The sequence below is a fragment of the Mustelus asterias genome, chromosome 19 (genome assembly GCF_964213995.1).
Source record: "Mustelus asterias chromosome 19, sMusAst1.hap1.1, whole genome shotgun sequence".
In the NCBI taxonomy this organism is placed as follows: Eukaryota; Metazoa; Chordata; class Chondrichthyes; order Carcharhiniformes; family Triakidae; genus Mustelus; species Mustelus asterias.
The window spans coordinates 42,940,208-43,149,713 of NC_135819.1; the positions used below are offsets into that span (position 1 = coordinate 42,940,208).

The 209,506-nt window shown below is 41.8% G+C and overlaps 1 protein-coding gene across 6 annotated transcripts; it reads left to right on the plus strand.

Annotated features, from left to right (window-relative positions):
- The first annotated feature begins 12,641 nt into the window (after window positions 1-12,641).
- lrrk2 (leucine-rich repeat kinase 2) lies at window positions 12,642-199,568 on the plus strand. 6 transcript variants are annotated; one of them, XM_078235400.1, is made up of 52 exons: window positions 12,643-13,233; window positions 13,348-13,433; window positions 15,724-15,833; window positions 30,680-30,768; window positions 51,413-51,547; window positions 59,351-59,485; window positions 59,841-59,972; window positions 60,096-60,215; window positions 61,521-61,630; window positions 65,778-65,857; window positions 66,717-66,823; window positions 66,909-67,038; window positions 76,502-76,626; window positions 87,425-87,552; window positions 108,891-109,032; window positions 114,483-114,622; window positions 117,429-117,545; window positions 117,640-117,810; window positions 121,041-121,302; window positions 122,355-122,549; window positions 122,641-122,664; window positions 123,331-123,422; window positions 126,804-126,876; window positions 131,843-132,063; window positions 132,831-133,075; window positions 136,065-136,213; window positions 137,912-138,005; window positions 143,929-144,115; window positions 144,354-144,535; window positions 146,011-146,246; window positions 150,431-150,558; window positions 152,426-152,644; window positions 154,786-154,987; window positions 157,919-158,007; window positions 159,296-159,483; window positions 163,468-163,622; window positions 167,411-167,563; window positions 168,454-168,645; window positions 173,098-173,244; window positions 173,686-173,798; window positions 175,804-175,994; window positions 176,697-176,857; window positions 177,173-177,343; window positions 178,588-178,688; window positions 184,768-184,962; window positions 187,343-187,536; window positions 190,171-190,243; window positions 194,312-194,493; window positions 196,525-196,677; window positions 197,573-197,745; window positions 198,715-198,795; window positions 199,125-199,568. In XM_078235400.1, the coding sequence occupies exons 1-52, from the start codon at window positions 13,098-13,100 to the stop codon at window positions 199,244-199,246; spliced, it is 7,536 nt and encodes a 2,511-aa protein (XP_078091526.1). In that variant the 5' UTR covers window positions 12,643-13,097; the 3' UTR covers window positions 199,247-199,568. The 6 variants fall into 6 exon arrangements, with proteins under 6 accessions (XP_078091528.1, XP_078091526.1, XP_078091527.1 ...); XM_078235401.1 differs by having other exon boundaries at window positions 87,437-87,552; XM_078235402.1 differs by lacking the exon at window positions 122,641-122,664 and having other exon boundaries at window positions 12,642-13,233.
- The last annotated feature ends 9,938 nt before the right edge of the window (window positions 199,569-209,506 follow it).

Below are 209,506 nucleotides of genomic sequence, written 5' to 3' on the forward strand. Positions count from 1 at the left end.
GGACAGAATTACAGACAAGGACACTTTCACTGGCAGCATTTTTCCTTTTGCAGCTTTATTTTTCTCCTCCTCCAAATCCTGTACTTCCTGTTCCCAAACTCGGGTCATACACCTTATAGCCCATGCCTCATTATGTTTTACATCAGTTGGTTTAAAAAGCACACAAGCTTTCCGACTCCCCTCAGTAGCATATGGTGTCAAAGTTGCACCCATTTTGCAGTATTCTCTTATCTAAATGCGGTTTCTGTAATTTCCCCAAAACATTCTGAAAATGGATCCATAAGCGACTGGCAAAGGCTGTTGGATGTTCCCTTTTATGCTGTCTACACCTATTCAGTCCTTCTACTTGATCACATTTTTGTATCCAATTGCAGTTACAATCGTTTCCTTCATCTCTAAAGTTCCCTCCCTAACATTTTGAGGATTGGGCAATGCAGATTGCGAAGAACAAAGAACATAAAAGCACAGGAACAGGCCCTTCGGCCCGCCAAGCCTGCGCTGATCACGTTGTCCTATCAAGACCAACTGCCTGTATCCGTCTATTCCCCACCTATTCATGCGTCTATCCAGATAAGTCTTAAATATCACTAATGTGGCTGCCTCAACCACCTCACTTGGCAGTGTATTCCAAGCCCCCACCACTCTCTATGTAAAAAAACTTTCCCTGCACATCTCTACTGAACCTTTCCCCCCCACCCTTGTGCCATTTTGTGTCATTTCTGCCCTGGGAAAAAGATTCCAACTGTTCACCTTATCTATGCCCCTCATAATTTTACAAACTCCTATCAGGTCTTAGCTTCCATCTTTCCAGGGAGAACAATCCCAGTTGATCCAATCTCTCCTCATAGCCAATACACTCCATACCAGGCAACATCCTGGTAAACCTTTTCTGTACTCGCTCCAAAGCCTCCACGTCCTGACAGTATGGCGACCAGAATTGAACACAGTATTCCAAATGTGGCCTAACCAACATTTTATATAACTAACGTTTTTTGCCAACTTTTATACTCGATGTCCCGGCCAATGAAGGCAAGCATGCCATTTGCACTGCCGGACTCAGACACATTACACATAATTTTACCTGTTCTGCCTCATCCAACCCATGAAGCACAGCCTGTTGTCTAATACTTTCAAGGAAAGCAAATGGGACTGTTGTTGGCTCAAAAACAGTAACTTAATTATCTCAGCTAATTGTGCTACCGTGAACAGAGTTGAACATGTAATTGTCTCAGACTCATTGATCCCGCTTCGTTGAGTCATTACTGGGTGCATTGAAACAGGAGGTGGCTCTCAAGGTCCTGAATGGTCTCACCCCACAGAAAAGGAGGTGGAGGTCCCCAATTTTCATTATGTTCTAAATACTGATTCTGAACACCCTATGAAATAATTTTGTAGTACAATCCAATTAATTATAAGATGTCTCTAGATTGTTATTACAGATACAGCACTTTTTTTTAATCATTCCTTTTTTCAATCTCAGTCACCACTTTGGTTTGACCACATACACAAGATCAAAGTGTGCTACCAGTTTGCTACCAGTTATCAGATTTCAGTATCATCAAAATGATAAAAGAATCAAAATCACCTCAGATCATTGAGGCCGTAGCATGGATGTGAAATTCAAAAATGCCAATTTTTTATGTGATCATCTGAGGGTACATTTTACTTCAATCAAAACCACCCACCCACTTGCAGAGTTAAGATTCGGCTCAATATCTAAAAATAGAGACTTTCACACAATTTGCAAAAAGCAGAGTTCCACCACGGCCATAACAAAAGTCCAGCTTTTGCAATTGACGAGATTGGTTCACCTCAATAACTCCAATTTAATTCCTATCAATATCATAAATTGAAAACATTGCAGCTTGAATACAAGGATGGAGCACAGTGACACAGAAACATTGGGCTAAAATGTCTTGGCCACCTGCAATAGATGGGTGGACCCATAAACTAGGGGACCATTCCATCACTGGATTTCCTGATCCTACTCCCATCATGATTTTATGAGTGGTGGGGGAGAAACCAGGTAGGCTGCTCACTCATGGCCCAAAAGAGGCAAGTAACCACTCCGCCATTTTGAGTTAACAGATGGCAGGAGAGGCCTGCACCCAGTGTATCACCTGGCATTAAGCCCAACAGATTAAACCTTGTGGGCTGCTGGTCAGTGAAAGGTTTAGAAGGCGGGAGCTCCTTCCCGGGCCTCCTGTGCCAATCAAAGATATCGCCCTATAGTTTTGACTTTTTGGATCTATGCTGCCTCCTGCCATGTCCAACAACCCTCATCCTGCCTCTGAGATCCCAGACTTCCCTGGGTTTGGGGTCATCCATGATGATTCTTCTTGGAATGCTTGAAAAACTGGCAATGGCCACCTATCCTAGAATAGCATAAATTGCTGGACTTCAACTGGCCGTTAAACCTGTGGAATTCTCATCTCATATTAATTTAAGAGCTGTTGTCCAAAACATTAAAGTGGGGTGTGCCAGCAGTGGAGAAGAGTTAATGGATCTTTTGTTTATTTAGGTTCTCTTGGAATTTCAGACTAAGTGTACAGAGTCATGTGGTTAATGGGAGGTGCTAAGCTTGAAGAAAAATAGTTTTCAATTCCGTTTTAAAATACAAGCAGTTGCTGCCTGGGTTGCCTGAAGAAAATAGTGTCTCTCTCTCTCCAAAGGCTTTCTGAAAGTTCCAAAGCCTAGTAACCTAAGTCACAGCAAGTATGCCTGTGTTTTGCTAACTAATTTTAAAGGTGGGTTAAGTCTTTCATAGGGATATTGCTTGAATTGGAACTCATAGATTAGCAGTTAAGGCTTGTATCTTGTAACGTTTAACTATTCAATTGTTAAAGGTTAAGCTAATTTATTTGTTATAGTTAAACTGTGTTAAATAAAGTTGGTTTTGAGAAAAACTCACTGGTTTGTCAGTAGGGTTCAACAATTTCAGACCATGACTCTCCATTTTGATTTTTTCCCAAAGTCCTCCCCCACAGGGCTATTTGTAACTTGTTTTGCTTTCATAGAGCATTGACCCAGTCGTGTGAGGTCATCTATTTTGGATGAGGAGTGGTTAATCTGAATATTTTATAAATGATAATAAGCTAAGAACAATAGGTGTCCACAGAGATCTCGGGCAGGATTTTCTGTCTCCACCCTGGCGGGGTGTTTTGCAGAGGCCATTGGCCGGTGGTGGGATCAGAAGATCCAACTGATGTGAACGGCTTTTTCCATGGCTTGCACCTTCCATCGCTGTCGAATGTGCCATGGGGGCTTGGCATAAGTGCAATCAGAAATGCCAGAAAATTTTGGCCCAAGGGTCTGTGTACATAGATTCCTAAAGTGAAGTAAAACACAAAATATAGTCAAACAGGTCAATGGAGTGTTAGCCATTATAATTGGAGGGCTAGAATGTAATGGGGAAATTTTGCACAGCAAATACAAACCTTTGGTTAAATCATGGCGGGGGAGGAAATGGTGGCTAAGGTTGACAGTTCTGGGCACTGCACCTTTGAAAGGATACGTTGACCTTAAAAGGAATGCAACTCAGATTCACCAAAAGGTTTCCAGGGCTCCAAATATTCGATTATGAGGAGAGATTACATAAACAGGATTGTATTCCCTGGAATAAAGATGGTTAAGGAGTGATAGACTTATTTTTAGGGGTTCAAAAGGAATTGATAGAATAGATTGAATCAGTGTCCAATGTTAATGGAGTCTTAAGCAAGGTGACATAACGTTAAAATCAGAGGCGGGCCATTTAGTCAAGATGTTAGGAAACAATGCAAAGAACAGTAGTGTGTGAAACTCTTCCATAAAAAGTGTAGATGCCAGCTTAGTTAAAATCTGAGGCTTATAATTTTTGCTATGCAAGGATCTTAAAGGAATAGGGAGCCAAGATAAATGGATGTAGTAAAAGTCAAGATCAGTCAGGATCTGGTTGAATGGCAGAACAGAATCAATGGGATAAATGGCCTTCTCCATTCCTATTTATGAAATATATTTCTTACAAAGCTTGTCACTCGATTGCTGCGAGAACACACAAATTACACTCTCAACAGTTTCTTACATTTCTAAATTTCCCATCTTCTCTCTCTTTGACTTAATGGCAAGAATGTGCACTGTGCTGTATTTTGCTGCCTTTTCAACCACCCAAAATGATTGCAGATCACAGGCCATTTCACATAGTTCTTCTGAAGATATCGTAGGCAGTTTATCTTTTCATTCAACTTCTACCCAGTGCAACATCCATACAACACTCTTGCAAATTAATATAAATGTAAACTGTAACAATTGTACTGCTGCTGTCCAGAACATGGGATGAAACTTTCAACCTCCTGCTACATATGCAGAACTTGAACTTTCTTCATCAAGTTCACAAGAAGCTTTTTCACCCAGCCAGCATCTGACTTCTGGGTTTCCCAATGAATTAGCACAAGTGTTTGCGATGGTGACCCATGTGAGTCACTTTGAGCTGGACTATTTAAAGGGAAAATTCAAATCTGATATTTGAAGAATTACGCAGGTGGGTAAATAGAGGAGGAAGTTGCAATAATGGAATCCCAGTCACGGCAAAGCTTTGCCTCAATTCACAAAGGCCTCCCTAAACCTGATGCTGTGAGCTGTAAGAGTCAGTATGGAGATACTCTTCTCTGTCATAGAGAAAAGGCCTGCACTAGAGAACATCAATACATGGAGAGAGATGCTGTGAAGGTTAGCAATAGGAGTGTGGAGTCACCCTCCTTGATACAATGGGAAGTATGTTAATGACCAAATGAGGGCAGATTCCCTGCTCATTTCTTCACACCTCATAGTCCTGCATGTTTCTCTTCTGCTGCTCTTAGGAGCCTCCCATTTTCAACTTCAATGAGAATAACCTAACAGGTAAAGAGTACCAGGTGACTTCCCACTGCCTTCCACATGTGTACTCTGGTGGTCACCCATTCCCTTGCTGCCTATGCTATGCAGTCTTTACCTGCTGTGTAACCACCTCACTGTGTGCAATAGCCACAAAGATCTCAGCCTTGTCAATGGTCGACAGTGACTCCAACCACTGCTCCAGAACCAAACCTGGGATTTCAAGTAGCTGCAGTTGGAGACACTTTCTGCACACATGGTTGCCCTGGACATAAGAAGTTTCCCTGACTTCCCACATCACACAGAGGAACATTTCATGTGGCCGAGCTGTCCGGCAATGTCTCACCTTTGGATTACTCCCTTTTCTTTCTCTGGTTTAAAAAAAATCATTAGGGACCTTAGTTCACTTCTTATACTTTAAGACTAGACAGTAGAAATATGCACCAGCTCCTACTTACCAAGGCCACTGCTCCTTTCACGCTGGCTCCCAGTCCCACTTGATGAACTTATGTTTTCCCTGTGATGTCACTCTTGGATGTTTTAAAAAATCATCCCTCTCATGCAGCATTTTAACTCCTGGTCTCCAATTCATCTCTTCCCCGATTGCAAACTAAGAGCCAGCAAATTCTGAAGTAAGGTAGATAAAGAAAGGAGCGTCCCTTTTCCTCTTCACTGAACTCCCTCATTCACAAACTCTAACTAAAACTTTAATGCAGTCAAAAGCATCACTCTAGTGCAGACAAGGTAGCACCAAAGAAGGCCTGTTTTTATGTTGTCTGCTTCAAGCTTCTGAAAATGAGTTTTTGTCAGTTATCTAATTAACTAGCTGCAGCTCCAAGCAGAGCCTGTAAACTCCTGAGTTAAAGCTAGATTAAATCTCAACTACTACCAGCGCATAGAGCAGCTTTTAGTTTATTGCAAAATTAAGAAAAATACTGGACTTAAAATAGAAATGCACTCTTAAATTAAAATCTTAAAACTACCTCACTCACCAAACACCAATGTAGGCTCTCTAATGCAACCCAAAGAACAACTCAAGTGCATGACCAATGTCCAATGTCATACCTATCCCTCCTGTTTTCCTCAGCAAATATCAATCCTGTTCGGGACATTCCATTCTCACACCCATGGGTCTCTTTCCCTCCCTGCAAGACAAGAAACCACAGAACATCAGGGAAAGGCAGAGACGTGGAGGGGGCCCTCCAACCATGTCAGTGCTGACAACTACAGAACAGGAGGGGTTAGAGACAAGCTGAGTCTTAGCATGTCAGTCCATCGGAGGTGAAGAGAAGAATTCTTCCAAATACCTTATCCAGGATTACATTACACAGCTACATAAAAAAGATATGGATTTATATAGTGCCTTTTACAGCTGCCAAATGTCCCAAAGCACCTTAGAGCCAATGAAACACTTTTGAAATTGAGTCACTATTGTAGGAAATGCAGCAGCCAAGGTGCACACAGCAAACTCTCACTAACAGTGATGCCACAATGGCCAGATAATCTGTTTTTGTGATGTTGATTGAACACTGGATAATGCCACTGCTCTTCTTCAAAAGAGTGCCATGGAATATTTTACTTCACTTCACATGGTGGACAAGGCCTCACTTTAATGTCTCATCTGAAAGATGGTACCTACAACAGTGCAGCGTTCACAATACTACACTGGAACTTCAGCCTTGATTTTTGTGCTCAAGTAGTGGGACTTAAACCCACACATTTGTGACTCAAAGATGTTAACGACACTCAATGCTCACTCATTTTGATCTGATGACTTTAACCAGTGAAAAATTAACACACACAAAATGCTCACTTAACACCTTTTAACCTTGAAAGTTCTTATTTTGGTCTTTATCTCCCACAGGCAGTGGTGCAGGAGGACAAAATCTCTTCAGTGGTGCTCACTCACTCTGAGAGATGCAGTGTGTCAAGATTCATGCAGACCATGCACCTGTTCAGATACCCACACCATTATGGGGTCAGTAAGAGAGTTTTCAGCTGGTACTCACAAATCGCAAGTGAGCGATAGCAAATAGTGGAGACAGGGTGTCAACAGCGGAGAGCCCCATTGGAAGGTTCAAGCACTGCTCAACTACAGGATGGAGGTGGTGGACCATTGGGCTGTTGATAAGTAGGATAATTCTGGAACAGCAGCAAAAAATGGGAGGTATTGGCCGGCTTTCCAGCAACATTGTGCATGAGGAGTTAGATTAGAGCATAAGTTCCATCATGCCACAGGTCCTTGTGATGATGTATTTATCCAATGAAAAAGTGGCCACCTGCATGGAGCTTCAAATCCAACAGTCCCATGAATGCATGCAGGTCTTCATCAACGGCTTACACATTCTGAATCCCACTTTAAAGAGGATTGATCGAATCCTTGTCTTGGCACTTCAGTATGCTACTGATGTGTAACTAAGTGCCCTTCAAGCTTATTGCTGGTAAAGAAAAGTGGATGAGCCATGAGAGGGAAGATGGAGAAAAGAGATAGACAATGAAGTGGGGACTCTGCTCAAAACATTATCACATCTCACCTGTTGCCCACCCATACCCTACCCCCAATCCCTCGCAGTGTTCCATACACTGCCTTATGTCCCAGTGGCTGATTCTGCCACTGCACAAATGGAAGTGGAGCAGCCTTTGGTGGGGTCCTCATTCTCTCCAAAATGCCGAGGGCATTGATTAAGTTTAAGTTTATTTATTAGTGTCACAAGTAGGCTTACATTAGCACTGCAATGAAGTTATTGTGAAAATCCCCTAGTCGCCATAATCCAGCGCCACAAGCCGGAAATTGAATCCGCGTCCCTGGCACTGTGAGGCAGCAGTGCTAACCACTGTGCCAAGAACATCTCAGCAGTCACAGCACAGATCTGTACAGCACGCAGCTCTCCCTCTACCGAAGCCACAAGAGTTGCACCACAAAGATCAGTGGGTAAAGAAAAAGTAAAGATATGTAGTTGCACAAGGGTATTCACATGGGTGTGTAACGTAATGCTTGATTGTTAGGTTTCTGTTTATATTTTGAATCACTTAAAAACTATTTCACACCCTGGCTAATTTGCCTGTTATTTGACAAGTGTCTTTCTTCACTTGCGATAAATGGCAAGACAAAGCTTAAAGATTGAGTAATGCGTGTGTGATAGGGATTATAAGATTTATAATTACTTTTACTTCAAACTATCAGTACTCAGACTTCAAACTTCTTACTGGAAGAAACATCTCGGGATGAAGATTTCAGGATAACATTTTCTCCAACATCAAAAATTGTTATAAGCAAACATAAGCATACTTTTAGAGTTGCCAACTGTGAGCAAGTGAAATGTATTCCTGGAGATTTCATCACATGACTTGCCCAGCCATTAGTCAGCCAACACATTCATTCTTGTGATGGACTGCCTTCCTACACCACTTGGAAATCACTAATTGCCCAATTGGATGATACTTGCCTGTCAGTCAAATATTTCCACCCCCCCCCCCACCTCCAATTTTCAATATTTCTATATCTGGTAAAGAGAAATGCTCAAAGAAAATTATTTTTAATGTCCCTGAGATTTTGATCCAGGGTTGCCCACAATAGTGTCTTGGAGATTGATTTTCAATTCCTGAAGACTCAGCTAATCCGGCAGGGTTGACAATCCTACATATATTGGTTCCAGCCTTCTTCTGTCTTGTAAGATAATGGTTTATGCCATGGTGGTCAACTCTGTTAAACATTGCCTGCTGTGGCTCAGGAGTCTTACTTTAGCATGCGTTCTCTGCCACATTTATTGCAGAGGAAGACAGTGGACTGAGAAGCTAGTGTCTGTGTTTGCTGTGCCTTCCTCTTGGCCAGCTGAGCTTTTGGATTCTGCTCACTTCTTCCAATGCCCTTCCAAACAATTGGCATTCAGAAGTCATGGCCAACAGTGATTATCTCCTATTTGTCAGCATCAATGTCGCCACCTTGTAACTTGTTTGCAGGTAATATTGTAGCAGAGGTATGGAAACCCATGAGGTTGTGACCCAGTGGCCAATTCACTGTATATATGGTCTTTGGGTATATGGCCATCATACATCCAATGAAAAAGGCTGACCCAACATAGCCGTTTTGGGTTTAGCAATGAGTGTATGATGATGGGAGTGACATTCTTATGTACATATGTAATTGCAGAGTGATCAGTTCCACTTTATCTGAGACTGCTCAAGTTGCCCAGCTCACTACAGCAGAAGAGTGCCAGACTTCTTGAAAAGTCAGTTTTCGAGCATCCTTTCAAATGTGTATGCTCCCCAAGTCCAAAGATGTGTGGGTTAGGTTGATTGACCATGCTAAATTGACCCTAGTGTCAGGGTGATTAGCAGAGTAAATATGTAGGGTTACGGGAATAGGGCCTGGGTGGGATTGTAGTCGTTGCAGACTCGATGGGCCAAATAGCCTCCTTCCGCACTATAGTGATTCTAAGGCAGGCCAGCCTTTTTCCCCAGTTAGGATCTCTCGCCCTTAATAATGGTCAGTGGACCCTGAGGTTACTTCCGTGATGTCTGAGAAGTTTGTGGAATTTGCAGAAGCTTGTTCATTTGTGAAGCTGGGAGATTTGTTTTTTTCCCAGAATTCTTTATGCTCATCTCAATCATGATGTGGAGATGCCGGCACAACAAACTTAATTTACAAGATAATGGTTGGAATGCAAGATAAGGGTTGGAAGACTTGCATTCCAACCATTATCTTGTAAATTGAGTTTGTGTCTATATATGCCCTGTTTGTGAACACAACTCCCACTCACCTGATGAAGGGACAGTGCTCCGAAAGCTTGTGGCTTGTGCAACCAAATAAAACTGCTGGACTTTAACCTAGTGTTGTGAGACTTCTTACCATCTCAATCATAACAGTGGTCCCTTTCACTCTGATATCATTGCTTGGTTTTTGACATTGTTTCAAAAAGGGTCACCCCGTAAATATGTTAGATTTGCAAATGTTAAAGAAAAGTTTATGCATTAACACTGTTCTCAACTTCTCAAAGCATTTTGGTACGTTAACTTTCGTCAAACTTCGGTATTAACCCGTCAGTCTGTGAGGAACTGTACTCTCCATGATGATTTGTTGATTGCAGGACTGTTGTGTTATAAGAAGTGAAGCCAAATGTGTTCAACTTGTGGCTCCCATTTAGGTGCACCTTTGCAGCCTCTTACAAGGGTAGCTTGGACATCCCAGGCCACAAGATACACCACTGCTCTAGCCATGGTCAAACTGAGTTCCACTTCTTTCACTTCACATTTCTCCTCCAAAGTGGGCAGTCAATGCACTCCTCACCCTGCTCAAGGTAAAACAAAATAAGCGGCATCCATACCGATCTGATATCTTACGGAGGGCAAGTGGAGATCAGACATGCCAACCTCCAAAATAGTGAATGTAAACTCCATTGTGCTGAAAATCACTCTCAAAGTAGTTAGGTATGATCGCCGAAGTAGTGGGAATCATCTCCAAAGTAGTGAAAGTACATGCTCAGCACAACACGCTCAAACAGCCTTTCTTTCACGAAAGGAAGTAGTGTGAGGCCTCAATTCTTTGAGGGACTTCTGCTTTTCATCTCTTTAGCTTCCTCAATTGTTGCTGTGTTGGAGTTAAAAAGATATTCGGACACAGCATTCGCGAGTCATGGATCCTTTATTGCCTTCTTATCAATAAGGAGATAACTGAAGAATTCCTCAGGCTTCTTCAGTTCCTAAGGCCCTGTGTACAGTCAGCTTTTTTTATAGGGCACAACTTCTAGTAAAGATAATTGTTTCCAATCACACACCCCGGTAAACGCCTTCCACGCCTGTTGGGCACTGCAGGGGCTGGGGTGCATTATAGACCCCGATAATCACATTATGATTTGATGTTTTAAGTTTTCTTTGCACTTCTGTTCTGTTCCCCCTCCTTTTGGGGAGCTGCCACTTTTACTTTATCCCTGAGTTAATTTGAATTGGTTTATTTGGTTTGCCCTAAAGAGGCCTAAAAGAGGCACACACCGGTAAATTATTTACATATGATACAAAAAGGTAGGCCAGGACAATAGCTGTTTAATCGTATCCCATCGGTAATGCCATAATCTTTAGTGGTAGATGGATGGAATGTCCGTTCAGACAATGGTCACTTAATCGTGTCTTTTATTAGTTTCAGTGCTGTTAGCAAGGACATTCAGCTGTGTATTGTTGATAGATATAATGAAACATCCCCTTTGTCTGTGCTATTTCATGTATATGCAGTGACAGCCAGTCTTCAGTGAGGGTGCTGCTAATTTTCCTGGCCCCTGGCCGACCCCCTGTGGAGCACAGTTCCCACAGTTGTGACATCCTTGCTTCCACTGGTGAGTTCCAGGAAACATGGGATAAGATAAAAGATAAGATAGAAGAAGGGAGGTTGTTACCATTGGCAGTTGAAACTAGAACTAGGGGGCATAGCTTCAAAATAAAGGGGAGCAGATTTAGGACTGAGCTGAGGAGGAACTTCTTCACCCACAGGGTTGTGAATCTGCAATTCCCTGCCCAGTGAAGCAGTTGAGACTACCTCATTGAACATTTTTAAGGCAAGGATAGATAAATTTTTGAACAGTAAAGGAATTAAGGACTATGGTGAACGGGCGGGTAAGTGGAACTGAGTCCATGAAAAGATCAGCTGTGATGTTGTTGAATGGCGGAGCAGGCTCGAGCGGCAAGATGGCCTACTCCTGCTCGTAGTTCTTATGTAAACCAACAATTAAAGTTGAAAACCCATGATATTAGATGTTGAATGAGGTATGAACATGTTTTAACTGGCAGCCAACCTCTGCCGGGTGCCTGTTCTGTCAATTTCAGTGCTTTTAGCAATCCATTCACTCTAAAATCCATATGCTCTTTGAAGTTGAAACTTCCCCACACTCTCAATATTCTATTTTCACTTATCTTTCACTTAACCAACAATCAAACCATGCTGCAGTAAATCGTGAGTCCATTCAGGCTAATTTCGGTTGGTGTGGTTGAGGACTTGGCTCAGCCAAGATCCATTTTTGCTAATATTTTGTTTTTTGGGGAAATCTTGTTATGTGATTCATATGTCTGCTGCAATCATTGATTTTGGCACATGCATCCAGCCCCAAATGATTGAGCATCCCTGGTAAATAATAAAACCCTTTTACCTAACATTGTATTTTATTTAAATCAGAGAATTGGTAACTATTTCAAATCTACATGAAACAAACGACTGCAAGTGGTACATTAAAGAACGTAATAACTTGCACTTATATAACACCTCTCGTGACCTTAGGTCTTCCCAAAGTGCTTCGTAGCCAACAGAGTACACTCTGTGGCAGCTATTGGCAATCTGTTCTTAGGTTGTGTTGATTGAAGGGTAAATACTGGCCAGGACTTGGGGCGGAACTCTCTTGCCCTTTGATACAGTGGCATGGGATCTTCGGCCCAACTGAGCGATCTCAGTTCAACGCCTCAGTGGTTAAGATGGCACCTCTGATGAATAAAGTGCTGTTCATTACTGCACTGCAACTTACGCCTGGGTAATTTGTTCAGATCAAGATTTGTGACAATGATTAGAAATACTTTGTTTTTGAGTCGTAATCACTTTGGGGAAAACGGAAACCCTGCAGCGGGGACACTGAAATTGAGCGTTAAACGTGACGAGTTTCTTCCCGTGTCAGACGACACATCTCTGACCAAAAATAGATTGCAGAAGAAAGTGCCAAACATGCGGTAGGCTTGCACGATAAAGAGGGGAGATAGCTATTGCCTTCCATTTTGGTGATCCAATTGTGAGCTGTTTTGGAAAATTGCCAAAGTTCTTTCGGTGGCTGTGGCCAAGGGAGTGCCTTCCCTGAATTTTTCTCTTGACGGTCCGGCCTGCCATTTGAGGCCGGCGTTGGACTTCCCATAACACCAACGTGGACTTCATTTGTTTTGTTTAAACAAATGGAGTTGGGCTTCAACTGGTGCCTGGTAAACACAAAAAATCGCAAATCAGAAGGGCGCAGTCAAGGTTGCCGATAACCGCCCGAAGGGACAGCAGAAACCGGCTGCTTGCGGTGGTGAAGCCATCTCTCGGAAAGTCCCTGCAATCAAACTTTCGGAACTCAACACATTTCTCTCTCTCTCACTTTGAGCAAACTCCAACGAGCGAGTCATACCGTAACCAAAAACTGGCGGAAGTAACCGGCCCGTGAAAGTTTCGCCGCTGTCACACAGCAAGCAGATGATCTTGCTTGAACATGAAAAGTGGCCAATACTAGAACTGTCGACTAACGATGGCGGACTCGGAACAACTGGAAGAAAACCTGAAAAAACTAATCGTCCGTCTCCAGAACGTGGAGCAGGGGAAAGAAATCAACACTTTGCTTCAGATTTTGGACGATTTGACTCTGCTCACCACCGTTCAAAATGGTAAGTGTACTCTGATTTGAGAGTTTATATATAGATATATTTTTTAAATCCGCCATCGGAAGACAGATCGGACATATTTTGACGCACAATCCTGATTGTTTACATCTCAAACAGCCTCAGTTTTATTCGGAAATAAGAATGTCCACATGCCGTTGCTGGTGGTGCTGGAATCGTTTACCGATGTTGCCCGAATCCAACAGGTAAGCTCAGTCGGCTTTCTATTTATTATGATCTACTTTCTATTTACGTCACGTAAAGTTGATGGCCGGACTGGTGCAATTGAATAGTTAATGGTTTTGTTTTGGTCCAGTTTTGTTCAGCATACAAGGTCTTAACAATGATCGATACCGTTTGCTTTTCAGACTTAATGAAGCAAAATATTCACGAGAACTATTTCATGTATTGATTTCCACAACTTAAAGTGGCCTGAACCATGTGGATGTACGGCCATGTCGCTTTTGCACGTCATTGAAAATGACGCATGCCTCTTCACTCCCCGACTGTTTTTAAAAAGTTCGCCAACTATTTTCCTTGAACAACGTGTTGTCTCAAATGGAAAGTTGTTCTTGCCAAAATAGACCGGACTCAGTGTAGATCTTGTGCATGTCTGTACTGTCACTCCTCCACTGAGGCAAGTTTTGAGAATACTTAAATAGACTTGTAAGTTGTATTGCAGGTACACTGTACCTGACAGCACTTGAACTTGAGAGCTCTGCATATGACGATGCAGAAAGCAATGTTAACCTGTTGTAAATTTTCTACTGATAGGGAAGGTGCTGGTGGTTTGTTGGCTTTGTTCCATTGATATAATTAAAATAAAAGTGCAGGAAACTACCTGAGTTTAATTGTTTAAGAAAACAGGATAGTGGTAGAGCATACAAAGCAAACAATATTTGAGGCTATCTCTTTAATTTTATCTCAATACCTTCCCCTCACTCGGCAAGGTGGCAGCAAGCCCACTGATGGAGAATGAGTCAAATATTTACTGTGGGATTGGAGCCAGATATAGTTTCATTTCCTGGAAGGCAGTAGTGAACCATTTTTGGGTTTTTACAACAACCTGGCAATGTTATGATCATGCCTGTGCACAAGCTACCTGAAGATATGGGCTGGAATTTTCTGCCCATGCACGCTGCAAGCGGGACCAGAGAATCCCACTCACCATGTTAGCATGACACGAAATAGGACACACAAAAGCTACCCTGTGGAATAATGGCTGCCCTGTTCAGATCATTGCTTCCCATGTACTGTGCATAACCACAAACAGACATAAGGCTGCCAACCATTTTCAGATCTGAAAAATACCTAGTTTAACTTGAATTGCCCTGGAAGGATAAGGTATCTCAAAAATTTGATAACTGGTGAAGCCAGCTGTTTCATGCTGATGCTATGCATTGGCAACATGAGTGGTATTTTCCATGAAGAGGATGCTGCCCTCGAGTCAAAAAGACATTCTGTTTATTATACAACAGAGGAATGTGGCATGTGAATTTCCGTGTCCATGCAATGCCAGATTCATAGGCAATACATCCCAATAACTAGAAGATCATATCAGACAGGACCTGGAACGTCTCACCTGAAAGACAGCATCGATACCTTGCTAACTATGCACCCTCTCTCACCTTTTTGCCTTTTACAAGAAAATATAATCGGCCTTTTTCTGGAATTAGTTATTGAGTGAAAAAAGGAACAAGCACTTAACCTTTGCTTGTTGACTTTCTTAGATACGACCAATCTGTTGTGTAAATTGAGCAAAAGAAATCTTGTGAGAGGGGGGCGTCCAGAATGAACTCAATCCTCAATTTTCTTACCAAATAGCTTAGCATATCAGTTGCTTCCCTTGAGCTTCCAGCAAGCTAAGGGATATGTTGTTAAATAAGAAACCAAAATTGATGGAGGAGCAGTATTTTTCTTACTTTTTTGTAACTTGTATTTAAACCACCTGGATGTGCTTTTCAATTTTTTTGAAGCTTGCACATCCTTCTAGGAGCCTGTCCTGATAAAAATTTCAGCCTTGTTTTCAATTAAAGTGTAAATAAATGTAGTTCTCTTGGATATTTGAATGCCATGGCCTTTTATCTACTCCATGCTCCAAAATGTATTTGATCCAAACTCTTAGAGAAGTTTGGTATGAAGTTTTCTATTTTGCCAAAGCTATTGTGTCTTTCTGTTCAGGAACATGATGTGGAGTTGCCAGTGTTGGACTGGGGTAGCCACAGTAAGTAGTCTCACAACACCAGGTTAAAGTCCAACAGGTTTATTTGGTAGCACGAGCTTTCGGAGTGCACTCACCTGATGAAGGAGCGGTGCTCCAAAAGCTCGTGCTACCAAATAAACCTGTTGGACTTTAACCTGGTGTTGTGAGACTACTTACTGTTCAGGAACACTATGAAGGTTTGAAATTGCATTGCGAACAAAAGGTAAAATAAATGTATGTTAATGTTCTTCAAGGTAATGTGCTCCATTGTTTTGTTTTCTTACTTTGTTCAGACAGGTTGGTTTTTACTCTGTAAACTGATGGAGCTCTGTCCAGACATAATTAACAAATTGACTACGCCCCAAGATATGGGAAAGGATTGGGATGTCCTTGGAGTACATCAGTAAGTATTTTCTTCATTCACATGATGGGCTGAAATGTGTATGAAATAGTTCCAACATTCTAAAAATAAATTTGCAGTAGAGTAGAAGAGCTTTCAGTTCCTATATTAAGAGTGCTTCATAATTTTTAAGATGGGTGGAATTACAGTGTGACAAGTTAGACAGGTATTATCCATTTTAAAATGTGGATATAGGAATCTACAATGGAAACATAAGGACGTGAGAAATGGGGAGCAGGAGTTGGCTAATATACCCTTCCAGTCTACACTATTCAACAAGATCATGGCGAAAACTATCTTGAATCCACCTTTCCGCACTATTCCTGTACCCCTCAATTTCCTTTGTATCCAAAAATCTATTGAGCATTGTTTGGAATGTATTCAATGTTTGAACAGCCAGAGCATACTGGAGTAGAGAATTCCAAAGTTCACAATCACTTGGATGAAGATATTTCTCCTCACCCTTAGTCTTAAATGTCAACCCCTTCTTCTGAGATTATGACATGGGGGTGGGGGAGGAGGATTTTCTGCCTCCATGTTCGGTGGGGGGTGGAGTATCGAGGGGGAGTCCCAAAATTCCTTTTCCACTGATGGGATTTCCCCACTCAAATGTCCCTGCCCTTGGCCTTGCCAATGACATAATGGGATCTCATGAAAACTTGTGATCCCTATTAATGGATAGTGGTTCTCCTCGCTGTATCAACCTTTCCACAAAGGTATTCTCCCCCTGCTGGTGTGATGACATGTCGGCAGCGTTTACAAGAACTTTTGTAAAATGGGGAACTGGCAAACAAACCCACCAGGGGTGCACAGGTGAGAACAGCCCCTGAGGGGAGAGGGTCATGCCCTGGCACTTCATCCTGGCACTGCCCTTTGGCACTTCTGTTGGAGATGTCCATGCGGGGGCCGGGGGTGTGTGTTCCTGGCAGGGGGTGGTTCTTTTAATTTCTATTTTGTTTAAAGGATGCCCCAATCTCTCAGGAGCTGAGGTTGCTGGTGGGCAGGCTCTGCCAGCATGATGTCGGGAGACCTGCCCCTTAACCTTTTGTTCTAAATGTTTGAAAAAATGGTGGGAAATCCCGATTGCTGCTTCCACCGTTTCCCACTGGAAGCAACACTTTGGAGAAAAAAAAATTCCACCCACGTGTGTTCTGTACTCCCCAGTCAGGGGAAACATGCGCTCAGCAGTTACCCTGCGAAACCCAATAAATCGCCTCTGATTCTTTTGAACCCTGGGGATTCCCCACTCTCTTCTGACAAAATATGATGATCCCCTCATCTCCACCCAAGAAGCGATGTCTATTGAACCCTCATTGCACTCCTCTAGGGAGATATATCCTTCCTTCGTTAAGGAGATCAAAATTGCACATGATACTTCAGGTGCAGCCTGAATGTCTTACATATTTGTGGTATGTCTTCATGCTTATACTGTAATTCATTTTTGGACACAGGTTAACATGCTATTTGTCTTGATTGCTGCTGTATCTGCATATTAACTTTGTGTTGCTCATGTGTGAGGATGCCCAGATAATCTGGATGAATCATAGAGTCATAAAATAATTACAGAATAGAAAGAGGCTCATTGAATCGTCATTGGCTTTCTGCAGTACCAATTTAGCTAGCCCCGCTAACCTGCCCTTTCCCCGTAATCCTGCACATTTTTCGTTTTAGGGTGCTTATCCACTTCCCTTTTGAAACCACTGCAATTTTACCAGAGACAGGTGTGGTGACAGGAAGCCTGCTCACTTGTTGGCCGACTGAGACAATATGTTAGGGACCACTAAAGCGCCTAATACTGCCACACTTTGATTTTTAATGGCAGTGGGAGGGATTGGCTGCAATGCCATTCAGATTCGCCCACCCTTCCCACTGTAACCCCTCATCCTTCTTGCCAGGGTCTTCCAGACTGGCCCTGTGGAGACCCCAGATTTAGCTTGAAGTCCAGTTGTAATGCAGCTTGCTTCCATCTGCGACTTGCTGCAGTGCCAGCAACAGTTGCGTTTCCCGGTGGTGCTGCTCGGATCAGAAAGCTGCCAGTCATTTGATTGGCTGGCAGCTCATAGAGGCAGGACCACCTACCCCATGGGCATGAAGTCCTGCCTCAAGCCAATTAATGCCTCAATGGTTAGACTCAGACACAACATGAACACTGGGACATGGTGGAAAATTCAGATCTATGTCTCTCTTTGTAAAGATTAGGATCTTATTTGCCTTTTTAACTACTTTCTGAACTTGCCCTGCCACCTTCAACAGTTTATAAGGATATAACATAAGATCTAGGAGCAGGAGTAAGCCATCTGATCCTTTGAGCCTGCTCCATCATGGCTGATCTTTTCGTGGACTCAGCTCCATTACCTGCCTGTTTACCATAACCCTTAATTCCTTTACTGTTCAAAAATCTATCTATCTTTGCTTTAAAAACATTCAACGAGGTAGCATCAACTGCTTCACTGGGCAGGGAATTCCACAGATTCACAAACCTTCGGGTGAAGAGGTCCCTCCTCAACTCGGTCCTAAATCTGCTCCCCTTTATTTGAGGCTATGTTCCCTAGTTCTAGTTTTACCTGCCAGGGGGAACAACCTCACTGCTTCTATCTTATCAATTCTCTTCATAATTTTATATGTTTCTGTAAGATCCCCGCTCATTCTTGTAGATTCCAATGAATATAGTATCAGTCTACTGAGTCTTCTCATAAGCCAATGCATCACAAATCCGGAATCAACCTAGGGAATCTCCTCTGCACTCCCTCCAGTGCCAGTACATCCTTCCCAAGTAAGGAGACCACAACTGTACACAGTAGTCCAGGTGTGGCCTCACCAGCATCTTATACAGCTGCAACATAGCCACCCTGTTTTTAAACTCCATCCCTCTAGCAATGAAGGACAAAATTCCATTTGCCTTCTTAATTACCTGCTGGACATGCAAACCAACTTTTTGTGATTCATGCATTAGGACACCCAGGTCCTTCTGCACAGCAGCATGCTTCAATTCTTTACCATTTAAATAATAGTTGACTTTGCTGTTATTCCTGCCAAAACAGATGACCTCACATTTACCAACATCTGCCAGACCCTTGCCCACTCACTTAGACTATCAATATCCCTTTGCAGATTTTGTGTCCTCTGCACACTTTGCTCTACCACTCATCTTAGTGTCATCTGCAAACTTTGACACACTACACTTGCCCCCAACTTCAAATCATCTCTGTAAATTGTAAACAATTGTGGTCCCAGCACTGATCCCTGAGGCACACCACTCTGGAGTGTGGCGACTAGGGGATTTTCACAGTTACTTAATTGCAGTATTAGTGTAAGCCTACTTGTGACACTAAATAAAAACTTAACTTAAAATTAAACTCATCCAAATCCTTAACATTAATTGTAAATAACTTTAGCCCAAGTCCTGACCCTTGCAATACCCTGTTAATTGGAACATGCCAACCTGCAAATGACCAATTTATTCCTGCTCTTTGTTTTCTGCCCATTAACTAGTCCTTGATCCATACTATTTATATTATCCCCTATCCCTTGAGTTTAATTTTGTCTCATCGCCTCTTGTATGGTGCAGCAGGGGGTGGGAACCAGAATAGCAGGCCAGTAAGTATAGGGACTGGGGAGAAAAGTGAGACTGAGATAAACATAACGCAGAGGGAAGCCACAGGGCACGGTGGGATTTTAGTTCTGCAGTGTGTTTGCTTCAATGCAAGAAGTATAACAGGTAAGACAGATGAACTGAGAATATGAATTACTGCATGGAGTTATGATATTGCAATTACAGAGACATGGTTAAAGGAGGGACAGGATTGTCAGTTTAACATTCTGGGATATTGTTGCTTTAGATGGGACAGAAGGGGAAACAAAAGGGGTGGGGAAGTTGTATTGCTGATTAGGGAGCACATCACAGCTCAGTTGAGGGAGGACACATTGGAGAGATCTTGTAATGAGGCATTATTTTTGGAGCTCAGGAATAGGAAGGATGAAATCACCAATGTTGGGAGTATACAAGAGACTCCCCAACAGCCTGCAGGAGACAGAGGAGCAGTTGTGTAGTAAGATACTGAAAAGGTGTGAATAAAGCAGGGTAACTGTAATGGGTGACTTTCACTTCCCCCACCTTGCCTGGGACTCTCTTACAGCCAGGGGCTCAGGTGGAGAGCAATTTGTGAGATGTGTCCTGGAGGGCTTTTTGATATGGTATGTTGACAATCCATCCAGGGGAAGGGGCCATACTAGACTTGGTGTTGGGGAATGAGCCAGGCCATCTGATCGATGTTTCAGTGGAGGAGCATTTTGTGCTTAGCAACCATAATTCCATAAGATTTTGGGTAGTCATGGATAAGGACAAGAGTGGTCCTTGGGTGAAGGCCAATTACATCCAAATTAGACAGGAACTGGGTAATGTGGATTGGGAGCGACCATTTGAGGGCAAATCTAATCTGACTTGTGGGAGGCTTTTAAAGGCCAGTTGATTCAAGTGCAGAACACTCGTGTCCCCGCATAAATGGCAGGCTTTGGAAACCATGGATGACAAGGGAAATTGTAAGCTTAGTTAAAAGGAAAAAGGAAGCATATGATAGGTCTACATAGAACATAGAACATTACAGCGCAGTACAGGTCCTTCGGCCCTCGATGTTGCGCCGACCAGTGGAACCAATCTAAAACCCCTCTAATCTACACTATTCCAATATCATCCAGATGTTTATCCAATAACCACTTGAATGCTCTTAATGTTGACGAGTCCACTACTGCTGCAGGCAGGGCATTCCACCCCCTTACTACTCTCCGAGTAAAGAACCTACCTCTAACATCTGTCCTATGTCTCTCACCCCTCAATTTAAAGCTATGTCCCCTCGTGCTAGCCATCACCATCCGAGGAAAAAGGCTCTCACTATCCACCCTATCTAATCTTCTGATCATCTTGTATGCCTCTATTAAGTCACCTCTTAACCTTCTCTCTAACGAAAACAACCTCAAGCCCCTCAGCCTTTCCTCATACGATTTTCCCACCATACCAGGCAACATCCTGGTAAATCTCCTCTGCACCCTTTTCAACACTTCCACATCTTTCCTATAACACGGCGACCAGAACTGTACGCAATACTCCAAATGCGGCTGCATCAGAGTTTTGTACAGTTGCAGCATGACCTCCTGGCTCTGAAACTCAATCCCTCTACCAATAAAAGCTAACACACCGTACGCCTTCTTAACAACCCTATCAACCTGGGTGCCAACTTTCAGGGATCTATGCACATAGACACCCAGATCCCTCTGTTCATCCACACTACCAAGTATCTTACCATTAGCCCAGTACTCTGTATTCCTGTTACTCCTTCCAAAGTGAATCACCTCACACTTTTCCGCATTAAACTCCATTTGCCACCTCTCAGCCCAGCTCTGCAGCTTATCTATCCCTCTGTAACCTGCCACTTCCCTCTGCACTGTCTACAACTCCACCGACTTTAGTGTCATCTGCAAATTTACTAATCCATCCTTCCACGCCCTCATCCAAGTCATTAATAAAAATGACAAACAGCAGTGGCCCCAAAACAGATCCTTGCGGTACACCACTAGTAACTGAACTCCAGGATGACTATTTCCCATCAACCACCACCCTCTGTTTTCTTACAGCTAGCCAATTCCTGATCCAAACCACTAAATCACCCTCAATCCCATGTGTCCGTATTTTCTGCAAAAGCTTACCATGGGGAACCGAGGCATCTAAAAACTGACAAAGCCCTTGAGGAGTATAGTGAAAGTAGGGAGGAACTTAAACACGGAATTAGGAAGGCTAAAAGGGGCCATAAAATGTCTTTAGCAAACAGGGTCAAGGAGAATCCCAAGATTTTTAATGAATGTATTGGTAGCAAGAGAAAGAATAGGCCTACTCAAGCATGTTGGCACAGTGGTTAGCAGTGCTGCCTCACAGCGCCAGGGACCCAGGTTCGATTCCTGGCTTGGATCACTGTCTGTGGGGATTCTGCATGTTCTCCCCATGTCTGCGTGGGTTTCCTCTGGGTGCTCCAGTTTCCTCCTGCAGTCTGAAAGACGTGCTGATTAGGTGCATTGGCCATGTTAAATTCTCTTTCAGTGCACCCAAACAGGTGCCAGAATGTGACGACTTGGAGAATTTCACAGTAACTTCATTGCAGTGTTAATGTAAGCCTACCCGTGACACTAATAAATAAACTTAACTTCCCTCCATTGTCCTTGAGTTTATGCGTGGAGCCACAGGAAGTGAGCGAGATCATTAATGAGTACTTTGTATCGGTATTCACTGAGAAGGACATGATGGATGTTGAGGTCAGGGATAATTGTGTGAAGGCTCTCGAGAATGTCAATATATTGAAGGAGGAAGTGTTGGGTATCCTAAATTGCATTACGTTACACAAGTTCCTGGGGCCGCATGGGATCTATTCCAGGTTACTGTGGGAGGTAAGGCGAGGTTCCAGAGGACTGGAGAAGAGCCAATGTTGTTCCCTTGTTTAAGAAAGGAAGCAGGCATAATCCAGGAAATTGTAGGCTGGTGAGCCTGACGTCAGTGGGAGGAAAACTTTTGGAGAAGTTAGAGACGGAGAGGATATACGCACATTTGGTAGAAAATGGATTAGTTAGTGACAGGCAGCGTGATTTTGTACAGGGAAGGTCATGTCTCACCAACTTGATTGAGTTTTTGAAGAGCTGACAAAGATAATTGATGAGGGAAGGGCTGTGGATTTAGTTTATATGGAGTTTAGTAAGGCATTTGACAAGGTCCTACATGGCAGACTGGTACAAAAACTAAAATAACATGGGATTCGGGGTGGTCTGGCTAGATGGATACAGAACTGGCTTGGTCATAGAAAACAGAGAGTAGCAGTAGAAGGGGGTTTTTTCAGAATGGAGACCTGTAGCGAGTGGTGTTCCCCAGGGATCAGTGTTGTGACCTCTGTTGTTTGTAGTATATATAAATGATCTGAAGGAAAATGTGGGTGGTCTGATTAGTAACTTTGTGAATGACCTATAACCCTCCATCCAGGAGTCTCTTAAAAGACCCTATTGAGTTTGCCTCCACCACCACTGACGGCAGTCGATTCCACTCGCCCACCACCCTCTGTGTGAAAAACTTCCCCCTAACATTTCCCCTGTACCTACCCCCCAGCACCTTAAACCTGTGTCCTCTCGTAGCAGCCATTTCCACCCTGGGAAAAAGCCTCTGAGAGTCCACCCGATCTATGCCTCTCAACATCTTATATACCTCTATTAGGTCTCCTCTCATCCTACGTCTCTCCAAGGAGAAAAGACCGAGCTCCCTCAGCCTATCCTCATAAGGCATGCCACTCAATCCAGGCAACATCCTTGTAAATCTCCTCTGCACCCTTTCAATCTTTTCCACATCCTTCTGTAACCAGAGGCGACCAGAACTGAGCACAGTACTCCAAGTGGGGTCTGACGAGGGTCTTATATAGCTGCATCATTATCCCCAGACTCCTAAACTCAATCCCTCGACTGACAAAGGCCAGCACACCATACGCCCTCTTAACCACCTCCTCCACCTGCGGGGCCGATTTTAGAGTCCTGTGGATCCGGACCCCAAAGTCCTTCTGATCCTCTACAGTACTAAGAGTCTTTCCCTTTATCTTGTACTCCTTCATCCCATTTGACCTGCCAAAATGGACCACTACGCATTTATCTGGGTTGATATCCATCTGCCACTTCTCCGCCCAGTCTTGCATCCTATCTATGTCCCTCTGTAACTTCTGACATTCCTCCAGACTATCCACAACCCCACCAACCTTCGTGTCGTCGGCAAACTTACCAACCCATCCCTCCACTTACTCATCCAGGTCATTTATGAAAATGACAAACAGCAAGGGTCCCAGAACAGATCCCTGGGGCACACCACTGATGACCAACCTCCATTTAGAAAAAGACCCATCTATACCCACTCTCTGCCTCCTTTGGGCAAGCCAGTTCTGGATCCACAGGGCAGCAACCCCTTGGATCCCATGCCCTCTCACTTTTTCTAGAAGCCTTGCATGGGGGACCTTATCGAACGCCTTGCTAAAATCCATATAAACCACATCTACCGCTTTCCCATCGTCAATGTGTTTAGTCACATTTTTGAAGAACTCCACCAGGCTCGTAAGGCATGATCTGACTTTGACAAAGCCGTGCTGAATATTCTTGAGCATGCTAAACCTCTCTAAATGCTCATAAATCTTGTCCCTCAGGGTCTTCTCCATTAGCTTACCAACCACTGAGGTTAGACTCACCGGTCGGTAATTTCCTGGGCTATCCCTATTCCCCTTCTTGAAAATAGGAACCACATCCGCAATCCTCCAATCCTCCGGCACCTCTCCCGTCTCCATCGACGACGCAAAGATCATCGCCAGAGGCTCTGCAATCTCTTTCCTCGCCTCCCACAGTAACCTGGGGTACATCCCATCCGGACCCGGCGACTTATCTATCTTAATGCCATTCAAAGATTCCAGCACAACCTCTTTGTTAAAGTCCACATACTCAATCTTTTCAGTCCACCGCAAGCCCGCAGTACATCCACCCAGGTCCTTCTCCTCTGTGAAAACCGAGGCAAAATACTCATTGAGCACCTCTGCCATTTCTCCTGGTTCCGTACTGATTTTCCCGCCTTCACCTTTTATAGGCCCTATTCCTTCACGTCCCATCCTTCTACTCTTCACATATTTATAGAACGCCTTAGGGTTTTCCTTAATCCTACCTGCCAAGGCCTTCTCGTGACCCCTTCTGGCTCTCCTAATTTCCTTCTTTAGTTGCTTCCTACAAGCCGTATACTCAACTAGATCCCTATCTTCGCTAAGCTCTCTGAACCTTTTGTACGCTTTCCTTTTCTTCTTGACTAGGTCCTGCACAGCTTTCGTGCACCACGGTTCCTTTAACCTACCAACTCCTCCCTGTCTGCTTGGAACGTTGTCCTGTAGAACTCTAGACAGACATTCCTTGAAAAACTGCCACCTCTCCAGTACATTTCCCCGAGAATACCTCCTTCCAATTTACACCTCTAATTTGCTGCCTTATGTCTTCATATTTCTCCTTGCTCCATATAAACGCTTTCCTAGCTTGCCTGATCCTCTCTTTTTCCAATGCAAGCATAAAGGAGATAGAGTTATGATCGCTATCCCCAAGATGCTCTCCCACTGAGAGATCTGACACTTGTCCAGGTTCATTGGTCAGTTTCAGATCAAGTACAGCCTCTCCTCTTGTAGGCTTGTCCACATGCTGTGTCAGGAAACCCTCCTGAACACACCTAACGAACTCCTCCCCATCCAATCCCCTTACCCTCAGGATATTCCAATCTATGTTTGGGAAATTAAAGTCTCCCATCACAACAACTCTGCTATTATTGCAACTCTCCAGGATCTGTTTCCCTATCTGCTCCTCCACCTCCCTGTTACTATTGGGCGGCCTATAGAAAACTCCCAGCAAAGTGATCGACCCCTTCCCACTCTGAACCTCCACCCACAGAGACTCTATAGACAATCCCTCCACAGCATACACCCTCTCTACAGCTGTGACACTATCCCTGATCAGCAATGATTTGGAGGATCAAATTTAGGTGTGAATTGGACTGTAAATGGCAGAACCCTTAGGAGCATTAACATGGAGAGGGATCTGGGCATGAAGCTTCACAGTTCCCTAAAAGTGGCAACACAGGTGGCCAAGGTGATTAAGAAAGCATATGGCATGCTTGTCTTCATTGGCCGGGGCATTGAGTGCAAGAGTTGGGAAATCATGTTGCAACCATATAAAACCTTGGGTAAGCTGCATTTGGAGAATTGTGTGCAGTTCTCGTCACCACACGACCAGAAGGACATGGAAGCTATGTCAAGAATGCAAAGAAGGTTCACCGGGATATTGCCTGGTCTGAAGGATGTTAACTATGAGGAGACGTTGAATAAACTAGGATTGTTTTCACTGGAAGGACAGAGGCTGAGGGGAGACCTGATAGAGATGTACAAAATTATGAGAGGCAAAGACAGGATGAATAGTCAGATGCTTTTTCCCAGGATGGAAGTGTTAGTTAAAGGGGGCACAAGTTCAAGGTGAGAGGGGAAAAGTTTAATGGCGATGTGCAGGGGTATTTTTCCAGGCAGAGAGAGGTGAGTACCTGGAACGCGCTTCCAGAGGAAGTGGTGGAAGCAGGCACATTAGCAACATTTAAGAGGCATCCAGTTGGGTACATGAATAGGAAGGGAATAGAGGTATACAGACTGAATAAAGGCAGAAGGTTTTTTTAGTTTAGTTTGGGCATCATGATTGGCGCAGGCTTGGAGAGCTGAAGCGTCTGTTCCTGTGCTACACTTTTCTTTGTTTTATTGAACACTTTTTGAAATCCAAAGGGGTACATCCATCCATTGATACCCCCTTAACCATCTTGCCAGTTACACCATCAAAATTCTCTCACATAATTGTCAAATACACTTTCCCTTTCATAAATCAATCTTGCCAAATCATATGATTTTTGAAGAATTCTGTTATCACATGCTGAAGAGATTTGGTCATTTTGCCAACTAATATTTGGCTAAGAGTCCTATTGTTCTCTATTTACTCTTCCTCCTTTCTTGAATAGCAGGGTTTGCTGTGTTGCAATCCTTGGGAGTTGTTCTAGAAATCTAAGCAATTCTGGAAAATCAAAACCAATATATGCAAAGCCTCTGCAACCATCTGTTTTAAAACTATAGGTTGTCTCATTCAGCAGATTTACTGCCATTTAATCTCACTGATTTTCCCAGCACTACTTTTATTTCTACTTCTTTCTTTAAGTTGTTCAGTCTTACAGTTTGTTCCACTTTCTACTATGAACTCGGGTACTAAGTATTTGTTGAATGTCTCTGCTGTTTCCTCATTCCACTTCTCGAATTTCACTTAATTGGCCTTTGATGGGTTAATATTGACTTTCATCGGTCTCTTCCTTTTTACTCGTACAGAAAAGCTTGGTGTTTTAATGTTTCTTGACAGTCTACCCTCATCTTCTAATATTCCCTTTTTTCTTTGCAATTTCTTGGATGTTCTGTACTGAATTCTGAAATCCTTTTTCCTTTTCTTGCATTATAAATCTCCTCTTTTGACCTAATATTATCCTTAATGTTTCTGTTGGCCAAGGTTGGACCACACTTCCTATGGATTTTTGTGTATCAGAGGAAAGTGCATTTGTTGAAAATTATGAATTAATTTATTAAATTCTAGCCGTGGCTTAACTATCATTATATCTATTAATGTAGTTTCCCATTCTACCTTAGCCAAGTTGCCACATTAACCTATATAGTTACTTTGTTTAGATTTAAGACCCTCGTTTTTGACTTGACCAAATCACTTTCAAATTTGATATCAAATTCTAATATATTATTGTCAAGCTTCTCCCAAAGACCAGTAATACAAGCTTACTAACTAACCCTTTCTCAATCTAAAATAGTCTGCTTCCTGGTTGATTACACTTGTTATAATTGATAGAGAAAACTATTTTGCATACGCTTCATTAACTTGTTCACGACACTTAGTGCAACTTTGGTTTTCCCAGCCTTTGCAGCACGGTTGCACAGTGGTTAGCATTGCTGCCTCACAGCGCAAGGGATCTGGGTTTGATTCCTGGCTTGGGTCACTATCTGCACATTCTCCCCATATCTGCATGGGTTTCTGCCGGGTGTTCTGGTTTCCTCCTACAGTCTGAAAGGCATGCAGGTTTATATTTTGCTTACTTTTATGCAGCTTATAAACAACTCCATCCAAAGTTTTCTGGCTCTGACTGTTTATTACCTGTTTCTGAGCTGAAATCCTTTCTCTTTATTGTCTTTCTCCCCTCCTTTATTATCAAAGCTACTCCTCCTCTTCTTCCACTTCACCCATTTATTCCAAAAGTTTAAGTTAAGGAGACAAATCCCCTGAACCTGATGATCTATATCCCAGAGTGTTGAAAGAGATGGCTGTAGAGAATGTGGATGCAGTGATCATCTTTCTGAATTCTGTAGATTCTGGACTGGAATGGGTGCTTATTGATTCAAAGGTAGCAAATTGGACTCGCTATTTAAGAAAGATGGTAGAGAAAAAAACAGGGAACTATAGACCTGTTAGCCTAATATGAGCAGTAGGGGAAAATGCTGGAATATATTTTAAAAGTTGTGATAACTGGGATTTAGAAAATAATGATCAGGTTGGGCAGAGTTAATGTGGCGTTATGAAAATGAAATTGTGTTTGACAAACCTGTGGAGTTTTTTGAAGATGTTACTAGTTACCAACAGGATAGCTAAGGGAGAACCAATGAATGTAATGTACTTGGATTTTCAGGAAGCTTTTGTTATGAACTCGCACAGGAGATTAGTAAACAAAATTAGAGCTCATGGGTTTGGGGATAATAGGCTGACATGGATTGAAATTGGTTAACAGAGAGGAAGCAGAGAGTAGGGGTAAGCAGATCCTTCTCTGGATACCACAAGAATCAATGCTTGGGCCCCTGCTATTCATGATCTATTTTAATGATTTGGATGTGGGGACCGAATGTAATATTTTCATGTTTGCTGCTGAGACAGAACTTGGTGGGAATGCAAGTTGTGAGGAGGATGCAAGGAAATTTAGCTAGACTGACTGGGTGGGCATATAAAGTGGGAAAATGTGAAGTTATCTACTTTGGTAGGATAACAGAAATGCAAAGTATTTCTTAAATTGTGTATTTTTATTTTGTATTAATTTTTACTGGTGTACAAGGGCACCCAGGTTCCTTTATACGTCAAAATTTTCTGATCGTCCACCATTTAAATAATACTCTGCCATTCTGTTTTTCTTACCAAAATGGATAACTTCACACTTATCAACATTATACTGAATCTGCCATGTATTTGCCCACTCATTCAACTTGTCTAAATCACTTTGAAGCTTTGTTACTTCCTCCTTGTCACTCAGTATTCCATGTAGTTTTGTGTCATCGGCAAACTTGGGAATATTACATTTGCTTATTTTTACCCAAAATCATGGGCTCTAAAGCCCTGAAATTTCCCTGGTTGATTTTGAATTTCCTCTTTCGTGGATCTCCTGCACCCCCAACACCCCACTTCCATTTTTAGTTTATAGCCTGTCTACTTTCCTAGTTATTCAATTTATCAGGAAACTGGGCCCAGCCTGGCTTGGGTGGAACCTGTCCCAATGGAACCTGTCTTATGCTCGTGCCAGTGGTGCATGAGGTGAAATCCCTGCCTCCCAAACCACTATTCTTCCATACGTTTAACCTTCTGAATTGCTATCCCTTTGCCATTTGGTGTGTGCCTCAGGCAACAATCTAGAAATTGTTGCTTTAGAGGTTCTGCTTTTAATTTGGATCCTAGTACCTCAAACTCTCCTTTAAGCAAGGGCATCATTCCGAATTCTATGCATTCTGCACATTAAAAGATAAAGACAAAATACAGAAAGTAAAAATGAGTATTGAATTATATCTATGCAACTTGGCTGAATCAGTTCTGTCTTCCAACTGTCATTGTCTGAAATGTGTTATTTAGTCTTGATTCCATGCGCAAAGCTATGGAAACTCAACTAGCAATGTGTTCTATGGTAGCATGCTCTTAGTTTCGTAAAATAGAATATCCTCCAACTGATTGGAGCAATGTTTCGGTACATTTCTTAATGGTAGATACTTTATGTGGAGCAAAAGAGAATCCAGTTTATTTTTCATACATTAATGGTTTAATTTAACATATATAATTCAGTCCTTTTCTGACATTGGGGATAATTCCATTTAATTTTGAATCTGTAGTGGCCGTCTTTCTTCCTTCAGTTAAGGTTTTGATTCTTTACTCACTTTTCCTAGTTTATTGCCCATTGCTTATTCCCTCTCGTCACACTCGTCATTGTGCTTTGCACCTGTTTTATTCCCCTATGTCACAACTAGGCTCTTCTCTACTTAATTCTTAATGATTTTCTTCTTTTGCTTTTTTCTTCTCCTCAATTTCCACACTATATTCTATATTAAGATTCCAAGCAATATTAAATAACTTGATGGCATCCTTTTTAACCAATTTGTGGTGCTTCCTTATACCTATGCAGCTGCTTATTGTCTTTTTCAATTCTTGTTGATTTATGTAGCTCTTCCACCTCTGCACCTATATATAATGAACAGCTTTCTGCTTTTTTCCATTTTTTTTAACACAATTGCAATTTAGACATGTTATGAGCTGTTCTTGCTTGCGTGTTTTTCTGTGGCTCATAATCACGATTAACACTTACTTAAGAATATTTCAAATACTTTATTAACTTTTCCACCGTGTTTCTTTGCATACCTGAATCTGCTGCGTCTTGATGGGTTGTGGTATGGCAGGTTTCCAGTAGCTCTCTGTGACTATTATTCCCATATGAATATGGATGGTGAGTGTTGGTACACTATTCTTCTGGAAAAAATAATAAAGCCAAGTCTGATTACTGTCAGTGCAATTTGAATGGAATAAAGAAAACTTCAAAATTGGTAAAGTGGAAATAAATTGTTGACTGTTTCATTTACTCTCACAAGATAACTTGACCAAGCGCCTTGACATCCTGAATATTGGTGTGTTTTCAGCAGCAGCTACTGGAGTCTAAGGCCTTATTGACTTTTTTATTTTCTATCCTTAATAGATGTTGAAAGTTTGTAGCACTTGAATGAAATTGGCTAACACAACACAGTGCTTGGGATATTTGTATGACTTCACTAAAAGCACTACTTCGCACAGTATTATCAGGGTGGGAGGGATCTCTTGTAGCAATTTAAGAAAAAATATCGACAGCATCAGAAATTATTTTATATTGAAATTGCATTTTTAAAATTGTTTATTCCAATATTTAAAACATCTCCTTTTCTTTTTCCCTCATATTTTAGACAGATCCTGAATTTGTTGAGCACTTATAATTTTCATCCTACCGTACTGCTGCTTGGCTTTAAGGCATTAACACTCCTTGTTCAGTCAGGTACAGTAATTCCAGTTAACATCTGAAAAACAGGTCTTAACATTATTGACAATGTATCTTTTCTCTCTATATTTTCTGACTTTGATGAAGGTTGAATCCATGCATGAAAATGTAATGTACAGTAGGCTCACAATTATTTGTTTTGTATCAACTTAATTCCCTTCTAATTAGGATAATAATTGTTGCAGAAAAATATAGCACATTGTTGTCAGACAGCTGGATAGGTATTCATTGTATAATTTGCAAATTTCAATTGATTTGAGTCTGAGCGTTAGATTATTAAATAGTTTGCAGTTTTCTGCAAAAATTGGGTGTATGGTGCTTGCAGTTATACAATCGATTCTACAATGAACCTGTCTGTGAGGTGAAAATCTATGCTTTCTGATAGAATGTACACCACTGAATGTTCCTGATGGTGGGGGTGTCCAGAACCAGGGGTCACAGTCGAAGGATACAGTGCAGACTGTTTAGGACAGAGAGTGGTCAACCTGTAGAATTTGCCACCACAGAAAATAGTTGAGGCCAAAACACTGTGTTTTCAAGAAGCAGTTAGATATAGCTCTTGAGGCAAAAAGGATCAAAAGATATATGGGAAAGGTGGGATCAGGCTCTTGAGTTGGATGATCAGCCATCATCATGATGAATGGTAGAGCAGGCTCGAAGGGCTGAATGGCCTCCCCCGCTCTGATTTTCTGTGTTTCTACAATGAAACAATGGCTGCGGCAAGCCCACTTGAAACCTTTTGGAAGTACAGAATGGGTGAAGTATTTTAAGGCAATGCTGTGCAGCCACTTTGCAAGGGACACAGGTTGTGTCAAGGAAGTCTTCAACAAAAGCAACAGGCTGAAGTCTGACAAAGAGCATAACAAGCAGGGCTGTGGCTCTGACTGCAACAGGAAATCCCTGTAGTTGCAGTACTGTTGAGTGTAAGTGCTTTTAAAAGAGATCTAAGAGCGTTCCAAGGATTTTGCATCAAAGGGGAGAGTGGCCACATTTCCTCAGAGTGAAGTGAGTAAGCCTGTAGTGATACTGAAGGATGCAGGGGCCACTCGGACTCTATGCTGGGAAAAGACATGACCTTTCCACCAGAATGTTCAGTAGGTGCCAAGATGTTGGTCAAAGGTATTGAAAGTAGGCACATGCTCATGCTCTTCTACCAGTTGCAACTGGAGTGCAATCTTGTGTCAGGACCAGTGACCATGGGAATTAACCCCAGTTTTCCACTGGATAGAGTTGTCGTCCCCGGCAATGACCTGGTGGGATCCAAAGTGATAATGTCCTCAGTAGTCTCCGAGAAATTGACCGAGCTTAGGAAGATGGAGAGGCTGCAGGAGAAATTGCCTGGCATTTTCCTTCACTCTGTGGTAACCGGGTCTAAACAGACCAACTACTCCACTGGAGATTGAAGAAGTACCACAGGCAAATGACCCTACTGTCTGTTTACCTGAGATCTTTTTTTGGGAATCGAGAGGACCCCGAGCAGGCAATATGTAGATTTTCCTTGGTTGGGACTCAGTAAGCTTACCCGTTGTTTAGTTAGCTAAGACTTCCCAAATTTAACCTGAAGCTGAGGCAGAAGCAATCCCTGAATGCTATTACATCAAAAATGAGATGCTGATGAGGAAATAGAGATCCCCTCACAGACTCGCAGAGGGAGAATGGACAGTGATATATCAGGTAGTGGTGCTGCCGAGGTACCATGGGGAAATATTGAGGATAGCACATGAAATCCTAATAGCTGAGCATGTTGTTATGCAAAGCTCCACACTGGACAGGCAGCCTTTTTACTGGTCACACCTCCACAATGATGTACTCAGGTTTTGCAGAACCTGCCACACCAGGCAGGTTCAGGGAAAAACCCCAGCCTGCAATAAAACTTGCACCTATGATTCCCATGCTGGCTTTTGGGGAACCATTCAGCATGGTGCTCGTGGACTGTGGGGCCTTACCATCAGGCATTTGGATACCCCCTGAGAGCCATATCTGCCAAAATAGTGGTGGGCAATTGAACACAGTTCTTTACTTGGTATGGATTGCGATTGATATTCAGTCAAATCAGGGCTCAAATGTCATAAGCCATAAGACCATATGATATAGGAGCAGAATTAAACCAGCCCATGAAGTCTGCTCCACTATATGATCATGGTTGATATGATTCTCAACCACATTCTCCCACCTTTTCCCCCTAACCTTTAGTCCCCTTGCCAATCAAGAACCTATCTATCTCTGTCTTAAATACACGTAATGACTTGACCTCCACAGCCTTCTGTGGCAGTGAATTCCATAGATTCATCACCCTCTGGCTGAAGAAATTCCTCCTTATTGCGGGTCTAAAAGGTCATCCCTTTCTTCTGAGGCTGTGCTCTTGGATCCTAGTCCCTCCTACTAATGGAAACATCTTCTCCATGTCGACTCAATCCAGCCTTTTCAGAATGTTTCAATGAGATTTCTACCCCCCCCCCCCCCCTCCCCTCCCCACACACCCATCCTTCTAAACTCCATTGAGTACAGACCTAGAGTCCTCATATGTTAAGCCTTTCATTCCTGGGATCATTCTCATGAACCTCCTCTGGAGCGTCTCCCAAGTCCAGTAAGTACATCCTTAGATACAGGGCCCAAAATTGCTCACAATATTCCAAATATTGGACCAGAGCCTTATAAAGCTTCAGCAGTACATCCATGCTTTTGTGTTCTAGTCCTCTCAAAACAAATGCTAACATTGCATTTGCCTTCCTAACTACCAACTCAACCTGCAAATTAATCTTGAGAGAATCCTGAACTAGGACTCAAATCATTTTCCGCTTCCGATTTCTGAATTCTCTCCCTATTTAGAAAATATTTATTTTTTACTATTATTTTATTTATTATTTATAATTTTATGCGCCTCTATTCTTCCTACACTTTCCCACTCGAGTTTTAGTTGGATAAAGGTAATTGTACAGGCCTGAGGAAGGTGTTTGCCCTAATGGACTGGGCAAAAATATTAAAGGACAGGGCATTTGAAGAACAGCGGAAAATGTTTAGGAAGATACCAAATACCTCTCAATTATAGTATATTCCTGAGAGGAAGAGAAATTGTAAAAAAAGGTGAAAAATTATCCATGCCTTGACAAGGCAGTGAAGGATAACATAAAGACAAAAACTAAGGCATATCATACTGCAAATGTTAGTGGCAGTCTCGAGGATTGGGAGAACTTTAAACGTCAGCAAAGAATTACTAAAAGCAAAGTCAAAAGAGCTAAGATGAACTACGAAAGGAAACTAGCAGAAAACATAAGCACTGTTGCCAAAAGCCTCTATTAGTATATAAAAAGGAAGAGAATAGTGAAAGTAAATGTTGGCCCTTTAGAGGATGTTAATGGCGAGGTAATAGTGGGAAACTCAAAACTCATGTTTCGTGTCTCTCTTCACAGTGAAAGGTAATATTTTTTCCCAAAAACTACAGTTACTACAGTGGAACTTGGTGAAATTACCATAACTAGGGGAAGGTATTAAGTAAACTGACTGGATTAAAGGCAGATAAGTTCCCGGGGCATGATGATGTGCACCTTAGGGTATTAAAAGAGGTGGCAGCAGAGATTTTAAAAAAAGTTTGATTTTAATTTGATTTATTATTGTCACATGTATTAACATAGTGAAAAGTATTGTTTCTTGCGTGCTATACAGACAAAACATACATTCATAGAGAAGGTAACGAGAGTGCAGAATGTAGTGTTACAGTCATAGCTAGGGTGCAGAGAAAGATCAACTTAATGCAAGGTAAGTCCATTCAAAAGTCTGACAGCAGCAGGGAAGAAGCTCTTCTTGAGTCGGTTGGTACATGACCTCAGACTTTTGTATCTTTTTCCTGAAGGAAGAGGTGAAAGAGAGAATGTCCGGGGTGCATAGGGTCCTTAATTATGCTGGCTGCTTTGCCGAGGCAGCGGGAAGTGTAGACAGAGTCAATTGATGGGAGGCTGGTTTGCACAGTGGATGCATTAGTTATGATATTCCAAAACTCCCTGGATTCTGGAAAGGTACCAGTGAATTGGAAACATGCTAATATGACACCCTTTTTCAAAAAAGGAGAGAGGCAAAAGGTGGGAAACTATAGACCAGTTAATTCCCTCTATGGTAGGGAAGTTGCTAGAGTCATTCATTAAGGAGGAGATAACTGAATACTTGGAAAAATAAACTCAATTCACCAGTGACAGTTTTATGAGGGGCTAGTTATACTTGACAAACTTGCTGAAGTTCTTTGAGGGTGTAACCAGTGTCGTGGTTCCCCAGGACGACAATTTATTCACATCAATTAAAACAGAGAGTCTGAGCAGCGATCTTCCAAGCAATAGACTTTATTTCTCAGCACAAGAGATAAAGTCGGGAACGTCCGGAACACTCCAAAGAGCCCTTGGGCTTACAATCTTTTATGTACATTTCAGCCTCCTATCTCAAGATCCTCCTCTCCCTTTTACAGCCTGTCCTTGGTTGTTATCTTACCCTACAGCCCTATCTTTCTTTGGCCACCATTAATTTTAGTTGACCCTTTATCTGTTTTCTTTGCATTTGGTCGTTCCCTGTTCTCTCTCTTCGTTTCTTAAACCATGGTGGTTATAACTCTTGCTCTTATCTGAACTTTTCTGTTTGTACAATAATCGTGGTTTTGTAAGCTAAGGCGAATGTGTTTAGAAGAAAAGACATCCCCCTGCTGATTTATGGTCCACTAATGTGTTTAGCAGAAAAGACATTCTCTCTGCTGGTTTATGGTCCACTATTAAGTTGAACCACCGAGCAGTCTTCCTTGTTTTCTTAAGTGACTATTGTCTGCTTTCCTTAATTAGTGATTGCTATATTACTTCTCTAGTTCCTCCACTTTGATCATATCGACTACACTTGATTATATTAGGTCACACGAAGTTACTTTAGGTTACATATCCATTTTCACTACTTATCTAAATCTGCTTTATTATTTCACTAAAACCTATGAATCTGAATTCCATACTAAACTCATACAATATCCAGTACAATTTCCCTTACAAGTGAATCTGAATTTCATACTAAACTCATACAATATCCAGTACAATTTCCCTTACAAGTCCCCCCTTTGAGGCTATTCCCTAGCCTCATCCCAATTACCAAGCTCAAATAATCCCCTCGCTCAATCCCATTTGTATTTTATTTTAATCACTCTTTGCAGGCGATGTGGAGGAGCCGAATATTTTGGTCAGGGATCAGTGTCCCTATTCTAACTTTATCATAATTTGTCTATCCCGGTTCTGATTTTTGGGTTGCTCCTCCAGATTGCCTGCCCCTGACAGTCATCAGCCAAAAACCTTCCCACTCTTGTCTAGGGAAGGGAAAAAGACTGATTCCTGTGTACAGACTAAGTTCTCCTGGTTTCGTGCGGACTTCAGCAAGGTGCTGTTGTTTCCACAAGGTGATCTTCCACTATTGTAGTTATTTTACAGTGACGAGTTTCAACTTCGACCAAGGTCATTGTGAATCCACTCAGCGGGGGCGGCTCAAGATTTTCCCATTCCTCTGTTTTTTCTCTCGAGCGTGAGCTGCTTATCACCCGCGTCACCATCTGCCGCGCTGCCACTCTGGTAAGGAAGGATCTCAGGGCGGGTAAAAAACAACAAAATATCAATCCCAGAATGATTATTGTTGCGATTGCTACAGCTCCAGCTTTGGCAAACCACGCCCCCCATCTTCCTAATATTCTGTCCAGCCAACTCCATACCTCATGCCCAAACCCAGCATTTTCTTTCACTTCTTTCTTAAGATTTTTTAACTTATTCATGGCTTGTGTAAATGACCCTTCTGGATTAGTGTTATTAGGGATAAATGTGCAGCACTGATCCCCAAACATAACACACACCCCTCCTTTCTCTGCCAGGAGCCAATCTAACGCCTGTCGATTTTGCCACGCCATTTTGCTGGTCACATCCAACTGCTCTCCTAAGGCCTCCAGGGCATCATTCGTATAATTAATAAACCTCTGCTGATTATAATAGATGTAATTGATCCACTCAGTATTCTTGCTGGGTGTGATCCAAACAAAGAGGGATTCAAACCCTGCAGCTATTTCGTTCCTAGCTTTGAACTCATTCGGGATGCCGCGGGGCTGTCTGATTGCGTCCAATTTTATCGTAGGGTCAGGGGTATATGCCCTCTTAATTCTTTGTGATTTAATTTTTCTTTCCACCGGTAGTATCACAGTGCTCTGGGCAAGCATAACTCGAGCACAAAGTCCCTTCCAATTCTGTGGTAATTTTGCCAATAGTCCTTTCTCCGGGCCACAAAGCCACCAGAGATCGGCCAGTTGATTTTCTTGATAGTCTAACACATAAGGAGGGGGTGTCCATCCCCCTTCTGAGATGATCAGACTAAGAACATCGGTTATATTCCAAATCCTTTCACACTCTCCTGTGTAATTTCCCACACTACTTCCTGTGCTACTTTCCCTCCAATAGCAATCTTGGATTTGTAAGTTGGGCTCTACACTCCATTCCTTTGGGACCGCGTCTACTGTCGTTTTTGGCCACTTTGGACATCTGTGGGTCAAGTTGTAGATGCCCTTTTTTACCCCAGCAAACAGGATGCAGTGGTATTGACACAACGGCGGCTTACCTTTACAAAGGTTAGCACATGCGGATCCGGAACAGTTTATCATCTCATACGTGTAGTTCCGATTCCCTATCATATGATACCTTATATATGTGGTATATGGACGGCAATTTTCCTTTCTCCAGCTTTGTTGCCTGGTTCTACAGTCTCCTGATCCCCATGGTATATCAGTTACTTGGGTGTTAGGTTTCTCTGATGCACATACTACACACTCTTTCCCATCACTGTTTCTCTGACCTGTATACTCAGCCCATTTCCACCATTTGTTTTTCTGCGCTTTTTCCCAAATAGTATTTGTGCTCACTAATCGTTCACGTCTTGTTTGTCTTAATACTCTATCTTCCTGATTCTGCACCCTTATGTCTTCTGTATCCCATTCTCCTTTTCTATGGGTCACGGAAGTCCCTAAGGGAAATAGTTTCCAAGTCCCAGGTGGGGAATGGGGCCCCTTCCCTGTCCTCACCTCCCTCGGCACCTTGACTAATAGGCTCAGGCTGGGCATTTGTATCATCAGCCAGCTCATGTACAGAACTACTTTCATCATCCTCTATTCTTTTTGTTCTTCCTTGGCTCTGTTCCTCCTCCCCACGATTCTCCCCGTGTATTTCTATCTCTTCCTCGCTATCACCTCTATCCACTCTGTGTACTTCTTCAATTTCCCTTCTCTCCCCTACCCCTGGTACTGTTCTGGTACAATGGTTCAAGTGATACCACAGTGTACTGCCTTCTACTTGCAACGCCGTGGGAGACACTTTGGTGACTTCAAACGGTCCTTCTCGTCTCGGTTCGTTCCAACGTCTCCGGAACTTTCTGATGTATACTCGATCTCCAGGTTTGATCTGATGTTCTGTTACCGGATTCTCCTCCTCCTTGGCTTTTTCCTGTTCAAATATAGTTCTATGTATAACAGTTAATTGTTGTATATATTCTTTTGTGCTTTGATCTAAACATTCTAGCGTAGGACCTCCTGATCCCCTGATCTTAGGTACCGGCATTACTCTTCCTGTCATCATTTCATGTGGGCTCAAATGTGTGATTCTGTTTTCCTGACTCCTGTATTGCATTAGAGCCAATGGCAGAGCATCTATCCAGTTTTTCCCTGTTTCATTGCAAATTTTGCTTATTTTAGCCTTAAGGGTCCCGTTTGCTCTCTCCACCATTCCTTGGGATTGAGGGTGATATACGCATCCAAACTTCTGCTTTATTCGGAGTGCCGAGAGTGTCTCTCTCAGTGCCCTTCCTATAAAAGCAGATCCATTGTCTGAACTTAATTGCGTGGGTATGCCAAATCTTGGGATAATTTCTTTTGACAGGAAGTTAATCACCGTTCCAGATCCTTGATCTTTGGATGGCGTTGCTTCTATCCATCTGCTGAATCTATCAATAATCACTAGCATGTATCTTTTCCCTCTTACCACCTTTCCCATATCCACATAGTCCATGCATAGATGTTTAAATGGTCCTTCAGGAATGGGTATATGCCCTATTGGGGCAGTAATGCCCTTCCTGATATTATTCTGAGCACACACCTCACACTGACTTAGTATGTAGTCAATCGAGTTTTGCAGGTATGGTGACCAGAATCCTTCCTTCTTGATCTTTCTAGCCACTTCTCCTCTTGCACAGTGGTCCACTCCATGCGCTTCGCTAATTAGTACGGTTAGTAATGATGTGGGTGCTATGACCAATCCCTCCCCATTTCTCCATATCCTGTCCTGTTGTCCCTGTAGTGCTCCTCTATCTTTCCACATTGCCTTTTCAGCTACAGAGGTTTCCTCCTGTAACTGTGCTACATCTTCTAATGTGATCTGAGGTTCGATATCCCCCGTACCTGGCCCTGGGTGCGGCCTTGCTATTTCTACTGGGGCTATCGTAGCCTCAATGCATCCTGACGCTTCTTTAGCTGCCTTGTCGGCTTTGGTGTTTCCCTGTGTGATGCTGTCTGCTCCCTTTTTATGCGCCTGACACTTAATTATGGCTAATTCCCTTGGACCCATCATGGCCCTTATTAAAGCCCTGATTTGACCTTCGTGTTGTATTGGTCCTCCTCCGCTTTTCATAAATCCCCTTTGCTTCCATATTGCCCCGAACAGATGGCAGACCCCGTGGGCATAGGCCGAATCAGTATAAATTTCCAATGCTTCCCCGTTTGCTAGCTCACATGCTCTGGTCAATGCTTTAAGTTCTGCCAGTTGGGCTGAACAGGGCTGTTCACATTTCTCTGCTTCTATGACTTCAAGTGTTTCCCCTTTCTGTTCAACTATGGCATAGCCTGCGTGGTTTCCTAAGTGATCCCTGTAACATGAGCCATCTACATACAGTATCCTTTTCCCTTCTGTCACTAGTCCCTCTGCTCTTAAATCTTTTCTCAGTTTCATAAATGTTTTTGCTTCTCTTAAGCATTCATGTTCTTCTCCTTCATGAGGTAATGGCATGTAATCAGCTGGATTTACTCTGTTGCACTTTATTATCGTGATATCTGGAAATGTAGTTAGCATTCGATAATGATGGATCCTAGCAGGTGTCAGCACAAATTTTCCTTGCTCAATCAATTCAGCTACCTTATGGTATACATGTATGTTTATCGGATATCCCATTGTGACCGTGGCTGCCTTTTCGTACGCCCACCAAGCTGCTGCCAGACCTTGATAGCACGGAGGGTATCCCATTGCTACGTCGTCTAGCTTGGTACTGTAATATGCTACAGCCTGCCTTCGTCTCCCCTTGCAATTTTCCTGCATTAACATTGCTGTAGCAAATCCGGCTTCTCTGTTACTCACAAATAAGTCAAAGGGCTTGTCATAGGTCGGTAAAGCCAAGGCTGGTGCCTGTGCCATTTCTCTCTTTATATTCTCAAATGCGTCTGAAGCATCTTTATCCCATTTTAGTTTGGCTTTTAATTCTTCGCACCCTGCCTCCTTCATTATCTTTCGTAGTGCCTGCGTTTTTTCGGCCTAGCTTTCCACCCATTCTGAACTGAATCCTGTCATTCCCAAAAATGTCATCATTTGTCCCACCGTCTGTGGTTTCGGAACTTTTAGTACTGCTTCTATTTGCTGTGAAGCTATCTCCTTCTGTCCTGCTGATATTTCTCTTCCCAAGTATTCTACCTTTTTCTGGCACAGCTGCAGCTTTTTCCTGGAAACTTTATGACCCCCTTCTGCTAACCTTTTCAATAGTTTTAAACTATCCTTCCTGCACTGTTCTTGTGTTCCTGTGCATAATAATAAATCATCCACATATTGTATTAGTGTTCCTTCCAACTGTATTCCTTCTAAATCTGCTCTCAACACCTGATTGAATACATGTGGGGAATGTTTAAATCCTTGGGGCATCCTATTGTATGTGTATTGTTTCCCCTCGTACGTAAATGCAAAGAGATACTGACTTTCTTGAGCTAGTGGCACACTAAAAAAATGCCGAACATAGGTCTATTACAGTAAACCATCTACTTTCAGGTGGTACATTTGTCATCAAGGTATAAGGGTTTGGAACCTCTGCTGGCATATCTTCCACTACCTCATTAATTGCCCTTAGGTCATGCACCAATCTCCATTTTTCTCCGTCCGCCTTTTTCACTGGTAGTAGCGGTGTGTTACACCTGCTCCGGGTTTCTTTTAATACCCCTGCTTCTATCAATCCCTTAATCGTCCCTCTAATTCCTTCAATTGCTTCTGTCTTGATTGGGTATTGCGGCCTATACGGCCCCTGGCATCCTGTCTTTAATCTGACTTCAACTGGATTAGCGTTTTTGACCCTCCCTACATCCGTGTCCTGTCTGGACCACAACTCCTGCGGGAGGGAGTTCAAATCCTGCTCTAACCTCTCTCTCCACTCCAGTTCCTGTTTCTCGATTTGCACTCCTATTGTTATCTGCTTCGGTTTCCCAAGCATTTTAACATCCAAAATTATTTTCGTCATTTGTCCATTGCTGGACGTCCAAATATCTACATTGTCTGTCTGGACAAATTCTAAATCTTGTGCTCTCAACACCATTGGTCCTAGGTCTTTTGATCTGTATCTCGGATTCACTTTCAATGTGACATGTGGCTCCGCCCCAGATACAGAGAACCATTTGTTAACCCATTCATTCCTAACAATGGTGAGGGCTACTCCCTCTAGTCCGATTAAAATACTTCCTGACTTTATTTCCTGTTCTCGTCCTGCCTCCCTTTCCCATTTCTCCTGTATCTCAGGTTCCTGCCCTTCATCAAATATCATTGTACTGTGTAATTCTGTTCTTGGCCATTTGGCTTGTGGAACCCAAGTGTTTATAAGCTTTCCCCAAACTTCCCATATCTGTTTTTTAACTTGTTCCTCTATATCTCCCAACCAATATACATTAACCCCTTCCTTTCCTGGTATTTCAAGTGGATACATTCCCATCAAATCAATTCCTTGTTCGGTGCATTCTAATTTTAGTCCTAGACCTAGGATTGCATCCCTTCCCAATAGATTTAAAGGAGTTTTATCACATACTAAAATAGGTACATGGGTTGTCTTATTTCCAATGGTAACAGGCACCGGCGTCGTCATTCGAGCTAATGTTACTTTCCCCGAGAACCCCACAGTTTTTACAAACTGGTTTGACAATGGTAAGTGATCCGCATATTTCGTTTGCATGCACGTACATGTGGCGCCGGTGTCTATCATCATGGGGACCTCGATCCCTCCTACTCTAACGTTAACTATAGGTTCCTGCTCTGCAGTTTCTGTTATCTGTACGTACTGTCCTACCATTTCGGGGTTCTCTGGGCCTCCCTATGGGGAATTCTGATGGTTTACCGGCCCTTGAAACATCGGGATGCTGTTTGGCGACCCTTGGATCAGTTGTTGGCCTGTCTGCTGCTGGTTTTCTCCCTGTCTGGGGAAATTCCGCGGGCAATTCCTTTTTATGTGCCCTGCCTCCCCGCACCCCCAACACACACCTGAAGGGCCAGGCAGTGGTCCCTGTCTCGGAGTCTGATGATTAACCTGTCCCTGTCCTCTCTGATTCTGATAGGGTGGCCTACCACCTCCCTGTCCTTTCCCATTTCTATTCCAGTCAGTCTGACTTTGCAGGGCGTATGGGTTTTGATAATTTAGGCCATAGGCTCCTGGGTTCATGGACAGTGGGAAGGCAGAAATGTTATAGGTTATGACGGGCTGGCCTCCATCTCCGCTCCCCCCTTTGATTAGTGCAGGTGTTTCCTCTGGCTTTTGCTCCACCATCATTGGTGCTATTTTTCTGGGTGCGAGATCCTCTTTTGCCTTCAGTTTATCCTTGCTTTTGATCTCCTCCAACTGTGCCTGAAGGAGTTTACGTTGTACCTCCTTCAGCTGTTTGTCTGCATTCTTTTCATCTTTGCGATGTCTCTCTACTGCATGGGCAACATAATCCACAAACTCTCGGTAATTTTTTGAGTCCAAGCCCACCACTTCCTCCAGCCTTGTCTTAGCTGGGGCTGGCAAGCCCTCTAGGATTGCAGCCCGGAACATGGAGTTGGTCAGTGGGTCTATTAAAATGTCCCTCTCCGTGTCCCTTCTCCACCTTTTTAATTGATTCTCCACATACACAGCTGCATTCTCCTCCTCACCCAGTGGCTCTCCCTTTAGGGTTTTTACATCCATTCGATTGGGGTACATATCCCGCAGTGCCTGCCAGATGTCTTGGCGGTACTGGTCCATTAGTGTCCCATCCACCGCTGGGTCATAAGCTGCGGTCGGGATGCCAGCACGTCTCATTACTTCCGCCATTTGGTCCATTCCTAGCACCTTTGTCAGGAGAGCTTTGATGTCGCCCAGTGCCATCCTTTTTCCCACCATCCCTGCCTCCAACTGTCCAATCCACCTTCCAGCCCCATCCACAATATTGGGTAATTCATTAATTAAATTAGGCAAATCCTGACCTGACCAAGGGATATACTGCGGTCTGCCACCCTTCAGAATCACCGGGAATACCCTTTTCCCTCTCCTATCCACATCTGGAAACTTTACAGGTGGGTGCCTTTCCCGCCTTGATTTTCTTTGCACCCCTAACACTGATTGCCTCCCTTCGTCTTCACTACTCTCTTCTGTTTCTCCTTCCATCTCTCTATATCTTGTCTCTTTTCTCTCTCCCTTTGTGCCCTTCCCTCCTTCGTCATCTGTTCTATGTCATATTCTCCCTCAAAATTCATTGTGCCTGATATAACTGGGTACAGTCCCGTGGAGCTCTGTTTCTCTAAGTATGGGGGTGGGGCTACGTTTGGATCTTCCAATTTTGCTTTTTCCTCAAGTTGTACTGGCATCTGCATTCTACCTCCCCTCCATACCCCTCTTCTCTCTTTCCCTTCTTGTTGGAATAGGGCTAATATCTCTAACTCTTTTTCTCGCTTCTCCCTTCTTTTGCTCGATTTATCCTTAATCTTATAGTTCTTTATCATTCCCTTCTGGTCCTCACACCTCTCTATGGACCATGTGCCTTCCTCCGGCCACTGTGTATTGGTCTTATTTGTTCTTTTGGCCCATTTTTTAGAGACGTGTTCTATATCTCCCCTAAGGGCTGGGAACTTATCCCCTAATATCTCCACTGGTGTCTTAACTTGGTGCGCCATTACTCGTCTTTTTGGATCACTGTCGCAATTTTTGTCACTTAGTCTGTCAGAGTTAGGTATCACAGTGATTATTACTTGCTGTATTGTTTTTCCGTGCTCAGTCCCCTGTTTACCTTTCCTTTGGATTTCTTTTGCCACTATTTGTAATTCTAACCGGGGTCCTGATATCCACTTCCCCGTAGTCCCCTGTCCCGGCACTATCTTCCTCTCCCGGGCCAGAGGGTAGTAGGTTTTCACTTGCTCGTCTATGTGTATAAGAATCCTGTATCGGTCAGATCCCTTTATTAATTTCTCTAGGGTTTCCAATTTTATTTCGTCTATCCAATTCCTATCGACTATTCTTTCCCAATTTACATACGGCCACTCATTCTTTATCTCCTCTAAGTTAATTATGTGTGTAATCTTTTTCCAATCCAGTGTTGCTTCCGTTTTTGTTATTATTCAAAGATTAGTTATTCTCAATCTTGCCACCAGGCAATTTTGTCAGGGTAATTTTTCAAGTTGTTAGTTATTACCCTACCTATATTCTGACTCTCTCTCTTATTTCTGTCCTTCACGCTGTTTTCTCAGACCAGTTTGTTCAAATTGGTCTTTTACTTCCTCTATTCTAGCTGCTACTCCCCTTTCCTGTGGTTAAAATCCACTCCTGTGCTTTTGACTACTGTATTAGGTCAGAGAGCGATCTCTCACTGATCTCTCTCCCTCTCGGTTGACGTCCCTTACCCGAGGTCCTGGGTAGGTTTGGACTGGCAGATTTTCCCACACTTACTCTCTTCTGGGCAAGTCGTGACCTGAAAAACCCGCTCCAAACCGCTTGACTTAACCTAATTGCATTACTTTAGCTTTCGGCCTTTTTCCCGTCTCACTTTTTACCCATTCACAGACAATACAGTATTCGCAGCGCGCTTTTGCATGCAAAAATTCTGCTCTTCAGATCAGACTCAGTCTCTCAAAAATTTTTACACAATTTGGTTTTACCTGTGCAGGATATCTTTTTGGGTTGGGGAGATCCAGGACCAGCAGAGAGCCGGGTGCACCGGGCCTCGAGAAAACCCCTTTCTGACAACAAGGATTTACATGCATGCAAGTCTGCTTACCTTGTTGACAGAAGGCCGGCTGGGGACCTCTCGGTTCCGGTTGGACCACCGTCTCCGCCACTCCTTCCAGATGCTTTTCTGGGCGATCTCTCACCAACCCTGCTAAGCAGCGCCAATTTTGTCGTGGTTCCCCAGGACGACAATTTATTCACATCAATTAAAACAGAGAGTCTGAGCAGCGATCTTCCAAGCAATAGACTTTATTTCTCAGCACAAGAGATAAAGTCGGGAACGTCCGGAACACTCCAAAGAGCCCTTGGGCTTACAATCTTTTATGTACATTTCAGCCTCCTATCTCAAGATCCTCCTCTCCCTTTTACAGCCTGTCCTTGGTTGTTATCTTACCCTACAGCCCTATCTTTCTTTGGCCACCATTAATTTTAGTTGACCCTTTATCTGTTTTCTTTGCATTTGGTCGTTCCCTGTTCTCTCTCTTCGTTTCTTAAACCATGGTGGTTATAACTCTTGCTCTTATCTGAACTTTTCTGTTTGTACAATAATCGTGGTTTTGTAAGCTAAGGCGAATGTGTTTAGAAGAAAAGACATCCCCCTGCTGATTTATGGTCCACTAATGTGTTTAGCAGAAAAGACATTCTCTCTGCTGGTTTATGGTCCACTATTAAGTTGAACCACCGAGCAGTCTTCCTTGTTTTCTTAAGTGACTATTGTCTGCTTTCCTTAATTAGTGATTGCTATATTACTTCTCTAGTTCCTCCACTTTGATCATATCGACTACACTTGATTATATTAGGTCACACGAAGTTACTTTAGGTTACATATCCATTTTCACTACTTATCTAAATCTGCTTTATTATTTCACTAAAACCTATGAATCTGAATTCCATACTAAACTCATACAATATCCAGTACAATTTCCCTTACAAGTGAATCTGAATTTCATACTAAACTCATACAATATCCAGTACAATTTCCCTTACACCAGCAAGGTGGATGTGGTATATCTAGACTTCCAGAAGGCATTTGACAAGGTGCCGCATAAAAGACTGATCCGGAAAGTTAGATCTCAGGGGTTGAGGGTAGAGTATTGGCTTGGATAGAGGATTGGCTGACTGATAGAAAGCAGAGGGTCGAGTTAAATGGGTCCTTCTCTGGATGGCAACCTATAACTAGTGGGATGCTGCAGGGTTCAGCTCTCAACTATTTACAATCTATATAAATGATCTGCAAGCAGGGACAAAGTGCAACATGGCAAAATTTGAGAGTGATACTAAAATAGGTGGGAAAGCAGGCTGTGATGAGATGACAAGTTTACAGATGGATATTGACAGGCGAGGAGAATGGGCCAGAGTCTGGCAGGTAGAGTTTAATGTGGATAAATGTGTGGTCATCCATTTTGGCCAGAAAAATAAAAGGGCAAATTATCATTTAAATGGGAAGCAGATTCAAAGTGCGTCAGTGCAAAGGGACCTGGGTGTCCTTGTGCATGAATCACAGAAAGTGGGTATGCAGGTGCAGCATATACTAAGAAAGACAAATGGCATTTATTGCAAAAGGACTGAATTTTAAAAGTAACAAAGTGTTGTTCCAGTTGTATAAGGCATTGGAGAGACCACACCTGGAATATTGTGTCCAGTTTTGGTCTCTTTGGTGGCCCTGGAGGTGGTTCAGAGGAGGTTCACCAGATGGATTTAAAAAAAATTAATTTGTGGGATATCCCTAGTTGCCCTTGAAGGTGGTGGTGCGCTGCCTTCTTGAATCGCTGCAGTCCATGTTCTGTGGGTTGACCCACTATGCCGTTAGGGAGGGAATTCCAGGATTTTGACCCAGCGGCTGTGAAAGAGCGGCGATATATTTCCAAGTCAGGATGGTGAGTGGCTTGGAGGGGAACTTGCAGGTGGTGGTGTTCCCATTTATCTGCTGCCCTTGTCCTTCAAGATGGAAGTGGTCGTGGGTTTGGAAGGTGCTGTTTAAGGATCTTTGGTGAATTGGGGATTGAAAGTTTGTAGATATTGTGCCAATCAAGCGGGCTGCTTTGTCCTGGATGGTGTCAAGCTTCTTGAGTGTTGTTGCAGCTGCACCCATCCAGGCAAGTGGAGAGTATTCCATCACACTCCTGATTTGTGCCTTGTAAATGGTGGATAGGCTTTGCAGAGTCAGGAGGTGAGTTACCCACCGCAATATTCCTAGCCTCTGACCTGCTTTTGTAGCCACTGTGTTTATGTGGTGAGTCCAGTTGAGTTTCTGGTCAATGGTAACCCCAAGGATGTTGATAGTGGGGGATTCAGTGATGGTTACATCATTGAATATCAAGGGGCGGTGGTTTGAGTGTCTCTTACTGGTGATGGTCATTGCCTGGTATTTGTTAGGCATGAATGTGAATGTTACTTGCCACTTGTCAGCCCAAGCCTGGATATTGTCCAGATCTTGTTGCATTTGAACATGGACTGCTTCAGTATCTGAGGAGTCATGAATGGTGCTGAACATTGTGCAATCATCGGTGAACATACCCACTTCTGACTCTATGGTAGAGGGACATTACGACACTACCATGAGGGACTCCTGCAGAGATCACTGACCCTCCACAACCACAAACTATGTACCAGGTATGACTCCAACCAGCGAAGAGTTTGCCCCCTGATACCCATTGATTCCAGTTTCACTAGGGCTCCTTGATGCCACACTGGTCGAATGCAGCCTTGATGTCAAGGGCGGTCACACTCACCTCACCAGGGATGTAAGGGGTGTCGTATGAGAAGCAGTTGAATAGCTTGGGTTTGTACTCACTGGAATTCAGAAGAATGAGGGGGGAATCTGATTGAGGTATATAAAATGCTAAAGGAGATTGATAAGGTGTACATTGAACAGATGTTCCCCCTTGTGGGACAGTATAGAACAAGAGGTCATCAGAATGAGAGGAGGAGGTTCAAAACCGAGAGGAGGAGAAACTACTTCTCTCAGAGGGTTGTGAATCTGTGGATCTCAGTGCCCCAGAGTGCAATGGAGGCAGAATTAATCAACAGATTCAAGAAAGAGATAGATATGTTTCCGATGAAAAACAGGATAAAGAGCTGTGGGGAGCAGGCAGGAAAGTGAAATTGAAACCAGGATAAGATCAGCCATGATCATGTTAAATGGCAGAGCAGGCTCGAAGGGCTGAATTGCCTACTCCCACTCCATGTTCCTATGTTCCTATTGCCTAATGAAATCTGTTGATCTCAATCTTAAATTTCAATTGACTTACACAACCTCAGAAAGGTTCTGAAATTTGGATGGGAAGTGACGTTTGTTCATTAAATAAGAATGAAAATGCTAATTGCACAATCTAATAGGCCAGTAAAATTATAGTCAGCAACAATCAAAGCAGGAGATGCAAACTATGACTGCCTGGTTAGCAATTTCATATTCATTCATTAACATTGTGATTGCATACCAGTTATTAATCTTTCACCATGCATCAAGTTTATGAGCATATAGGTAGATTTAAATCCCACCAATGCAAAATCAGAACCAATAGAAAGTGCTGTTTTTTAAAAATACATTATTGTATATCGAAGGACCAAGTACAAAGAGTTATTACCTTCAGAATTTAGCAGATTGTTGAACTACCTATTAATTGTTCTCTGTAATTGCATCCATTATCTGCATTGCACCCTGTTAAGAACTGTTACAATTGCCTCTTATCTTCAGTGGTGTAGTTTTCATCTTTAATTAATTATATTTGCCTCAATGAAGATTCGGAAAGTTTTTCAACCAGAATATTATACAAGGTTAAGAGTGAATTTCGGATGTACTCTAATCTTTAATGTGTGGACATTTAGATAACATGAAGTATTTGAGTTCTTTTTTTATCATGGTTTATGGTGATGGATAGGAACGTTTGGATAAGTAACACATTATTTGTTGTCAGCAATATAAAGTATTGCATAAAGTTTTTGCAGATGAAGACTTAAACTGGAAATCTTAAGTAACAGAATATGCTGGAAATTGGCAACAGTTTGATTAGCAGCTCAGCTGGAGCCTTCTTTCAGAATTCCAAATTAATAGTTTTGTGTGAAACCATTTTTACCCAGTCTAAATGAGGACAAATGTATTTGTGAAGAAGACTATCATAATTCATTTGTGCATGCACCAGTTATAAGTTTTTTAAAAAAGATCGTCCTCTGCCTGGCTTAAGTTTATTCCACAACAAACTTTTTATACACTATTCATTTTTAGTTATCAAGGATTCAAAAGAAGATTGCATATGTGCCTTTGTAGCTCTGATATTTTATTTCCATTTTCTTACATTGGTGCAATGTTGTCAGTTAAGTTCTGTGCAAACATTCATGAACTGCAGAAATATGCATATATGCAGTTGCAACATATGATTAAAAAAGGCAAATAGGATGTTGGCATTTATTCCAAAAAGGACTGAAGCATAAAAGTAGAGAAGTATTGTTGCAGTTATAAAGCTGTTGGTGAGGCCACATCTGGAGTATTGTGCCCAGTTTTGGTCTCCTTATTTGAGGAAGGATGTGGTGGCATTGGAGGAGGTTCACCAGATTGATTCTGGGGATGAAAGAGTTGCCGTATGGGGAGAGATTAAACAGTTTGGGGCAATCTAGAACAAGAGGTCACAGGTATAGGTTGAGAGGCAGTAGATTTAAAACTGAGATGAAGAGGACCTACTTCTCACAGAGGATGGTGGATTTGTGGAACTCGCTGCCCCATAGCACGGTGGAATCAGAATCAAAGAACAGTACAGTACAGCACAGGAAATAGGCCCTTCGGCCCTCCAAGCCTGTGCCGCTCATTGGTCCAACGAGATCATTCGTTTGTATCCCTCCATTCCCAGACTGCTCATGTGACTATCCAGGTAAGTCTTAAACGATGCCAGCATGTCTGCCTCCACCACCCAACTTGGCAGCGCATTCCAGGCCCTCACCACTCTGTGTAAAAAACGTCCCTCTGATATCTGAGTTATACCTCGCCCCTCTCACCTTCAGCCCTTAACCCCTCGTGATCGTCACCTCCAACCTGGGAAAAAGCTTCCCACTGTTCACCCTATCTATACCCTCCATAATTTTGTACACCTCTATTAGGTCTCCCCTCATTCTCCGTCTTTCCAGGGAGAACAAGCCCAGTTTACCCAATCTCTCCTCATAGCCAAGACCCTCCATACCAGGCAACATCCTGGTAAACCTTCTCTGCACTCTGTCTAAAGCCTTCACGTCCTTCTGGTCGTGTGGCGACCAGAACTGGACGCAGTACTCCAAATGTGGCCCAACCAGCGTTCTATACAGCTGCAACATCAGACTCCAGCTTTTATACTCTATACCCGTCCTATAAAGGCAAGCATACCATATGCCTTCTTCACCACCTTCTCCACCTGTGCTGCCACCTTCAAGAATTTGTGGACTTGCACACCGAGGTCCCTCTGTGTTTCTATACTCTTGATGGCTCTGCCATTTATTGTATAACTCCCCCCTACATTAGTTCTTCCAAAATGCATCACTTCGCATTTATCTGGATTAAATTCCATCTGCCATTTCTCCGCCCAATTTTCCAGCCTATCTATATCCTGCTGTATTGTCCGACAATGTTCATCGCTATCCGCAAGTCCAGCCATCTTCGTGTCATCCGCAAACTTGCTGATAACATCAGTTACACCTTCTTCCAAATCATTTATATATATCACAAATAGCAGAGGTCCCAGTACAGAGCCCTGCGGAACACCACTGGTCACAGACCTCCAGCTTGAAAAAGACCCTTCGACTGTTACCCTCTGTCTCCTGTGGCCAAGACAGTTTTCTACCCATCCAACCTTTCCTTGTATCCCATGAGCCTTAACCTTCTTAACCAACCTGCCATGAGGGACTTTGTCAAATGCCTTACTGAAATCCATATAGACGTCATACATGGCCCTTCCTTTGTCAACCGTTTTTGTCACTTCCTCAAAAAACTCCACCAAATTTGTAAGACACGACCTCCCTCTTACAAAACCATGCTGTCTGTCACGAATGAGATTGTTCCGTTCTAAATGCGCATACATCCTGTCTCGAAGAATCCTCTCCAACAACTTCCCTACCACGCACGTCAAGCTCACTGGCCTATAATTATCCGGGTTATCCCTGCTACCCTTCTTAAATAACGGTACCACATTCGCTATCCTCCAATCCTCAGGGACCTCACCTGTGTCCAATCGATGAATTGTTTCAAGAAGGAGATAGATATATTTATCATTTTAAAAAAAAGGGATATGGAAACAGGTGGGGAGGTGGATTTGAGACTGGGGAGAGATCAGCCATGATCTGATTGAATGGTGCAGCAGGCTCAAAAGGGCTGAATTTGCCTACTTCTGCTCCTAATTTTTATGTTCTGCACATCTTTTAACATAATGCTGCTTTTGAAATCACATTGCAGATGAAATTTCATTATTACTTCGAGATGATGAAATGGATGTGTTTTCTTTGGTTCTTGATGGAATGAAGACATTTGCTGACCGTTGTGAAATTCAGATGCATGGATGTCAAGTGTTGTGCGCACTTTTAGAAAAAGGTAATCCAGTGTCATAAATATTCAGGGAGCAGTATCACTGAAAAAGTAATTGCCAGAGCATTTTTCATGCACTCTTCAGGACATTTGCAAGAATGTCAAATATGACGAGAACAACAGTTTATATTTCATGAGAAGGAAGTGCGGATTAGTTGGCAAGTGGACTCTGTTGGAGGCATTGCCATGGAGAAAGCATCAGCTAACTGATAATTGACAGTTAACTGTCAAGCTTTTTTAAAAATTCAAACCAGACTGGTTGATTCTGATTGATCAAGGCATTGCCTTGGGGAATTATCCAGAGCATGGATGTAATCTATTTTCTTTAGTTGAAACGGGTGCAATGTGTGTACATGTTCTCTCTGACTGCAATGATCAGGGCTGTATGTATTATATACATTTATATATGATATAGAGAGATCAAGCACTCTTAAGTGCACCACACTGTGAGCCCAACTCATGATTTTAAATTAGTTGTCAGCATACTTTGTAGTACACTCAGAATTTGTTTTGCAAATGTTGTCCAATCGTAGAATCACATTTAATGTTAGTCACTGTGTTTTGAATTTTTTCAAGCAACAGAGGTTGATTGGGTACAGTCAGTACCTTCTCTGTTGGGAACAGCTAAGGGACATGCTTTTGATGTGATCTGCCAATCTTTAGAATGTGTGGCCTGTCACAATAGCCAGAATATTTCTTGGCTTGAAGGCAGCATCCTGTTAGTAGCAAACACCACTTGTGTTGAATCTGAATAGTAGTATCATGAAATAACTTGCTTCACCTGTTGTGCAAATATTTGAGATACATTACCGTTCTGAGATAGATTGAGACCTTTTTAGGACCAAAGTGGCAGTCTTAGGTGAGTAACCGTCTTAGGTGAGGAACAGAAGAAACTAGCTGTTTGATGCATTCCCCAAAGACTGGAAGATCATATCAAACAGCATGTCCCTTTGGTTGTTGGCAACAAGCAAGGTATTGACCATACCCAGCCAATCTGTGGTTGAAAAAAAGTGTCCATCATTAGATGTGATTCTGCAATTCGACAATGTCTGCAAAGCAATATTGAGTGTTTTCAGAATTAACCTGGAAACTAATTTGAGATTATCAGCCAGGTTCGCAGTGTGGCAGATCTCTGTTCTTTGCAGACAGAATATGTACACGCACTGCACCTGTTTCAACCAAACAAAGATGGCAATGTCCATCTTCTGGTTCATTCCTCAGGACAATGCCTTGACCAGTCTGAATCAACCCTTGAATTTGGCAGTTAACTGTCAGTCATCAGTTATTTGGTGCATTCTTCAAGGCAAAGCCTCTACTAATCAGAGTCCACTTTCCAACCGATCAGCACTCTCTTCTCATAAATTATAAATTGTTGTTCCCTTTACTTTTATAATTATTGTGAATATCTTGAAGAGTGCGAGTCAAAAATCTTTGTCATGATGTTTATTTTTCAATGATTCTCAAGTTCCGTATCAACTGACTAGAAGCATTTTTGCAGGTAGATGTTGAAACTAAGATCTGTAATTCTTGAACTATGGATATTTTTCAAAATACGTGTGTTGAGCAATTTTACATATCCTTGGAAATAGTTTTGCATTTTGAATGTTTAGTATGAAAGCTGAAAGAGATTTGTGAAAACAACAACAACAAAGTAAAGATAATAATCCACAATGTAAGTACCACTTCAATAAGGAGCATGTCTACACATGCAATTTTCAAAATGGGCATCCTTTCCATTGTTTCTCTTAATTGCTGTCAGCTTTTGAATCTTACCTGGTACATTTGATCTATAGAATCATCAATCGGATTCCTACAATGCAGAAGGAGGCCATTTGGCCCATCAAGTCTACGCTGACCACAATCCCACCCAGGCCCATCGAGTCCACACTGACCACAATCTCACCCAGGCCCTATTCCCCTAACCCCACATATTTACCCTGCTAATCCCCTGACACTAGCGTCAATTTAGCATGGCCAGTCAACCTACCCTGGACATCTTTGGACTGTGGGAGGAAACCGGAGCACCCGGAGGAAACCCACACAGACACAAGGAGAACATGCAGACGCCACACAGTGACCCAAGGCCAGAATCGAACCTGGGTCCCTTGCGCCGCGAGTTCTTAACTGATTACTTTTTTTTCCCCTCACTGTTCTCTCACCTTTTCCAGTTGGTCACTTTACAAACTCTGAATATTTTTGTCTAATCCACAGCTGGTTTGCTGCTCATTTCTTCAGGCCTTGTGGTCCTCTGCTTTCCTCTCCAGTTGCTTGTTAGAGCCTCCTATTTTCAACTTCATTGAGCAATGTGACAAGTGAAAAGAACACATGAGCAGGTTTCCTGTTGCCTTCCTCGCGTAGGCTTAAATAAAACACAAGCCATCTTCCTGAATGATCCCCTCTGCCTGTAAGCAGCCATCTCTCAAGGTTCTAGCTTTTCCACCATTGCCACAGGAAATTTGCTGATTCTGCTATTCACCATGGTTCATAACCTTGAGTATGGGACTCTTACCCTGAGGTGACTCAGCCCCCCTGAGGTCTGAAATCATCCTGTTACCCCAAAATTCTAAATAAATGGGATAATGCCAATTCCAGTGAACTGAACATGTATAGTTTAGATGCTCATTTTGCCTTCCTTCTGCAAATGACTGAAAATCATATACCTGTCACTGTTGCGAGAAATAACTTCAATGCATACCCTGTAATGAATTGCATTCATCAACAACATTCATATAATTATTGAGCATGAGAATAATACTGCACAGAAAGAGGCTGCACAGTCCATTCGGCCTGTGCTAATCCTTGAAAGCATTATTCCCGATCTTTCCCCACAACCCTGAAAATTATTCTTTTTCAAGTATTTATCCAGTTTAATTTGGAAGTTATTATTGAACCTACTTCCATGCAGTGCACACCTGATCATAACCTACTGCATTTTTATCTCTCATGTTATCTCTGGCTCTTTTGCCAACAAACTTGAACTTGTGTCTATTAGTTACTGATCTTGTATCACTGGAAACAGTTACTAGCAGCAAAACAATCTATCCAAACCATTCATGATTTCGAACATCTCTGTCAAATTTCTTCCTCTCTATTCTAAGGATAAGAAAGCCCAGTTTCTTCAGTTTCTCCATGTAATTGAAGCCTTTCGGCCTTGGTATCATTTTGGTAAATCTCCTCCAAACCCACTCTAAGTTCTTGACATTCTTCCGAAAGCGTAGTGCCCAGAAATAGCCAGAAGAACTTTAGCTGAGGCCAAACTAACATTTAATAATTTCCTTGCTTTTGTACTATATGCTTCTGTTTACATAGCTAGGGATTCTTTATATCTTTTTAACTGTCTTCTCAACTGACCTTACTATCTTCATTCTCTTGTTTACATATTCCGGCATATCTCTGTTCTTGCAGCTTATTTGAAATTTATGTTTCCCTTCCTTATTCTTCCTTCTGAAATGAATTGCATCACACTTCTCTGAATCAAATTTAATCTACAAAGCATCTTCCCGTTTCTCACGGGTCACGGGCTCAAGGTGAGAGGGGCGAAGTATAACTCCGATATTAGAGGGATGTTTTTTACACAGAGGGTGGTGGGGGCCTGGAATGTGCTGCCAAGTAGGGTGGTGGAGGCAGACACGCTGACATCGTTTAGGACTTACCTGGGTAGTCACATGAGCAGACTGGGAATGGAGGGATACAAACGATTGGTCTCGTTGGACCAAGGAGCGGCACAGGCTTGGAGGGCTGAAGGGCCTGTTTCCTGTGCTGTACTGTTCTTTGTTCTTTGTTGTTCTATGAACTCCTGCAGTCTATTTCTATTCTCTCCATGGTTTCAACTTCTTCATTTTTTTTGTCATTTGAAATTGTGCCATGTTTAGTCAGATCAAAGTTATTAATCAATATCCAGAAGAACTATTGTCCTGAGGTGGCACAGTGGTTAGCACTGCTGCTTCACCGCGCCAGGGACCTGGATTTGATTCCCGGCTTGGGTCACTGTCTGTGTGGAGTTTGCATGTTCTCCTCGTGTCTGCGTGGGTTTCCTCTGGGTGCTCCAGTTTCCTCCCACAATCTGAAAGATGTGCTGGTTAGGTGCATTGACCTGAACAGGTGCCGGGGTGTGGCGACTAGGGGAATTTAACAGTGTTAATGTAAGCCTTACCTGTGACTAATAAATAAGCTTTAACTTTTAAACTTTATACCATTGCACTCTTCCCTCCAGTCTGAAAGATAACCTTTCATTACCTTTCTCTGCTTTGTGTCCCTGAGGCTATTTAAAATCTGCATACCCAATGCCCCTTTAAACCCACTGTTTCAATTCTGCTTAAAGCCAATTATGGAATATGTTATCAGATGCTTTTGATGTCTTTGTCGGCCTACATAACTGTACCTTCATCAAGCCTGTTTGTTGCTTCGTCAAAGATCTCAATCAAGTTAGCCAAACATGATTATGCCTTTAGAAGTTCAATCTGCCTTTCATTTCCAAACACTTCCTTTTCCAAAATCTGGTTCACTTTATCCAGAGTTAATAGTTTTAAAGGTTTTCTCACCAATGGCATTAGGCTAAATTGTCTGCAAATGCTGTGCTTCTCCCTCTTTTCATTTTTGAATAGTGGTAATTCATTTGCAATCCTCCAGTCCTCTGGCACCACTCCATTTTTAAAGAAGATTGGAAGCTTATGGCCAGAGCCTCTGCAATTTCCACCCTTGCTTTCCTCAGCCTATCAAGCATTCCACCTGCACAGGGTGAATTTTCTACTTTAAGTGCTGCAAACATTTTAAGTCTCCCCTCTTTATTTATTTTTATCTGATACAATTTTTCTACTACTGTCCCCTTTGCTCCAACATTAGCTGTTGACTATCAAAGATAGTCAAATAATAACAGGTGGTTAATGGGGATCCTGTAGATGTAGTATACCAGGACTTCCGGAAGGCGTTTGATAAGGTGCCGTACAAAAGGTTAATTCGCAAGGTTAGATCACATGGGATTAGGGGCAATTTATTAGCTTGAATAGGTGACTGGTTGATGGACAGAAGACAGAGAATTGGGATAATTTTTTTCTGGATGGCAAGGAGTAATTAGTGGGGTGCCACAGGGTTCGGTCCTTGGGCCCCAGCTATTTACAATCTATATTAAAGACTTGCATACAGGGGTAGAAGACTCTACAGCTAAATTTGCAGATGATACAAAAATAGGCGGGACAGTAAGTTGCAATGAGGAAATAAGAACCTTACAAGTGGATGTAGATAGGTTAGGAGAGTGGGCCAAAATGTGGCAGATGGAGTTTAACGTGGATAAATGTGAGGCCATGCATTTTGGTCAGGAAAATGGGAAGGCGACTTATTATCTAAATGGGGAAAGACTTCAGGGTGCTCTGGTGCAAAAGGATCTGGGTGTTCTCGTTCATGAGTCACAGAAAACTAGCATGTAGATCTAGCAGATAATAAAGAAAGCAATTGGAATGTTGGCATTTGTAGCTAAAGGAATAGAATATAACGGTAAGGAAGTATTGTTGCAACTATACAAGGTATTGGTGAGGTTGCACCTGGAGTATTGTGCACAGTTTTTGTCCCCTTATTTGAAGAAAGATGTAGCAGCAATGGAGACAGTTCAGAGGAGGTTCACTAGATTGATTCCAGAGATAAAGGGTTTGCCATATGAAGTGAGATTGAACAGTTTAGGCCGATACTCTCTGGAATTTAGAAGAATAAGGGGAGATCAAATTGAGGTATACAAGATGATAAAAGGTATCAAAAAAGTAGACATGGAGCAGATGCTTCCTCATGTGGGGCATTCTAGGATAAGAGGTCATCGTCTTAGGGTAAGGGGTAGCAAATTTAAAACAGAGTTGAGGAGAAACTACTTCTCCCAAAGGAATGTGAACATTGGAATTCGTTACTCAAAGTGCAGTGGATGCTGGGATAGTGAGTAAATTTAAGGAGGAGTTAGACAGATTTTTTTATTGGTAATGGGTTGAAGGGTGATGGGAAGAAGATAGGAAAATGGGGATGAGGAGCATATCAGCCATGATCGAATGGCGGAGCGGACCCGATGGGCCGAGTGGCCTAAATCTGCTCCTATGTCTTTTGGAACTTATGAAATAACTCAGTACTGCAGTTATGTTTTTCCCCTTCACAAGAAAATTTCTATCTTGATCCCTAATTGGCCACATCTTTCCTTCTTGACAATCCTTTTACTATTTATGCATTTACAAAACAATTTATGTTCACTTTTTTATGCTACCTACTAATCTATTCTCGTAAAATATTTTGCCTTTCTTGTTCCTTTTTCAGTTCCCTGTGTACTTTATATATTGAGATTGGTTACCTCCTGAATTATTAACATCACCTTTAGCAAAACCCCACTTTTTCTGCTTCACTTCAATTTCTGCATCTTCCGTCATCGTGGGAGGTCTAGCTTTGGACTTACTTTATTTTCCCCTCGTGTGAATGTATCTAAGCTGTGACCAAACTGTGTCCTCTTTGAAAACCCAATGTTTGTTCCCATTCCGAAGGCAGTTACCATTTCAATTTACCAAAATTAGCCTTCCTTTCATTGAATGTTTTGACATTTGATTTTTCCTTGCCCTTTTCCATAGGTATTATAAACCTAATGGTGTGATCAGTGTTTCCCATACAATTCCCCACTGAAAAATGCTCCACTTGCACACTTTTAAAGCTCAAAACCAGGTACTGGGTAGCACTGTTTCCTTCCTTGTTCAGCTGGAATTGTGCTGATCAAAACTTTTTCTTGTATACATTTCAAGAATTCCTTCCCCTCTGCCCTTTTACACATTTTCTTTACCAATCTACATTGAAACAATTGAATACCTAATTTTCATTATTCTATAGTTCTTGCATATTTCTGCAGTTTACTGGTAAATTTGCTCCTCTATATCCTTCCCACTTCATGGATTATAATCTTCATCCTGCAGGTAATAGCTCCTTTTTTTGTTCCTTAGTTCTAACAAAATAGCTTATATGCGGGGATTTACGGCCTTGCTTGCCCCAAAACTGTAAAATCCTGCCCGAGGTCAATGGACCTTTCCATTGTCCGCTCTCGCCTGCTCCAATTTCCGTGGTGGGCAGGGCGGTAACATTCCAGTCAATAACTTTGTACCCTGAAATGCATCATCTCTTTCTGGTGTTGTAACAATTTCATTTGATCGATATTGCCATCCCCTCCTTATTTTTGTTCCTTTTTTGTTTTCCTGAATACAGTGTAGCCAGGAATATTAAGTACCCATTCTTTCCATTGTTTGAGCCAGGGCTCCAACATTACCACAACACCATAATGTCATATGGCTACTTGTCCATGTAGCTTATCAACCTTATTTATCATGCCCCCGCTATTTACCCACATGCACTCTAAACCCATCTTAGCCTACTTCGCATTTCACACTTATTTCTATACTACTTATTCTAATGCTGTTTGTCTCTCCCAGTGCTCAGTACATTTTGTTCCTTCTCTCTAATGCTTCATCCTAGTCCTTCATACTGCAACACCATTTAATCTTCCTGGCTGGGGGAGGTAGTGGAAGCGGATATGGTAGTGACTTTAAGGGGTGTCTTGACAAGTACATGAATGAGATGGGAATAGAGGGATATGGTCTCCGGAAGTGTAGAGGGTTTTAGTTAAGACGGGCAGCATGGTCGGTGCAGGCTTGGAGGGCCGAAGGGCCTGTTCCTGTGCTGTAATTTTCTTTGTTCTTTGGCACCAATCTTTTGAGATGCAGCTCATTCATCTTTTACAGGTTCCTGGCTTTTGTTCTCTGTTTACTTTGATTTCTTACCCACAATGTTTTGTTTTGATTTAAGTTCCAGATGAGCACGTGATCGAATTTGTAGAAGGGAAAGATCACTGGGTCATTTTAGAAGCCATAAAAAACTTTAATGAGCATGAAGATATGGTACTCCATGGTTTGAGGGCTCTGTTTCCTTTGGCTGGTCCACGTAAGTCGATTTGCTGAATAAATTATCTTCCAAACCGTTTATAAAATAGTTTAAAGAGCGATCATTTAAGTTGTAATTATTGGGTTTGATGAGCAAACAATATTCCTGCTTAATGGTTTCACTAGCTGCTAATTTGAACTATCCAGTGATGGACACTTAACAATGGCAAAATGAGAAAAAATTGTCTAGTTTTATTGAATTATATGTGTCACTGCATGGCTGTGAAGTGTGACATTGAGACCATTTGACAAATCTGTGACCAGTTACTTAATGATGCATGTTCAAGCAAGTATTGAAAGGGAGCTGAGAATTAGCCTTCCTACATGCAAAATTAAAAATAGATTTTTATTTTTAGAAAATAATGTAGAAATCCTGATGTCTGGAGATGAAAAATGTTACAGTCTGGTAACTGGTGCAATGAAGAGATTTCCTGACAATGAGACAATTCATGAAATTGGTTGCTGTTTACTACAGAGGTTTACACTTGGTAAGTTTAATATCTTTATTAACATTGCTTTATAGTTTTAGTTAAGCCCACCCATGTTGAAAAATATTTTAGTGAAAAGAAATTGAGATAATTAACAAATGGAATTTAATTTTTGTTTTCCAGATAATTTTTACAATATTTTGTTACTGAATGGAGCGCATGAGGTTGTCATCAATGCAGTTCTAAAATATCCACAAAATGGTATGCTACAGGCTGCAGCTCTCAGCAGTTTGGCTCTTTTAAGTAAGTAACACTCCAAAAATAACTTTAATTTGAAAAAATGTAAGAATTAATTCAAAGCTTTGTTCACAACTGCGGAGCGCAGCTTCCTATGTTACAAATGTTCATCATCAGCATTACCCTACTGAAGGTTTCAATGCCTATGTTGATATTTGGGGAGTCTCTAATAATCATGGGCATCACAATCATAATTATAATTCTCTGGCTTCACAGCCACATTATGCTTGACGGAGGGATTCTCTGGTGCCACCGCTATCAATGGCATTTTTCATTGATGTCACTCCACGTCGCCGGAAAAACCGTGGGAGGGATGCGCTGCTGGTGGGACCAGAGAATCCCGCCGGCATGAACACCCGGAGAATTCTGGCCCAGGAGTGAGCCTTTGAGAACTCCCTGCCCTGCCCCCTTCCCCAACAACACCCTACCCATTTGAAGACACCAGGCCACAACTTGGTACTTCTATTAAGTAGAATGGCTGCTACTGGGACCTCAGCAAAGAGGAAGAAGGGATTTCTGCTGTCCTAGAGCTGGTTGCACCTTAAAGGACAGCACAGCAGGTACTGGAAATCTGAGGTAAATCCAGAAAGTGCTGGAAAGGCTTCGCAGGCCTGGCAGTATCTGTGAAAAGAGAAAGAGTTCTTTAGGGGTGCCAAAAAGTCATTCAACTCAACTTTAGTTCTGTTTCGCTCTGCCAGATCTGCTGAGTTTTGCCAGCACTTCCTGTTGTAATTCCATCGCATCCACTGTTGAAGCTCTAATGAAGAAGCATGTGAATTCATTTACAGTGATGAAATAACTTTAAACAAAAATGAACATATGGAACAATTGTTTAAGTCGAATCCAAATTAAGTAGACAAAAATTGAATCTGTTAGCTGTACTAAAATGAAATGTGGAAACACAGAGCAAGTTAGGCAGCATCTATAAAGGACAAAATAAGATTAACATTTCGTAAGAAAAACTCAGAATCTGCGAAGTGTCAGCCCCAGAAATATCAAACTCCTTTTTGTTCTTAAAAATTCTGATTAATGTGTAGATTCACATCAATTTCTGTTTTGTTCTTTTTCAGCACTCATCATCAAGTCTGTCCCAGTCAAATTGCTGCTCAAAAGCTAACAATTTGGCACAGCCTGACATCGTCGGGTTAATTTTGACAATTTCTTCCTTTACCATGTGTGGTATTATTTGCAATCAGAGTACCACAATTTATAAGTGAAATCTCAGTTTCTAAAGTAATGAAATACTTTCTACAATGATAGTATTCTTTTAGATCCAGTAAAATTATACTGTCTTCATGTCTCTTTGCAAAGCTGAAACAATATTTGTGAATAAGGATCTTGAAGAAAGAAAAGATGATCTCTGCTGGGTGGAGCCTTGCTGTCGAGCTTTGGAATCATTCAAGGAGAATGCAAAAGTCCAGGTGAGCGTTATTATTTTCTCGCTTGAAATATTTAATTTTCATACATGTTTTTGAAAATGTTTTATTGTTTTAACTTTTAGGACATACACCAACGTTATTGTTTTGTTTTGCTGACATTGATTATTAAATATTTCTGCTTATTTTTCTAAACATTTTAAGTTCACTTGAAGCATTGAAAACCTGCTGAAGAAATTGCCCTTTGGCAATTGGCTTTATTTTAGCCTTCCACTAACTCCACTGGGAAGTGTATTGTATAGTGTGATATTACAATATTTCCAGGGGCAGTTAAACAGTTTCTTCTTCAAAGAAGAAACCTGGAGAACCAAAAATTAACCAACGGAACTTTGCCACAAGATGTCATGTTTTTAAATAAGAACATACTTTTAATGTATATCAAAAGTAACAAAATAAGCACTATTAACAGTATAGTTTACAACTAGCTATATTACAAATTCAGTTTTACTTTCTACTGCCTGCCCTGCCCCAATAATTCCTTAATACTTTCTAGCAGTCTTGAAGGTTTATTCAATTCACAAGGGTATGCCACAGCCCTCTGGAATTCAGTTTAATTGTCCTATGTTTACCCTAATGATCCGTGTTTGAGGTGTTATTAATGACTATTGCTGGAGTCTTCTAAGGTAGGATTCAACATTAACTTTATTCAAAAAATAACAAGGCATAATTACATCTGGAGTGAGACTTCATTCTTGCCACGAGACTGCAACAGAGAACCTGATCATGATTGTTATGCAATTTTACATCACTTTCCCAAGATGGTCGGATGTCTCATTTGTATATTCATATTAGCCCTTTACACAATATTTTTCCAGTTATTTTCAGACGCAAGATTCTATGGGGTCCTCCCATTAAACCTTTAGCTTTGTGACATTATTTTCTTTACAGACTTCATGAATGTGGATGCCTCAGTTCCTGTTTGGGTTGCCAGCAGATACCCAACCATCTTTCCATAGTTTTCCAAGCTAACTCTTCTGACCATTTTCTGCCACAAGGCTGTCTGAGGACCACTCTGGATTTCTTCACTAGCTGCATGCAGGAGCAAATTTTCCAGCTACTTTTCCCTCTTAAAATCTACATTGAGATAGAACCCCCCACCACCTACATTCTACATGGTGAACAATTAAGTTAGTGCAAGCCTAACAGAACTAACATGTATTTTCTTTGATTCTTCCAACTCTTTGAGCTGCAGTCCACACCTAGACCAAAAGTATAACTGCCTGTATTTGTTTATAAACTGACCTGCTTGCTTCTGTCAGCCAACACACATACACAAATGAATGAAACAAAATAAACGTTTTTTCATTCAATCAAGGGATGTGGCTTCACTGGCTGGACAGTTTTTATTACCCATTCCTAATTGTCCTTGAGAAGGTGGTGGAGAGCTGCTTTCTTGAACCGTTTCAGTCCATGTGTTGTAGATACACTGATAGTGCCGTTTGGGAGGGAGTTTCAGGTTTTTGATCCAGTACCAGTGAAACCTCCATTAAATATTTCCAAGTTAGGATGGTGAGTGGCTTTAAGGGGAACTTTCAGCTGCTGGTATTCACTTGTAACTGCTACCCTTGTCCTTCTTGATAGTGGTGGTCGTGAGTTTGAAAGCTGCTGTCTAAGGAAGACTTAGACATGGCACTACCCTGAATCACTATCTCTATGGCAATATGGTATGGTTTGGGATGATTCAAACAGAAATGCAACAAATTATTTTGCCTTCAAGGCTACCCTTTGATCCTATAAGCGATACGAATAATCGACATTACTAGTGGAGTTTTGGAACCCTTTCTCCCTTGTCCACTACAAGCTTAGAAATGGGTCAATCATTGTTTAAGTACTTTTGACCTTGCAGATAAACAAACTCACCTTTTAAGTGTAACAAATCTAGGCTTGTTTGAGTTGCATTTACATCAGAGTTGCTTTTACCAGTTTCTCAAGAAGATGTCCACTTACCTTGCATTTCCAATCTATAATTGATTATAGTTGATCCATAATCCTGAAACTAAATGTTATATTCTAAAACATATAGGGAGCGATTCTCTGAAAAAAATTCTAAGTATCGAATTCGCGCAAAAACTGGAGTAAATCCCACTTTTTTTCAGCAGTTTCAAAATGAATCTTCCACACTCTGCACTGTGGAGTGCAGTAGCTTGAATCACGTGACGAATCAATGGACAGGGCCGATTTCTTTTGAAGAGGCCGGCAACATTGCACTAAGTGGACCACTGTGCATGCGCTGAACTATCAACATTGAGATCGGCGCATGCGCATTAGCCCCGCACAGCCGGCCTCCCGATCACTGGCCAGGTCGATTGCTGGTCTCCCCCGGATGTCTCCGGGCCAACCTTGAAAACCCTGCCCACCTGGAACTTGATTTTAGTTTGCTCAAACTATTTTGTAGGATACAAAAACGTGTAGGAAAGAATATTTGTGATTTTGTTGTGCAGACCCATTATATTATGATGGGATGTATTGTTTTATGATTATGGAAATTGGGGTATATGATTTAAAAAATTGATTACTCATTCTTAAATTTCAAGTTTCTTCATAAGGTGTATTTTATTATGCATCCGTAAATCAAACAAATTCTTCTCTGTTCCCCAAAGATGACTTTGTGTGATGTATTTTAGGAATGTGGCTCTTATTAAAGTTACTCTTTCCCCTATATGCAAAATATACATTCACAATACTCTCTCGCTTATGGAGATTCTGGAGCCAATTCTGTGTTTTGATTGGAAATCCTTGCTTCGCTGTCATTTGCAATTATGAATGTTTGCTCATTGCTTCCAAACAGTTACACTGTTACAGGCAATTTCAAGCAATTGCACTGTTTAAACCAATATTAGTTGTGCTAAACTGGTGCAATCTGCAACTATGACTTCAATGAATGTGTTTAAGCATTGAAATGTAAATTTCACAGATCATGAGGGCGATTCTGCCACCCTGCCGCGCTAATTTTCTAGCGCAGCACGGTGGGAGAATCTCGCATCCGGGCATGCGCGGGATTCATGCATGCATTCCCGCCGCACGCGCATCTCCCATCTGGATGTCCGGCACCATCTGATTTGTGCTGGAAACTGGCGGGGAACACCAGATAAGTACGTTACATCTTATTTTAATATGATTAGTGGGCCTGGGACTGAATTCTCCGGGCCCGCTAGCCACCCCACCCTCCCAGGAGTATTTCACTCCAGTGGGTTTCACTCCAGATGAGTTGCCCACTTTCGGAGAACTAGCGGGACGACCCCACTGGAGTGTAGGAGGGGCAATCGGAGCCCCCCCAGGGGGTTGGGTGGTGCCCCCGGCAGTGCTAGCTTGTGCCCTCTGACACTGCCCATGGGGCAAAGTGCCCATGCCCTTGGTACTGCCCAGTGGGCATGGGGCAGTGCCGGGGGGGAGAGCCTGGGGGGAAATCGGTAGAGGTGGGGGGATCCCGCTGCACTCTGCATTGGGATCCGGCCGGGGCAGGAGGGAGGCCAGCAATTGGGGGGGGGCCCGGTAGGTCAGGCGGTCAGCCAAGGATGGGGTGGTCTGCCAGGGGGGTCTACCTCCGGGGGTGGTTGGGGATCGGGCTGTCCAGGAGGTGGGGAGGGTTTGGGCTGGCCTGTGAATGGACGGGGTGGCACAGTCAGGGCGTGGGAGGGTTGGGGGGGGCAGCACTGCCGGATTCCTAGGCTGGCCAGTAAACTGCAGGCTGACAGTTTGGGGCCAGTGCGCATTCCACCCCATACATTTGAAATGAGCTCATTTTCAAAAAGTTACCCATAAATAGGCTCCCTAACCTGTTGCAGCTGCGAGTGAAAAGTTTATTTTATGTCAACTTCTGTTCCCAGGCTTGTATGTTATTGCACAACAAAGGTGTTTGTTTTTCCAACTTGTAACTTAGCTTTTCCTTGTAGCACAGTATAGAAACTGATATGTAATGATTTTGCAAAGTTCTAATTTTCAAAGAATAGATTAAAGGGGGCATATCTGAAATAGGTGAATCAAAGAGGGAGAAAAAATACTGATTTTTTTGTTGGAGGGAAAGGAAATTCAAGTTGTGACGAGTTGAAAGTGCAAAATACTGGTTTACAAAACATGCAGAACAAAGACCAGCATAGATGTGATCATTTTTTATGCAATACTTTTTTTTCAGGAAGCAGCTTGTTGGGCACTGCACAGTCTACTTCTTTATCAGCATGACCTTCATACAAAGTTTGGAGATGAAGAAGCATGGTATTGACATCTATCTTCTTTTAAGATATGGTTAGCTGTAACTTCAGTGTTTCTGTAACTTCAGTGTTTCTTTTTTATATTCATTCATGGGATGTGGGCATCACTGGTGAGGTCAGTATTTATTTCCCATCCCTAATTGCCCTGGAGAAGGTGGTGGTGAGCTGCGTACCTGAACCATTGCAGTCCATGCGGTGTAGGTGCATCCACAGTGCTGTTAGGGAGCGAGTTCTGGAATTTTGATCCAGCAACAGTGAAGTAAGGGTGGTGTGTGGCTTGGAGAGGAACTTGCAGATGGTGGTGTTCCCATGCCTTTGCTGCCTGTATTCTTCTAGATGGTAGTAGTTGTGGGTTTGGAAAGTTCTGTCTAAGGAGCCTTAATGAGTTCCTGCAGGGCATCTTGTTGATTGTGCACACTGCTGCCACTGTGCATCAGTGGTGGAGGGAGTGAATGTTCGTGGATGGGTTATCATCCAAACAGGCTACTTTGTCCTGGGTGGTGTCAAACTCCTTGACACTCATCCAGGCAAGAGGAGAATATTCCATCACACTCCTGACTTGTGCATTGTAGCTGGTGGACAGGCTTTCGGGGAAGTCAGAGGTGAGACGCTCACTGTGGGATTCCTCGCCCATTCACGACAATGGTTATCATTAGACTTTGAATTGCAGATTTTTTTTATTTTAATGATCAAATTCAAATTTGACAATGTGTTGTGGTGAGGTTTGAACCCTGGCTCACGGGGTTCAAATCCTGGGTCGTTGGATTCCAAGTCCAGTGACAATACCACTGCCTCCCAGTTTATTTCTTACTACATATAGTTCTGATTGAGATGCATGATAGTAATATCTTATTGTATTACAGCTACCCAGTTCACAGACTGGTGATGGCAGCCATGTTATTACATTCCAATTCAAAAGATGTGTTTCGAGCAGCGGCAAATGCACTGGCAACATTGGCAGATCAAAGCAGTGAGTTCTAAATTAAGAAATAGCCAGTAAAATATTAAACCAACCAGTTTTTTTTCTAAGTGTTTTGTTTTCTTTTGTTTAACAGTACAAGTAAGAAAACTTCTGTTAGCAAAAGGGATACATATCAACATTCTAGACCTAATGAAAAAACATTGTGACTCTTGTGATGTCCTGGAAAGTGCTTGCAAGTTCCTTCATAATCTCTTTCCGGGAAGGTAAATATTTACCATTGATTGTTTTTTCCAGTGAGCATAATACTTTTTAAGAGCTGTTTTCTCCTTTTCTACAGTTGACATTACAGCACATATTTACCTGTGCAGCATACCAGTGTTGCTCAATAATGATCAGCCTTTTGAGTGCTATTTTGAAGCTGGCCGTGGGGATGCCAACAAGAGCTGGTATCTGGTATATTTTTATCTGAAACAGAAAATTCTGGAAATACTCAGTAGGACACTGTTATTTGTCATTTATATTCATGATTTGCATGAGAATATAGGAGGCATAGTTAGTAAGTTTGCAGATGACACCAAGATTTGTGGCATAGTGGACAGTGAAGAAGATTATCTCGGATTGCAATGGGATCTTGATCAATTGGGCCAGTGGGCTGACGAATGGTAGATGGAGTTTAATTTAGACAAATGCGAGGTGATGCATTTTGGTAGATTGAACCAGGGCAGGACTTACTCAGTTAATGGTAGGGCACTAGGGAGAGTTACAGAACAAAGAGATCTCGGGGTGTCGGTTCACAGCTCCTTGAAAGTGGAGTCACAGGTGGACAGAGTGGTGTAGAAGACCAATGAAACCGGCATGCTTGGGGTTTCATTGGTCAGAACATTGAATAGAGGAGTTGGGACATCTTGTTGAAGTTGTACAGGACATTGGTAAGGCCACACTTGGAATATTGTGTACAGTTCTGGTCACCCTATTATAGAAAGGATATTCTTAAACTAGAAAGAGTGCAGAAAAGATTTACTAGGATCCTACCGGGACTTGATGGTTTGAGTTATAAGGAGAGACTGGTTAGACTGGGACTTTTTTCTCTGGAGCGTAGAAGGCTGAGGGGTGATCTTATAGAGGTCTATAAAATAGAGGGGCATAGATCAGCTAGATACCCAACATCTTTTTCCAAAGGTAGGGGAGTCTAAAACTAGAGGGCATAGTTTTAAGATGAGAAGGAAGAGATACAAAACGGTCCACAGGGGCAATTTTTTCACACATAGGGTGGTGAGTGTCTGGAGCAAGCTGCCAGAGGTAGTAGTAGAGGCGGGTACAATCTTGCCTTTTAAAAAGCGTTTAGACAGTTACATGAGTCAGATGGGTATAGGGGGATATGGGCCAAATGCGGGCAATTGGGACTAGCTTAGGGGTTTAAAAAAATGGGCGGCATGGACAAGTTGGGCTGAAGGTTCTGTTTCCATGCTGTAAACCTCTATGACAGGCAGCATCTGTGGCGAGAAACAGAGGTAACGTTTCAGGTCGATGATCTTTCATCAGAACCTGTGTTACAAATATGATGTTTTACAAGATTGATCTGTTTTGGGACTGTGTTTTTAGGATAAATTGAAGGGGTCATGTGATCTCTTCTGAAATTTGCCTAACAACAGGCCTGGGTGTGGGAGCTGTGGAAGATGGAAGGAAGGTTGTTTTGCTGCGAAGAAGTTCATACCTGGGGACGATGGCTGCAGCTCTGAGTTTACAGTGGTTAATTAGATTGCTAATCTAAGTACCAGGAAGGTGTTAAGAATGTTAGGTTGTAAATGGTTATACTTTAAACTGTCAATCTAATTCCTAGACACAGTAGAATTGGAGTCTAAAGAATAGCTAATTAGTATTTCCACATGGGCTACAAGGACTGTATGATTCATGTTGCTATGTAGATGAGTTTTGAAAGGAGAAGGGTTTCTAAGATATCTCTGCAAACTTCTTACACGTAGGTTATCTGCGAGAATCAGGGAGAGAGAGAGAGCAGCAAGAGGCTGAATTTCCCCATAATTCTTAGAAACATAGAATCTAGAAGCAGGAGTAAGCCATTCGGCCCTTCAAGCCTGCTCCGCTATTCATTTTGATCATGGCTGATCTTCAAATTCAATATCCTGATCCCCCCCTTCCTCCCATATTCCTTGATCCCTTTAGCCCCAAGAGCTATATCTAACTTCTTCTTGAAGTCGCACAACGTTTTGGTCTCAACTACATTCTGTGATAGTGAATTCTATACATTAATCACACTCAGGATGAAGAAATTTCTTTGCACCTCAGTTCTAAAAGGTTTACCCTTTATCCTCAAACTCTGACCCCTATGACCCGCAGGGCGGCACAGTGGTTAGCACTGCTGCCTCACGGCTCCAGGGACCTGGGTTCAATTCCCAGCATGGGTCACTGTCTGTGTGGAGTCTGCACGTTCTCCCCGTGTCTGCGTGGGTTTCATCCCACAGTCCAAAGATGTGAGGGTTAGGTTGATTGGCCATGTTAGATTGCCCATAGTGTTCCAGGAGGTGCAGGTTAGAGGGATCAGTGCGGTAAATCTGTGGGGTTGTGGGGATAGGGCCTGGAGTGGGATTGTTGTCGGTGCAGACTCAGTGGGCCGAATGGCCTCCTCCTGCACTGTAGGGTTTCTATGATTCTGAGTTCTGGACTCTCCCACCATTAGGAACATTCTTTCTGAATCTACCCTGCTTGACCCTGTTAGAATTTTTAAAATTTCTATAGATCCCTTCTCATTCTTCTAAACTCCAGTGAATATAATCCTAACCGACTTAGCCTCTCCTCATATGACAGACCAGCCACCCCAGGAATCAGCCTGCTAAACCTTTGCTGATTACTCTCTATAGCAAGGACATCCTTCCTGACATAAGAACATCAAAACTGCACACAGTACTCCAGGTGTGGCCTCACCAACGCCCTATACAATTGGGGCAAAACATCCCTATCACTATACGCAAATCCTCTATCTATGAAGGCCAACATACCATTTGCCTTTTTTACTGCCTGCTGTACCTGCACCCTTATTTTCAATAACTGATGCACAAGGACTCCAAGTTGTCGTTGAGTATCCATCTTTCTCAATTTACACCCATTCAAGTAATAATCTGTCTTCCTATTATTGCTACCAAAGTAGATAATATCACATTTATCCACATTATGCTGCATCTGCCTTGCACATGCCCACAACTCAGCCTGTCCTAATCACGCTGAATCATTTCTGCATCCTCCTCTCAGCTCACCCTCCCATCGAACTTTGTATCATCTGCAAATTTGGAGATGGTACATTCAGTTCCCTCTTCCAAATCATTAATATATAATGTGGACAGTTGGGGTCCTAGCACAAATCCCCAATCTAACTCCTCTGGTCACTGACTGCCAATCAGAAAAAGACCCATTCATGCCAACTCTTTGTTTCCTGTCTGTTAACTAACTTTCTATCCATCTCAAAGCATTGGGCCCAATTTTACCTCACGTTGCGCCCCTTTTCGGGCACGAAAACTTGGTAAAGTTGGGCATGAGACAAGTAGCACAATCCGCGCCCGCTTCTGCACCGGTTCCCCCTTTACCAAGGCCCGAAAATGGCCATGATAGGGACCGTGCCTGAAACGGGTGCAGTTGGAGGCGTTGATTGGAGCTGCAGGGTTTCAGGCGCTTTAAGCCCCACCCACAGGCTTGTGCCATGCGATTCGGACTCGCTGAAATTTTTGCAGGCAAAGTGTATATGGGGGCGCCTCAGAATGGGTCTAAAGGTTGGATCTAAAACACTCCCAGTTTCAAGTCCGCCCAGCACGAAATGCGTGATGTGCCCATTTCCGGGCACTTTCTGGTAAAGTCGGGCGTGAGGTGAGTAGCGTGATCTGCGCCTGCCTCCGTGCCAGTTCCCCCTTTACCAAGGCCTGAAAATGGCCACAATCAGGACCCGAAACGGGCGCGACGGCCATTTAAATGCATTTGCATGCATTTCAATAGACCTATTGGGCTGCATGCCCAACTTTACCGGCACTTACCTTTTTACCACTGCGTTCGTTCATTCAGAATTGGCGTGAAACAGACATGCTCCATCGAAGTCTGATTTGGGTGCTGCAGTTAGTGAGGAGGCAGGTGCCGAGCGTCCGACGGGTCTGTGCTTGAGATCGATGGTGGTGGGGGAGGGTGGGTGTGGTGGCAGGTGGGTCCACTGCCACTCTGTTTGAGATCAGTGGGGGGGAGGGTGGAGGAAGCGGGGTCCGCTGCCACTCTGCCTGAGATCAGTGGGGGGAAGGGGAGTCCGCTGCCACTCTGCCTGAGATCAGTGGGGGGGGGGGGAAGGGGGGTCTGCTGCTACTCTGCCTGAGATCGGTGGGTGAAAGGGGGGAGGGGCCTTTGATCAGTCTGGGTGGGGGTATAATGGGGTCAGTAATGTTGTGGGAGTAGGGCAATGTCTGTGGGAGCCAGGGGAAAGCATTTTCCAGGAGGGAGGGATGTGGTAGGGGAGCAGCATTGTATCATTTATTTCTGCGCGTGCGCAGTTGGAGGCGCCGATCGGAGCTGCAAGGTTTCGGGTGCGTTAAGCCCCACCCACAGGCTTCTGCAGTGCGATTTGGACTCGCTGATATTTTTGCGAGAGTCTAAAAGTCGGATCTGAAACACTTCCATTTGGAAGTCCGCCCAGCACTTAGAATCAAAATGGTAAAATAGGGCCCATTAGCGACAACCCCATGTACTTTAACTTTACATAATGGTCTGTTATGTGAGATCTTGTCGAAGGCTTTCTGAAAGTCTACTGGTTCCACATCCACTGGTTCTCCTTGGTCAACTCTACTGATTACATCCTCAAAAAATTCCAACAGATTTGTCAAGCATGATTTCCCTTTTGTAAATCCGTGCTGACATTGCCTGATTATACCACTGCCTTCCAAATGCCGATTCACTACACAGGAATGTGGATCGGAAATCTTGCTTCGATTGAGAAGATGAAATTCGTGACAATTTGTTACAAGAAGATTTGCTTAGCTTGCGTGAGAGAGTGAATTTCCAGGAAAACCCTCACTATGAAAGGCAGTTTTAGAGTTAAAAGTTACTGTGCTGTGAAACAAAAGGAATGAAAATAAACCCCTGGAAGCAATGAATTACTTTGGACTATGTCGAGGAAAATTGAATTACTACTTTAGAGACAGTGTAAAGTACACCAGTGAAGTGGGTTTTTTGGTTGTGTTCAAAGATAAAAGGTGATAGTCCGAAATTATAGGTTGCCCAGTCAATAGTGCTTTTCTTAAAACATGAACTCTTTTTGTGTCTTTTCACCTATCAGTTGAAAGTTTAAATTAGGCTACTTAAAGATACCGGAGGTGATTTTCAGGCCTCGCCACACCAGGCGCAGATCAGTCCCAGGCCTAAAAATAGGTTTTGCGCCCATCACTGAACAGTTTGCATTCATCTTGATCCCTTCTGGTGCAAACTGGATTGCATCCCAGAATGGGTGTGAGGCCATTTAGCCTCTTTTTAAAGTAGCATTTAAATATATTTAGCCCATTCGATGCCTGATTCTCCCAGCTCCCGGAATCTTCCAACCATCGGGCACAGCTGGTGATGAGGGATACTTATTGCCTCTGACTAGTGGTGACCAGTGGTGATTCTCACCGGGTGCTCGAAGGTCATTGAAGCCCCTGGTAATCGGGGACATGGCTGGGCAGTGCCCACCTCTCTCTAAAATCTTTGATTCTATGATTAACTATGTTTCTCTCCATGGATGCTTCCTGACCTATGGAATATTTCCAGCATTTTCTGTTCTGTTTTCAGATTTCCAGAATCTGCAGTATTTTGCTTTTGTTCTGGTATCTTTTTGTTCTTCCATTTTTTAGGGGAATGATTGATCCTCCAAATAACAACATTGCTGGAACAAAAACTCCAGTTGTGTGATATGGTAATTGATTTGACCACTGCAAGATGCTTGGATAGTTGTGTTTCATACTGTATATTCAGTTTTTCTATCTGTTCATGAAGTTCCTATGGCACTCTGTTCACAGGAAGTTTTGTTTCAGCTCTCATTTATGCAGGAGCTGGAAGACTGAGCATTTGATGTTTATTTTTCTCTCTCTTTCTTTGGTTGCCACATTGTGCATTTGCCCTAATGACACAGCTGAGATCAGGAACGTGCTGGTGATGAAGGTTACTTATTGCCTCTGACTCTAAATTTAAGGAAAATTGCACACTGACTGATATTCGACAATGATAAGTAATGATCACACCATTGTGGCTCTATTGTAAAAATATTATGAATTATGAAGTTTCTGGAACTCCTTGTGGTAATCCCTTCGTTGTGAATAAATAAAATTATATCAGTTATTGACTTCTAGAACATAGAACAGTACAGCACAGAACAGGCCCTTCGGCCCACGATGTTGTGCCGAGCTTTATCTGAAACCAAGATCAAGCTATCCCACTCCCTATCATCCTGGTGTGCTCCATGTGCCTATCCAATAACCGCTTAAATGTTCCTAAAGTGTCTGACTCCACTATCACTGCAGGCAGTCCATTCCACACCCCAACCACTCTCTGCGTAAAGAACCTACCTCTGATATCCTTCCTATATCTCCCACCATGAACCCTATAGTTATGCCCCCTTGTAATAGCTCCATCCACCCGAGGAAATAGTCTTTGAATGTTCACTCTATCTATCCCCTTCATCATTTTATAAACCTCTATTAAGTCTCCCCTCAGCCTCCTCCGCTCCAGAGAGAACAGCCCTAGCTCCCTCAACCTTTCCTCATAAGACCTACCCTCCAAACCAGGCAGCATCCTGGTAAATCTCCTCTGCACTCTTTCCAGCACTTCCACATCCTTCTTATAGTGAGGTGACCAGAACTGCACACAATATTCCAAATGTGGTCTCACCAAGGTCCTGTACAGTTGCAGCATAACCCCACGGCTCTTAAACTCCAACCCCCTGTTAATAAAAGCTAACACACTATAGGCCTTCTTCACAGCTCTATCCACTTGAGTGGCAACCTTCAGAGATCTGTGGATAGGGACCCCAAGATCTCTCTGTTCCTCCACAGTCTTCAGAACCCTACCTTTGACCCTGTAATCCACATTTAAATTAGTCCTACCAAAATGAATCACCTCACATTTATCAGGGTTAAACTCCATTTGCCATTTTTCAGCCCAGCTTTGCATCCTATCTATGTCTCTTTGCAGCCTACAACAGCCCTCCACCTCATCCACTACTCCACCAATCTTGGTGTCATCAGCAAATTTACTGATCCACCCTTCAGCCCCCTCCTCTAAGTCATTAATAAAAATCACAAAGAGCAGAGGACCAAGCACTGATCCCTGTGGCACTCCGCTAGCAACCTGCCTCCAGTCCGAAAATTTTCCATCCACCACCACCCTCTGTCTTCGGTCAGATAGCCAGTTACCTATCCAATCGGCCAACTTTCCCTCTATCCCACACCTCCTTACTTTCATCATAAGCCGACCATGGGGGACCTTATCAAACGCCTTACTAAAATCCATGTATATGACATCAACTGACCTACCTTCATCAACACACTTAGTTACCTCCTCAAAAAATTCTATCAAATTTGTGAGGCACGACTTGCCCTTCACGAATCCGTGCTGACTATCCCGGATTAATCCGCATCTTTCTAAATGGTCGTAAATCCCATCTCTAAGGACCTTTTCCATCAATTTACCAACCACCGAAGTAAGACTAACCGGCCTATAATTACCAGGGTCATTTCTATTCCCTTTCTTAAACAGAGGAACAACATTCGCCACTCTCCAGTCCTCTGGCACCATCCCCGTGGACAGTGAGGACCCAAAGATCAAAGCCAAAGGCTCTGCAATCTCATCCCTTGCCTCCCAAAGAATCCTAGGATACATTTCATCAGGCCCAGGGACTTATTGACCTTCAGTTTATTCAAAACTGCCAGGACATCCTCCCTCCGAACATCTATTTCCTCCAGCCTACTAGCCTGTAACACCTTCTCTTCCTCAAAAACATGGCCCCTCTCCTTGGTGAACACTGAAGAAAAGTATTCATTCATCACCTCGCCTATCTCTATCTCGCCTATCTCTACTGATCCTACGTTCATCTCAGTGCTAAGAACTCCCAGGTCACTTCTTTGCAAATAATGTTCATTTAAGAATACGCTTTGATGCCTTATCTTAGTTTGCAATATTCCATTTAAAATTCAGCTGGTGGTCTCCTTTTAATAAGTGATGTACAGTATAATATTGTCAGGGATATTCAGAATTGGTGTATTTCTGTTAACAGAATCTTGATTTGCACCATGACATTTCATTAAACATACCACTGACTTCAAGCAATGAGTAATTATAACCTTTTGATCAATAAATATCCTCAGATCTTGCCACATGTCATTAACTTCAAGCAATGAGCAATTTTCTTTCAATCTATAAATATTGTAAGATTTGCCACAAGCATGTATCATCACTCTCTTAAAGATGCAAAATAATCATAGAGAAAGAAAGCCAGTTATTTTGACAGAGCTCTGCTGACATTGGAGGAAGGCCATAATTTCACAACCAGCTGTCCATCAGGCAATCTGATTCAATCAGTAATCCTCTATTACCTCAGGATTTATTTATAGCAGTTAGACATTGTGACCTTTCAGCTCCATCTTAGAACCAGTACTGTACTATACTTTGCATAATGTAATTCTTAAAATTGTATCTTCTTGCCATTATCTATTCTATATCACAGAAGATATGCTAACAAAAGTAGAATTTAGAATACTTTATTAAAGTTTAGAATTTATTCCATTAAATATTTGTGCTCCTGTTAAACTATCTTATTTGAAGATATGGAGCACTTTTTAACATTGTGGGTGTTGTGCTCAGTGCTAAGAACTCCCAGGTCAATTACAGTTCCAGCTTCCCATCCATTGACTCTGTCTACACTTCCCGCTGCCTCAGAAAAGCAGCCAGCATCATTAAGGATCCAACGCATCCCAGACATTCTCTCTTCCACCTTCTTCTGTTGGGAAAAAGATACAAAAGTCTGAGGTCACGTACCAACCGACTCAAGAACAACTTCTTCCCTGCTGCCATCAGACTTTTGAATTTACTTTGCATTAAGATGATCTTTCTCTGAACCCTAGCTATAACTATAACACCACATTCTGCACTCTCTCATTTCCTTCTCTATGAACAGTATGCTTTGTCTGTATAGCACGCAAGAAACAATACTTTTCACTGTATGCTAATACATGTGACAATAATAAATCAAAGTCCTCCCCCCTCAAAGTCACAAGTCCAACTCCTGGGACAGCAATGTGGATTTCTAAGCTTTAGACTTCTGCTGCTCTTGTGGTTTCTGAATGAAATTACAGATTTAGATTTGAAAGAATAATCTCTGTTCTGGTGCTAAATGTATTGGAAATGGAGTTGAAACGGTCCAAAACCGTTCATGTTGAATTCTCATGATAGCAACTGATTGGAAAGATGTATCAAAATAGTCTGTTTTGGATTCAGACCGAGATTCCAGATGTGAATGGATAGTATACAAATATCTACAATTACTACTTTTGATAAATTTAAATTGTCCAAAGCTTTAAGAATATAAAATTAATTTAGTTTTGTCCCTTGCAAATCTTTAATGATGAAAAGGCAGAATTCAACATATTATTCTCCATAATAATTTTGATTTCACACCATTAATTACTGTGCTATAATCATTTCATGTATTTTCAGTACCCTGAGTCTGGATATTATGAGACTAACTTCAAGCAGAATAGTGAACGTATTGAAGAACAGTTTGCATAATTCTTCAGTACAGCTTGAGGCCCTTCGAGTCATGACACATATTATTTGCACTGGTAAGTGTGTGGAGGGTGGTGGGGGGATCTGGTGTGTGTGATGAATTTGTGTTTTTTGAAATTGAAAATAATGATTTTAAAAATGTATTAATTCATTAGCATTTTCACATAATTATTCCTTTATTTGTACTGATGGACAAGGGTTACTTGAAAGGTCCTGATGAAAGGTCATCCAGACTCGGACCATTGGCTCTATTCTCTCTCCACAGATGTGGTCACACCTGCTGAGTTTCTCCAGCATTTTCTGATTTTGTCTCAGATTCCAGCATCCGTAGTATTTCACTTTTACGTGAAGGGCTTGTGGTTGAGAATTTTGCTGTAATTTTAGTTCGAACTGGAGATCTGAAATCTGGATGACCTATGGTTTGCATGGTTCACATATAATCATTTTGTGAAAGTCACGAATGACAGTTTCATTTACAAATCTTGTCACTTCTTAACTCTGAGGCGGTTTCAGAGATGATATTTTAATTTGTTGTGACCTGATTTCAGATTAATTATTTTAAATTATTTTGTTGTATTCCTTGACTTCTATTAACCTATAAGAGTATCTGATCAATTAATTTTGGTCAACATGCTTTTCTCACTTTGAATTCGCTTTCTGCTTTTTGGAAGAGTAGCATCTCACTGACCTATGGTTCATTATCAGCCGTAAATAGAGGCTAATTTAATCCTGGACATGGTGATTTTGACTGCAAAATGTCAAAGGAATCATAAAACAAAATTCCAGCCGGTGAGATTGTGCTTTCCGATTTTTTTTTTTTCCCCTGCCTGTTGCCGTTGATATCATGACGGGAACTTCATTTAAGTAAATTTAAATATATTTAAAAGGTTTCCCGCCATATGTTCTCCCCAGGTAAGGAATTACCCCCTCGCCAATGTGATATCATTTTGTCGAGGATAACAACAGCTAGTGCAAAACGGGAATCAGTTGAGGGGAGCCCACTGGGGCGTAAAGGTAAGTATAGCTCCTGGAGGAAGAGGGACATGTCTAGGCAGTGTCCTGGAAGTGTTAGCTACCAGGGAGCTGTGTTAGTAGTGAGACCTTGGGGAGACCCATTGTGGGGGGGGGTTCCCGTTATGTGTGGTGTGAGGTGGGTGTTGGCTTGCTTTTTGCTTGCGTGGGAGTGGGGTTGCCCTGTGTCTGTGTGGGTGGGGTGGGGGAGAGGGAGGATTTTCTTTTGAATGCAAATCGGGTGATCAAACCTGAACAGGCAGGTTTTAGATTAAAAAATACGCAGCTGGTCATGCAGTATCTGTGGAGAGCCCTAGATCATCAATCTAAAATGTTAACTGTTTCACCAGAACAGGAGAAAGGTTAGCAGTTTTAAGTAAATGCATGGGCCAGGAACATGAGAAAAAGCAGAAGAGAATAAATGAAAAAAGGGAGAATTGTGTCGCACAAACTGAGATAACAATGGGACAAGTTAAAGGAACAAATGATGGATCTAAACGAGATGTAAATGGGAAAGCACAATAATTGCCAACAGCTGCTTTCCAAAATAAGAGGTGGTGGGAGGCAGACATTATGATCTGAATTTGTTTAACTCAAGTGTTAAATCCAGAGTTTGTAAAGTGGCTAATGAAAAGGAGATGCGCCATTCCTCAAATTTATGTTGAACTTAATTTGAACAGTGCAAGAGATGAAGGACAAAGGTCAATGTGGGAGTGGATTGATGAATTAAAATGACAGGCACCAGAAATTCAGGGTCATTATTACAGGCCAAATGAGAGTGTTTTGCAAAGTGGCCACCCTATCTGTTTTTTGATCTCCCCAGTGTTCAAGTGAATATATCATTTGGTATTGAATACAGCGTACTAAATTAAAAGAAGTATATGTAAATCACTTTCACCTGGAAGAAGTATTTGGGATCTTGGACAATGGAAAGGGCAAAGGTAAAGGGCAAGTATTGCATCTCCTGCACTTGTGTGGAAAGGTGCCATCGGAAAGGATTGTTGGTGATTTGAGGAAAGGAGAAGGTACCCTAGAAGGATCAGCCCCTTTGGAATACTGAGGGGAGAAGAGAAAGTGCCATATGGACATTGTGCAAATGGTGGAGGATAATGTTTTGAATGTGGAGGCTGGTCAGATGGAAAATAAGAATAAAAGGAACCTCATATTGTTCTGGGATGGAGGAGAAGGGGTGAATGCAAAGTTCCAAGAAATGGATCGGAGAAGTTCAAGAACTCTGTCATGTTGGGGAATCCTCAGTTGAGGAAAAAGATGTATCAGAAGATCTGGTATGGAAGGTAGCATCATCAGAACATGTGCAACAGCAGATGAGTACAGGGAGACAGAATAGAGTCCTTTGTAGGAAGAAAGATAAGAGGAAGTGTGGAAGGTGGATGGAATAGTGGATATTGGTAGATAGCTTAATCCCAGAAATGGAGACAGAAGAGGAATGGAAGGGAAGAGTCAGAGACGGGCCATGTGAAGGTGAGAGAAGGGTGGAAATTGGAACCAGAGAATATGAAATTATCCAGTTCAGGATGAGATCAAAAAATGTACCGATTCAATCAGGTGGAGGAGGATGCTGCTGGATTGGTACTTGTTTGGCCTCTGTTCAAAAAAGATCTGAGAGTACTTGGGCCTTCTTGGTGGGGGGATGGAGTTGTAGAGGTATTGGATGTCCATGGTGAAAAAGAGACAGTTAGGATTGTTGAATACAGACTTTTAAAAAGCTGGGATTTTGTGGACTATTGCTTCTTTATTTGTTTCTCAATACATTATGTTATCCATTCAGATTCCTATGCAACTAACTTACACAGTCTCTCAATACATTCCACTGTTATCTTTTCGTGACTTTTACTACTTTTTAATTGGCTCTCATTTGCCACAGTGTGGGTGTGTCTAAGTTTCTAGGTCAGTTGGTGAGCAGAGTACATCTGTAGTTTGTTTCAAATTTAATACATTAACTCTTACAATTCTCACCTTTGATTCTTAATCACAAATTATGAATCACAATATTGAATCCCTTTGCTGTCTCTGTTGGTGGTTTATTCACATGCCCTTGTACTATCAAAAATGAAATATCAATCAATACACAAAATAATAACTTAATTCTGGTTGGGGACGGTGCTTGTTTAATATGTGATGCGTGTACCCAAGTCTTTTTCCGTTTTATGTTAACGCTGAGTGGGTTACCAGTAGTACTTGATAAGCTTCTTCCCACTTTGCTCCAAGAGGTTCACGCTGTGGTTTGTTAACGCACACCCTTTCACTGTGTCATGTCCAACTTCATTGTCCTTGACTCATGCGTCTTTGCCCTGCTGTGAAGCAAGACTAACAGCTTTGGTTAATTCCTTACAATACTGTACCAGTTGTTCACTCATCAGATGGTAATTAGTTTGTTGCAAATCAATAGTTTCTTGTAATGACATTGGCCGTCCTGTAATCACCTCAAATGAACTGAGTCCCATAGTTCAGTTAGCACTAACTGTAATGCTGCATAGTACGATGGGTAGTGCTTGAGGCCACTTACGACCTTCCTAATGATATTTAGATAGTCTTTAATCATCCTATTCATTCTTTCCTCATGTCCAGATGACTGTGGGTGGTATGGACTGTGAAAGTCCCACTCAATTCTCAACACATTTCTTGCCATACTGTTCCCATAAAATGGGAACCTTGATCCGAATCAATACTCGAGGGTATGTCGTCTTTGCATAGCACTTTAGATGTGTTTTGGGCTATTGCGTTCCAGGTGGGGATTGCTTCTACCCACCTGGAGAATTTGTCTATTACCAGGACATGTTTATATCCTTGGCAAGGAGGATTGGATATATATGATACATAGTGGGGCTATTGTGAAACCCTTGTGGCAACCTTATCCAGGTATATTGCTGATGGTCTATTGTAAACACGAATTATGGCTATATTTATGGGGCTAAGGGTACTGACCAAAAGCCGTTGGCCATATCAATCATTGAGAACCAACTACATTCTGGTGTTAATGCATTAGAGATGGTCGAAGGATAGGCCACTAAAAATGTCAACTTATCAATGCTCTTGTTCACCTCTCGACAGTCTATCGTAAGTTACCATGTTCCATTTACCTTTCTTACAGGCCATACTGGACTATTAAGTGCACTGTTTATTTGACCAAAATCCCCTTTTGTATTAATTCTGTTACCACATATTTGACTCCATTCATTGAGGTCTGGTCTAAAGAGGATTGTTTAGTACAGGGATCCAGTAATATTGACTTTTCCAGTCAATATTACTGGATCCATAATCTTTCCATTATTTGTCTTCTGTTGGATCCAGATTGAATGTCCTTGCTATTCAACCCTACTCATCTGTCTAAGATTCCAATAAGCTCTGCCTTGCTTAAATGTAATGGATAAGTCTAGTTGCGTTAGTATGTCCATTCCTAAAAGTTCCTGGGTGACCGGTCTCACCCAGACTTTGGTGATTACTTCATATGACCCAATTAATATCGTCATTGGAACAGTCTCTGGCATTCGAATTTGATTTCACGTTGCTCCAATGCCCGTAATGTTTTTCCCGGTGAATTTTGATCCCTTCATTTGCATATTAGGTATACATGTCAATTCTGCTCCACTGCCCAATAAACATTCTATTTCCTCATTCCCTGCCTTTAAGGTGAGATACAGGCCGTCTTTTCGTTATTGAATTAAGGCTAGCAACAGATCCTGGGCAGGGCTTTCCAGCTTTTTGCATAGGCACCTAAGGCTTCCTGCTTCTGCTTCGAAGTCAGCTTTTTTCATTGCTTCATCAATTCCTCGTCACTACCATCATCATTTCCCCTTTTATTCGCATGATTGCCTCCCCCCTTACGGGAGCGATAGGTTTTTGTCCAATGTCTTTCTTTGCCACAGTTATGGCACCCTCCTGGTCATCTGAGTTTCCTCTCCATCCTCTTGCCCTTACCACCTGGGCTGTCCTCACATTCACAGTCATGTCTCGTTCCAAACAGCTAATATTGGTGACAAGTTGTGGATAAGTTGTCCCTTTTTCCTAGTCTGGTTTATTTACCTTTAACGTTTTGGCCAATCCACCTATTAATCCTGCCACAAAAGCTGACTTCAGGTGTCTTAACATGCTCCCATCAATATTTTCAGCCATTACTTCCCTAATGCCTGAATGCTCAAGCCATATTGTTCTAAATCTTTCCTCATACTCGCTTACATCCTCACTCGCTTTCTGCTGACATGCTGCTATCTTTCCCCAATCCCTCTTACTTAGATACACCAATATACCAAAGTCGAATCTGATTTCATGCTGTGTCCAAATTCTGACCATCCTTTCCCAAACCATTTGCTATTGCAGTGCTCAATTCTTTGGTATTTTTAAGGGGTTACTATATGCATCATGACACATTCAACATCCTGTGGGTGCGACCCATAAATGCCTTGCAATCTTTTCAAGGCGTCCCATGTTTTAGCTCCACTTTTCTTAGGATGAGGAATTTCTTTGGTCCATTTATTTATTTATTTCTATTTCTGCTGGTCTATAGCCAACCGCTTGTATGTAGTGGTGGGTCTTATGCATGGTTTTCCATTCCCATTTTCCACTTCCTCTGTCTTGGTCTTATGGCTACGGGTTCTTACTGAACGCAAACCTCAATTTGGCAGCCCATCACCCTCGTCCCCCTCACTGTCACTACTATCATTTGCCAAATAGTGCTGGCACTGTCTCAGCTGATGTTGACGAGTCCAGTCTTCTAACTGGACCAAAGAGGGGTACAATTTGTAGACTTCATGATCTGCTTATTCTTTTCCTTTTCAAGCAGTAATTCATCTTTTAGCTCTTGATTTTTCTTTTTCTCTTCCTTCAGGGAGGTGCAAACAGCTGCCAGTTGGTCTTGCAAACTCTCAAGCTTTCGATTAATCTCTGTGTCTTTCTGGGTTTGCTGCCGATACCATAGTTGTTGATTTATCACTAAAAACCGTCTGGCCTTATCTGAATCATTCAGCCATGTAGCTTTTCCCCATGCCCGTTTGATATCGTCTAAAGTCCATTGTCCTTTAGAGACACTGTATTTATGTTCTACCTCCATTTGTACATCTAGCAACTTCAATTGTTGTTCCAGGAAGTCATTGATGTCTGACTGCATTTCTAGTTCACTTACCTTTGGAGGAGCCAACCACCCTTTGTGGTGGTAGGTACTTTTTCCTTGTTGCTGGCCATAATGGGCTATTAGGACATGGGTCCTTTCCTTTCCTGCAAGGAGGGACTGATAGGCTTATTTAAATAAGCTGCTTCTGGGAGTGCGCACCAGTATGGGTCCAAAGCCTTGGACTCTAAGTCCGTTTGCAAATTCTTTAAGCATTTAGTCTTCGCCTAGTCTGCCAAACTCAGGTCTTATGACAATGCAAAGGTTGGCCTTACCTGTCTACCATTGATTTTCGCTTGTTACAGCTGGGAAACCCCGCCGACTATGCCAGATAGTTGAATACAGACTTCTAAAGAGTTGGGAGTTGGTAGAATATTTGCTTCTTTATTCGCCTCTCAATACATGATGTTATCCACCCAGGTTCCTACGCAACTTACACAGTCTCTCAATACATTCCACTGTTATCTTTTTGTGACTTTTACTACTTTTTAATTGGCTCTCGTTTGCCGCAGTGTGGGCATGTCCAAGTTTCTCGGTCAGTTGATTAGCAGAGTACTTCTGTATTTTGTTTCAAGTTCAATACACTAACTCTTACATTCCCACAGGATCTGGAATCTGTTAAAGGAAAGAAAGCAGAGAGTCGGAATAAATGGATGTTGTTCCGGTTGGCAATCAGTGACTAGTGGCGTGCCGCAGGGATCAGTGCTGGGGCCTCAACTATTTACCATATACATAGACGATCTGGAGGAGGGGACCAAGTGTAGGGTAACAAAGTTTGCAGATGACACAAAGATGAGTGGGAAAGCAAATTGGGTGGAGGACACAGAGTCTGCAGAGAGATTTGGATAGGCTAAGTGAGTGGGCAAGGATCTGGCAGATGGAGTATAATGTTGGTAAGTGTGAGGTTATCCACTTTGGAAGGAATAATAGTAAAATGGACTATTATTTAAATGGTGAAAAATTACAACATGCTACTGTGCAGAGGGACCTGGGGGTCCTTGTACATGAATCACAAAAACTCAGTTTGCAGGTGCAGCAGGTAATCAAGAAGACAAATGGAATGTTGGCCTTTATCGCGAGAGGGATGGAGTATAAAAGCAGGGAGGTCATGCTGCAACTGTACAGGGTACAGGTGAGGCCGCACCTAGAGTGCTGTGTACAATTTTGGTCCCCTTATTTAAGAAAGGATATATTAGCTTTGGAGGGGGTACAGAGAAGGTTCACCAGGTTGATTCCAGAGATGAGGGGGTTAGCTTATGAGGAGAGATTGAGTAGACTGGGCCTGTACTCATTGGAGTTTAGAAGGTTGAGACATAGAGACATATGAGATAATGAAGGGGCTAGACAGGGTAGTAGCAGCGAGGTTATTTCCACTTACAATGGAAACAAGAACTAGGGGCATAGCCTCAAAATACAGGGGAGTCAATTTAGAACAGAGTTGAGGAGGAACTTCTTCTCCCAGAGGGTAGTGAATCTTTGGAATTCTCTGCCCAATGAAGCAGTAGAGGCTACCTCATTAAATGTGTTTAAGTCACAGATAGATAGATTTTTAACTATTAAGGGAATTAAGGGTTATGGGGAGCGGGCGGGTAAGTGGAACTGAACCCACTATCAGATCAGCCATGATCTTATTGAATGGCGGAGCAGGCTTGAGGGGCTAGATGGCCTACTCCTGCTCCTATTTCTTATGTTCTTATGTTCTTTGGAAGAGTGTGGACAAGGGGAGACAAAATAGAGTCAAGATTGGAAGATATCAGTTCTGATGGCCAATGATCGGTTGAAATTAATGGTTTACCAGGGCAGTCGTCCTGTGGCTCTTGGAAAATAAGTAGAAGCATACTGTACAAAATTGGAGGCTATGAGTTTGGACGCTGTGGAGTTTGAATTTCGAGAGCTGAGATGACAGTCTTTGAAACAATGGTTTGATGTTCGGTGATGAGATAATGGTCCAGGGAGAGGTAGGAGGAGGTTTCTGAGAGTTGTGGCACGATTTTCCTGACAGAATTACCAAGCAATCAGTCACTTGCCTGGACAATGATAGGCCTCCCACGAAATCAACCCCACAATAGGATGGAAATATCATCCCTGAGAGCTGCTGGCCAATCAGAGGTAGGTTAGAGTAAGTGAGGGGAATGGAGAAATTGGGATGGCCAATGTCATGCTGTAAGAAGTCTCTCACAACACCAGGTTAAAGTCCAACAGATTTATTTGGTAGCAAATACCATAAGCTTTCGGAGCACTGCTCCTTCGTCAGATGGAGTGGAAATCTGCTCTCAAACAGTGCAAACAGACAGAATCAAGTTGCAGAATACTGATTAGAATGCGAATCCTACAGCCAGCCAGGTCTTAAATGTACAGACAATGTGGGTGGCGGGAACATTAAACACAGGTTAAAGAAATGTGTATTGTCTCCAGACAGAACAGCTAGTGAAATTCTGCAAGTCCAGGAGGCAAGCTGTGGGGGTTACTGATAATGTGACATAAATCCAACATCCCGGTTTAGGCCGTCCTCATGTGTGCGGAACTTGGCTATCAGTTTCTGCTCAGCGACTCTGCGCTGTCGTGTGTTGTGAAGGCCGCCTTGGAGAACGCTTGCACTGTTTGAGAGCAGATTTCCACTCCATCTGACGAAGGAGCAGTGCTCCGAAAGCTTATGGTATTTGCTACCAAATAAACCTGTTGGACTTTAACCTGGTGTTGTGAGACTTCTTACTGTGTTCACTCCAGTCCAACGCCGGCATCTCCACACAATGTCATGCTGGCAGTTCTCAATGGAAAGCATAAAGAGATATGAGGTTTGAATCATGAAACACAGAATCTTCTTTTGAAAATTGCCTTTTTATAACACACATCAGGCAAGGTGCAATACTACTCTGGGAAGCCATGATGCAGTAACACATTGAGTGGAGTGTTGTATATAGGTGAGGGTCTTTAATTCATCTCTGGTGAATTCACACAATAGCTCTGGTTTTAAAGATGTGGCATAACTTTACTATGCTGATCGCATTGTGATTTTTGCTTAGTACAGTGATATTTGACCTCAAAGGTCCTAAAAGATTATAACAATACACTTTTCTAGACCATAAGATTCCCTATATGCTTGAAAGATGCTTTAAATCTGGAATCATAAGATAGCTTTAATTGACAACATGACTTATTTAAAAAGGATTACTAGCCAAATTAAGAATGAGATATATTGCACTGGTGATCAATATCAGGTAATTTAAAATAACTTCACTTTTGAAATGCTACATTATTAAAAGTTCTTCATCAGCTTCTCATTGGTATTGATTTAGAAAAATGTTCATTGGGGTATTGTCCAAATGCAGGCAATTGGGACTAGCTTAGTGGTTAAACAAAATGACATGGACAAGTTGGGCCGAAGGACCTGTTTCCATGCTGTAAACCTCTGACTCCATGACTATTTATTAACACCAAGAGCAGACTGCAAAAAGCTGTTAATAACAAGGAGTAGTGTGGAACATATCCATGTTCAGGGCAGAAAAACTAATGATAAGTTTCTTCCTATGTACGTTTTGAGTTGAAAGGATAACTTTTTTTTTGGCAGAGCAACAAATTGTAAGGTTAACAACATTCTTGGCAAATAGTTCATTTGAGAACCTGACCTTGAAAGAACTCTAAAGTTCAAAGGATAGTTTGTAAACAATGGAGAATGCAAGCAAACTAAGGGGCTTGTTTTTGAATCCTTGTATCGATTGAATCCTCTGTCTCGACTTTTTCTGGTCTGGATTTGCGTATTTGTGTACTGCTGGTGACACTACAATGTAGGAAACGCCTGACATAATGTATTCTGTTAACATTAAAGGTTAATTTAGGTGTTAATGGCTGGGGAAGTTATTGGCAGTGTGAAAATGCCACTGGACTAGTACTCTTCAAGCCCAGGCCAATTTGACATGAGTTCAAATTCCACTAGCATGGCAGCGAATGAAATTTCAATGAATTCAGTGCAATGAATGAATCTGGAATTGAAAGCTAGTGTCAGTAATAGTGACCATGAAGCTATAATCAAAAAACCCAATTGGTTCACTAATGCCCTCTAGGGAGGGAAATCTGCCATCCTTACCTGGTCTGGCCGACATGTGACTCCCAACCCACAGCAATGTGGTTGATCTGCAAGGGCAATTATGGATGGATAACAAATGCTGTTTTTCCTAGCTATATCCAATGAAAGAATTAAAATTTTAAAAAATTCTTGGATTTTTCATTTTGATGAACTTTAAATACTTACAGACAGAATGGGAATATATTGGGCAGATTGAAAGCAAAATTCATTCTGCAAAATTCATTCTGCAGCATAACAGGAGATTTCTATAAATAAATGTAAAAAAAGAGAAAAGGGTAGGTATGCGCAAATTAACTAGATAATGGCATTAGGATGTACTGAAATATCAAATATTATGAGACCTGACGGTTTTGTGACAATGGTTGGGTTAAAGCTGTAAAATTCAAAGATTAAATAATGTAGGAGAGAGAATGGAGAGATAATCTGGGTCACCATTAGTAATTATAGAATATTTATGTGGAACTTTTCATCAGGACATTAAGGATGTGAAGTCCATGATATTAAGTGTTGCACATGATTGTTTGAGGAATGATCGCGATGGACCAAATGTTTTGTTTCTCACATTTCGTTGTTTTTAAGTTCTCCTGAACTGCTCCTAATTGGATATGTTTGTTTTACTACCTTTCGTCTAAAGCCACTTTGAAAGAGGACATGATGGGTGCAGAGGAAGATACAATCGAGTTGGAATCAATGCAGAAAGCAATTAAAAAACAGTGTTTACCAGATGGGTTTCATGGATTGGTTCTTGACGCTATGAATAAGGTAAGAACAAAACAAACCTGTGCATAATTGTGCATTCAAAAGAGGTAAGTTAAAATTTTTGGGATCAACTGCAGCATTTCTAAAAAATTGAAAGAAGACCATAACAATTACAGGTGCATAATGACTTAAATTGTAAGATTCCTTGGTTATAGAAAGAAGCACATTTGCATTATGAATTGAGGTGCTGTGTATGATCTGTGATGCAGTGGGGCAGTGGGTTTTCAATTGTTTTGCAAGGGAAAGTTGTCTATAATTTTCTTGTGATACATTCTGCCCTCTTGTCACTGTATTTTCTTTGTTATTAGCAAGAGCCCTGAAATGGGGGTGATGTGGTGAGGGGAATGTCTCCTATCTAGGTGATAATAACTGCTGTTGTGATCTTTATATCTTCCGGAAATCCTATTCACAAAGTTTTCCAAGTGTATAGTAGTCATGTTCTTGAGACCAGTATGTCCAGGTCTTCATTGGCAGAGAATAGAATTGGTGAAGTCATTGTGGAATGAGTTACTTGTTTATTCTTTTCTGATTATTGATCTAAAATGAAGAACAAGTTTGATTTATAATATCACAACCAGTGCTTTGTGCCACTGTCTTCAACACTTGTACCCTATTCTTTCTCTTGTTGTTCTTTGGTGCTATGCTGTTCCCTTAGTATTGACATCCTCCAGCTGTGTCCTCAGCCCCCTACTATACTCCTTTTACATCTATGACTCTGTGGCCAAATTCCCTTCCAACTTGATTTTCAAGTTTGCCGATGACACTACCGTAATGGGTCGGATTTCAAACAATGACAAGACAGAGTACAGGAATGAGATAGAGAATTTGGTGAGCCGGTGCGATGACAATCTCTGCCTCAATGTCGACAAAATGAAGGAGACTGTCATCGACTTCAGGAAGCATAGTGCAGAACATGCCCTTGTCTACATCAATGGGGACGAAGCAGATATGGTCGAAAGCTTCAAGTTTTTAGGTGTCAAGATCATCAACAACCTGTCCTGGTCTCCCCATGCCGACACTATAATTAAGAAAGCCCACCAACGCCTTTATTTTCTCAGAAGACTCAGGAAATTTGGCATGTCAGCTATGACTCTCACCAACGTTTACAAATGCACCATAGAAAACATTCTTTTTGGTTGTATCGCAGCTTGGTATGGCTCCTACTCTGGCCAAAACCGCAAGAAACTGCAAAATGTTGTGAATGTAGCCCTATCCATCATGCAAACCAACCTCCCATCCTTTGACTCTGTCTACACCTCCCACTGCCTCGGAAAAGCAGACAGCGTAATTAAGGACCCCACGCACTCCAGATATTCATCGACTCGATTGCACAGTGGTTAGCACTGCTGCCTCACAGCGCCAGGGATCCAGGTTCGATTTCCGGCTTGGGTCACTCTCTGTGTGGAGTTTGCACATTCTCCCAGTGTTTGCATGGGTTTCCTCCGGGTGCTCCGGTTTCCTCCCACTTTCTGAAAGACATGCTGGTTAGGTGCATTGACATGAACAGGTGCCAGACCGTGGCGATGAGTGGAATTTTACAGTAACTTCATTGCAGTGTTAATGTAAGCCTGACTTGTGACTAATAAATAAACAAACTTTACATTCTCTCCTCTATCTTCTTCCATTGGAAAAAGATACAAAAGTTTGAGGTCACATACAAATGGACTCAAGGACAGCTTCTTCCCTGCTGCCATCAGACTTTTGAATGGACCTACCTTGCACTAAGTTGATCTTTCTCTACATCCTAGCTACGACTGTAACACTACATTCTGCACTCTCTCGTTTCCTTCTCTGTGAACGATATGCTTTGTCTGTATAGTGCACAAGAAACAATACTTTTCACTGTATACTAATACACGTGACAATAAATCAGATCAAATCAAAAGTATTTCTCAGTGGGGTAGACTTGCTACTGAAACTTCCTAACGGTTCATCTGAATTTGCAGTCAGTTAAACCCAAGGTTTTAAATATCTCACGTTTCAGGGACCCAGCAGGAGTTTTTAGAAACATAGAAACATAGAAAAACTACAGCACAAAACAGGCCCTTCGGCCCCACAAGCTGTGCCGAATATATCCCGACCTTTTAGGCCTACCTCTAACCCTCCATCCTATTAAGTCCCATGTACTCATCCAGGAGTCTCTTAAAATATCCTATTGAGTTTGTCTCCACCACCACTGATGGCAGCCGATTCCACTCGCCCACCATCCTCTGTGTGAAAAACTTCCCCCTAACATTTCCCCTGTACCTACCCCCAATCGGTGACCGACCTCCATTTAGAAAAAGACCCATCTATACCCACTCTCTGTCTCCTTTGGGCAAGCCAGTTCTGGATCCACAGGGCAGCAGCCCCTTGGATCCCATGACCTCTCACCTTTTCTAGAAGCCTTGCATGGGGGACCTTATCGAATGCCTTGCTAAAATCCACATAAACCACATTTACCGCTTTCCCTTTGTCAATGTGTTTAGTCACATTTTCAAAGAACTCCACCAGGCTCGTAAGGCTCGATCTGCATTTGACCAAGCCATGCTGAGTATTCTTGAGCATACTAAACCTCTCTCAATGCTCATAAATCTTGTCCCTCAGGATCTTCTCCATCAGCTTACCAACCACTGAGGTTAGACTCACCGTTGGGTAATTTCCTGGGCTATGCCCTATTCCCCTTCTTGAAAATAGGAACCACATCCACAATCCGCAAAATTTAATACATTTATTTACCAGATGTGGTAATTTCCTGGGCTATCTCTATTCCCCTTCTTGAAAATAGGAACCACATCGGCAATCCGCAAAATTTAATAAATTTATTTACAGGAAGTGGGCATTGCTGGCAAGGCCAGCATTTATTGCCTATCCTTGCGTGATGTGACACTTCACTTCTGACAGACCGAGCAAATGGTCTGGTGATAGGAACATAGAAGTTTAGACTTTGACTTTTTTTCTTGTTTCGAAAACAAAAAAAAGTGCTTCAATGTATTATGAGCATGACTTTCAAAGCAATTATCTTGGGTAGGGCATAACCATTGCAAAGCATTTTCTTGTGTGCTGAGGAGTACAACAATCATTGTTGACAGATTTCACCACCTCAGTCTTTCCACCATGCTTCCTGCACAAAAACCTGTTGCACATAAGTCATTAACTGTATGCATTTGAACTATTTTCACATTTTGCATCTAACAATTATTGACTTGGTTATCTGAAATATTCGAAACATTTTGTACCTATTTTCTCTCAATTGCATTAGCCAGCAGAGGTCCAAAACTGACCTTGTAGCTGTAAGAATTTCCAATTAATGGCTTATTTTGTGTTTCACTGAGTTTTCTGTTCTGTATATTTATTGGGACTTCAGTGCAGAGTGAATCAGATGCCTCTACCACTTTGTGACAGAACCATTTTTCCACATTGTACTGACATGCAGCAACATGGAATTGAATGGTAAGGGCATTGTACTTTTGACAGACTATGTAGCAGCATTGTGTTTGGCGGAGGTGGTGTTTTTGCTCATTCCACGATCCATCAAGTCTGACGAATAGCATTCCAATCAGTATTCTGTAATTTGATTTCTGTGTCTGTTTGCACTGTGAGAACAGATATCCACTCCATCTGACGAAGGAGGTGTGCTCCGAAAACTTATGGTATTTGCTACCAAATAAACCTGTTGGACTTTAACCTGGTGTTGTGAGACTTCTTACTGAATTTATACTTTACCAGGATCATTGTATGGATATTATTCGGTCAGTGCATCACAACAATGTAATATTGAGCTTTTCATTAATGTCCAATTTATACTGCTGAAACCAGATGACATTTTGATTGCCTATTCACATGCCATCAGCATAATGACCAGTCACTGCTACAGAATGTGACTTGCAGTGTGATCTGGCATCAACTCAGCATGATGCTGTATTGTGCAGTGCTCCAGATTGACCACTCTTTCTTTCAATGCTCATGCAGTCAAATGCCTCAGTCGTGGCAGACTTGCACTTTATGGGGCGCCGGGCTCACCTTCATTTCTGGGACCTCCCATGACATCATCAATGATGTGATGTCCCACCCCGAATGACATCAAGCCACTGTTTACCTCTTTTGTGTGAACAAATTAGGGTAGAATGTTCAAGGAGAATTCAGTACGTGCCCTTGGTGAAGGTTTTTTTAAAAAAGATTTTAAAAACAAAACAACATTGATCGAACACATCTCATTTTATTAGACAGTAAATGCTAGTTTAAAAGGACATTGTGATCCCACACACACTGCAGCCTGCAGGCGGTTTGAAACTTATCCTTTCAGTATTTATCTGCTAACACTTTTTCAGCTCAGTTACATAATCTACAGCAAAGATTAATATTACAGGAATCAGTCTGATACATCACCAGAGAACACTGAAACCACAGGTTCGCCACTCACTTACTCAGCTCGCCCTGAAAATAATGAAATTGGCACAAAGAGCCCCCTCATGTTATCTGTAATTCGCTGGTGCTTTCCCCTGTGATGCAAACAATACAATATAGAGAAATACAATATAGAGAGCTGAGGAAAACCAAAATGCTTCTCAGTTTCTCTTCACTCTTGCACTAAGACACATTTTAGCCTTACAAGTCAGTGTAAATTTAAAGTAATCTTTAATTGCTTGCAAATGAAATTGAAAGCCAGGATGACCCTCCTGGAAGATTTCAAAACAGACCATGCTCTACTTTCACAGTCATGCTCTGAATCTTGCAATACTTGTTTAATCACATTGTTACCAGGGCGTTTAGTTACCACTGTTGGTTTAGAGTTTGGCCATGAATTTAAAAAAAAAATTAAGTCCAGAATTTGATGCAGCGTTTGTGCACACTTTAGACCACAGTCAACTGAACTTTTATGTGCACTCTCAGTCACTCTCACTAATATCTCCAGGGATGCTGAGAGCCTGCAGGAGGCCATGCAGGACATGCTGCGCTCAAGCCTCCACTGGGACCACTCCATCCTGAGGCTTTACTCGGTAGAATTTCATAATCTAGATTTCGACATAAATATCACAAGTATTATTTAAAATCGGCGTGGGTAAAGACTTACCACGAACGAAGTCACCTCAGTGAGTCTGGATTAGTGTTTTCCTGTACTAAAGAGACTCAAACAGTCAGCGCCCAACATTGCTCTGCATTGCCTGCTGACAGGCTCACTTTGAGCCGATCAGCAAATGCAGAGGTTTGATTGGGGCCCCCACAGCTACTGGCCAGCACAGGACCCCGATTGGTGGGACCCTGTGCCTAGCCACTTACTCATTGTAAGTCCACCTCTGTGCCTCCTCCAATCTTTGCACAAATTCTACACCATCTCCAAGAATTGTGACATTTGGGCACGCATTTCCCATTGCCTCTCCAGAAATACCCCCTTCTATTGGACTTCCAAAGCTCCACATATCTACCCAGTTCTGCAAGGTGGGAGCTGTCTTCCATTCTCCATGAGCAACTGCCTACAGTTACTTCTGCCTTTGTCACCTCCACCTGCTCACACCAGGAGTGCTGGTCACCTTGCAGCACATGTTTCTAAACTTGTGTGAGGTTTCGTCAGGGTGAAGCTCCATCAATATGAGTGCATCTGCATTGGTGGATGGTACAGTTGACAATTGTGATAGTGGAGCGTTGGATGCATCTTCCTCCACTGAAGTTGCCTACAATAGTGTGCTGAGTCTGCTCCTCCACTACTGTCAGATGGAACAGTTTATACATTGGTATAGAATGTATAGTATAGACTACACAAACGAGGATAGTTGCTCCCTCCCTTCACATGGATATGATCACATCCCTTCAGCCTCTCTGACAAGCACCCCAATTCACCCCCTCAAACTTTTTGCCACCCTGGAAATTTCAAGGGCCTCCTCTTCCAGTCAGTATAGCAAGATGCATCACTCCTGCACTGTTGTGACCTCTTTCTTGAAGCTGTTGGTTTTTTATTCTTGTAAAGAATAGAGTGAGAGAGCTAATACCATGCTGCCCTTCTTCACAGTAAGAAGTTTAACAACACCAGGTTAAAGTCCAACAGGTTTATTTGGTAGCAAAAGCCACACAAGCTTTCGGAGCCCCCAGCCCCTTCTTCAGGTGAGTGGGAATTCTGTTCACAAACAGGGCATATAAAGACACAAACTCAATTTACATGAATAATGGTTGGAATGCGAATACTTACAGCTAATCAAGTCTTTAAGATACAAACAATGTGAGTGGAGAGAGCATCAAGACAGGCTAAAGAGATGTGTATTGTCTCCAGCCAAGCTGTGGGGATTACAAATAGTGTGACATGAACCCAATATCCCGGTTGAGGCCATCCTCATGTGTGCGGAACTTGGCTATCAGTTTCTGCTCAGCGATTCTGCGCCGTCGTGTGTCGTGAAGGCCGCCTTGGAGAACGCTTACCCGAATATCAGAGGCCGAATGCCCGTGACCGCTGAAGTGCTCCCCAACAGGAAGAGAACAGTCTTGCCTGGTGATTGTCGAGTGGTGTTCATTCATCCGTTGTCGCAGCGTCTGCATGCTTTCCCCAATGTTCCATGCCTCGGGACATCCTTTCCTGCAGCATATCGGATAGACAACGTTGGCTGAGTTGCAAGAGTATGTACCGTGTACCTGGTGGATGGTGTTCTCACGTGAGATGATGGCATCTGTGTCGATGATCCGGCACGTCTTGCAGAGGTTGCTGTGGCAGGGTTGTGTGGTGTCGTGGTCACTGTTCTCCTGAAGGCTGGGTAGTTTGCTGCGGACAATGGTCTGTTTGAGGTTGTGTGGTTGTTTGAAGGCAAGAAGTGGGGGTGTGGGGATGGCCTTGGCGAGATGTTCGTCTTCATCAATGACATATTGAAGGCTCCGGAGGAGATGCCGTAGCTTCTCCGCTCCGGGGAAGTACTGGACGACGAAGGGTACTCTGTCCACCGTGTCACGTGTTTGTCTTCTGAGGAGGTTGGTGCGGTTTTTCGCTGTGGCGCTTCGGAACTGTTGATTGATGAGTCGAGCGCTATATCCTGTTCTTATGAGGGCATCTTTCAGCGTCTGGAGGTGTCTGTTGCGATCCTCCTCATCCGAGCAGATCCTGTGTATATGGAGGGCTTGTCCGTAGGGGATGGCTTCTTTAACGTGTTTAGGGTGGAAGCTGGAGAAGTGGAGCATCGTGAGGTTATCCGTGGGCTTGCGGTACAGTGAGGTGCTGAGGTGACCATCCTTAATGGAGATGCGTGTGTCCAAGAATGCAACCGATTCCAGAGAGTTGTCCATGGTGAGTCTGATGGTGGGATGGAACTTGTTGATGTCATCATATAGTTGTTTCAGTGATTGTTCACCATGAGTCCAAAGGAAGAAAATGTCATCGATGTATCTAGTGTATAGCATCGGTTAAAGGTCCCATGCGGTGAAAAAGTCTTGTTCGAACCTGTGCATGAAGATGTTGGCATATTGAGGTGCAAATTTGGTCTCCATGGCAGTTCCGTGTGTCTGGATGAAGAACTGGTTGTTGAAGGTGAAGATATTGTGGTCCAGGATGAAGCGGATGAGTTGTAAAATTGCATCTGGAAACTGGCAGTTGTCGGCGCTGAGCACTGAGGCCGTTGCAGCAATGCCATCGTTGTGGTGGATGCTGGTGTAGCGTGCCAAGACGTCCATTGTGACGAGGAGCGCTCCTGGTTCAACTGCTCCATGTGTGCCGAGTTTCTGTAGGAAGTCCGTAGTTTCGCGACAAAAGCTGGGGGTTCTTTGTACAATGGTTTTCAGGATGCCCTCGACATAGCCGGAGAGGTTCTCGCACAGGTCCACATCATGACTACCATCGGCTCTTCTTCACCACATAGTGTCTAAAATATGATGTCCATAGCTTCAGGGTTACTTCTACAAGTGCTTGTGGTGCGAGTGTTGCCAAGGTTCAGGAGTGCACCTCGCTATTCCTGAGCACAATGCTACGTCAGGCTGCTTGGTGTGTTGGTGACTCCAGAATTGAAACCTATCGTCTGGATTGCACTCAGCTTCTCGGATCTCAGTCATTGAAGCACTTTGTGCACTGCATCCTGAGCCACCTCCATTCATGCCTGCTTTGTCTGACGAGCTGGCCACCTCCTGACGCCCTGCAGAAACAGGACACTCCTCTGGACTGCCACCACCTTTAACAGAATCTCCACGGAAGCATTGGCAAATATGGGGCTGCCCTTCCATAGATGCATGCAATGTTGCGACCCGACTGCATTCTGGTTCATGCAGGCATCTGCAATCATGGCTGCCGAGTGCCTTGTAAATTATGCCTGTCTTGCTTACATCCTGCCTCAGTGTGTCTACGGCCATTAATTGGATGACAGGCACACCAGTGACATATTTAATTGATTAGCTCAAAATACTATCTGGTGTCTCGCAATGATGCTGTAATGGGTCAGGAATCAGAAATAGTCCTGACATCGGGGCCCTGACCCTGGAATGACAACTTAGCCTCGTGTTCCAGTGTATAGTGAGCACCTGCAAATTGTGATTCAGAAAAAATGCTTTTAATTATTAATATGAATTATTTTTAACTGGCACATTGGATGTTAAAACTATCCGGTGGTTACTCAATGCTCTGTTCCAAAATATATGTGTATGTATGGGTGGGGAATGGTTTAAAAATATGAATCATTGGGATCATTTAAGCAAGATTGGCGGCACGGTAGGGCAGTGGTTAGCACTGCTGCTTCACAGCTCCAGGGTCCCGGGTTCGATTCCCGGCTCGGGTCACTGTCTGTGTGGAGTTTGCACATTCTCCTCGTGTCTGCGTGGGTTTCCTCCGGGTGCTCCGGTTTCCTCCCACAGTCCAAAGATATGCGGGTTAGGTTGATTGGCCAGGTTAAAAATTGCCCCTTAGAATCCTAAGATGCGTAGGTTAGAGGGATTGCCATCACTTCAGCTCCATGCCATAAATGCCCAGTATAGTGGTACAATTGCAATCAATTGCAGCACCACCGCACAGAGATGGAGGTGACATTCTCATCGGAGAGATCTCTAAACCATTTAATTCACAATCAGTGCGAATGCTCTTGCTTTACTGCTGATCGGGCCTGGGTGGGATTGTGGTCGGTGCAGACTCGATGGGCCGAATGGCCTCCTTCTGCACTGTAGGGTTTCTATGATGATTCTATGATCTATGAAGATCGCCGAAGATCACATCTGATTTATTGCAACATGATTTACTTGAGCTTGTATGGATAATTTAGCCAAATTTGCAATATTTTGAAATTGATTCGTGGTCATTTATTTACGTGCACGCAATAGTAGAGAAGTTAAAATATTGTAATTGTGGTTCTGTCCTTTTATGATGGATTGGAATAATAGTGTCTCAGCCATTTTTAGGGTTAGTATTGATGCTCACAAGATAACAGATTGGTTCAGAAGAGGAAGGCCCTTAAAACCATCTGATCTCATTGCATCATCCTTTCATTACAATATCCAACTGTTTCTTAAATGAATCCAGTATTCTGGTCTTAATTATCCTTCGTGGCAACTGATTACCCTTCATGAAAATATGTACTTCCTGACATCTGTTTTTTGTTCTAAATTTGCTCTTCATAATCCTCAACAAATGACACCTCATTCTGGTACCTGAACATATATGAAGTGCAGTTTTGGATTTACTTTTTCTGTCCCATCTTAAATCACTTCAATATCAGTTTAAAATTCCTCCTGAGAGGCCTGCTTTCAAGACTGCAGAGCATCAGTTTATCAAATCGACCAACATTATCTTGGATTGTTTTTTACGTAATTTAATGGCAGGTTTTACGAAGCAACATGATGCAAAGATGTGTGGGTTAGGTTAGCTGGTCATGCACAATTGCCTCTTAGTGTCAGGGAGATTAACACGGTAAATCCGTGGGATTTATGGGCATCGGGCCTGGGTGGGATTGTTGTCAGTGCAGGTTCGATGGGCCAAATTCCTCTTTCTGCTCTGTCGGGATTCAATAATTGGACAATAAAATAGCTTTTGCTAGGTTTTGATACTCCAATCAGTATTGTCATCACTCCAAAGTAAGAATAAGGAAAGACCATTTCAAATTTTCCAGCTCATCATCTATTGATCCATGATGACTTTTGAGATCATTTTGTCTCACTCTTCCATCTCCTTGATTTTGAAACTAAGCCTTTATCTCTTTAGGCTTGTTGCCAATATATAACATTATTATTGTGTCTGAGTTCAATTAATACAATCTGTAAGTGAACATGTAAAAACCGTTTGAATATCTAATGAGCTGCAGTGTGACTCCTTGTTTCTTGTTTACTGGTTTGTTAAAGATTATTCCATCAGTTGTTTCTGTAGGCTGTCAGGTTGCGTAATTTTTTTGTGGGGGAGGTGATCTATGTATCAGTTATTTGAAACATAATTCATATCAAAGCATGTTTTTTGGGGATGTGAATTTCAAGTCAGATGGCTCATCAGAGATATTTGACCTTGGAGACTAAAATCAGTAATTTGGTAGCACATCTGTGTTTCTATTTTCAATCCTTTCATGGGATGTGGTTGTCACTGGCATTTGTTGCTCATCTGTAATTGCCCTTGAACTGAGTGGCTTAGGTGGCTTGCTTAACTATTACAGACAACAATGAGTTAGCCACATTGTTGTGGGCTTGGAATCACATGTCGGCCAAACCAGTTAATGGCAGAAATAAAAACAGAAAATGCTGGTTAAACTTAGCAGGTATGTCAGTGGGAGCAAACTGAACAACAAGGGACAGTGGCCATATGGAGAGGGGATGCGGTTTTGTTGGACAAGCTGCGGAACCGAATAACAGAAAACAAAAGGGGGGAGTCAAAATGGAGTGGAAAGTTCACTGGCTAAAGTTGTTGACCTCAATGTTGAGTCCAGTGCCTAATCAAAAGAAGAGGCGTTTTTCCAATTTGTGTTGGGCATCACTGTGTTGAACATTGCAGCAGGCCCATGACAGGCATGTGGGCATAAGAGCAAGATGGTGAATTGAAATGGTGAGCAACCGGAAGGTTGGGGACATGATCGTGAATGTAGCAAAGGTGTTCCGCAAAACAGTCACCCAGTTTAGTCTCTCCCAGTTAATGGCAGATTGTCTCACTAAATGCCAATAATTGATAATAGCTGTGGTGGTCACCAGTACTGAGAGTAGCTTTATATTTCAGATGTGTCAATTGAATTTAAATTCTACCAGCTGCCACAGTGGGATTTGAACCCATGCTCACAGTGCATTAGCCTGGACCTCTGGATTACCACTTCCATGCAGTGACATTACCACTGCACCACCATCTCCCCTAAAGTGGTTAATGGCACGGCTGATGGGAAATGCCAAGTTATTCAACTCCCAGAAAGGAAACTTGAAACAACTACTCTCAACTGTATTTTGCAATTTATAGAGTAGGAGGAGAGGTTTGAAATTCAGAGGTTGATTTCCCTGACTCTTTGTGATAATTTTAATCAAATAAATGTTTATTAATAAATAGAACAAACATCAATAAAGTAAGCTCGATATATACTGAACTAAGACAATGGCTTTACACAATATCACTACTTTAAACGGCTCCAAGCATTCTTAACTACCTTCAGAGCTAACTCTTCCCCAAACTGGTCCACAATATTATCGATTTTAAGATCTATAAAAATACAGTAACTGTTACCACACAGTGCTTTTACATCTCTTGGGGTTGCTTCTGAGGTAAATCAGAAGCTTACTTTTCAAATCAAGCTTCCTTTACTCACTGCTTACTGGGAATAAAACAGCTGTTCCCGCTGTTAGCTAAGATTTAAAAAGCAGCTTCATACATTGCTTTCAGTATCTTCTTAAATGCATTTTTCCCTTCCTCTATCTGACCTAACTTCTTTAGAACTGCGCTCTTCCAGACTTAGTTACCTCCATTTCTTTATTTTAGCTTTTAGAGTTTAAAAACAAAATATACTCACTCTATGCACCATCCTTATGACACCTTCCCTTCACACCTTGCATCTCTTCTTTTGAACCCTTAACAACCTATTCAGATCTATTCGCGCTCTGTCCCCATTGTTGCTAGATTGCCTTAAGTAAACATTTGTTTACAATGTTACTAGGTTTACTAACATGTTAGATGCACCAGCTTCTTTCACACACTCGCTCTAAACCTGCCTTAATTATTTTAACATATTCCCACAGTTTAAAATATATAACCAGAACATTATCAGCAGAATATGTTCTACTTCCTTGGATTTCCCTGATATTTTTATATGTGAAACACACTTTATAGCATGCACGCTGCTTGGAAGGTTTTTATCTCCATTTCCCAGCTTTAGCCCTTTGTGTTCTCTGGGTTGGGCTCATCCACAAGATCATTTGACTCCATTTGCATTAATTTGCGATTGAGATTTTTTTCTGGACCAATGTTAACTGACTTTGTAATTTCTTTCTTCTGGTAGTGTAGCCCTCCTTTTCATAACTACATAAAAGTATAAAAGTTGGGGTCTGATGTTGCAGATGTATAGAATGTTGGTTCGGCCACATTTGGAATACTGCGTCCAGTTCTGGTCGCCACACTACCAGAAGGACGTGGAGGCTTTAGAGAGAGTGCAGAGGAGGTTTACCAGGATGTTGCCTGGTATGGAGGGGCTTAGTTATGAGGAGAGATTGGGTAAACTGGAGTTGTTCTCACTGGAAAGACAGAGGATGAGGGGAGACCTAATAGAGGTGTATAAAATTATGAAAGGCATAGATAGGGTGAACGGTGGGAAGCTTTTCCCCCGGTTGGTGGTGACGTTCACGAGGGGTCATAGGTTCAAGGTGAGGGGGGGGAGGTTTAACATGGATATCAGAAGGACATATTTTACACAGAGGGTGGTGGGGGCCTGGAATGCACTGCCAGGCAAGGTGGTGGAGGTGGGCACACTGGGAACGTTTAAGACTTATCTAGATAGCCACATGAACGGAGTGGGAATGGAGGAATACAAAATCATAGAAATCATAGAAACCCTACAGTGCAGAAGGAGGCCATTCGGCCCATCGAGTCTGCACCAACCACAATCCCACCCAGGCCCTACCCCCACATATTTACCCGCTAATCCCTCTAACCTACGCATCTCAGGGGCAATTTTACCCTGGCCAATCAACCTAACCCGCACATCTTTGGACTGTGGGAGGAAACCGGAGCACCCGGAGGAAACCCACACAAACACGAGGAGAATGTGCAAACTCCACACAGACAGTGACCCGAGCCGGGAATCGAACCCGGGACCCTGGAGCTGTGAAGCAGCAGTGCTAACCACTGTGCTACCGTGCCACAAAAGAATGGTCTAGTTTGGACCAGGGAGCGGCACGGGCTTGGAGGGCCGAAGGGCCTGTTCCTGTGCTGTATTGTTCTTTGTTCTTTGTACTGTCATCACTCTCCTCCTTACTTAATATACCCCACCCCCATCCAGAAAATCTCTCTGACCTTGCAAAGTACCAAAGTGCTATCCAGTCTCTAATGTTCCTCTCCTCCCCATTTAATGTGTTATTCCAAAATCTGAGCCAATTTCTCCTGCAGTTGTAATTTGTTTATTGACAGGTTTCTGTCCCTGTCAAAGCGTCAAAATAGCCCTAACAAGTCATGAACATCGTTCTCTGCTGTACATTAGCCCTCCTTTATCTCTCTAGTGCAGTCAGCCAAACAATCATCCTCAATTGATCAACTGAATGGAACTGCTATGTTTGGTTTCATATTTACTTATTTGATCATAGCCAGTGCAGTTCCAGCAATAACTTCTCTTCTAGTCCCAACACTGATACCTCTGAAGCCATCCAAGGGACTGTCCTTGTCTGCTTGCTGTTCATTATCTACAACTTATCCATTGAGAACATACGTTGATGCACCCATTTCTACCACACCACCACTTCTCTCTGCATGTCAGACTACATACCTAAAACCCAGTCTTTGAAGACTACACATTCCTACATCTAAATATCAGCATGATCATAACCATTGTCTTGGGCCCTTGCCTTAAACTCTGTACTCTCGCCACTGATTCCACTCCTGCGCTGGCCACTGTTTCTTCCGGAGCCAGAATGTTTGCAATTTCAGCCTTGAGTTGATCAGAGCTGTGTGTTCAACTCCCGATCCTCTTCCTTACAAAGGCATCTACTTCTATTAATGTAGCATTGTTTCCTCTCCTCCTGTAGCCCATTTACTGCTGACATCTTCATCCATTTGTCACTTCCAATGCTTTACAGATTGATCCCCAATTTGCCTTGTTGTTAACTGATGTAAAATTGAGATGGTTGCATCAAATCTTACCCAAGTCCTAGCCCTCCAGCATCTTCAATTTGAAATTCGAATGTTTGTGTTGAAATGTTTTCATGACCACATCCTTCCCCACTCCTACAACTCCCTGCATTCCCACCCACATGTACTTCATTCTTTGACGATTGTGCCTTCAGCCCTCCCACACTCTGTCATTCCCTAAATATACCTCGACCTTTTTTTCCCATCTAGTCTTTCTCCTTTCGTTGTTTGCTATATTAGCATGGCATTTTAATTCCAGACTCTTGTCAATTTTGGAATCTTTACTGCATTATCTCAAATGGCGCCAGAGCCCCTTAAAAATGCTGTCTTCTGTTGATTTGCATGTAAATTTGGACTGATGTGAAGTCTCATTTTAAAACTGACCATCTGGAGAGAACACATGGGCATTTTAGTTTAAAATCAATGTTGGGAGAAAGCAGACCGCTGCCTTCTGGCTTCAGTCTCATCACAGGAAAAATATTGACGTGCCTTGGAGCAGAAGTGCCTGCACCCAATCATAATCTGCACAGAGTTTCTTTACTGTGATCAATGATATCTATAGTGGCACTTGGGTCTGTCAAATATGCATCACACTTTACAATTAAGTTGAAGACCTGCAGTTGTAGTAAAAATACACAGCTTTGAACATTGAACAAACACAGTACAGTAGAATTTCAAAGAAGATGCACAGAAACCCTGTGCTTTGAGAATTCAAGATCGAAAAAAAAGAGACAATACGTTATAAACTTGAGATGAATGACAAATTTAAAAGAAACATTCACAGTCAAAGCATTAGTTAGAATTAAAATAACTGCTGTGTGAAATATTTACCCCTAATATGTTTGGGCACAGGAGGTTTATACTATTGTTAACCAAACTATTAATTAATTCTGGTCGGGGTTATGATCAGAAATATTAGTTTATCGGTTTCAGATGCTGACTAAACTGAATTTGAACATATGAACGAGAAATAGGAGTAGCCACTTAGCCCTTTGACCCTGGTCTGCTATTCAATAGTACCATGGCTGATCTGATTGTAACCTCAACCCCACATTCCTGACTACCCCCGATAACTTTTCACCGCATGGACAAGAGTCTGGAATTAAAATGCCATGCTAATATCGCAAACAACTAAAGGAGAAAGACGAGACGGGAAAAAAAGGTAGAGGTATATTTCGGGAATGACAGAGTGTGGGAGGGCTGAAGGCACAATCGTCAAAGAATGAAGTACATGTGGGTGGGAATGCAGGGAGCTGTAGAAGTGGGGAAGGATGTGGTCATGAAAACATTTCAATACAAACACTTGAATTTCAAATTGAAGATGCTGGAGGGCTAGGACTTGGGTAAGATTTGGGTAATCAAGAATCTATCTAGCTCTGCCTTAAAAACATTCAAAGATTCCCCTGCCTTTTGAGGAAGATTTCCAAACATTCACCACCCTCTGAGAGAAAAAAAATCTCTACATCTCTGTCTTAAATGTGAGCAATTCCTTATTTTTAAACAACAATTCTAGATTTTCCCATCCTCCCCACATCCACCTTGTCAAGACCCCCTGGGATCTTGTGTGTTAATCAAGTTGTCTCTAAGTCTTCTAAACTCGAGTGAATATAAGCCAAAACTGTTCAACCTTTCCTCATAAAACAACCTGCCCATTCCAGGCACTAGTCCAGTAAACATTCTCTGAGCTCTTTCCATCACCTTTATACTTTTCTTTAAATAAAGACACAGTACTGTATACAGTACTCCAGATGCGGTCTCCCCAATGTTCTGCATAGCTGAAGCAAACCTTTTGTAATCAATTCCCCTTCAAATCAATAATAACATTGTATTAGCTTTTTTAATTACATGATGCATCTGCATACTAGCCTTTTGTGATTCATGCACAAGGACACCCAGATCCCTCTGAATCTCAGAGCTCTTCGGTCTCTCACCATTTAGATAATTTTCTAATTTATACTTCCTGCAAAAATGGACCATTTCACATTTTCCCATATTATACTTCATTTGCTAGATTTTTGTTCATTCACTTAATCTATGTCCCTTTGTAGCCTCCTTATATCTTCATAATTTACTTTCCTACCTATCTTTGTGTTGTCAGCAAATTTAGCAACCACACCTTTGTTTCCTTCATCCAAGTCGTTTATATAAATTGTGAAAGTTGAGGACCCAGTACCGCTCTCTGCCTTATATTTACTGTGTTTTTTATTCCAAATTCTTATATATTTTATGGTTTCCTCCTTTATTATTCCTATTTGTGGATTCATTCATTTAACATGAATTATGCAATTTGCTGGAGAGATATTCCATTCCTTCTCTGGTATTTGAAGTCCATTAGATCCGTTATGTATATAACTGCCAGTAAAATAGTGATTGAATATGGCCATTGCATTTTAATTTGCTTGCTTAGTATAACCTTTGACTTGTTCTTAGAATATTGATGTGATTATGTATAGTGATCCTTGTACTTGATCAGTTTTAGAGAATGAAATGTTCTTTGCAGCTGACACAGGCAGAGAACATTCAATATTTAGTTACCAAAATTACCAAGTACTTCCATTGGACATGGCATTTATGATTTTATATGTTTGTGTTAACAAAATATTTAATTAAAGTCTGTATATTGGCAGCATTCATTTGAACATTTGTCACTTTATGGAAACAAGTGCTTTAGTTTTCTGACTGGGAGTTCGTTGAATTTCTTTAAATTGGTGAGTTAGAACATAGAACAGTACAGCACAGAACAGGCCCTTCGGCCCACGATGTTGTGCCGAGCTTTATCTGAAACCAAGATCAAGCTATCCCACTCCCTATCATCCTGGTGTGCTCCATGTGCCTATCCAATAACCACTTAAATGTTCCTAAAGTGTCTGACTCCACTATCACTGCAGGCAGTCCATTCCACACCCCAACCACTCTCTGCGTAAAGAACCTACCTCTGATATCCTTCCTGTATCTCCCACCACGAACCCTATAGTTATGCCCCCTTGTAATAGCTCCATCCACCCGAGGAAATAGTCTTTGAACGTTCACTCTATCTATCCCCTTCATCATTTTATAAACCTCTATTAAGTCTCCCCTCAGCCTCCTCCGCTCCAGAGAGAACAGCCCTAGCTCCCTCAACCTTTCCTCATAAGACCTACCCTCCAAACCAGGCAGCATCCTGGTAAATCTCCTCTGCACTCTTTCCAGCGCTTCCACATCCTTCTTATAGTGAGGTGACCAGAACTGCACACAATATTCCAAATGTGGTCTCACCAAGGTCCTGTACAGTTGCAGCATAACCCCATGGCTCTTAAACTCCAACCCCCTGTTAATAAAAGCTAACACACTATAGGCCTTCTTCACAGCTCTATCCACTTGAGTGGCAACCTTTAGAGATCTGTGGATATGAACCCCAAGATCTCTCTGTTCCTCCACAGTCTTCAGAACCCTACCTTTGACCCTGTAATCCACATTTAAATTAGTCCTACCAAAATGAATCACCTCACATTTCTCAGGGTTAAACTCCATTTGCCATTTTTCAGCCCAGCTTTGCATCCTATCTATGTCTCTTTGCAGCCTCCAACAGCCCTCCACCTCATCCACTACTCCACCAATCTTGGTGTCATCAGCAAATTTACTGATCCACCCTTCAGCCCCCTCCTCTAAGTCATTAATAAAAATCACAAAGAGCAGAGGACCAAGCACTGATCCCTGCGGCACTCCGCTAGCAACCTGCCTCCAATCCGAAAATTTTCCATCCACCACCACCCTCTGTTTTCGATCAGACAGCCAGTTACCTATCCAATCGGCCAACTTTCCCTCTATCCCACACCTCCTTACTTTCATCATAAGCCGACCATGGGGGACCTTATCAAACGCCTTACTAAAATCCATGTATATGACATCAACTGCCCTACCTTCATCAACACACTTAGTTACCTCCTCAAAAAGTCTATCAAATTTGTGAGGCACGACTTGCCCTTCACGAATCCGTGCTGACTATCCCGGATTAATCCGCATCTTTCTAAATGGTCGTAAATCCCATCTCTAAGGACCTTTTCCATCAATTTACCAACCACCGAAGTAAGACTAACCGGTCTATAATTACCAGGGTCATTTCTATTCCCTTTCTTAAACAGAGGAACAACATTCGCCATTCTCCTGTCTTCTGGCACCATTCCCGTGGACAGGGAGGACCCAAAGATCAAAGCCAAAGGCTCTGCAATCTCATCCCTTGCCCCCCAAAGAATCCTAGGATACATTTCATCAGGCCCAGGGGACTTATCGACCTTCAGTTTATTCAAAACTGCCAGGACATCCTCCCTCCGAACATCTATTTCCTCCAGCCTATTAGCCTGTAACACCTTCTCTTCCTCAAAAACATGGCCCCTCTCCTTGGTGAACACTGAAGAAAAGTATTCATTCATCACCTCGCCTATCTCTACTGACTCCATACACAAGTTCCCACTACTGTCCTTGACCGGCCCTAACCTCACCCTGGTCATTCTTTTATTCCTCACATAAGAGTAAAAAGCCTTGGGGTTTTCCTTGATCCGACCCGCCAAGGACTTCTCATGCCCCCTCCTAGCTCTCCTAAGCCCCTTTTTCAGCTAATTCCTTGCTAACTTGTAAACCTCAATCGAGCCATCTGAACCTTGTTTCCTCATCCCTCCATAAGCTTCCCTCTTCCTTTTCACAAGACATTCCACCTCTTTCGTGAACCATGGTTCCCTCACTTGGCCATTTCCTCCCTACCTGACAGGGACATACCTATCAAGGACATCCAGTATTTGTTCCTTGAAAAAGTTCCACTTTTCATGAGTGCCTTTCTCTGACAGTTTCTGTTCCCATCTTATGCCCCCTAATTCTTGCCTAATCGCATCATAATTACCTCTCCCCCAATTATAAACCTTGTCCTGCCGTACGGCCCTATCCCTCGTTATTGCAATAACAAAAGACACCGAATTGTGGTCACTATCTCCAAAGTGCTCTCCCACAACCAAATCCATCACTTGGCCCAGTTCATTTCCCAGTACCAAATCCAATGTGGCCTCACCTCTTGTCGGCCTATCCACATATTGTGTCAGGAAACCCTCCTGCACACACTGCACAAAAACTGCCCCATCCGAACTATTTGACCTACAAAGGCTCCAATCGATATTTGGAAAGTTAAAGTCCCCCATGACAACTACCCTGTGACCCCCACACATATCCATAATCTGCTTAGCAATTTCTTCCTCCACATCTCTATTACTATTTGGGGGCCTATAGTAAACTCCTAACAACGTGACCGCTCCTTTCCTATTTCTAACCTCAGCCCATATTACCTCAGTGTGCAGATCCCCCTCGAAGTGCCTTTCCGCAGCCGTTAAACTATCCTTGATTAACAATGCCACTCCTCCACCTCTTTTGCCAGCTTCCCTACACTTAGTGAAACATCTATACCCCGGAACGTCCAACAACCATTCCTGTCCTTGTTCTATCCACGTCTCCGTAATGGCCACAACATCGTAGTCCCAAGTACCAATCCACGCCCCAAGTTCATCTACCTTGTTCCAGATGCTCCTTGCATTGAAGTAGACACACTTCAACCCACCTTCCTGTCTACCGGTACCCACCCTTGACCCTGATACCTTCCCCAATACCTCACCACCCTCACTGACTTCAGGACTACAATTCCTTTTCCCACTCGCCTGACAAATTAGTTTAAACCCCCCTGAAGAGCCGTAACAAATTTCCCTCCTAGGATATTGGTGCCCCTCTGGTTCAGGTGCACCCCGTCCTGTTTGTACAGGTCCCACCTTCCCCAGAATGTGTTCCAATTATCCACGTATCTGAAACCCTCCCTCCTACACCATCCCTGCAACCACATGTTTAACTGCACTCTCTCCCTGTTCCTCAACTCGCTATCACAGTGCTATGAGTTGAACAGCTTGATGCCATCACTTCAGCTCCATGCCATAAATGCCCAGTATAGTGGTACAATTGCAATCAATTGCAGCACCACCGCACAGAGATGGAGGTGACATTCTCATCGGAGAGATCTCTAAACCATTTAATTCACAATCAGTGCGAATGCTCTTGCTTTACTGCTGATCGCAAAATCCATCCCTTTAGTGTCTTATAATACTGGGCCACTGGTGGAACATGACTGCTGAATATTGTGACTGTAGTCACATCTATAGAAAGGAACTGGTGACCAGAGCTAACACTCAATGGGAAACAGGTGCAAGATGTGGAATAGATGATTTGAAACTTTTCTCGTGTTACTGCAGTGAGACACATTGCAAGTATCATATGCATGTCTACTGGAACAATCATTTCTTGCTTTTTGGGACTCATGATATTAGAGCAAAAATAATAGTACATTATTTTCTGGCAGATTGCTTGTAACTTTAATATTAAATTATTTTCTGGCAGATAATTCTCAGACCTCGCCTGCAGCTGGGATTCTCCGGTCCTGCTGAAGAATGGAGATTTGGCTAAGCGCCAAATTCTTTGTTCTCGCTGGCAGCGGAGCGTGTGAGGCTAGAGAATTCCAGCTAAGGTCTTTCGCTTGTAAGAAAATATTTTATGGTTGAGTACCAGTCTAATTGATACCAGAGATGAGGGGTGTAGCTTATGAGGAGAGATTAAACAGATTGGGTCTGTACTCGTTGGAGTTTAGAAGGATGAGGGGTGATCTTATAGAGACATATAAGATAATGAAGGGGCTGGATAGGGTAGAGGTGGAGAGATTCTTTCCACTTAGAAGGGAAACCAGAACTAGAGGGCACAGCCTCAAAATAAGGGGGGGGGCCGGTTCAGAACAGAGTTGAGGGGGAACTTCTTCTCTCAGAGGATAGTGAATCTCTGGAATTCTCTCCCCATTGAAGTGGTGGAGGCTTCCTCGTTGAATATGTTTAAATCACGGGTAGATAGTTTTCTGATCGATAAGGGAATTAGGGGATATGGGGAGCAGGCGGGTAAGTGGAACTGATTCGCTTCAGATCAGCCATGATCTTGTTGAATGGCGGGGCAGGCTCGAAGGGCCAGATGGCCTACTCCTGCTCCTATTTCTTATGTTCTTATGTTCTTAATTCATGCAACCCTTTCATTGTTAAATGTATTGATGTCAATGCCATTGCACTTTTTGCAGTTTATTGGGAATCCAGCTATCCAACACTGTGGCCTTCGATTACTATGCTCCATTGCTGACCATTCAGGTGCACCAGAACTTATGAGACGAGGGGCTTTAGTCACTGTGATCCATACTTTACAAATGCATACTTACAAACGAGGTAAGAAAAATAAATGCCATTGTCAACATTTTTCATCGTCATTTCAAAAAAATACAAACTTTTTTTGCACTTAACCCATGTTGTTTATAAAAATATGTTTCATTGGAAAAAGAAAATTTGTGGTGACACGAACCATGTTTATGCTTTATGGGTAAATAACTTGTTGACTCTCAAGTGAGGCAGAATAAAGAAATATGAGAGCTCCATTTGACAAATTTTGTCCTTGCAATTAGCTACTTTGCCACAAGGGAGGAAAGAAAGCAACAAAAGCTATTATGAAGTATGTGAGGGTGGAAAAGTAGTGCGAGGCCGAACCCAAGAATAGGAGAAGAGTATCTACCTTTAACCACCTTATTGAATGCATTGACATGATTTTCTATGTGAGACATGTAATTGAAATAAAAGTTATTTTTGTTGCTAACCTCCTGTCATAGAAAAAACCTTCCCTTTGGCTTAGGATAATTAAGCATGCAAAAATGTTATCTTTCACATCATACTTTTACATTATCTTAACATATAAATGAAAACAAAACACAACAAGCAAAGGAAACAATGCTATTTTGTCCACCAGGTCAGCTATATAGATTTAATGTTGCTGTTTAAAAAAAAAAGCTAGTACTGTCACTTGAACAGAATTTGTTTTAATATCACAGTGACTTTAAACCTGACCTTAAAACTTGCCGACGCAGGAAGTTTATAAAGAAAGAAGGAAGTTTTAATTTGCACAGTGTCTTTCTTAACTCCTGATGTTCCAAAGAGCTTCACTCCCAGTTAATTAATTTTGACTGTAGCCATTGTTGCTCTGTGGGCAATTGTGGTAGCTAATTTGCACACAGCAAACTCTAGCAAGCAGCACGAGGTAAAAACCTTCAGTAGTTGAAATTGGTTGCGCAATAACTGTTGGTAAAGACACCAGGAAAAACTCCCATGCTCTTTTTTGAATACTGTCATGGAACCTTCAGTTGTGCAGATAAAGATTTGTTTTGTGCAGCAATCATGGGGAGAGGCTAAATCCATAATCTTCTGTTGAGGCAAGAGTGGTCTTCTAGGGTAAGAAGGTAAGAATTCTGTGCATCAGCTCCAAGGATTGTGGTATTTCAAATGAGTAGTAGGCTAACTGTAGGGAAAGAAGGGGATTAGGAGAGAAATAGTGGTGGGGGATGCGATGGTTCGAGGCATGGACAGGCGGTTCTGCGGGCGCGAACGAGACTCCAGGATAGTAGTCTGCCTCCCTGGTGCCGGGGTATTGGATGTCTCCGAGAGGGTAGGAAGCATATTAGAAAGGGAAGGTAATCAAACAGATGTAATTGTACACGTTGGTGAAAATGACGCAGGTAGAAAGAGCAGGGGGGTCATACGAGAGCAATTCAGGGAGATTGGTGCTGGGCAAAAAAATAAGGCCTCTCGGGTAGCAATCTCTGGACTGCTCCCAGTGCCTAGTGCTAGTGAGGCCAGGAACAGGGAGATTCTACAATTGAAAACATGGCTAAAGGACTGGTGCAAGAGGGAGGGTTTCAAATTCATAGATTATTGGGAAGTCTTCATGAGAGGATGGCACCTGTACGGAAAGGATGGGTTACATCTTAACTGGAAGGGCACAAATATCCTGGCTGGGAGTTTTGCTGGAGTGTTTCGGCAGGGTTTAAACTAGTGTGGCAGGGGGGTGAGGATCAAAACAGTCGGTCAGTAAGTACTGAAGCTGGGGTCGAGCTGGGGGCCAGGGCAAGGCTAGCTAAGAAGAAGAGCATTCTGGAGCAGGATGTCCTGAGTGGGCCTGGAGGTCTGGAGTGCATCTGCTTCAATGCGAGGAGCGTAACGGGTAAGACAGACGAACTTATGGCCTTAATGCTTATGCGGAATTTGGATGTGGTTGCGGTGACGGAAACATGGTTAAAAGAAGGACAGGACTGGCAGCTGAATATTCCGGGGTATAAGTGTTTTAGGCGAGACAGAGGAGGGGCTAAAAAAGGTGGGGGAGTAGCGGTATTAGTTAGGGAGCATATTACAGCAGTGCAGAGGGTGGACAATTTAGAGGGGTCATGTAATGAGTCGCTGTGGGTGGAGCTCAGAAACAGGAAATGTGCAATCACTATGCTGGGGGTATACTACAGGCCACCCAACAGCCCACGGGAATTGGAGGAACGGATATGTCAGAAGATTCTGGATATGTGCAGAAAAAATTGGGTTGTTGGAGTGGGAGACTTCAATTTCCCTGGTATAGACTGGAAAGTGCTTTGGGCTGGGGTTTGGACGGGGAGGAATTTGTAAAATGCGTACTGGAAGGTTCTTTGGAACAGTATGTAGATAGCCCAACTAGAGAGGGGGCTATACTGGATCTAGCTCTGGGAAATGAGCCCGGTCAGGTCGTCAAAGTTTCGGTAGGGGAACATGTGGCAAATAGTGACCACAACTCTGTTAACTTTAGGATAGTATGGACAAGGACAAGTGTTGTCCTAAGGGTAGGGTGCTAAATTGGGAGAAGGCTAACTATAGCCGGATTAGGCAGGAATTGGTGGTCGTTGATTGGGAGAGGCTGTTCGGGGATAAGTCTACATCTGGCATGTTCTTTTAAGGAACAGTTGATAGGCTGCAGGACAGGCATGTGCCTGTAAAAAGGAAGGATAGGAAAGGTAGGATTCAAGAGCCGTGGATAACCAGGGAAATTGAGGATCTGATCAAAAAGAAAAGAGGTGTACGTTAGGTCCAGGCAACTGAAAACAGATGGAGCTCTGGAGGAATACAGAGAGAGCAGGAAAGAACTCAAACGGGGAGTTAGAAGGGCAAAAAGAGGTCACGAAATGTTCTTGGCAGACAGGATTAAGGAGAATCCTAAGGCATTTTATTCATATGTTAGGAACAAAAGAGTTGTCAGGGAAAAAGTCGGACCTCTCGGGGACAAAGGAGGGGAATTATGCTTAGAATCCAAGGGAATAGGGGAGATCCTAAATGAATACTTTGCATTCGTATTCACAAAGGAGAGGGACTTGTTGACTGGGAGTGTCTCAGAGGGAGGTGTTGACCCGTTAGAGAGAATCTCCATTACAAGGGAGGAAGTGTTAGGTTTTTTAGGGAACATTAAAACTGACAAATCCCCAGGGCCTGATGGCAGCTATCCTAGACTGCTCAGGGAGACAAGTGATGTAATTGCTGGGCCTCTGACTGAAATCTTTGTCTCTTCATTGGACACAGGTGAGGTCCCTGAGGATTGGAGGATAGCGAATGTGGTACCGTTATTTAAGAAGGGTAGTGGGGATAACCCGGGAAATTATAGGCCAGTGAGCTTGACGTGCATGGTAGGGAAGTTGTTGGAGAGGATTCTTCGAGACAGGATGTATGTGCATTTAGAACGGAACAATCTCATTCGTGACAGACAGCATGGTTTTGTAAGAGGGAGGTCGTGCCTTACAAATTTGGTGGAGTTTTTTGAGGAAGTGACAAAAACGGTTGACGAAGGAAGGGCCGTGGATGTCGTCTATATGGATTTCAGTAAGGCATTTGACAAAGTCCCACATGGCAGGTTGGTTAAGAAGGTTAAGGCTCATGGGATACAAGGAGAAGTGGCTAGATGGGTAGAAAACTGGCTTGGCCACAGGAGACAGAGGGTAGCAGTCGAAGGGTCTTTTTCCGGCTGGAGGTCTGTGACCAGTGGTGTTCCGCAGGGCTCTGTACTGGGACCTCTGCTATTTGTGATATATATAAATGATTTGGAAGAAGGTGTAACTGGTGTTATCAGCAAGTTTGCGGATGACACGAAGATGGCTGGACTTGCGGATAGCGATGAACATTGTCGGACAATACAGCAGGATATAGATAGGCTGGAAAATTGGGTGGAGAAATGGCAGATGGAATTTAATCCAGATAAATGTGAAGTGATGCATTTTGGAAGAACTAATGTAGGGGGGAGTTATACAATCAATGGCAGAGCCATCAAGAGTACAGAAACACAGAGGGACCTCGGTGTGCAAGTCCACAAATTCTTGAAGGTGGCAGCACAGGTGGAGAAGGTGGTGAAGAAGGCATATGGTATGCTTGCCTTTATAGGACGGGGTATAGAGTATAAAAGCTGGAGTCTGATGTTGCAGCTGTATAGAACGCTGGTTAGGCCACATTTGGAGTACTGCGTCCAGTTCTGGTCACCGCACTGCCAGAAGGACGTGGAGGTTTTAGAGAGAGTGCAGAGAAGGTTTACCAGGATGTTGCCTGGTATGGAGGGTCTTAGCTATGAGGAGAGATTGGGTAAACTGGGCTTGTTCTCCCTGGAAAGACAGAGAATGAGGGGAGACCTAATAGAGGTGTACAAGATTATGGAGGGTATAGATAGGGTGAACAGTGGGAAGCTTTTTCCCAGTCGGAGGTGACGATCACGTGGGGCCACGGGCTCAAGGTGAGAGGGGCGAGGTATAACTCAGATATCAGAGGGACGTATTTTACACAGGGAGTGGTGGGGGCCTGGAATGCGCTGCCAAGTAGGGTGGTGGAGGCAGATACGCTGGCATCGTTTAAGACTTACCTGAATAGTCACATGAGCAGTCTGGGAATGGAGGGATACAAACGAATGGTCTAGTTGGACCAATGAGCGGCACAGGCTTGGAGGGCAAGGGCCTGTTTCCTGTGCTGTACTGTTCTTTGTACCACATTATGTTCATACATTTATATTTGTTCTTGGGATGTGCGCAATGTTGATAACATTATAGAATCATAGAATTACTACAATGCAGAAAGAGACCATTCGGCCCACCAAATCTGCACCAACTCTCTGAAAGAACATTTCACTCAGGATCTTCCTTCCACCCTACCCCCATAACCCTGTGCATTTACTGTTGCTAATCCACCTAACCTGCGCATTTTTGGATTGTGGGAGAAAACCAAAGCACCCTGAGAGAACCCATGCGGACACTGGGAGAACATGTAAACTCCACACAGTCTCCCAAGACTGGAATCGAACCTGGGTCCCTGCTGCTGTGAGGCAGCAATGCCAACCACTGTGCCACCATGCCAACCCACCATGTTCATGCCTGCTTGCCCTGAAGAAGTGGTAGTGGGTGTTTTTCTTGAACTGTTGCATTCCTTGTACTAAAATTGCTTCCACAATGTGGTACTGAGCAGGAAATTCCAGGATTTTGCCTCGCAAGGTGAGGGTACTGCAGCTGGTATAGGCACAAGTCAGGGTAGTGTGTGACTTGGACATGATGGTATACCAATAATCTACCTGCCTTTGACCTTTTTTAGAGGATGTGAGGCTGCGAGATTCTAGGGAGATTGCCGAACTGATGCATAACCATTCCATCATGAGATGAAGCCAGAACTGAAAATAGCTGATTTTGGAGTTTTCTGTACACAGAGTTGCTCCAGTGTGACAACAGAAGAGAATATAGGGAATAACTATTGCCATAATGTTCAACGTTTCTCACAATGAATCATTCAATGTGTTTCACATTTTTTTGTTTCAGAAATTCAGTATCTGTGTCTAAAACTTCTGGGGATCCTTGTTCCGAAGAAAGATTTATGCTATACACTCTTGGTTTTGGTGGCAAAGATTTTGGTGGAAGCGTTACGCAGATATGAAGATGATATAGAAGTGCAAATACAGGTAGGTTATTATAAAAGTGTAATTGCATGAAAGCTAAGGTAGAAATGGGAAGGGTTTTTTTCAAAATCATTATTGCACACATTTCAGTTTTGAGCGTTCAGAGCAAAGCATATTTCTAATTTTTGGTGGAAATGTGGATTAGTTATGTGCTGATGAGTTAAGTTTTGACGTTTCTCCAGAAACTTTAAACATCATACACCGTAAGTGCTTGACGTCTCCAGCCTTTGATACTTTACCAGGGACACTTTCCCTTCTAGGCATAAAAACAAAGACATGGAAAAACATTCAGTTTTTTGATTTGGCTGTGAAATTTCACATATATGAGGACAGCCAGGACTTGTTTTGTTTAAGCAAAATGATTCACAGAAGTTCCATTTGAACTTTAGACTGTTCAACATTTTTTGTGACACTAAGGCAAATTGTACTGGTTTTGAATTCAGTGCATCCAATCTATATATTCAATTTCTGCAAAACAAAACAGCTTGTGATCAATGTCTGGTGTCTGAAAGAGTATTTTCAAAGTCTGCAGTTAAAAAGATTGACGAAGCATTTGAGCATGTGTTAACAGCATGCCAACCGGTTTCTGTGAAAGGGAGGATGCATAATTCCTCCTTTTAGGTTATGATATTGCACATATATATTTGACATTGAAACAGTACAGAATTCACTTTCGGAACTGAACGCTGCCACTAAAAGTATCAACAGAGACTCAAATTTACAGTGGATGTGAATTTTCTTGAATTCTGGATGAGAATTTGAATTTAATAGAGATTAAGAGGATGTTTATGTCCTTCTGCTTGTCTTAAATGACCTTAAATGAATTTTGCATAGTCCCAATCTATTTTTTTGAAATTAGGCCTCAATCCACAGTAGAATACAGATGCATAGAGAACAAAAGCAAGGAAACTAGAGGGTGCAGAAAATATTTACTCAATTGGTACCTGGAATGAGGGGCATCAGTTCTGTGGAAAAGCTGGAGTTGTTCTCCTACGAGAAGAGAAGGTGAAGAGGTGGTTATAGTGTTCAAAATAATCAATAGTTTTGATAGTGTAAATAAGGAGAAACAGTTTGCAGTATCACAGAGTTAAAATGATCGGCAAAAGAACCTAAGTATAATGAGTTCTATGATCTGGAATGCGTTACTTAAAAGGATGGTGGAAACAATTTCAATAGTAATTCTCAAAAGGGAATTAAACAATTGAAGGGAAAACATTTGCAGGGCTATGTCAAAAGAACAGAGGAGTGGGATTAATTGTAAAGCTCTACCAAAGAGACAACACAGGCAAGATGGGGCAAATAATCTCCTTATATACTGCATCTTTCAATGAATCTGAATTCCACAATGGTAGACAGATTATCATTGTCACTTGAGCCAGAATTCAGGTTAGTACATGACATGGACAAGGATACAAAGAAAGAATACTCTGGTTAAGAAGCAATTGCCCAACAGTACCTTGATGGGAAATCATATCTTTCCATTGAAGAATGAGTGGACTGGGCTGTCATTTGTATCTTTTGTGTTTGTGCTGGCAATGCAAAAGTGAGGTTGTATGGCTTAGCAGCAAAGTATCATCTGGCTCGCAAAATGTTGCATATTGCCACAATCTTTGACCCACTTATAGTATTATTTAAAGCATTAATGCAATATTAGAAGATTAAATGATTTTTTTACATTGGATGAAATCTTACCAAAAAATGGCAGAATGTTGATTCCGGCCAGAGAAACAAGCTAGTTTCCCTCCAGATCGCACCATGCTCTGCCACAAAAAAACAGGTGGGCATGTTTCAAACCATCAAGTAGTGGGGCGGGGCCACAACACAGCTGCAAAGCCCAGCTACACTGAGATTGGGGTGCTATGTTTAAAGAGCGCACCGATCAGACCAAACTGTGATCCCCCCCACCACTCCACCAGGCCACCATGGAGGTCACAGGGACCATATCTTCCCCCCCCATCATCACCCCAATTGGAACTGTGTTTGATCCTCCAATCTGAGCCAGCATTTCTCTCCCACCCCACCTTTCTGTGCCCTCCCCCCCCCCCCCAAACATTGGATCCCTGTTCCCAAGCTTCACCCACACAGTCAATGCCTGCACCCCACCCAATCGGAACTGATGCCATCCTGATTGGAGCTGGCATTTCTCACGCCCACCCTCGGCTGATCAGAGCCACCATTTCTTCCCTCCATCTCCACCAACAGTCAGTGCCAGCACTGCCCCTCCACTTCCCTTTTCCCTACGACATTGGATTCCTTCCCAACCACTCTGGCAGGGCTTGCACCCACCAGCTCCTTTTTCCCCCGAACATCAAACCCCTTCCCTCCAACATCTTACCCACATAATCATTGCCTATACTCGCCCCCTTCTTCTTGAACATCATACCCATTCCTCCCAACTCCCACCCACATGGTCAATGTTAGAAATTGTGATTTCGTCAGCGAGATCCGCGACTTCCAGGGCTTTGCTGAATCTTGAGCCCCTACCACCATTCTCACGGACAGTGAGTTCAAGATCGTCCTCATTTTTTTGTATTCATTAATTATGTTTGAAAGGATGTTGTTATGAAATATACTAATTTACATCTTGTCATCACCTGCATCATTCACATGTTTCAAATTGCCATTGTGATTTTTCAACAAAAGCATTTCTGAAGGAACCTTGACAGAGCTGAATAGCAAATGTAACTTCCTCAGAGATTTCTTTGCCTAAAATCTCAAGGGCAGTCTCATTGAATCTACAAGTTGAAAGTAATTTTACATCCAATAGAAATGCTTATCAAATTGTGATTAATGCATTATTTCTTTTTAGGGTTTCCAAGCAGCCTTGATGTATTTCAAAACCATACCATCTGCTTCTGGAATTTTCTTCAAGGAAGGCATGGATAGATTTATTTTTCATCAGATGACAGATTGCAGAAGCAAACAGGTTATTTTAGATTTCCTCCTTGTTTTCATGAGTTTGAGTTGCTTTACTTTAAATTTAGTTTTACCAATTTATGCTTTTTTGTTGAAATGATTAGCTGCAAAGCCTCCTCTGCAAATGCTTGTACAAGTTGGCCATTGATCATGGAATAAGAAATCAGATGCTTGAGAATGCTTGCTCAGAAAACAATGTCACAATGGCAGAATATTTAATCTTCTTGGAGGCTGATGTCAATCAAAAGTCTAAAGATAAATCACTGATTTATCAGGTAAGGAGAATTTTATTCAAATTTTAAGTCAGCTGTAACTCCATTTCCACTACCAAGAATCACCTTTTGCCAAATTTCAAGATCGACAGTAATGGGATTGTGGATTATGAAACATACGCGTAAACGGGAATTTCAATTTCCACTTAAAACAGAAAATGTTGGTTGGTAATTTTATCTTTCAAAAATGAGAGGAATTGCATCAGGTGGGAAGATGAAATGTTAAAACAAAATTGAAATCTGAGTCGAATCTGCCTTGAATTTGCCGACTTTTTGTTTTAAAGGATTGCAAGGCAGAATAAGGAGCAGGTGAATAATCCACTCTTGGTAGGCTCTTGGTCGATTTTTAGGAGGCCCTATGCCTCTTTTGCAACAAGGTTTCTATTTTTATCTTTTGATGGCTGGGGTTCCTGGGCCTGGGAAAGCTGGCAGGTAAAAGGGATGAGAAAGGCTGGATCCAGAAGCATCTTCACAGCATTGCTTGTGGGTCAGGCCCAACAGGCTAATCCTGTCAACCTCAGCTCGATCATTAGTCTCAACAATTGCTGCCGCCCACACCTCATCCCAGTTTGCGGTTGCTGATTATTATGTTGGAATGATCAGTATCTAAACATCCAGGGTGATACCCATCCAGATCTGATTCTGGAAATCTCTAAAGTGTAGGAAGTAAGTGAAATAACTCTTCAGAAGCCAGTGTCCCTTCACCAGATTTTCTCTATTTACAAACTCGATTCAATTCGATTTAAAAGCCCCTTAAGCAGGGGTTTCAGTATCCTCTGTTACAGGGCTGCCCCTCCCCCCACCCCTCAAGTGAGCGATACCGAACTATGGGTTTGGCTAAGACCAGGCACCTTGTTCAGGCCGGGAGAATCCAGCTCCAAACTGACCCTGCATATTTAAATGATTATTTAATTATGCTAATCTAAGGGCATGAACCAAATAACAGTGGTGCACAATGACTGGGACTATCCAGTGACTGGATAATTGCGGCCCATACTTTATTGTGCCAGGTTTCTGCATCAAGTAAAAACAGATTTTTTTATTAGATATGAGTTTTTAATTGAATTGAATTGAATTGCATTCTGCCATTTTCCTTTTTCTTTCAATGCATTTCCTTTTTATTTCTGAGTTCAATTTGTTATATTCCAATTCTGACTGCGTCTCTTTTCTTCCATCAACTACCATGGTTTTTCTGTCATCCATTCTTGCCTTTGAAGTGCTTCACATTTGTTGGACCTTTAACTTTAGTACTTTCCATTAGGACCTCCTTGAACATGTTAAACTCCTCTCAGTATTTCTTCAACCTGCACTGCTGCAAAGTGGTTCCTACCCTCGACTTGGAATGCATTTTAATTACCGGCTCTTTCAGCCTTAAAGATCCAATCTCCTTGGCTTTCCTTTCACTAGGAATTTCCAGCTTGATGCTCATCATAGCAACCACTGGTATGTGACTGTCACAGTCTGCTCCAGGATAGGGTTTTGATATGTTTAACGCGGTTTCTGTGACAATCTGATTTCTTGTTTGGTGGCTGGTACTTTTCCATGTCCAGCTTTGCCTGGGGTGATGCTTAACATGTGTTTGAAATAACTTGATTGTTCCTACAGTACCGATCGGCCCACATGTCACTTTGTTTGTTACGTTCTCCAAGATCATATGGGCCAACAATATCTTGTACACAAGAGCTTCCTAGCTTAAGAATTCCCCTGACAATGATGATATTTTGAACTGTTTTCCTACTTGATTTAATTATTCCGAGAAGACTTCAAGGTCCTCGTCTGACACACTTTAAGTTGGGGCACATATTTGTATGATGCTCAAATTAAAAGGATTACTTCATATTCTGACTAGGAGAATTATCTCAAAGAGCCCAAAATCCTAAAAGGGCTTGCAGATCATTCAGATATCACTGCTACCTACTTTTCCACCTGCAGGCTAAAAGAAAAACAGCTATGAGTTCTGAAAATTTACTGCATTCTTGTCTTGCTTTCAGTGATGATTTTCAGGAAGCATCGGGAAATTATGGACGTGATGATAAAGTTGTGTTCCAATTGAGCATTTCGCATTTTTTATTTGGAATGTAGTTGTAAGAGGAATTTTCTGAGGTGTCCCATTGGGGTGTCTTGTACTGAATGATCGCACTCGATCAATGCATAGACTGCAAAGTCAGCATGTAGTTAAAGAATGAAAAGGAATTTATTTGGTAATGCATGCATCAGGAGGCAGTGATGGCAGTGCAGTCATGGGAAGCTGACTGCCCTTTCTGACATAATATCACAATCATAAAATTGTTATATTATTCTGAACATTTCAATATCCCGCGCAGACTTGTCACCCAGACTGGAGGGTCCAATTGCAATATTACACAGTATTACTTTCGCCCATAACGTTCCACTTGTCAGTGGGATTAGGAGATCATTAGCTTATTGCCCCTGTGGGTTCCTCCCCCTGTTACCTAGGAAACTGGACCCATGTCAGTATGGTGTCCAAAGCCATAGCTAACATCTGTGAATTTTAATTGGCAAAAGGAGTAATTCTCTTGCTTGAACCGGGGCCTCATTTTATCAGCTAAGAGACTGCTCCAGCCTCGCTACCCATAAACAAATTTACTCCCCTACATTCCAGGCCTATTATTAAACTTGCTTTTATGTATCCAAAACAGGTAAGATAAACTGCCTTTCTATGCTCCATTGTGTTAAAAGAATTTGATCTGTACACCACTGTGTTTCCCAACATACTGTGAAGTTGGCCAAGGTGCACAATACATATATATTGAAAATACTGTTTAACCATATAATACTTGGTTAATTTGTGGTTGTGCAGTTTATAATACCTTTACATATTTGTTCCAGGCACATTGTGAATTCTCACTCTATATAAGGCACTTTATAATTACCTTAACCTCGTTTACTTATTATATTAAAACTAAAATGAAGGGCCTCGTACTAAGAATTCTATACTACCCCCCATCACCAGCGCAACAGGCCCCCGAGTTAATTAGCAGTCAGTATGTTTGAGCCAAAGATTGGCTTGCATTTTTGCCAGATTTAGCCCACTCACCACCGGCGATCTGCACCCTGCACCTAAACCCATGCACTCCTTCATGTTAAAACTGCTCCCATTATCTGAGGAAAAATGGCATTGTGCTTTTTAGACCCCAAGAAGAAGAAAAACTGCTTCCTGTAATTATGTTCAGAGCACTTGAATTTTAACAACTTCTTGATGGTTTTCATAGGCTTGTAAGCAAAGCAACAATCCATTGTTAGTGGAGCTTTTGCTTAACAGTGGAGCACGTGAGCAAGATATTCGGAAAGCATTAGACACCAGCATTAAGATGGGTAATGACAAAATCATAAGCTTGCTTTTAAGAAAACTTGGATTGGACCAAAACAATAAGGCCATTTGCCTTGGTGGACTTCATATAGGCAAGATTGAAGCTTCTTGGTTACGTCCATTGTTTCCTGATGAAAAGTTTCCCATTTCAAAACGACAGCTGAGTAAGTACATGAAAAGATGGTTTCACTTCTTTTGATTTAACAGTTAATGTTAGTGAGCAGTATGAGTAATATTTTCTAAGTGTGCTTATTCCGCATTTCTTTCTTATTTTGGCCTCTTTCTCAGGCTCTGTACAATGTACAGCCGAGAAGTGGATGACCTGTTCCAAAGCTTAAGAATGCAGTTCCAATCTCACTGCTCAGGTGTCTGATTGACTACAGTCTGACCCCCCCCCCCCCCCCTACCCCCCACCCTCCCGCACCGAGGTTCTTGGCTACTTGACATCACAGTGATGCTGCTGACATCAGGGCTGAATGGAAAGAGGATTTAATTGAATTTCAAGCCACACATTAATGCTTGCACTCTAAAACTGTGCCACCTTTATTCAAGACATCATTAAACTTAATGGTTATGTGGCACCATCTATTCCTAGAAATGTCACTCTATACCATGTTTTAGAATCATTTATTAATTCACCATGTGCATAGCATCATAACTTAGCAATAAGCTTCCCATTTTTTTCATACTTTATGATGCATTAGATTTTTGATATGGTGATCATCTTTTGTTGAATTTAACACACATTTGCTCCTGTAATCCAGGGAGTTGGCAACTGGGAGATTTTCACAGTAACTTCATTGCAGTGTTAATGTAAGCCTACTTGTGACACTAATCAAGTTAAACTTAAGTGGGATATGTAGAAGCTTTGGAGCCATACACATTGCTCCTAAATGCGGCCACCCCACAATTTCCACTCCTTCCCCTTGCCCAGTTTATAAGTGCTACTGGAATGATTTTCTTTCAACCTACCTTTTACTCCTCTTGCTTTACTTTTGGAGGCAGACCAATGCGTCCCATGCTGTGGTTGGGCATTCCTGAACTAGCAAGAACAGTCATAACATCAGACTTCCTACCCATAGTGCTAATTAACCACCATGATGGGCTAAGAAATGTGTGCCTTTGCATATAAATGTCTATGGCTGGACAAGTTTTGCAATTTTTTTTTAACAGCAGACAAACTAATGATCATTACTTTCATGTTCTATTGCCACAGGTGCTTCCTTGACAAAACTTTTGCAAAAGGATGGGGCAGAATCGACAAGGTCATTAATGCAAAGTTCAAGTACAAATTCTGAACTGAGCTACTCTGAGGAAGCATTGGATAAGAGCAATGATTGCACTGTATTATCAGATGTGTCAACAACTGATACAGAAGAAAGCAGCCTTTTCGATGATTTGGAGAACGAAGGTTTGCTTACGATAGATGTTCAAACAACCTTGCTGATTTTATTGTTTGCTTTATCACCAGTTCATTGTTGGTCTTTGTTCCTCTTTTACAGGCACAAAATATCATCAAGTCAAGAGTTAGTCATAGTATTCACTTGCCTGTAACAAGTGCAGAAAATCCTTTTGAACACTTATACTGCTACTCATATTGTTCCATTAACAATTATGACTGTTTTCAAAACATAAAAACACCGAAAATAGAAGCAGGAATAGGCCATTCGGCCCTTCAAGCCTGTTCCGTCTTACATTTTGATCGTGGTTGATCTTCAAATTCGATATTCTGATCCTGCCTTCCCCTTAGATATTTTGCTTGCATTTGTTAAAAAGAAAGTATTTTTGTGTGGAATTCTACCGACAATATTTGGTGCATGGTCCTGTAGCAGGAATTGTGTCAAAATGTATTAACAGGTCTCAAAATTTGCTCTGCAAAGCATGTTGTAGATGTTATTTTTTGATGGCTGCAAGGTGGAAGGCAGAATTTGAATGTCCTTGCATATGTAAACCAAATAAACATTGATATACGGTATATTTGAGCTTAAAATTTGCATATCTGTAGCTTTTAGGTTATATGAATATAAGCTGCATGGCTAAGTAGAGAAATTCTTTAAAGATCTTTTCCTCCATCATTTAAATTACAAAAAGGTTGGTTGTGTTGAATGTGTGGCCCAAAGCAGTTTCCATGCATTTCAATTTCCTCATTGAATGTACAAATACCAAATTACTTTTTCTCTTTTTAAATTTAGAGAGTTATGTTGTAATTCAAAATCCAAACTGCTCCTTGCATACTGGAATGCATAATGAGTGTACAGTTCATTTAGGACCTGGCAACTCTCTGGTAAGTTAATGAATTAGAGTAGAAAAAGAATACAAAGTAATGTCAGTACTCTATCTGGTATGCCTCCCTTTTATGGTAATCGTATTATTTCCCATCTCTGTTGGTTTCCAGCTTGCTTTCTGGTTAATATTTGCCAACTGCTTATTAGTAGGGCAAAATCAAAATTTAACAACAAACACAAAAAATACTGGTTCCATGCCAAAAACTGAAATTTAAAGTATCCAAGTTGAAATAACTGGTCAAAAGTTTGAAATACCCATTAACACTTCGAAACTAAAAATTCAAACTAATGATGGAAAGGATTGAGTCTAGTCAAGTTCTCAGGGCACGGACAAGTTTGAGACTCAATTTATGAACAAGCCACTTGTATCCAGCTACTCATGCGCATTGAATTCCAAACGTTTTTTAAGTAATACCTTGGGAATTGTGTAGTGTCTTTAATATGTTCCAAATAATCTTAATGGACCATTTCATATGGTGGTTTTAAAGATTTTAGTTGTGGCAACTAAAATTTATAGCATTTTTATGCTGGGTGATAAACTGCTACTGTAGGTGTGTCCAGTTGTTTTAATGGTGGATCATTTGAGTTGCAGAATTCAATCAGTACTTCAGTGGAGTGTCAACTCCAGTCTCTGAAGTGGGACTTATACCTACTTCTGATAAACAGGTGAGAGTATGGGCAACTGAGCCACCGCTGATAGCTCCATTTGTGCTGCCAGACTAGGTCCCCATGCATTTCAGGGCAAATAGAAAGTTTGGTTTGAGTGTTTCAACAAAACTATGCATACTTCAGGTTCATGATAATTCTTGCATTTGTACCATGTGTTGTGTCAAAATTTCTTCCTGTGACTTGTGCAGTTGATGTTGTCTACATGGACTTTAGCAAGGTCTTTGACAAGGTAGCACATGGTAGGTTGTTGTATAAGGTTAAATCTCACGGGATCCAGGGTGAGGTAGCCAAATGGATACAAAATTGGCTTGATGACAGAAGACAGAGGGTGATTATAGAGGGTTGTTTTTCAAACTGGAGGCCTGTGACCAGCGATGTGCCTCAGGGATCAGTGCTGGGTCCACTGTTATTTGTCATTTATATTAATGAGTTGGATGAGAATTTAGTAGGCATGGTTAGTAAGTTTGCAGATGACACCAAGATTGGTGGCATAGTGGACAGTGAAGAAGGTTATCTCTGATTGCAACGGGATCTTGATCAATTGGGCCAGTGGGCTGATGAATGGCAGATGGAGTTTAATTTGGATAAATGAGAGGTGATGCATTTTGGTAGCTCAAACCAGGGCAGGACTTACTCAGTTAATGGTAGGGTGTTGGGGAGAGTTATTGAACAAAGAGATCTGGGGTACAGGTTCATAGCTCCTTGAAAGTGGAGTCACAAGTGGACAGAATGATGAAGAAGGCATTCAGCATGCTTGGTTTCATCGGTCAGAACATTGAATACAGGAGTTGGAACGTCTTGTTGACGTTTTACAGGATATTGGTAAGGCCACACTTGGAATACTGTGTGCAGTTCTGGTTACCCCATTATACACAATTCCCATGGTATTACTTAAAAAACGTTTGGAATTCAATGCGCATGAGTAGCTGGGTACAAGTGGTTTGTTCATAAATTGAGTCTCAAACTTGTCTGTGCGCTGAGAACTTGATTAGACTCAATCCTTCCCATCATTAGTTTGAATTTTTAGTTTTGATGTGCTGCCCAACTAGGTCCCCATGCATTTCAGGGCAAATAGAAAGTTTGGTTCGATCTACCAAAATGCATCACCTCTCATTTATCCAAATTAAACTCCATCTGCCATTCATCAGCCCACTGGCCCAATTGATCAAGATCCAGTTGCAATCCGAGATAACCTTCTTCACTGTCCCCTATGCCACCAATCTTGGTGTCATCTGCAAACTTACTAACCATGCCTACTAAATTCTCATCCAAATCATTAATATAAATGACAAATAACAGTGGACCCAGCACTGATCCCTGAGTCAATATCTTTTCCCAAAATGTAGGGGAGATGACCATTTGGTCCATCGAGTCTGCACCAATTCTCTAACAGAGAATTTAATCCAGATAAATGCGAAGTCATGCATTTTGGAAGAACTAATGTAGGAGGGAGTTGTACAATAAATGGCAGAGCCATCAAGAATATAGAAACACAGAGGGATCTAGGTGTGTAAGTCCACAAATCCTTGAAGGTGGCAGCACAGGTGGAGAAGGTGGTGAAGAAGGCATATGGTATGCTTGCCTTTATAGGACGGGGTATAGAGTATAAAAGCTGGAGTCTGATGTTGCAACTGTATAGAACGCTGGTTGGGCCACATTTGGAGTACTGCGTCCAGTTCTGGTCGCCACACTACCAGAAGGACGTGGAGGCTTCAGAGAGAGTGCAGAGAAGGTTTACCAGGATGTTGCCTGGTATGGAGGGTCTTAGCTATGAGGAGAGATTGGGTAAACTGGGCTTGTTCTCCCTGGAAAGACAGAGAATGAGGGGAGACCTAATAGAGGTGTACAAAATTATGAAGGGTATAGATAGGGTGAACAGTGGGAAGCTTTTTCCCAGATCAGAGGTGACGATCACGAGGGGTCACGGGCTCAAGGTGAGAGGGGCGAGGTATAACTCAGATATCAGAGGGACGTATTTTACACAGGGAGTGGTGGGGGCCTGGAATGCGCTGCCAAGTAGGGTGGTGGAGGCAGATATGCTGGCATCGTTTAAGACTTACCTGGATAATCACATGAGCAGTCTGGGAATGGAGGGATACAAACAAATGGTCTAGTTGGACCAATGAGCGGCACAGGCTTGGAGGGTCGAAGGGCCTGTTTCCTGTGCTATACTGTTCTTTGTTAGAGCATCTTACACAAGCCCTACTTCCATAACCCTGTGCGTTTACCCACTAATTCCCCTAGCCTATACATCTTGGGACACTAAGGGACAATTTAGGCATAGCCAATCCACCTAACCTGCTCATCTTTGGACAGCAGGAGGAAACTGGAGCACCTAGATGAAACCCACAGAGGGCACAGGGAGAACTCCACACATTCATCGAAGGCTGGAATTGAACCCGGGTCCCGAGCACTGTGAGGCAGTATTGCTAACACTGTGCCACCATGCCGCCCTTTGTGGATCTTTTATCACTTTCTCCAATACCTCCATAATATAGGCTATTCATAATCTGGCAATAATCTGTTTATAATTTTGACATTTTTATAATGAACACAGTGATAATTGTGATGTAAGAAAAAAACTCTGGGCACTAATAATCTGAGCAGAAGCATTTTTGTGAACGATAAATATAATAACTTAGTTAATAATTGAATTAATTTGTGAAGATGTTTCTAATGCATTTTTTAAACAAATTTGTTTGCACTGATAGAGTTCACTTGATGATGTTGAGCCTGCAGTTAACCCAAGGCGGAGATTTATTTCTCATGTGTTTCATCAACCAGGTAACAAAAAAAATCTGAACTGTAACTGTGCCATGTGAAACCATTTCAACTCAGCACTGATATAAAATATTTCAGAAAAACCTCCAACATTCACTTATCATTATCACTGGGATGATTGTTCTACAAATTATTCCAAGGCATTTGCTCCCCCTTACCATCACCAGAGACGCAGTCCATGGGGGCGATTCACCCATCCTGCTGCATTAATTTATTAGCCTGCTAGTACGGTCAAGCCTAAGGGCGGGGGAGGAGGGGAAGCCAGGAAAGGTTGGGGGTGCCAGCGATTGGGCCATGGGAGGTGGAGAGCCAACATTGCGGGGATTGCAGGGCTGACCAGCGATCGAGCTGGCCAGTAATCGGGAGACTGGTAGTGCAGGGCCACTGTGCATGCACCAATGTTGGGGTTGACAGGTTGGCGCATGTGCAGTGACACGCTCAGCACACTGATTTAAGTTTCTCCGGTGGGAATAGGCCCCACCTCCAGAAATTTAATGATATTCACGCTGGTGGCCTCTGCAGTGCACAGAGTGTGGGAGATTCTTCTCTGAACTCCCACTGAAAAACCAGCGCGAATTACACCAGTTTTCATGCGAATCTGACAGTTCAAATGTTTTGGGAGAATTCTGGCGTATGTATTTGATCCTTTCTTTGGGGGAAGGAGTTTTCTTGGATTTGTCCTTTCCTGTGTGAACCATATTTCTGCTTGCCAGTTCCACCCACCTTAATACTTTTTCTCTCAGCGTTGTTTCTGGTTGGCTGCAACATTCCCCACCCACTGTGCACACATGCGTGCACGCACATGTATGCGCATGCACACACACACACACACGCCACACACACTCATTCAGCACTATTTGAAATTTGATCTTATTCTCTGAATTCAGTGCTCAGTTCAGTTTTTTTAAAGATATATTCATTCATAGAATGTGGGTATTGGTTGCCAGGCCACCGTCCATTGTCCATCCCTAATTCCCATTGAGAAATTGGTAGTCTGCTGTCATCTTGAACCGCTGCAGCCTCTGTGTTGTAGGGAAATTCACAGTGCACCCAAGAAGGGAGCTTCAGGATTTTGACTCAGAGACAGTGAAGGAACAGTGATGGAAGTGATATAGGTCTAAATCAGGATGGTGTGAGGCATGTAGGGCAATCGCATTGGCTGCCCTTGTCCTTTCAGATGGTAGAGACTGTGGGTTTGGAAGGTTCTGTCAAAGGAGCCTTTCCTGCACTAAATCTTGTCGATGGTACAAAACACTGCCACTGTATATCAATCATGGAAGGAGTGAATGTTTATCGTCGTGGATGGGTTGCCAATCAAGCAGGCAGCTTTGTTCTGGATGGTGTTGAGCTTCTTAAGTGGGTGCTGCACTCATCCAGGCAAGTGAATACTATTCCATTACAGTCCTGACTTCTGTCCTATAGACAGTGGACTGCTTTTGGGGAGACAGGAGGTGGCTTAATCACCACAGAATTCCCAGCCTCTGACCTGCTTTTGATGCCCAGGTATTTATATGGCTGGTCCAGTGATCAGCTCGTAAAGCAACCAGCAACCATTTAAATATATAAAATCCCTCCCCCTCTTACTTCTGTGGTCATAACAACAAATTACTACAATGTTGTATATAGGATCAATAATACTGTAGACTCTATCCAGGAAAAAGCAGCCCGTTTGATTGCTACCCCTTCCACAAACATTCACTCTCTCCATTACCGATGACCAGTGGTAACCTTGTGTACCATCTACAAGATGCATTGCAGGAACCCACCAAGGTTCCTTAGGGCAGCACCTTTCAAGCTTACAAATCCTATCTCTAGAAGCACAAAGATACCTGGGGACATCACCACATGGAGGTTCCCCTCCAAGTCACTCACCTTCCTGACTTGGAAATATATTGCCATTTCATCACTGTCACTGGATCAAAATCCTGGAATTCCCTCCCTAACAACACTGGTTATACCTACACCTCATGGACTACAGCGGTTCAAGAGGCAACTCACCACCACCCTCTGAAGAGCAAGTAGGGATGGGCAATAAATGCTGGCATAGCCAACCATGCCAAAATCCCTTAAAATTAATATATTTTTTAGAAGTCTGAATATTGTCCAAATTTGCTGCATTTGGATACAGACTGCTTCATTATCTGAGGAGTCATGAATGGTGCTGAAGATTGTGCAATCATCAGTGAACATCCCCACTTCTGATATGATGGAAAGAAGGTCATTGATGAAACAGCTGAAACTGGGTCTAGGACACTACCTTAAGGAATTCCTGCAGCAATGTTGTGTTGCAGAACTGAGCTAATTGACCACCAACAACCACAACCATCTTCCTTTGCCTCCAACCAGTGGAGAGCTTTGCTCCTTGATTCGCACTGACTTCAGTTTTGTTAGGGCTCTTTGATATCATACTTGGTTAAATGCTGCCTTGATGTCAGGGGCAGTTACTGTCACCTCACCTCTGGAATTCAGCTCTTTTGTCCATGTTTGTGCAAGACTGTAATGAGGTCAGGAGCTGAGTGTCCCTAGCATGACCCAAACTGAGCGCCAGTGAGCAGTGCTGAATAAGTTCCATTTCATAGTGCTATTAATGATACTTTCCATCACTTCGGTGATGATTGAGAATAGATTGGGTTGGCATTTGGCCAGGTTGGATTGGTCCTGCTTTCTTTGGACAAGACATACCTGGACAATTTTCCAAATTGCCAGGTAGATGCTGGTGTTGTAGCTGTACTATAACAGATTGACTAGGGACACAGCATGTTTGGAGCAGCAAGACCCGGACAATATTCAGAACCGCTGCTGTTCCTGAGTATTTTGAAGTATTCAAATAGTATTCAATACTAGTGGTATATATTATTACAGCAATATATTATTGCTGTAAGATATTATCAAGGATACTTTGCAGTATACAGTACTTAAGCCATTTTTTGAGATCACGTGAAGTAAATTGAATTGGCCGAAGACTGCCTCTGTAATGCTGGGGATCTCTGGAGGAGGCGAGGATGCATCATCCACCAGCGTTTCTGGCTGAAGATGGATGTAAATGATTCAGCCTTGTCTTTTGCACTGATGTGCTGGACTCCCCCCGCCATTAAGGGTGAGAATATTTGTGGAACATCCTCTCCCCAATTAGTTGTTTAATTATCTACCACCATTCATTACTCGATGTGCCAGGACTGTAAAACATGGATTTGATCTCTTGGTTGTGAGATTGCTTAGCCCTGTCAATTGCATGCTGCTTTTGCTTTAAGGCATACAAGTGTTTGTGTTGTAGCTTCACCCGGTTGACATCTTATTTCTAGATATACCTGGCGCTGTTCTTGGCATGCTCTCCTGCATTCTTCTTTGAACTAGGATTGATGCCCCAGCTTGATAGTAAAGGTGGAAAGAGGACGAGGTTACAGATTATGGTTGCATATAATTCTGCTGCTACTGATGACCCACAGTGCCTCATGGATGCACATTTTTCAGTTCCTTGACTCTATTTGAAGTCTATCACATTTTGCATGCTGATAGTGCTACATAACACAATGGAGGATATCCTTCGTGTGAAGATGGGACTTCCATCCCCACAAGGAGAGTGCTGTGCTCACTCTTACAAATGATGTCAGAGGGCTCCTTTGGCAAGTAGATTGGTGAGGATGAGATGGAGGAAGTTTTCTGTCTTGGAACCAGCTGTTTTCCTTGCTTGTGTTTGACCTGATGCTATCAGAGTCAATGTTAAGAACTCTCGGGGAAACTGCCTTTTAATTCTATACTTCTGTGCCACTTCCTCTGATGGGTATGCCCTGTAGATGGGACAGGATATGTCCAGGGATTGTCATGGTGGTGTCTGGGTCATAGTCATACCCACCACATCCTACCCTATAGATGATGTCAGGCTGTACTTGACTAGTCTGACAGCTTTCCTATTTTGGCACAGCCCCCAAATGTTAGTAAAGAGTACTTTGCAGGGTCAACAAGGCTTGATGTGTTGCTATTCTTTCTAATGCCTAAGTTGATATCAGTTCTGTCCACTTTCATTTTCCTTTTTTTTCACTTTTATGAAATGAGTGGCTTGCTAGGCCATTTCAGAGGGCAGTTAAGAGCGAACCGCATTGTTATGGGTCTAGAGTCACATGTAGGCCAGACTAGGTATGATGGCAGATTTTCTTCCCTAAAGGACATTCGTGAACTAGATGGGTTTTTACGGCAATTGACAATGGTTTCGTGATAGCCATTAGACTAGCTTTTAATTCTAGATTTATTTTTTGAGTTCAAAATCCACCAACTGCAGTGCATCAATTGGAATGAGGAGTGGAGCAAGATTATACTCTTCCATTTAACTCCAAGCAGGCTGCATAGTGGCACAGTGGTTAGCACTGTTGCCTCACAGCACCAGGGACCCAGGTTCAATTCCCGGCTTGGGTTACTATCAGTGTGGAGTTTGCACATTCTCCCTGTGTCAGCATGGGTTTCCTTCGGGTGCTCTGGTTTCCTCCCACAGTCCAAAGCTGTGCGGGTTAGGTGGATTGGCCATGCTAAATTGCCCCTTAGTGTCAAGGGGACTAGTTAGGGTAAACGTATGGGGTTATGGGGATAGGGCCTCGGTGGGATTGTGGTCAGTGCAGACTTGATGGGCTGAATGGCCTCCTTCTGCATTGTCGGGATTCTCTGATTCTATGACCGATGGCATTTGAAACATTTTAACTATATGGATCCCTCTACACATGTTTTATGTTTACTAGTGGAGAAAATAATTTGCTCAGATTGACGTGGATTTGAAGGAGTGGAGAAGGGTTCAAGTCTCTGAAAGTCTTCTAATTAGAAATGGTTGCATGTGCTTTACAAAAAGAATTGGAATCACTTCGATTTTCAGAGCAGTAACTTTTTCTCTTGTGTTCATACATTTCATTCATAACATGAACAACTCTTAAAATGTGAGGGAACTAATTATGTGACTTTTAAAAAATTGTATGCTTAATCCTAGATTGTGCATCAAAAAGACCCTCATTTGGAAATGTACAAGACCAGGTGATGCAGCTTGCTTCTGAGACAGAATTCATCTGGTCATTGGATCTTTCTGCAAATGACTTAGAAAATCTAAGCTCCATCAGTCAGACGTGTTGTATTGCTGCACAACTCGCACTACTTCAGAAACTGGATTTAAGTCAAAATAACTTAACAAACTTCTCCCAAGATTTGAGCACCGTAAGAACTGTAATGTATCTTTTACACACTTATTAGACACCATAGTTTCCAGAAATTCTTAATCAATGAGAATTGTGTTCCAGCATTGTGGTGACCACATGTAACATGAGAAAAGCCAAAAGATCAAGGAAGGAAGAATTATGTTCTATTGAAATCCATTGCAAAAGCTGCAGTACCTGATTAAAATATTAGGCAGCAGTCTTAACTGCACTGCAGATTTGAGTAAAAGACGCTGCAAAATTCAGCTCCTTAGCGCCCATTTTTTCAGTTCCACCCACTGTATGTTTGCTCCTAAAATAGTGGATATCAACACTTCAATGGTTTCAGCCCCACCAATAACCAGGGCCTCAATACGACTGCTATGATGCGAGCACCTTCTTCTCTATCAGGGTAAGGAAAATGGTGTCCAACAGATAACAGTGTTTGTGCACAGCCTGTCTTTGAAGCAATGGATGTGGTGCAACTTTGTTTTGCGATCCCCATGCCAGCTTTTGGACCCTTTTCTTTCTAGAAAGCTGGGTTATAGAATTCTTCAAAGAAAGCGACAGATTTGTATAGAAAGTGACATGACAATCATGCCACATTAGAAACGTTTAGCGCACTTGTCAAACTAACAGCCTGAAACTATTTGAGGACATGTTGAATTGGAAAATGCTGACACCAAAGTACTTCTAATGCAACCTAATGAGAAAACAAATCACTTATAATTGATTTGCTTTGAAATAGGATTTGTAATTTCTCTGATATGATTCATTTTTATTCCCTAGATTCTCAAGTGTTTGACTGACTTGGACATAAGCAACAACAAGTTCACTTCCTTTCCTTCATGTTTGCTCGAAATGCCGTCCATTACCTCCCTTGATATTTCCAGAAACAATATTGGCTGTTCTCTGACTTTGAACTCCAGGTGTCCGACCCTGAAAAAGTTAAATTTGTCGCAAAATCAACTCCTCTCTTTTCCAGATTGTCTTGGTAAAGCCACAGAAAAATTGCAAGAACTGTTACTTAAAGGGTGAGTTTTGAGAGAGAGTTTCTGCGCACAAGTCACTCTAGTATTTGCCAATGGAATTGCTCGTGACTTAACCATGATAAATGTGAAAATTTTCAAAACAATATTAATGGGATTCCAGGTGAAAGGCTGGTACACAATTTTCAGGCACAGCGTATGCATGATATTTGAAAATGGCTGAGGAATTCGCTTAAAGAAAGGATGTGGGTTATAAGAATGATGTTAGGCTGAAGGATGTACCAAATATAGTTGTGTACAGACTGGTACGGACCCCACCATGTTCTTAATGCTGTAAATGATGTGTTTGTAAATTGTTTGGCTTCCCAATGATGACGAGAAAAGTGAGTTGAAGTGGATGTGTGGGTGGTGGTGCGGAAGAGGAGAGCTTTTGAGTCTAACAAAGCAGCTAGGAAATGACATAAGGACTGCAACAATCTTTTGCAAATGAGCTATGCTGGATTCATACTGGTGAGAAATTAAGTGATTACACACTTAATGAATGGATTCAACTAGCTATGGAAGAGACTGAGAGTGGCAGTAAACTCCTCACTGACTACATCCTTTACCAAGATATAGTCAATAAAACAAATAGATGACTGAATTATATTGTAATTATAATTAGTATAGTATAAATCTGAGGTTATCATGCTCAAGCTATACAATGGTTTACCCTAGCTACGTGTTGAATACCGCATTTACAGAAGTTCTTGCCATCAAGACAGAAGATTCAATTAATTCTGCCACTGTGGGAAGGATTGCAATAATCTGTCATCTAGTGGGATCCCTATGGTCTTTATGTACTATCATAAGCTTACATTTCTAATTCAAGCCTTTATAATGTTCACTTGCAGGATGGTGAGTTATAACTGAAAAAGTCCATCATACCACTATTGTACAATGTTTAACTGATGCTAAATCCAAATATTGACATTGTAAATTTTGCATTGGATGGAGCTTGATGGGGTAGTTTTCAGTGTATTTTGGTATATCACTACTCAGTTTTTAGTGAAGTTTTGGCAATAAATATGAATAATGAGATGTTGACCAGAGATGCACCTTAGTTCATGTACCACTGCAAACTCTAAGTAACCAGTTCACTATGTCATATGTAATGCCCTTAGATTTCACTTCTCAGAGGTAAACAAACTGAACTGGGCAATGTGATCCCAAAGCATTACTAAGAATTCTGAAATGTAAAGCTATACAAAAGAATTGTACTTAATCCATTACTATGACGTTGTCTCAGTTATAGACCTTTATCAGTTGAACATGATTATTTCTTGTTGCAAGCTGTTCAACAGCTTCTATTAATTTTTCTATGCATTTGTGCAATGTTTTTGGCAGAATCTGGCCAAATTTCATCCCTACAGCTCAAACCCATCAAATAGAAAAGTTAAAATTCCTTTAGTAGCAGAGTAGGTGAGTGATGAATTGTCCATCTCTGGCAAGAAAACTTTTTTGTTTACTTTCCAGACCTAAATTACCTAATTCTAATGAATAGTCCCATCTACCATAGCGATGCCAGGATAATCCTTTTGAAAAGAACTAACTTGGAAGAAGTATGGTTCCACGAATGAACTAACTGCAGGAAAGCCAACTTAGTATCAGAAGCTGGAATGCTTTGCTTCCATTATTCTCTTTTCTTTCCCATTTATGTATTCATACTCTTTTCATTTAACTTTCATTTTAGTTGCTTTCAAACCTTACTGAAAATGCCAACTGGCTGAATAAAGCCTTAAAGATTGCTGCATGGATAAATCAGTTGAACTCAGGTCTGCAGCATGGTAGCACAGTGGTTAGCACTGCTGCTTCACAGCACCAGGGATCTGAGTTCGATTCCCAGCTTGGGTCACTGTCTGTGTGGAGTTTGCATGTTCTCCCCATGTCTGCGTGGGTTTCCTCCAGATGCTTCGGTTTCCTCCCACATTCAGAAAAACGTGCTGGTTAGGTGCATTGACCCAAACAGGCGCTAGACTGTGGCAACTAGGGGAATTTCACAGTAACTTCATTGCAGTGTTAATGTAAGCCTTACTTGTGACTAATAAATAAACTTTAACTTTTTAACTAACAGTTAAATAATATCAACAAGTGTTTGTTATTTTAATCTTGGAATAGTTGCCTAATTCACTTTCATCCTTTGTTTTTCAATGCATCAGTTTATTGGTATATTGTTGCTTACAGATAGGATCACAAAAATATAAAAAGAAACAGAAGCCTCTGCTAATGATCCAGAGACATGAGTTTAAATCACTCTATGGCTGCTGAGGAATTTAAATTTAATTAACTAAATTTGGAATTAAAAAAGAACTAGTCTCAACAATGGCGACCATATAACAATTGACTGTTGTGGAAACCCACCTGGTTCACTAGTATTCTTTAAGGAAGAAAAGCTACTGTCCTTCTCCAGTCTGGCCAAACCCACAACAATTGACTGTTAACTGCCAGGTGAAACAGCCTAACAAGCCACTCAGTTAAGGGTAATAAATGATGGCCATGTCAGTATGTATCCATCCAATGAATAAATAAAAACTGGTAAATCAGGTAAATTGGAAAAAGAACCCTAGTTTTGTATATGTTGTATAATATTTGATATCCTTGCTCAGGCCAGAGAGATTTTTCTCAGCCATCAACAGGATAGTATTCCAAACTAAATTGAGAACATGTTTTTCCATCTGAGCTGGTACGGATCTCCATGTGCTGTCGTATCAAACCAGAAATTATATTTGTTTTGAGTAAAATCTGAGGCAGAGGCCAATGAACTAAATGTAGCAGTAATGTAAATATGATTTGAGAACTGATTTTCCAGCCTCTCACCCACCCCATCACCCCATACATTATTGTTGAATAAGTCCGAGAACTGCGAGAGATCCAGTTCAGACCATGGATTTGATGCGATTTAGTATTTAGAATTTGTATGCTTTTGAGCTAATTTTTTTGTCGATTTTGGAAACTTACTTTTATTTAAATTGGCTACTTTTCCCCTACATTTTAGAAACAAAATGAGGACAATTGTATCTTCGGTGTGTTTGACTGAGCTTAATCTACTAGATCTTAGTCAGAATTGCATCATCTCCATAGTGGATACATTTATGATCCAGTGCTCAAAGTTAGAAACATTCAGAGTCTCGGAGAATCATCTCGGTAAGTATAATTGTAATTAAGTTGCAAAGGCCAAGTAGTTTTCTTGATGTGAATGTATACTTGTCTAAAGGTTATAGGCTTTTTACAGCACAGAAGGAGGTCATCCAGCCCATCCATTGTGTGGCAGCTCCCTGCTGGAGCAGACCCCAAGCTCCTGCCCTTCCTGATAACCGCTTTTTTCCCCTTCAACTGCTTATCCAATTCCTTTCTGTATCCGTCTCCACCACTCTTTCAGGCAGTGTATTCCAGATCATAATCATTTGATATGTTTAAATTAAAAACCTTTTTCATCACGTCACCTTTGATTCTTTGGCCAGTCAGTTTAGATCGGTACCCTCTGGTTATCAACCTTTCTACCAATGGGAACATTTTCCACCTCTCTACTCTGTCTAGACCCTAATAGGTCTATTTCTTGAGATGTGAAATATGAGTTTAAAATTGCCTGAAGTAGTTAACTACAATCCTGTATTTTTGTGAGTTTTGCATTCAACCAATGCATGACTCTTCTGGAGATCTCCGTATAGACCTGCTTTCCTGTGAGTAGAGGAACGTTCCTTCATAGAAATGATAGAAACCCTACAGTGCAGAAGGAGGCCATTCGGCCCATCGAGTCTGCACCGATAACAGTCCCATCACAGGCCCTATCCCCACAACCCCACACATTTACCCAGCTAAATCCCTCTAACCTACACATCCCAGGACACTAAGGGGCAACTTAGCATGGTCAATCAACCTAACCCACACATCTTTGGACTGTGGGAGGAAACCGGAGCACCCGGAGGGAACCCACGCAGACACGGGGAGGATGTGCAAACTCCACACAGACAGTGACCCAAGCCGGAATCGAACCCAGGTCCCTGGAGCTGTGAGGTGGAAGTGCTAACCACTGTGCCACCATGCCGCCTTAGCGGGAGATGTTCCTATTCTTCTCAGAAGGAACGGGGCAAAAAGAAACGATAAAAGTAAGCCCCACCCCCTTTTGCTTGGTTGACTAATTATATTTGTTTGTAGGCCCATGAAAGGGCTCTAAAATAAAGCTGGCTCTCTTGGGTCCAACTAATAGAAATGTTTTAAAAGCTTTTGAGTGTTTTTTACAATTGACCAAGGAACTGACTACCCTAGTCTAACTAGGAAATGGAAATGTCCAAATTTGTGTGGATAAAATGTCTCCATGAATAATGGAATAAACTTGGAAAATGCTTATAGAGAAAATAAACTTCAAATGTTTTTGTTGCCTATAATTTCAGATTTAGAAGTTGCCTTCAGTGGATGGATGAAAGGGCATTGTGCTATATAGCACTATTTGTAATAGAAAGCATTCTCCCATCAGGACATTACTATATTTGGCTGGACTCTGCAGAAATAAATTGCTTTTTTTGTATTTAAAATGTCAGTGTAGCCGAGTACATTTTAAAATCAGAATAAGCCAATCAGCATATGCCTTATTTCTTCAAATTTTTATTTCTTTGAAATTAAACTATTATTTCAATAAAGGTTCCGAATGTTATATTTCATTGCACAATAATTTTTTTTTCTCTTTCTGAATTTGGGAAATGTTTTCAATCTTATTGTCTTCCCTGTTGCAGTCTACTTGTATTTATTTCTCTTAGGTTTGGGTTGTTTGCATCTTTGACAAACAAATTCAGACTGCTCTGTTTTGTCGTATGGTTTTCTGACTGGTTATTTCACTTTTAACAGGTATGTTGTCTGGTTTGCCGTCGAAAATTTCTACTCTCGATTTGGCCAGCAACAAGTTTGACACAGTTCCTGAAGCAGTTCTCAAGCTTCAACAGTATGTGCTTTAGTTTGTCAATTTTTCTTTGTATCTTTTTGTGTGCGCACAAATGAATGTATCATAAGGAACAGGGATGTCATTGCCAAGAGTGAAATGTTTTGTGACCTATTGTTCACATCAAGCATTTCTAACTCCTAATATGTCCTGTGTATGGAACAAAGCTCTCATTACTCTAAATTAACAAAATTGTCCAATGCTGATTTTCAAAGTATATTCTCCACAGCAGCCTTAATTATTTATTGACTTTCTCCACCAGCCATAATTATGCTCTTCAGTAAATAAGATTTCAAATGATATCTGGTTGTGCCATGGAATTAATTTTCATCAGTATTTCAGCTGAGATTCCTGAATTACTTTCATAGGACTGTGACATTCTCCATACTGAAATTAAACTTTCATTTCATCAGTCTGAGCTGAATTCAGCTCTCAGCATTAAGGGGAAATGTGCAGTATTTCACATTGTTAACGATTCTAATTTAATGGCAGCAGATGGACGTGGCAGATTTGAAATTAAGATGAAATTGCGTATCCAATTACAAGTTGAAAATGAAATTGTACCATGCAAAATATGAACTTCCTGCATATAAATGTTGTTTTCACAAGGGCATTTAACTTCATTTGATTTGATTTATTATTGTCACATGTATTAGCATGCAGTGAAAAGTATTGTTTCTTGCACATTATGCAGACAAAGCATAACGTTCATAGAGAAGGAAATGAGAGAATGTAGTGTCACAGTCATAGCTAGGGTGTAGGAAAAGATCAACTTAATGCGAGGTAGGTCCATTCAAAAGTCTGATGGCAGCAGGGAAGAAGCTGATCTTGAGTCGGTTGGCATGTGACCTCAGATTTTTGCATCTTTTTCCTGACAGAAGAAGGTAGAAGAGAGAATGTCCGGGGTGTGTGGGGTCCTTAATTATGCTGGCTGCTTTTTCGAGGCAGTGGGAGGTGTAGACAGAGTCAACGGATGGGAGGCTGGTTTGCGTGATGGATTGGGCTACATTCATGACCTTTTGTAGTTACTTGCAGTCTTGGGCAGAGCAGGATCCATACCAAGTTGTGATACAACCAGAAAGAATGCTTTCTACGGTGCATCTGTAAAAATTGGTGAGAGTCGTAGCTGACATGCCAAATTTCCTAGTCTTCTGAGAAAGTAGAGGCGTTGGTGAGCTTTCTTAACTATAGTGTTGGCATGGGGTGACCAGGACAGGTTGTTGGTGATCTGGACACATAAAAACTTGAAGCTGTCAACCCTTCCTACTTCGTCCCCGTTGATGTAGACAGGGGCATGTTCTCCTCTACGCTTGCTGAAGTCGATGACAATCTGTTTTGTTGACATTGAGGGAGAGATTATTGTTGCTGCACCAGTTTATCAGATTCTCTATCTCATTCCTGTACTTTGTCTCGTCATTGTTTGACCACCACGGTGGTGAAGTCTACAAACTTGAAAATCGAATTGGATGGGAATTTGACCACAGTCATAGCTGTATAAGGAGTATAGTTGGGGGCTGAGAACATAGGCTTGTGGCGCACTGGTATTGAGGATGATCGTGGAGGAGGTGTTGTTGCCTATCCTTACTGATTGTGGTCTGTAGGTTAAGAAGTTCAAGATCCAGTTGCAGAGGGAGGAGCCGAGGCCCAGGCCATGGAGTTTGGAGATGAGTTTCGCAGGAATAATGGTGTTGAAGGTTGAGCTGTAGCCAATAAACAGGAGTCTGACATAGGTGTCTTTGTTACCTAGGTGTTCCAGGGTTGAGTGCAGGGCCTGAGAGATGGCGTTTGGTCCTGTTGCGGTGGTAGGTGAACTGTAGTGGATCCAGGCAGTCTGGGAGGCTGGAATTGATTCGTGTCATGAATAACCTTTCGAAGCACTTCATAATGATGGATGTCAGAGCCACCGGACGATAGTCATTAAGAGTCAGCCATATTTCTGCAGGTCTGAAGTCACAGGTAGGCCTGACTAGATAAAAACGGCCGTACCTTCCCTCAAGAGCATTAGTAAACCAGATGGGTTTAATGTCACCATTAAATGAGATTTTAATTCCGGATTGAATTAATTGAATTTAAATTTAACCAGCTGTCGTGATGGGATTTCAACCCACATCCCCAGAGCATTGGGCCTCTGGATCACCAGTCCTGTGACACCACCAGTATACCACCACCTCCCATCACAAAACAAACAGGGACGTGGTGGCATCCTGGTGGTGTCATGGGGCTGGTAATCCAGAGGCCCAATGCTCTGGGGACGTGGGTTGAAATCACATCACAGTAGCTGGTGAAATTTATATTCAATTAATTCAATCTGGAATTAAAATCTCATTTAATGGTGACATAAAACTCATCTGGTTTACTAATCATAGTAACCCTACAGTGCAGAAGGAGGCCATTCGGCCCATCGAGTCTGCACCGACCACAATCCCACCCAGGCCCTACCCCCACATATTTTACCCACTAATCCCTCTAACCTACACATCCCAGGACTCTAAGGGGCAATTTTTTTAACCTGGCCAATCAACCTAACCCGCACATCTTTGGACTGTGGGAGGAAACCGGAGCACCCGGAGGAAACCCACGCAGACACGAGGAGAATGTGCAAACTCCACACAGACAGTGACCCGAGCCGGGAATCGAACCCGGGACCTTGGAGCTGTGAAGCAGCAGTGCTAACCACTGTGCTACCGTGCCGCCCTTGAGGGAAGAGAAGGCTGTTCTTACCTAGTCTGGCCCATCTGTGACTTCAGACCTGCAGAAATATGGCTGACTCTTAAATGCTGAATCATACTGAGCAAGCCACTCAGTTATATCAAACTGCTACAAAGCCTGAAAAAAGGAATGAAACCAGATGGACTATCGACCTAGACACCAGGAATGAAAACCCAACAGAATCCTCCTTCCTAACATCCATAGCTTGTGCCAAGTCAAGCCTGACATTGCCTCTAAGGTATGAGTTGATGAATATGATTATATCCCATATATCACCATCACCAGAGGTGGTGGCAGAGTGGTGTATAGTCAGAAGTGAGTTGCCCTGGGTGTTTATCACTATGGGATATTGGGATGGATTTCAAAGAGTCCAGCAACTCAGGACTGGGTATCTATTCCAGATATGCCATCAGCAACAGCAGAATTATATTTAATCATAATCTGCAACCTCATGGCCCGGCATATCCACTACTCCACCATTACCCTCAAGCCAGCGGATCAACCTTTAATTTGATTTGATTTATTATTCTCACATGTATTAGCATGTAGTGAAAAATATTATTTCTTGTGCGCTATACAGACAGAGCATACCGAGAAGGAAACGAGAGAGTGCAGAATGCAATGTTATGGTCATAGCTAGGGTGTAGAGAAAGATCAACTTAATGCAAGGTAGGTCCATTCAAAAGTCTGATGGCAGCAGGGAAGGAGCTGTTCTTAAGTCGGTTGGTACGTGACCTCAGACTTTTGTATCTTTTTCTGATGGAAAGAAGGCAAAAGAGAGAATGTCTGGGGTGCATGGGGTCCTTAATTATGCTGGCTGCTTTGCCGAGGCAACAGTAAGTATAGACAGACTCAATGGATGGGAGGCTGGTTTGCATGATGGATTGGGCTACATTCATGTCCTTTTGTAGTTTCTTGTGGTCTTGGGCAGAGCAAGAGCCATACCAAACTGTGGTACAACCAGAAAATGGTGCATCTAAAAGTTAGTGAAAGTCATAGCTGACATGCCAAATTTCCTTAGTCTTCTGAGAAAGTAGAGGCGTTGGTGGGCTTTCTTAACTATAGTGTCAGCATGGGGGGACCAGGACAGATTGTTGGTGATCTGGACACATAAAAACTTGAAACTTTCAACCCTTTCTACTTTGTCCCTGTTGATGTAGACAGGGGCATGTACTCCTCCACGCTTGCTGAAGTCGATGACAATCTCCTTCGTTTTGTTGACATTGAGGGAGAGATTATCGTCGCCGCACCAGTTCACCAGATTCTCTATCTCATTTCTGTACTCTGTCTCATCATTGTTTGCGATCCGACCCATGACAGTGGTGTCGTCAGCAAACTTGAAAATCAAGTTGGAGGGGAATTTGGCCACACAGTCATAGGTGTATAAGGAGTATTTGATAGGATAGACATTGTAAAGACCTCTATTACCGCTTAGCTTTCTATTTCCTACGTAAGAACTTCACTCTTTCCTGATAGTTATAACTTTCTCATGGCATCATACTTTTGATGTAATTCCACAAGATGCAGGATTTCTTTACAACATTTACCATTGAATGCAGATATTCCTGAATATTCTGTTGAAAGTTTTGAAAAAGCTGTCTGTTAAACTAGCCTAGCTGATTTGCTCATCATAAACTACTACGCCACAGAAAACAAATTAATCAAATATTTTGCTTTTCAAAACTACCAATCAGTAGCAACAGCTGATGCAAAAGAAATAACAGCAATCTTTGAACATGCTTGTTCCCTCAGCTTATCAACAATTTTCACCATCTTAAATAGAATTCATAAACGAGCCACAAAATCTGAAATATGAATAGTAGATTTGTCCAGATTCTGCTGGTAATCCATTCAGTAACCTCAATAGATGCATGAGGCTCGCCCCTTCCTCTCATTAGGCTTAATATTTTTATAGTATGTGCTGCTGCTGTGATGAGTTACCTCAACTCCCACAAGGAATTTGGAATTCTGGAGTGTTTTCAATATAACATTATCAAAATAAATGACGCAACAATATTAGGAGCTTGTAATAGTCAAACAAACCGTTGGAATGTTTTCCCTTTTATCCATTTGATTAGTGGTGTCCCCATTTCTGACAGTAGCACCAAATACTGGGGTTTGACATTTCTGATTGTGCTCTCAAAATCTATTGCTTGCTCCAAACAACCTTTTCTCCTTTTACTCTTTTCCCCTCCTCCACCAACCATAAACAACTCTGAGGCTTACAGATGCTGCTGTTGTTCTGATTCCCTGGGCACTCTTCATGTTCTGCTCAGCCCTATGCTGCACCCCTGTGCACAAACCTTTTATGACAGAATGAAATATTCCCCAGTACCCGAAAATGTTTCCTATAAGACCACCCACTTTACCCTCAATCCCGTCTCTATTATCCATTCCATTCCCAACTACCAACGCTTGCTCTTTAACCGTGTGCCATCACCATCAGCCACAAACCTCTGTGAGGTGCCTCGAGCAGGATGTAGTTCACCACGGAATCTGACAAAGTGGTTGGTTTGTCGTCAGAAATTTCAACTGTGCACAGCATTCTCTGGTTACCTTTTTTAGGATCCCTTTCTTTGTTGTTAACTTGTTGATACATGTATTTCAAATGGCCTAACTTCTTTGGTGAGCATTTTTAAAATTACTGAATTCATGGATAATGACACATTGGGTTGTGAAGCTTAAGTAACTTGTTAACTTGTTGTGTAATGTTTTTTTGGCTTTGTAATTAACATTGATTACTGAAGGAAAAGGCGAGCCACTGCACTCCGACTCTACTGAGATAGAAATATCCCATTGCCAGCAGCTCATTTAAAAACACAGTTGATCACATACATAAAATATCTTCCACCTCAAAAAAATTGCATCAATTTTGTTATTTTATTGAGTATTAAGTTATGTTGAAGGATTTTATATGTTCAATTTGCTTAACTATTTGAACAGAGAGTGGCATTGAAGGTAGTGTTGAAGACACTATTTTTGTATTCCTTCTTTCCTTGGCATTTACATGCCTTTTAATTATTTCCATATGCAGTACAATAGAATTTCAATGTCTAACTGTAGAAATTTGGCGTGTGTGTTGCGTTAAGCTCAATGTTCTGGGAGGAATCTAAGAGCCAGAATATTAAAATCCTTCGAAACTCCGTGCCTTGCAATTAATCACCATAAATTGATTTTATTTTTCAGCCAATGATTTGTGATTTTTTTTTTTCTCTAGCTTAAGGAGTGTGAACCTAAGTCACAATAACATATCAGAGCTTCCTGGGCCTATACACTGGGAGTCATCTAGTTTAAGGGAGCTGATATTCAGTCATAACCAAATCAGTGTTTTGGATTTGAGTGAAGGAATAAACAAATGGTCAAGACTAGAAAAACTGAATCTTAACAATAACAAGTTGAAGGAGGTGAAATTTTTAATTTTATTTCAGTAAATTGTAAAATAAATAATCTGTTACTTGATTACTTCCTTGAATTTTTCTTTAAAAATTGGAAAAAGCATGATTAGTGGATAAATGTAACGGTTTCTTTAAAACCGTGCTTTGCTACAGTATAAGTATTTTTAAAGTATTTTTGATTTTATGTTTAGATGTATAAAATCTTGAGTTGAGTTTTAATCATTCGGATTTTTTTTGTTGGTTTCAGCTACCTTCTGAAATTGGCCTTCTAGAAAATATAACCTCTTTACTCCTGAGTAATAACTCTGACTTGAGATCTTTGCCAAATGAAATGGGGAAGCTGCAAAAATTGTGGGAGCTTGAACTCCAAGGGCTGTCTCTGGATTTGGATTTAAAACATGTGGGAAGCAAAACAAAAGATATTATAAGGTAACTAATTAACTTTACTTCCTTTTGTGTTGCCTGTGGAAACCAGTCTGGGCTTGTGCATATATGCTAATACCATTTGAGTATTTCATGACACGGTTGGTGTTAACGGCAGTATGTGAAATATAAAACTAAGAAAGCAGTTACACTATGATTTTACTTTGGTAGAAAACGACATGACTGTAAAGTTTTAAAGTTTATTTATTAGTCAAAAGTAAGGCTTACATTAACACTGCAATGAAGTTACTGTGAAATTCCCCAAGTCGCCACACTCTGGCACTTGTCCGCATCAATGCAGTTTACCAGCACGTCTTTCAGACTGTGGGAGGAAACCGGAGCACCCGGACGAAACCCACACAGACACGGGGAGAATGTGCAAACTTCACACAGACAGTGATCCAAGCCGGGAATCGAACCCGGGTCCCTGGCGCTGTGAGACAGCAGTGCTAGCCACTGTGCCGGACTGTTGACTGTAAGAAGGCCCAAAGGGGAGACTGCCTCAAGGGTGCTTGCTGCCTTGCACTACTTTGCCTAGATTTAATTCTATGTTGTGTCAAATGCTTTGTAGAAGTCAGCTAAGTCAACAGTTTGTGGTCACAGTGCAGTGGTATGTTCATTTTGTCAACATTGGAGCAGACCCGGCCAGAGTAAAATTTGAGAGCCTTGGTTCTGCATTAATATGTATTGGCCCAGATTTTAATGAGTGGTGAGGGAATGGCTATAGCCGTTCACCTCATGTACAGTTACCCAGAGACTTTTCACAAGCTAAGTTGGTGGAGATTTCTACACATGCCTGAATCAGCATGGCACCCTCTACAGGGGTTTGTTAATGTCTGTGAGCAATAGGGAGACTCAAAAAATCCTCATTGTCCTGCAGGCTTGGAAATTTGGAAGTAGAAAACAGGAAATATAAATTACTTTTAAATCATTATACAGAAAACAAACTAAATATTAGAATATGTGCAAGGGACTGAGAGAGAGAGAGAGACACTGGATGTGATCTTACCAGCGGCCGTTCATGCCCTGCTGTCACTGCAAGTGAAGACTGAGAATTTGGCGTTCAGCTAAATCTCTGTTCACTGCAGTGGAACCAGAAAATCCTGCCGACATGAAGATTCCGCCCACAAAATAGAAAAACTTTTAAAAAAACTCTGCAATATGAGTTTTCTTCTGAGGGAATGAGATACCGCATTTGTAAAATTATTACATCTGGGGCCAGAAAGGTTGTATATCAGTAGTTGTACTGAGTGCAATAAGGATTGGTATGATATGTCCAATGTTTTCTTGTCCTTAATATGGAACTGGTGAAAAGTCACCCCAAGTTCATGTCATTGTTGTGATTTCTTTTGCAGATTCCTTTGTGATTTCCACAATTCCCCTTCCACCATCCACTCTATTCCCAGCCTGAGTAAATATTAGACCCAATGTAATTTAATTGTACCTTGATCAATTTTAAAAAAATATCTTCCACATTTTAGATTCCTACACCAGCGCTTGAAGAAAGCAGTGCCTTATTACAGAATGAAGCTAATGATTGTGGGAAATGCAGGTAGCGGTAAAACAACATTGCTTCAACAACTGATGAAATGCAAGCAACCCAATTCAGGCCCAGAGAAAGCGACCATTGGAATTGATGTTAAAGAATGGTCAATTCATGGAAAAGATAAAAAAGGGAAGAAAAAGGACTATATGTTGAGTGTCTGGGATTTTGCAGGTAAATTGTTTGTTGCTTTTTATTGAGGGTCATTTCCTAGAATTTTAAATACTCAACTTTATTTTGCTTCTTTTCAATTTGCTTCTTCCCTCCTGCCCCATCGATCCCCGTGCAGCGTGGCAGAGGGACCCCCCCCTACTGATTCCCCTAAGCCTTGCACCCACAAGGTCCCACCCCCATATAGGTGCTAACCCTTGGCACTACCTGATGCCTGGTGGGCAGTGCCAAGTTGCCCCCTGGGCTCCCAAGGGGCAAAGTGCCAGGGACATAGGCTGGCACTGTCAAGGTGCCCATGCCCAGGGGGCACCCTTCAACCCTCTGGGGGGCCTTGACTGCCCCCCCCCTTCACTCCAGCAGGGTCAGGCTGCCAGCTCCCCGAAAGTGGGGAGCTGGTGTAAACCCCACTAGAGTGAAATATTCTGGCGGGGTGGGAAAGGCCTACGGGCTCAGAGATTCAGCTGCAGGCCCACTAATCACATTGAAATAACATTGAAATTAGATTAAAATAACTTGCCTGTCTTCCCGTGGGTCACTGTCTGTGCGGAATCTGCACGTTCTCCCCGTGTCTGCATGGGTTTCTTCTGGGTGCTCTGATTTCCTCCCACAGTCCAAAGATGTGCATTGGCCATGCTAAATTCTCCCTCAGTCTACCCAAACAGGCGCCAGAGTGTGGCGACTGGGGGATTTTCACAGTAACTTCATTGCTTTGCGAATGTAAGTCTACTTGTGACTAATAGTAAATAAATAAACTTTTGTTTCCAGCGGGGATCTGAGGGCGCAGGAAGTGCAGTCCACTCATGGCGGGAATGCATGCGGCAATCCCACGCACACCTGGACATGAGATTCTCACACCCCGCTGCACGAGTAAAATAGCGCAGCGGGGTGGGAGAATCGCTCCCTATTGCTCAGTAGGCAGCCGGACAAGGTTGTGCTTTTAGTATGTGGTCAATCAATCTGCTCTTCTTAAAGGAACGTGGCACTGAATAATAATATCATAATTCAAAACATGGAAAGTGAAACTAAAGAATAGAGATGATGATGATTCCAGTATGATGAATGTGGTGCTAAAGGCATTAGTGGTAGAGGGCAGGAAGAGGGATACCATGGTTCCTGACCTCCAAGAATCAAGCTCAGATGGGACTGGAAATAGCTAACTAGGAAGTAAATTCCCAGTATCTGGACTTGAGGACCGGACATCTATGCCATGAAATGACCCCAAACGTATGGTGAATGCAATTTCAAATGATATCTTCTATCCCAACACCAACAACATGTCTTGCTGCTAACTGCACCACACTCCCATCATTTACCCAGCAGCACTTGTTGGCATTTCTGATTTGCACCTAACACCTAGATATTCCATCTCACCCTCCTAACAATGCTGTCAGTCTCAAATACACCTGTCTCAACATACCTCCAGCTGTTTAACTTTGGCAGGTACCTCACTCTAGCACAGCACTGGAAATTCTATAGAAGGCGGATTTGTTTTGCTGCAGGCCCATAGAAACTATTGGGCAGTGAGACAAAATTTGAATATGAGTTAAGTATGTAATATATTCATTTTTCTCTAGCCTAGTTCAATTTGAAAACAAAGTCAGAATTATTACAACTTCTACAGCTGAGCTAGTGAGCCTTATGTCAGTCACTTTCAAGTTTACCTTTGGTGGGATGGGGAGGAGGATACTGTGAATTCTGCCACTTTATTCAGAACAGGTGCTCCTTTTTGTTGTTTAGTTAGGATGTGCTGTTACTGGAAGACATTTTAGGTACTGCCTTCCAGAAGTACCAGTAACTTATTAATAGTTCATAAATCCATAATTTGACAGGATTGCCAATAGATGGGTGAGCAGCAATGGTCAGGAACAGCTGGAAGCTGTTGAGTGAGTAGAATTAGAGTCCCCAAGTAATGAATTGGTAATTGCAGGTGGCAGGATGGCAGAGTGGTTAGCACTGCTGCTTCACAGTGCCAGGGACCCAGGTTTGATTCCCAGCTTGGGTCACTGTCTGTATGGAGTTTGCACATTCTTCCCGTGTCTGCGTGGGTTTCCCCCGGATGCTCTGGTTTCCTCCCACAGTCCAAAGATGTGCATGTAAGATGGATTGGCCATCCTAAATTGCACCTTAGTGTCAGGGGGACTAGCTAGGGTAAGTGCATGGGGTTATGGGGATAAGGGCCTGGGTGGGATTGTGGTCAGACTCGATGGGCCGAATGGCCTTCTTCTGCACTGTAAGATTCTGTGTCATCTTCATGGTCAGCAGTGGAAGCCATTGATCCCAATCTTGAACATTATCAAAGAGAAATTTTGTTTATAGTAGTCTCCGTGGCCAAGTTGGAAGTTTTTCATGGGAGGAAGGGAATCGAGGTGAAACGTGAGTTCAAACACTTGCTTCTGTTTTATTTGTATTTCTACCTATCTCCTGTTCTTGCAAAAACACAAATGAAGGCTGGAGGCCTGTGGTCAGTGGGAGGGACCAAATCCACCAACTGGCATAAAGCAACTTTGAAATCTGTGGATTTGGATCTGTCGTAAATCTCAGCAAATTTTAACGAGCAGCTTGGCATTTTATTTTTAAAAAGAGCTATAATTAAAATGTAGAAAGAAGGGACTGGAATATAGAATTGCAACATCTCATTGCAGATTGTCCACATAATTTTGAAAAGTCATATTAAGCTAATGCCTACAATCACAGAAAAAGGATTTTTCAATGGAATCTGACAACATATTAACGTGAACTTGTTAATGTTAATGCACTGGATTTTTACATTTATTTCTCACACGAGTGAGATATGAAAGACAGTGGAAGAGCAGCTGCATGAATGAGATATTTTCTTTATTGTACAGGCACTATTTTAGTTGCTTGAAAAATCATTCCTCGATATCACGAGAGATTAGGTTTATTTTTTGCCATTTCAAAATTAAAATATTTTCATGGATTCTTACCCGTGTCAAAGCTTTTCTTGTATAAAGTGAGTACCTCGGGTACATTGTGCACATCACAGTTCATAGCATGCAGTAAAAGAACTGCTTATGCTGTTGGGGTCTCAGGAGAATATGCTGGACTCGAAGAGCCGATTTTACCATCGCATTGCTCCCGTTTCCAGGTGTGAAAACTTGGTAAAGTCAGGCGTGAGGCGAATAGCGTGATCCACACCGGTTCTCCTTTTACCAAGGCCCGAAAATGGCCGCGATCGGGAATGTGCCTGAAATGGGTGCAACAGCCATTTAAATGCATTTACATGCATTTAAATTGACTTAATGGGCTGCACGCCCAACCTTACCGGCACTTCCCCCTTTACCACTGCATTCGCCCATCTAGATTCGGCGTGAATCAGACATCAGACAGAAATTCGGGCGCTCCGGTTAGTGAGGAGGTAAGTGCCGAGCGTCCGACAGCTCTCTGCTTGAGATCGGTGTGGGAGGATAAGGGGGGCCCGCTGCCACTCTGCCTTTTATCAGCGGGGGGGGGGAAGGGGGGGGTCTGCTGCCACTCTGCCTGAGATCAGTGGGGGGGAAGGAGGGTCTGCTGCCACTCTGCCTGTGATCAGTGAGGGGGTAGGGGCCCGCAATCAGTCTGGGTGGCGGAGGGAGTGGGGGAAAGGGATGTCAGTAATGTTATCGGGGTAGGGCAGTGTTTGTGGGGGCCAGGGGGAGGCATTATCTGGCCCGGGAGGGATGTGGCAGGGGGAGCATTTTATCATTTTATTTGTGCATGCGCATGGAGAGGCGCTGATTGAAGCGTGTTTGGGCGTGTTAAGTTTCTGCAGCACGATTCTGAATCGATTTTTTTTCAGGCAGAGTGTCTGAAAGTCGGATCTGAAACACTCCTAGTTTCAAGTCCGCCCACTACTTAGAATCAAAATAGTAAAATAGGGCCCTCAGTATCCCACACTTTGAAGTTCAGAAAATACAGGCTGCAGGTAGATCAAGCAGATTTTTATGGCACCTGTGGTGTATGTTTAAATTAAATATTTCTAATTTTTTTTCCATCTTAATATACAAATATATTTACAAATTTGCATTAAAATTGAAGTTAAGGTTTGACTTTTCAATAGGTTGAATATTTATTTAAAATTTTAATGTTTTATGCTGAAGCATCTCATTGTAAGTTAGGCATAAAATGCAGGTATAAACTGACAAGTTTTATTTAAAAAAATAATAACAATGTAATTTTATTTTTGTAAGGTCAAGAAGAGTTCTACAGCACGCACCCCCATTTTATGTCACCACGAGCCCTGTATCTTGTCGTTTATGATCTCAGTAAAGGAGTTGGTGAAATTGATGCGATCAAACATTGGCTGTTCAACATCAAGGTATGAGGGAAAGAGTATAGATGTTCCCTTATTTAATAATATCTGCTTGTAGTAAAAAAAAATCCATTTATTCGGCAAATTTAAAAGAAGAAACTGCCATATCCAAATGGGAGAAATCTCTGGTTAATGCTCATTGACAATTTCACTTTAGCCATGTGGCACCTATTATTTTCTCAAACAACTTGTACTCGTGTATTTTGTCATGTTGCTAATAGCAATTTTGCTGTGAATTACATGAGAAAACAGTTACCATTACACATTGGGCTGAATTTTATCAGGGAGGCGGGGTTCCAGCACCTTAGATCCTTAGCACTTTCCAAACCCACAACCATTTTCATCTAAAACGACAAGGGCAACATGGGAACACCACCACCTGCAAGTTCCCCTCTAAGCCATAAGCCACTCACCATCCTGACTTGTAAATATATCGCCGTTCCTTCACAGTCGCTGGGTCAAAATCCTGGAATCCCCTCCTTAACAGTGTTGTGGGTCAACCCACAGCACGTGAACTGCAGCGATTCAAGAAGGCAGCTCACCACCACCTTCTTAAGGGCAAGTAGGGATGGGCAATAAATGCCAGCAACACCCATGTCCAACGAATGAATTTTAAAAAACCCACAGTATAAAAGTCAAGGGCGATCCCACCTGTGCTTGGCCAGCTCTCCCTGATGCCATTTAATGACCCCCAGTCCTTTAATTGACCTGATAATCAGATAATCAAATAGCCAGTAGATCCCTTGTCCTAGCATGTACCATGAGTGCAGTTGCCACTGCTGGGAGTGCAGATAGTTCTGAAGAGGAGACGATGATGGAGTCTTTACTTTCAGATAAGTCCAGAGTCTCAGCAAGGCCTGATTGGCAAGCCTTTGGGCTCAATTGACCCATTGGATGAACCAACACCTGATGTTTCCTTCATGCAGGTAAAGTCTCGATGGGGATGTACGGGGGCAGGCAAGTGATGACGTCTAATTTTATGTCCCCTACAGGGCTGTAAAATTCAGTCCATTGTGTCGCCAACCACCATGGGGGCTGCAGCATTCAGTCCATTGTGTAGTCAGCCATTTCTTTAATCTGCACTATTTTGTGATTGAGATAACGATTTATGAATTGGTATAATAGCTATAGGCATACAGCTGCCATGACTGATACTTTGTGGTTACTTTGTGCACTATTATCATATCAAATGGGGAAACTCAGTGCTGACTGTCAAGTCATTTTGACGGGACTTTCAAAATGAAAGTACACATTTTTGGAGTGATATAGCTGCTGTTATTCTCCTCAATGCACTGATGAAACCACAACCAATAGGAATAACACTATGAACTCTTTCTTGCAGGATCTTGAATAATGTTTGAATCAGAAATGCCACATTGTCTTGGGAAGAACCTAATAGCAGGAATAGATTCTACAATTGACTGAAAATTAAGAATTTTAGTGACAGATGCTATTTTGCCTAAAATCAATTTCTTTTTTAAATGCACATTCTTTGCAATAAATAGTTACTTAGACTTGAGAAAGGCCATAAGGCTCTGCCTTATCTCGGATCATCCAAATATGGAACTTCATTGATGATTCTGTGATGGGCAAAGTAATAAGGAATTTCTCAGTGGCTACAGGGATTTTGTACCGTTTCAATCCTGTAAAGAGCAGAAGAAATTGGGATGTTTCACATACAGTTTTACTGATTATAAGAGAAAATAAAAGATGTTAAACTCATAATTTGCTCCAATTAATCTCAAAACTTATTGGAGTTTGAATGTTACCTGTAAGATAGATACAAGGTTATGTCAATTATCGTTGCCATTTTGTGTGTTTCCTAATTATGTTATTTCTTTTCTAATATGCATGTTTTCTTTTCTAATAATAGGCACGTGCCTCGTCTTGTCCTGTAATTCTTGTTGGCACTCATGTTGACATGACCAATGAAAAACATCAGCAAAACTGCATAACCAAAATTAAGATGGAATTCCTTCAGCAGCACGATTTTCCTCCTGTCCGTGATTACCATTTTGTAGTGGCCACGGAAGAATCTGATTCTGTTGTAAAACTACGTAGAGCCATAATTAACGAAATACAGACTTTCAAGGTGCATAAAAGAACTGTTATAAAGACTGGAGTCCTGTCTATGTGTAAGGATGATAACCATTGTCTCAAACTGCAAGACTCTGGGCCTGATTTTACCTTTTTGAGTCTAAGTGCCGAATCTGGGCATCAAGTAGATCCGCGCCTGGAATCCTCTTTCCAGCGCGCCCATACGTGTTTTGTCGGCTCCGGTCCGATTCGCGCTGTGGGCGGGGCTTAGCGCTGGCGGACCGATCGGAGCTCTGAACTGCGCATGCGCAGTTCGAAAAAAATCTGACAGGGCGTGCCCGGGCGTGAAAGAAAAAAAAGCAGAAAGCGGAGAGAGCGGCTCTCTGACGATCATCCTCTGGTCGGGGGGGGGGATCCGCTTCCAGTCTGCGGCCGATCCCTCCTGCCGGAGTGGACGTGCGGCCATGCCATTCCACAAAACCTTCAGGATGAAGCGATTCCTCACTAAGAAGATGAAGCAGATCTCTCCCGCTCTCTTGCCCCTGCAGGGAAGAGTAATCTGTGGCTGGTAGTGTACCAGTGATGGTGTATCCCTTTACAGGCCCAGCTTCGTCCTTCTCCAGTGTCTCCTCTTGGACTTGTACTGATCTTGTAGCCGGTTTTCATGCGGATCTGACCCCACTCTTCGGAAGCTGCAGCGACGACTTCAGACCTTTATTTTTCAGGTCGCTTACAGCGTGGATCCGCATCGGACCAGAAGACGGTAAAGTGGGATTTGGCGGGAGAGTTGGGCGCGCGGTTCATTAAGTCGATTTAAATGCATGCAAATGCATTTAAATCGTCGGGCCGCCCGATTCGGGCGTGGGCCGGACCCACGCCTGAATTGGGTGTCGGTAAAGCCACGATCTGCTCGGAATCGGGTGCAGATCGCGGTATAGGCCCGACGCCCAACTTTACCGCGATTCGGGCGCAAAGTTTTGGTAAAATCAGGCCCTCTCAGTAGGTTTGGTGGAATAATTAGTTTCATTTACTTTTCATTGGTCTGAGCACAATCTCAATGCTAGGATAATACTATTTGATTACTGTAAAATCTATGTTCCAATAAACTTTCTGCAGGTATATTCCCTCTTTACAGAGTTCCAAAAAATGTACTAAATGCCAGATGGTGACTACAAAGGGCATTGTTTGGTCATGGTCTTGAAAATATTTCAGCTTTGTGTTCACCCAGTTTAAAAATGTTGCTGTAACCCTTTAAAGTTATGAAAGATTTTCAGATTTGATGATGTCCTTTTTTATCTTGAGGAAAAATGATTTGCGTTTCTGATGCTGCACGTTGATTAAATAATGTTTAGTCACTGGGAATAATTAGACAGCAAATACCTCAGAGTAAATAATTAATTGCCAGAGAGAAGCTCATGTGGTTTATAATCATCCTCGAGTTCAGGGGCACAATATTTATAGAAATGACTGCAGCTCTCTGCATACTCTGATTCCTTGATGCAGAATTACCTTCACGTAGAGAAGAGGCAATTACTGTACGTTTTTCTGAAGGTCAAGGAGCAGAATGCTCTGAGGAAGTCATTTTTAATATTAATAGTTGTTTTCCATAAATCACCATTTTATCACAGAGAGAACAGTCGTCTGACGTTAAGGCTTTGAATCCAGCTCAATTTAAACTAGTAATGAAATCATTGGTAACTACAGTATGACTTGCAGTTGCTTTTCAAACCTATGGAATTAAACACGAATGTCTCTTAATTATACACATCATCATCCTTCCCACTCGAGCAGGATTTTTGAATAACATTGAGACCTTTGATTAGGGGGGATTGATTGATTAACATTGATTAGGGGGGAATTCTCCCATACCACCAACCACGGGAATTGTAGCGGACAGGGAGTGGACCATGCAAAAGCCCATTGACCTTCTCCGGTTTTGTGGTGAGCGTGGCCAGAGAATCCCCTATTAGGCATAAGAAGTACAATGAAAATTATGGTAAATCTTTGCACTGCATGTACAGGAATAGAAATCTTTGCTGACAGCTCAGTTTAAAATCAGTTATATTTGCATGCCAAATTTCTAATCTTTGTTGCTACTATTCATGGTGCTTATTTTATTGCCTACTTTCTTGTTGCACCTGTAGCAGGTTCTGACTCAACAAAATAAGGTTCTCATTTTCAAACAATATTTTTCAGATCAGGGACCAGCCAGTAATGGGTCAGCTAATACCTCATAGTTACATGGAGTTGGAAAAGAAGATTATACAGGAACGGAATTCTGTTCTAACAGAATTCCCAGTAATTCATCAGCAGCGGCTGCTGGAAATCGTTCAAGAGAATCATTTGCAGTTGGATGAAAATGAGCTGCCCCAGGCTGTCCACTTCCTCAATGAGTCTGGTATTTTTAAACTTTAATGTCTTTAAATGACCTGTATCAGCAATACAAATGGTTTTGTTGAGGAGAATTTCACCGTCTAATTAGTTTTGTAAATGTGACAGAGGAGGAAATTTATGCGCTTGAAAAAAAGAGAGAAGACTGGCTTATTCCAGGTGATATTGTGGCACAAATGAATACTTCTCTGCAGAATTAATTGATTTTAAATGAACTGTGGTTGCATTATAACAGCCTGTGAATTTATTTTTGTATCCCTTTCTCTTGGACATTCCTTTTGCTTAACACATTTAATCAAGTGCTGTAATGTTCACCCAGCTGCTCCACTACATTCTCTGAAGACACATACAGTTGGAAAAAACAATAAGCTGCTGTCTAATTCTGACTGCTGATAGCATTCTAGTCCAAAGCTCACTGAGAATTGATGGAAGTCAGCTAGTGCATTGGTGGAATGGGAAGTCTTTTTTTCCAAAAGCCTAGAATCCTTATTAATAAAACTAATGAAACTGAAGTCATTGGGGGTGAGCTTACGAGAATTTGGCAAAGTGTTGGTTCCAGTCAGACAATGGCATGTTTCCCTCTCAGAGAAACAAGATCTCTCTAGATCTTCTGACACTTGGTCAAAAAAAAAGTGTGGTTTGAGGGGGGGGGGGGGGGGGGGGGGTGGAAGAATGCAGGGAGAAGGGATGTGTTTCACACCTTTATGATGAGGGATGGGGCTTAAATACGTCAGCAAAGCCCAGCTGCACTGAGATCGGTTTATAGGGCGCCCCAATCAGGGAAAAAAATAACCTCACTCCACCACAGAGGTCTCAGGAACTTTTCTGCCCACCCCCACCCCCTCCAATAATCAAGGTGGGCATCTCTTTCCACGACCCTTGCAATCGGAACCGGCATCTGTCCCACCCTCTCCCACCCACCCCCATCCATGATCAGAGCTGGCATCTGTCCACTCTTCCTGCAATCAGAGCCATCACCTGGCACATCCCCAGCACAAATAATTGAATGTCCCCCTCTCACATGAGGCTCCCACTCGGGTCTGCCTCTGGCACATTGGCACTACCAGGTGGGCATGGTGCCAAGCTGGCAGTGCCAGTCTGTGCCAGATGTGTCCCTCTTCCCTGGGGGCTATATTGACCTTTATGCCCTTGGGGGAATCCTTCAACAGGTTCATGTCTGAGTGAACCTGTTGTAAACCTCACCAACATGACATCACATTGGTGAGGTTTGAAAAATACAGCAAGGAGTCACTATCTAGCGAGCAGGTTGGTTAATATTAAAATGCCAGTGAGGGTTGGCAAAAACCAGAAATTGAGATCTCACCAGCAAGATTCAGACAGTGAGGGTGGGCTCAATGTCTTTTGCCCCTACCCTACCGTTACAATTGACTGACCATTGTCTTAGCCATTGAACTGTTCATTATCATAATTCCCTATTCGACTCCCAAATTGAATTCCTAATCCCATATCCTCTCCATCACGAAGACCCTCAGTCTTCCTTAATCATCTGCTACTATCTTTCCCTCAGGCCATCTATTCCTGAAAACTTCATGCACCTTTTCACCAACCCTGGCTCTTCTGTTCTACTTCAACTACAATTTCTACCCATCCTGCATCCTCTATAACATTGTTTTACAAACTTTTTGTCTGGTGACCTAATTTTATCAAATGGCCATTCCTCATGACCCATGCTGTGTTACCTTACTAGTCTCTGGCCCACTTTTTCGCATAACAGAATGATCCACATCTACAACTGGCTTATGAGAAAGAGAAAGAAAATTGGTGCCAAGTGAATTGACGCCAGGTTCACGTACTGGGCATGCTTACCTGTTTATTTTTGCCTCATGGTAATTTACCCAGAGAGAAAACTGGGGAAAAAAGGTCAGGCACCTTTTGGGGATCATTTTTAGCAACCAATTTTTCAACATCCCCCTACCCACCCATGGGTCGTGCGTGACCCCCTCCACTTCGAAAACACTTCTCTATAACCTTCAGCTCATCCAAAGCTTTGCTGCATATTTTCACCCCAGACCAAGCCCTGTTTTGTCCAGCGTCCCATTCTCACTGACCCAAATTGATTTGTGGTACCCAACAGCTATAATTTAAAACTTTTGTGCTTGTGCTTCAATCCTAAAATGGCTTCATTCCTTCTTTTCTCTATCATCCACCAAACTATTTATTCATTGAACCCTGGCCTCCTCCCTTCTACCCACCATTGACAGCCATTCCTTTCAGTTGCTTAGGCCCCTAATCTCTAGAATTCTCTTTCTAAATCCCTCTGCTTTGCTCTCCCCTTTTAATATGCTCCTTAAAAACCAACTCTTTGACTGAGTTTTTGCTGACTTCATCTGGTATATATTGCTATGGCTTAGTGTGCATTTCTCTTTGTGGTATCTGTGAAGCGTATTGGGACATTTTTCTTTGGCATTAATAACCACCAACAGTTGTAAAATAACAAACGGCACAACCAGAAAAAGAAGAATGTTAATGAGTGTCCAGGTGCCTCCTTAACTGCCATTTAAGAATGGTTAGAAAATTTAGTGAAATACACTAGCATTCACTTTTACCATTCATGCCCATTTGAGAATCAAGATGCTGTATGACTAACCCTTGCATATACAATAGACTTTACAAAAAGGGAAAATATGGTCAATAAATTATTTGGGGCAACTGGCTCCATTGAGCTGGAATGCCCATTGTTCATTTTGGTCGTCTTAAACTGAAAAGGTCGCTGCTGGCCATGTAGCTCCATGCAATTCAGTACCTCAGTATAATAAGAGATGTACATCGTTGAGAGCGAAAAAAAGCAAGCATAGTGCGTCATGACACATTGCACCACACAGTGGTCAAGTAATATGTTCACCTTTCATTAAGGTTTAGCATTGTAAGCAGGATTTTTAGTATTGAGTTATTTTAAAGGTGGATTTTCATTTTGCAGGTGTGCTATTGCATTTTCATGATCCAGCTCTTCACCTTTGGGATCTTTATTTTGTCAATCCACAATGGCTTTGTAAGATGATGGCGCAGGTACAACCTACAGACATTTTTTTTTGCCTTATAATCAGTTATGTGTGAAAGCTTATTTAGTCCTGTGGGATTCCTTTCATCTGCTACTTTACCTGAGGCACTTGTTAGATGTTCAAACAGTAATATATGCGTATTAAAATTTCATGGTCTTGGATTCTAAGAAAATCTTGGCAAAATGTTGTGAAAGCCAATTTAAGAAGGGGCTGGGGCTGGGATGTTTTAGCCTTGCTCGCAGCCGGAATTTTTCTGGTACCGCCAAAAGTAAATGTACTTTTGGCTGGCTCTCCAAATGTTCCATTCCTGCCTGCGATGGACCCTTCCATGTGCAGAACTGGGGAATCCATGCCGTGGAATTCCTTACAAATAAGGAGATGTGGTGATTTTTGTAACTTTGCATGTGACTATAGTCACAAATTGTCACGTTAGCTACCAGCAAAATATGAATGCATGGAGAATTTGCTGGAGCTTCATATTATTGTAGTGTTTAACCAAAGGTTGAAAGAAAAGACTGTACTTCCTGCTTAATTTTTGTCTGGATAAATGCTCAAAGAGGGTGTTTCTCAAGGAGAATCGAGAACTTGGGGACACTGTTTCAAAATAAGGGGTGTCCCATTTAAAGCAGAGTCAAGGAGTAATTTCCTCCAAGTCTTCGGAATTCTCTACCCCAGAGAGGAGGTCATGCTAGGTCACTGAATATAGCCAAGGCTGAGCTAAACAAACTTTTGACCTACAAGTGGGCCAACATTTATGGGAGCTGGGCAGAAAAGTGGACTTGAGACCACAGTCAGATCCGCCATGATCTTGCTGAATGGTGGAGCATTCTTGAGGGCCTAATCATGCTCCTACTTTTTATGTTCGAAATTATCTTTTAAAGCATATGTTTTTTTATTGTTTAGTAAGACCTACCGGAGCAAGTAAAAAAAAAAACTTTTTGAACACAATTTCTCATTCCATGTTATTATCTCGTAATTGTACAATCTTCAAAAATGTAGAACACTGTAGTATTCCTGAGTACTTCCTAAAAGTCTGGATAACTGATTTTAATTTTGGTTTATTGAATAGTGTTGCGTAGTTAATGAATTACTAGGTTAATGAAATATGGCATGAACTGTAATTTGTCAGAAATACCAGAGAGAACACAATAGAAACATAACAATGGGTTGAGTGCATAGTGATCTTCGCCAAGTTTCACTGGTTATGTGTTTGAAAATTGAAACACCAACTTCATCTGTAATTGTTCCAATATGTTATAAATATCTATCACTGTGTACATTTTTTTTGAAATTAGATTGTGACTGTCAAATCAGCAAGTTTTCCAAAGCATCCTTGTGGAATTATTTACCGATCAGATGTTGAGAATTTTCTCTCCCAGAAAAACAGCTTCCCTCAGAATTACATGTCACAATACATAAAACTCCTGGAAAAATTCCAAATCGCATTGCCTTTAGGAGAGGAACAACTACTTATTCCAAGCAGGCAAGTCTTGAATAAAATCAAATTAGTCATCAAGTATTGAATTCGTGAATTAATATTTGTAAGGCGAAGGATATTATGCGAACAAAAAGACCAGATATAATGGGGGTTTGTGTGGTTGTGCGGTTTGGTGTCAAGTTACAAGAATATAACCACAACATTAAAAGGAGCTTGAATATTATGTGTACAAATGTGAACATTTTGTGCACACTTTGTTCTCATATAGTTACATTCGCAATAGAACATAGAACAGTACAGCACAGAACAGGCCCTTCGGCCCACGATGTTGTGCCAAGCTTTATCTGGAACCAAGATCAAGCTATCCCACTCCCTATCATCCTGGTGTGCTCCATGTGCCTATCCAATAACCGCTTAAATGTTCCTAAAGTGTCTGACTCCACTATCACTGCAGGCAGTCCATTCCACACCCCAACCACTCTCTGCGTAAAGAACCTACCTCGGACATCCTTCCTTTATCTCCCACCATGAACCCTACAGTTATGCCCCCTTGTAATAGCTCCATCCACCCGAGAGAATCGTCTTTGAACGTTCACTCTATCTATCCCCTTCATCATTTTATAACCTCTATTAAGTCTCCCCTCGACCTCCTCCGCTCCAGAGAGAACAGCTCTAGCTCCCTCAACCTTTCCTCATAAGACCTACCCTCCAAACCAGGCAGCATCCTGGTAAATCTCCTTTGCACTCTTTCCAGCGCTTCCACATCCTTCTTATAGTGAGATAACCAGAACTGCACACAATATTCCAAATGTGGTCTCACCAAGGTCCTGTACAGTTGTAGCATAACCCCACGGCTCTTAACTCCAACCCCCTGTTAATAAAAGCTAACACACTATAGGCCTTCTTCACAGCTCTACCCACTTGAGTGGCAACCTTCAGAGATCTGTGGATATGGACCCCAAGATCTCTCTGTTCCTCCACAGTCTTCAGAACCCTACCTTTGACCCTGTAATCCACATTTAAATTTGTCCTACCAAAATGAATCACCTCACATTTATCAGGGTTAAACTCCATCTGCCATTTTTCAGCCCAGCTTTGCATCCTATCTATGTCTCTTTGCAGTCTACAACAGCCCTTCACCTCATCCACTACTCCACCAATCTTGGTGTCATCAGCAAATTTACTGATACACCCTTCAGCCCCCTCCTCTAGGTCATTAATAAAAATCACAAATTGCAGAGGACCAAGCACTGATCCCTGTGGCACTCCGCTAGCAACCTGCCTCCAGTCCGAAAATTTTCCATCCACCACCACCCTCTGTCTTCGATCAGTAAGAAGTCTCACAACACCAGGTTAAAGTCCAACAGGTTTATTTGGTAGCAAATACCATAAGCTTTCGGAGCGCTGCTCCTTCGTCAGATGGAGTGGAAATGTGTTCTCAAACAGTGCACAAAATCAAGTTACAGAATACTGATTAGAATGCAAATCCCTACAGCCAGCCAGGTCTTAAAGGTACAGACAATGTGGGTGGAGGGAGCATTCAACACAGGTTAAAGAGATGTGTATTGTCTCCAGACAGAACAGCTAGTGAGATTCTGCAAGTCCAGGGGGCAAGCTGTGGGGGTTACTGATAATGTGACATAAATCCAACATCCCGGTTTAGGCCGTCCCCATGTGTGCGGAACTTGTCTATCAGTTTCTGCTCAGCGACTCTGCGCTGTCGTGTGTCGTGAAGGCCGCCTTGGAGAACGCTTACCTGAAGATCCAAGGCTGAATGCCCGTGACTGCTGAAGTGCTCCCCCACAGGAAGAGAACAGTCTTGCCTGGTGATTGTCGAGCGGTGTTCATTTATCCGTTGTCGTAGCGTCTGCATGGTTTCCCCAATGTACCATGCCTTGGGACATCCTTTCCTGCAGCGTATCAGGTAGACAATGTTGGCCGAGTTGCAAGAGTAGGAAGCGTGTACCTGGTGGATGGTGTTCTCACGTGAGATGATGGCATCCATGTCGATGATCCGGCACGTCTTGCAGAGGTTGCTGTGGCAGGGTTGTGTGGTGTCGTGGTCACTGTTCTCCTGAAGGCTGGGTAGTTTGCTGCGGACAATGGTCTGTTTGAGGTTGCGTGGTTGTTTGAAGGCAAGAAGTGGGGGTGTGGGGATGGCCTTGGCGAGATGTTCGTCTTCATCAATGACATGTTGAAGGCTCCGGAGGAGATGCCGTAGCTTCTCCGCTCCGGGGAAGTACTGGACGACGAAGGGTACTCTGTCCACTGTGTCCCGTGTTTGTCTTCTGAGGAGGTCGGTGCGGTTTTTCGCTGTGGCACGTCGGAACTGTTGATCGGTGAGTCGAACGCCATATCCTGTTCTTATGAGGGCATCTTTCAGCATGTGGAGGTGTCTGTTGCGATCCCCCAGCTTTTGTCGCGACACTACGGACTTCCTACAGAAACTCAGTGCCCTCATAAGAACAGGATATGGCGCTCGACTCATCGATCAACAGTTCTGACGCGCCACAGCGAAAAACCGCACCGACCTCCTCAGAAGACAAACACGGGACACGGTGGACAGAGTACCCTTCAACGTCCAGTACTTCCCCGGAGCAGAGAAGCTACGGCATCTCCTCCAGAGCCTTCAACATGTCATTGATGAAGACGAACATCTCGCCAAGGCCATCCCCACACCCCCACTTCTTGCCTTCAAACAACCACGCAACCTCAAACAGACCATTGTCCGCAGCAAACTACCCAGCCTTCAGGAGAACAGTGACCACGACACCACACAACCCTGCCACAGCAACCTCTGCAAGACATGCCGGATCATCGACACGGATGCCATCATCTCACGTGAGAACACCATCCACCAGGTACACGCTTCCTACTCTTGCAACTCGGCCAACATTGTCTACCTGATACGCTGCAGGCAAGGATGTCCCGAGGCACGGGTACATTGGGGAAACCATGCAGACGCTACGACAACGGATAAATGAACACCGCTCGACAATCACCAGGCAAGACTGTTCTCTCCCTGTGGGGGAGCACTTCAGCAGTCACGGGCGTTCAGCCTTGGATCTTCAGGTAAGCGTTCTCCAAGGCGGCCTTCATGACACACGACAGCGCAGAGTTGCTGAGCAGAAACTGATAGACAAGTTCCGCACACATGAAGACGGCCTAAACCGGGATGTTGGATTTATGTCACATTATCAGTAACCCCCACAGCTTGCCCCCTGGACTTGCAGAATCTCATTAGCTGTTCTGTCTGGAGACAATACACATCTCTTTAACCTGTGTTTAATGCTCCCTCCACCCACATTGTCTGTACCTTTAAGACCTGGCTGGCTGTAGGGATTCGCATTCTAATCAGTATTCTGTAACTTGATTTTGTGCACTGTTTGAGAGCACATTTCCACTCCATCTGACGAAGGAGCAGCGCTCCGAAAGCTTATAGTATTTGCTACCAAATAAACCTGTTGGACTTTAACCTGGTGTTGTGAGACTTCTTACTGTGTTCACCCCAGTCCAACGCCGGCATCTCCACATCATGACAACCATCCCCGTGGACAGTGAGGACCCAAAGATCAAAGCCAAAGGCTCTGCAATCTCATCCCTTGCCTCCCAAAGAATCCGAGGATATATTTCATCAGGCCCAGGGGACTTATTGACCTTCAGTTTATTCAAAACTGCTAGTACATCCTCCCTCCGAACTTCTACTTCCTCCAGCCTATTAGCCTGTCTTATGTTTTTAGTGTGGTTTTGCATTATAGTCTTGAAAATAAGTAATTGTCTAGTTAATTCTTTATTGATATTTGTGATCAGAAGAATTATATTATGGTACTCTTTGAGTAGTTTCCTATCTGTCACCTAACTACTTTTTAAAACTTTAATCAGATTCATAACCAAATTCTAGATGCTTACTTGTGCAGCTAAGTAATTGTTACACCAGTTGCTTTATTTTTAAAGATGGCTTTCAACACACTTACTGCATGAGATCGTAAAGCTTTTATCACACATTTTAATTAATTTTATTTTTCTCAGCTTACCTGATCAGAGACCTGTAATTGAACTCCCACATTGTGAAAACTCTGAATTGATTGAAAGGCTTTACGAGATGCCATATTTTCCAATGGGATTCTGGTCCAGACTTATCAACAGGTTACTGGAAGTTTCTTCTTATATGCTTCGTAGACAAGGTAATTGTCAGTCAAACCTTTTTTTCATCAAATAGTTAATGACTTATTTGAAAGATATAGGGCAGAATCTTTCAAAAAAAGAACAAAGTGTCAAACAGTGAGAATACCAGAGCACCCTGTGCTGGTCCTTCAGGTACACTCCGGACCGCAATTGTCTAACACTGAGGGGGGCGGTGCCTAAACATGCTAGTGTGTTGGCTGCGGAGAGCTCGGGCATCATTTTGCAAGGGCACCAGGATCTCAGAGCTCTGGGAGACCCCCATCCCCATGGAAATCAACAATCTCCCACCCTCATCTGCGGCATGTTCCACTCCCTCCCAGACATGGATTTCCGTCATCGGAGAGCACCCCCCCTCTCTCTCTATCTCTCTCTCTCTCCCTCCCCCCCCCCCCCACCCTCTCCTCCCCAACAACCAACCCCCCAGCATGACCCCTGGGATGCCCTCCCATTATAGCCCCAATTCAGGCCCAACCTCCTTGGTACTGTCCCGGCACACTGGCTGTACTCAACTAGCACTGCCACAGTGTCTGGTGGGCACTGCCACAGTGTGCAGTGGGCAATGTCGGCCGTGACCCTGATCACCCTGGGGCTTCAATATCCTCCGAGCCTTCCGGAGTGGCCATCGCCCCTGGTAACCACTTGTAGAGACCAGTAGTGATTTGTGCCTTTGTGAAGTCCTGCCAGAGAGTTGACAACGTTCTGAGAGTGGGATGTTTGCGTGCCGAACTCGCTAATGAGATTGAAATCCAGTCAACCTCATGCAAGTACGCAATCTGATTTATGCCAGTAGAAAGGGGCTGGGACGATTGTAAACTGTTTGGCATTGGGCACGGAACTGATTATTAGGCCTGCACATAATTTTCTGGGATTGGCGTGATCTGTGCCAGGTGCGGCAAGGTTGGAAAATCGCCCCCTTAATATCTGATATCTTTGCAGGACAGAAAAGAGACTGTGTACAGCACATGGAGTTCAAAAAACCTAACTGAAAACGACTTCATTCCAGTGTAACAAAATATATCAGCGCACAAATGGCCCCAAGAGGGTGCTTTTAAACTGCTCCCTCCTTAATGAAAAAATGAGACAAGATCAAATTCCATGCGACTTGCAAAAATTTATTGTTTTTCATTTATTTAGAAAGCCAACATAACCACCCGTTACCTATTCTTAAAGTGATACTTCCCATCTTCATCCAAGCTTCCAGAATTTAGGGAAGGATCTGAGTCTGAGGAGAATATTTTCTCCAACAAGGACCTTAAATTGAATCTTCCACTTCATCAGACATGTCTGTTTGTCTCTCAGTTGGATCTGAACCGATTTCAGGCATAACTTGATTTGAAGTAACGGTTGCTACTCTACTCATACACCAGCTCTCCATTTCATCAGACTCTTTTGATTCTTTAGAGCTCCTTTCTTCTTTATGAATCGCTGAAGATAAAATATGATCTAGAAATACAAATCTAACCTTTTCACTACCAAACATCCTGATCAAATATGTGCGAGGCTCACATATATTTTCACAAACCTTCTTGGTAACTACTTCACCTGCTTATGATGAGATTCTTTCACCTTGATCTCTGCTTCAACCTCAGACTTCTTCCTTTCACTCTATTTCTATCATGACTCTCTGCTTTGATTGTTTCTTGTTTACTCACTGTGCTGAATGTGGTTTCAGCAACGAAAACCTTGTTCTAGGCTGTCTTCTAAGTAGCAATTCAGCTGGAGTTCTGCCAGTAGTGGTGCGAGGTAAGTTATGATAAATGTACAAAATAATTGCCAGTTTGTGATTGAATGACATCTGATGTTTCTACCAAATTGTATCTGGCGTTAGTTTAACAAGAGCATGCTGATCAATTTGTACTTTGTTCTCTGCTGCCTCAATTGCAGCAGTATGATATGGTGGAACTCTATTGTGTTTAACCCCATTCATTCTCATGAAACTTGAAAACTCTTCTAATCAAAATTAAGGTCCATTGTCAGATACAATTTCAGCTGGGAATCCATAAACAGCAAATAAACAACACAAGATATCCAGAGCTTTGCTAGTTGTTGTTTGATTCATTGAAAACCCCTCAATCCACTTCAGTTGGCTATCAGTCACTATAAGTAGCTTTTACCCTTCACTTCCATGGTTGCTAAGATATTGATGATAGCTTCTTTTCTCCAGCTTGGCATGTTGTACACTGTTCTTGTCTCCTATGATCTTATCGAAACCAGGCAACTAAATATAGGTTCTCATTGGACCATTTATCTAGTTCATTCCCAGTTGTTGATCATGAAGATCTACAGGAACTGTGGTTTGCACTTTTCATGAATTATAACTCTGGCTCCCCACATAACACAACCATTATCAATTAGCACCTCATTCTTATGCATAAAGAATGGTACTTAAGACCCCAAAAAACACATATATATGCCTTCACCTGAACTCAATGTTTTTCCAAACGTTTGAGTCCTTATTCAACTTGTCGTCATAGGCGGCCTTCCTGCTTGGAGCTGAAATATGTATCATCCAAATGGCTGAATTCATTGCAAAATTTTGTTTATCACCCCTTGGAAAATGCAAGGGGCTGAAGAAACACCAAATGGCAGCCTATGAAACTGAAATAGACTCATGTGTTTATTAAAAGTTAGATATGATTTAGACATCATCAAACTGAGGTTGTAGATAGGCATTTGTCAGATCTAAATTTGAAAAAGGTTTGGTCTCTTGAACACATTCTCCATGTTTAGCAAAGTATCAGGTAATATTCCAGTACCTAATTATCTTATAATTCACACGTAGTCTTGCTATCTGACTTTGGTTCTACCGCTAATGGAGTAACTCAATTACTCTGTTCTAATTTAGAGATAATGTTGTCAGTTTGAAGTCTTTACAATTCTTTCCCTACTCTCCCTTTTTAAGATATAGGGTACTGGATGAGCCCTGCAATTAAATTGGTCTTGTATTCCTGTGGACCAATACACAGGTCTTGAATCGCTTTGTGCTGGTTTCACTAAACACCCAAGGGTACTTGGGAATCACGTTATCTTGCACTAAGAATTTTGTTTCTCTGTGAGAAAGTACTTCCAAATTGAATTTCAGTACTGTTAACCAGTTTCTTCCTAAAGAGGCTGTTTATTGACTGGAGTGGAACTGGAGTGGACAATGATGTTCCCATTGTATTGCTCCTGTGGACATTGGTGATGCAGGTCACCGGAGAAATCAAGCGTTTTTGTTTTAAGTTTGGTGAGTGGTTACAGTGTGTCCTGTAGATGGCATAAACATGCAGCCAATATCTATTAGTGGTGAAGAATATTGATTTTTGAGTCCAATGACAGGATGCCAGTCATGGGGGAGTGCTGTGCAACAATTGAATAATCAAAACCCCTTTGATTGTTACAGAATTCCAGTTGTTCCTTTTAGTATTACCTCTGCAACAAATTTGTTGAAACATTTTTAATATTAATATTTTATCCTCACTACAGCATTCCCTTCCTTTACTGCTGGTATTTTAACATTTGATTTGATCCATAATGTTGAGAATATTGACTTTTGTTAATATTTTTAGCTTGATACCCATGTTATTACAACTATCAAATACATTGGAAATGCAATGCTAAATATTCTGGATTAAATTATGTTGTTAATGCAGCATAGCAATTGCATATCAATGAATAAAGAGCTGACTGGAAACTGCTAATAGAATGCAATAAATACAATTTAAAAGTTATTTTTTACTGTATGGATAGGAATGATTAATACATCAAAGAATTAAGATACATAGTGGAAACAAACTGTTTTTTTCAGGTGGAGAAAAACCTTTACGTGCTAATAAGACATATTGGAGACAGGGCATCTATCTTATCTGGTCTCCAGAAGCCTACTGCCTGGTAGACTCTGCTGTACTTGACAATAAACCACAGAGTACTCTCAAAATAACTGTTCCATGCTGCAGAAAAGGTAAATCCCTACTTTCCAATGCTTCATTCATTTTTTTCTTTTGGTCAGGGATGGCTAAAGGGATGAATCTATAGCTAATGTTTATCCAGTTCCAGTTAGATGTACAAGCTAGCATTATGTAGACAAAGTATACAATTTTCTGCTGAGCTGTTGCGAGGGCAGTTGCAGTCAGAAAGTAAGTAACTGTGCTATCCAATTGGTTTTCTTTCTGAGACTTCCCTTAAGAGATTTTGAGGTACTTGTTGGAGATTTTGACTTTGCATTTAAATAAAGTTTATTTATTAGTCAAAAGTAAGGCTTACATTAACATTGCAATGAAGTTACTGTGAAATTCCCTTAGTTGCCACAATCCGGCACCTGTTCGGGTCAATGCACCTAACCAGCACATCTTTCAGAATGTGGGAGGAAACCGGAGCACCTGGAGGAAACCCACATAGACATGGGGGGAACGTGCAAACAGACAGTGACCCAAGCCAGGAATCGAACCCAGGGTCCCTGGCACTGTGAAGCAGCAGTGCTAACCACTGTGCTACCGTGCTGCCCAATGTGACTGGATAATATGCTTTAGTGATGTTGGTAAAGGAATACATGTTGACCTTTCAGTGGGTGTGAAGGCAAAGCCAACATTTGTTGCCCATCCCTATAATTGTTCTCGAACCCAGGTCCCTGGCACTGTGAAGCAGCAGTGCTAAACACTGCTACCGTGCCGCCCCTAGTCTTGTTACCTGTGCTGGTAGGGTTTGAGTACAAAGTAAAGAGCTACGAACAAGCATCAGAAACATAGCACGATGTTTTTAAGGAGTCCTTGTGAGTTACGTTTAAAATTAATCCATTTACTCCTTCTGCATTCATAAAATTCTGTTCTGTTTTCGTTGCATAAAAACGAGCAGGGTTCATTTTATTGGGCCAGATTGTAGATCATATTGATTCTCTGATGGAAGAGTGGTTTCCAGGGCTATTGGAGACGGATATAAGTGGCGAAGGAGGCACTCTTTTGAAGAAGTATGCCACGTATAGCTTTGATGATGGTCAAGAATGCCAGCAGATTCTACTAGATGACTTGCTAGATATAGCTAAAGAAGGTACTTATTTCTGTGTGATTAATTATATCTTGATAATTAGCACTGACAATAGGATTTCAATGAAGTATAATTCTTCACATTTCAATTGTGACAAGCATACATAGCACAATCATAAATCGTTCCATTCTGAACTTGTATTGTGCTTGAAGAGAACATTTTCAATTTTAGAACTGTACCACTGAAATGTAATAACTGGTGGAAGCAATTTGAAATGATAATTAAGTTAACAAAGTATTTTGCACAGAAGTGAAGTCTATTGGCTTAAATGCATTTAAATTATCATGTATTCCAAGCAAGATGTTAAATGTAATACTATTATTGCGCATAGCTGATTTATGATAACAATAGTGAGGCAAACTGTGTAATATAATTTGTACTATTTAAAATGTAATTTAATAGTTGTTGTTTCATAAGACAGTTTCAGTTGATTGTGAATTATTTATTTGGATTTATGGAAACCTTATAACCTTTAAAAAATATTTGGATGAGCACTTGAAACATAGTTATGATGTTTTAAGGATATAGGACACCTGAAGAAAACTGGGATTAGTGTGCCTTTAGTTGTTGGTGCAGACTTGATGGGTCAAGGGGCCTTTTCTGTGCTGTATGACTCCATAACTCAATCTGCAGTAATGATGATATCAGCAATGAAATCTCTTCACTGGTAAATAATGCATCAAGTTTATGAAATGCACTGATGACTGTTTTCTGTGCACTGCACTGGGCTGCTCCCAGCATAAATCAAACTGAAATTAAATCAAAAAACGATGAAAATCAGAAAGAAATGAAGGTTCTGGAATAGAATAATTAACTAAATAACCAATCTATTTACCCACCTTACTGCTGCTGCACACTAAGTGCTTTTAGTTAATCATTAATTCCCAAACCTTGATATTTTATAAGGTCCCATGTTACTTGGAAATAAGAATCTAAATGGGGTAGAGGAATAAATGAAACTGGGAGGACAAATACATAAATCACTATAAGTTGTGACACAAATCGATAAAGCTCTATGTGAAACAAACCAAGCATTCGAATTTATTTCTATGGGGATAGAACTGAACAGTAGTGAAGTTATGCTAAACTTTATTTGGACTTGGCCATTGGTTAAACTCCACTTGGAGTGCTGTGTACAATTTTGGTTGTCGTATCATTAAAAGGATATAGAAGCATTGGAGAGGGTACAAAAAAGCTTGTGCTACCAAAAAACCTGTTGGACTTTAACCTGGTGTTGTGAGACTTCTTACTGCACAATAAAGGACACATGGATGATACCGAACTATGAGGTTAATCATATCAAGAAAGGATGAACAGGCTAGGTCTTATTTATATTGAAAAGAGAATACTGTATGACTAACTAGCAGTTTTTAAAATTGTAAAAGGTTTTCATAAAGTATACACGAAGTGAGCAGGACTTCCTGGTCCCACCAGCCCTGAGACAATTCCTGCAGCCAATGGGACTGGAAAAATTACCCCATTGAGATTCTTGCTCTACTGAGGAAGAGCAAAAGCTGGGGGAATCAATATAAGCAAATGTTCGAGGAATTTTCTGAGGGCTTCCCTCTGGGGGTCCTGCATGAGCCAAATTCAGCTCATACAAAACTTGGGGGAGACAGTATGCAGTCAAAAGTTTTATTTATTTGACCAATATGCACTGTGAGAGAGATGCTGGATGGATTCCAACTTCTCTCTAAAATTACATCACATGAACACATCTGATGTACTGTTTTGGAAGATGCGTATTCCCTGCCTAATCTATCATACAAACTGGATGATCCAATTACATTTTTACACATTACCTACTTTGGCCAACGGCATTCTACCCCCTGGCATAATTGGCTATTTGGACCCAAAAATCTTTCCTCCATTGCTTAGTAACCTGCTTATGCATGTCTGACAGGCCTGAGGTTTGCCCGCCACCTGCATATGAGGGAGTCACCCTGTCTAACTGGCTATATCTTATCTAAGCAGACAAGATGTTAAAACTCTTACTATATCTTATCAGGCCAAATGAGGAGCAAAATGCTGCTATTCATTTTAATTAGCAGTTGAATCCTTCTATTCATTCCATTATCAAATATCTTACCGGATCTTATATCCAAAGCCTCTCACTGATTAAGTTCTATACTTCATTATTCCATTTGAATGTGGCCTGTCTGGTTCTGCTTTTTCCCATTATGCTGTGGGAACAAAGCTCATGAACACCTTTAAAACTACATTTCAAAGTTACAATACTTGTTAAAAATTCATTATTATTATATATGTGGTTAAGGCAATATCTTCGTACAATATATGTGGGAGGCACATTGTGATATCTTTGATATTTATAAGGGACATTATAGTCCCTATTTTAGACTAGATTACTTTGTTTTAAAAACCCTTTAATAAGCAGGGGTTTCAGTATCCCCTGCTGCTACAGCTAGAGTTGTAGCATTATTCCTCTAATAAATCCAATAAGAAATTCAGGAGAAAAGATGAGAACATGGCATTTGGTACCATGGAGAGTAGTTAAGGTGAATAGTATAGATGCGTTTGAAGGAAACTAGATAAGCATATGTGGGAGAATGAAACAGTGTGTTCCACTGATGGAGTTAGAGCAGGAGGGAAGTTCAAGTGGAGCAAAACCTTTGGCATGGACTGTCTGGGCTAAATGGCCTTCTTTATGCTGTGTATTCTGTGTTATACTTGTTGAATTTTATAGCCATTTCTCAACCTAACTTCCAAATAGATACTGTTCTCTCTTCAAATTATCCCCAGCAATTTTTGACAGTTCTGAGACTTTCCCCATTGAGCTAATTTTATCCAAAAGCAATGATATCTCCTCATAGGTTCATCAAGATTATCTCTTCCCCTCTCAAGCCATTGAATGATAATTTATGCCATCTGCTGTGGTGAGTTTGGAACCTTGGAGTGCATTTACTCAGGCAGGATGATAGAGTGTGGGAGCTCCACCATTTTCCCACCTCCATCCTGACTAAGTCCATGGCAGTCCATATCCTACCTGCCCCACTGATGATTGAGGCCCTTGATACCCACCTAAAAGCCTCATTTGGTTGTTGCTGTTATTAAGATAGTGATGGGCAGGCCTGTCGCCAAGCAGGAAGCATGACAAGCAAACATATGTTGGTTGCTTGTGGTCTCCCAGGGATTCCCTTGTTCAAAGGCACTTCACGCTTGATTGAGCAACCTGATATTGGAAATGAGGGAACACCAAGAGCCAGCCACCTGCCCATGCTGCTGACCCCTTACACCCCTCTCCTTCCTGACTCGCACCCAGCAAAATCTCTTCTGCTATCATTTCCTCTGGCCTGGGTTGTGCACAATCTTGGGCCTTCAGTGGATGTGCTAGCAGCAGCTGACATCTCCCAGTAGTACTGTTGAGTAAAAGATCTGCTAGCTTCTGATTTGCTGGTAGTTCTCAGTGGGCAGGTCTTCACCCCTTTGATGGTCTGATCCCATAGAAAGGCATGCCAGTGGCCTGTTCTTTGCCTGATTGGCTCATATTTCGGCAGGCCTTCCACAAAGGAGCTGTGCTCTTCAGCCTTCAACTGAGACCCCATCACCTTGATAAGATTCTACCTATTGAGTGGGGTGTGCCTTAATTGCTTGATTCTTCCTGTGGTGTTTTACAACACCCTTCTTCAGGATAAACCCTAACATTTCCTTCATAACCGATGTCAGGTTCACTAGTCTGTAATTTCCATGGCATTCCTCCTGCTCTTTTCTGCAGTTCCTGGTTCTAACAATTCCCCAAAATGCCAAGCCAGAATATAACTAATTTCATTGGTTATTTTCTTCTTGGCCTGAGAGCCTTATCTCCTGCCTCAAAAATTTCAGGCACTTCTTTTATCATTACATACAGATTAACTTAAAATATCCTGCTCAATTAACTGAAAATTAGACCAACTCTGCCCAATGTGGACTGTAGAAGGCATGCCAGGAGAAGCACCAGGCATACTTTAGGAATTAGGTACAAATTCGGTGAAATTACACAAAGCTACCTGTCTGTGTGTGAAACAAAACAAGAAATTTATAGAGTTTGAGTGGCCCACAGCCAATAGATCCCTCCCCCACCACCTCACCATTATGTGTACCTGCACTCAGCAAAATCGGGCAACTTCACCATTACATTAAGAAATATGTGGACATTGCACCCAGGGCCTTAATAGCATTCCAGTTCCAAGCACTTGGATCTTAAGCTGAAAATTGGCTCTTCAGTGCCTTGAAAAAGTTCTAATGCCATTATCACTCTCGCTATATGTTAAGTATGAATCGTTTAAATGGAAAACAAATTTCTAAGATTAGTTTATGTTCCTGTGCACAGAACTTGAACATCTGTTCTCAACCATACCTTAGCAAGAGTCGATGTAGAAGTGGGAGAGAAAATGGTTAAATTAATGAGGTAAAAGGCATATGTAACTATATTTAGCTACTTTTGTGCTTTCTTTTCAGGGGATTTTTTGACTTGTCACACTGACAGAAGCAACAAAATTTCCATTTCGCGAGTTGCACCAGATCTTGTACTGGTTGACCTACCCAGGAACATTATGCTGGATGTTAACCACCTTAAGCTTGAACAAACACCGGATTGTTTGCTGGGTAAAATTTAATTCAGATGATTTTTATGGTTTCATTCTTTCTGTTGTAACTTATTAAATGGCTGAATCACCTTAGCAATGAAAAGTCTGATTATGTATTTAGTAGGTGCAATGATGTGACAAACCTAAACAACTAATTTCTAATCTGATTTATATTAACAAAATATTGTTGAAAATGTTTGCACTGCAAATTAACTGGAATCTTTTACATAGTGAATATCAGAGCAGACTGAGCAGATCATTAGGTTTACTTGAATTCTTTTTTTCATACTGGAACAGTTTCTATCTCATTAATGAATGAATCCTGAACTTGATTATCTTCTTCTCAAATACATACCTAAGTGGGCTTTTTTGGGGAATTGATGAGCACATTGTATTAAAATATTGATTTGAAAGGACTTCCTTGGTAAAATGTCAACTACAACTTTCTTTTATTTTCAAGGTGATGGAGGGTTTGCATCTGTCTATCGCGCAAGTTACAAATGTAAAGAAGTGGCTGTTAAAATTTTTAACAAGCATGTGTCACAAATGCACCTACATCGTCTTCTGAGACAAGTATGTAATAAAAATTGGATTTCATAGGAATTGTAAGAGGAGTACTTTTAATGTAAAATATTTTTAAAAATTGAAATTGCTTCCCTCTTGATTTCTATTTTTCTGCTTCTATGAAGTTACCTCATTTTAGTTCTTCTTTTCTTGCAATGTACCACTGTGATTATTCACACAATACTTAGCAGATGCCAAATTTTCCATGTCTTGGTGTCTCCTGATTACCAGTCCAAATAAACTGCTTATGGGCACTGAAACTATAAGTTCCTCCTCGTAATTAAACATACTGTTAACAATAGCACCAATTAGTTTTTATTTTCGAGAATCCACAGGTTAACAGCAAAATGGTTGGCTGATGAGACCTCATCAGATTCTGAGGTCTATCTTATGGCACTGACTATATAATTCTTGTTTCCAATTTGTCGGTGTTTTTGTTACCTATTGCTCTTTTCATTCTTTTCATATCCCCTGTCAATGACTTTCATATCCTGATTGATTTGTCAATCAAATCCTTAGGATGAAACAAGTTACAAACCATCAAAGGCATTTTAAAATTCTTGGTCACTTGTTACCTTTCCATCACATTATGCCATCATCATTTTGAATGATGTCGCCTTTTAGTGTGGCTTTAGTGCATAGCCATTATGTATCAAACAACCATCTTCAACTTTAGAGAAACATTGTCATCCTATAATTGTCAGATCTCTCTAACTTTGAAGTTGAAAGACAAATAATTTTACAGTGGTATTCTCTCTACACTCAAGATCTTTTTACAAGCTCTCTCCAGTTCAAGGGGATAATCAAAATGCTTGTTATATCAGTTTCAAATAAAAATTCACTGGATACAGTTAAATTAATATAAAAATAAATCAATAGCAGCTGCATTTGGTTGATTCTCTGCTAACAGTCCCTCTCATGGAAACTGACGGTATTTCAGGCCAACACTAATTCATTTATCAGGATCATTTATCTAAGTGGATTCTGTCATAAAGTCATAGAGGTTTAGAGCATGGAAACAGGCCCTTCAGCCCAACTTGTCCATGCCGCCTTTTTGTTTTTAAAACCCTGAACTAGTCCCAATTGCCCACATTTGGCCCATATCCCTCTGTACCCATCTTACCCATGTAACTGCCTAAACACTTTTTAAAAGACATGCAAAATTTCACCCACTTGTTTTACATAACATATGATCCAAAAATGTTATGGCAGTGATTGCATGCTAAATGTAGCACAGTCATTATCCAGACTTGAAAATAAATTTGGTTAGTCATGTTACATATAGTTTTACTTTCAAATTACCCGAATTGGAATTTACAATTTTATACTTTCCTCCAACCCGTTTCTGAATTAAAAATCAGTTTCTCCACGGAGTTGTTAGTGTCTTGATTTACAAAATCTGTTTCCACACTCTGGAGCTACTTTAATAATCTTTGCATGTTCTCGACATGACTGAGCATGCCCGAGACCTGGGGCGGGATTTACCGTGCAACCCACCATGTGTTTCATGACAGTGAGAGGCAGTCTACCATTGGCCGACGACAGGATCTTTTGGTTCTGCTGTTGTCATTGATTTCCCATTGAATATACCCCTCGCGGCACTGAAACCCACAGCGGGGGCATGTCTTTGGCAGGACTGCAAGATCCTGCCAGCATGAACAGCCAGAATATTCCAGCACTGCTCTGTGCATCTTCAAGTATATTGCATGTTGGTTGTGTTGCTTATAACATTACATTTTCATCCCAAGATCATGCCACAGATGTAATATGATACAAGCTTTTGCCAAACATCTGGGGCTTTCTTATCAATGAATTTTGAAAGGGAGCTGTTTCATGGAGGCTTTTACAGTCGCCGATATGAATTTAAGTAGAAAATTAAAGGAAAACACTTCCCAAAACCACTGCAAATTTGAGTTTAATTTGCACTCGATCACCAATCACACCCAAAATGAAAACTCTTCCCTATTGTTTTTATCTATGGAGAATTAATAAACTTCAATTCTATAATAATCAGGAACTTGCAGTTCTTAGTTATCTGCATCATCCCAGTTTGGTGTCTCTATTGGCGGCTGACTTTCGACCTCGGATGTTGGTAATGGAATTAGCACCAAAAGGTTCCCTGGATCTCTTGTTGAACCTTGAGAAAGACCACCTTAATCGAACACTTCAACATCGGATTGCATTACATGTGGCTGATGGCTTAAGGTAGCTATAATTGAAAACATTGCAGCTTCTTATTGTGAGCACCCACAGATTTTGGAGGAAAATCCAAACTATTGTAACATTAGATTTCATTTTAATTTGTTAAGTCTGTCACCGCAAGAAAACTTACATTACAGCTAAAACTTTCTGTACTTGAAGAGTGGTATAAAAATGCCAGTTATCGAAGTATTTATCAATAACAAAGTAGTTGAAGGTTGTCAATATTTTTTAGACTCCTGATGACCATTTCATAGTACTTCTTTTAGAATAGAGCTGAACTTTTAGAAAACGGATATCTTTGTTTTTGATGGTGTTTCTTAAACATTTCTTTCTACACTATATGTGATGGTATACGGTAACCATGAAATACACAAGATATGGGATTAGTATGTCTTCAGATTGCTCCTTGGTAATCATACCCAAGCAATTAATCCTTGAGCTACTGCCTTCTTGCACTGAAAATCATTGGTCATACAAATAAACATCTTTATAAAATGATAACTAATAATGAGTGACATAGTGACTTCCAAACTTTAGCACAATCTTGGGCCAAAGCTCAGGCACTGACTATAAACCATGGGTTCCTCATGGTTAATGACTACATCCAAATCTACCAGTTATGTTGTTGCTTCATCACTCCCAGATAATTTGTCAAATGCTTGTTTACGTTTTGCCCTTAGCTGTGTTGTTTATCTTTTTTGACAGATATCTCCATTCATCAATGATAATATATAGGGATATGAAGCCTCACAATGTACTGTTGTTCAGTTTGAATCCTAACTCTGCTATAATTGCCAAAATTGCTGATTATGGCATTGCTCAATACTGCTGCAGAATGGGAATCAAGAGCTCTGAGGGCACACCAGGTAGAAAATTATGCATTTGTGTAAAGGAAGTTCCACTAAAGTATGTTTTATTAGAAAATGTTTAGCTGTTTTAAATTCTTGGATGTTTCTGTCATAAATGCAGCATGTTTTCCATTTGGTCATAAACGTTAACAGGGCAACCTGGTACTCCTTAGATTAATATGCACGAATATGTCAGAAACACATTTGAAATTTGGGATAAAACTTGTTTCCTAGCTTGTCTTCCCATGATTTAAAGGAATGATAAATAAATATCTTTATAATATTTTGATGGTGTGTTTTTGAATTTACATAATTATTACTTCTGTTTGTTAGGATTTCGAGCACCAGAGGTTGCAAGAGGAAATGTAATTTACAATCATCAAGCTGATGTGTATTCCTTTGGATTGCTTTTATATGATATAATGACTAATGGTGAAAGAATCGCTATTGGAATGAAGTTTCCAAATGATTTTGATGAGATGGCAGTTCAGGGAAAATTGCCAGGTAGGCTTTTAAATTGGTGAATTATAAAAACAATTTTGATTTAACTTTCTGCTGAAAATATTGGCCAATTTGCCCTATTGGATTTTCCAAGATCAACAGGAATATTGCTCAGCAATATGACATGTAATGTAGTATAGAGATCATTTTGCTTTCCTCTAGGGTGAAACTGTTGCAGAGAGTTTGTCTGGTGATTTATAGTTCTTATTTCATGTTAGTGGCATGAGACATCTCAAGTCGATGTCTCATGCACTAGCAACAAGGCAAAACTTAAACTGTTCAAAATATCTGCGAAAGATGGTCTTTCTGTTACCTGATTTTGTGAGACATTTGAGAATTAGGAGAATTTAGTCCCCACTCGTGCAATTGAAAAATATAATTAAACTCATTCCTAATCTAGCTCAAAGGGTTGGTAGCCCAAGGAGTGAAAAAAATTATGTTGAGGAAGACTGGCTTGATTCACAGAAGATTGTTATCACTTTTACCAAGTCAATTACTGAGAAATTATTGTCTTTGATGAAGCTGTGGCCTTTCATTTGCTCGGGCATAAGTTTGCAGAATTAGGGGAGGTGCGAAGATGCATATAAAACACAATTATCAAAAGGCCTTTGGCTCCACAAGCTCGAAACATACCTCATTGTTTCTTATTTTCAGCAAAAACCTTCAGAATACATTAAAAACTGCCTAAGTTCCAAACAAAATGTCATCAATGTCATTTGGGGGCGGCACAATAGAACAATGGTTAGCACTGCTGCCTCAGAGCGCCAAGGACCCGGGTTCGATTCCGGCCTTGGGTGACTGTGGAATTTGTACATTCTCCCTGTGTCTGTGTGGGTTTCTTCCGGGTGCTTCAGTTTCTTCCCACAGTCCAAAGATGTGTGTGTTAGATTGATTGGCCATGCTAAATTGCCCCTTAGTGTCAAGGGGAGTAGGAGGGTAAATGTGTGGGGTTACAGGGAAGGGACCTGTGTGGGATTGTTATCGGTGCAGGCTCGATTTGGCCTCCTTCTGCTCTGTAGATTCTAAAATAATAACTGGAAACATGGATTTCAGTTCTCTCTGCAGATGCTGTCTGACCTGCTGAGTGTTTCAAGCATTCTTCCATTTTTCTGTTTGATTTCCAGTATTTGCAATATTTTGCTTTGATATTCTTTAAGAGAGGACATTTCATGGACATAATTTACCTGAGTATGAAATTAAACAATATTAAATGTTTTTTCTCTCAACTAATGTTCTAACATTTTTAGATCCGGTCAAAGAATTTAACTGTTCTCCATGGCCTGGTATCCAGACTTTAATTGATGATTGTCTGCAACAAAACCCTGATGATAGGCCCACAGCTTCTCAGGTAAGAATATACAAAGGTTGAAAACAAAGCTTCAAACACAGGCACCAAAATAATCGACTGAATAATAATGTTTATCAGTTGTCAAATGGAGATTGGATAATATTTTGTCCAATACTGATATCTTTTTGTAGTATGTGGTTTACTGTTTCGAAAATTGCGCACTGGTGACATTGTGCAATGGTGACTATTCTGCAGGATATTAGCTGCATAATGCAATTCACTGCTGGCAGCACTTGTGAAGAAGGCAGTTTCGTGCTTGAGAATGTTCTTGTGTTCATATGTAGAAACCAGTTCTTGGCCATATCAACCAATGGTGCGGAAACATGTATAAATTAGTCTTGAACTCTGTAAAGAGTAAGTTTCATGTGCCAAATGGCCTGCTTGCTCAGGATATTATGTTCTTAAATCATAGATTTAAGCAGTGATCCAAGTGGGGTCAATAGTGAGGAACCAAAGGAACTGATCTGGCTCGGAAACAAGTTAAGTTTTTTTTTGTACCTTTTGGTACTTTATTCCCAATCAGAAATCCAATTTGGCCCAATCAGAATCCCCACAAGAGAGACAAAACAGATCCAAGCTGACAAGGCAGACCATTCTTCCTGTCTTGGGCTTGATCAAGCAAGATCCAAGCTGACAGGATGAGGGTGGCACGGTAGCACAGTGGTTAGCACTGCTGCTTCACAGCTCCAGGGACCTGGGTTCGATTCCCGGCTCGGGTCACTGTCTGTGTGGAGTTTGCACATTCTCCTCGTGTCTGCGTGGGTTTCCTCCGAGTGCTCCGGTTTCCTCCCACAGTCCAAAGATGTGCGGGTTAGGTTGATTGGCCATGCTAAAAATTGCCCTTAGTGTCCTGAGATGCGTAGGTTAGAGGGATTAGTGGATAAAATATGTAGGGGTAGGGCCTGGGTGGGATTGTGGTCGGTGCAGACTCGATGGGCCGAATGGCCTCTTTCTGCACTGTAGGGTTCTATGATTCTATCTATGAGCAGTGACTGAAATTCCCTGAGGTCTGTGACGTGCTAGGTGACAGCTAAGATGATTAGATTTTAGGCAGATAAGTGGAAATCTTACTCATAACTTGGAGGTGCCTGCAGGTATTTGTATGTAACAAACTATCTGATTGAACTGAATTGATGTGAATGTATACATGGCTGTGGCAGACGCATCAATTAGAAAGGATGGAATTTAATGCTGTAACTGCCCCCCCCCCCACCAAACCGGGATGACTTTGATGGCATTTAATGAGGCAGGAGGGTGGTGGGTGGGAACCTCACTGCCTACCTGCCTCTGCCCTCATTAAGTATGCGAAGGGAAGACCTGTGGATGGCTTTCCCATTCCACTGGCAATTGAAGTGTGTAAGTGAGCAAATCATAGTATTCACTCAACGGCTGGGGAACTTGGCACAGAGCGAGCCCAAAATGCAACCCCAATGGAGAAGGTGGTAGGGGGAGTGGCGGTCCTCCATCATTCAAAGGCATTCAGTACCTGATCGTTGGGAAGGAGAGTGTCTGATGTGAGCCAGCCCCTTTCAGCTGCCCTTCCTGCTGACTTCCCTTGCAATTTCTGTTTCCCACATCATTTAGGCAATGAAGGGCTCTCGCTGGCGGGCAAGACCCCTTACCTGTTGCCTAAATACTGCTCTGGGAGTCTTGCTTTTGCATCATAATTTTTATATGTAACCCAACTCAAGATGTATGATCTTGTGTTGAATTCCCTCTTTCCAGGATTTTTGTTTAAAATTGTTGTTAAACATTGCTGATGGATCTTGAAAACATAATTCCTGCTTCTACCCATCCTAAGCCATTATGTTACAAAATAATTTTGTAACGCTCCATTGGTAAAATTAAAAAACAGCTTACCATTGCTTGATTTTGATGGGATTGAGAGGCTGAGGACACTAATCCATTGTTTCCATTGCCCAAAACACTACAAATGACACAGGATGTTACTTTATAACTAGTCATAGATGATGACAGCTGTAAAATAAATTAAAATTTCTTATGAAGGTGTAATTGAATGGACATGTTTACATAATTTGAGTAACAGGATATGCTTATTGTTGTTATTTGTACTCTACTTTGTATTTTTACCCTAAAGCAGTTAATCTTTTATGTCCTTTACTTTTATAGTGGGGACTGTTTGGTTTATCAAAAATAAACTTTGGAAAAAATTGCAATTGAATCCTTTTTCAGTTTCCCCATATAATCAGACATTTATGTTATATTATCCAACACATCTTACTTTCTACCTGTCAACAGTTAATGTTTTCTGCACATGTCAGCTTAGCAGGTTAATTCCTAGGATGAGAAGGTTGTCCTATCAAGAAAGACTAAATAGTTTGGGTCTGTATTCTTTGGAGTTTAGGGGTGACCTTATTCAAATATATAAGATCCTGAAGGGACTTGACAAGGGAGAGGGTGAGATGTTTTCAATAGTGGGACAGTCTTGAACAAGGGGACATAGATACAAAATAAAGGACCAGCGGTGTGCCTCAGGGATCAGTGTTGGGCCCACTGTTATTTCTCATTTATATTAATGATTTGGATGAGAATATAGGGGGCATGGTTAGTAAGTTTGCAGATGACACCAAGATTGGTGGCATGGTGGACAGTGAGGAAGGTTATCTCCAATTGCAGCGGGACCTTGATCAATTGGGCCAGTGGGCTGACGAATGGCAGATGGAGTTTAATTTAGACAAATGTGAGGTGATGCATTTTGGTAGATTGAACCAGGGCAGGACTTACTCAGTTAATGGTAGGGCGTTGGGGAGAGTTACAGAACAAAGAGATCTAGGGGTACATGTTCATAGCTCCTTGAAAGTGGAGTCACAGATGGACAGAGTGGTGAAGAAGGCATTCAACATGCTTGGTTTCATCGGTCAGAACATTGAATACAGGAGTTGAGACGTCTTGTTGAAGTTGTACAAGACATTGGTAAGGCCACACTTGGAATACTGTGTGCAATTCTGGTCACCCTATTATAGAAAGGATATTATTAGACTAGAAACAGTGCAGAAAAGATTTACTAGGATGCTACCCGGGACTTGATGGATTGAGTTATAAGGAGATACTGAATAGACTGGGACTTTTTTCTCTGGAGCGTAGGAGGCTGAGGTGTGACCTAATAGAGGTCTATAAAATAATGAAGAGCATAGACAAGGTAGATAGTCAATATCTTTTTCCAAAAGTAGGGGAGTCTAAAACATAGGTTTAAGGTGAGAGGGGAGAGATACAAAAGTGTCCAGAAGGGCAATTTTTTCACACAGAGGGTGGTGAGTGTCTGGAACAAGCTGCCAGAGGTAGTAGTAGAGGCGGGTACAATTTTATCTTTTAAAAAGCATTTAGATAGTTACGTGGGTACGATGAGTATAGAGGGATATGGGCCAAATGCGGGCAATTGGGATTAGCTTAGGGGTTTTAAAAAAAAGGGCGGCATGGACAAGTTGGGCCGAAGGGCCTGTTTCCATGCTGTAAACCTCTATGACCAGCCATTTAAAATTGAGGTGCGTAGAAATTTCCTGAGGCTGGTGAATCTCTGGAATTCTCTGCCCCAAGGGTAGTGGAAGTTGGATCATTAATAGTATTTAAAGTAGAGGGGGATAAATATTTGATAGATCAAGGAATAGTGGGAAAATAGCACAGAAATGGGGCTGAGGCTGGCATAGATCAGCCATGATCATATTGAATGGTGGGCCAGCTTGAAGGGCCTGGCGGCCTACTTTTGCTTCTATTTCTTGTGTGAAGCAATGAACCATAAGGTCATGAGTTCAAACCACACTCCAGAAACTGGCCACAGTATGTAGGCAAGCACTGCAGAGCATTTCTAAGGAAGTGATTAATAGACAGAATTAAGAGCCCTTTGAATGAAATTTTGAACCAGTGCCACATTTGTCCATTCTAGTGGTTTTAATAGGTGTTGAAGATCCCAGAAGAATTCAAGGTAAATAAAGTTCGTGCAAATTCCTGCTCTTTTATTGCAGTGCTTTTTAGAGGATTTGCTTGCAAAATGGCTGCCTTGTTACTTAACAATCACTCGACTTCAGAAATCATTTCATTGTATGTGAACTGCTTTGAGATGCTTCACTGCAAATGATTTCCCCCTTTTTTTTCTTCATGGCCTGTAAAATTACACATTGGAATGAACTTTTAGACCCCTATTCCACTGGAATCTGATGTGTCGGGTTTACCACACACTTGAGAGTTTTAACTCCATATTATGCATGGCATCACCAATTAGTTCCCTTGCCTGATTGACAGGTTTGGCCTCCCATTGGGCATTGGGGGTGGTGGGGAGGAGATTTGATCGGGTTGCCCTCTGATCTTGAGGAATGGGAGGATGTGGACGGAATGGAAGGACGAATGATGGGAGCAATTGGAGGCCTTGGAGGATGGCCTGCAAGTAGGTGGGAGGTGATTAGGCCACAGAGGGTTGGTGTAAAGACAGGAACCTCCCAAAGATCACTAAGAACAAGCTTCAATAATGCTTGAGAAGTAGTTGAAGTTGAAAAGTTTGAACTTGAAGCGGGTTGATTGCTGTCCCACCTTCTGGGCTTAGTTAAAGCTGGAAATGGGCAGACTGGAAGTGGTTTTGGGTTGAAAAACAGATTTCTTAGATTTTAACAGTCCAGCTGACCTTAATCCACTCTTTCTTAAGTTAAAATTTCTCCCAATGGATGGAATTGACTTGTGCATAATTAGGGAACTATTACTGGTGTGGTAATAGAAACTTTAATTTTAGATCACTGGCATTGGAAAGATTTTGCTAGCATTCATTAAAAAATATATGTTCTTTCATTTTGGGAGCTTTAGGTTTTAATTCTAAGGGTGAGATGGGATGTTCTGTTTGTTGGAGAACGCCTTTTGGCCTGTTCCTAATACACAAAGCACAGAGCTTATCAACAGTTGACATAAAATATGACTCCTTTGAAGAGGTACAATGTTGTAAGGGAGCTGCTCTCATGTTTGGGTTAAGGGAAATTAGAAGAACAGATTGGACAGATACTTTGCTGCCAGTTACATGCCTGGAAATCCAGCCGTTCCTTTCTCGCTTGACCTTCTGACTCAGGCAGGGTGAGAACTGTGTAGGGCAGCATGTCCCTGAGGTTTTCAGTCGTGAGCTGGAGAGTCAAAGGCAAGGAAGTCAAGCCCTTTTTTATAACAGTAAGTTGATGTGGGCGATCAGTGGGTCGGGGGGTGGGGATGGATGGGTCGAGGGAGGTGAGGGTTGATTTGTCAGGAGCGACGGTCGGTTAGAAGGTTCAGTGGTTGGTGGGTGGTCAGTTGGGAAGGTGGTTGGTGTTGGGGCAGTCAGTCTTAGGGGTCAGTTGAGGTCTGGGTTTGATTGAGGTGGTGATTGGGGGGTGTGAGTCAGGTGGTCATTGAGTGGTCAGGGGGTCCTGAGGGAGGGAACAATATTTCCCCAAGGGGAGGGGGTCCTATAGGTAGTACTATAGGTACTCAGGAGTTTGAAATGGTTCTAATTCTTCTAACCTTTCCTGAGTTATTAGAACCATCCAAAGTTTGTGATTTAAGTTGAGTTTTTAGTTGATTTGGATTGCAGGGCAATTGCCCAATGCAAGTTTGAACTTCCTGGCCAATTGCTATGCAGTCTTCACCTGGTGACTTCTGAGGGGGGTTCCCCAGTGCATCCAGTACCACCCATTACGGCAGCCTGAAGTCCAAAAGTTGTTCAATCTCATCAATCACAAGATTTGCTAAAAATATGAATTTAGTGGCAAAAGAAAAAAACATCAGCAGCACTGCCAAGCATCCCTATACATAATTATAGAATAGGAAGATGCAGGACTGATCCCTTCAATACATGCTCTGCTCCTGTTTAAAAGAAGATGTCTTCACTGAATCACTATCATAGCTGAAGCAAGAATAACTTTGTGCTTTGCAGCAGGCCACTTGCTCTTCTACTTAGTTCGGGAAGTGTGTCACTTGTGAGAGATTTGGTGGAGAAACAACATGCAGAAAATGTATTATTTAAATGTGTTCAATGTAAATGGAACCAAAAAGATTAAAGCATATTGTTTTTCTTTTGAGTGATATTCTGATGTGTCCTTTTTTTCTACAGGTGTATGATGCTCTGAATTCAGTGGAGTTACTTTGTTTGAAGAAAAAGATGACTGTACCCAGTAATCTCACAGCAGATTGCATGGTCGCTACCAACTCAATTTGCAGAAAGCCGAAAGTCTGGATTGGCAGTGGAAAAAGAGACAAGGCACAACTCTCTTGTTTAGAACTGGATACTGATGGGGAGGCTGTCATGGTATGTGCAAAGGAAAATATGTAATATTTAACTAGAAGTAAATTGTAACTCCAGGAAGGAGCATTAATGACTTGGATGAAGGAAGTGAATGTACAACTGCCAACTTTGCAGATGGGAAGGCAACAAAAATTCTCCAGAAGGATATAGACAGCTTAAATGAGTGGGCAGAAACTTGGCAGATGGAATGTAGTGTAGGAAAACGTGAAGTTATGCACTTTGGTAGCAAGAGTAAAGGAGCTGAATTTTATTCAATTGGAGAAAGACTGCAGAAGGCTGCAGCATATAGGGATCTGGGGTCCATGTGCATAAATCACAGAAAGCTTGCATACAAGTTCAACGGGTAATAGGGAAGGCAAATTGAATGTTGGCCTTTATAGGCACTAGTTAGACCACATCCGGAATACTGTGAACAGTTTTGGTTCCCTTATCTAAGGAAGGGTGGTGGCAGGGTAGCGGCAAGGTGGCACAGTGGTTAGCACTGCTGCCTCTCAGCGCAAGGGACCCAGGTTCGATTCCCGCTTGGATCATTGTCTTTTTGTGGAGTCTGTACGTTCTCCCCGTGTCTGCGTGGGTTTTCTCCGGATGCTCCGATTTCCTCCCACAGTCTGAAAGGTGTGCTGGTTCGGTGCATTGGCCATACTAAATACTCCCTCAATGTATCCAAACAGGTGCCAGAGTGTGGCGACTACAGGATTTTCACAGTAACTTAATTGCAGTGTTAATGTAAGCCTACTTGTGACACGAATAAAAAAAAAGAAAGATATACTGGTATCTGGAGGCAGCCCAGAGAAGATTCACTGGGTTGATCCCAGGTATAGAGGGATTTTCTTGGACAGGCTCAGTAGGTTGGGCCTGTATTCATTGGAGTTAGAAGAACGAGAGGCAACCTGTTGAGACATTTAAGATTCTCAGAGTGCTTGACAGGGTAGATGCTGAGAGATTGTTTCCCCTTGTGGGAGAGTCTCGGACCAGAGGGCATAATCTGAGTGAAGAGTCACCCATTTAAGACAGAGGAGGAATTTCTTCTCGTAGATGTCAGTGAATCTGTGGAATTCTTTATCACAGAGAGCTGTAGAGGTTGGGTCATTAATTATGTTCAAGGCTGAGACTGACAGGTTTTTAATTAATGAATCGAGGGTTATGGGGATTATCACAGAATGGTGGAGCAGACTCAGTGGGTCAAATGGCTACTCCCGCTCCTACATCTTATGGTCTTATTAAGTATTGCTTAATAGGAGAAAGATAGATCGACAAAGAATATTTATTATCCTAAGTTTTTCCTTTTGAATATCATAATTTTTTTACTTTGCTGCACTTGTTTTCTTTTATTTTTATACTGAAGTTTCTTATTTGGGAGCTTGCTGTCTTCCTATCTGTTCAGTATTTAGAAGGGCAGACTTGTGGGTGGGCCAGCATATACATAAGATGAAATGGTTCTGGCTGTTAGTGATATTTTATCAAAAGCTATATTTACATAGATTTATATTTTGACAACATTTTAAAAAATGATTAAAAAGCATAATGCTGAAGCTGGATTGAGCAAGTTCAGCGTTGCCAATTTTGGGAAGTTCTCATTCTTGTTATTTCTCACATGGATATGAATGGGCAGTCACTAACTAGGAAGATGCAAATTATTTTTAAAATTTTGAATATTATCACAATGACCACATGAGCCAAGTCATGTCTCCCTGAATTCAGCGCACTGGGTTTTGTTCGGCTTTAGCATCTTTTTTGTCTTTTGTAGTTTAAGTATCTATATTTGGTGTTTATTTTGTTTAAGAAAGTCCTTTTTAATGGAGAATAATTTTGCAAGTTTGTTCAGTGTTTTGGCTGATACTCCAGCTTTGAGATACAGGCTTGATATTAGCATGGGCTCTGGGACCTCAATATTGGAAGTATTAGATGTCAGAGGGACTAGCTCGGTGATTTTACTGGTGGTGGTCATTGTAAATTAAGAATGGTGCATTGGTTCCTGATTTTGTCAGCAGCTCTGAAGCCTCAGCAATGCCTCTAGGAGAGGTGGGCACTGCTGAGGCAGGTAGAAAACGTCAGGGGAGTGTATCAATAACACAGTGTACCTCCATGACTCAAGTTTTTGAATTACACACGAAGTATCTTACTGATGCTGATCTTTAAACCATGAGAAAGCATATCACTGAACAAAAACAACCATCACCTTAAACAGCAAAAAATCAATTCGCTCAACTCTTAAGCTGTGTTATTCTAGATGTATGGTGTAGGAAAGGTAATGCTGTAAATATTTTTAAGTAACATAAATGTTTATCTGAAATAGTAATAAATAATTGTGTCCCACTCGTATCGCTTCCCTTCATCATTCATTTAATATGCCTTTTGTTCTAATCCTTTGATGTTTTGATAGGACATTGAGGACAACCGCATTTTATGCCTGGCACTGGTTTGTGTGATTGGTGAACAAGTTAACTGGATTGTTGCTGGTACTCAGTCTGGAAATTTGTGGATAATTAACACTGAGGATATAAAATCTGTACATCAACTTCGGAAGATGTCTGACTCTATCACTTGCTTGTTCTGCACACATCATTCCAAACATAGGTAAATATGGTTTTTTTAATGCTAAACAACATAAGGGATATGAGGCACTATATCAATCAAAATCTAGGATTTCAAACTTTTTAACCCTATTGGGTTTTTATGATTATACTAGGCTAGATTGATATCTGCATAGTTGTTCAAATCTATAGTTGGTTAGCTGGGACTCCCACAGCCATGATGTGGAGATGCCGGCGTTGGACTGGGGTAAGCACAATAAGAAGTCTCACAACACCAGGTTAAAGTCCAACAGGTTTATTTGGTAGCAAATACCATAAGCTTTCGGAGCGTGCTGCTCCCCACAGCAAACATTAAAGACAAAAATCTAGCCCAAAGGTTGAAGCTGGATGAAATTATAAATTAAAAAATTAATGAATTGTGAACAATTATTTTTAATGAGAGGTTGTAGTATTCTCTACAATTATGAAGTGTCAGTGGTCCAACACCTCCATCACTGAAAATCAGCTGAATATACAGCAAGATCTAAACAGAAGCCACCAAAAATGGGCATCTGCAAAAAAAAAGCATTATTCACATTCCAAAATAATATGTATTATGATAGATACCATCTACACCTTGAAACACTGGATACGTGGAAATTATGGATAACCTTCAAAACAGCATCTTTGTTTGCAGCTGAAAACGCTGGATGCAGAAGTGAATGTGATGTGTCACAGATGAAAAATATAGCTTCTGCCAAGTGGAGATCTTTTTACCCAGAATTGATAGTGGCAGCGCAACTGCTCTGTCTCTGGAATTGAATGCTTGCACAGCTCTATTCTAGGGATGGAGGTTTCTCTGCTGCTATGGATGGTGGGTGAAGAACACCTATGGCAGAAAGGCCAGAAACTGCACTAGGATGACCTGTACTCTCTTAAAATGGGGCTTGGGCCCCCACGGTACCTGTAGATGATTTATGTGGCAAATCATTAGATTAAATTTCCTGCCAGAGAGCGAACCTGTCTGATGTTACCTGACCATGTTATAGAGAAGGAAGAGCTGGTGAGAGTGCTAATGTTCAGAAGGGAGTTTGAAAAGGAGTGGTCTCAGCAGTTGGTTTCTCTAATGGGGGACGCTGAAGTCAGGCTGGGGGCAGCATATCAGCATTTAAAGGAATTCTCAGCATTTTATAGTGGGGGCAAGGAATGTACTATAGAGGTGGGGTCATCTCTGAAATTATGGTTTGCGGGAAGGGAGGGTGGGGCAGATTTGGGAATAGGATGCTGGGGAGCACAGGAAAAGGAGAGAAAAATGGGCGTAAAGTCCAGAGATTGGAACTTTAACCAAGGATGAGGGTAAGCACCAGGATTATCAGTAGATCCAGGAAGAGCAGTATAACTAACATATGAGGAAAGTGAGGAGAAAGGTTACACCATGGGATCCTCATCACATGTTTCTAATTTAAAATAATATGAAGTGCAGAGCAAATAAGAATGGATGTATATTGTGGAAGCAGCATGAGGGGAAGGATCTGGTCGGGCTGCAAGCAGTGGGCACCATGCAAGCCGAGCACTTGGAACCCAATCCAAAAATCTAAACAATTGGTGTGAGTAGGGGAAAAGTAAACCTCAGCACTTCAAACATTACCAGCTGCAGCACACAGAGGGAAGATTCCAAGGCAGAGATCAGCAAGACATCAATTAATTCCTCCTCGTTTGGCTGCAGCTGTCCAGGAAATCTGGCCCTACAGCAGCCATCCATCCTATGCAGATGCTAACGCAGCAGATCCCAGGATGATAAAATCTTTCCCTCAATGAAAAGGGAGCCTTGGGTGGTAATGAACCGTGAAACTGAACAAAATTATCCCAATGCCAGACTACAGAATTAGGCATGGTTCCAAGAAAGAAATATTTCAAAGAGGGATTGCTTCAGGAAATACAGTCAATCCCGGATTAATAGGCTTATCTGGTTCACTGTATACATAATGATCATTTTTAAAATTAGGACATTGGCAAATGAAGGACTCTTGATGCCAATCCCTGAGGTGTCTCGACTTGAGGCTGATTTGATTTGATTTGATTTATTATTGTCACATGTATTGGTATACAGTGAAAAGTACTGTTTCTTGCGCGCTATACAGACAGAGCATACTGTTCATAGAGAAGGAAACGAGAGAGTGCAGAATGTAGTGTTACAGTCATAGCTAGGGTGCAGAGAAAGATCAACTTCATGCAAGGTAGGTCCATTCAAAAGTCTGACGGCAGCAGGGAAGAAGCTGTTCTTGAGTCGATTGGTACGTGACCTCAGACTTTTGTATCTTTTTCCTGACGAAAGAAGGTGGAAGAGAGAACGTCCAGGGTGTATGGGGTCTTTACTAGCTGCTTTTCCGAGGCAGTGGGAAGGGTAGACAGAGTCAATGGATGGGAGGCTGGTTTGCGTGATGGATTGGGCTACATTGATGCATGTATATTTTGCATCTAGTCTTCAAGGCTTGCTGGACATGTGAAATACCACCAAGGGAGTTGGGACTTTTTTTCTTCTTGGGATAGCATGGGTGACATTTATTACCCATCTCTCAAAGCGATACTTTGCCTTTTCACGTAGTAAGGTACAGCAAACATTCTGCAATGCTCTCATTTGGATAGAAATTGTTAAGTGATTTTATCTATTCATCAAAACGTTATATGTTGTTTATAGCAATGAAGAAAACTTCCTGTTGGTGGGGACAGCAGATGGAAAACTTGCTATTTTTAAGGATACAACAGTAAAGGTATGATTTGGCTTTTATTAAAATATAGGAAAAAATTGTAATGTATAATTCAACCTATAATATTGAATTTTATATCCTGGAAGTTTTGCTTCAATTCCATTGTCAACCTCTTTCTTTTCTTCAAAGTCCTTTAAGGCCTTCCAAATCCATGTCCATCTTCCCAGCAATTAAATGTTTGAACTCCTTCAGTCAGATTTCTGCTATGCGACAGCATCGAAACAGCCCTGATAAAAGTTACAAATGACATTCTTAGGGTATAGGAGTGCCTTAGTTTGGCATGGGCGAATGAGGAGCCATGGGGGTTTGGTGGAAGGACAGAGCTTGGCATTGGGTCCATGAGGGGGATCTGTTAATCGTACCTTTCAAAGGTCCTGCCATGCAGACTATGGTTCACAACTCCTCTGTGGGACTATGAACCACTCTAAAGAAGGTTTATGCGCCTTGGGTTGTTTGCAAAACTCACAAATTGTAAATCACACCAGTTCTCCAGATTTAGCCATCCAGCAAGAATGAGCACTTTAAATAGTGAATTCAGAAAGTTCATGAACCATTAAAAAGTAACATGTTAGAAGGATTTTAAAATGTGTCAATTTACAGTAGTTAACAGTAAGAACAGAAAGCTTAACTTTAACAATTGAACAGATTTCTCACCAATCTCCTCAGTCGATCAGTCAAGAAGTGAAGTGATAGTTCCAAAAACGTGGATTTCATGTGAACAAAGTTTCCCAAGATCTTTATTTTAAACCTTAAAGATTTGTGAGTCCACCATTTCCAATTGTTGGAAATAGCCAATTGGTCTATAATTTGTCAATAATGAAGTAAGAGCTCGCCCCAATGGTTTTAGTAATTACACACATTGTTATAACCTTAAGACAATGGCTGCTCTTAACATCTCTTAACTTGAGTTAACCTAAGTATCAAACAAAATTGGTTAACATAACTATCTGTTAATTTATAATTAAGCCTGAATAAAGTCCTATTCGCTCATTCATTAATGTGAACAAAGGTCTTGAAGTTCATGTTATCTTTCCCGAACACAGCATTTTATAATTCTCATGATTTTAAGACTAGTATACTTAAAATCAAGTGTTATGTGTTAATAATTTTAAAGCATTAAAAACCTTTGTGTTCCAAGTTATATTACCAGTCTTATTGATTAATTGCTTATTCTTTAATTGTCTCACAATTAAGGCTCTCTATTTAACTGATCTGGCTGGTTTTCAATAATGTAATTACTGGTTTAGCTTTTTTTCAAATGTTCTCGAGATTAATTCAAAATTAATTCAAAGTTAATTCTAAATAACATATTGCTTCAAGCTACAGCATGACTATCATACTAAAACTACTGATTTTGAAACTACCAACACCATGACTCTTAAAAACCTGGCCTGGCTCCTTGAAAATTGTGGAGGAGTACGAGATGCCTATCATCATAATAGGCCCAGCCAGGTTGGAAGTGCTGGATGCAGCCTTGGACAGGAACTAGCCAGCACCTTTTAAAGACATTGCCAAAAATCAGACAGCTCAGGAATGGTGTCAGGAATCCCAGAATCAGGACCCACCTGCCATTTTTAAAGGGCTCCTGAGTCAACCCCATTGGGTGAAAACCAGGCCAAAGAAACAAAACTTTGCAGATCATTAACATGAAGTACAGCAGGACATTCTTAAAACTGGGACTGTGGTTGATTCAATATGTACACAGATGAGTTTACAAAGCAAACGGACCTAGTTGCAAAAGTTCATTTGAGTTCATTTACTCATCCACATTAGGATGTATGGGAGACGTTCCCTTCAAACTTCCAACATATGAAAGGTTTTTTTGTGCTTGCCGGACAAATTGGCAAATAAAAAGTGAGAACGTTTGACAGTAAGAGGAGAAGGAGAAAGTGGGGGGGGGGGAGAGGTCAGTTGAATTACTTGCAAATTCACAATGTCCAGCAGCAGGAAAGTGACCCCCTCATTGACAGTAGGAAAAGATGATTGAAAACTGGTTTGACGAAGATGTAAAACTGATTTTTACAATTTCAAGATTTTCTGCTCCCACCTGACATGGCACCTGCCACAAATGTGAGTTTAAAACCCCAGGCTAAATCTTTGACTCTGTTTTAAGATGCGCTTTCCAAATGCTGAAGCATTTGGTACATAGCAGAAATAGATGAAACCAGCGAACTCTCCAAATTAAGAGCTGCTAATTCTCTCTATATTCTCTCTCCATCGTGCAAACACTGTAACGCATCAATATGACACCAGTAACGACTGCATGAAGAAGTGTCATAAAACCAACATACAGCATACACAATTCTTCAGATGAATGGACAGGGTCAGTCAACATAGCAATGTACTTTATTTTTATTTGTTCATGTGATGTGGGTGTCACTGGCTGGGCAGCATTTATTGCCCATCCCTGATGACATTTAAGAGTCCGCTAAATTGTTGTGGATCTGGAGTCACATTTAAACCAGACCAGGTAAGGACGATAGATTTCCTACCCTAAAGGACATTAGTGAACCAAATGTTTTTACAACATCGACAATGGTTTCATGGTCATAGAATCATAGAAACCCTACAGTGCAGAAAGAGGCCATCTGGCCCATCGAGTCTGCACCAACCACAATCCCACCCAGGCCCTACCCCCATATCCCGACACATTTACCCGCTAATCCCTCTAACCTACGCATCTCAGGACACTAAGGGGCAATTTTTTTAGCATGGCCAATCAACCTAACCCGCACATCTTTGGACTGTGGGAGGAAACCGGAGCACCCGGAGGAAACCCACGCAGACACGAGGAGAATGTGCAAACTCCACACAGACAGTGACCCAAGCCGGGAATCGAACCCAGGTCCCTGAAGCTGTGAAGCAGCAGTGCTAACCACTGTGTTACCATGCCGGTATCATTAGATTTTTATTGAATTCAAATTTCACCATCTGCCATGGTGGGATTCAAAGCTCGGTCCCCAGAGCATTATCATGGATTACCAGTCCAGTGATAATACCACTACACTAGTGCCTCCCCATAGTAGCGTCAGGTGTGTGATCTAATTATAACCTAGTATTGGGTTAATCAATGCCAAAAGGCCTCCACTGAGATACAACACGGGCGGCACAGTAGCACAGTGGTTAGCACTGCTGCTTCACAGCTCCAGGGTCCCGGGTTCGATTCCCAGCTCGGGACACTGTCTGTGTGGAGTTTGCACATTCTCCTCGTGTCTGCGTGGGTTTCCTCCGGGTGCTCCGGTTTCCTCCCACAGTCCAAAGATGTGCGGGTTAGGTTGATTGGCCAGGTTAAAAAATTGCCCCTTAGAGTCCTGGGATGTGTAGGTTAGAGGGATTAGCAGGTAAAATATGTGGGGGTAGGGCCTGGGTGGGATTGTGGTCGGTGCAGACTCGATGGGCCGAATGGCCTCCTTCTGCACTGTAGGGTTTCTATGATTCTATGATTCTAACAGACACTCACCTACCTCACATATCAAGAGTGAGTTTTGGGTTAAAATGTGCATTTACATATATGCTTCTCATGACCTTCGACTAGTTTTTGTTGCATAGTACTGCACAGCTTGCTGCTTTTGCCATTGAGATCACTGTAGAAAATTTCCACATTTTAGGTTTCACATTGGAGAATGAACAAACTGAGTTACTCTGCTGTATTTATCATTACATAATTCACAGCCTTCCTATATTAACTTGGTGGCACAGTGGAGACCTAACATCCCCCTCGTGCACAGGCATACTGTACAAGTTTACTCCAAACGTGTATCAGTAGTGCATTTATTAGTTCCAGTAACACTGACAGAAGCTCTCTAAAGAACAGCATAATAGCTTTTGCTATTTGGACATTCTTCGTGTCAAGGAAAAACCTCACTGTATGTCTGTGCGCATTTGGGTGGTTCTTTGAGTGCTTTACAGAACCAGCGAGATTGATTGTACTTATTGTAAGTCTGGCTTTGAAGAGGCCTTCTGGCCTTAGTAAATATAAAACTAAGGACTCTGACCAATATTATGAAACTGTATGATCTTTATACTTAAAGCAAAATAAATAGTAATTTGTCATTTATTCTGACCCAACAGTATCAAGCTGGTGCACCACTGAAGGTTGTCGATATCGGTGACATCAGTACTCCTTTGGTGTGCTTTAGCATATCTTCCACTTCAGAACAGGTAGTTTATTGGGCAAGTTGTGGAACAAAGATCATATCCCTCAGCAGCGATTTTACAGTTCAGAAGGTGATAGACACAAAAACAAGGAGTCTGTAAGTTATTTGATTATTTGGTTTGAGTTGAGGTTTTTTGATTTTTTTTTTAAGTTATAAAGTTTAAATATAACTAACTCATAAGTTTAACTCATAAATGTTATTGCACATCATGCAACTATGTGAACCAATTATTTTCAGTGGCTTTTTCATTTCCATTCACTCTGAGGTGCTGCCTGCCTAAGCGTTAAGAACCTAAAGCCATTTTAAATGAGTTACTTTAAAATATTGCAACTTTGTCAACTGTAAATGATGGCCATCATCACCTTGTACTATTACTACAGCTTCCTAGTATGATTTTGATTATATCCGGTTTACCTAATTTAATGGTTTAATTGATTCACTTTTTATTTGAAAACTTGATGAGTCCCGGCCAAGCATAATGACTATTCTGCCTACCTGTGTGGGCATGTGCAGTGTCCCTGCTAAGTGTATGGTATTTAGTAATTCTGTATGACCCAATAACTCCTGATATGTTGCAAAGAATAGGCGAAAACTAACAAACTTGATTTTATTTTAAACTTGAAGGAAAGGAATGCCAATTAAGAATGTGCTTTTAAGAAGAGTTTCAATTTGACAGGCAGAACAGCTTTCACCTAAACTATAAACATCTCATATTGCCAATGAAAATATTCTGCCACTCCTCTTTGATCGGAAGTTGAGGTAACAGTTACTCCTCCGGGATTAATGGTATTTGACTGTGGATGAGTTTAATACTTTAAATTTAGCATTGCTTTGAAGCTGCTACAGAATAAGATCCTGACTTGCGTTTTTCAGCTGAACAAAATCCCCTTGGTATCTAACAGCTTCAAGGTATAAAATTTGAATAAATCTAATTGACATATGTCAATTTACATGCATTTTTTGCTGTCACTTTTCTCTAACCTTCTGGCGAGCAGCTGTCTCAGTGAAAAGTCCCCTGAAAAGTGTGATTTTTCCCACTGCAAGTGCAGGATAGAGTCAGGCCCGCCAATCCTAAAACAAAGCGTAAACACCCACAGGGGTGGGCTAAAATGGGTTGCATAGAAGGCCTGTCTTAGTTCTCTGGGACTTTGTCCCCATTATTTTAGAAGTTGTTGGGCCTTCGGCCCCTCTAGCCCTCATCCCTCACACAACCTCATCCTCCATACAATCTCATGCCCCTATCAACCTCCATAGTCCCTTAGACCCTCCATGTCACCTCCATTACCCACTGACCCAGTATTAACCATGTGGAGAAGAGAAAAATGAACTTCTAATAATCAAAGTCATTTTTTGCTCCTCACAATTGATTGTGAAAAAATCCATTCAAAACTTTTAAATCTCAAGTGGTAAATCTCTCATGTAAACAAACTTTTATCCAGTAGGCAGATCAAAGACAGCTAATCCTTCAGTATCTTCTTTAAGCTGTCAATCAAACTGTGACCTCAGAACCCACTGCTGAAATAATTGTAACCCTTGAACTCAGCCAAGTATTCCTGATGATAGCCCTCATCAAATGGCAACAAAGATCTCTCCTGAAACTGCATAACCAGTGCTACTGTATTTTCTAATCTACACCTATCAATCAAAGCAGCCCAGCACAGGGTCTTTTTAAATACTCACAGATAGCTACAGCCTGACTTCTTATAGAGCAGGGCATTTAAAAAATCAGACCATGGTATTTATGCAGACCTCATCTGTCCTTCAAGAACCCTGCTGAGTTTGGGTTTCCCATCTTTATGTGAATAGCACCCCCCCCCCCGGCCCTGTAAATAGCACCCCCCCCCCCCCCCCCCCCCCCGCCCTTTCCCTCAGTGATTAAAAATTGGATCTGTTAGAATCAGGTATGGGAGTAATGAACCTGGGTCCCACCCACTATTTTTAAAGGCCCATGGAGTTTTCCCACTCCACAAAAACCTGACCACTCAAAGTGGTCAAGTCCAAATTATACATGTCTTAGGACATCGATATTCTTGAGGAAGATGATTTTCTGAACTGTTACCTTATTTTGCTTGTACACCAAAGGATAAATTTAAGAATATTCATTGCATTATTTCTACCATTTTTCAGAAAACAACAAAAATATTACAGTGATGGAAATATTATCACAATGGTGATTGAGAAATATATTTATCTGGCAAAGAAGGACAGCCACATAGTTGAACTTTGGGACAAAAAGTCATACAAAATGAGTGTGTCAGTTGATTGTGCATCTATCCTTAAGTAAGTATTTCATTGATTCCCATATTAGAAATGTTGGAGGAAATAAATATGTTCTGGAGATCAATTTAAATGCCAGTGCCCTTAAATTTCTGTGATATTATTGCAAAGGCTTTGTTTTTAAATCATCCATGGAATATGGAGAATGCTTGTTTATTGCCCATCTCTAATTTCTCTTGAGAAGCTGCTGGTGAGCCATTTCCTTGAACTGCTGCAGTTGTGTGATAAAGATGCTCCCACACTGCTATTAGGTAGGAAGTTTCATGAATTTTCCCCAGCAGCAGTGCAGAAGTCAAAGCTAATGAGCTATTATAGTTTTGGGATTTTAATTATGTTGTTTGAAAAAAATAAATTTTAGATTACAATCTGTTGGTGAAGACTCAATGGTTAAAATGAGACGATTATGGTCAAATGGAATAGATTTGTAAAGTTTAGCTTGCCATTGTACTGTAACAGCTTGACATCAAATAGGTATTAACCATTCAAAGTAAGTGAATAGAAAATCAAGCACAAATTGTTGTTTTCTATAACTCCCTAGCTGTAAAATTGTTAAAACTTCACTCTGCTCCAATCTAGTACATCAGTCTGCAATTGGCTGCCAAGAAGACAGGTGGTAAAAACCTGTGAATGGGTGGCCTCCACCCACTTAGTTGTAGGGAATGTTTCATAGAAGAACACCAAATTGAAAATCTGAGTGAATCAGCACTGGTAGGGGAGCTAAGCATGGAACATTAAATAATATTGCTTTCTAAAAAAATTTATCTTCAGAATTTAAATGCATACCATTATGATTAATTATTTTTCAGTTCATAATTTTAAGTCATCTTGAAAGGAGAATACATTTTACAATGTGGTTTGAACCATTCAACCTTTTTTTAAAAAATCTTCATGTTTCTAGGATTGACACATATTCTGCCAGAGTGAAAGCACTTCATCTTCAAAAGGCAACTTGCCTTTGGATTGGTACAGGAGGGGGTGACGTCATACTATTAGATCTTTCAACTCATCAACCCATTCTGGTCATGGATAAATTTTGTCACTCAATTCGGAGTATGGTGACAGCACAAATTGGTAAGGTTTTGAGTCTGAGAAACTCTTATCGTTGAATTCAAGACAGGACTAACATGTCTTGAGAACAGCCAACTATTAATTCTGAAAACTATATGTGCATTTGTTTTAACTTAGGAATACTTTTTTTTTTAGCCAGTCATGAGGAAATAATAATAGTCAAAATTGAGTTAAATAAAAACAGTGGGGCCAGTGAAGTGTCTCAAGTTTTCCAGAATAAATACTATCTATAACTGAATGTTTGTTAGTTAGTGAATAAGACTTTCTGGTGGGGCTGGCATGTATTATTTGATACTGTCTCCTTACACTCAATTATTCACATTCTACTACATTTACGGTTCTAATTGTATATGGCCTTGAAATCTACTCACTATTCTTAGTATGTGAAACAGTTGATGATAAAAGCATAGTCATGGATTTCTGCTGCTACTAGTGCTAAGTTTATTTATTAGTGTCACAAGTAGGCTTACATTAACACTGCAATGAAGTTACTGTGAAAATCCCCCAGTCGCCATATTCCGGCACCTGTTTGGATACACTGAGGGAGAATTTAGCATGGCCAGTGCACCTAACTGGCACATCTTCCGGACTGTGGGAGGAAACCGGAACATGTGGAGGAAACTCACGCAGATTCAGGAAAACGTGCAGACTCCACAGACAGTGACCTAGGCTGGGAATTGGACCCGGGTCCCTTGCACTGTGAGGCAGCTGTGTCGCCATGACTGCACCTCCGTTGCAGGGAGAGTGTGGTTACGTAGTTGTTTACGTAGTGTCCATTTATAAATTTGAACAGGAGAGTTGATAATAGAAATGTTGATGGGAAGCTTGTGGGGATGACAGATTTTTAATAAATAATACATTCTTTGATTCTTTAGAATGAATGCATTGCTTTTATTAAAATATCCAGATTCTTTGTATTTCAGTATATTTTTTTAATGCTGTTCAGCACATTTCTTTAATGCTCTGTTTTAGAAAAGGGACACCTTCGCACTGACATGCTAATCCTAGGAAATTTCTACAAGGATTATGACAAAAACAGCAAACAGCAGAGTGGTATGGTTCATTTTTGAATATTTTGTTGCAGTAGTTTGAGAGGCAAACATAACCTGTGTATTTAATAAAAGATTAAGTTAACTTTTGGTTTCTATACAGCTACAGCTGTATAATTAAGTGATGATTTACTTTATTGCATTAATTTACATATTTAATTTTATTCTATACTTGTTATAATTCTACATTGCCAAATTTATACCTTTTATTGTGTTAATTGTTTCATGATTCAAAGTCGACCAACTCCATCTTGTGTGAAGGTTAACAATTAACAATAACTGACTCACACTCTGTTTCTTGTTATTTCAACTGCTTTTAATTTCATCTTTCAGGATTGCAATCACAGCTGTTTGTTTGGGACATGAATCTTCCTGATGAGATCCAGAACCTGAAAAAGCACACAGATATGAGACGAGAAATCATTGAAAAAATGAGGACTGGATCATTGGAATGAGTGCACATTGGCAAATACATTTTCTTCAGTTGGTTTCATGTTTTGTTTTTATTGACAATATGAAATGGTAGACCTAATGTTTCAGCATTCTAGCTAATTCATAAAAGACATTTTCGATATGGAACATTGCACACAAAGGCGCCAAAGTGCCTCCTATACTTGTTCCATTGTGGAAATTAGTGATATCGAGGAATGATGCTGTTGTCCAAGCAATCTTATATTTTTGTTACTTTGTTATGAATTTAGTTTAAATATCTAGATTCCTGAGCCTTAGCACTGTAATTTTGCAATAATAATATAAATAAATTTACAGTTTGGATAATTGCCGAACCTGATTTGTCATTGGAGGAGAATTCAGAAATTAATGATTTTAATATACCAGTAACCATGTTGAAAATTAAGTGCCACATTTACTGACAATATGAGAGCACTGATTTTCAATTCTAAGTATGAGATTGTCACGGTGAAATTTGTGTCCACCCAATTGGTTCATTATTGATACCTCAGACGCCAAATTACAATAAACTGTGAATGTTCCTGATCAATTGTTTGGAATGATCCTAGGAGCTCACCAGAGAGAAGGGCATGTCCTCAGAACGCCAAACACAATGGCAATGTTTAGAAAGGTACGACCACCAACTCTGGATATAGGAGCAAAGATTGTGGTTGTCTTTAAAATGGTTCTAAACTCTTTTTTTAAAAAAAGCTACTCCCCTCCACAAAATTGAAGCTGGTGAATAGTACAGTAAAAGGGAGTCTGAATTCTGGCAACTGAATGGCTGGATATTTAAACCCCCGTTTAATGACCGTAAAGATAACAATACTAATCCAGGAAGTAGGTAAATGAGGATTTCCCTGTTGGCTACTCCAGGGCACTTTCCACAACCAATATGCCTGGCAAGAGGTAGCAGCCATGTTCAACACCGCACAATAATTCGTGTCTAGAAACAGAGATGAGAAGATGGAATTTGTAAGGAATCTGCGTTGGTTTGGTTGATAAAAATGTTCTCATCATCCAAGTTGAAAAAAGAATCTATGTTTTGTTTAACTTAAGTTCAAATCCACAATCTTGTGACAACTGGAAGAAAGCCTGGTTTATCAATATATTTTAGTCATATCATCTAGTTACGTTGTTGACAATGGGAGTCACTATACTGAAAGTGGGCCGAAGGAATCCATCCTGGGAGTGATTTAATTTGTATTTACGTAAGTGAATTAGACAAGGATATGAGAATGATAGTGGCATTTGCTGTTGATTTCAAATTGGGGACCATGGCAAGCTGAAGAATACGCAGGTTTTCTGGGGGATGTAGTTTGGTGGAATAAAGTTTAAAGTTTATTTATCAGTAACAAGTAGGCATCCATTAACACTGCAGTGAAGTTACTGTGAAAATCCCCTAATCGCCACACTCTGCCGCCTGTTTGGGTACACTGACAGAGAATTCAGCATGGCCAATCCATCTAACCAGCACGTCTTTTGGACTGTGGGAGGAAACTGGAGCGCCTGGAGGAAACCAAGCAGACACAGGGAGAATGTGCAGACTCCGCACAAACAGTGACCCAAGCCGGGAATCAAACCTGGATCCCTGGCGCTGTGAGGCAGCAGTGATAACCATTATGCCACCGTGCTGTCCTGCGCTGAATAGACAGCAAATTGGCAGCTGTGGTTTAATGCAGAGAAAAATAAAATGGTGTGCTTTACTAAATGTAAAAAAAAAAGACAATGAAAGGAAGTATGCCCTCATCAATGACAGAAGGGTAGAAATACAGATTCTTGAAGGTAAGAAGGAGCAAAAATCATCAAAAAGGGTGATGGGTTTCTGTGTTTCAGGTGTTCAAGCATTGAAAATTAAAGAATACATTGACCATGATCCACAGAGCTAAAAAAAACCACATTGGCCAAATTACCCTCAGTGATCTTTTATAGACCTTTAGCAAGAAGGAAAATAAATAATTTGAATTTAGGATGCCCTCTCATGCTTCATATCTAATAAAATAGAGTCACTGAGGAAGTACAGCTGTCAATTTCCACACCACAAAATTCCACATACGCAGCAGGAGCATACAAGTAACAAAGGTAAAGACCAAATCATTTGTATTTCTGGTGTTGGTTGTGTAAATATTGGACAGGTCGCAAAAAAAACTTTTATACTCGTACATTAATGGTGCAATGGGAAGCTGATTTTAACATCTATCCAAAATGCATCTTTGACAGTGCTGCACTCCCTTCATACTTTGTTGGGGGAACTGTGTACTTACATTATGTGAATAAATTTATGAAATGGAATCTGAAACCACAACCTAGTGACTGAGGCAAACGTGCTGTCATTAAACAAAAGCTGACCTCATTGATCCAATGAGTGTGCAACTTTGGAAACCCCATAATTGGAAGGATACCACAAGCACTGGAAAGGGGCAGTGAAGAATTAAATGGCATCAGAGATGAGACATCATAATTCTGGAGGCTTTCAAAGTTGCTTTTTTGTCACTGGAAAATAAAAGATTGTGCCTAATAAACATTACCAGAATGAGGAAATTGTTCTGAGTTTTAGCAGTGAACAATATTTTTTATTGGTTGCCGAGTCATTAATAAAGGTGCATAGAATAAAGAATTTCATTGAACATATGGAAAGGAAAATCAGTCAAAATATTTTCATAGCTACTCAGTAAAGCAGTCTGTGTTTTAATAATCATCAAGATAAAACATTTGGAATTATTTAAAGGCGACAGCTTAAGTATTTGCAAAGGAAGAATACAGGAAACTATTATATGTTAAAGTTATTATGTGTTGCATCGTCCCTTTAATGCTTTCATCACGTGGTCAGTCCATGACATCATCAGCCACTTAGTGGGCTTTATTCAGTCCCGATCCAGCCATTCTGAAGTAAACAGCGACCTAATAAACCAATGTTATTTTTACTCCCAAAACCTACGTGCTATCACTTTCTATTCTTTCATGCTGCAACAAGTGCTACAAGTATAACAGGATTAAAACTTAACTGGCGACAATGAGCAGATTTTAATTCTGCAACTGAAAATAAGACAAGAAAAATTGAAGTAGTGCTTACCATCAGAAGACAATGGGAAGACCCAACACTGTACAAAATTAATGATAGGTTAGCCAACGGCACCTGACATTGGACTGGTAAGGTTGTGGGCAGAAAATAAGGTCCCTAGTTAATTAAACCACCATCCCAAGGAATTCAGGCTGCAGAGTTTGCAACAACATCTGCAGAAAAGCATGTCTCGAAGAAAAACCTGGATGTATCAAAGAAAAATAAAACAAATTGCACCAAAAGAATATATGCTATAGAGAAAAAAACCCAAGATAAATGAAAACTTAACACAAAAGTCTGATGAATTGAAGTTGAATGTACTATCGATTCAGTGTGAATCATACCGATTTTGGATAATTCCAAAATTGAACGGGAAATCAATCATAATGGAGATTAACACGGACACTTGTGACCCTAATGCCAGAGACTATCTACAAACAATGTCTGAAGCATCTACCCTTCAAGCCAGCAGATGTTACCCTGAGGACCTACACAGAAGAAATAGTGCCTCTTAGAGGATACATTAGCATCAAAGTAGAGTTAAGTGGGCAAACTGCGGAGCTGCTAATCCATGTTGTCCAAGGAAACTTCCCAGTTCTCTCTGGTTCTTGGCTAGAGAAGATAAAGTTGAACTGGAATGCTGTGGACAGATTAAAACATCTTGGAGAAATACAGTTGTGTATTCAAAGATATACTGGGATCAATGAAAATAATTCGTGTCAATCGAGATTAACCAAACAGCCAATGTAAGAATCTCAAGGTCAGAGCAGCACCTTATGCTAAATATCCAAAGGTAGGATCAGAATTGAGGAGACTTGTAGACAGAGGCATCTTAGAACCTGTCATTATCAGTGACTGGGCAACCCCTATAATTCCTGTCATGAAACAGGACGGCATTGTACGTATTTGCCGAGATTTCAAGACAATCCAGTTCTATGTGAGAATCAATATCTATTGCCATTGATTGACATGATGTGGAGTTGCCGACGTTGGACTGAGGTAGGCACAGTAAGTAGTCTCACAACGTGGAGATGCCGGCGTTGGACTGGGGTAAACACAGTAAGAAGTCTCACAACACCAGGTTAAAGTCCAACAGGTTTATTTGATAGCACAGGCCACTAGCTTTCGGACCGCTGCTCCTTCTTCAGGTAAGTGGGAGTTCTGTTCACAAACAGGGCATATAAAGACACAAATTCAATCTTGCAATTTGAAATGAGACAGAACAAATAACTTAAAAATGCAAATCCACCTTCCAAGGCGGAGGTGGAAAGCAAGTATATCCAGAAGCCCATCGAACCTCGTCACTAAGGAAGAGACAGCAAAATGCAAAGCGCTGGATATTGAAACAATGGCTGCCACAGACAAACTCCCCTAAAACTTGGAAATACACAACAGGTGAAGTATAACAGGCCAGGTTGTTTATTGATAGTGCAAGAAAAAAGTGATGGCTATCGGACACGTTAGGACACAAAAAGTGCATCTGGAGGAGGTGTAACTTTAAGAATTATCACCATCAATAGCTGACAAAAAAAATCAAGGTGAAGAGGTTATGATATGAAACTGCTGAAATTAAGGTTGAGGCTAGAAGGCTGTGAAGTGCCTGGTTGAAAGCTGAGATGCTGTTCCTTGACTTTGTGTTGACTTTCATTGGAACAGAGCAGAGGCCTGTGGATGACAAAGTCAGTCTGGGAATGGAGTGGAAAATTAAAATGACAGGTAACCAGAAGTTTGGAATCACATTTGGAGGCAATCATCACAGCAATCACTTGATGGTCTGCATTGGTGTCTCCAGCGTACAGGAAACTGCATCGTGGGCAATGAATATAATATACCAAACTGAAAGAAATGTGAATAAATCACTGTTTTCCTGGAAGGTGTTTGGACTGTAACAAGGGAGGAAAGAAAAGGGCAGAGGTAGCATCGCCTGCGCTTGCACAGGACGTTGTGTGGGATGGGGAAGGCAGGTTGAGATTGGTTGAGGAGTGGAGCAAGGTGTCCCAGAGGGAAAAGGCTGAATGGAGTGAGGATTTTAATGGTATCATCTCACTCGAGCTAGTAAAAATGGTAGATGAATGTAGAGGTTGGTGGGTTGGAAGATCAGGACAAGAGAAAACTTATTGTAGTTCTGGGAGAGAAAGAAGGGATGAGAGCAGAAATTTAGGAAATTAAATGGACATGGTCAAGGGCCCTGTCAACCATTGTGGCAAATCCTCAGTTGAGGAAAAAGAAAGTCTTATTTGCACAAATAATAAAGTCTTATTTCCAGTAGAAAGTTGCATTGTCAGAACAGATGTGATGGAGATGGATAAACTAAGAAATGGAATCCTTTCAAGAAGACAAGTATGAGGAAGTTGTGTGGGATGGGATCAGTGTTGGGGCCACAGCTGTTCTATTTATATATTAACGATCTAGATGACGGGACTGGGGGCATTCTGGCCAAGTTTGCCGATGATACAAAGATAGGTGGAGGGGCAGGTAGTATTGAGGAGGTGGGGAGGCTGCAGAAAGATTTAGACAGTTTAGGAGAGTGGTCCAAGAAGTGGCTGATGAAATTCAACGTGGGCAAGTGCGAGGTCTTGCACTTTGGAAAAAAGAATAGAGGCATGGACTATTTTCTAAACGGTGACAAAATTCATAATGCTAAAGTGCAAAGGGACTTGGGAGTCCTAGTCCAGGATTCTCTAAAGGTAAACTTGCAGGTTGAGTCCGTAATTAAGAAAGCAAATGTAATGTTGTCATTTATCTCAAGAGGCTTGGAATACAAAAGCAGGGATGTACTTCTGAGGCTTTATAAAGCACTGGTTAGGCCCCATTTGGAGTACTGTGAGCAATTTTGGGCCCCACACCTCAGGAAGGACATACTGGCACTGGAGCGGGTCCAGCGGAGATTCACACGGATGATCCCAGGAATGGTAGGCCTGACATACGATGAACGTCTGAGGATCGTGGGATTATATTCATTGGAGTTTAGGAGGTTGAGGGGAGATCTAATAGAAACTTACAAGATAATGAACGGCTTAGATAGGATGGACGTAGGGAAGTTGTTTCCATTAGCAGGGGAGACTAGGACGCGGGGGCACAGCCTTAGAATAAAAGGGAGTCACTTTAGAACAGAGATGAGGAGAAATTTCTTCAGCCAGAGAATGGTAGGTCTGTGGAATTCATTGCCACAGAGGGCTGTGGAGGCCGAGACGTTGAGCGTCTTCAAGACAGAAATTGATAAATTCTTGATTTCTCGAGGAATTAAGGGCTATGGGGAGAGAGCGGGTAAATGGAGTTGAAATCAACCATGATTGAATGGTGGAGTGGACTCGATGGGCCGAATGGCCTTACTTCCGCTCCTATGTCTTATGGTCTTATGGAAATGCAGTCCATGAAACTATGAGAATCAGTAGGCTTATGGTACATATTGGTCAATAGCTTATCTCCAGAAGTGAAGATAGAAAAGTCAAGAAAAGGATGAAGAGTTGAAGATGACCGTATAAAGTTGAGGAAAGTGTGGAAGTTAGAATGAAGTCAGAATGCAAAATGAAGTTTTTCAGTTGATGGCAGGAGCAGGGAATTACACCGATACAGTCATTGAATGTACTAGAAAAATAAGCAAGGAAGACTAGTCCTGGAACATAGAATGTTTCACATATGTCATGGAAAGACAGACATAGCTAGGACCAATATGGGCTCTTATAGCAACCCTTTTTATTTGGAGGAACTTAGTAGAATTAAAAGAGAAGGTGTCAAATTTGAGAACAGGTTCAGCAGGTGGAGTAGTGTATTTGTGGATGGAGACAGGTTGGGCTACCATTAAAAGAAGAAGAGGAAAGCCCTCAGACTGCCTTGGTGGAGTGATTAGACATTCACGGTGAAAAGGAGATGGTTAGAACTTGGAAACTGCTCATGGAGAACATCAGAAAAGTTACAGATTTAAATGGGAAGAAATTGGATAAGGGGAAGAAAAGATGTAGTCAGGATAGGAAGAAATTGTTCCTCATTGTTCCAGAGGAGCAGCTAGAGTGGTGGTTCAAGTGAGGAGAGCTAGTAGGTAAGAGGTATTTTTAACTTACTCTTTTTTTCTGAGTTTTTTTTCTCTAAGGCAGCCGGGAGTGTAAAACCGGAAGTAGGCCCCAGTGAATTTTTTGAGTCGGAGCAAGGGAGGCAGCGAGTGGAATGCGAGACTGCGCAGGCGCCTGACGTCAGCAAGTAGCGCGCGGAAGGTTTAAAAAGCAGGCTGCTCTATCCAGCGGGCAGCGTTGTGAGAGGGAGCAGAGTGGGACGGCTTTAGCTCAAACGGGCTTCGGCGTGAACAGGCAGAGGTGAGGGTAGGTTCTGGTAAGTTGTTTTTGTTTCTTCAGAGTAGAAAGAATGCCAGGCAGGATGTTGGAATGCTTCTCTTGCAGGATGTGGGAAGTCAGGGAGACCTCCGGTGTCCCTGACAACAACACCTGCAGGAGGTCATCCAGCTGCAGCTCCTAACAAACCGCGTTAGGGAACTGGAGCAGGAGCTGGATGACCTCCGGATCATTCGGGAGAATGAGGAGTTTATAGATAGTAGCTTCAGGGAGGCAGTTACGCCAAAGGCACAGAGCACAGGTAATTGGGTTACCGTCAAGTGAGGGAAAGGGAAAGGGCAGGCAGAACAGGGTTCCCCTGTGGCCATTCCCCTCCACAACAGGTATACCGATTTGGATACTGTTGTGGGGGATGCCTTACCTGGGGCAAGCTGCGGCAGCCAGATCTCTGGCACTGAGTCTGGTTCTGCAGCGCAGAAGGGAGGGTGGAAGAAGAGGAGAGCGGTAGTGATGGGGGACTCGATAGTCAGAGGTACAGACAGGAGGTTCTGTGGTTGTGACAGAGACTCCCGGATGGTTTGTTGCCTCCCGGGTGCCAGGGTCAGGGATGTCTCTGATCGCGTGCACAGCATTCTGAAGTGGGAGGGTGATCAGCCAGATGTCATGGTACACATCGGTACCAATGACGTAGGAAGGAAGAGTGAGGAGGTCCTGAAGAGTGAGTATAGAGAGCTTGGTAGGAAGTTAAAAAGCAGGACCCTGAGGGTAGTAATCTCAGGATTGCTACCTGTGCCACGTGCCAGTGAGGGTAAGAGTAGGATGCTTGGGTGGATGAACACGTGGCTGAGGAACTGGTGTAGGGGGCAGGGTTTCAGATTTCTAGATCATTGGGACCTCTTCTGGGACAGGTGGGACCTGTACAAGAGAGACGGGTTACATCTGAACTACAAGGGGACCAATATACTTGCAGGGAGGTTTGTTAGTGTTATTGGGGAGGGTTTAAACTAGATTTGCAGGGGGATGGGAACCAGAGTGCCAGAGCAGATAGTGGAGCGGGGGTGAAAATAAATGATGTTAATAGTTCATGCAAAATCACAAATAGAAGGGTTGTGTGTGGTGGTAATAATCTTCTGAGGTGTGTCTATTTCAATGCCAGGAGTACTGTGGGGAAGGCAGACGAGCTGAGGGTGTGGATTGACACATGGAATTATGACATTATAGCCATCAGTGAAACTTGGCTACAGGAGGGGCAGGACTGGCAACTCAATGTTCCAGGGTTCCGATGTTTCAGACGTGATAGAGGCAGAGGGATGAAGGGTGGGGGTATGGCATTGCTAGTCAGGGAAAATGTTACAGCAGTGCTCAGGCAGGACAGATTAGAGGGCTTGTCTACCGAGGCCATATGGGTGGAGCTGAGAAACAGGAAAGGTATGACCACATTAATGGGGGTGTATTATAGACCACCCAATAGTCAGCGAGAATTGGAGGAGCAAATCTGCAGAGAGATAGTAGACAACTGCAGGAAACATAAAGTTGTGATAGTAGGGGATTTTAATTTTCCACATATAGATTGGGACTCCCATACTGTTAAAGGTCTAGACGGGTTAGAGTTTGTAAAATGTGTTCAGGAAAATATTCTAAATCAATATATAGAGGTACCAACTAGAGAGGATGCAATATTAGATCTCCTATTTGGAAACGAGTTAGGACAAGTGACAGAAGTGTGTGTAGGGGAACACTTTGGTTCCAGTGATCATAACGCCATTAGTTTCAACATGGATAAAGATAGATCTGGTCCTTGGGTTGAGGTTCTAAACTGGAAAAAGGCCAAATTTGAAGAAATGAGAAAGGATCTAAAAAGCGTGGATTGGGACAGGCTGTTCTCTGGCAAGGATGTGATTGGTAAGTGGGAGGCCTTCAAAGGAGAAATTTTGAGAGTGCAGAGTTTGTACGTTCCTGTGAGGATTAAAGGCAAAGTGAATAAGAATAAGGAACCTTGGTTCTCGAGGGATATTGGAACTCTGATAAAGAAGAAGAGAGAGATGTATGACATGTACAGGCAACATGTATTAGTCCTGCTTTTTGTGAACAGGACACAAGATTATAGTTATATTCAAGACTGACATTGATAGATTTTTGGTCACAAATTGGATTGAAAGATATGGGGAAGGGCAGTAAAATGGAATGAAGGTGGATAACCTACCATGTTCTTATTGAATGAACAGGTATATGCAACCATATGGCTTACTCTTGCTCCTATTTCTTATCCTCTGACCTTCTTCACTTTGCCCCAATTCCTCCTGGACCCTGTGTTACCTAAAATAAATTGGGGGGAGGTGAGCATTTTGTGATGAAATTGAAGGCTCCAAATAATTATTGCAGATAATGCATCATATTATTAATAGATTACGGAGTAATTACAACTTTACTGACAAATATAATTGTATCACTGCAGTAAGTTGACATAATCAATTCTTGGTCAGTAACAATGGGGACAACTTCAATTTGATGTATCTGTAATGGAGGTCATGGAAAAATTGAACTTTCCTTTAATTTGAACAATGCAGTTGAATATTTAGTAATAAAGTTATTTAAGATACTGAGATGTCTGGTCTTGCAAGTAATTTAACATTGTTGACATGACCACTGCTATTAGTGTTTGAATCAAATTAGGTGAGCCATGAGGTACACAAACCCTCATGGAAAGGGTATTATGAATCACTCAGCCTTGCAAACAGGCACAGTTTTGATTTGCAACTGGCATCCCTTGGAGATTGTCAGTGATGGGGAGCTTATGAAGTAATTATATCATCATCGGCATCTGCTTAGATTACTAAGGAACATTTCTAGTATTTTAAAATAGCCAGAAACATTTCTCTTGTATCCAAGAGAATGAATACATTACTGATGTACTTCTG

Excerpts from the sequence above, each read along its gene's own strand:
- lrrk2 (XM_078235400.1), top strand. The coding sequence starts at position 13,098 with ATGGCGGACTCGGAACAACTGGAAGAAAACCTGAAAAAACTAATCGTC. Across the intron at positions 59,486-59,840 it reads GTTTCCTTTGGCTGGTCCAC|AAAATAATGTAGAAATCCTG; the intron begins GTAAGTCGATTT and ends TTTTATTTTTAG. Across the intron at positions 138,006-143,928 it reads GCAGTTCTCAAGCTTCAACA|CTTAAGGAGTGTGAACCTAA; the intron begins GTATGTGCTTTA and ends TTTTTTCTCTAG.